This window comes from Zootoca vivipara, chromosome 11, assembly GCF_963506605.1.
Source record: "Zootoca vivipara chromosome 11, rZooViv1.1, whole genome shotgun sequence".
Lineage (NCBI taxonomy): Eukaryota > Metazoa > Chordata > Lepidosauria > Squamata > Lacertidae > Zootoca > Zootoca vivipara.
The window spans coordinates 47,893,807-48,138,996 of record NC_083286.1 but is presented as its reverse complement, the minus strand read 5'-3'; the positions used below and the strand labels follow the sequence as shown (position 1 = coordinate 48,138,996).

The following is a 245,190-nucleotide window of genomic DNA, read 5'->3' as shown; positions in this document are numbered from 1 at the left end:
ACAAACTAAGCGATTTAATTGAAAAGCAGCCTCAGTTGCAAGCTACACTTCACTGTAAATGAGGTCGCTGCGTTAAGGAAGGCATGGCTGTAACAAGAATCCCCTCTTTTTCCAATGTCCAGGATGAGTGTCAAGTATACCGCACTACATTTTGTTGCAAATCCCACATGTTATGGACTAATTGAATGGTTCCAAATTTTATAAGAGGAGCAGGAAGGATAATATATTTTCTGCTTTTTGGATATGATAGGGAAAATCCAGCAAGATAATTCAGTCCCTACAGAGAGCACACACATAGTGCTTCTTTCCAATATGCATCTCTGTGTAGCAAATCTAGTCCACGGAGAAGGTTCGTGAACAAGAGAAGTCTGAGCAGCTCCACAATTTACAGAGCAAACAGTTTCCTGCTATAAAGAAACATGGCTGCTGAGTGGCATTTTTGACATTTTCGGTATTTATTGTGTATGAATGACATTTTCAGCGTTTATTTTCGGCAAGTTTCTAATTAAAAGCAGCATGAAAGTGAGTCTCCAAGTGTTTCCTTTCCCAGTTGAAAGAGCTTGTGTTTTATTTTTAAATCAGCATTTTCCATGAAGGAAAAAAACCATTTGGTTTTGAGTACATTTAGAATGATGTTCTCTAAGCAACAATTCTCAAACTGTATTCTATTATAATTTATGGAAAACATGGGGGAATGTGTTGCTGGCTTCAGTAGGATATTAATTAAGTTGTGCAATGTCACCTTTCCAATATGCACAAAATGCCCAAAGCACTTCACAAAAATGAAAAATGATGGGAGTCCATTGAAATCAACAGAAGTACTCCTGATTAAGTTGTTTGACTACTGGTACATAATTAAGGCTGTAGCAATCCAAGTCCCTTGTAGCTGGGAGTAAGCCCAATTGAACTGAATGGGATTTACTCAGTAAGATACAGGATTGTACTTTTAAAACATTCACTAAGAAGGAATGCTTCATAAAAAATCATCATATGGTGATTTGCCAATTTCTGATAAGGCAGAACAATGTGCAACACGGCCATTTACCAGTTATACTGGTATCAGTTATGTGTTGCAGTGGAAATCTCTGCAGTTCCTTGTGCCAGCATTACACAGACTTGTTTATTTATTTATTTATATTTTGTTAGTAGTCAACAATTCTAGCCCAAGAATCCCTGCAGAAATTATTTCATTTACAGTGGTACCTCGGGTTTAAGTACACAATTGGTTCCGGAAATCTGTACTTAACCTGAAGCGAACTTTCCCATTGAAAGTAATGGAAAGTGGATTAATCCGTTCCAGACGGGTCCGCGGAGTACTTCAACTGAAAGTACTCAAACCGAAGCGTACTTAAACTGAGGTATGACTGTATTCCCTTATTTTAGATGGTAGAGGGTTTTCAGAAAACAATCAGCTCTGGAAAAACTTTCTGCGGACAGGGCAGGTGGCTGGAAAGAGAATTACTACAGCTTGCTGCTCTAGTGATTCAACCTCACCTCTAAGAAAACTACAGAAACGGAAAACTCTGCACCCTCCCAGAGCTTACAATGTTCCAGATTCTATGCTTATTTGGTCTTTGAATTCACACCAATTTTAAAAAGCCCTTAATACAAGCTTCCTCTAACTCAGCCCTCCAGATGTTTTGAGACTATAATTCCCATCATCCCTGACCACTGGTCCTGCTGGCTACGAATCATGCGAGTTGTAGGCCAAAAACATCTGGAGGGCCGAGTTTGAGGAAGCCTGCCTTAATACATTGGTAGCAGTGAGTCCAAAATGGAAGAGAAAATGCAAGTGTGGTATGTGGCCAATAAATGACAGAGGACCAATTTTCCACCTTCTGTTTATGTAACAGCGGAAGTTAACCATATAAGGCAGAGGAGAAGCCTGATAGGGCAAGTTACTATGAATTTTTTTTAAAAAAATACTTTTGTTGATTAACATTAATGACCAGGTTAATGAAAATTTATTAATTATACACAGTGCAATTTTGCAGTTTATGTGTAATTGGTGACCTTTGGTTGAGAACTTAATTCGTTCCGGAGGTCCGTTCTTAACCTGAAGCACCACTTTAGCTAATGGGGCCTCCTGCTGCCACTGCACTGCTGAAGCACAATTTCTGTTTTCATCCTGAAGCAAAGTTCTTAACCTGAGGTACTATTTCTGGGTTAGCAGGGTCTGTAGCCAGAAGTGTTTGTAACCTGAGGTACCACTGTATGCAGATCAAGTTGAGTGTACATGTGCATGCCAATCACACAGTGACTTCAACATTAGCTGTTGACTTGAAAGGATAAAACAAGCTGCCACAGATTAAATACCACAAACAGAGCTTTTCTTATCACCTCACCTGAAATCCAATACTTTTCCAATGGACCTGGTTACACATTCCACTGCGAGTCATCAAATAATGAGATTGACAGGCATTCGTGTACAGTGGTGCCTCGCTTAACGAAAGCCCTGCGTAACGAAATTTCCGCTTAACGAAAGGATTTTTCGAGCGGAGGTTGCCTCGCTAGACGAATTCGTTTTACGAAAAATTCGTCTAGCGAATCGCAGTTACCCATAGGAATGCATTGAAATTCAATCAATGCGTTCCTATGGGCAAAAAAAAAATTCAATGCATTCCTATGGGATTCGCTAGACGAATTTTTCGTTATAACAAAAGACCCGTGGAACGAATTGAATTCGTCTAGCGAGGCACCATTGTATTTCAAATCCTTCGATAGAGAAGCTGCTTTGGGGTCATGCCTGAATAATTATTCACCTATGCTGTGTACATGTAATTTATTTATTTCAACATTGTTTTAAGTTGTCTTCTCGACCGAAAGATGGCACTTGAGTGGTCTGCCTCAAGAAACCATGAAGTGAGCTTGCGGGGGTGAAGTCAAACCGCTAGGGAATCACAGCGCCTGCTGTGGCTGCAGAGACCAGTAACTCATAACTTCTGCCTCCCGTGTTGTTTTTGCTGCAATATGTAGAAGCACTGAAGTTACATCTCAGAGGCACAAGCCTGGGCAGTATGTACGAGACCCTGCTTTGCTATGCTGATGTGGTCCAAAGGAAAGCAGAACAATATATTGCCAAAAGGAGGTGTATAAGATGGTATTCCACTAGCTTAGGGGCTCCTCTCTGGATTTGTGGAGGGCTTACTCCTTAGCCTTTTCTCTTCCCAAAGATGTCCGCCCTCCAAATATTTGTAGAGTTCACTGCCTCCCTTGGTTTTCCAGGAACTATGGAATGAAAGGGAAGGCAAGTAAAGCACAAATAGTGGAAGACTAAACCCATAAATATTAGGGCAACGGCAATGATGAATTTTATTTCCCAGTGTTATCCAGCAGAGCTCCTACAGGTGGTTAAAGACCGTTTGTAATCTGGCCAAGATAGAAAGGCAACAGAACCATTGTTTTGCTGATTAAATCACTGACATCTGTTCCAGTTTATATTTTTAAAACATCCCAGAGCTGGGGGATGCTGTGGCAGCCTGCTTTGCTGGAAACCGTTAACATTATCGGTCCTGAAAACATGGACAGACTCTGAAGTAAGGCCATTCACAGGGATGCCATCGTGGCTGCTTAAAGCAGCAACATCAGGCTTGTCTAATTGCGTCGCAGGGGAGGTCCTGAAGGAGGCTGTGGTGAGGCCCTTATTAAAAGGTCTGCAGAACTAATAACTATTGCCCTATATGCAGCCTTGTAAACCTTAGTAAGGTGAACATGCAGCTCCAGGATTTGCTGAGCCAAACATTCAGATCCATTTCCAGACTGGTTTTAGGTCTGGTCTGGGAGTTGCCTAGGTTGCCTTGGGTGACCTGGTTTGAGTGATGGACTGGGGAAGTGTTACTGCATTAGAAACTGTTCGTTGTACTTGCATTTACATATTTTTAAGTGGCGTATTGGACCCAGGTGGCACTGTGGGTTAAACCACAGAGTCTAGGGCTTGCTGATCAGAAGGTCGGTGGTTCGAATCCCTGCAATGGGGTGAGCTCCCGTTGCTCGGTCCCAGCTCCTGCCCACCTAGCAGTTTGAAAGCACATCAAAGTGCAAGTAGATAAATAGGGACCGCTCCGGCGGGAAGGTAAACTGTTTCCGTGCGCTGCTCTGGTTCGCCAGAAGCAGCTTTGTCATGCTGGCCACATGACCCGGAAGCTGTCTGCGGACAAACACTGGCTCCCTCGGCCTATAGAGCGAGATGAGCGCCGCAACCCCAGAGTCGGACACGACTGGACCTGATGGTCAGGGGCCCCTTTACCTTTAAGTGGCGTATATAAAATGTTAAGAAATGTTCAAGGAATAAGAACAATTAAAATTCATACAAAAAGAAAATGACTTTCATTAGAAGAGCAGGATACAAAATACATTGTCACATTATGGATTATATGAGCTCAATGTGGTTGTTGGAAAAGCTACATACAAATATCAAACCAAGCCAAATGTAACTGCATCAATGACAGTCAAAACTAGGGATGGTATACAGCAGAGCTTTCCAAACTTTTCACGTTGAAGACACACTTTTTAGACATGCATCATTCTGCCACCATAACCGGTTCTGTCATATCTGGATAAACTTGTTTGTTGGTCCTCATCCAGCTCATACCTTCAATCCCACATAACCTCAGGGAATCCTGATAAGAAAGGATTTGAAAAGAAACATTGCCTTTTTTAAAGACCTGCATATTGATTACCATATTGACGACACCATACTCCAGGCTTCCAAATGATACCGGTATTTCCCAGCAGTTGCATGTAGATATTATAAAGTACCAGGGACAAGATGGTACTGGGAGATACTCCGCAGGTCAGAGCCCATGGGAGAGAGTAGCAGACACTTGGTGCTACTTTCTGGTAGCTGGCTACTGCAAAGTAGTATCCCTCCCCCAATTAAAGTAAAATGGCAGTCTAGGAAGATAAGATGGTTCTATTGTATCAAATACATCTGGGAGGTCTTTTAGCATGGTCACACTTCTGCCCAGTTCAACACAAGGATCATCAGCTAGGCAGTTAAGTCATTAACCTCACTCGGAATTAGTGTTTCCCAAAGTGGGCTGTGGGATTAGCAGAGTGCTGAGGCAAGCGTATGGCAGAGAGGTGCTGGACATGTAAAAGACTATCAAGACTTTGAAAAGCTGTTATCACCAGATGAAGTTCATCAATTTTCAGGGGCGTAGCCAGGATCAAAACTAGGGGGGGGGCAAGCCATGGTCGTTCAGGGGCGGGGCCCCGAAGTGGGAACGTGGGCGGGGCTACAGGGCCAGCTGGCCTGATGATATTGTGGCGGCGGCAGCAGCAGCGGCCACCTTGTGCTTCTGGGGCTGGCAGCATCGGCGGCTACCCTGCTTGGCTGGAGAGGACGGGAGGGTCGGGCAGGCGAGAGGGGGTGACAGGGCGGGCGAGGGCGAGGCAAGGCGTTGCTGCATATCAGCATAATATTTCAACCATGTTGTGGGTTCAAGCCCCACCTTAGGAAAAAATTCCTGCATTGCAGGGGGTTGGACTAGATGACCGTTGTGGTCCCTTCTGACTACAATTCTATGATTCTATTGATATATAGCCATAGCATATGCATCATTCTGCTTTCTTGAATTGTCCTACTCCTAGGCATAGCAGCCAACTCCTAGAGGCCTAGGTGCATCTCCCCCCCCCCCGAATTACTGGTAAATACAGTGGTACCTCGGGTTACGAACGCGATCCGTTCCAGGTCGCAGTTCGTAACCCGAAAAGTTTGTAACCCAAAAAGGGCCCGAACCGCCGCTTTGCGCATGCGCAAAGCGCTATTTCCGCTATTTTTGCGCTTTGCGCATGCGCAAAGGCGTGCGGCACTTCTGCGCACGCGTGCACGGCGAAAATACTTCCGGGTTTGCGAAGTTCGTAACCCGGGTTGTTCGTAACCCGAGGTGTTCGCAACCCGAGGTACAACAGTACTGTATTTTAAAGAGTCACCCCCCCATGTTTATGGGCTTTCTATGTGGGGCTTTTCTGCCCCCCCCGTATTAAGGATGGAAGAGGGAAGGAAGGAAGAAATAGAGAGAGGGATAACTCATATTTGTGGGTGCCTCTGGGTGATGCTGTGATGCTGGAACTCTGCAGTAAGAGGACGGGAGGGTCGGGCAGGCGAGAGGGGGTGGCAGGGCGGACGAGGGCGAGGGAAGGCACGGCCGCAGTCACGACAGCTCCGAGGTGTTGCTGCATATCAGCATAATATTTCAACCATGTCGTGGGTTCAAGCCCCACCTTGGGAAAAAGATCCTGCATTGCAGGGGGTTGGACTACATGACCCCTGTGGTCCCTTCCGACTACAATTCCATGATTCTATTGATATATTACCATAGCATACGCATCAATCTGCTTTCTTGAATTGTCCTAGGCATAGCAGCCAACTCCTAGAGGCCTAGGTGCCCCCCCCAATTACTGGTAAATACTGTATTTTAAAGAGTCACCCCCCCATGTTGATGGGCTTTCTATGTGGGGCTTATCTGCCCCCCCCCGTATTTTATTAAGGACGGAAGAGGGAGGGAAGGAAGGAAGAAATAGAGAGAGGGATAACTCACATTTGTGGGTGCCTCTGGGTGATGCTGTGATGCTGGAACTCTGCAGCAAGAGGAAGATACTGGTACGCCTATACAGGAGCCTTGCAAGCAGCTTTCTCTCTGCTTGATTTACAGCAGGCACGTCCAACAGGTAGACTGTGATCTACCAGTAGATCACTGGATGTCTGTGGTAGATCACTGCTAGATCACTGGCACCCCTAAAAAAAGCTCACCCAAAATTTTCCTCCTCCCTAAAAAAAGCTGAACTATGACCTGAAGCCCTAAACAAAAATGGGCCTCCCTTCCTCCTAAAAGAAGCTCAACAAGTTTGACCTAAACTCAAAAAAACAGGGCTTCCCTTCCTTAAAAAACTCAACAGCTTTGACCTGAACCCCCCAAAAGGGGGTAGATCACTCCCAGTTTTTAACTCTGTGAGTAGATCAGAGTCTCTTGGGAGGTGGCCACCCCTGATTTACAGTATACAGATGCAGGAGGAGGGGCAGACTGGAACACCTCTGCTTTTTATAAACATCACTGTGTCTATCAAAAGCTACAGCCCCCCCCTTTCTTATTCATTTCCTTTTAGCCTTGCAGAGCCACCTTAGTCAATGCACCCTCATTAAATCGCCAATAGAACTCTTAATGCGATCCCTGAATGCTCATTAACAACTACCACTGAAGAACAATAGGGTGAATTGGTCAGCTATCAAACCTTGCCTGAAGGGATTTTCTGCTCCATTGTCTTAACTGCTTAAGTACCGGTAGCCACTTTGCTTTATTTATTTGATGTGTTTTTGTTACAGCTGTGTCCCCCGTCCCCCCCCCCAGCAAGTGGAGACCTGCTCTCGCTAAAGCAAAGCCCTTTCCACTTCAGTTTTTGGAGGGGAAAAGTGCTGGTTATGGTCTGTAAAATACAATAATTTTTTGTTTCTGGGGGGGGGGCAGCTGCCCCCTCCTGCCCCCCCTGCCTACGCCCATGTCAATTTTGTTGAATTTATTAAACTAAAACATTTTAAATGGCTTTGGAATAAATGTGCAATTAATTGTTAGTGATCGTTATAGATTTCTCCTTGAGGCTTAATTGTTTGCTTGTTTTATTACAAACTGTGAAGGCATAATGTATAGTTATTAGGCCTGAATTCCAATCAAAATCGAGATTCAGCTGAAAACCAGAATTGCAGCTCCAAATCAAATGCTGAACATGTCATTATTTTCTTGTATGTAGAACATAATGAAATACCAGCAGAGTGACAATCAGAAATATTTGGGGAAACAAGATATAAAATAAGATGCAGAAGGGCAAAGGTCAAGAGAACTTTACAGGAATTACATTTCAACATTTGTTACTACAAATTATTTCAAAATGATTAGGAATTTGCTATTAAAACAACACCCTAAACTTTCTAAATACGTTATCAGGTGCGAGTTTATTGTGCAATCTGTGCTGCTCATGCATGCATTATTATTATTATTGGCAGCATCTGCACAACAGTGATGCTATCAAAATTCCAGCCATTGCTTTTTTTATTTTTTAAATCTGGATTTCCCCTTTATGCAAAAATCAATCAATCAAATCAAATCCACTAAATTAAAATAACCCGTTATATATCTACTACAGGAACTGCTGGTGTTTAAACTTGTTAGCATTTGTATTTTTGATGGGCAGTTTGTCACGTGTGTGGTAAAGTTTCAGCACCCCCACTTCCATTTGCTCCTTCCTTGAGCACAGCCCTAGCTATAATCTGCACAGGCTGTAAAAGGTAAAGGCACCCCTGACCATTAGGTCCAGTCATGGCGGCACTCATCTCGCTTTATTGGCCCAGGGAGCCGGCGTACAGCTTCCGGGTCATGTGGCCAGCATGACTGAGCTGCTTCTGGCAAACCAGAGCAGTGCACAGAAACGCCATTTACCTTCCCGCCGGAGGTATTTATCTACTTTCACTTTGATGTACTTTCGAACTGCTAGGTTGGCAGGAGCAGGGACCGAGCAATGGGAGCTCAATCCGTCGTGGGGATTTGAACCATCGACCTTCTGATCGGCAAGACCTACGCTCTGTGGCCACAGTGCCACCCGCACCCCACACAGGCTGTAGGCATGCTCAACAACTGATTAGGACGAGTTGGTCTCTCAAGATGTCCATCCACTACATGGAAGGGACTACCTTAGAGACTGCCGTCTTGTGCTAGAGTGATTAAAAACATATTTTCTAAACCATCAGAACCAAAACTATAAAATAATCAACAAGCCCAGTGCACGTACTGCATTTGCAATTAAACTGACAATGGGGAGGGACAAAAACAAACACCTCTGGATATGTTTCAAGATCTGCCCAGTGGTGTGGATGCAGAACAACAATATATAAGATGGGGGGGAGGGGGGCACCAAGGAATATGTAGAAAAAACAGACCTTATTCAGAAAAAAGACACTTCACACCACCAAACTGGCATCCTGAGAATGTGAATTTTGATGGGTCCAAGTAGAGTCCACCATAAGGCAATATAGTCACATAACTGCTTTTCTATGAGCCTATTTTTGGAACTCTATGCACATGTAATGTGGCCAGGATGACAACTGGACACATGGTGAATGAATGGCACAACAGCTTCACCAGAAGTGAATCTACTCTGCCCACATTGTCAACATAGCAATTTGGTCATGGAAACTGAAATTTCAGTGAAATGTCCCTTATGCAATAATAATAATAATAATAATAATAATAATAATAATAATAATAATTTATTATTTATACCCTGCCCATCTGGCTGGGTTTCCCCAGCCACTCTGGGCGGCTTCCAACAGAAAAATAAAGTAAAATAATCTATTAAACATTAAAAGCCTCCCTAAACAGGGCTGCCTTAAGATGTCTTCTAAAAATCTGGTAGCTGTTTTTCTCTGTGACATCTGATGGGAGGGCGTTCCACAGGGCGGGCGCCACCACCGAGAAGGCCCTTTGCCTGGTTCCCTGCAACTTGGCTTCTCGCAACGAGGGAACCACCAGCACTGGACCTCAGTGTCTGAGCAGAACGATGGGGGTTGGAGACGCTCCTTCAGCAAGATCAACATGGGGAGATAAATGGGGAGATGCTGAGTGACAATTTTCAATTTTCAATTGTATTAATACAAATTTACATCGTTTTCAGAATTTTCTTTTGAAAAATACAAACTATGAAACCTAGCCATAACAGAGGACAACATCCAGAAATTCCATATAGAGTTAACAAGTGAGACTAGCAACAACAACAGAAAAGTTACATCAGGGGCAGGGTTTATTGGATTATTGTTACTCTTTTAACTTGTGCAAATGGCAGAGTCCCCCCAAACATGCCGATACCATCTTCTTGTTTCTCCCTGCCATCTCTGACTGTACTGGGGTACTGAGTTTGTCATTAGGAGTGATGGGATATAAAACAAAATTACAGTACCACAAAATTACCTGATATTTACCTGGCAGAGCAGCACTCAGGTTGGATCCCCCTGTGCATGCCACCAAATGATGTAAAGTGGCCAATCATGGGTTTGGCTTGACAAAAGACCTTGTAGGGTACCTGTCCTAAATTCAGTCTTGCGGTGGTTCTGATTCACCCTAGGATCAGGCTGCCTGTGTTCAACAAATACCATGACTTAAAAGGAAATGCCATGTGCTGTTTTTGTTCTTCGTTTGTTTCCAGTTTTTTTTTTAAAAAAAGAAAGGGAAATACTCTCTGCTTGACACACTGTCATTAAATGTAGAAGGCAGGGAACATTTTCACAGCAGAGTCTTTCATGAATCCACATACTGTAAGTTTGATTTCCCAGGATGTGCATTTGCATTACAAATGCCTTTTCTGCTCTCTCTACTGTATTACCCACCATAAGAGCTGCAAATGTGATTTAAATGTCTCTCCCTAAGGGGATCATATGAACACCTTTTCTCATATCCATAATTTGAATAAAGGCACACATAGACAAAAGTTATTGAAATACTGCACGTATTCGAAAGCACGTCCAAGTGCAAATAGCTTAAAATTCTTTTCTTTTCTTTTCTTTTCTTTTAAAAACAAATTTCTCATCAGATGCTAAAGTACAGTATAATAATTCATGAACTGCTTTTTCTGGACTGGTTCTGTTGACTTCAGTGGGCACATACCCAACATTTATCAAAGATGAGAAAAGATACCGAAACCAAGCCTTATGAGAATGGTTGAAGGAGCTGGGTATGTTTAGCCTGGGAAAGAGGAGTTTGAGAGGGAGGTATGATAACCATCTTCAAATATCTAAAGGGCTGTCACAAGCTGTGGTGAAAGCTCTGGAGGGTAGGACCCAAACCAATGGATTCAAGTTAACAGAAAGGAGATTCCAACTAAACATCAGGAAGAACTTCGGAAGAACATCAGGAAGACAGTGGAACAGACTCCGACGGGAAAGTGAAGACTCTCATTCCTTGGAGGTTTTAAAGCAGAGGTTCAATGTTATATATGATCTAGTCCAGGCACCCCCAAACTTCGGCCCTCCAGATGTTTTGGACTACAATTCCCGTCTTCCCTGACCACTGGTCCTGTTAGCTAGGGATCATGGGAGTTGTAGGCCAAAACATCTGGAGGGCCGCAGTTTGGGGATGCCTGATCTGGCTGATATTCCTGCAGGGGGTTGGACTATATCACTGTTGGGGTCCCTTCCAACTCTACAATTTTATGATTCTATGATATAGTAAAAACGGACATCAACTACTGAGAAGCAGAACATTGCAATCTGGTCCAGGGAAACTGGCATGGGATGTGGCCTGAATGCTTTATTCCTAAATTTTGCAGCTTTCTCCAACTCATGTTGGCAAGTGATTTGCAAATCTCTCCGGAGATGAAAAATAAATGAAAGGATTTGCTGAAAGCAGGGCTCCCCCTAGAGGCTGATGAGAAGGAAGGCCAAAATGGAGAGCAATATGAAATTGTTACTTCTTTTTTCACACGATTGGACACATTTCCTCCCCTTTCTCCCTTTTATATGTTTCAATCTAGATCAGGGATGGGGAAGCCATGGCCCTCCAGATGTTGCTGGATTTCATTTCTCACCATCACTATCGGCTATGCTGGCTGCAGTTGGTGAGAGTAGAAGCCAAGCAACATTTGGAGGGTCCACAGGTTTTCCCATCTCTCTTCTTTATAACAACAGAAAAGTCACACTTCAGAAACATTTGAGCTGCAATATTTAAGGGACCCTTCTTGCATCTTGCAAGCAATAACAGGGCCCTCACTTTTAGAATTCCCTGCCCCTGGAATTTACCTTCATTGCTGAGTTTCAGATATCAGCTCAAGGCATCTATTCCCCCAGACCCTGACACTATAATGGGACCTGTTGGCATGATTATTAGCCGCAGCCATTGGTATTTGTTAGGGATTCTTATATTGTTGGTGTTAAAGCTTGTTGTTTTATGGGATGTTAAAGACAAGTGTTTTACATTGCACTGTTATTATAATGTTGCAAACTCCCCTGTGGTCTTTGATTATTTATTTTCTATTAAAATTTTTGATTAATGGTAATAATAATGATGATATGCCTCAGTTAAGGAACCAAAACACAGCCATCCTTCATCAGCCAAAACAGAGGCACCCTTCACCCTTCTCTATATTTTGCCATGCAGTTCTCCCACTTTGTCTCACACAGAAGGGGGCAGACCCTCCCAGCTCTCACCTGGGAGCTTCTCTTTCCTTTCCCAGCCTCCCACCCTGGGAGATCTTCCCTTCCCTGCCTTTCACACAGGCTCTTTCACCAACCAACCAACCACCCCCTTCCTGTGTGTACTCTCATTAATGCAGAGTAGAGGACAAAAGATGCAGGGTTCTGCATGTGTTTTACACAACAGTACACTAGAAAGTACGGTGCCATATGGCATAGCAGTAGTTCATGTTTCTAAACATTCAGGTCATTGTTAAAGTACATCAGTCCCAATGCTCTGGTTTTCCTGGCAAAAGGTGATTGATCACGCACTAGCATGGAACAGCCAGCAAGGGGCAGGAGAGAGTACATGCTCTCACAAGGTAAAGGGATCCCTGACCGTTAGGTCCAGTTGCGGACGACTCTGGGGTTCCTGCGCTCATCTTGCTTTACTGGCTGAGGGAGTTGGCATTTGTCCGCAGACAGATTCCGGGTCATGTGGCCAGCATAACTAAGCCGCTTCTGGTGAACCAGAGCAGCGCACGGAAATGCCATTTACCTTCCTACCGGAGTGGTACCTATTTATCTACTTGCACTTGGACGTGCTTTCAAACTGCTAGGTTGGCAGGAGCTGGGACCAAGCAACGGGAGCTCACCCTGTCGTGGGGATTTGAACCGCCGACCTTCTGATTGGCAAGCCCAAGAGGCTCAGTGGTTTAGACCACAGCGCCACCAGCGTCCCCATGCTCTCACAAAGAGGCCTCCAAAGGCATTTTCAACTGAAACATAGAAGAACTACAGCACTAGTGGGTACAGATGTGGGGATGTCTTCCTGGCTCAGACAGGCAGCTCTCTGCCTTGATCCACGATTTGCTTTATTTATTTCATTATATGCTGCCCAGTGGCCAAAGTGGCTTTTAAGCACTTTGGGAGCACAAAACTAATGACCCCAAAATAACAATGAATGATCACATATGGTATGATTAAAACGCAGCGTGAAATAATGCCATCAATACATTAAAGTAGGCACCCACAATTGAAGAGTGTGGCAAAAGAAGCCCATTAAACCGGTTAAAACAGCAATTAAAAGCAGGAGCTTCAGCTAAGGAGATCAGAAGAATGTTTGTCTAAACAGGCGCATCTTCAATAACTCCTATGCAATGTTGCCACAATGGTTTCGGATGTGATGTGCATGCATTTCGTTTGCAACACCAGAGTAACAATTGATGTAAACAGCCAGAATTGTTCACTTAAATAGAAGACAGGAGAAGAAACAGCAGACAAGAGAAAGATGGTGGATTCCACTACAAGCTGCACCGCTTTGTGTCATTTTTGCAGTAGAAGCCTTTCTCGGAAAGAGCCTTAAGTATGACAGTCTGGCTAAGCAAAACACAGTAAGTGGGATATAAAAATTGAGTGCTTTGATCAACTTGTTTTTGATCTCTCCGTCCACCTGTAAAGTCTCTGTGCAGAATCAGGTTGTTGCCCCCAAACTGGCAGACTGGAAATGTGAAGACTGTGCAGATGCCATACTAAGAGTTAATCCACACCAAATGTTTGAGGTTCAGATCATGAGTCTTAGATCGTGAGTAACACATATGAGACTCTGTGAAACCTGTTTTATATTTATCCTGGGTGGAAAAACTGGGATCCATTATTAGTCTGAGACCACCCCCAAACTTTTTGTTGGCATCCGTCAGTCTCAAGAGACAATGGAGTGGGCCTCTGGGGGTAAAGTCAAACTGCTGAAGAATCACAGCTCCTGCTGTGGCTGCAGAGACCAGTAACTCATAACTTCTGCCTCCCATGTTTGCAGCACCAAAGTGGCCTCCCCCTGGGGTGCAAGCCTGGGCAGTGTGTATGGAGCTCGGGCTGCCCAGACAACAAGACCCCACCCCAACCCATTCTCAGCCACACTCATGTGGTCCAAAGGAAAGTAGAGCTGGAAGGAGGCATACAAGACACCACCCAACTATCTTAGAGACTCTACTCCAGATTTATGTAGGGCAGGGGTCAGCAACCTTTTTCAGCTGTGGGCCGGTCCACCGTCCCTCAGACCATGTGGTGGGCCATGACTATATTTTCTGGGGAAAGTGAACGAATTCCGATGCCCCACAAATAACCCAGAGATGCATTTTAAATAAAAGCACACATTCTACTAATGCAAAAACACACTGATTCCCGGACCATCCACGGGCCGGATTGAGAAGGTGATTGGGCTGCATCCGGCCCCCGGGCCTTAGGTTGCCTACCCCTGTTGCAGGGTTTACTCCTTAGTTTTTTCTTCTCCCGAAAATATCCTGCAAGGCAGTGGGTAACTCTCCAAACCACATGAATTCTATTTCCCCCCAAGAGCGGCAGTGCCTCTCATCAGCTAATTATGTCTCCTTGGAAATATGGTAGGACTTTCTTAGTAATCAATCAAAACGATCATATGAATTTCAAATCTATAAAAAATAAATAAATGAAATGTCCAGTAGCACCTTAGAGACCAACTAAGTTTGTTCTTGGTATAAGCTTTCATGTGAATGCACACTTCTTTAGATACTGAATTTCAGTTAGGCTACTGGACTTCTCCACATACACGCTTGACCATAGCATGGTCTGAACTATGGAGTCATTCCCTAACTAGCGCCCTCAGGATTGTGGCCTTAGTTGCAAAATAGTTGGTTGCCACCTTTCCCTGCAATGGGCTCCATTATGGACATGGCGTGTGAATAAGAAAGAGGCTCACGTCATCAAATAAAACACAGAAGCTCAAAGCAGTGAGGGTGGGACAAAGGTAGACCAAATACTGTTGACTCAAGTAAGAGGAAAAACTAAGAGAATCTGCTTGCTGATGCTCCGAGACGTTTTACATTGTTGCTTAAGAATCCCCGTTTTCCATTTTCGATTTAGCCTTGGCATTGTTTGAGATGTCCACATGGAGAAATGGCGGTTAATTAGTGGGATTTGTCCCCACTCCTAGCTGTCCCTCTCTGCTAGACACTGCAACCCTTTCTCAATCAAAAACCAAAGAAAACAGAGGAGTGCTCGCTAGAGAACGTAGCCTTGATCCTTAACCAGGCCTGCTGTTCCTGGGCAAGCTCAGAAGCATTATTTCCTGTTGAGCAACACTGGGCCTTGAGCTTCCTCTACTTCCTGAATGGAACTGGGCACCACAGGAAACTACAAATTCTACGTTGTTCAGCAGGAAATGATGCCCCAGAGTGACTTGATTCACGTGGAATTGGTTAGGCGATGGCAGCAGAGCCAGTAAAAGTCTTGTCGCGCGCCCAGATTTCTGCTGATTTTTCAGGCAGCATACCCAGCAAAACAGATCTTGAAATCATGCGGCCAGCTTCAGAGCGGTAGTCCAAGAAGGTGACCACACAAGAAATTGTTTAAAAGGCTGCACTGTTGAAAAAGCATTCTGTGTGCCCACACTGCACAAAGAGGCTTGAACTTTTTGCTTTATCCTGAGGATTGAGACACAACAATCCAATTGCTGTGAGCTGAAAAAGCACACTGGGTACTGGCATGCAAATGGCCAGAGCAGGCATCCTACTTTGCCCAAGAGTTCCCACGTCTGAAAAAATGTAGACATTTATCAAGCTCCGTGTCCTCAGGCAGCCTCAACAGATGTGCCATTCTGTAGATGGTTTAATTTTGAAAAAGAAAAAAAAGAAAGTCTTGCTGAAATCCAGGCCAGAGTGAAAACAAACTTCATCTCCAAACACAATTTGTGGTGTTTGTCACGGAACCCCCTAATGTCATATACGTGAATGGAAAATGAAGCAGAACTATAAATACAGAAGGCATTGCTTAGCAATCCACTGTAAATTTTTTACATTACCTTAAAGGCAAACAGATGTTTTCCAATAAACAATTGTTTTCTTCCCATTTGCTTTCTTTTACGGTTCGCTCCTTAATTTAAAATGTTATTGCGGGGTGGTGGGAGGAAGAGTTCCTAAGGGTTTCTAGTCAGAGTACCAAATAAATTAAAATAAAAAATGTGGAGATGAGGTACTACAGTGGAAGGAAGTAGAGGGGGAAGAATTTATAGCTTCTTCGCCTCACGAGAGAATCATGGAATATAGCGCTATTGCCAAGTAGGGAGGGTTATGCCTTTATAACTGGGACAACTCGTGTTGGCAGAAGGGCATCAGCTTGCGAGTTTCACAGAGTTCTCCCTGCATGCAGTTCACAGCCTGACATTTCACTCGCTATGAATGCTGGGGTGCAGGCCCGGCTCTAGGTGTAGCCTCGGTGGCGTGGGGCACCAGGGCGCCGGGCTGGCAGGGGGGGGGGGCGCGTGCGGCAAAGCCGTGCGGAAGCCGTGCTGCAAGGGCGGGGGTGCTGGAGCAATCTCCGCGCCTCAGCGCCAGGGCGCCTGACCTGCTCGAGACGGCCCTGCTGGGGTGCAAGGGCACATTTATTTATTTGTGGCATTTATATCCTGCCTTTCTTCTGCAGAACCTAAAGCAGCATGTGTGCTTTCCTGAGGTGGACTTCCATTTAGGAACTGACTAGACTTGGGCTTGCTTTACTTCAGCAGCACCCACACAAGAGTCATGTAGGTGGGAAGTTTTGAATGACTGATGTTTTAATGTATTTTTAAGTCTATCCTTGAGGCAACTCCTCCGTAAACCTGTTCCGTGGTGGGACCCTCCTTGTGTAGCCTGTTTTACAGACAACCCCTCTCTCTCTGAAGGGCTGAGGGCAGCCCTCTATTGAAAGGAACCCTATATTTGAAGCCACAGGCTTCATCACTATGGATATACTGTAGATATTTCTATGTAAATATAGATCATAAAGGTAAAGGACTCCTGACAGTTAAGTCCAGTCATGGACGACTCTGGGGATGCGGCGCTCATCTCGCTTTACTCATGTCGCTCTATAGGCTGAGGGAGCCGGCGTTTGTCCGCAGACAGCTTCCGGGTCATGTGGCCAGCATGACTAAGCCGCTTCTGGCCAACCAGAGCAGCGCACAGAAACGCCATTTACCTTCCCACCGGACTGGTACCTATTTATCTACTTGTACTTTTTTTGGCGTGCTTTCGAACTGCTAGGTTGGCAGGAGCAGGGACCGAGCAACGGGAGCTCACCCCGTCACGGGGATTCGAACCACCGACCTTCTGATCGGCAAGCCCAAGAGGCTCAGTGGTTTAGACCACAGCGCCACCCGCGCTACACATATAAATACACATATAAATGAGCACATGCAGATTTTATGCAAACCCATGCCCTTTCTCTCTTTTTGGTTATGTTTTTTCTCTCTTTTTTGGGACATCCTACCCAGTGGGACATCCTACTCTTGAGAGTCCCATGGACTGCAAGAAGATCAAACCTATCCATTCTTAAGGAAATCAGCCCTGAGTGCTCACTGGAAGGACAGATCGTGAAGCTGAGGCTCCAATACTTTGGCCACCTCATGAGAAGAGAAGAATCCTTGGAAAAGACCTTGATGTTGGGAAAGATGGAGGGCACTAGGAGAAGGGGACGACAGAGGACGAGATGGTTGGACAGTGTTCTCGAAGCTACCAACATGAGTTTGACCAAACTGCAGGAGGCAGTGGAAGACAGGAGTGCCTGGCGTGCTATGGTCCATGGGGTCACGATGAGTCGGACACGACTAAACGACTAAACAACAACAACAACCCAAGTGATGGAGCCAGGACAGCAATTTTTGATAGATCTAAGGTAGTAACCTGGTGTTGCTTTTTGCAAGCATGGGAGCAGGAGCCAATTGTAAAAGGTACATACTGTACATAACTACCGTAAGCACACCCACACCCACCCACAACCTGTGGAGGGGGGGGGGGACGACTTGCTTCAACTGTCCAAAAAGCAAAAAAGGCCAAAGATTTCTTTTTCTTCTTGTGGTTAACTAGCAACCTTCTTGGCATTGTGCGTATGCTTTCTCGCTGACTGCATTGCCAGTTTTAACTTGGGTACTAGGACAATAAATCTTGCAACTTTAATAGATAGCTGTGTGGGCTCAGGCCACAGAACCAGGTCGTTAATTTCCCTCTTTTGGCTTTAGGTTTTCTTCAGATGTTGGCAGTTTTGGAAACAAGGGTAGCAAAGCATAGTCAGTGAATGGCATTTCATTCTATACGACATCTACTTTTTGGCAAGCAGCTGAGCTGTAGGATGTTACCAGGCTCCCTTTAACTCTCTGCTGGCACACAGAACAAGTCCCCGTTATCAGTGCCCATCATGGGAATTACACAAGCGTGCTTGACATTAGCTAACTTTCCTGAAATCTCTGTTGAGAATATTTCCAATATTCATAGACTTGTGATCTCCAGTCACATGGAGTGATTTGGGGAGCGGGGGGGGGGGGGGGTTGCAGGTTTCCAACAAGAATAAATTATTGTGGGCCAAAGTTCTGATTCTGGAAGTGGCCAAAAGCCTAATCAAATTTGGACGGTACTTGGTGCCCGCCCCTCTGCTCTTTCACCCATTCTTCCGATGTCAGCTAAGCCTTCCTGTGGAGAAATACCAGCAAAACATTGCCAGCATAACTCTTGAAGTTCACAGACTTTCCCACATTCTTATTTTTGAGAGTATAGGTCAATCATTTCTCCACCAAGCAGATGCCAAGGAGTGGAAAGCATCCACATAAATGGCAATAAGAATTTTGGATGGCATTTAAATTTCTGCCATCTTTCTTGTTTGTTTGTTTGTTTGCTTGCTTGCTTGCTTGCTTGCTTGTTTCTTCATCGTGAAAGGAAGGTTGCTGGAGTTCACTTCGTTGTCTCAGTGCAGTTACATAGATGGGACTGACACCTTTCAGGGCAGCCCTGAAGAACATTCCAGAGAGCTCTAGAAAGTGTAAAGAGTTTAGGTTCAACCTTCAAGAGGCTGCCCATGTATGCAATTGCACCAACACCCCAAAGAATCACCAGGGGAAAAGGACAGAAGGGACCACAGATGTGCATAAAATTTGCACATGATAGTTTAGATGTAATATAGAAATACTTACTATAATTTTAAAAGAAATACAGTACTTCTCGACATAATGACCCGTGGACCTGCTCAGTCTGCCCCAGTTGCAACTTCAAGGCCCATCTTGCGCTTCCTTCTGAGGGTTCTTTCTCTTTCAACTGGACCTGGAATTAACCCTTCAAACAGAGGACTGATCTCTGTAAAGTAAGGTATATGGCCTCCCTACCACATAGCAGACCTGGGACCCGGGTGGCGCTGGGGTCTAAACCACTGAGCCTAGGGCTTGCCAATCAGAAGGTCGGTGGTTCGAATCCCCCCGACGGGGTGAGCTCCCGTTGCTTGGTCCCTGCTCCTGCCAACCTAGCAGTTTGAAAGCACGTCCAAGTGCAAGTAGATAAATGGGTACCGCTCCAGCGGGAAGGTAAACGGCGTTTCCGTGTGCTACTCTGGTTCGCCAGACAGGGCCGTGTCGAGCAGGTCGGGCGCCCTGGCACTGAGGCGTGGAGATCGCTCTGGCGCCCCTGCCCTCGCAGCGTGCAGCACGGCTTCCACGCGGCTTCGCCGTGCAGCGCCCCCCCGCCGGCCCGGTGCCCTGGTGTCCCGCGCCACTGGGACTGCAGCTAGAGCCAGGCCTGTCGCCAGAAGTGGCTTAGTCATGCTGGCCACATGACCCGGAAGCTGTCTGCGGACAAACGCCGACTCCCTCGGCCAGTAAAGCGAGATGAGCGCCGCAACCAGTGGTTGCCACTGCTTCTTGCAAAGTCCCCTTTTAGACACTGCTCCCAACAGCATCATGAAACATAATCACCAATACAGTGTTTCAGCAGAAGCTATAGATTAAAAAAAAATGCCTCTGCTTTCTACCTTTAAGAAAAGTATCTCTGACAGTTGTCTCAGAATCCCACCAAGTTTTCTAAATAGGTAGCTGGACTTAAGACACATCAGAAGAGGAGAAATGAGAAGGTGATTTGTGATTCCTTAGACCATGGGTAAGGAAACTAAGGCAAGGCCCGGGGGCTGGATCCAGCCCAATCGCCTTCTAAATCCGGCCCATGGACGGTCCAGGAATCAGCATGTATCCTTTTATTTAAAATGCATCTCTGGGTTATTTGTGGAGCCTGCCTGGTGTTTTTACATGAGTAGAATGTGTGCTTTTATTTAAAATGCATCTCTGGGTTATTTGTGGGATACAGGAATTTGTGCATCCCCCCCCAAAAAATATAGTCCAGCCCCCCCAAGGTCTGAGGGACAGTGGATTGGCCCCCTGCTGAAAAAGTTTGCTGACCCCCTACCTTAGACTGACATCCTTTCTTTCAGGAGGCCTCCAGTTGTCACAGCATCAGCCAGAAACACAGGCTAACACCACAGTATTCCCCTAGTATGGTCTAGTGTAGTTATAATCTGTCAGTATCCGACCACCTCCAGCCTTGATGCATCCTGCAGTGTGATGACCATGGTCCAAACTAAGTGCATCAGTAGAAAGTGATGCTTGAGCCAATAACATAATATAGGTGGAACGATCCCATCAAGCATTCAAAGGCATGGATGAGGATAAAACAAAATAGAAACATTCCTTCCAGTAGCACCTTAGAGACCACATGAAAGCTCATAAAAAACGACAAACTTAGTTGGTCTCTAAGGTGCTACTGGAATTTTATTTTATGCCATTTTATTTTTATTTTGTTTCGACAGCAGACCAACACGGCTACCTACCTGTAATGAGGATAAAACACTTACTTACTAAGATGCACTCAGGCATTCAATACTTTAAAAGCTGGTTCACGGTGTAGACTCTAGGTTTATTTACAGAAGCGGGGTGGGCAAGCTGCAGCCCTAGAGCCAGCAAGCTATCAGTTCTGACCTCTGACAACAGCAGAGATCTGTCCCTCTCAGCCTACTGGGGGAGGGAAGGGGGAGATGAAAGAGAAAGAGGTGGGTGGAGAAAGGGAGAAAAAGAGGGGAAGAAAGAGGGAGGGGGAGGGGGATGAAGAACAGGTGTCAAAAAGCTAGGGATGGAAAGAGGGCATCAGTATGCAAGATGAATCATTATATGATCAAAAACTAGAATCAACTTGCAGTAATCTGGCCCATTATAAATAGGAGCTCCTGCTTGGAATACAGTCCCCAATTAAATACAAATTCTTGAAACTTCTAGAAAAGCTTCTGCCTTAGTTTCACATGATTTCTCTAAAATTGCTAAGCACATTCGGGAGAACCAAAGACAAAGACAACCAGCCACGTGACATCTTGTAACTTGGAAAAAACATGCAGCGTGTATTTTGGAGAAACTATGTTCTAATAATAAGGGACCCAGGTGGCGCTGTGGGTTAAACCACTGAGCCTAGGGCTTGCTGATCAGAAGGTCGGCGGTTCGAATCCCTGTGACGGGGTGAGCTCCCGTTGCTCGGTCCCAGCTCCTGCCAACCTAGCAGTTCAAAAGCATGTCAAAGTGCAAGTAGATAAATAGGAACCGCTACAGCGGGAAGGTAAACGGCGTTTCCGTGCGCTGCTCTAGTTCTCCAGAAGCGGCTTTCTCATGCTGGCCACATGACCCGGAAGCTGTACGCCTGCTCCCTCGGCCAATAATGCGAGATGAGCGCACAACCCAAGAGTCGGTCACGACAGGACCTAATGGTCAGGGGTCCCTTTACCTTTACCTTTATGTTTCTAATGTGTACTGGATCTGCCTATAACAGGCAAACTAATCCTAGGCATGTTTACTCAGAAGTAAGTCCTTGATGTATTTTCCAGAGCCCCCTTTTCCAGAAATCTAACTAGACTACTTTTTAATGCTTCGAAACCAAAGGAAATACAAGTCTCCGGTCAAACTTTTATAACACTAGGTAGACACAGGCCATGGTATAAGAAGTCTTGCAAAATTCTCAGCTACTTATTGGGTTTGAAAAGCCAGTTTGAGATCCAGAAACTTCACTTAAGAATTTCCTGATGAGGTCTCACTCTCCGCTCCACAGAATAAAATGTTAATTGAAAACATTAAAACCCACTTTATGTCCTAGCTAGAAGAGGTGGTTTTCCTGGGATGGTTTAGGCGTAATTTGGGTTCAAAAGAAGATGGCATATACCCAAGGGCCTTCAAAGCTAGACACATCATACTGATTTTAATAGTGACTTCTTACCCCATTTGTAGAAGGTCTCATACACCCCCATTTCAAGTTCCTGGCATTAGTCTGGCTCACCAGCTTCCATTTTTCACACTGTTATTTCCTTGGATTGTATTTTCCTGGCTACTTTCTTTACTGCCTGTTTTAAGAAGAATGTGAACTCAATAACATTCTAATTCCAGCCAGTCTTTCCAACCACAATTTTAAAGTAAATTTAACATAAGACTTGATGGAAATGGACACAGCTCAATATTTACACCAGTCTGCACCCACTTAGGATTTGACCCAAGACATTTGACCTATACAAAAATCACTGCCCTTTCTGTGCTTGGCAGCTGTGGTTTTTTTTACACATTGATGATATTTTGTGGTCAAATTATAAAGGGAATCAATGAAACCAGGAGGGCTGCAATCCTAAGCACATTTTGCTGGGAGAAAGTGAACTCTGTGGGACTTGCTTCTGAGCAAACATACCTAGGATTAGATTGCATGTTTTGGGCAGATTCTGAATGCATTAGAATGTAATAAGTTTCCCTCCATATGCAAATAAACTGCTAAACCAGGGGTGATTCTCATTGGTACCACAATGGAGGAGAAAGTGTTAATCCCCTTCTTTTACACACATACCCACCCCAGTCCCAAACCTGCTCAGGCTGCCCCATAGCTGCTATTTACATTTTTAAAGTGCCATTTTAATTGCAATCACAAAATGAATGCCACATCTCGTTTGCCTTTAGCAAACCTGATTGGCAGAGGTTTTCCAAGTTTGTGTTATTTATTTTTATTTATTTGTTGCATTTATATCCCACCTTCTTCAAGGAGCTCAAGGTGGCGTACATGGATCTCTCCTTCCTCATTTAATCCCCACAACAATCCTGCGAAGGTAGGTTTGGCTGAGGGGAAGCAACTGGCCCAAAGTCACTCAGTGAGCTTCATGGCTGAGTGGGGATTCTAACCCAGGGCTCTGGCATCTTGGAAGGGACACTCCACTCTGGGTCCCTTTTAATCTCCCCCCCCCAGGCACTGCAGTGCTCTGAGCAGCATCAAGCAATCGAGTTTAGCTGCTTTTTAATTTCCCACAATGCCCTGACGTATGGCCTTTGTGGGGCATTGTAGGAAATTTAAATGGCAGCCCTTAGCTACAGAACAATGTCACTGGCTGTGAGCAGTAAGCTTGCTAAGGCTCTCCAACAGGGTTGGGGACCTATCAAGAATGAATTTTGCCCAACTCTCTCTCTCTCTCTCTAATCTGGACTTGGCTCTGGTTGGCCTACAATGCCACTTTGTATTGGATCCGTGCCAAGAAATAGTTTCATGTGAATTTCCAGTGCAATAGAATTGCAAAACACAACAACAACAACAAAATCATAATGGAAAAAGGTTAAATGAATCTAAACAGAATCAAGGTCACAAAGGATTATATTCTGAAATGTGTAACTTTACTGCCCTCTCCTGGCTATATTTATTACATAATGTTAACAATGTACAGTATGCCTTTCCAGAATCTGCCAGTTGTTGCAGAGTTTTTCATTTCTCCTTTAATTAACTTTGTTTCCTGTTTGTTTTTGTTTTTTTTACTAAATATTTTCTAGAATCTCATCTATGGTTCTAGTATTGTATCATCCAAAGTGATATAATTATTGTAGGTAATAATCCTACAAAGATCAGCTTATTTTTCACATCTCTTTTATATGCTAACTTGCTAATATACATTTGTGAATCATCATGCTTGAACAGAACAGTGGAAAATCTACTTGCAGTATTTATTTAAAGCACTTTTACTCACCTCTTCAATCAAAAAGGCTCCCAGGGTGACTTACAAGATCAATAATAAGGTACTTACCTTACTGTCCCTGCCCTCATTGCTAACAATCTAAAAGACATGACACACAAGGAAAAAGCGTGGGGAGGAAGGAATAAAAAAAACCCCCAGCAAAGTCAGGCACCCGTTCATACAACACATACACAGAGACAACTTTGAATATATTGGACACTTTGATTTCTCTAGCACTCTCACTCACATACCCAAAAGGAAAAATTAAGGCTAGAATCCTATTATTATTATTATTATTATTATTATTATTATTATTATTACTGCTGCTGTTATCATCCGACTGTCTCGAAAGACAATAGAGTGCACCTCTGGGGATTATGTCTAACTGCTGTGTTAGCAGAACTTAAGTAATCTCCCGGAGACAGGAATGCCTGGCGTGCTCTGGTCCATGGGGTCATGAAGAGTTGGACACAACTAAACAACTAAACAACAAAAGTCATCTCCCAGGACATGGTGGTTCTGGGCTGCCCAGATGACAAGACCCATCACTTTCAGCCTCACTGATATGGTCCATAGGAAAGCAGAACATTATGTTTGGCACCAGCCAGGGCCTGTGCTAGGGCTTTTTGCGCCCTAGGCGAGATCACTTTCTGGCACCCCCGCCTTCCTGCTCGGCGATTGGCCAAGGAGGCGCGTGAGGGGGAGGAGGCGTGTGAGGGGAGGAGCCTGGAGTGTGGAGCGTGTCCTCCACCGCCCCGCCCCGCCGGCCACGTGCTCTTTTTTCATTTCCTTTTTAAAAAACCCGTCTGCCTAACAACTGGGCGTGTGCGCGCTCAGGTTCCCCCGCCTCCCCGTCTGCTTCAATTGATTGGTTTGATTTCTGGCTCTGTCGTGTGGCGCGGCCCTGCGCCCCCTGCAGGGCATTGCAGGGAAGCGCCTCTGCAGCAGCAACCAGGAGCGGGAGCGGAAGCGGCGGCGGCAGAGAGAGCGTTTGCGAGCGGGGAGACACACCAGCGCCCCTTCCATTTTGGCACCCTAGGCAACTGCCTAGTTCGCCTTAATGGATGCACCGGCCCTGGCACCAGCTTGGCTGCAGGAGTTGCCAGAAGGAGGCATACAAGGCACCATCCAGCTGTTTTAGGGACTTCACTCAGGATTTGTGTAGGGTTTACTCCTTAGCCTTTTCTTCTCCCAAAGATAAGAACAGCGGAGGTTTAGGATCAGTTTTCCTTCTCCTAGATGGGCCACCTTCCCAGGTTGACAAGCCTCGCCTGCCCCCCAGTTCCCTCTACAGCATGTGCAGAAACCACCTTCCAAACTATGGGGCCGACTATTGGTCTGTTCCGCTCAAGCCACCAGAGCCGGTCTTTGCACGCATAATTTCTTTTTAATTTCCCATGATTTATTTTTATTAAATCTGCAAAATTAATGTATTTAACAAGAAACAAAATGCAATGTGTCATAATGGATTATTTCGAAAAGTTTTGTTTTTTATAGATAGCATAGTGTATAGACTTTGTTTTGAATACTATGAAGTGGATTTAATTAATGAAGAACTAAGACTTAATTGAAGTGTTTATGATTAGCTAGTACAGCTAATTACTTAACTTAAAACAGGGAAGTATAAGCGTCTGATAGAATTGTAGTGTTTCGTACTGTATTGTGCTTTTTTCAGTATTTTGTTACTATAGTATGTATTCTTGTGTTTTTATATTGTAAATCACCCTGTGATCCTCGGATGAAGGGTGGTATAGAAATTTAATAAAATAAATATTATCTTGCTTTTTATGTTTTTATATTGTTGCAAACTGCTGTGAATGATACAGCAATATATATATTGGACTGCAGCTGCCATGAGCCCCGGCCAGTATTTCATATATACATATGTATATATTAAAGAAATATTGTACTGTCTGGGGCTCATGGCAGCTACAGTCCAATAGCATTCAGAGCCACAGGTTTTTGCTGTCCTTGATTTAAGTAAGTTTAAAAATAAAATAAAAAACACAGCTATCTGCTAATCATTCTGGCTGCAGACAGACCAGACACAAATTCTGACTTGCCAGACGCTTTCATACCAGATAAAATACATGGCAAAAAGTGGAGCAACTTAGGAACCGGCCACTCTATGCAGGACCAATGTGACAGACTTCAGAGGGGCGCAGTACAGACCTTTGAAAGGGCACGTTTTTATACAGATCAGTTTTTCTGATTTTTTATTTTTTATTCTGAAGTTTTATCATTTTTGAAGTAATTCATACCATATCCGTATGTTTGAAAAAGACCGTGCAGTTGGTTGGAAACCTATGTATACCTAAAAAGTGAAAATGCATTTCTGTGGGTTTATATTTTTTTTTGAAAACTGAAGTTAGCAATTTTGGGGAGGGGAGGGGGATGCATTTTTTTCTGTCTGGGGCGCAAAGAACAGCCTGGCACCGGCACTGACTCTACCTGGCCTCCGATTTCTGAAATGGGATCCCTTGAGAAAGCGATCGAGCGGTCGCGCTCAACGGCCAAGCCGCGTCCTCGCTCTCTCAGCTTCCGCTTTCGCTCCCGGGGATCGCCATCCTTCGCGCTCCGCCCCACGACTCGACCTGGGCGGGCCTAGGAAACACGTTTTGCGGCGCGTTGCATCAGCTGCCGGGGCCTGCGCGACTGAAGCCTGCCCGGTTGAGTTCGCTGCCTGTCGCTGCCATTGGGCTCCTCGCCGCCGCGGAGGGAAGAACCGGATCGGCCTGTGCAAGCAAGCAAGGAAGGAAGGGAGATGGAGACGGCGGCAGATGAGCAGGTAAGGGGGCTCCAGTTTGCGCCCAACCTCCGTGGCGAGGCTGGCTGGAGGCAGCACTCGCCCTCGGTGCCTCCAGACTTAAAGAAAAGAAAATGAGGCCTCGCCTTGGGCTCTTTTTCTCTCGCTTCTCCGGGGAGTCCCGTGTCCCGGCTGGGTTTGTAACGTGAGGAGCCTGCTTGCGCGCACGGCCACTTTTACGCAGCGCCCTTTGCTGTGAAATCTTCGGCGTGTCCTTTCATATTATAACTGACGCCCCCCCCCCAATATGTAGAAATGAAATAGTTTGCCCCCCTGGTTCCCTCGCACCCACCCCTTGCTGGAATACAAGGCCCTTCCTTGCAAGGACCTCCTGACACCCGCTTGTAATGTGTGAAGCGCCATTCACGTGGGCAGCACTGTATAGTGTTACGTGGACTCTCGGGAAGTTGCCATGCAAATGTCAGCGAGGATGTTGTAGTTCGAAGCCCAACATTAGTCACAGCTGCCGCCTCGCCACCCTTATTCCCGAATCAAGCTGGGTGCTTGTCTTTTAATTATTCTCTCCATTAAAAAACAAAACCTGCTTGGTATTCCACCTCCAAGGAGCTCGGAGTGTTGTGTAAAGATGGGGGTCATTCAATAAAGAATGGTAGTTGCTGTTTCGTTTCCTCTCCAAGGTAGGGCAGCCCTTCCCGTAAAGCAAGTGGGATCTAGGAACAAAAAAAAGTTGCCTCATACAGAGTCAGGCCATTGGTTCATCTAGCTTAGTACTGTTGACACAGGCTGGCAGCAATTCTGAGTTTCAAATGAGGGGAATTCCTAGCTCTGCCTGGAAATTCTGGGAATTGAACCAGGGACATTGTGCAGGCACAGCAGGTCCTCTTCCTCGGCTACGGACCTTTAAATACCTCTTTTTTAAAAAAGAGGAAGTGCTTTTCATTAATTTCAAACAAACTGGACTGTTTCTTTTTAAAATCCTTGCCACTGTCCTTATTTTTGTGGCGTCCAGTTTTCTTGTTTTACTTTAGTTTTGTGAACTGTCCTGAGATCTCTCCTACAGAGCAATCTGGGGATCTAATAAATCAGTAAAAAAATAGCCACAAGCTGCATCTCGATGTACAAAGGCAATAGGCTCAACTGATCACCAGAAGCTTGAGGATAAGTCTGCCTCCATCTTGGTATTTCTGGGTTGCTTGGCTGCTCCTGGGCATAGAATGTCAGGCTAGATGGTCTCCTGCTGCCCAAATTGTGAGTATAAAAGAGTAATAAAAATGGATTGAAGTACAACAGGCCTGTGTTGAAAGCCCCCTCCGTACTGTACATTCACTCATTGACGGTGGTTGTCAACTTTTAGAGACAAGGAAGTGTTCATGCCCTGTTTGTGCACCAGCCAGGAGCGCCAATGGGCTACAGGCATCAATTGTTTTGGGATTCCTGCTTTTAACTTGGCAGAATTGGATCACCAAGTGAGTAGTCCTCAACAAACTTTCAGGTTTGTCAATGCAAGGTCCCTGGGTAACAGTTTGGGCATTGGCATCACCTGTACTTTCTGAGGAAAGAACAGCTGTGTTTCTGCCCTTTTCTTCAAAGAGAAGCTTGAGGGCCAAGGAGTGCAATTCCCAAGGGAGCCTCCCATCTTGACAGCTGCGTAGCTAAGCATTTTGACTCATCCAAAGTAGGATGAGTAGGATGGTTGTTTTATTATTATTACTATTACTATTACTATTATTATTATTATTATTATTACTTTCTTTTAGCCCAGGCATCCCCAAACTGCGGCCCTACAGATGTTCTGGCCTACAACTCCTATGTTTCCTAGCTAAGAGGACCAGTGGTCAGGGATGATGGGAATTGTAGTCCAAAACATCTGGAGGGCCGAAGTTTGGGGATGTCTGTTTTAGCCCAATAAGAGGATTGTTAATAACAGAAATGAATTTGAGATTCCAGTGCACCTAAAATGTTCAATTATCCTGAGTGTATTCATACTAAAGTTACAGAAATTCCTCTGCTGTTCTTATCATTTCTAAAGAGAATATTGATTTTTCTAGCAGGATTAATGATGACACTTTTTGAAACAAGTGCCTTGGTGGTTTTCTTTTATTCTTCTAGATTGTTGCTGGGGAAGAGAAGAAGAAAGAACCAGGAAAGAAGAACAAGAAGGAGGGAACTGGTGATGGTGGGTGTTTGGAGGTAAGCCTCTGCTTCATGTTTCACAACGGTGGGCAACTGGTGGTCCTCTAGATGTCGTTTGACTACAGCTCCCATTATTCCTGACCGTTGACTGTGGTTCCTGGGGCTGATGAGAGCCCAGCAACATCCCACCTCTGTACTTAAACTGTTTACACCCTGACCTGGAGCATATTTACTTGGGAAGTAAGTTGCCCTGATTTTTCCATACAATTTTGTCACAGTTTGATTTCGGATCGATGCAAAAGCAAGGCACACCCTCCAGCTCTCTTGCCGCTTCTGTCAATCAATCTTTTCTTATAACAGACCTCTCTCTGTACCATAGGCAGGGTGCTCCAAGAAGGCACCTGTAGATAATTTGGTCTTTATGGCTCCACCTCTAAAGGTCTATCTACATGTGGATCCAGGTATACATACAAACATCTCCCTGTAGCATAGAAACATTATGGGGCTTAGTTGAGATATGCTGGAGGTTGCTCAGAGGCCTGAAGGGATGTGTGATCTGGCTAGCTATGGTTATATTTGAGATCAGGCCCGGCCCTACGTGCAGGCTGGGTGGCGCAGGGCACCATGGTGCCGGCCCGCCAGGAGGGCGCCGCAAGCTGCGCCCACCCGCTGGCCGACCGGTCCGCCGCGCAGCTGCGCCTGCCTGCCTGCCCGCCTGCCGCGCAGCAGCGCTTGTTGCACCCGCGCTGTGTGCGGCGTCCACCCGCACACCGCGCTGGGAAACGGGGCGGGAGGGCGCCGGAGGATCCGGCACACCACGGCGCCGGGAGCGCTTAAGACGGCGCTGTTTGAGATGGTTGGGTAGGAACATAAAAACAGCCTGGGTGGATCAGACCCAAATGTCGATCCCCAGTCCATAACTTTGTTTGCAACAGTGGTTGGACTTAGGCCTCTGGGAAGCATTCAAGCAGAGCATGGAGGCAAGAGTTTTTGCTTTTTAACCCCCTCCCCCAAATATTTGGGATTCAGATGTATGCTGCTATTCAATATGCAGATTCTATTTTGTTATAACAAGCTATAGTAAAATAATATGTTGACTTAGAGCTATTCTGGATGGTTTCTTAGAAGCATACTTACCAAGGTTTTGTGCAACTGCTTTATTTATGGCATGGTTACTTTTGAAGTACATTAAATATTTTAGATGAACTTTGAAGTACAGCGGTACCTCCGGTTACGAGCGGGATCCGTTCTGGGGGCCCGGCTGTATCCCGAAGATTTCATAACTAGAGGATTGTGTCCGAGCTCGCGCGAGCGGCAAACCCATTTCTGGGTTTGCCGCGTCCGCAACCCGACGATTACGTTACCCAAGGGTCCACTGTAGTTAATAAGACTACTTTCCACAAAACTCATTTTTCTCCACCTTTCCTTTTTGCGTGCAGCTGAGTCAGTTGCCTGAATACATCAACCCACGACTAGAAATGTATCATAAACTGAAAGCAGAACATGACGCGCTTATGGCAGAACGAGCTGCTAAAGAAAGCCGGCCCATTAAAGTTACCTTACCTGATGGCAAGCAAGTTGATGCCGAATCCTGGAAGACAACGCCATACCAAATTGCCTGTGGAATCAGGTGAGCTTCCTCTTAGAGTACGGCATTTCTTATTTGGGTATTTAATCCTTAATAGTGTGCTAACCACCCCCTCCTCTGCTTTTATTGTTCTTTCTTTCTCTAAAATTGTGTTCAATATTTTAAAAAGTGATTTATTATAGGAATAAGCTTATTGTGAAGATGCTTGCTTCAATGAGGTATATTAAAGTGATTACACACACACACACACACACACACACACACACACACACTGGCAGTAGTTCTATGCTACTTCATGTGGGTAACTGTTAGTCGCTGGATAATAATTTTGAATTAAACTCTGGAAATTCTATACAGTGGTGCCTTGCAAGACGAAATTAATTCGTTCCGCGAGTCGTTTTGTATTGCGAAAATTTCGTCTTGCGGTTTTCCAATTTAAACAAAGCAAAGGAAAAACAAACAAACAAACACCGTCTTGCGAAGCACAGCCATAGAAAAATTCGTCTTGCAAGTCAACAAAAAGATCGCAAAACGCTTTCATCTTGCGAGTTTTTCATTGCACGACTGTACCTTACAGAAATCTTCTCTTGAGCAAAAGAGCTTGATCCACTAAACACACACACTCTCTGATACCAGGTTTTTACATCTTGAAAAATAATCTTTGAATAGCCTTGGTAGGATTAGGAAGTTGGTTCATTGCTTATGGGAAGTGCACATTCAGAGAAGTGATCAGTTGTAACGCATGTGCTGTTGAAGTATATCTGTTGTTTCTTCCTGTATACAAACAGCTTATTATAACTTTTTTGCCTTTTTAGTCAAGGCTTGGCTGACAACACTGTTATTGCTCGAGTGGACAAAATGGTTTGGGATCTAGATCGTCCTTTGGAGGGAGACTGCTCCTTGGAACTGCTAAAGTTTGATGATGATGAAGCAAAAGCGGTAATCTACTATTTATAAACTGCCCATTAAGGAAGGAAGGCTTTAAAACAGAATACCTGGACTGCGTTTAATTTTTAGGAATAATTTCTTCAACATCTGAGGCAATTGATGTTTAAGTTGATGAGCATTCTGCACTCACCGTATAGTTTTCTAAATCTTTCACTGACCAGCAACGTCATCACCTGCTGTTCAGTTCCTCTGAGCTTTAAAACCATTTCCATTGTTCTGAGAAGTAGGTTTTGTTTGCAAAATAGTTTTGAGGGCATGTGCGAAGGGACACTCCAGAGCGGGACAATTGTCCAAATTATATTGAAACGTATGGTCTAGTGCAGGCATCCCCAAACTTCGGCCCTCCAGATGTTTTGGACTACAATTCCCATCTTCCCCAACCACTGGTCCTGTTAGCTAGGGATCATGGGAGTTGTAGGCCAAAACATCTGGAGGGCCGCAGTTTGGGGATGCCTGGTCTAGTGGTTAGTGTTGGACATTGACTGAGGAGACCAGTCCCCACTCAGCCATGAAGCTTGCTGGGTGACCCTGGGCCTCTCACTGACTCTCAGCCTAACCTACCTTAGAAGGTTGTGGTGGTGATTAAATGAGGAAGTGGAGAACAAAGAGTTCCACCTTGAGCTCTTTGGAGAAAAGGTTGGATATACTGTAAAATGAATGATATTGGGGTGATAGCTCAGAACAGATGTATTGAAATCAATGGACTAAAATTTACATCCCTTGAGTTTAAAGAGTCTATTCAAAATGACTAGCATTGGATATTTCTTTCAATAATCTTCAAACATTTTTTAATTGGGAAATCACTCTTTATTAAGATAGAGATTAGCACAGTTTAATTTTGGAAGAATTAATTATGCCAAGTAATACAAAAAGGGGAGCGGAAAATTTAAATGTTTACGCATTGTAACTCTTGGATTACTGTGGACAAGGAAGATGTTAGATGATGGAGTCTGAGATCCCTCTCTTTCTTCCCCTCTTGCTAGGTGTATTGGCACTCAAGTGCCCACATAATGGGTGAAGCCATGGAAAAAGTATATGGTGGCTGCTTGTGTTATGGCCCGCCGATAGAGAATGGGTTTTATTATGACATGTTCCTTGAAGATGGGTAAGTTTTTGCTCTTGTTAAAGTGAACGTGTCTGGATTGTTCTATATTGTAGCCTAGCCTAGATGAAAGAGAACACAAATCCCCCTGGAACGTGGATTGAATAACTGTGAATTTAAATGGTTTGCTGTTTTCCTTCATGATGATGTCGGAGTGACTGGTAGTGTACATTCTCTGACTCTCTGGTTCCCTGTTTGCCTAGAGGCCAGCCTTCTTGGTATGGCAAATTGTGTTTTTGTGATGGAACACGTGGGAATGTAAGAGAGGGATAGAGCTCAAGAAATCAAATTAAAAAAATAAAATATTTGTCCACTCTAGGGGTGTCTCTAGCAATGACTTTCCTGGTCTAGAGGCACTATGCAAGAAAATTATGAAAGAGAAGCAACCTTTTGAGCGACTGGAAATTAAGAAGGAAACCTTGCTTGAAATGTTTAAGGTAAGATTTCAGAGCCTATGGTTCATGTCATCTGTAACTATCACACACGTCTACAACAGCGTTAGCTGTGTGTTCTTTTGCAATTTTTAATCTAGTTACTTAAATGCAGATTATTAGTTTACCCAGGGCTTATGGACTTGATGGATGGCAGATTCCATTTTAGCAATCTTAGGTAGAAGATTCGTTTTTTCACTAAGCTATTGCCAAATACACACCCCCTTCCATTGTGCTGTGGGTCCTCTTTTCAAATCAACTGCTTATTGCAGTATTGAATGGTTCAGATGGGATAATGCTTTGAAACAGCTGAGAGATACACATATACTGTTTTTACTAGATTATTACAAAGATTTAAGATGGAAATATGATACAGAAATCTCAGAATCCTAATCATTCTCCCTTGAACTTCTCTGCTTCTCACTAGTTTACTAATCTCACAATCCAGTATTGGTTTGTGTAAGTCCTATGGTATGAACATATAGGTAGCTTCAAAGAACCGTTTCCCCCCCTCATTATATTATGAATCTTGCAATCACTAGGCTGGGAATTAAGTGCAACTATTGGCCCGTGAGGTTCTGCGGAGTCCTGGCTAACCATTTCTGTTAAGGTCAGGCAGAATGGAGATTTCAACTAAGGCTGGAGATTTTCTGAAAATTGGATCGTGCAGTTGTCGAGCAACCCATATTTTCCTTGAGACATCTTTTAAGATGGTTTGACTTCATGAGACGGAGAAATAAAAATCTTAGATGTCCGTAGAATGACTTTTTTTTTACGGTTCCCTTTTGTATGCCTTGGCAATACATTATATGCATACTGTATGTGGAGATGCAATTTAGATCTTAACAGTGTTCATAGAATTTACTCCCACTCTTCTGTTTTTCTCAAAGTACAATAAGTTCAAGTGTCGGATCTTGAATGAAAAAGTCAACACTCCAACTACTACTGTATACAGGTAAACAAAAACAAAAATCAGCCCAAACCCAGAGCTTCTATAGTGCAACTATTTGGGAGTCTGATTGTTATCCTTGTGTGGTTTTAGGTGTGGCCCTTTGATCGATCTCTGCAGAGGACCCCACGTAAGGCATACTGGTAAAATAAAGGCCTTAAAAATACATAAGGTAAGAAATTAAGCTATAGTACAATTAAAGTAGGAGTGTAGACATCTCAGGGCTAATCCTCAGTGGTTTTCTGGGAGTGTGCTGAGGTTTTAAAATCAGATCAAAAATCAATTTCATTAATGAAGAATTAATTCATGAGAGTGGCTTTCAGCCAGTGTAGAGATCTTCTACAATTCATACTCATTCTCCTATACTGCACTGCAGCTAGGAAGACAAGAAACCTAGATACCAGTTTAACTTGCCTGAATTGTTTTTGTAAATTGCTTTGAGGTTTTTTCAAGCAGTGTATAAATTATATGAAGTAAATAAATTAAATAATATTAAGTTAAAGAGTTTTTTTAAAAAATGTACCATTGTTCTCATGCTAGCTATTGGACTCAGTGGACTGAAAGAAAATACTCTGGCCCCATTTAAGTTAGCATATTTCATGTGGCAGTAAAGGCTTTGTAAGTCCCACTGACTTCAGTGAGAATTTAAAGCCCTTCGGCTTTTTTGGTTTTTGTCCATTCTCATGTCTTTGTGTATTGTGACCATAGTTGTCAAATGATGGGGCTGCTTTTTTGGGATGCAGCTTTAGAATGTGCAACTGTTTGTTTACACTACATTTTAATATCCTAATCTTCCCCTCCCACTGGGTTTCTCAAGCACAAGAAACTTTAAATTCTCGTGAAAATGTAAGAAGTATGCAGCTCCAAAACTCAGGTCATATCATATACATAGCGAAGCCTTCCTGAGTAAAGTTTAGAGTTGCTGTAAATAAGCTCTGCAACATCACTTTGTGGTATTAAACTGTTTCTGTGATTCCAGAATTCCTCTACATATTGGGAAGGGAAGTCTGATATGGAAAGCCTGCAGAGGATTTATGGAATTTCATTTCCAGATCCAAAAATGCTAAAAGAATGGGAGAAGTTCCAAGAGGAGGCGAAAAACAGAGATCACAGAAAAATTGGTCGGGTAAGATTAACATCGCTAGCATGGATTTGAGCTGGTCATATGAGGAGAGTAAAATTGCTCCTTAATGTTTTGGATGTAATAAAATAAATGGTATATTTAATTTTGTAGGCATTATTTCAAAATACTTTTAAAGTATGTATTTATAACTTAAGATGCTGAATATTTAGATGTAGGCATGTATTAACTTTTAGCATTTGTTTGCTGTATAGACGGCAACCATTTTAGGCACATGCAATTGACGTGCAGGTCCTTTTGGACCCGGAAGTGGGTGGAACAGGAGATGGAAAGGGACAGAGCACGCTTATGAACACTGTGCGATGCGCAGAGGGGCTGGAAACAGAACCCCCACGGGAAATGGTTGCTGCCTGTATTGCAGGGATGGGAGACTTCTGGGCCATGGCTTCCCAAGCCTTTGAATTGGGGCCATGGCATTCCCTATGCCACAGTCCCGCATCGACTCACTTCACTTCCCTGCTGTGTTCTGCTCCCTCCATGAATACAGCAAAGTGACCATGGACAAACAGAAGGATTTCATTCTTGGCTGGCTACTCTGATAAAGCAGAGTCCACTTCTTCTTTTTCTTTGGCGATCACTCGTTTCCGAGTAAGATTGTCTTCCATAAACAGGGTTTTAACAATGGGTCCGTAAGTGTCTGTGGAGGCCAATTCTGGATCCACACGTCCTTCCACAGTGGGGACATTGGTTTCCAGGCGGGAGTTGATAACGGTGTGGATTTGCCAAGCGTGTCTTCCTCTTAGCACGTTTCTCCCTTGCGTCCTGAGATCGCGTTTCTTCAAAGCCCATGACACCTTTGGTAAAGGCTGTTCTCCAACTGGAGCGCTCACAGGCCAGTGTTTCCCAGTTGTCAGTGTTTATACTACATTTTTTTTAGATTTGCCTTGAGACAGTCTTTAAACCTCTTTTGTTGACCACCAGCATTACGGTTTCCATTTTTAAGTTTGGAATTTTGACAGACCATTCTCTTCCTGCATTTCGCTTTTCTGAGCTGGGCTGCCTTGCTATGCCTTGTGAAAGGGGAGCCCCCTTCTTAGCACACACAGAGCTACCTGTCTTCCATTAAGGCCAGCACACTGCCTTCCCTCGTGAAAGACTCTCCTCTAAAACCTGGTGGAAGCAAATGGAACATGGCGTGAAAAATTAAGTATCCAATGGCAAATGCCACAAACCCATTAAACATTTTTTCATTCATTATAGTTTCTCTGAATGTTCCTTTTCTTTTTCTTCACGCTGTGGTGGAATGAAACATCTTCCTACTTATTTTCCGCCTCTTCTGGAGAATGTTCACGTTTTCTTAGAGAAGCTATGTATGTTTTGAAGGCCTGGCTCCTTTTGTGTAATGTCATAAAGCGATGATTCATTTCGATGTTGCCTAAGAACCTCCGTCGCAACTTTAGCACAGGGTGCAAACCGCTTTTTTGGTTTCTCTCCCCAGGATCAAGAGCTGTTTTTCTTCCATGAACTCAGTCCTGGGAGCTGTTTTTTCTTACCAAAAGGAGCGTACATCTATAATTCGCTGATAGCATTTATTAGGGTAAGTTTGAGACACATGTCCAGTTCATCTTTGCCAGCAGCCGCCTGTGATCTCTTGGAACAGTGACTTTTGCTTGCACAGAGGCAATGCAAAGGAGAACATTGTACTGACTGCTTCCAAAGCTCATATGAGCCACATAATACAAGAGTTGCTTGCCAGTAGGCCTGCCCTGCCCCACATGTTTCCAGAGCAGACCTACGCAGCTTCCGACTTGTGTCACAGCCTGCCAGACATGTACAGTGACCTGGCAGTAGCTCGGGATGTTAACCCTTGTGCTGCCTTCGCAAAAAAACACACACAACCCAGGTTTATCCATCTTTAGCAGGGTCACTTTGTAACTGGCAGCAGCATTTGGCTTCGCAGTTACAAGTTGTGAAAGCCTGTATTAAAGCCAAGTATAACAGCAGAAACAGAGTACAGCAGACTATCATCTTGTATTACTCACAATTTATTGACTGTACAAGTCACTCATAGCTTTTAATGCGTTTCTATTGTTTTTGGGGCCCGTTTGACAACTAGACTATCAGTTCATGGTTTTGTTGATCTGATCATTAAAAGAAGTGGGTCGCTATGAGTTACAGTCCTTGGCAAGGTCCATAATGTTTGCTTCAGATTTGGTGTTACATAGTCATAGATGTAGGGACGCGGGTGGCACTGTGGTCTAAACCACTGAGCCTCTTGGGCTTGCCGATCAGAAGGTTGGCGTTTCGAATTCCCGCGATGGGGTGAGCCCCCGTTGCTTGGTCCCAGCTCCTGCCAACCTAGCAGTTCGAAAGCACGCCAAAAAAAGTGCAAGTAGATAAATAGGTACCGCTCCGGCGGGAAGGTAAATGGCATCTCAGTGTGCTGCTCTGGTTTCACCAGAAGTGGCTTAGTCATGGTGGCCACATGACCCGAGAAAACTGTCTGCGGACAAACGTCGGCTCCCTCGGCCAGTAAAGTGAGATGAGCGCCACAACCCCAGAGTCGTTCGCGACTGAACTTAATTGTCAGGGGTCCTTTACCTTAATAGTCATAGATGTGTGTTGTGCTGACCCTCTGGCATCAAAAGGCAGATTACCACTGTGATACCCTCTTTCTTTGTGGAACACACGTTTTCTCTTGCCCCTATACCCTATTATTATTATTATTATTATTTTATTATTATTATTATTTTATTAAAGTTGTGGGGGGAGCAGGCTAATAGGCCTAGTTTGTTGATCTGCCATGAAGAGTGCTTTGCTCAATTTTGACACAGATTTGACATCTCTGTAGGCATTTGAATCATCGACTGGACTTTCTCAGTCTGCCTCCTCTTAGGTGTTCCTGATTTTTAACTCTCTTATTTTTTCCAGAGTGAATACCGAAAGCGAGGATTCCAGGAAGTTGTGTCACCAAACGTCTACAACAGCAAACTTTGGGTGACGTCAGGGCACTGGCAGCATTACAGTGACAACATGTTTTCCTTTGAGGTGGAAAAAGAGATCTTTGCTCTGAAGCCGATGAACTGCCCTGGACATTGGTACAGGCTTAGTTGGGGACTGCTTTGAGATTACTTCACTTTCTTTCCCCTTCCTAGTAAACTCTTGTGTGGTGCTTGGCCGCCGTCAAAACATCCTTGCCAGGGTGGATAAAAATCAATGATTTTTTTAAAAAAGTAAATTTTAAAAATCAGATTTTTAAAACATTTAAATCAGATTTTTAAAAATTTAAATCGGATTTTTAAAATAAAATGCTTTTGGAGGAAAAATCATTCTAAAGATAGTTTTCTATCTAAGTTACATTATAGCCCAAAGGCTATTCATCAGGAAATAAGGATTTGTTTTAAATTTTTCATGTTTGCTAAAACTCAGTCTAAGTTTTTTTTTAAAAAAATTTGTTCAACCACATCATTTGACAAACATGGATATATATGCTATAATGTTATTGTTTTAGTTAAATAAATTGTTAATAAGGAAATTATTATTTTTCTCCTTCCAATAAAGTACAGCAGAAACGTTGTCCAAATATAAACAGTTAACTTATTAAACCTCACAATAATTTCACAATTATCTGTCCATGTATTTCTAATAGTATCACCAAATCAGTAATTTTTTATATAACTAAAAACTACTGTGAAAATTTATTATTCCAATTTTCTGGTTGTAAGTATTAAGATGATACCAGCAAGAATGAGTCTTTCTGTAGAAAATGATTTAAATCAAGTCTTACTGACTAGTGATTTAAATCGTGATTTAAATTGATTTGATTTAAATCAAATCCACCCTGATCCTTGCACAGTTAAATGTGCTATTTATGCAATGTGACCTTGGGCTATAGAGGAAAAGATTCTGTGTCTTCATATGGCAAAGAGCCAAAAAAAAAAAAAAAGGACATGGATCATTTTTCTGTAATCACTGCTACTGTTACCACCACTTCTGCTCCTTCAACTTCACTTACCTAGATTCCTACCTGAACCTTCCTTCTCCTTAATAATCTCTGTGCCTCAGGCCTATGCCAGAGACCATGGCTCTGACTCCTGCTTTTCCCCTTTGCCCTGTTCCTTTGCATTCTACCTCTTTTCCATTTCCATTTGAACCCCCTTGAGCTAAAAAGGACCAATTGTGACTTGTGATTCAAAACGTTTCAGAATCATCAACCCGTGATTATACTTCGCCTTTATCTATCTGGTCTGTGCGCTGTGCCAATCATTTGGGGATTCCTTTTGCAGTCAGCAGAGTCATTAGAATGTTTTGGGAGAGTATATTTTGGAGCAAGAGTAATATACAATGTAAGCTAAATTGGCGGCATCGGAGGTTGTCGGCCTCTGTTGTTCAAGGCAGCCTTTGAAATGCATTCTCTTAGCAGAGCTGATTTCCAACACATGCCCTGTTCCCTCCAGCCTCATGTTTGATCACCGGCCCAGATCCTGGAGGGAGTTGCCACTGCGACTGGCTGACTTTGGCGTTCTCCACCGCAACGAGCTGTCGGGGACCCTGACGGGCCTCACCAGAGTGAGGCGCTTCCAGCAGGATGACGCTCACATATTCTGTGCCATGGAGCAGGTACAATATGACACGCAGTTGTGGGCGGGAAATGGCCTCATAAAAAATGCCGGGGCTTTGACTGCATCTCCTTTTGTTCCTTGTGCAGATTGAAGGGGAGATAAAGAGCTGCCTGGAGTTCTTGCGTGCCGTATATGACGCGTTTGGCTTTTCCTTCAAGCTCAATCTCTCCACCCGCCCTGAAAAATACCTTGGAGATGTTGAAGTGTGGAATCAAGCTGAAAAGGTAGCCGATGCCTCCTTATAATAATAAAAATAATTTATTATTTATACCCCGCCCATTTGGCTGGGTTTCCCCAGCCACTCTGGGCGGCTTCCAACAGAATATTAAAATACAATCATCTATTAAACATTAAAAGCTTCCCTAAATAGGGCTGCCTTCAGATGTCTTCTAAATGTCTGGTAGTTGTTTTTCTCTTTGACATCTGGTGGGAGGGCGTTCCACAGGGGGGTGCCACTACCAAGTAGGCCCTCTGCCTGGTTCTCGCAGCGAGGGAACCGCCAGAAGGCCCTCGGCACTGGACCTCAGTGTCCGGGCAGAACGATGGGGGTGGAGACGCTCCTTCAGGTATACTGGACCGAGGCCGTTTAGGGTTTTAAAGGTCAACACCAACACTTCAAATTGTACTGGGAGCCAATGTAGGTCTTTCAACATCAGCTCCTTGACCAGGAGCTGCTTTTAAAAGCCTATTTAAGTGAGTGAAAGAACTAAGGGGTATTCTAGGTAACTGGATAGGCTTCAGATGTTTGTTAATGAAATTTGTGTTTTAATTTCCTGGGCGGGGGGGACTAAGGTAGCAAATGCTCCATGCCTATTTACGTTCAAATTGTGCTGTGAGGAAGAGAGAACAGCAAATGAATTAAGCAATGCAAAGCCACTTTATGGATTTATGGACTACTTAAAATGAGGCTGCATTTTAAATTTTAATATTGTACAGTGGTACCTCTACTTACGAATGTTTCTACTTACGAATGGAGCTCCGTCTGCCATCTTGGATGCGGTTTAGATAGGATTTTTTTTACTTACGATTTTTTTCTTCCAATGCATTCCTATGGGATTCGACTTACAATTTTTTCGACTTTCGAATGTGCATTCGGAACGCATTAAATTCGTAAGTAGAGGTACTACTGTATTTTAATCTGTATTTTAATTAATTGTTTTCTTTTCTTTTATGTCTTATTGTATTTTTATTGGTGTTAGCTGCCCTGAGCCCAGTTTTGACTGGGGAGGGCGGGGTATAAATAAAAAATTTATTATTATTTTATTATTAACCTGTATATCCTCTTCCGTTAGCAACTTGAAAATAGCCTGAATGAATTTGGTGAGAAGTGGGAACTGAACCCTGGAGACGGAGCTTTCTATGGGCCAAAGGTTAGTAAATTTGAAAACTTGCCTCACTTCCCAGCATCTGGTAACTTTTGATACTTATTTCCACAAGCAACGATGGTAGATAAATTGTCCATCAGAGTTTATTTAGTTCTTAATTCCCACATGTCTGTACATACTTGTGGGAGGCAGGCAAGTTAAATGCTGCTTAAGAATGGGTCCGTTCCCTCTGCACTGTATAAGCAGAATGATACGTAATTATTTTTCAGGCTACTTGGAATATAATGGACCTGGTTCATTCCTACTCTGGTGAACTTCCTTGCAGGGTAGAGAGCACACGTCCGCTTCACCATACAGAAGGCAGCCTTTACAGTGTGTGAACTAGGCTGTGAGATAAGGCTAGGCCCAGATACATTTTTCCTTTGTGGCAGGGGGAGCCATCCCAGCCTAATTGTGTTTATTTAGCAAAAAAGAGTTTGTAATTGGCCAGGTGTTCACTTAGAAAAATGATCAACGAAGTTGAGAATCGAGATGGGATGGGGGACAGAAAGTGGCCTTGCAAGCTAACCTCACATTAATTGCCAGCCGGTCTGATGGCTAATTGGCCACCAGGATGCTTCCCTGTTCCCCCAGTTGGGTAGGGGCTGAAGGTGAGAGCAGATGCAAGGTCACCTTAGCATCGCGCTGCTCTTCCACCAATGAGGAACCTGGCGCAAACCTGTGGAGCTCATGAAAGACTAGGAGAAAGTGAGCCCATGGGTCCTTCCTCCAGGTGGTCCATGGTCAAAAGAAGGTGGGATGAGAAAACGGGATTTGCTTTAAAGTGTTGCTGAACCCAAGAACCCAATTAACATTCGCCTCATTTCCTCCCACTCCTCCCATAACCCAAAAGATTGACATTCAGATCAAAGACGCCATTGGCCGGTACCACCAGTGTGCTACAATCCAGTTGGATTTCCAGCTGCCAATAAGATTCAATCTCACCTATGTGAGGTGAGTGTGCCGTGTACTTCCTTTGGCTACAAAGCGTTTCCTGTTTCGTGAGGAGTTGTGTCTTGACGGAAGCCAATTTTTTTTATCTTCTAGTCACGATGGCACAGACAAGAAACGGCCAGTGATTATCCACCGTGCTATCTTGGGGTCTGTGGAGAGGATGATCGCTATCCTGACAGAAAACTATGGAGGCAAATGGTACTGAATATCTCTCTCTCTCTCTCTGGTTTTGCCCAGTTTGCCCAAATTTAGCTCATCCAGTGAAGCAGGCACAGTTCAGACCAACTGCTTGTTCCAGACTCTGTTCTGCCTGGCTGTCGTATTTTTTAAAATGTTCATTGGATAGTGCATATGGCCAGCTCTGTGAAATCCTATGAGTGTTCAATATTTTGCCCGAGCATGTGAACAGGAGGCCAGGTGTTTACATACAAGCCGCCCCCCCCCACCCTCCCACTGCACACCTGGTTTCAAACCTTCCCTGGGTTCCTGAGGGTGTGGAGCAGGCATCCCCAAACTTCGGCCCTCCAGATGTTTTGGGACTACAATTCCCATCATCCCTGACCACTGGTCCTGTTAGCTAGGGATCATGGGAGTTGTAGGCCAAAACATATGGAGGGCCGCAGTTTGGGGATGCCTGGTGTTGTTTGTTGTTTAGTCGTTTAGTCGTGTCCGACTCTTCGTGACCCCATGGACCATAGCACGCCAGGCACTCCTGTCTTGCACTGCCTCCCGCAATTTGGTCAAACTCATGTTCGTAGCTTCGAGAACACTGTCCAACCATCTTGTCCTCTGTCGTCCCCTTCTCCTAGTGCCCTCAATCTTTCCCAACATCAGGGTCTTTTCCAAGGATTCTTCTCTTCTCATGAGGTGGCCAAAGTATTGGAGCCTCAGCTTCACGATCTGTCCTTCCAGGGAGCACTCAGGGCTGATTTCCTTAAGAATGGATAGGTTTGATCTTCTTGCAGTCCATGGGACTCTCAAGAGTCTCCTCCAGCACCATAATTCAAAAGCATCAATTCTTCGGCGATCAGCCTTCTTTATGGTCCAGCTCTCACTTCCATACATCACTACTGGGAAAACCATAGCTTTAACTATACGGACCTTTGTCGGCAAGGTGATGTCTCTGCTTTTTAAGATGCTGTCTAGGTTTGTCATTGATTTTCTCCCAAGAAGCAGGCGTCTTTTAATTTCGTGACTGCTGTCACCATCTGCAGTGATCAAGGAGCCCAAGAATGCCTGGTGTGGAGGATACTATCATGTTCAAGTGAATGTGTGAGGAACCCCCTGAAAGCTGGAACCTTTGGGAAGGGAAACATGTGCAAGGATGCCGGCTTGCCTGTGCCCCCCTGCCCCCCCATTGCATATGCCTTTGCTTATATCTCTCACAAGCGCTTCTACTAGGTGTGGGCACCATGGGAAGAGTGGAAGAGAGAGTAAAGGAAAAATAAGCGAGTTCTTGAGGCAATGCATTGAGAAAAGAGTCTGTGGATATGCGTTCTATAAAGAAAGAAGTTTGTCTCAACGAAAAAGGCACGGCAGAAAAATTGCTGAGTTTGTCACCCCAAAGAGCTTAGGAAAGGTTATTAAAATTGTTTAAGTAATTTCTGTGAGTAATACAGTAAGCCTGTAACTTATGCGCGTTTAACTTGTGCGCATTCATCTTTACATGTGTGGCATTAAAAAAGAAAACAAAAGGCTGGCGTTCCAGGAAAAAGGACTTTGCCGTCATGGAACCCAATGAGTTTTGAGTGCACACAGTTTTTGCTTAACCGTAGTCTCGAGAATGTAACCCCTTCATACGTTGCAGGTTTACTGCACTCAAAGGCTTGATTCAAGTGAGTACTGGGCCCACAGACTTCCCCTGCTGCCTGCATAGGATTTGGCACTTCTTTCATGATCGTTGAAATCGCGATTTCTTGTCATGCCCAAACTGGGAATCCCATTTTAATTTAGGTTTACTGGAGTTTGAAACAAGGAACTGGTCTGATCCGAATTAGGACATTTCCTGTAACAGTGTAATTTAGGTGCTTCGTGGCCCCTTTCCAATGAACTCTCATTAAGTGATAGGACTGCGGAAGCCCGTTCCGTCAGCCCTTTAAGCATAACATTGTTTGCTGTTCGGAGTGCAGTGTTGTCTTCCAAGTGGTATAATGATGTCTTCTGCTAATCCCCCTACTTTTGTTTCCTCCTTGCACAAGGCCGCTCTGGTTATCTCCTCAGCAGGTGATGGTGGTGCCAGTTGGACCAACACTTGATGAATATGCCCAAAAGGTAGGGGCTTCCAGTCAAGTCCTATGAGTAATAATAATAATTTATTATTTGTACCCCGCCCATCTGGCTGGGTTTCCCCAGCCACTCTGGGTGGCTTCCAACAAAGATGTAAGATACGTTAAAATGTCACACATTAAAAACTTCACAGAACAGGGCTGCCTTCAGATGTCTTATAAATGTCAGATTGTTATTTATCTCTTGGTCTTGGTGGCTGCTCCCAGTCACCAGTCTAGCTGCCGCATTCTGGATTAGTTGTAGTTTCCGGGTCACCTCCAAAGGTAGCCCCACATAGAGCGCATTGCAGTAGTCCAAGCAGGAGATAACTAGAGCATGCACCACTCTGGCGAGACAGTCTGTGGGCAGGTAGGGTCTCAGCCTGCGTACCAGATGGAGCTGATAAACTGCTACCCTGGATACAGAATTGACCTGCGCCTCCATGGACAGCTGTGAGTCCAAAATGACTCCCAGGCTGCGCACCTGGTCCTTCAGGGGGACATTTACCCCATTCAGGGCCAGGGAGTCCTCCACACCAGCTTGCCCCCTATCCCCCCAAAAACAGTACTCCTGTCTTGTCATCCATCCTCCAACCGCCTCCAGGCACTCACACAGGACCTTCACTGCCTTCACTGGAGCTAAAGCACCTGCCATTGCTTGCTGTTTTCACACTGGGCTGTTCGTAAGGCAATTCTACACATTTTGGCCAAGATCTTTTAGATGCCCTCTGTGGTTTGCGCATGCGCAGTTGGAGTCTTAACTCTTTTTCTTCTGATATAATAATAATATATTATTTCTACCCTGCCCATCTGGCTGGGTTTCCCCAGCTACCCTGGGCGGCTTCCAACAAAAGATTAAAAATACAGTACATTAAAACATCAGTCATTTCCCTAAACAGGGCTGCATTTGGAAGCATTTTTGTGCAGATTGAAGGTATCGATCAATTTGGTTTGTTGTATTTCTATGCTGCTTTCCATTCAGATGAATCCCCAAAATGTTTTACAATCCACCACCACCACCAACAGTGTAATAGAGCTTCACATGTACAGCCTAAATAACATAATTAACAAATCGCCAGTAGAACAATTGCATTTTACGAAACGCTATTAACGAACCAGCAACTAAAAAATAAATATCACCATTACAGCATGCACAAATGCCCTTCCCTTCCCTTGCCTATCTTTTGTCGTATGTACAATGTATATATTGTGCGAAGCAGTGTGCAGGTGTGGGATTCCTGTGTTTGTGAGTGAAATGTGCCTGAGCACTAAGCAAACCCTATTTTCACGTTACTAAAAATATTTCTACACTTGTTATAAATTTGTCACCCTCTCTCTCTCTCTCTCTCTCTCTCTCTGCCCCAAATGCATTGATTCATAGTGCCTAACTTGTATACATTCCGTTGTAAACTCTGTTGCTTCTTAAGCTTTCTCCCAATGGAAGAACACTTGGCATATATATTTTTGCTGCTGCTCAAATTTTTCAGTGTTTTTAATTATGTTTTATGCATATTTATGGACTAGGGTTTTTTTTTTTAAAAAAACATTTTGTAAGTTGTAAGCTGCCTCAGAGTACTTAGTCCCTTATTTATTTATTTATTTATTTATTTATTTATTTATTTAAATAAATAAATAAATAAATAAATAAAGGCTAGACCTAATTCCCTGGGAATTTAGCCTACCCATAACCTAAATACTTTCCTCTTGCTGTTGTCTCCAAGGTGAAGCAACAGTTCCATGATGCTGGCTTAATGGCAGACGTTGATGTGGATGCTGGTTGCACCCTGAACAAGAAGATAAGAAATGCTCAGCTTGCACAGTACAACTTCATTTTGGGTAAAAACACCACCTTTTTGTATGTGGTAGGACTCCGTTGGGACAATGTCCTTCAGAGGCTGCTAGCACTGAGCAGTTATATAATTGTTAGCTTGTAAAGTTTGCTGCCTTTGCAAGCAGACAGTGAGAGAAGTATTCCCTTTGGAGCTTGCCTGTACTGCCTCGTTAGCCGGAGCCATTCTGATTTATGTCAGATTTATAGCCACCTCTTGGGAAAAATCTTTGTCCCTCTTGCCTGTTAAGAATCAAGTAAATTGGCCCAAGTCTTCTTTTGTAGCAGAGCGGCTCAGAAACATCTGTCTTGCTGCTCGGTAATTTGTCCTGCTTCTTTATCAGCATTGTAAAAAGGTAAAGAGTTCTAGGACACATTTTGTTCTCGGTGTAAAAAGCAATGCATGCAACATTCACTGCTTATCACATCCCAGTAACAGTGGCCTGATTCTCTTCCCTCCAGCTGCCCCTTACATAAATTTCAAAGGAGAAAGGGAGCCACTCATATTTGACATGATCTGCATATATTTTGCATTAGTGCATATTCTTGCGCTCAAATGCAATTGGGGTATAAGTAACTTGCTCTTCTCCCACTATTAAATTTGTGTCCTACAGTTGCAGTGTCTCAGTTGTGGTTTTTTAAAAAGATTTTTATTGAAGTACGAGAATTTTTACATACCTTATATTCTCTCCTTCCAATTTTTAATTTCCCGTACCATTTTTCCTTCCCCTTCCCACCCCCTCCCCCACCCATAATCCATTGGAAGGGTTCAAACAGTTGTCCTCAGCCACGGGCACAATGTCTTTAATTTCCACTGAATGTCTTCTGGTCCAGTAGTTGTTATCCATTGAAGATAGGAGTTCCATCTGGTCCTTATCACAGGCCTTCCATGTTATTTCCTGTGACGTTACTGCCACAATGTCTGACTGAATGAATTCAAACAAATAATTAGTCCAAACCTCTACTGTCCATTTTTCTCTATCTTTCCAACCTAAAGCTATTATTGCCTTTCCTGCTAGTATCATTGCTTTGAAGGTGTGCTGGTCACCTTTCTCTATGAGTTGCAGTGTCTCAATATGCTTGTTGTTGTTTTTTACATCTTAAGTGCGCATGTGAGCTGCATTGCAGCCATCATGGCAGAAATTCAGAGGAGCCAAAAGAATGCAGAAATAGTTGCAGCATTTGTTCAGCATCCTCCAAAATGTAACATCCCAGAATATCTCTGATTATACGCTCATCCAGCTGTCCTTGGAAAGTGCCCAAAAAGTTCTCTGTCATCTTGAAAAATTGTTCCATTGCAGAACTTCTCTTGGTACTGAGGTTTAGAGTAAATCAATTCAGTAGCAGCTTTCTAGTATCTTTTTAAAAATATGTGACCATCGTCAACATACTTATTTCTTAAACTCTATTCTTTCAGGCTATACAAACATATCCAGTTCCTTTTATTGTATGGATTTCCCTGTTACACTGCCGTTTGATTCTCCTCTGAACCCTTCCCAGTTTATCTGTATTCTGTTGCCCAAAGCACTAAATGATGCTGCAGATGTTCTGAGTTACTAATACTGAGCAGAGTAGCATACAGGCATCTCGCCACTTACGGATGGGTTACATTACTGGGTACCGTGCGCATACATGAAACTGCTTATAGTGAGGAACACCATCTAAAAAGCCTGCAAATGCCCTTTAAACCTCTGGCAACATCCACCAAACCATAGCTGCCAAGGTATCCCTTTTTTTAAGGGAAATTCCCTTCTGCTGAATAGGCTTCCTCGTGAGAAAAGGGAAAACTTGGCAGCTATGCACCAAACTCCACCACAGTTGCTCCCTCCAAACCTCCTTTCTTAAACTCTTTAACTCTCCACAGGCCTCAAAGGTCAGTGCAAAGTCTTGTGGGATTGCAGTTGCAAAGGCTTCTGGGATTGCTAGCTGTTTCTCTGCCCTTTTGCAGTTTTCCCACTCTTTTGGGGACTTTTTGCCCTTTGCATGCCTTTTTGCAGTTTAAATTAAAACACGGTCGAACATGCGGAAATAGGGAGTCCCATGTAATTCCTTCATTTTGGTTCTTGAGTATTAAGTAGTATATAATTGGTTGATGCTCTCTCTCTCTCTCTCTCTCTCTCTCTCTCTCTCTCTCTCTCTCTCTCTCTCTCTCTCTCTCTCTCTCTCTCTCTCTCTCCCTCCCCCTCTCTCTCTCCCTCCCTCCCTCCCCCCCAATACTTTTCAATGGTCAGCAGTAACAAGATCTCCTTTGTAACCTGCTTGTCTCTTTTCTGTCTTTTAGTTGTTGGTGAAAAGGAAAAGGCAAGTGGGACAGTGAACATCCGCACCAGAGACAACAAAGTGCATGGCGAACGCACCGTGGCTGAGACGGTGGAGAGGCTGCTGCAGATGAAGGACTCGCGCTGCAAAAACGCTGAAGAAGAATTTTAGCCAAGCCCTCCTTCTCCACATTTTTTCTTCTTCTTCTCCCTGAGCAGTTAAGCTTTCTGGATTTAGCAATGTTTGCTCTGTATTGCATTTGATAAGAGATCTTTGTCAAAGGAACCAAAACAACCACTTGCTTTTGTATGTTGAGAAATTAAGTTGTAAGTCCATTTTGTATAAATGTGGGCAATTGCCTTGATTAGCCGCTGCAAGCTCCAAGTCTGTGGCGCTTGAAGAAGCTAAAACTGAAAGGGACAATGGAACAATTAATCAGGGATTAAAGCGCCACTTGTAGCAACCCTCTGATAATTTATCCTCTTAGTGAAATAAATTTGTATTTCAGCAAGATTGTGTAATGTTTCTTGTTTCTTGAAGCTTTGCAGCCCTGTTAATTATTGTGTTTCATTTAAGACATCACAGAAAACATCAAAGTGGCCAAATCTCTCTTCTTTGGGGGCTTGAATCTGTGTCGTACTGATGACTAGGTTTAAAATAAGGCTGGAATATGAGACTCAGTCTGTAGTTCTAAAAGTTGAAATATTAATATTTGATTCCTCCTGTTTGGCAGCAATTATAGTAATTTATTGTTTATCCTGCACCTATATCGTATTGTTTGTGATACAAAAATTAAGAGGCATGGCCCTATTTGCAGACATGCAGCTTAGCAAAACCCAACACACGAGGCAGAAAGAAATGGGGAGGAAGTAGGATTATGCATCACATGTCATTGGGAAGTAAGTAGAACACACATGAATGAAAATCAAAAGGTGACAAATGAGATAAAATTTCTATTGAACCTGATAGTGCAAATGCACTTTGGACGGCGTTTTAAGTGCATTTTGTGAATGCTCCTCGTAGTGTCAGTTGGCCACTTTTAGGATTATAGGTTTTCTGACTTTAAACACTAATGTCCAATTGTATCTGAAGAAGTGTGCATGCACACGAAAACTCATACCAATGACAAACTTAGCTGGTCTCTAAGGTGCTACTGGAAGGAATTTTTTTTTATTTTGATTCGACTACGGCAGACCAACACGGCTACCTACCTGTAGCCCAACAAATGCTACTTAAAAGATGATAAGCCCCATTGAACACCAGTGGGATGTAATCCTGCTGCAAATTGGTCTCAGGGCTCTGGTATGTAATTATTGATGCAAAGTCACGAAAATGTATTACGCCCTTAAAACTTTCTCCTGTAGATGAACTTTATTCAACAAGAACAGTTTCCTGCAGCTCTTCTTTAGTAAAATTGCTGAAGCTGCTTCATACACACCCTTTTACCAGTGCTATATTGCAGTGTTTCTCAACCTTTTTTGGGCCACGGCACACTTGTTCCGTGAAAAAAATCATGAGGCACACCACCATTAAAAAAGTTTTAAAAATTAACTCTTTGCCGCCCTATATTATAATTATGACTGTAAGAAACACTTGCCAAATATTGCTTTCCGGCGGGTCAAGCTCATTGCGGCCACGGGCAGGGCGGGAGAAAGCGAGGCAAAGATGGGGGTGTGGGATAAAAAGAAGGAGGGGAGAGGGGAGTGCTTAGTGTTGGGAGAATGGCAGCTGGGCTGGAAGAGCGGCGGCGGCGCCTGCGCGTGCTCGCTCCTCGCGCGCTCTAGCTCTCCGCTGCCGGGTTGGCGCCTCCAAGTTCGCGAGCCGCTACCTGCGCACGCCTGCCTCACCTTGCTGCGACTTGGCCAACTTTTCTGCCCACCAGCTCTCGCCTGCGCTCCTCCTTCCCCCCGCCCCCTCTCCCCCCTCTTACTCTCTGCAGCGGATCCCTTTACCTTGGGAGAGGAGGGAGCCTGGGCGCTGTACGGCGGCGCTGCTCTCTCTCGGGGGGTTTTCAGCAGCCGTAAAGCGGCGTGAGAGAGAAGCGGGCGGCTTTCCCTCGGTCTCCCTCCCAAAATTTATTTGCAAAAAAAAGGGGGAGGCTCTGGCCGGCTTCCTGCAGCTAGAGCGAAAGGGGACCATGATGCTGCAAAATCGCCCTTCTCACGTCCCGGCACACCAGCCAGCGTCCCGCAGCACAGTAGTGTGCCGGGGAACAGCGGTTGAGAAACGCTGCTATATTGTAGTACAAGCTACAAAGCAGTTTACCCCTGAGTTACAGCCCTGCTGCACAATCTCAGCAGAACCAGTGGGCTTTTCCGAAACAAAATGTTTCAGTGAGGGAGCTTAAAAATGTGGTCTTTTGTCTCATTCACTTGCAACTGAACTGGTAGAAGGGATGTTGTAATAAATACAATCAGTAGTTGTGATTCCTGTTTACGTGGTATCCAAAGCATGTTTTTTCACATATGCTAACCTTTGTAAGGGTGGCGCTGTGGTTAAACCACTGAGCCTAGGGCTTGCTGATCAGAAGGTCGGCAGTTCGAATCCCTGTGACGGGGTGAGCTCCCATTGCTTGGTCCCAGCTCCTGCCAACCTAGCAGTTCGAAAGCACGTCAAAATGCAAGTAGATAAATAGGAACCGCTACAGCGGGAAGGTAAACGGCGTTTCCATGTGCTGCTCTGGTTTGCCAGAAGTGGCTTTGTCATGCTGGCCACATGATCTGGAAGCTGTACGCCGGCTCCCTCGGCCAATAATGTGAGATGAGCGCGCAACCCCAGAGTCGGTCACGACTGGACCTAATGGTCAGGGGTCCCTTTACCTTTAACCTTTGTAAGGTAGACCTGTTTTGTCCTCATTACAGAACCAGGACTAAGGCTTCTTAGAGAATATGAATATGCAGGCGCTTCACAAAACCATGTGCTAGTAGACTTGTGTAGTCTACTAAGGCAGATAACTCGAGCGACTGGAGCACGCCAGGAAAAATCCATTTTCTGCATTTGAGGGGTTGTGGATGGACAGCCAGATGACTTGGCATTCTTCCCTGAGAAATGTTGATAAGATTGAAGAGGAGAAGAAAAAGAAAACCAGTTGTTGTCAACACATTCCTTGGGATGGGTAGGTGTCTTTAGATGTAGACACAATTTCAGTACCTCGCCTAACACAGCATTAATCTGCAGTTTTCATTTAAGTGAGCCAGCTGACAACTGCCTTTGATATATGAGGCATCTGCATCTCATTTGAAAGTTTTGGTACCTTTGGGGCTGCCTTCAAGGTCATTCAGCTGTGTGCTGCATGGCAATGACTCCTAAATCAAACTGCAGCTCACCCACCTGGCTCCTGCTTATGAAATACAGGTGCCGGAAGGAAAGATAGTACCTTTTTGCTTCATACCATTTGCGTTCTGATAATAATACCCTGCCCATCTGGCTGGGTTTCCCCAGCCACTCTGGGCGGCTTCCAACAGAGTATTAAAAACAATACAGCATCAAACATTAAAAACTTCCCTAAACAGGTGCTGGACTAGATTCCACGAGAGTTGAGGAGAGAAAACATGCATCCAATGGTGTTGGGGCTGTGTGTTCCTGTGTGTTCTACCGGTAGGAGATCTTAAACCTGGCTTGCCCCTTCGCTTATTTTTCTGGCCAACAGATGGCGGCACAATTCCGTCAGGGGAAAAAATGGAGAGGGAAACAACTGATTGCAAGCAAAAGGCTTAACTGATTGCAAGCAAATAGAACCCTTATGTTACTGGTATAATGGGCTTCCCATAGCAGCTTCTGGCAGTTCCCAAGTGAAGTTACAAGTAACCAGGCAGGGGGCCTTCTCGGTAGTGGCGCCCACCCTGTGGATGTCAGATGTCAAGGAGATAAGTAACTACAACTTTTAGAAGACATCTGAAAGTAGATCTGTATCGGGACGTTTTTAATGTTTGATGTTTCGTTGTGTTTTTATATGTGTTGGAAGTTGCCCAGAGAGACTGGGGCAACCCAGCCAGCTGGGTGACAACAACAACAACAACAAAAATTACTGTGTGTCCTTGCTTGTGTCCAGCTCAAGCCCAAGCCCATGTGTGTTAAAACCAAGGGGTGGTCTCAGTATATCTCAATCTCGATTCCATTACAAAAAACAACCACAGTATACAGAACACTTGTAATAAAAGAAGCAAATTTGGCCATGAGAGGATGTCCCTCTCCAGCAGCCAGGGTGTGTGTGTGAGCCCAGCAGATCTGCCTTTCCTAGAAACAGACTCCAGGCGCTTCAGGTACACTAAAAAATGAGCAGCTTTATTTAAGTACAGTTGACAGGGTGCTCTGCTCATTCCTCTGCCTCCAGACCCACATCAGCTTCCCCCCTCACATTCACCTCTGCAGGAAATTCTCGCTTCAGTTCCTTTGTCAATTGCAATTACTAGGTGAGCTCACCTTGTGTATATAGTTAGTTCCTCCTGACCCGAGAACTATCTGCACAGGGAAAGATCACCTAGCCTTTCCTTTGTGCTATAATTTACAGATGAACTCGTTTCCACCCACATGGATATTTTGTTCTCAATTATCAAGGCTGAGCCAAGACACACCACTGTCTGAAGCAAAGGGCAAGATGCCACCCTGCTGCATGAGATTATTAATCTCAGGGTTATGGATTCGAGCCCCCTGTTGGGTAAAAGATTCCCGCATTGCAGGGGGCTGTACTAGATGACCCTCACGTTCCCTCCCGACTCTACAATTCTGATTCAGTAGAGTGATTGCAGTAATTTAGAAACATTTCCTTACGAGAAGTGGAGGTGGGTGGGTGTTTAGAGATGATTCCTGGAGCATAGAATTGGGGGGGGGGGGGGTTGAGCCTGACTAGGTGAAGGTGTTGTTGTTGTTACTGCTTTTAAATAAAAATACAGGCCACATTCACACCCTACATTTAAAGCTCCACGATGCCACTTTAAAGAGCCATGGCTTCCCCCAAAGAACTCTGGGTGCTGTAGTTTGTTAAGGGTCCTGAGAGTTGCTAGGAGACCCCCCCTTCCCCTCCCAGAGCTACAATATCCAGAATTCCATGTGAAGAGGGATTCATGTGAAGAGTTAAACAACTTTGGGAATCAGATGAAACAGGCCGGCAAGGGAAGGGTTAAGTCCCCCCTCCCCTTCCAAAACACCTTTCCTCCAGCAGGAAAAGGTGCCATAGGGCATCAGGTCTGCAAGTGCAATGTAACATGTCATTTGCCCATAAGGAAAGATGATGATCCCACCCCAGTGGGATGCTTGCTTGAGCAAAACATCCTCTTTGAATAGACAGATTTGTCCTAGCCTTGCACTTTGCAAGGGGAGAGAATGAGCAATCCTCAACTGGAAAGCAAGGGCGGATAATAATAATAACAGTTAACATTGCCAGCTGCACCTAAACAATATACCATTTCGAGAAACACCAGTTGTTCCTTTTTTGTTCAGCCTGGTGAAGAAGTTCACTCCAGGCAAACGCAGCAGGCCGGAGAGTCCGAGTGATGCTGTCGATTCTGTGAGCAATAAAAATAGCAGAAGCGCTTTGAAACTCCTTGAAGCGTTCAATGCACATGAAGTCTTAGAATGGCACACAGCCTGGTAGATGGTGCTGGTCGGCGCTCATGGTGCATGTGAACACCAATGACATGGGGAAATGTGGCTGTGGGGTCCTGGAGGACAATTTTAGGTTGCTCGGTAGGATGCTGAAAGCCAGGACTTCCAAGGTAGCATTGTTGGAAATGCTTCCAGTTCTACACTAGACAGGAAAAGCTTTGTACATGCTAAAAGAGGATGGTGCCAGGAGGAGAAGTTTGAATTTGTTAGGCACTCACTGAGGAACACTTTGGACAACTGTACAGCTGTCTCTTTTAAAAATCATCTTTGTTTTTTTTTTGTGTGACTGTATTTTGTTGTGACTCCTTTAAAAAACAAACATTAGCTTACCTTACAGGGTTCTTGGCAGCTAGGCAGGGCAGTCTCGAGCAGGTCGCGCACCCTCCGCTGAGGGGCGGGGATTGCTCCGGCGCCCCCGCCCTCGCAGGGCGCAGCATGGCTTCCGCCTACTGGCCCGGCGCCCTGGCGCCCCCCACCGGGACTCTACCTAGAGCCGGCCCTGCAGCTAGGTAACACATGCTTTGAACCCTTGTGTTAGTCCAACCCGTCGCAACTCAGGGATCTCAGGTTGTGGGGGGCCTGTTGCCAAGGGGAAGAGAAACAGCAGCTAGTGATGGGGAAAGGGAGAGGCAGGTACCTGTCGATTCCCTGTCCATGCCTTCACCCCAGCAGGTCCGCCCCCTCTCATCCTACCAGTCCCACCAGCTCCTTCCAAGGAGGAGGAAGCGTGAGAGATTCTCTGTGTACTCAGAGGAAAAGAGAGTTGAGCACCCCACGGCGGGGGGGGGGGAGGGCAATTATCAGAGGTGCATCCCCTTGATCCACACAGGCAGCAGAAGGGACAGCAATCGGTAAGGTTAGAGAGCTTCAGAGAGAACGCCCCTCCCTTAGCCCCCTTGGTATTTAAGGCTGAGAGAGACAGAGAGGCACATGGTCAAGGTCAGTTTGACTTTCCTAAAATTAGAGTTTGGATTTGGATTTGATATCCCACTTTATCACTACCCGAAGGAGTCTCAAAGAGGCTAACGTTCTCCTTTCCCCTCTTCTCCCACAACAGACACCCTGTGAGGTAGGTGGGGCTGAGAGACTTCAGAGAAGTGTGACTAGCCCAAGGTCACCCAGCAGCTGCATGTGGAGGAGCAGGGAAGTGAACCCGGTTCCCCAGGTTAGGAGTCTACCGCTCTTAACCACTACACCACACATAGCTTGGCATTCAAGGTAGTGGAAGAACTTGCATTGTGCAGCAAAGAACCAAAGCTTAGCTATGTGTATTGTCCAAAGTGCCTCAAGGTGCTAACATACCAAAGTTTTCTCTCATTAAAAATGAATGGGAAAAGCCTCGCTATCTGCCACTCGATTCCTGGAGGACAGGACACTACATAAATGTGAAATATTATTATACAGATTTGTGTACCACCTTACTAGATAGCTTTAGGGAATGGGGTCTTCTCAACTCAAGAATGCACAAGGGCTCAACTCCACCGGCTGGCATCCATGCCACTTTCTGCACACAACAGCCTTCAGGCGACAGTGTCATTCTAAGAGGCCATCTATCTGCATCTTGTTTGAGCACATCAAACCTCGGTCTCACGCACACAGATGCCCTTTCATGCAGAAACCCAATTACAGCTCTTTCCAGCATCAAAGAAGCAGATATACTTTTTTATTCTCATGAGGGGTTATAAAACATTCTGTATTTTACAAACTGAAGCTGCTTTAGAAAAATACATCACGTAACTCTCGAAAAAGCAATATGGCAGGCATTGCACGGCAACGCCTGGCCCAAAGGATAATTTCCAGAGCAGGTGTAGATTTAGAAATACATCTGTCAGCCCATTCTACAGAAGTTTTTAGGCACCATGCAAGTTTTAGCACCGTGGTGGTATAACAGCACCATATTTAAAGACCAAAACAAAAATTGCTCAAGTCCCTTAGAGGTATATGTGTCAATTAAGCTGCTGTACAGGTTATAAGAACATGACAAACCTCGCCCTGGACAGGATTTCCAATGATCTCCAGGTAAGGTAGGTTTGTTTTGATGCCTTTATTTTTCAAACTTCCCTTTGAGGCTTAATCTCCCCACATGGAACTCCAAAATTAACAAGGGGGCAATTTATGGAAAATAACTAGGTTCATAGGTGTACTGTGATGATGACAACTCTTTAGTATCTTGGGGCACTTCCGGCATGGCACCAAAAGCATTTTTTGGTTTGTTTGTTTTTTAAAGAGAGGTGGAAAAGCAGAGGGAAGGAGGCCGGAAAGAGGGAAGGTGAGAAGCACTCAGGCAGTACAATAAGTGAATCTGATGTTGCAAATCAGGACAACGGCTACAGGCGATCTTTGGATTTGGAGACGGTTCGAATCCACTGCATTATAGTTCTGTGGTTCCATGGCGGGAGTGGCAGTGTAGCTCTCTAGCAGTAGTGGGGAAGCTGTGGCCCATCAGGCAGTTGTGGCTTATCTGTTGAGGCAGAGCTGCAGGGCTAGCATCCTGGTGACCTGCACAGCCCTGCCCTCTTTGCTGCCATGTCCCTCTCCCACTTGGTAAGCCACAGCGCCACCACTGCTGGGAGGCTAGCATTGCAGCTCCACCCCACTAGGCTTTGGCTTTTCGGCTTTAGACTACAACTCCCATCAGTCCTGAGCTTTGCCCATGCTGGCTGGGGCTGGTGCCCAGCGGCCTCTGGGATGCTATAGCTTCCCTACCCCCTGCTGGATCACGTTCTTCCATTTCACATTCTGATTTAGCAGTCCTAGTTCTCAGTCATGCAGTTTCAGGCATGGGTCGCTTTTTGAGGTCCTGTTGTGTTAGCATCCCCGGGTATCTTGCAAGTGGCGCAGCACTGATTCCTCACCGATGGCATGGAACATTTCCCAAGATCCCTCACTCTCTCGCAGAAATTCGCTGACAGCCTGTCCTTGCCGCAAGGCAAACCTGTAGTGAAGAAACACACCGACACACATTCATAAAAGGAAACAGCAGTAGCTTTTGGTGCCTACAGAGTTAGCACAACACTATAGGACACCAGAGAGAGGCAGAAGGAAAGAAATAGACAGCATAACCATATGTTTGCTTACTTGGAAGTAAGTCTCATAAAGTTCACTGGTGCTTCTCATCCTAGGAAGTGTGTTTAGGGTCACCGAAACCACTGGTGGTGAACTTGTGGCACTCTATTATTTTTATTTTTTATTGAATTTATATACTGCCCTATACAGGGTGGTTCACAGAATAAAATCAAGATATAAAACCACAAAATACCTAATAAAAAGAAAAACAGCAATCCAATACCCCCCCAAAAAAACACATTTTAAAAGGGCATAGGATGTAAATCAGATCAACCAAAGGCCTGGTTAAAGAGGAATGTTTTGTCTGGCACATAAAGGTGTATAATGAAGGCGCCAGGAGAACTTCTATGGGGAGATCATTCCACAGATGGGGAGCCACTGCGGAGAAGGCCCGTTCTCGTGTTGCCACCCTCCAAACCTCTCTAGACGTTATCGGAGTCCCATCAGCTCTAGCTAGCATGCCAACAGTTAGAGATGATGGGATCTGTCGTCCAACATTATTTGGAGAGCTGCAGGCTCCACATCCCTGCCCTGACCAATGTTTTAGTCACCGACTATAGTGATTGGGTGGGTCAGGGCTGTAGCTCAGTGGTAGAGCATCTGTTTTGCACACAGAACGTCCCAAGTTCAATCCCCAGCATCTCCAGGTAAGGCTGGCAAAGGCTATTGTCACCCTGGAGAGTGGCTGTTATTCAGTATTCAGAGGATACGGAGATAGATGGACCAACAGTCTGACAAAGGCCTTAGTCACATTTACCTTTTGCCCCTCTCTTTCCAGGCATAGGTCTGCACTTTAAAGCTCTGTGTCCAAGCGCTGTGTGTGTGTGTGTGTGTGTGTTTGCCCCCGAGCTTTCCCTACGGCAACCTGCTCTTTACAGCTCAATCGGAAAGAATGTCAATTCAGGTTTTCAGTGGATTGCTGTTTGCTCCAATTCAGCTTTAAAGAGTGGATTTTTGTGGGGAGAGCTCTGGAGGGGATGGGAGGATGCTCAGACACTGAGCTTCAAAATGGACTGTGTCCTGAGTGTAAGACAGCTTCATATGTTCACATAGTCAAGTTCATAGAGTCCACACAAGAAATAAACATGAAATAGTGTAATGGTGGAAGAATTCAACATCCTGCATATCTTTTATTTTTTATTATAGATGAGATGATTTCTCACATATCATTTCCTTCTTGGTTCTATGGTTCACTCTGCCAGTCTCCCTGAATTCTGGTTTAATTACAGGCTTCCTCGAACTCAGCCCTCCAGATGTTTTTGGCCTACAACTCCCATGATCCCTAGCTAGCAGGATCAGTGGTCAGGGATGATGGGAATTGTAGTCTCAAATCATCTGGAGGGTTGTTTGAGGAAGCCTGAACTAGGATAATTTGTGTAATCATCTACCAGAACTGGAACTGCAGAGTTTGCTACAGCTATTCAGCTTTTGCAGTGTGTTTGCATCCTCCCTCTGTGCTACTTAGGCACCTGTGTGCTTTGCTAGAACAATGCAAAAAGGTAATCTTGATGCAACTGTATGAATGACAGCATCAATATTCTTTTTGTGTGGTGTTTTACCAATGTGCACATGTGTTCTACAGAAAACAACAATGAAGCACCCTACCCCCACAGAATTGTGACACAATTATATGCACAGTACCATAAAACCAAGCGTGCTTCTTTTTGTAGTTTACATTGTAAGGCATTGCATAAGGAAAAAGAAGCAAGAGCCTTACTCATCAGATGTAGAAAAATGAGGGAGATCAACATATGGTCTTACATATATCCCACATATCTAAAAATACAATAAGTATGGGGCATATACCAGCATTATCTGAGCATTCATGCATACCATATGTCTATACAAAAATGAGCAATATTTTCCAGAAAGTCATTGCAGAGTTTTTCTTGACTTCTCTTCTGCATGTTTGCCCTGATCCAGCTCTAGGAAGCTGTCTCTCATTGAGCCTACCTCTACCTCTAGCCCAGGCATCCCCAAACTTCGGCCCTCCAGATGTTTGGGACTTCAATTCCCATCTGCCCCAACCACTGGTCCTGTTAGCTAGGGATCATGGGAGTTGTAGGCCAAAACATGGGGATGCCTGCTCTAGCCTTATCTAAACCAGGGTTTCCCAAACTTGGCTCTCCAGTTGTTTTTGGACTACAATTCCCACCATCCCTGGCCACTGGTCCTGCTAGCTAGGGATGATGGGAGTTGTAGTCCAACAACAGCCAGGGACCCCAGTTTGGGAAATCCTGGTCTAAACTAAAAAAATTCCTTCCAGTAGCACCTTAGAGGCCAACTAAGTTTGTCATTGGTATGAGCTTTGTGCATGCACAAACCTAGTTGGTCTCTAAGGTGCCACTGGAAGGATTTTTTTTATTTTTTATTTGACTACGTCAGACCAACACGGCTACCTACCTGTAACCTGGTCTAAACTGCCAGGCAGTGACTCCAAGGTTTCAGCTAGGAGTCTTTCTCAGCCCCACCGGAAGAAAACAGGGATTGAACCAAGGACCTTCTCATAAAGAACATGTGCTCTGCCACTCAACTAAGGCATGCTTGTCCTAGAAGACTTGCATTCCTGTCTGACTAGTTGTATCAGATGGTGGATAGAAGATTCAGAGTCATGTTATACATGCATCCACTGAAAGCACTGGGCTGCAGACAGATAGCATTTCCACCCAGTCAAATGTGCCAATGAATACCTGATTCATGCCTGCAGTTCTTTAGCCAGCAAGCCATGCATCTGAAGAATCAGATTTGGTTCATGCTTTGGTCCATGAACTGTGATGATCATGCTTGCTAGCCTAATCATGTCTGCATTGCTCCAGCCCCTTAATAGCCGGATTCAGGAGCATCTTTGAAGTTACAGCAAAAAGTGATTTCTGTGTCCACCACCCCCCGTTTTCAGTAAGAACACCATAATTCCGCAGCTCTAATTATTATTCCCCATTAGTCTGTAGCATAACCCTAAGACCTGTGTCAGTGCCACAATAGAGCAATGGCAGGCATTTAAATTTCAAATCAGTTTCGGTCCAGAGACAAGGGGACAGCCCTTCTGCGCCCTCCTGAACCTCTCTTGGGAACTGAAACTGATATACGGTCGACGTGCGCCTAGCTATTGTTCAGCGGTGATGACCCAGGTCTTACGATGCAGTCCTCAAGATATTTGTCAGCTAAACAGGGACTGCGCAAATGAAACAGCAGCTGCTTGTGTGCTCCACACTGATTTCTGAAGGAAGGCAGATCCTTTCTATTTGTTGCTGTTGAGAGACACCCACCTCTGCTACCAAGGCATTCTCGCAGGTTGCATTTCCGAGAACCTGCAGGCTTGGACTTCTGCTCACAGAGGCTCTGGGTATGAACGGTGCTGTCTTCCACGTTGACACACTTCACCCCTCTTTGCTGAATGCCTCCTCCGCATGAAACAGAACACTGGAAGACATTTTGCATTACTGTTGTGGTTGTTATTTTACCATGAGGTCCCAGGGGAGGTTGCAACAATGAATGCACCATTATTATTTTATTTGTGCAATTTATATTTATCAAAAGATCCCCAGGCAGTGTACATCATTAAGATTTCCAAAAGATAAACTCCCTGCTTAGGAAATGCCTTTGGGGCTCAACAACACCGAGAATATCCTTGCTGAGAATGCAGTTACAAATTAAAGAAGGCGGTTTTGGAATTCCAAACTTGGAACTATATCATTATGCTTATTTGTTGTTGTTTAGTTATTTAGTTGTGTCCGACTCTTCGTGACCCCATGGACCAGAGCACGCCAGGCACTCCTGTCTTCCACTGCCTCCCGTAGTTTGGTCAGACTCATGTTGGTGGCTTCAAGAACACTGTCCAACCATCTCATCCTCTGTCGTCCCCTTCTCCTTGTGCCAAGGGCGTACCCACCACGGGGCAAGTTAGGGCAGCTGCCCTACTCTAGAAGCAGGGCTGGTGGGCAGAGGCGGAGCACAGCCCGGCGGAGCGCGAGTTCGCCATTCCCGCCGCGCCGCGCCGCACCCTCCCTCCAGCTCCCCGCCGCGCCCTCAGGCAAGGCCAAGCGCGGCGGGGAACCAGGGAGCGCGGCGCAGTGGGCGGGAACGCCGAACTCGCGCTCCGCTGGGCTGGGCTCCGCCTCCGCCCACCAGCCCTGCTTCTAGGGAGGGGCACAGCCCGGCGGAGCGCGAGTTCGCTGTTCCCGCCCGCCGCGCTGCGCCCTCCCTCCAGCTCCCCGTCGCGACCTCTGGCAAGGCCAAGCGCGGCGGGGAACCAGAGAGCGCAGCGCGGCGGGCGGGAACGCTGAACTCGCGTTCCGCTGGGCTGGGCTCCGCCTCCGCCCACCAGCCCTGCTTCTAGGGAGGGGCACAGCCCCGCGGAGCGCGAGTTCGCCGTTCCCGCCCACTTTGTGGCCCCTCCCCTTCCGTGCCTTGGCCCCTCCCCTTGCCCCCCCCCTAGTTTTGATCCTGGGTACGCCCATGCCTTGTGCCCTCCATCTTTCCCAACATCAGGGTCTTTTCCAGGGAGTCTTCCTTTCTCATGAGGTGGCCAAAGTATTGGAGCCTCAGCTTCAGGATCTGCCTTCCAGTGAGCACTCAGGGCTTATTTCCTTCAGAATGGATAGGTTTGATCTTCTTGCAGTCCATGGGAGTCTCCTCCAGCACCATAATTCAAAAGCATCAATTCTTCGGCGATCAGCCTTCTTTATGCTTATTTACTGTCATATATTAAATACTGGAAACTCACTGTTGGTAATAATTTTCTGATGTGTGCACCTTAGAATATGCATATATAGCACCTTGGATGGGCTGGACAATACTAGGATCAAAATACTTGAAATCTTAGGTGTCTCTATAACATAGCTGTCAACTTTTCCCTTTTCTCACGAGGAATCCTATTCTTAAAAAAGGGGGAAAGTTGACAGCTATGCTCTATAAACAATTAAGTCAGTTAGAAAGATATGTAACATATTGTCTAATAAAAATAAATTTGACCCATACTCGCATGCCAAACTCACCTTCTAGGGAAATCCTATATTAAAAATTACTGAAAGGATGGTAATATGGAAAAACTGGATGGAAGCAAGTGTTGGACTCTGGACCAACTGAAAGATGAGGAAGATGAGTTTTACAGATATACTGTTTTAAGACAAAAATATCATCTATCAGATGGGGCCAGTGGCAGTTATACAACCTTAAAATATCAATGACTTCCCTTCTTCTCTTTAGTCATGTCCGACTCTTCGTGACCCCATGGACCAGACCACGCCAGGCACTCCTGTCTTCCACTGCCTCCCGCAGTTTGGTCAAACTCATGTTAGTAGGGTCGAGAACACTGTCCAACCATCTCATCCTTTGTCACCCCCTTCTCCTTGTGCCCTAATTCTGTCCCAACATCAGGGTCTTTTCCAGGGAGTCTTCCCTTCTCATGAGGTGGCCAAAGTATTGGAGCCTCAGCTTCAGGATCTGTCCTTCCAGTGAGCATGGAATGGATAGGTTTGATCTTCTTTCAGTCCATGGGACTCTCTTTCAGTCCATGGGACTCTCAAGAGTCTCCTCCAGCACCATAATTCAAAAGCATCAATTCTTCAACGATCAGCCTTCTTTATGGTCCAGCTCTCACTTCCATACATCACTACTGGGAAAACCATAGCTTTAACTATATGGATCTTTGTCGGCAAGGTGGTGGCCCTAATTAGCAGTTAACAACTCAACCTAATAGCTTGCCGTAGAGGCAACGTACCTCTTTCCAGGGCTCCATCCGCCACTTGTAGCAGGGCTCTGCGTTACAGCTCACGTTTAGCTGTGGCTTGTGTCCTGCAAACTGGCAGTGAAACGGCCTCAGGGTTCGGTTGCTACGAACATCGAGGCAAAGGACACTGCGGGTCTTGAAACCACCTCCGCAGCTGGAGGAGCACTGCAGGAAAAAGGACAAGAAGGAGATGGTCTTCTTATTTTGCGTCAACATGCAATTCGTTCGTATGTAGCTAATCTGTCCATATTATCAATCCATGTGCTCAATGGAATCTTTTTGCGGCTCTTCCAATTCATCAAAACAAGTTTTTTTGCTTCTAATATAGCATGGTACATCCATTTTTTTTGACCCCTTGAAATCTCCCACGTTTCCGGAATATAATTTAGAATTAAATTCAGTTCCCCTAAATTACAATTTCTTTTTATTACTCTTGCTATAAATATCCTCACCTCGCACCAAAATGATCTTATCATCGGGCAGTTAATCAACATACGTACTAAGTTCGCATTTTTATTCCCACATCTCCAGCGGTTGCCTGCACTTGTTATTTACTTCTGGTATAGTTTTGCTGGAGTCCAGTGGACTCTGAATATTATTTTCTGTTGAATAAGTCTTAGTTTTAGATCCATAGAGGCTATTTCTGTTGATTTTATACTTGACTCCTATAAGGGTGACTCCCTACAGGGAGCCAGCCCCCATCATCCTGACGTCCACCTTGCCGAGTACAGGGAGCAGCAGTGGGTCTGAAACAGCCAGGGGGGAAGGGAGAGACTTGGAGGGAGAGAGCAGCCAGAGTGCGGAAAGATGGGAACGCTCAGGGGAGGAGAGATGTAGGCAAGGGCTTCAGGATGTTGGAGAGCCATTACACTGCTTTGACCAGGAGGAGGCTGAGAAGGCATCGCTCCTTCCGGCGCAAGAGTTAAGGAGAGCACCGAGATGCAGGTCAAGGGGGAGGCATTTTGGGGTGCCCCGACTACTTTGCTGGTGTAGGAACAGACGTACGCCATTGCCAGATTCTGGTTTGGACTGAGAGGTCATGTTTTAAGCTATCCCTGCACTGTAAATACTTTGCACAATACAAGTCTTTAAAGACATAAAAACGGCAAAAGTAGTTTCTTTCCCCAATAGGTTTTATTTTAAACAATTGCAGATGCAATAGACTACGACTGCAGTAGTCATTGTATCACCACCCTGTTCATTGTTTTATTATTTCATATGAAAGGCAACTTCCTCTAAAAAAAATGTTTTGGGCAATATCTCCCTCCCTGTTGGATTTTTATCCAGCCCCCACCTGTGTGAGACTGAAAAAGGAAAAAATAATACTGGGCCCAAAACTTAGATCAGGGACCAAGGAAGGGAAACTTTTCAGTTCTTTCAACAACACGATCCTGCCTCAGCAAGTAGACTACCTAAGTTTCCACACTTAATACTCCAGGCTTGTCATAATCAGATAGTGCCTTTGACCAGCTTCCTGGAATAATAATAATAAGCAATATTTTATGATGAGAAAAACAGCTGCATTTTGAATAATCAAGAAAATGGTATTTTTTTATATAATTTTTTTTGGCTCGTAAGAAATGTGAGTCCAATTGGTATGATGGCAGTTGCTGTTACAGAAAAGCATCTGTATCAAAATTACCTGTGGAATTGGATTCATGATCCTGACATACAATCTTTTTTGATTAAGCCTCCCTTTCCACTTTCTTCCTTAATGATATAAGCATCAATCACATTGGCCCTGAAATGCTGGGATTTGTCTGGGCTAAAGCAAGGCTGCAATATGGATTTGCACAAATTACTTGCTGGTTTTTGGTAATGCTTTTAGGAAAGAGCACCACACAACCAGGCACTTTTCAGCAATTTTGGTTCTCTGAATCAGAGTTGGAGAGTTTGCCACCTTGAAGCCCCTTCCAGTTCTAAAAGCCAGAGAGCTAACATCATGATAATTTCTAAAGACCCTGGAAATTGGAAAGACTCTTTTCCAAAGCGCCATTACTTTGCTCCAGTCCTCTGCTTTCCACTGGGCACATGGGCGGAGGTAACACCTCCTTGCCGGATCAGGCTTTCTCATGTGCCGGCAATCGGATTCATTCTTGGTGCTGCATTCCACCACTCTCCAAAAAGCCCCCATGCCACATGTGGTGGAGCACTGCAGAAACAAAACAGAAATAAAGGGCTTTTGAGACTTGATTTTTTTAATCGCATTGCTGAGGTGCATATCTAGCACTTCATCTGCAGCCCAGGAAAGCAGAGAGTAAATGGGAAAGGAAGCTCATTTCATTGCACACACACGCACCCACCTGCTTCTGGCACATACCACAAAATAAGATACATAACTAAAAGCTGGCAGCCAAAGAATTGGCTGGCTGGTGTAAAACAGTCAATATGAGAAAAATTACAGGCGAGCGATCATAGCTGCCATCAAGCGTGACCAATAGCTAGGGATCATGGGAGTTGTAGTTCAGCAACATCAGAAGGGCAAAGGGTTCCCGACACCTGAAGAAGAGCAACTCATTTAGCCTCGGGATTTAATTGCTACTGTATGAAACCACAGCCTCCTCTCATTTCTACCAGTTCAACTCAGTTCAACCACATCTTGAATGAATGTTAAAATGGGCCTGCAGAGGCCCAAATGATAATGATGATGATAATAATAATAATAATAATAATTTATTATTTATACCCTGCCCATTTGGCTGGGTTTCCCCAGCCACTCTGGGTGGCTTCCAACAAAATATTAAAAATACCATAAAACATCCAACATTAAAAACTTCCCTAAACAGGGCTGCCTTCAGATATATTCTAAAAGTCAGATAGTTGTTTATTTCCTTGACATCTGATGGGAGGGCGTTCCACAGGGTGGGCGGCACTACTGAGAAGGCCCTCTGCCTTTAAAGGCTGGTTTATAGACACTGTGCATAGATAATTGCTTTCATTAGGATTGCAGCTGAAATAATGATAAAGGCGGCAGCGAAGTGACTATAGTCAACAGAATGAAATCTCAAGACTCACCTCACTCCAGTTACCCACCAACCAGGAGGCATCATTGGGTGAGTTCCTGGACTCCATTGGATGTTCTGGCTCAGAGTCATTCAACAAAATTCTCCTGGAAGCTTCATCCCAGGTCTTTGGCATGTCAGCATCCTGCAGAAATGGACCTTCAGTGGGATAAGTAGATGCCTCATCCACAGAGGATGTTGGTTTCGCTCTATTTGCAGACTTGTCTCTTGAAGTATCGTTTAGCACTGCTGGTTGGACTGTGACAGGATCGGCTGTTGTATTTGCAGGTGTATTTATTTGAACATCAACGCCTCTGAGACCTATTGTTGTCATGGAAATTCCAACCTCTGCTACTGGAGTAACAGAAATGTGTCTAAAACTGTCTGGATGATAATCTGTCGGCAAGTTGCTTGATCTGTTACCATCAGTGATGGTAGTAGGAGAACTTCTCGTTGGCCATTTGCTCTGGGCTTTATTTTTGGTTTCTCCATCTGCACCGTTAGACACAGTACTGGATTCTTCCGTTAAATCCCTGGGGGTTACAGCTGAAGACTTGGGATTAGTGGTAAAGGAGTCCCTGTTTATAAAGCCAGCATCTGAAGAATTGTATGGTTTTATGGGGGATATGTTCCCCACATTTGTAGAATTCAAAACACCTGAATTATTTGTAACAGGCCTGAAAGTACTATTGTTCAGTAAGCTGCTGTCACTAAATACGTAGGAATAATTTTTAGGAATGTTTGACCCACTGGAATTACTTAGTAATGTTTTTACATCCAGGTTTTCTTTTTGGGAAGAGTTTGCAACGCTTAAGGATGTAGGCATCAAAGTAATATTTCTGGGCTCAAGTGCTCTTGTTGTTGTAAGGATTCTTGGGGTTGGTTTGGTAGTTGGCTGGTTGACCCCGGGGCCTTTTCTGGGATCTGTTCCAGTTCTCCTGATTATCTTTCCACTGTGCAGTTTGAAATTAGGTATCAGCAATCTTCTGGAGTATGGACACTGCTGGAGGCCACACAGAGCTTTAGAATGGGGCCTCTTTGAAATATCACATGGTTCTCCATTGTTCTTGGTACAGGTGACATTACGAGTCCGTATACCTCCACCACAGGTCACTGTACACTGCAAAATAAATAACATCTCTTCAGATATCTCGCCCAATTCTCACCTTGTACACTTGCATACCTGCATGCTTGCACAGACCCAGCCAGTCCTGACACCCGTGAGCAGAGTTCAGTGGCTGTATTTGGTCTTGTGTCTGCAACCCTTTGAGGAAGTGCCACAGTTTTGGACTGGAGAAAGACTATGCTTGACCTTTAGAGAGAGTAACAATTGAAAAGCCCTTTTGGACTTTTTGTGTGGAAAGAAGAATGAAGGAACATAAGATTCCTGGGATTGAAGAATAATCTTTATTTATTGTTATGTATTAAGTTAACTGCAGTACTCCCTCTGGCCACCGTGGCTGCAGTTCTTACCCTGCTCATTGTGGCTGCAGTTCTCACTCAGGTCCACAACATGCAAATGAAGGATTGAGAGTGCTGTTCACGGATTGGGTAGCTAGGGGAAGTTTGTTACTGTTGCAAGTTACTGAGTACTATATAAGCCAGTTGGCTAAGCTACTGTTCAGTCTGGACTCAGAGCTAGAATAAAGAGCTGGTTGTTTTGAGAGCTGTGTCTTCATCCTTCTTACCCACTATTCTACATTTACATAATTGGTAGATGGAGAACTGGAAGCCCTCCTTAATTCTATCTTTATTCTTATTTTATATTATTTATAGCCCCCCCCCTCCTCTGTTAACTCTACCTATACTCACATTTTGTTCTGTTTTTTTGATATCCTCTACTTAGTTAATGAGGTTCCACACAGGAAGGTGATGGACAGATGATTAAGGACCCTTCATGAGAAGCAGGGAAAGGAAGATCTCCCAGGCTGGGAGGCTGGGAGAAGAACGGGAAGCTCCCACGTGAGAGCTGGGAAGGTTCACCACCTTTTGTGGGGGGCAAGCGTTAAGATGCACCTCTGATAGAGGACTTTGTTATTTTTTATTCTTCCGCTTTTTCTGTGTTGTCTTTCTTTCTTGTGTGTTTGTTATAATATGTTTTCTCCCCCCCCCTTTATTTAGATTAATTTGGCTTTTATTGTATTGCATGTTGAAAAGTTTCAATAAAAGAAATTTAAAAAGAGAGGGAAAAGTGCCACAGTCTCAGATAGCTCCACATGTGGACCGCACTAAGCTTGTGAATAAGCCAATACCTGTCTTTTCATTAGCCACATTGAAAAACAAAACATTGCATAATGAAGCAGGATTTTAACTTGTCCAACAACCCCTATGAACTTCGGTGTCCATTTTGCTATCTTGTCTATGCTGCTGGGGGGGCAGGGGGGGCAAGTTGCACTACTTTTTAGCAGACACAAACTGTCGCTTCATATGCAAACCTGCCCCACAGACAACCGGGATGCGGCTCTGTTGAAAGCAGAGTACAGTAATTCATACAGGCTTTACGCTTCATCAACAAAATTAGCTGAAATCAAACCCATGTTTAATTCAATTAACAGTAGCGTCACATTTTCATTTATACAGAAAGCAGAGGGAGTTGATGGGGCATACGAAATGGGCAACAGAGGAATTTTTGTTACAAAAATCCAATCTTATCCTTCAGTTAATTCTTTGCAGGAGGGCGGGAGGAAACAGCTTGAAGGGACTGAGGGTAGAAGCAACACACCTGCTATGCACCTGCTAGTAACTAACCACAGCAAAACCAAACCAAGTTTTTGTAATGATGGGAGCCTGCAAAACCTGACATTCCACAGTCAAGGGGAAGTAAACGGTTCTTATAACCACAGAGTTCTCATTTTACTTATTTTTTTTATTCTATAGGGCAGGAGGCAACAGAAAGTCTTCCATTAACCACAACTTCCAAGACTTTTTGTGAGTCCGTTCGGAAAGTCACATCTCATCTTAATGAGTGACGATAATGAACAAGCCTTTTACTCACCCCCCCACTTTGCTGGTTTAACAGCAGTTTCCCCATTTCCTCCAAACTGGGAAACTGCAGCTAGCTGCTTTGGATTAAGCCAAGATATCAAATCAACTTCAAAACACAGTGTAATATATTGGATTGTTCCAGAGAGGGTAACCACAGTTTCCTGTTTAGAGGAAATGGGAAACAATGGTTAATGGAAGACTTTGTGGCTTGTTTGTTCATGCCGCTCTACAAGGGCAATAGACAAATAGGTCTATTCATAGGCCATGAGAATGGTCTTGAAGGCACATGATGCATTCTTTTTGCTGAAGCTGCGCCAAGAATGAGGCATCACTGGGATACCCTGTTTCTCATATTTTAAGACATACCCATAAAATAAGCCATAGCAGGATTTTTAAGCATTCAAGGAATATAAGCCATACCCCGAAAATAAGACATAGTGATAGGCACAGCAGCAATGCCGGCCGCAGCAGCAGGAGGAGGAAAAAAATAAGACATCCCTTGAAAATAAGCCATAGTGTGTTTTTTTGAGGAAAAAATAAATATAAGACATGTCTTATAATATGAGAAACACGGTATGTACGTTGCTCTGAGCTCTTTAGGAAAAGACCTAGGTCTGAGCATGTAACACATACAACCGCAGTGTGTTGTGAACGTACCTCAGTCCAATTGCTTACTGTCCAGTCGGACGGGCACAGGACATCTCTGTTACATGAAAGGTAAGTCTTTGGTTTCAGCAGATGTTTGCACTTCTCAACAGGCAAAGCTTGCTCATCCAATCCCACTGCCTGGACACAAAGGACGGTCCGTTTCTTCTCTCCTCTTGGGCCACAAGAGGTCGAACACTTCTGCCATTCTCCTGCCCACCATCTTCAGAGCAAGCCAAAAAGAATTGGGGAACATCAAAAAGGGCATGCATGCTAAACCAGAGAATGAATGTTAGTAATACAAAGTTGCTTAAATGTTATGTTCCAGGCTTGCAACTTTTCCTCCTCTGGGTTATGGGAAACTGCATCAAGGCAAACTCTTATCAGCTCAGCAGAAGTACAGGCAACCCCAATTCGTGCAGGATCACAATTGCACCTAAAACATTAGTTGCCTGTATTTCATTATTGTCTATCATGCACATAGCATATTTTATTCGCGACGTCCTATCGTGTTCACACTCACAATAACCACACCTGGAAACAGACCCTTAATATACCCATTTTAGAGATGGGAGCAAAGATCTAATTATAGAGTTACAGTGACCAGCTGGCCTCCACTAGAAGTCAGCCGTTTAGCATCACAGGTCCCATGGTATGGAACACTCTTCCTGTAGAGGCATCCTTACTTTTGACTTTTGGGCCTCTCTAGAAGAACTTCTTATGCCGGCAAGCCTTTGCAGCTGCTTCAATTAATTAGTCAGCCACTTTAATGATAACCTGAATAGTTTTTAAGGATGCTGTATGCTTAATAGTTGTACACCACCTTGATGTTAAACAATGTGGTGGTATAGAAATATTTCCTATAAACAAACCCAAGAACCAACATTAGAAGGCCATTGCAACCATTATACATCCATCTGATCGTTGCAGATTTGCAAGAGAGGGCCTCCTGTAGAGACCATCGCACCAGGAAGTCTGTGATATACAATGTAGGAAATGGGCCTTTAGCATGGTGGCATCTACCCTTTGGAATTCCCCTCCACCCCATTATGTATCAAACAAGCTCCTGTGATTACTTCTGCATGGGATGGTTGCTATTCAGAATGTAGGTTGCATGCCATTCTGAAAATGGCATGAAACGTACAACACAACCCAGTGTGTGTTTGCACCAATGTGGTGGTGCAAGACTTCAGCAATACTTGAGTTAGCAAGGCAGGCTACAGTCCTTATCCTATATGACAGAAGAGCTGTTTTGAAGAGGACCTGGTGTCTGATTAATTGGGAGCAGTTGCCCAGTTATCTTTTCTGTTTCTGTGTTTCTATTTTCAAAAAACCTTCAGACAAAAGAAAAACCAATGTTTAGAAGCTTATGTATTAACAAACTCTCTGTCTCACTTGGACAAACAGTTTCTGAATGATGGACAGCTGGCGATGGGAAACAAAACGTGGTCCTTTGCACACTTGTTTAATTACTGTAGTCTACACCTTTGACATTTTCTAGGAAGCCTACATAATCCTCCCCATATATTAACTTGGTAAGCCCTTTAATCCCCACTGACTGCACATCTGCCGTTGCCAATTACATGTCCAGGGGGATAGGAGTAGCATTGCTGGAAAACAGTGACAGTACTGGCCTTCGTATGAAATCTTCAATTTTCGCTTATTTGTTCAAAATAATTACATATTGGGAAATTACATCTTGATCTCCCCAGCCCACGGCATTGCTAAATATCAATGCACAGCAAAAGGGGAAGAAGTAGTTTCTTAATAAATTGATCAACAACGACAGAGGCATCTTAGATTATGTTTTCTGCCAAGCAATTGGAGACACTGGAGAATGCCATTAGAAATGGAAACAGGAGTGGAAATTACCACAATTTCTGTGTTCATCACAGATAAGGAAAGGAAATCAGACTAATAATAATAATAATAATAGTAACAACAACAACAACAACAGCATTTGCTATTGTTGGGGGATGTTTAGTCTGTGAATAGTATGTATATACCGTGTTTCTCATATTATAAGACATGTCTTATATTTATTTTTTCCTCAAAAAAACACACTATGGCTTATTTTCAAGGGATGTCTTATTTTTTTCCTCCTCCTGCCGCGGCCGGCATTGCTGCTGCGCCTATCACTATGTCTTATTTTCGGGGTATGGCTTATATTCCTTGAATGCTTAAAAATCCTGCTATGGCTTATTTTATGGGTATGTCTTAAAATATGAGAAACAGGGTAATTACATTATTTTCTTAGTGGGGATAGACGGTGGGGAAGCTCACTGCCTGTTCCAGAGGGGTACCCCCTTAAGGTATATTAGGAAGTGACACTTCCTGTCCAGATGTCCAGCTTGGGGGCTGAAGGGCTACAGCACCCCCTGCCAGTGATCAACTGGAGTCTGCTGGAAGTGGTTTGTTCCATGAGGGATGCCATGGTCAACCACAACTGTCTATCAACCAGCAGGTAGGTTGGTTGATTATGGGATACATGCCCAATGCCTATGCCAAACCTATTTTGTCTGTAATCCATATGGCTGTGACCTAATTTGAACCCAACACATCTCTCCTGGTATTCATTTGCTGCCTGCGCATCCCACCAAGGGCCCACAGATGTTACACTTCAGGTCCCAAATGGAGCCAGTGAAATGGAACTGTATTGCCACACAAGCCCCATTCACTGAAAATTGTGGATCAAAAGATCCAGTGGGCTGCGACTTGGGAATGAATCTGATTTAATTTAGTGGGGCTTACTTCTGAGCAAACATGTAGTTTCCTTGGTGACTCTAGCACTGAAATTTCACCTCTTTTTAATCTAACCACAAAATTCCTCTGAGCCTCTGGCTTACGCTCAGATATTAAGAGAGGCCATTAGTTATCAAATCGGATTATGCTGTCAGCTGGCTTCCCAGTAATTAGACCTGTGGAATCATTGCGTTGTATAGTTCAGATACTTTACAAATTTATTTACATGGGCTGTCATGACATTCAAAGACATCGCCCAGCTGAGATGTTACTGCTTATTATTGTCGGCATCCATATATCTCGGGAGAAGATGGAAGAGTGTGCCATTGAGGGTAAAGTCAAGACATTGGAGAGTTACAGCACCTGCTGTAGAGACCAATACAGGAGAGACATGTTTTATTGCAGCTGGGGGAGATGAAGGTGTCTGGTTTTGCTGCTGTGGATGCACCAGTGAGTTTTTTCTCTCTACGCTCCTTCCAGCGGTCATTTCTCTTCTGGTCATACTGGTATGCATAGCTACTAAGGAGGCATGAAAAGTGGCAATTTCCCTAACTGATGATCAGTGTTTCAACTGTAAAATCAGCGGGATATGTCATAAAATCAATTGCTGACAGATGCAAAGCACGGTTAGTTAGGAGGAATGTTCTCGGCTAAAGCAGACACTTCTGGGCTCAACATTATGCCAAAGTTAAAATCATGCCACCTGCTAGCATGGTTAAATGTTTATTTCTTTGGTGATCCCCAAACCAATAGATTTCATGTAGCAATCCTATATCCACTGACCTGGGTAGTAAACACCATAAGCACCATTGAATTCAATGGGATTTGCAAAATGATGCTAAATGCGCCTTTGCTCATGCAGCTTTTGTTTCATAATTGCTAATAGCAGGGGGCAAGGAGAGGAATTCTCATTTGCACCCACTCATGGAAATCTCCTCTGAGCTCCAGGAGGAAAATGTTCATTTTGGTTACAGCTGAGGCTGATAGCACACTGAGACTTAAAAGTAGTGGTGGAGGTGTGATTTTCATCAAGACCACAGCAGGGGAAGGAGGAAAGTGTTGTTTTTAAAGTCCCCATGCACTACTGTCCCAATTAAAGTCCCCCCCCCATATCTCCTACAGGCAATTAAAAAGTAAAAGGCAACAGCAAACCACATATTAATATGGCCCACATTTAGGTGGGTTCATCACATCAGTCAAGCATTTAAAACAGCTGCCATTTGTCTCAGGAGCTGGCCTTTTCGTAAACTCACATATGCCATATCTTCTCTGGAATCATTAGATATTATTGCTATTAGGATGCACACCAAAATGGGAACCTGTCGCATGACTCACTTTGCCTATCAGAACCTTCAATGTTCAAACGTGGTTAATAAGAGAGCAGGCGGAGAGGGTTTGTCGAGCGACCAGTGTTGTCAAAACTGCACTGAAAGACCTTTCCCCCCTTACTGTGTTTCCTAAGGGAAAGAGGACCGTTGATGCTTCTCTCTTCAGCAAAAACCATCGCAGCTTCCCCAAACACAACCTGTTAACCTCTCAGCTGCTGACGGCACCTCTCCTGCCCAGGCTAGTGAGATAGGTCAGGTGTAAGTCAACAGGTGTTTCCTTGTAGACACCTGGGGAATTATTACAGAAGATGGATAATACCAAGCACTTAAATGGTGCCTTTTCTGAGTTCACTTACAGCTGCTCCTTAAGGCAGGCTGCGTTGCAGAAACGGAACGGGAGCTGAGAGATGGTGGTTTGCTTTACAGCAGAGGTGGGGACCTGTGAGCACCCAGACATGGTTGGGCTCCAACTTCCATCACCCCACAAGCTAGTTTGGCCAATGGTCAGGAATGATGGAGCCCAATCTCTGGAGAGCCATATGTTCTTCCATCCCTACCTTAGAGGGCTGTCTACCTAGCAGGCCTGTTGCTGAAATGAAATTAGGACAGAGGATGCTGGCTGATGCATTGTTCTCTTATTCGCTATGCTATTACTGGTTTAATATTATTCATTTCTTAAGCTGTTTTATCAGTTCTTTTTTAAAACGTGTCCTTTCTTCTATCATCTGTCTACCTATCACAATGTTGTTTGGCCTACATTTCTTCTGACAGACTGCTGTTTATTGCCATCTTTACCCATGAGTATATTCCCCTAAATTACACACACACACACACACACACACACACACACACACACACACTACCTTGGTGGACAGTCCCTTTCCATGCATTTCTTTTGTTTCCCACTGGGCTGCGTTTCGAGATCACAAAACAGGTTTTTCACCACACCTCTCCCTTTCCTCACACAGTGGGCCGTCTGCTGTTGGAAACCTGAGAAAGGAAAGACATGTGCTGCATTCAGAGGCAATGCCTGGCTTCGAAGAGAGGAGCCATCACAGAATTTTAGAGTTGGGTTGCTGGCTATCCAGTCTGGCCCCCTTGCTCACTGCGGGATCTACAATGCAGGATGTAACCACAGCATCTCAGGCTGTTCTCTGATCCGTTCCATGACCCTCAGAAACACCGAGCAATGCCCAATTTTCAGTGTACTCATGAACCAGGCAAGCAGCTAATCGTCCATTCCTTAATTTATCTGAGAGCAGAAAACCACGATTTGTCTTAATCAGCTGACATTAACATGACATTAAGCAATTTCCTTTGGGGTAGTTAAGCAATTATCCTTACGAAATGACTAGGAAGTGGGGGGTGGCTACCATGCCTAGAATCAAGCAAGATTAGTGCAGTGGTACATCAATAAAATGGAACCGAACAGCTCAGGAATTGCAGATCTGAACGATGGCTGCATCCACAACACACACACATACACACACGGAACATTTTGACAAATTTGGACATTTGCTGCATAGCCTACAGAAGCCTGAAAATCTTAGGTTCAGGATGTCATTTTTCCTTCTTCCCAAAGTCTCTGCATTTTTAACAACTACACAACAGACAGAAATTCAACAGGTGGAGCTTTCTAATCTAAAGCACCATGTCAGGAAAAGCTGTCCTGGTAGAATTTTGTCCCATCCTGACTGCACAGAGCCTCTGTCAATAAACAAAAGATGTCAACTCTAAGGCAGTGCTCACTTCTATCTATCACAGGGGTGGGGAACGGATGGTACCCCAATCATGTTACTCCATTTCAACTACAATCAGGATGCATGCGTAATGGTCAGGATGATGGGAACTGTAGTCCAACATCTGGAAGGGTCTTAAAAATATGGTTTTGGGTGTGAGGAATTCAAATCTGCTATTTTTGTCGCCAGACAACATTTGGCTTGGTTTGATGAAGAGGCACATAAACCATAGCTGCCAAGTATCCCGTATCCGCCGGGAAAACCCCTTTTTTCCTACTGTTTCCCGGCGGTATCCCGTTTGGCGATAAATCCCGGCATTCTCCCTTAAATTCGTTTCTTCCCAGCGGCCATTTTTCTGGTGCCGCTTTGCCCTTCTATGGGCACCAGAAAATGGCGCCGCCGGCGCCGGAAGTCGCTTCCGTGCATGACCGGAAGTTGCGTGACGCGACTTCCGGTGGCGCTTCGCCCTTCTATGGGCATCAGAAAATGCCGGTGCCGGCGCCAGAAGTCGCTTTTACGTGTTTCCGGTCATGCGCGGAAGCGACTTCCGGCGCTGGCGCCGCCATTTTCTGATGCCCATAGAAGGGCGAAGCACCACCGGAAGTTGCGTCATGCGCGTGCTGCCGATCCCGGATCTTTACGACCCGGACTTGGCAGCTATGACATAAACAGCTTTTGGAAAAACCAAATAATTTAAATTTACCCTTTGAAAATGTCAGGCGATGCTAAATGAATGGGTGGATCATAGCTGCCAAGTTTTCCCTTTTCTCGCGAGGAAGCCTATTCAGCATAAGGGGAAATCCCTTTAAAAAAGGGATAACTTGGCAGCTATGGGGTGGATGGGTGGATAAATACAAGTACTTGGTAATTATTTTTAATGATTTCTCTGCAATTTTATACACATTTTACTTACCAAGCCAAACTAACTTATATTAATTTAACCCAAATGCCTTTTGAATTCCGAAGTCTTGTGACAACTACGGTAGTTAGCACCCCTCTTTTCCCCCTGGAATTTCAAAGTTGAAAAATTCACCACGTCCCAGGGCACATGGCTCAAGCTAAGCGTTAACGAAACTCAGTTTGCCAGCTTCTGAGCAACCCATTTGTTCCTTGATAAACACGCTGTTAAGGTAATGAACACCAAAGCAGCTAGCAGAGAGAGGAAGTCGGCAGCACTAATGTTGCTTACCTCTCCCACAAGTCACACTGCAACTTGTCCAGCTTCCATATCGCCAAAAATACTCCGGCTCTTCCACATCATTCTCAGAGCTCCAGCCTTTACGGACAGTATATTCATATTTCACTCCGGGGTTATTTTCCTGAAAAAGGAGCTGAAAAGAAACAACTGTCAATTTTGGTCACAAAATGGTTCCAAGCAAACAAATGGAGAAAGCAAGAAAGCTTAGATATGTTCTAAAAGACCTTCCAGGTATTGCTAGAATGCATCTTCCACCATACCTGACTAGGGATGGGAGAAGGCATCATTTTTGGCCATGGACTGGCTGGATGCAGAGGAGTGGCGGGAGGTAGCAGCCATGGAAACCCCTAGGGAACCGTTTGGGGAAGAGGGAAGAAGGCTCTGAGCCAGGGGGTTGGTGGTGGGATGACAATGAGTGGTCAGAGGAAGAAGGAACAGACTGAGAGGATGTGACAGCAGCAGGGGAGGTGGCAGGGTTTAATGAACAGGAAGAGGCTGTGGGCCAGAGCAGTTCAGACTCTGACTCCAGAGGCAGAGTGGAGACAGGCTGCTGAACAAACCAGGGAATCTCCCTCTTCTGCTGCAACCAGTTCCCCTTCCCCCAGTCTCCTAGAACTCACGGACAAATGAAATGGTCAAGGCAGAGGGTGGTTGAGTGTAGACGCCGTCTGAGACTGTGTGGGCAAGACCCTGGAGAGGAGGAGTCCTAGCAAGAAAAGCTAATGATATTCTAGGTTGCATCAACAGTAAGAAGTCTAGTGTCCAGATCAAGAGAAGTCACAGTACCGTTCTATTCTGCCTTGATCAGACCACATATGGAGTACTGTGTCCAATTCTGGGCACCACAATTTAAGACGGATGTTGGCAAGCTGGACTGTGTGCAGAGGAGGGCAAGATGATCAAGAGTCTGGAAATCAAGCCTTAGAATTTCTCCTCCCTCCCTGACCCCTGTTGGCTGGGGCTGATGAGAACAGGGGTCCGCTAATGTTTAGAGGGCACAGATTCAGAAAAGCCGCCCAGTCCAAACCTCCCAGCAATTTCCTAAAGCCACTTGCACATATGACACATTCCCCTACTTGTAGCCACAACGATTCATTTGTGGGTCCAGCGGCAGTGAGGTTTTCCAGGTCGCCTTTTCTCCCATATTGAAATATCGTTCCTGCCACTTTGTAGTCTCCATTCCATTGGATAATAAACCCTCCATTTAGGTAATACTTTCCCGGGTCCTCACTCCGTAGCGCAAGGAAATTCCCAGCTTCTGCCACTTCCAGCACCTTGATGTTCCTTGCGCCTTTTGGAATTAGGCCAATATCAACATACCCTATGGGGGAAGAAGCAACATTCACCAGTTTTAACAACAGACTATTAATGCACTGTGCCTAGGTCACATCTATGGCATACAGTTAGAGCACATTTAACACATATTGCAAGTTTTCACCCACAAACCTGGGAACTATTGTTTACCCCTCACAGAGCCACAATTAGCAGCACACTTAACAAACTACAGTTTAATTCCAAATTACTGCCCTTGGACAAATCTGATGTGAACATTCCATAACAGCACATTAACCACACATGTCCCATTGAGTTTGGTAGGTCTGGTTCCCAGGTACGCAGCTACAAGTTTGCAGCATAATTGGGTACTTCTAATCTTGCCTAGTCAGGTTTAATATTTTGAACAAATTATTGCTGAAAAGGCCTCTGGAAGAATTGAGTCTAATTTTTCTGCTATCACTTGATTAAAAAAAATGTCTTAGTTGATTAATTGCACAAATACCCGTTAATTACTTAATTAAAGCTGCATAAATTTAATCCCACCCACTTTCCTCCCCCCCCGCTCTCCTCCAGGTCCGTCCATCTCCCCCGCCAACCTCTTGTTCTTTAGATGATGAGCCCCTGGGTATCAACCAGCTAATTTTCTTTTCTGCACAGCAATGCACTTTTTGGGTGGTTTTTTTTAAATATAAATAATGCATGAGTATGAAATCTGCATATGAATGAAGGAAATAGTTCTGAAGGAAAAGACACTCTGTAGTGTGTGTGTGTTGGAGGTCTAGAAATGCAACCATGTTGCATTGAGCCCCATCCTGAAAGTGGAATTCCTGTGTGAATTCCCCTTCCTCCCAATCCCCCCCTCTGAGTGGTCCTGGGCACTGGCAACCTATGCTATGCCACTGATGACCACTACTTACCAAGCTACTGTTGCCACCCCAGATCATTGTGGGAAATGACCACCTCAGCCAGACCCAATTCACTGCTTCCGCAAGCTGACTCCTGTCTGTGACTCACTCCCCATACCAGCCTAGTGTTGAAGTGAGAATCAGTTGCCATTCCTGTACATGAAAGGGCAAGGGCATCTTGTCCTTTGCCTGAGATGGCGAAATGTCTTGGCTTAGCACTGTTAATCATGGGCTGTACCAGAGGGATTAACTAGGCACAGCTTTTTTGAAACATTTCTCAATTCCTTCACCCAAGTTATTTATAAAGACGTTGAACAACAATGGGCCCAGGACAGGACCCTGTGGCACCCCACTTGTCACTTTTTCCCCAGGATGATGAGGAACCATTAAGTGAGCACTCGTTGGGTTTGGTCAGTCAACCAATCACAAGAGTTATTTGCCCAGCCCACATTATTACCAGCACCACTGCAAGAATATCACGGGGGACTTTGTCAAAAGCCTTAGTGGAATCAAGACACACTATGTCCTCAGCAGAAAGGCTTTCCTCCAGGATTCAGCTGATTAGAAAGTAGAGAAGGATGTGCTCCTCCAGCAGTTTTTTTAAAATGAAAGGATTATCAAAGAGGAGCAGATGTACTAAATTTTGCAGGCAGCTTTAGATCAATGATTTATTTCCATTATCACCTTATTACCACATTCCGACAGAATAGCCTTTCAGACCTACATCTGCAATGGGTGGGAGCCTGCACACATCCCTTGGCTCAGAGGTTTCTCTTCAATACGGCCAAGGCTTTAAAGCCTAAGTACAGCCTCTGACTGTGAACGCAACATGGATTCACACAGCAAGGCTGGATCCGCAGAACTTTAAAGCTGCCAGAAACTCGCAGATAAAACAAGGTGTCCAGCATGATAAAACTGAAATCATTAACATTCGGCTCTCCTTTCCATGTAACCACAGGCAAGAATAAAAGTCTAACATAATCTTAGAAAATTAAACCAAAGATATAGATATGCTTCTGGTTTGACGAAAAGCTTTTCTCTATAGCGCCACTTCTCAAAGGTTTCTGCTCTCTCTCTCTTCCCCCGCTCCAAGGCCTTGAAAGTTATCGTAAAGATACAAAAGAAACTTTTCACAAGGTAAAAAAATAATCATAGAATCATAGAGTTGGAAGAGACCACAAGGGCCATCCAGTCCAACCCCCTGCCGAGCAGGAAACACCATCAAAGCATTCTTGACATATGCCTGTCAAGCCTCTGCTTAAAGACCTCCAAAGGAGGAGACTCCACCACACTCCTTGGTAGCAAGGAGGGCAACCAAAATGGTCAAGGGCCTGGAAATGATGCCTTATGAGGAACGGCTTAGGGAGCTGGGTATGTTTAGCCTGGAGAAGAGAAGGTTAAGGGGTGATATGATAGCCATGTTCAAATATATGAAAGGATGTCATATAGAGGAGGGAGAAAGGTTGTTTTCTGCTGCTCCAGAGAAGCGGACATGGAGCAATGGATTCAAACTACAAGAAAGAAGATTCCACCTAAACATTAGGAAGAACTTCCTGACAGTGAGAGCTGTTCGGCAGTGGAATAAATAAAACGTGATGTTGTAGAGATGAAGAGATTTATCGTGGTGGTAGCTTTTGCGGACTAGCGTCTACTTCTCAAAATAGTCCGCCAGTGCTTATGCCACAATAAATCCACTTGCAGAGCAATCTAAGGAACACAGGAAGAGGCCTTAATACTAAGTCATTGAAGGAGGTCCATTAAGCTGAGTCTCATCTACAATGAATGGCATTGGCCCTCCAGAGTTTCAGACAGAGCTCTCTCCCCCACACCTTCTTGCAGATGCCAGAGATTGAACCTGGGAATTTCAAAATGCAAAGCAGGTACTCTACCTGTCAGCCACAGCCATCCTCCCTGAGCTATGACCACTGCTATGCATGACTGCTGAGAATTACCGCACAGGGGGGGGGGCGCGAATTCTCAGGTGAATGGGTATAAGATAGCAGTTTGAGCCTGGTGCCGAAGGCTGCAATTTTTGCTGTAATAGACTGACACGGCTACCCCTTTGGAAATTGTACCTATGTACTCAAAGAGGCTGAGTCATGCAGTCCAGTCCTGAGCAACCTGGCAATCATATTTATTGCCCTATTGATCCAAGTGGATTCAATATGCCCTCCTTAATAAAAGAGATATTGCATTCAGTATTGCTTCACATCCCCCAATTCCTTCTACAGGTTCGTTTTCTCTCCTTTGGTGACAGAGTGCTAGTGTCTCAGAGTATGTTTTGTTAGCAAGAGTCATTGCTCATTGAAATTGCTGCAGAAAAACACTGCAGGGAAAAAAAGCATTATTCACCTGCTCCTTCACTTTGGTTGAACGCTATCTTCACTGTCTGGCAAGAGGATCCATCTCCCAGGCAAACTCCACATTGATCTTCTGTGGCATTGGAATCCATCTCATAATCACAACCGATGGTCTGAAGGAAGACACATTTTTTTCAGAATACAGGTTGCATTCATTACAGGATCATGACTAACCAATCAGCAAATGCCTGCCAGAGACTAGTTCGCTATTTGCATCATTCCCATGTCCATGTGATAGGTATTTTCTGCAGGTCAAAGCCAATTTGAAACATCTTTAGAGTCCAGCTGACCTTTCCAGGCTGCAGAGCAACAAGGCTTCAATTACAAGGGAAGAAGCCCAGTAGACTAACCTTGACTCCCTCCAGTTTTACTCAAAACATGGCTTCACGTGTAACCGTCTGAAGACAGTAACTAAGGAAGAAATTACACATTATAATGGTCATCTGTTTTGCATTTCAGTGCAAGATTTTTCTTCCACATATAGCCAGCAAGCAGTGGGTGCTGCTGCTCTAGAATGGGACCTTCGCCTGAGGAGGGGAGGGAGGCCTTAGCTCTGGTCGCCTCAGTTCAAAAAAGATATTGTGGATTGGGAAAAGATTCAGGAGAGGGCAACCCAAATGATCAAGAGCAACACCTCTAGAAGGACGGGTTGCAGTATTTGGGGCTTTTAAGTCTAGAGAAAAGGCAAACAAGAGGTGACATGACAGAAGTGTGCAAAAGTATGCATACGACGGAGAAAAGTCTTTCTTCCTCTCTCAGAACACTAGAGCTCATGGACATCCAAAGAAGCTGAATGTTGGAAGATTCGGGACATGCAAAAGGAATTCCTTCTTCACACAGCGCATAGTTAAACTAAGGAACTTGCTCCTACAGGAGGCAGTGGTGGCTTTAAAAGAAGATTAGACAATGGAACATAGGGCTATATCAAAGGGCTAACCATGATAGCCAGTGCTTTTTTCCCTGGGGGGATATAGGGGTACGCATACCCCTAAACATTTTGCGAAGCTAAGTTTGGCCTCATTGAGGAGCAGTATTTCAATATGAGTAGGAAACTGAGAGTACCCCTAAACATTTTTTTAAAAGAAAAAAAGGACTGATGGTGACTATGTTTTCCCTCCACTGTTGGAGGCAGTATGCTTCTGAATATTATACGTATGCCCATACAGTTTTGATAATTAGCTGCTAAATACCAGTGGCTTGAAACTTCAGAGGGAGAAAGTGCTCTTGCACCCAGGCCTTGCTTGCAGGCTTCCTGCAGACCACTGGTTGGTCACTGTGAAACCTAGATAGGCCACTGGCCTGATTCAGCAGGGGGATTCTGATGTCATTCCCCCCCCCCATTAGAATGGAGCCCTTTAAAGCTGCTTTCCCCCCATCTCACCACCAGAGTCCAGATATGGACCCCCTCGACCCCTGTGAAAGAAAAATATTGCATTCAGGAGTGAAACATGTGACAAACACATAACATCTAGTTTGGCCCTGAAGCAGCCATCACAAAAGGTAAAGAGGATTTCCTCCCTGCTCAGCTGTAATTTGTGACAACCATGTTTTTCTGCCCCAGCTACCCAGATAATATGAGGGGATGCAAAAAGAGCCATAAACAGAAGAAAAGAAAAGAAAAAGGATGGCAAAGTACTGCTCTATGCTATCTCTCTGTATCTCCACCTGTATTCTGAATTCGTTTTCATTTCCAGCTGTAACATTTCCATATCTGTACATCTTGATGATATCAAACTGCATTTGTGGCAGGTTGAATGGCTATCAGTAGTGAACACGTTTATCCTTCATTTTGACACTTGACAAAACGTCCTTTTGTTCCCTGGAGCTCAGCAACTGGCTCTGCCCATTAAAACGCTGACACTTCTTAATCACCAGTTCTGCAGCAGACACCAAAGGGCAATTTTCGTGGACCTCAAAGACACTCGTATAACTACTTGCAACTTCTTAATCAGCTGGCATTGTGTGAGGCAGCCACAGATGCCATCTTTGAAGACCCTTAAATATATGTGAAAACTAAGAACCACCTTGTGGAACTATAAATATGGACAAATTCATGCACACATACACACAAATCTGTGTTACGGGCTTGTGTGTCCAAAGTGTTTCATGTGCTTAACAATGTCCCTGATACTGTTGGCTGACAAATGCAAGTAGTTTGTATTTATTGACTAATCGGTTCCTGTAAGAACATAGAATGAGTCTGCTTGATCAGGCCAATGGCCCTCTAGTGCAGTATTCTGTTCTCACAGTGGGCAGCCAGATGTCTGTGGGAAATCGGAAACAGAGCACAAGCGCACTCTCCCTTCCTGTGGCTTACAGTGACTGTTATTCAGAAGAATGACTTTCTCTGACCATGGAAGCAGAGCATAGATATCATGTCCAGCAGCCAGTGATTGTGTTATCCTCCATTAATTTGCCCGACCCTCTTTTAAAGACATCCAGTTTAACTTGGATTAATAGTTTATGTGGCTTATTGACTCACCCAAATATCAAATTCATTTATTTCAAGGGATCTTGAGCAAGCTGCTATCGAAATTCTATGAGAACAAAAGCGCTTTTGGCTTCTTGAACGCCCCAGAACGGTGCAAAACAGAACAAAATTAGTGTTGCCCTATGAAGAGCCTTCCAAAGTGATGTGTCAAGGCATCTTCACTGGGGGGGGGGAACAGATTGGAACCTTTTCTTCTTGTGACTTGGAACAGTCATCATCTGTAGCGATGAGTGAATTTTCAAAGGTCATAGTGGCTCAGCAGTGACAATTGATAAAAAAGACTCGCTTAGCTGGGCCATTATCAAAGCTGTTGCCTGGGATCATATGAGAGGAGCTCTTTTCATGCCCAGCCTAGGAATATTTTGTAACTACCGTTGCTGAAGGCCAATTTCCACCATATCTAGCCCCTGATGGATTTCTGGGATAAGGAAAAGCGGATTGACCATGCCATGCTGTTACTGCTCAAGGCAGTTCACAAAGAAAACTTGCAAACAGACCCAACTGTTTATTACAGCAGTGGTCATTTCTCAAATTCCCAACCAACAGGAAACACTTTTCACATCAATATCATGTTCTCTCGACTCAGCCTTTTGGTTGAGTGGATATTTGTCCTCCTGTTGTGTTGCTGTGCACTGCTTTTTCTGTGGTGCCATTTTGTTATGTTGTTATTGGTTGCTGCGTGGTGTTATTTTATTATTTTAATACAAAATTGTACTTGATTTAATTGTGACATCTTTGTAACCCACTCTGGGACCATTTGGGGAAGGGCTGGCTATAAGTACAAATAGTAAACAAACAATTAATCTGGGATACACAGGGTAAACTACTGTAATGCTGCCTTTGTAGATTATTTGGAAACTTCAGTTAATTCAGAATACAGCCCCAATATCAACCCCTATCCATGAGCCCCCAAACCCCTTCCCCATTGTAACCAGCCCCCAACTCCTAGGCCCTCACCGATCTTGTTGCCGACCCTCAAATCAGGGAATATAAATTTTGAGGATATCCCTTGTTAAAATGATCCCAAACGTAAAGAACAGCACAGGGATTTAAGACTATGACTCTGATGGCCCTTTGAGGCCTGAAAATCTGTAGTCCCATGAAGTGTTCAAAGAAGGAAACATACCCAATACCTTACACATGCCATTAACACAGATGTCTCTGCTGTTGTTTCCTTCAAAGCAAGGCGTACCGTCAATGACAGCGTCAAGCATTTTCTCTGAAAAGTGGTTGTTCGTAGGACGGCATTGTAGCTCACAAGGATTAGCTGAAGGGAAACCCCCAAAGTTATATCAGTAACTATAGACACACACAACTGCAAGGTTGCAGTGCAAGTGTAAAACGAAAAGTTAAAAGTAAGTACCATGGCAACAGTTGATGATAGTAAGACACTGCCTCCCATTAAGAGACATTTGCGGCAGAAATCTGAGAGCAGCACGTGCTAGAGGGATCATTGCTACAATACTCCTGCATGGGCCAGAGCTCAGGGGCAGAGCACTTGGTTTGCATGCAGAAGGTCTCAAGTTCAATCCCAGGCACATCAAGTCCCATGGACTGGCTCGATGCAGAGGAGTGATGGAGGCACCAGCGGGGAATCCCAGGGCGAAAAGGCTCAGAGCCTGGGGGTTGGTGGTGAGATGATGTCAAGTACGGGAGTTCCCCTCTCCCTCCTGGTAGCTCATCGATAAGAATTAATGAGTATCTGGTAAATTTATAGTCTTTTTATTACAGTATCATGTTGCGAATACAGATCGGCATCTCTCTGCAAGGATTGGAGTCGCTCACTCTGATTCCCCCCCACACTTCTGCAGCAAGAAGCGCGCCGACAGGGAGTCCCTCCCCTATTGTTTCTCCTTTGTTCTCTGACATGCTCATACTTCCTAGTTTGGGGGGGAGTTCCCTCCACCTCTCAATTGATGTATCACCTGGCTGCCTCCCTCCTTCCTGTTGCTTAGCTACTATCTCAAAGCTGGGCAGTTCCTGGCTCAACTGTTCAATCTTGGAATCTGCCTGTATCTCTGCTTTGTGGGATATTCCCCCTCCTCTTCTGTTAGAAGCTGATCTTCCTGCCATTGCATACCCCCATCTTCTGATTCAGACCAGCCCCTGACAGATGACAGTGTGGTCAGAGGGAGAAGAGGGAAAAGACTGGGAGGAGGAGGTGTCGGAAGGAGAAGAAGTGACAGGGCTTAGTGAGCAGGAAGAGGCTGTGGCAGAGGGCAGTCCAGACTCAGAGGGAGGTCAAGAGGCAGGGTGGAGGCAGGCTGCTGAAGAATCCAAGGACTCTCCCCCTCCTGCTGTGACAGGGGAAGGAGCCTTAGAGAGAGGTGGGAAGGCGCGGACCTTCAGACCTTGCAACTGCCTCATTGGGGCAAGACCTACTGGGAAGGGATGCTGTGCTCACTAGGCTCACACTGTTTCTTTGAATAAAGAGTTAACTTCACTGACACTTTTTTAAACTGCTGATCTGTTCCTGACTCCGGCTCCTGACTTTGGGGTAGGGCTGGGAGAGAACCCTGCCTCTGGCGAGTCACTGCCAGGGCTCACCCATGCTTACCTTTGCTCCACATTTCTAGGAGTAGGTCTGAGCTTTCCAGGTCTCTGTGTGAGTGCTTTTCTTTTTGCCCTGGCACTTCCCCTGAGAAAACCCCCTCTTTACTGCTGAATCGGAACAAATGGCAACCCACAGAAAACCTGAATTCCTGTTTGTTTTGATTTGGTGTTGAAGAGCAGGTTTTCCTCGGGAAAGCAGTGGGGCAGAAAAGAAAAGAGAAAAGAGAAGAGAAGAAAAGAGAAGAAAAGAGCTTGGACACAAAAAGAAATTATGAACAGGGAGAGTGCGGACTTGTGCGGGGCAAAAGCCAAGTTTGGATGAGCCCCACACCAGCCACTTTAGATAAAGAAGACATCGTGCCAGCTCCCAAAATGACCATAAGAGCTTGCCATATTTACAGACTTTTGTAAATGCCTTCAGAAACAATCTCCTCCTGTTCATTCCCAGCAGTGTACTTATTAAATGAAAATGTGTGGCATTTAGAATACATATGAGGTTTATTTTTGCGGCAATCAAACATAGAAAAGAAAGTGGTGGGAGGAAAATTACTGAGGGGAGCAGACTAAACAATTAAAAAACTGCTGCCTGTTTTCCCCACTTTGAAGAGCAGCGGTGGAAATCACTGAAGAGAGCAGGAAACAGACTGGACTTTTTTGTGTCAACGGGCTGGCGTGTTTTAGATAAGGCTCAACACTAGTCAATGGACAATTATATGGATTTGGCATGCTGGGATTCAGGAACTGCAGAGAAGGTTACCTGGGACTCCAGGCTTTGACTGGGCTTAGCTTTCATTGTCATGATAATTAGCTTTAATTATCATGATAATTAGCTTTAATTATCATTTTTTAAACATTGCACATATTTGAATGAATCAACACCTGCTTCAACATTCCTCCTGTGAAAGTAGCAAACTTCCTAAAAAAATAATAATACTCCCTTCCTCCAGTTTCCCAGCAAGGTGTTGAATATTTATTTATTTTTAAGAAGGGGAGGCCAGGCCTGTAATATAAAATCTTAGGACATTTCTTCTCCGATAAGTAAGTACTTTTTAACAAAGTGTCAGCAGTTGCAATACAGACATTAGAGCAGCATGGCAATATGTGTAATCAATGTAATTAAATCCAGCCATTTCTTGCGCTATCCAATGCTAGTACAAAGTGAAGCTAATCACTTAATCAGACACTTAAATGTTGGGATGTATGCAAAGTATTCAGTGATCATAGGGCAGGGGTGAGCAACCTTTTTTTTTTTAAAAAAAATATTTTTATTAATTTTCCAATTAAAACCAATTATATCACATTCAATATTTCAAATTATACACATATATATATCAATCAAACCGAATGTTATGCCAAATCATTTAAAGAATTTTTTATTTGGGTTCCCATGCTTCAAGAAATTGGGAATTCCTCGCAACTGTCCACTGCCGTCTTTTTTCTAAAGTTCAAATCGTCCTCCAAGTTCATAATAATCCAAATCTTCCCCTAGCAACCTTTTTTTTTTGGTGCGTGGACACATTTAGAATTTTGAGTGACTGCTGCAGGCACTATCTGCAAGATGCTTGAATCTCAGAATTAACAGAGCAATAGTGTCCCTCTCTTTCTACTTTCAGAGAACCTTTTCAATTTACAGTACTTGTTTGCTAAGGAACGCATGCAAATTCACTGTGGGACCCTGGTGCTTTGCAGAGTACTCTGGAATAAGTTCTGGGATGCACACACACTAATTGTGTTTTCAGTGTATAGTGTGGACTTGAGAGATAAAACTAATCTCTTTTCATTTCAATGGTGATCTAATGCAGATAGCAAGTCTTCCTTATCTGTGCAGATCAGAACCAGATTAACAACTCTTAAAAGCAGGAGTCCGAAGAACTCTGTGCAGTTCCCCATTGTGTATCAAACGAAAGAAAAATTAGGCATAGAAACGCTAAGGAAAGAAACAACTACCTGACTTTTAAAAGACATCTCAAGGCAGCCCAGTATAGGGGAGTTTTTATCATTTGATGTTTTACTATAAAAATCCAAATGTTTTACGGTCAAAATCCAAACGTAAAAACTTTACCAGATGATGTGAAAAATTCATTATCAATAATGGGTATTTTAAAAAAAAAATTATTTTCTTCATTTATTTCCAAAAGTTTTGCAGACCGCTTTTTACCATAGGTTTTCACAAAGTGGTTCACACTACAATCTGCAAAGCAACCCATCAATCAAAATAATACGGTGCTTAAAACAAAAGTGAAACCCGCAGGTAAAAAGCAAAAGTCCAATAAACAGGCGTTGTGCAACCTATTTAACCTTACCTGTGTTGTACACCGGAATCCACTGGTAGAACTTATTTTTGTAGGCAACCGTATCAAATTCACTGCACTGCATTTGACGGAAGTTGGGTGAGGCTCTGGGGCACAGCTTGATGTTACACATGCGATAGCGCTTCCTCTCCCCTGTGCAGTACTTCCCTCCAAACTGTGGCCTGGAAGCGACAAAAGGGGTTTCGAAAACAAGAATTTGTTTATTATATTTAAACCCTGCCTTTCCTTCGAGGAGCTCACAGTGGCATACGTAGGTTCCCTCCTCACATTTAATCTTCATAACAACCCTGCGAGTTAGATTAATCTGAGACACATTTTCAGAAAATCCACACATGCCCAAAGTAGATCCTCTTGCAAAGTTTGAAGTCTGCCTACCCTTGCTTTAGATATAATAATAATAATAATAATAATAATAATAATAATAATAATAATAATTTATTTATACCCCTCCCATCCAGCTGGGTTTCCCCAGCCACTCTGGGCGGCTGCCAACAGATTAAAAACAGAATAAAACATCACACATTAAAAACTTTCCTAAACAGGGCTGCCTTCAGATGTCTTCTAAAAGTCAGATAGTTGTTTATTTCCTTGGCAGCTGATGGGAGGGCATTCCGCAGGCAGACGCCACCACCGAGAAGGCCCTATTTCCGGGCTGTTTAAGTTTCAAGATTTTGAAACATCGAACGTTAAGCAAACCGCCAGGCATGAGACTTACTCTGGGCTAGTGCATTGTCTCTCCGCAGTCTGGATTCCAGCCCCACAGGTCCGTGTGCAGTGCGACCACGCTGACCACGAACCCCATGCGCCGTTCACTGCTTCGGGGCTCTTGCCTACGGTTATGCATTCCCCCGTGAAGCACCACTAGACAATAAAGCAGCAAACACAATGGGTCAGGGAAAAAAACCCCAAACACACTATTGACAAGGCAACACATCTCTTTCAAAGTTGCTTGCTGGAGACTGGTGTTAAGAGAGAGATCACCTTCCCGCTTTTGTGACTTTCAGTGAACACTGTAGGCATTTCTAAGTCAGGGCCAGCTGTATATATGAAGCAGGAGAATCTCTGAAGTCTAGACTTTTTCTTTTCTTTTCTGCAAAGCCAGCGTGGAGGGGCCCATTTCAGACTGAGGCTGGGTGCAGGGGAAAAAGGTTTAACTCCGTGTCTCACTACCAAATCCCCAACGTAAGCCAGAGCTGCCAGAGCTGTTTTGAATTGCACAGGGAACTTGCATTGTGCTTCTAAGTCTGCCCCTCCACAGTCAATAGCAGCTCTGGAGGTGGTGGGAGGAGATTTGCATCGGGGAATTGGCACAGGGCTTACCTGTCAACTTTACAAAGAACAGTCCTCTGTTTGGAGAAGTCTTGTACAGTGGTACCTCGGGTTACAAACGCTTCAGGTCACAAACTCCACTAACCCAGAAATAGTACCTCGGGTTAAGAACTTTGCTTCAGGATGAGAACAGAAATTGCGTGGCGGCGGCAGTGGGAGGCCCCATTAGCTAAAGTGATGCTTCAGGTTAAGAACAGTTTCAGGTTAAGAACGGACCTCTGGAACGAATTACAGTAAGTTCTTAACCAGAGGTACCACTGTATGTGAAATGTTGTCTAGTCCAAATTGGGTTTAAGGGCACCATGGGAAGGGAAGTGGGAGACCATCAATGGTTCCCCCCCACAATATCAGACCCACACAGAGTCACCTAGTTACAGCCTTCCTTACTATGGTGGAATGTGTTGTATTTCTATTTAAATTACAGCAATTACGTTCAAGTTTGAACTTATACATATACTTTATTAGCACGTGCAAATTTCATTAAAAAAAACTGGGTCCCCCTTTGTGGTGGTATGTGATGGAACTCCAATGGCTGTTTTTTGAGGAAGAAAAATCCTGAGGTCTTTGATGTCACATGTACCTCGCCCTTCTTCAGACGCTTTCATCAGGCAAAATGGTGTTAAAGTCTTTTGCAAATTAAAACAAAATCACATAGTCCTACAGTTCAGGGTAAGACAAAAGTTGCATGTCTTAAATAAAATAATAATAATAATTTACATGTATAATGAAAGCAAAACTAGACCCTGAGAATACTCTGCTACAGTTTAATCCAGGTTTGAGAAACGCAACTGTTTGCTGGGTTTCAGTGCAACAGCAAACTGTGTTTCTGGTTTGGTGTTATGTCTGAATCACTCCATAGAAATGACATGCCATCAGTCCCGAGCCACTTGGGTATTCTGAAGAAGCAGGGAGCTTGTTATGGTAATGAGTCCGTGAATTGGGGAAGATGATGGGAGCTGCAAATCATGCACAGGACACATTTCAGAATAATGAACTATCCCAGCTACTGGGATATCGCTAGGTTAGAGACTCAGCTCTGCTTTGCTCAGAGGAAGGTCATCTAGCTGTCAGTGCTATGGAGAAACACCAAAAGTATATCTTTCATTTGATCTGCAGGAGCCTAGGCATGCAAACTTCCTAATGCCGAAGGAGCTGGCATTGATTTGAAAAGAAGGCAATTTCCTTGCCTTCCAGACTGGGGATATAAATGCAGTTGTAAGATGATAACTTAATGAAAAAAGAATCTGATATGGTTAACCTTTCAGAGTGAAAGGCAACAATGAGAATTGCAAAATGTAGCAAATGAAAGATGTTTTATAAGGATGCCACTTTGTTTTGCATTGTGTTCTTGAAGCATAAAGAAAGTCGGGTACCGAGTCATAATTTCCCATTCTGGTCTCTCCTTGTGACAGGTACCTTATTTTCACCGCATCTCGTTCCATCTGCCGCAGCATCCAGTTTCGACCGGCAGGAACCTTTCACAAAGCACCACAATGTCTGGCAAATATTCTGCAACGACAACCTCAAATGTTGTAAAGAAAAAACAATTGAGACTTTAGGGAATTGTGGGTTTTTTGTGTTGTTGTTTTTCGAGAGGGGTATTTTAGCTTGGGTTGTCTTTAAGAGGCTTGATTTCATGCCCACAGGTGTAGCCAACCTGGTGCTCTCCAGGTGTTGTGGATGACAACTCCCATCAGCCCCAACAAGCATCACCAATAGCTAAGGATGATGGGAGTTGTAGTCCACAACATCTGGAGTGCACCAGGTTGGCTACAGCAAGTGGGAAGAATTGTGGAAAATAATGAGATCCAGTGGAATAACCTTGAGTGAGGTTTTACTTACACATCAACTACCTAACTGAATTCTGCAGAATGCAGCTGAATTTTAACTTCATTATTACCTAGCCTTAGGGCTCTCAACCTTTGTTGTCTATCATGCTTCCTAAGTCAGTAAAATTATTACTTAAACCGCAGCACTTTACCCTACTCCCAGTAGTCAAAACTCTGCAGTTAGTTCTAGTCATGGAAGACAGGAAATGGATAAACCTCATTTCCTGTCAAGCACCAGCTACTACCACCTGGGACATAGGGGACCCACACAGACACTTGCATTTCATTGGTTTTGAAGGAGAAAGCAAACCTTTCTTGCCCAATTAACTCTCTCAAAAACTGGATGGGATGAGTCAGGAGTCTAGCATTAGTGCCCATTAGTTTTTTTGGGAAATGAAAAATAAGTATCATTTTTGTGAAAGTTAACATTTGCCAAGAATATGAATTTCCACATTTGGTAGATTTTGGAGCTGTGAGCTGACACTGCTCTCAACTACTCTTTGAATAAAAAGCACAGTTACGCCAATGGAACTCATGCCTATTGGGAATGAGGTAAACAGCAAAGAGCTACTAGCATTTATTTTTCTGAAAAGTGTATCGTCAAGGGCTTACAACTATATGATTTCTCCCCCTCCCTTCCCCCCATGGTATTATGAGTTGTATATTTTTCTTTACTGTAAGTCACTCGGAGGCATTCAGATGACAAGTGACTAATAATAATAATAACAATAATAATAAATTATTTATATCCTGCCCATCTGGCTGGGTTTCCCCAGCCACTCTGGGCGGCTTCCAACAGAAAAATGAAATAAAATAATCTATTAAACATTAAAAGCCTCCCTAAACAGGGCTGCCTTCAGATAATAAACAACAACAACAACAACTCATCCACTATGCACACAATGCCAGTTAAGAAAATTATTTGCTTTAAAGCATAGGAAATGCAATGGAAGAATTAGAATAAAGAGCAACAGGATAAAGTAGGAAGCATACAGTATAAGAAAGGAGCGTCTCCACCCCCATCATTCAGTCCGGACACTGAGATCCAGTGCTGAGGGCCTTCTGGCGGTTCCTTCATTGCAAGAAGTGAGGTTACAGGAAAGCAGACATAAGGACCTTCTCAGTAGTGGCACCCGCCCTGTGGAATGCCCTTCCAACAGATGTCAAGGAAATAAGCAGCTATCCTATGTTTAAAAGACATCTGAAGGCAGCCCTGTTTAGGGAAGTGTGACAAGTTGAAGCACTTTTAAAATGTTTATTTCTGCCCGGCTGGCAAAGAGTTAACCCACCTCCAGCCTGACTGGCATAGAACTCTGATGGGGGCGGGACTGTGCCCGGTTTGAAAGGAGGGAGAGTCGGTTTGGTCAGTTAGGAGGGAGAGGGAGGAAGGTGTGGGGTGGTGTTATGAGGTGGCTTGTATGAAGACAGTTAAGAGGCTAGGAAAACAAAGTTAAATGTTTGACTGAATTTATTTTGTACAACTGGAACAAAGCTAATTAATAAATGACACGTTAAAGAATCACTTATGTTTTTAACACAATAAAACTTCATCTCTGTTTTTGCCAACAAGAGGTCCGTCTGTATTTTTTCCAGCGAGGTACCAGGACTCACAACCGTGGTGACTCAAGAGAGGGCAAAACTCACCTCAGGCAGGGAGGTGGTGGTTTGTGTCCTGAAGTTACACGGAGGAGGCTAAGAAGGGTAACCTGAGGTGCCAAGAAGTTGCCAGAGTGCATAGGGCAAACTTCTACGGTGGGGGGAATCCAACTGAGGGAGACCCTTTACTGGAGGCAAGAGGTTATTCCTGGGGGACAGCCTAGAGTTTCTCAAGGTACCAGGCCACGCAAGCTGGAAGGCTCTCCTTACTAAGAAACCCATTAGTAAAAGGGGTTTATTTTTTGAGGCGCCAGGAGAAGAGGGTAGGTGTTTTCCCCTCTGGATTCCTGTGTCGCAGTGATAGTAAGGTAGAGTGGGACCAGGGTCGTCACATTTTTGGTGGCAGCGTCGTGATCGAAATTAAAAGCTCACGCGCCTAGTTTGGTTTGAGTCTGTCAGGATTTTCCTGTGAGGAAAATGACTCACGTAAGAAAACCCAGAGAGGCAAAAGGAGATGAAAGAACGGAAGGGGCTGAGGGAAGCCCAGGTTCTGAGGTAGAACTGATGAAACTACGAATTGAGATGGCCCGAATTGAAGCTGAGAGGGAAAAGATAGCAGCTGAAAGTGAGAGAGAAAAAGCCAGAATTGAAGCTGAGAGGGAAAAGATAGCAGCTGAAAGTGAGAGGGAAAAAGCCAGAATTGAAGCTGAGGAGAGAATGCAGTCAGAGAGGATAAGGGCACAATTAGAACAGGACAGAATGAAGCTTGAAGAGATACGTTTGAGATCGGAATTAACTAGCAGCCCAGTTAATAATGATAGTATCGCAATTAATTTAAAAAGGTTCCCCAAATTTGGAAAAGACGATAATGTCGAATCGTTTCTATTTACCTTCGAACGCGTTTGTGTGGAATTTCAAATACCTGAGGAGAACTGGATGCTTTATTTAAGACCTCAAATTTGTGGGATACTAAGTGAAATTTATGCTGACCTGAGGGAAGAAGAGCTGTCAAGTTACCAAGTATTTAAGCAAAGAGTCAGGGTTCGATGTGGGCTCACGGCTGAACAAAGCAGAAAGGCTTTTCGTGAGGCAAAAAAGGAACATAAAGAGACTTATGCCCAACTAGCTAGCCGCTTAGATAAATTACTTGACAGATGGATTCAAGGGAGTGGAGTGAAGGACTTTGATGAGTTAAAACAATTAATTTGTTTAGAACAATTTTTTAAGCAAATCCCTAGCAATTTACGTTGGTTCTTGAGGGATAAAAAACTGAAAACTGTGGCACAGGTTGCCGAGGTCTTAGACGAACTACAAGGTGATTTCAATGAAATAGCATTCCCAAAACACTCACAGAAGGGTAATCCATGGAGAAACAGAGAAATTAAAGACAGGCAAGAAAATTTTCCTGTCAGGGAATCAGTTTCTGACAAGACAGGGTCTAAGAAAATCACTTGTTTTTTCTGTAATCGTGAGGGCCATGTACGTGCCAGGTGCCCCCTGCTGGTTAAGTCGCAAACTACACCTACTGCAGCTAAACAAGTAAAACTGGTAATGCAGTCACAGGAAAATAGCTCGCCTCAGACAGAAGGCTCAGAGAAAGCAGACAGTCCAGCTGAGACTACTTCTAAGGTCTTGCAGGTCTGGAGGGCTGAGCAGGAGTGCAACCAAGATTACATGGAGCCAATTGAATTAAATGGTCAGTTTTTTTTAGGTTTGAGGGACACAGGAGCAGAAGTCTCACTTGTCAAATCACAATTTGTTCCAAAGGAGCAGTACCTCAAGGGTCAGTCCTATAGTTTAAAAGGCATATGGGGCCCACATTTTGAAGTACCATTAGCTGAAGTTGATATTACCTACAAAGGATTTTGTGGCAAGTGGAGAGTAGGAATCCTAAATGAATTGGAGGTACCCTTTTTAATAGGGAATGACCTAGCTAGTCAGAAGCACCGTATTCAAGTGATAACTAGGTCACAGTCTCAAGTCACTGAGAGTAATCCTCCTGCAGTTATAGAGTCACCCATAGATCCTAGTGAGGATGAAGGGCTGATTAGCGTGCCAGTGGTCCAGGAGCACGGTGCCCAATTCTTGAGTGATCAAAAAGAGGATGAAACTATAAAAGAGCTGTGGGGTAAAGCACAAAGTCCTACTGCAGAAGTAACTGTAGAGAACCCCTGCTTATTTACCACCATGGAGGGAAGACTGTATAGAATTTCTAGGAGGAGGAAAACTGCTGCGGTTTGGGAAAGGAAGAAACAGTTAGTGTTGCCAAGAGCTTACCGGTTGCAAGTGCTACAAATGGCACACGACGCACCCTCAGCAGCGCATCTAGGCATTAGAAAGACTAGTGATAGAATCCAAGCAAGATTTTACTGGCCTGGGATGGGCAAAGACATCAAAGAGTATTGCAAGTCCTGTGTGATCTGCCAAAAAGCAGGCAAAAGAGCGGACAAAACGCGAGGCTTGTTACAGTCTATTCCCGTAATTACTGAGCCCTTTTCCAGAGTAGGAGTGGACATCCTCGGGCCTATCTCCAGAGTTACAAAAAGGGGGAATAAATTTATTTTATGCCTCGTGGATTATGCTACGCGCTATCCAGAAGCAATACCTCTAAAGGACATTGACTCAAAGACTGTAGCAAAAGCCCTCATGTCGGTGTTCTTAAGGCTGGGATTCCCCAAGGAAATTATAACAGATTTAGGGACATCCTTCACGTCCAAGACCATGGAAGAGCTTTTAACTCTTTGTGGGGTTAAGCATGTTAAAACTACGGCTTATCATCCGCAGTCGAATGGCTTGACGGAGAAATTTAATTCGACCCTGAGCCGGATGCTAAAAACCTATTCCATCAATCATCCTAACGACTGGGATGAGAGGCTGCAACACTTCCTATTTGGTTATCGCGAAGTGCCGCAGGAGAGCACAGGGTTCAGTCCTTTTGAACTCCTATTTGGACGACAGCCACGAGGACCCCTAGACTTGATGAAAGCAGCGTGGTCGGGGGAGGAGCAGATCGACAGCCCTGATGTTGTGACGTATCTACAGGAGCTGCAGAGCGACCTTCAAGAGCTACGGGAGCAAGCTGCTCACAATTTGCAGCAGGCACAGCGTCGACAGAAGCAGTGGTATGATGCACACGCAAGAGACAGAACTTTCCAGCCTGGTGACGGTGTGCTCGTGTTAAGAACAAGACGTCGAAAGAAGTTGGAGATGTCGTGGGGCGGTCCCTTCAAAGTGGTCGAGAGGATATCAGCGGTGAACTATTTGGTAGAGTTAGATGGGGAAGGAAACCGATGTAAAAACTTTCATGTAAATTTACTTAAGCCTTATTTTGACAGAAATAAGTTGGTGTTACAAGTAAAGGGGAAGGTGACCCAAGGGATTCATTTAACTGGGTGGGGAGAACTAAGTAAGGGCACAACTCTAGCAGAGGTGTCATTCGATGAAAGTCTGACCCCAGAGCAAAAGGAGCAGTTAAAATTAGTCCTTGCTCAGTTTGCTCAAATCTTCTCAAACATCCCAGGGAGGACCAGCCTAGCAACTCATGTAATAGACACAGGGTAAGCACATTAGTGGGAAGGAAAACATCATAGCGGACGCTTTATCCAGGTATTTTTGAGAGGTATAGAATGGTGCAAATGATTATATGAAACGGTGATAACCCTAGCAGAACATTTGTGCTTAGGCGTTATAATCTGACACATGCCAAACATGGTTTATCTGTGTACAAGTTTATGAGATGTTAATTTAGTTGACTTTGTAATATGAATGTTATAGAATGCATTGAAGTATTTTTAACCCCAAGCCCATTGCTTTGGCATTGCTCTAGTTAGTTAAGAGCAAGCCGACGCAATGTCTTTGTGGTGGGGGAGATATGTGACAAGTTGAAGCACTTTTAAAATGTTTATTTCTGCCCGGCTGGCAAAGAGTTAACCCACCTCCAGCCTGACTGGCATAGAACTCTGATGGGGGCGGGACTGTGCCCGGTTTGAAAGGAGGGAGAGTCGGTTTGGTCAGTTAGGAGGGAGAGGGAGGAAGGTGTGGGGTGGTGTTATGAGGTGGCTTGTATGAAGACAGTTAAGAGGCTAGGAAAACAAAGTTAAATGTTTGACTGAATTTATTTTGTACAACTGGAACAAAGCTAATTAATAAATGACACGTTAAAGAATCACTTATGTTTTTAACACAATAAAACTTCATCTCTGTTTTTGCCAACAAGAGGTCCGTCTGTATTTTTTCCAGCGAGGTACCAGGACTCACAACCGTGGTGACTCAAGAGAGGGCAAAACTCACCTCAGGCAGGGAGGTGGTGGTTTGTGTCCTGAAGTTACACGGAGGAGGCTAAGAAGGGTAACCTGAGGTGCCAAGAAGTTGCCAGAGTGCATAGGGCAAACTTCTACGGTGGGGGGAATCCAACTGAGGGAGACCCTTTACTGGAGGCAAGAGGTTATTCCTGGGGGACAGCCTAGAGTTTCTCAAGGTACCAGGCCACGCAAGCTGGAAGGCTCTCCTTACTAAGAAACCCATTAGTAAAAGGGGTTTATTTTTTGAGGCGCCAGGAGAAGAGGGTAGGTGTTTTCCCCTCTGGATTCCTGTGTCGCAGTGATAGTAAGGTAGAGTGGGACCAGGGTCGTCACAGGAAGTTTTTAATATTTAATGCTGTATTGTTTTAATATTCAATTGAGAGCCGCCCAGAGTGGCTGGGGAGACTCAGGCAGATGGGCGGGGTACAAATAAATTATTATTATTATTATTATTATTATTATTATTATTATTATTATTAGCAGAGGTTTTCATATTTTCTACCTTCAGGGCATACAATACTTTTCACACTGACCCGTTTGCCACGATGACTCATTTGAGCATCTGCCATGAAACTCAAATCCTCTACACATTGCAGGGGATTTTGGAGCTATTGGAATACATAAGTTAGACATGTCAATAGCATAGCTGCCAAGTACCCCGTTTTCCCCGGGAACCCCCCGTATTTTCTTACTGTTTCCCGCAGGTGTCCCGAATGGCAAAATACCCCGTATTCCCCCTGATTGCGGAGCTCCTGCCGGCGGCCATGTTCTTCCGGTGCCGCGCCGGCACTGGAAGTCGCTTCTACGCACTTCTGGACATGCGCAGAAGCGACTTACGACATCGCTGTGCCCATTTCCAAATGTCTGCAGCGCCAGAAGTCGCTTCTACGCATGTCCAGAAGTGTGTAGAAGCGACTTCCGGTGCCGCGGCGCTGCTGATCCCGGATTTTTCAATCCGGAACTTCGCACTTATGGTCTATAGTTGGATTCACCCCTCCCCCCACGACACACACTAGAAGCTTTACTGTTTTCCTCTTGCCGGTGGGCAGTTTTAATTCACTTCCAAATATTCAGGGAAGCCGAAGAACAGAAATGCAGAACAAATCACGCAGGGGGTCCTGGTCAGATAAATCATTATAGAAAGGGCTCCCTGTTAAGAGAGTTTGAAAGCCAATATTCTAAAGCAACTTTTCTATGTAATTTGATGTTCGTAGTCCAGTAAGACAAATACGGAAACATAGACAGGAAAACCCAACTGCACATTGAAGTCTGCCCTCCTAAGTCAAAGCTGAAATCCACCGTGACTCTGCATGGAGCTCCCTCATCTTCCTCAGTCTTCCATCCCACTTATGAACAAGCCCAATGCTCCTCTGTACTGTGAGGATGACTAGCAATCAAGGTTCACATCAAGGCATACAAAGCCCTAAACAACTTGGGATCGTGTTATCTCAGGGACCTCTTTACCCTATATGTTCCTGCCTGATCACTTCCTAGTGATATCAGGCAAATGCCAACTGGGCATAGCTGCCAAATCTCCCGTATTCCCCGGGAAACCCCCGTTTTTCCAGCTGTTCCCAGCTGAAAAAACAGATTTGTTTGTTTTTCCCCGGTTTATTCTGGCGCGGTGGCCATTTTGGAACTGGGCGGAGCATGCTCAGAAGCGACTTTTGATGCAGCTCTGCCCAGTTCCAAAATGGCTGCAGTGCGACTTCTGGCGCAGTGGCCATTTTGGAACTGGGCAAAGCAGCATCAAAAGTCGCTTCTGAGGATGCTCCACCCAGTTCCAAAATGGCGGCAGCGCTACTTCCGGTCTGCTACTTCCGGTCTGATCCCTTATTTCTCCGACAGGAACTTGGCAGGTATGCAACTGGGTTAAGCTTCAGTCACTTGCTTAAGGCTCCCCCCCCCCTGAAGTGCGACCCTAGCTGCATGCACTATTTATGTAGTTTTCATGTCAAATGTAGTTTTACGTTGTGCACTGCTCTGACTTCTTTAAAAAAAATGTTAAGCAGTATATAAATTAGTGTAATAAATAATGATCCATTTCATTTCTCATTTTGGGATATTCATGTTCCTTTTGCTGTCCATTCGTTGTGTTCAATTTGGCCCCAGTGCTCATGAGTTTCCCACCCACCCTCCATTTCATTTTGCTGCTGTTCGCATTAGCAGCAGAACCGATTTCAGCAGCTTTTTCCTGGTGGTCGCCATTTTCTTTCTCAGATACCCGAAGTTCTCCCACTCTGGAATGTTCTTGGAGAGCAGGGGTGGCAGCCACTACAAGAAACCCTGCCCCCCCCCAAAGAATGCCCTGGGTCCCCAGGGCATCTGGGGAAAGAAAAAGATTGAAGTCAGCCGCACTTCCATGGGGAAAACGGGACCATTTGGTTCAATTCTTCATTTGTTACAGAATTAATGTGTGCCTCCAGCAATGACAAAGTCATTGGACAATTTGAAGAATATACTTTTCACAGTTAGGAGAAGCCAGACAATTTCACCACAATCGGGGCTCAGCTTTGGTATAGAGTGGACCCCACTGGTCTGCTATGTATATAACCCAACAGTTTATCAAGCCTGGAAGAGACTGGTAAATCATGTGTCACTCAAATGATGTCATATACATGTGGGCATTGATTGAAAGCCCACCTGCCCCACTGCACTTTATCTGACTCTAGATTGTAAAAATATACAAAAACCTCATGCTGGCAGCAATCTTTGGAACCTATGTGGGCATGGGGAATGGAGTGGGAGGAATTACACATATAATTGCAGGCATCGTTTACGTTTCCACTGCAGGCATATGCATGAAAGGATGAGAAAACTATGCGTCAGTTTTACAACACCTTGCCCAATTAAATGTTTTCATAGCTGCAATAGAATTGGCTGTAGAATTACTCCTCCCCTCCCCTCTCTGCTGAACACATATCTTTCTAGGATTGTACCTGCTGTGCTTCGTGGGTTTAGTAACCATGGAGAAAGCCTGGTAGATGATCTCCTCTAGAATTTTGCTGATCTGACTTCACTGCCAGTTATAGCCATCTGACAGATTGTGTGTTGCCGTGAGTCTATATCGAATGCGTACACAGTACAAACCTAGTCCCATGACTGAGCTACAGAGACCAAACTTAGGGCTAGTTTTGCCTGGATGAGATTCCCTTTGGTCTACTGTACAGGAGGAAGCAAGGCTTTTATTAAATGCCCTGTCACTATCTAAGAGTCCAGCATTTTAAGAGCAAGAGCTCTCACAATCAAAGGGAGACAAATACACCCTCCTACATGCTGAAATAGCAAATATAAAGTGCTAGGGCATTGCCTGAAGACACACGGCACAACTCTAATGAAGCAGAGCAGGACGGCATCTGGCCAAGTGCCTGTGGAAGGCCACCTACAAACCCCTGGATGTGTCTGTGCTCAATTCCAGCATGAAGGGAAGGTGGGATATAAATGGAATAAAAATAAACACTGGAAATGGTCCTCTTTCTATTCCGTGAAAACAGTGGTGAGGAACCTGTGGCACCTGTCCTAATTTCATGTGGCCCTCTGGACACTTAGGTCCTGCGCTTGCCCTCCAGACCACCTTTTGGGGAATCGCTTTCTCTTCCATTGTGTGTGCGGGAGAGAGAGGGAGAAAGAAAGAAAGAAAGAAAGAAAGAAAGAAAGAAAGAAAGAAAGAAAGAAAGAAAGAAAGAAAGAAAGAGAAGCAGGAAGAAGAAGAAAGAGACAGGGAGTGAGAGATACATGAGGTGGGACTAAGAGAAAGAGAGTGCTATGCAATCCTTCAAAGCTAAAATTTCTTTTGTCTCTGGCCCCACTCATTGCCAGCATGTCAACAACAACAGGATCAACCCTGCTACACTGAAGAGACCTAGAAAGCTGCTAGAACCAGTGACATCGTGGGCACCATCAAACAGTAGAGATGGTGAATAGAGATGCAACCCAAAAAGATAGAGCGCAAAGTACATTCAGAGCATGGTGAGCTTCTTTTTAAGCATCCTTGTATCTGTAGTATACCGGCAAATTGAACTATGGCATGTCTCCCCCTTGCAAGTTGTTAAGTATAATGGTTTAATTGTACATGGGCATTGAAATGCAGCTGCTACTCTGTCACAAGGTGTTTAACTTTGGATCACATAAGTAAGGTATTCAGTTGCAAATCTCCATTTTGGGTGTGTTAAGTTGAGTTCTCTCTCTGAAAGCCACAGAGGGCAAAGGATGTGATAATGACTTCTCTCCAGGAGAACATACTCTTAGGCTGGAATATAGGCTATGAGAGACAGAGCTTTGTTTTTAGCTTCTGATCATAGTTCTTTTATGTTTGTATGAAGCTGATTCTATGCCTGGACAAGCATATGATTTATACAACTATCTGGATGTAACATTGATTGTTTTGTGTCTGTTTTGGAACAAGTTCTTTTAGCAAAGCTTTGAAACCATATTTTGGGTTTGGACAATTTTTATCCCAAGAGGAGACTGTTTTTCTTCATCCTATTGCAACAAGCCACACAATATTAATATCTGCAATACAGGCTGTTGTTGTCACCACCTCCTTCCTCCTCCATTTCCCCATTCGGTTCAGACGATTAATGTTGCCACCTTGAAATAAAATGTGGGGCGTTGGGAGAGAAGCAACACTGAACTTACATCCACTTGGTCGCAGAATGTTGCATTGGGTCCATATTGCAACTGGCATTGGTGGTGTACATCATAAATCACTCCAGGGGCAATGAAAGGTGGCTTTAGATCTTTCTTCTTGGGTACATCATCCAGGCAGAAGCCCCATCCTCGGCTAAATATGAGGTGTGAGATTAAGTATTAACATTTGTGGAGGTTTTTTTAAAACAACAACAACAATACTGACACCTGCTTCTTGTGGTGTGGCAATTGTGGTGAAACAGCATCTCCTTCACCTCTCCCTTACCCCAATGGTGGAAGGATGGGAAAACAGGAAAGTGAGTTGAGAGGACTCCCCGCAGACAAGATTGCCACTGCTGGCTATATTAGGATATTTTCACAGGAGCACTATGTGCAACTGTGTGTAGGAGGCGAAAATACTGCCCTATTCATTGCTGTTCAAGACACCAGCTTGATCACAGTATCCTGTTTTGCTCACTAAATTTCCAGGAAGAACATAAGCTTAAACCGCTAACAAGATGATTCAGAAAAATGACGACAATCAATATTTTGAGATGAATGGCATATAAAGAAAGAAAGAAAGCTGAAGAATATGGGCATATTTTAGCTCAGAGAAAAAGCGATGGGCAGTCTTCATACAGCCAGGGAAGAACAAAATGCTGTAAGATATCTAAGACGGCTGCTGAAAATAGCATCTCCATATCAAGTTCTCCCTCCCCCACTCAAGGCTTCATGCAGAGGGACCATAGATCTGTAGTCCCCATGCAGAAGATGAATGTTCAGTCACCATAATCTCCAGTTACCTAGTAGAAGCAGATGGGTGGGAGTACAGACACCCGCCAGTTACTGCTGCTTATCTGGGTGGTGCCAGGGTGGGTTGCTGGTGAAGTTGGAGCCATGAGGCTGCAGCTGTGAAACAGCCACCGCCAATCTTATGCTCCTGGCAGTGCAGATGCACACAAGCGCCAGCTCCCCTGCTCTAGGGCAATGGGGATGTCACAAAGATTGTTTTTCCTTTGAAACTTTTCCCGTACATCTTTGAAATGCACTAAAATAAAACGGGACTTCCTTGTGTTACTTTTGCCTTACATGCTCCCCCAGTAATACTGCAATGCATTTAGCAATAAGAAACATTAATGTTACCCTTTACATTAATGTTACCCTTTTCCCTGGAAAAAAACCCTGATGTTGGGATGGAGGGCACTAGGAGAAGGGGACGACAGAGGACGAGATGGCTGGACAGTGTTCTTGAAGCTACAAACATGAGTTTGACCAAACTGCGGGAGGCAGTGGAAGACAGGAGTACCTGGCGTGCTATGGTCCATGGGGTCACGAAGAGTCGGACACGACTAAACAACTAAACAACAACAATGTTACCCCAGGATTCTAACAGAATTTACTTCCAAAGATGTATTATTTTTCTTTATTTTAGAGCTCTGCAAGTACAGGAGCCCACCAGTTAATAGTTTGTTACAGATTTTGGGGGTGTCATATCTTTACCTTATTATTAGCAAGACTCTGAAGAAACTTTCTAACTTCATCCTCTGAAACGGGGGGCTATGTGGTGCTTGGTATGTTTTATCAGGAAAAATTACTGGTAAACAACCTGGTCACTGAACCCTCACCAGAATAATTGTATATATGGTTAAAATGCTCTTCCCACTGCTTCTGTGCATTTTGGCTAATAACAAGTGTCATGTCCAAAGATCCATCTTCATCTGTCAGCAACTCCTGCACTGCAGGGGGTTGGACTAGATGACCCTTGAGTTATCTTCCAATTCTACAATTCTACGATTCTATAATCTACATCAATTTACCAGTGTTCTAAATTGGGGCACCTAGTCACAAGGTAACCTAGCTCCTGTTATCCCTTGCATGCTTGCTTTGCAATCAATGGTTGTGCTTATGATGATGGTCAGGTGTCACAATAAACTATGGAAGCAAGGTACAGTGAGTCTCAGGTTGCTGTGCTCTCCTCTCCTTCTCCAGTAGAGCAATGAGGAGGCGTTTGGAAGCTTCTTGCTTCCCCTTTCCATTAACAACAGCTTGTCATGCTATTTGACCCCAAGGCTTACCACAGCTTGTTGTTATCATGCTAAACTATGGTTTAGCATGATGCCCGAACTCACCCAGTGTAATGGAGTTAAAATATAGCTATGGTTTAGCATGATGCCCAAACTCTTCAGCTTGTTTGGAGGTTCTAGCAGGGGAGCACAGCTATCGTATACCCTTGACCGAAGAATGGTACACTCCTTCTATCTGAGATGGTCGTCCTCTTCCACCGAGCGTGCAGCTTCGGGAGGGGCGCACATGGAGCGGTGAGGGAGGAAGGGGACACCCGCTTAGCTAGCCAGATCAGCTGAATCAACCCTGGCGATCAATGGGGTGACAGATATCGCAGCCAGATCGCCCTCACATCCAGCATGATGCCCAAACTCACCCAATGTAATGAATTTTTTAAAGAAATAGCTGCAATATCTTCAAAGGCAATGGTGATAAGGATTTTGTTGAATGCGTTCCATTTCCCTGTAGCAAAACTGTCATATTGACTCACTCTAGGAAGCGTGTGACATATTCCTTGCTGCATCTGGACCAGGTGAGAGGACTGGGGTCATACTGCAGCTGCCGGGACATGATGTATGGTCGCCTTCCCACTGGCTCACAGTCATTTTCCTTTCCATCATGCTGAATACCAAAACTGGGAGGGAAACAAATCCAGGTGCAAGATACTGTCAGGGAAGCTTCAAAAAAACCAGAATATCTTATCTACAAATAACCTCAAGCGCTGCAGAAAATATGCTGGGGAATTGCTTCTGGTTATCAGGTAGTGTAAAGTCTGTTATCTGACTGGCCTGGGTGAAGATTCATAGCAGAATATTCCAAAAGACGAACAGCGCTGTGAAAGAAGTCAGTATTTTTATGCTATACAGTGGAACCTTGGTTTATGAACACCTCAGTTTACGAATTTTCAGTTTACGAACGCCGCAGACCCATCTGGAACGGATTAATTCACTTTCCATTACTTTCAATGGGAAAGTTCGCTTCAGTTTATGAACGCTTCAGTTTAAGTACTCTGTGGACTGTCTGGAACAGATTAATCCACTTTCCATTACTTTCAATGGGAAAGTTCGCTTCAGTTTATGAACGCTTCCGTTTATGAACAGACTTCCGGAACCAATTCTGTTCATAAACCAAGGTACCACTGTATTTCTGTGCATGCTGAAAAGTTGGCTTCATTAAGACCTGCCTTCCAGTCACCAACTGCGAGTGGCATCTAGCCAAAATAAAAGTGGCTAGGATTTGGGATGAAAGGCACCAGTAGGGTCATCCCAGGACATTTGTCTCACCTCCCCCGCTGCTCCCATTAGCTACACTGCAAAATCTGAGGGCTCCAATAAGCCCTGGCAATGTCATAGACAAATAATTTTGCTGACTGACAAATGACAAGATAGTGTGCCATGTTCCTCCAGGGGTTCTTCTCGTGCAATGGGCAATCTTCCTCCTCTGTAGGGGCACCTCACATGTGTCACTGTTCCAGCATAGTCCACTTAGCTCCATTGAGAAATTTTGTCCTGCAGCTCGAAGGGTGTTTAGATGGGGCTCAAATTGCTGCACCTTCACTTCCAGCAAGGCAACCAGTTTACACTTGCTACAGGTGTACTGTTGCACGTTCTCCAGCAGGAAAACAGAGGAGGCACAGGTGTTGCAGGTCACTGCGGCAGCTTCCTCACCTTCCATGTCTCTTGGTCCTGCACACTTTGAGAAGGTCCTCCGGGCCTCCCCCTCGAACTCCCCCACTAAATGTCCTCGCAAATGTTCCTGTTTACAAGTCCTGATCACAAGCTCTCCGAAGCTGCAATCAGCTACGGTAAGTATAACTGCTGCTGGCTGCTAACATATCTGTCCTCTAACAGGTGAGAATTGGCAGGAGCTGTCACTGCTGCTCCAAAACATCTACCGCCTAAGGTCACTTTGCCTAATGGTAGGGCTGGCCCTGGTCAAAGAGGATGTCAAAAGAGACACCTCTTGGGTTATGCAGAGCTGCAGGAAACTCAAGAATGATTCTGTATGTAGCCCAGCATACATGCCAGCGTTGCAAGGAATCTTGGGATGAAGCTATCAAACTGCATAGTGCTTAGAAAAAACTTGGGAATTCTGGTCTCCCAGTGGGAGAGGGAGAACAGGTTTCTGCTAGAGGATATCAAGCTGTGGCAGAGGAACAAGAAGGGACATGGTTTTGCATCTCCCCAGTGAGAGAAGGGAGACGAAAACCAAGTAGAAGACAAGATAAAGGGGGTGACAAGAAAAATGATGGTTGGGGGGGGGAGAGAAGGGAGAGGGCTGGAGTGGTCAAGAGATGGTGTGGGATGAAAGATAATGGAATTTTTTATTAATGGATGGATTAAAAGGTCTGAAACTGGAATGTTAAAGGAGCTGGTCGGGGAAGCTAGGGAATTGTTTCTACAGGGGAGGGAGGGGGGAGTTAGTGGAATTGTAATAACATTGATACAATGATGTCAGAAATGGGAGAATAGAATATTTTTAGGAAAAAATTAAAGACCAAGGGGAATTATTAGAGATAGATTTGAATAAGAGGATTTTTAAAATTGTTTAAGTTTTATTAATAGGTGAAAAATAAGATAGTTATATGATATATATATGATGTATTATTATACAAAGAGTTAGAATATTGATGCTAGATAAAGATGGGTAGTATTAAGAGAGCTGCTTAAGTTGGGTATAAATTAGACTTGGGAAAGGAGGGACGGGGAAGTCGAAGTTATTAATAAGGGTTAGAAATAAGATGTTTCTTCTTCTTTTTTCTTTTTTTATGCTTTTTGTATTTTCTTCTATTTTCTTTTCTTTTTTTCTTTATTTTTCCAGTATTTGGTTTTCTTTTACTGGAACAATGTATGATGAACAAAGAATGTTACGTATATTTGTATGTTGAAAAATTTCCAATTAATATATTATTAAAAAACAAACAAACTGCATAGTGCTTTACTGGCACACCTGAAATAAGATTGCCCAAGAGCCTGTTTGCGTTGCTTGTGCAATTGGGCTAGATATAGATGCCAACCATTGCGGTGACATCACTCTGACTTCAGGGCAAGGGGGGGGGAATCCTATGGCTCTCCAGTGGTTATTATTGGATTTCAGCTCCTATCAGCCCCAATCAGAGAAAGATACCCACTTAGTGCCAAAGATAAATATTGACTCAGTTGGTGCTGAAAGAAGTACAAAGTTAGGTTGGAAGTGAATGCAATTATTGGCTGTTAAATTTTGTTTGCTCTTGCTTTCATCTTTACTTGATTTTTAAAAAGTGCCTGAATGGAACAGTGCAAACAACAAATTGCTTATCAATGCTAACAGATCCGTTTCTAAGAAGGTATTTTCTGAATTACAAACAGAACATGCAGACATTGGAATGATTCAAGAAACACAAAGAAAAGCCCATCCAAGCATCTTCTGGAAGGTTTAAAGCTAGGCAGGTCACTAGCCTTTTTTTACTTTGAGAAATATATGAAAAGTATTGCAGTGTTGGCCAAATCACACAGGTAAAAGTAAAACCTTCTTCTGGCGAAATGTTTATTTTATCAACATAAAAATCTCGAAACATATATGAGTGCCTGCATTTAGGTTTCTGCTGTTTGTTTCGACTCATTATCCTGACCTTAGAACTCCTTGCTACAACCATCACCAAGTTTTGTTACTTCCTCCTCGGAATGTAAGAGCTTTAGAAGCAATTTCAGTTCTGGTTAATCATGTGACTTGACACCCTCTCCCAGAGTTTTCATACCTGTGTCCAAGTTCATGTGCAATTGTGAATGCCAAAGGCAGGCCAGAGTCTTCATTGATATTACAGCTCCGATGAGGCTGGCACATTCCAGAGAGATGGGACAAGCCTAAGGTTTCGCATGGACGATTCATGCCAGCACAAATGTCCTTTCTGGGAACAAAGCAAAATACGTGAAATAAAAAGAACTTTGTAGCATGATTCTGTGCATGTTCAGTCTCGGAAGCAGGGATGGGTGAATCTGAATGTTTCAGTTCCTCATCTCTCCGCTGTTCCATTCAGTTCTCCACATCAGTTTGTGAATATTTTTTAAAGCCCTCTTAAACACTCATCAACATTTTGTGCCATTTTTCTCTTAATGTACGCATTGGTCAAGCAATCTACCCTTCTATAACGCAATTGTCTGTGTTATTTTCACTAACGTATGCACTCTTACACACACTTTCCCCTAGCACAAGCATTTTGTACACAGTACTTGACAGGAGAACTGCGATACAAAATCTGGAGAAGTGCAGGCTTTGAAGAATAGTTGCAGTCAGTTCTCATAATGTTTTGGAAATGCAAGCTGAACTGAATTCGTCCCCCATCCTTGCTTGTAAGTTGCACCGTTTTCAGGCCCTGAGAAGCAATAAACACTGACATAAGACTGCACAAGAAAGCTTATTACACATCCGAAGTAGAAATATTGTCCCATCTTAAGGGGAGCAGCAGACTCCCCTTGTCTATTAAACAACCCCTTGTCCATTAAACAAATTGCAACAGAGCAAAGCCTGAAACCGCTCTCCCAATGTCCCTTAAACACACACACACACACACACACACACACACACACACACACCTGCCACAAACTCTTTCCTTCTTTTCTGCAAGGCTAAAAAGGCACATAGATTGTTTCTGGGCAATCTTTCATTGAGCATTCATCCTGATTTGTTTGCACAAAGTTGACTATCGATTTGAATATTCATTCTGAGTTGCTTGCAGAGACGTTATACCAAGCAATTATCCCACACTTTTCAGTGCGTTTCCCTGTCACTTTGTGTTTGGGCTAAGCTGTGCAAGAGCACCACATCAGCTTTAATTGTGCAACCTGAATTTGCTAGTATGCGATCGAATCCCTCCCACGAAACTTCAGCATAGATCAAGAGCTTTTGTTAGAATACACAAAGGGACATTTACCCCTCAGTCCTGTTTGACTATGACCCAGGAAAAGATGATTGCTTCCTTTTTAAAACTCTCGAAAGCTATTTTCAGAGGCCAATAATGTGCTACAAAGGGCCATCCTGTGTATATATAAAACCGGAGAAAACCCAACACCCCCATTGATTGGTGACATGAAGAAGGATGCTTTGCTTTTGCATGTTATGTCACTGAAATTGATTTTAGGTTCTATATCAAGCATATCAAGCTAGTTGGACAACTTCACCATTCTTTTATTTATCATGCAACTTCCTATTTATCCATTCACTTATCTAAAGACTTAAACTCAAAAGCCTAAGGCTGACTTCTGGTTTCTTCCATGTTTGCTAAAGCAGGGGTTCCCAACAAAATTTTCTCGAGGACCCCTCATCGAGCTGCTATTGTGACAAGGACCCCCATTAATTCCTAATCCTAAAATTAAAAAGTGAGAGCCAAATTAAGAGTCTTTTTATATTTTATATTTATACATTTTTTTACAGTTACAACAGAGTACTCCATCAGTATACAGTTAGTTTTAATTTTCAGTTCTTAATGAGATGAGTTAAATCTGTCCTTTGAGTCCATTATTTCTGAAATATTAGGTTCCAGGGAGGAGGGAGGGGAATGGAGAAGACAGGGTACCTGCACAGTAGCGCACAAATAAAGCCGACGCGCGCAAAGCATCTTGGGGAGGTGAGTGTTAGTAGAATGCGCGCACTGCCTCTTTGCAAAACAGTAGTGTTTGTAAAGCGCCACCTAACGGCATACAGCAGAACTACTGCCTCTATCTAATTCTAGTTTTGCGCTAGACTCTGCTCATGCAGGAAGCGGCCAAAACAAAAAATCTGTTATCATACGAAATATATTTAATATATTTTTTATTCTAAAAGCATCTTGCGGACCCCTCTGGCATAGCTCGCGGACCCTTGGGGGTCCGCGGACCACCTGTTGGGAACCACTGTGCTAAAGAATGATTAAGAAAGCCATTTGTGCACACAAATGATCCCAGAACATATAACCCAATGCATAGCTGAGTATATTAAATATACAAATGAAGCTAATATGGGTGTTCACATATATTCACCATGCAATGAACAAACTCTAAACCAGGGACTCAGCTCTACAGCTGCAAATAAAACATTTTAATTGTGTTTTAAGTGCAACATACAATGTGACACTACTAGATGGTCAATGGTGAGCCTCATGGAAAATTCAATGTATTTTTAAAAACGCTTTTAAAAAAAGCATTTTCAGAATGGTTTTTATATGTGTGTAGATTCCACCCAGGGTTTCCCAAACTTAGGTCTCCACCAGTTTTTGGACTACAACTCCCATTATCCCTAGCTAGCAGGACCAGTGGTAAGAGATGATGGAAATTGTAGTCCAAAAGCTGCTGGAGACCCAAGTTTGGAAACACTGGATGGGGAACCTGTGGCACTCCAGATGTTGCTGGACTCCAACTTCCATCATTCCTGACCACTGGCTATGCTGGCTGGGGCTGATGCCCAACAACATCTGGAATGATACAGGTTCCCCATCCATGATTTAAACGCACTTCCTCCTTCTCTTTCTCCGTTTGTTCAAGCTCCTTATGTTCCTACTGCTAGTGCAGTATGTGGTCCAGTTTGATCTTTCTTTTAATTCTGAGCAATGCCACTTTTTACTGGAAATTGTGTTCAGATGCTGAATCATTATTCTCTAAATGCGAAATGCATGCAGCACACGTCAATCTCTAAAAAGTAAAATAAAACCCGGGCAAACAAGGCCACAGATTTCTGATCATTATGGCAGTATTCACAAGCATGCAATTATCGTTAACGAGTGCTGTTCTTGGGAAAGCAATGAAGGGCTTGCGATTTTTAGCAAGCAGACAATAGCAGTAGGGACCAAAAATATTTGCTTTTGTGTTTTGTTCTGTTTGGAAAGGGCTTTGTGTGTTTCCAAAAGTGTTTGTGCTTCGTTCTGTTTAGTTTCGCTCATAAAAATGCTTCTGAGTACGATTTAGCGTGATTAGCATTATGAGTAGCTTATTATATGAGCAGTTAATTAGAATAAATGGGAATGTTCGGGTTGAATGAAAGCATCAGCATTGTGATTGTACTAGTGGCTTTAAAAGAGTGTGCTTAGATGGATATAAAGATCCATGGAGGCTGATCGCCGAAGGCTGATCGCCGAAGAATTGATGCTTTTGAATTATGGTGCTGGAGGAGACTCTTGAGTCCCATGGACTGCAAGAAGATCAAACATATCCATTCTGAAGGAAATCAGCCCTGAGTGCTCACTGGAAGCACAGATCATGAAGCTGAGGCTCCAATACTTTGGCCACCTCATGAGAAGAGAAGACTCCCTGGAAAAGACCCTGATGTTGGGAAAGATGGAGGGCACAAGGAGAAGGGGACGACAGAGGACGAGATGGTTGGACAGTGTTCTCGAAGCTACGAACATGAGTTTGAACAAACTGCGGGAGGCAGTGCAAGACAGGAGTGCCTGGCGTGCTCTGGTCCATGGGGTCACGAAGCGTCAGACACGACTAAACGACTAAACAACAACAACATGTAGAACTAATAGGACCTTATACATGTTGTCTTAGATTACCTGTTCCCAACCTGGCATCCTTCAAATGACACGATCTGCACTTCCATCAGCCTCAGCCAGTATGGCCAATGGTCAGAGGTTATGGGAGTTGTAACAGTTGGAGAATGCCAGGTAAGGGGAAGCTGGCTTACATTCTAAGGTGCTCCTCCATTCATGAAAGTGCGTTGATTTCTCTCAACTCTTCCCTCCACCTGGATGCCATGTGTCATATTTCACACCATTCCCTAAAATCCCCCAACCCCAGGCACACATATTCAGGAGACACAGGGAAGGAGGAAGCTGAGAATCCCTTTCCTGTGAATGTGAACTCTATTCCCTTCATGGGAGTAAAATGAGAATCCAAGCCACTGCTATCTGCTTCCCGCATCCGGATGGTGAGAAAGTCCCGGAGATGAGTAGGGAGAGAGCCCAGTTTCCTAGTCATTCTGGGCCATTTCCCTGTAATTTCCTTAACAAAAGAGATACTTCCTGGGCTATTAATCTCCAAAAGTCACTGGGCCAGGCCAATATATTTTGTTGCCTGAGGGCAAGAACAAGATGGTACCCTCCCATAACATGGGTAGACAGCATCCTCTGCTGTAACTAAGGGCAACAGGCTAGCAGCTTAGTGGTGAAGGAGATGCTCCATGAACACACAGTTGTGTCCTCCACCACCTCACCACCACCCCAGCAATTGCCTGCATCAATAGGAGTATAGCATCTAGATCAAGGGAAGTAAAAGTACCACTGTATTCTGCTCTGGTCAGACCTCACCTGGAATACTGTGTCCAGTTCTGGGCACCACAGTTCAAGAAGGATACTGACAAGCTGGAATGTGTCCAGAAGAGGGCAACCAAAATGGTCAAAGGCCTGGAAACGATGCCTTATGAGGAATGGCTTAGGGAGCTGGGTATGTTTAGCCTGGAGAAGAGAAGGTTAAGGGGTGATATGATAGCCATGTTCAAATATATAAAAGGATGTCATATAGAGGAGGTTACAGGTAGGTAGCCGTGTTGGTCTGAGTCGAAGCAAAATAAAAAAATTCCTTCAGTAGCACCTTAAAGACCAACTAAGTTTATATTTTGGTATGAGCTTTCGTGTGCATGCACACTTCTTCAGATACATATAGAGGAGGGTGAAAGGTTGTTTTCTGCTGCTCCAGAGAAGCGGACACAGAGCAATGGATTCAAACTACAAGAAAGAAGATTCCACCTAAACATTAGGAAGAACTTTCTGACAGTAAGAGCTGTTCGGCAGTGGAATTTGCTGCCAAGGAGTGTGGTGGAGTCTCCTTCTTTGGGGGTCTTTAAGCAGAGGCTTGACGGCCATATGTCAAGAATGCTTTGATGGTGTTTCCTGCTTGGCAGGGGGTTGGACTGGATGGCCCTTGTGGTCTCTTCCAACTCTATGATTCTATGATTCTATGCCACCTGAGGCAGATTCCTCACTCTACCTCATGATAGGACTGGCCTTTATTAACCCTTGACTCGTCTAACTTCCAAGCCTACAAAAAAATAATAATTCTACGGTGGGCATTTAAGCCTTGCTGAGAATCTTACCCTGTTACTAAAATTTATTCGGTCTCCTCTCTTACCGAAATAATAGTAGTTTAAAAAACGAAATCAAACATGGTGTCTCTGGCACAGTATCCTCTTACCTGGTAAGAAGGACTGCCACATCGTGGTGCAGTGGATTGGCATCAGTTTTGGGATTGATACTCTTTTGCCATTTACAAAAGCTGGCCAAGGTCTTGTCTGCGTGGTGAACTATTTTCAGCCCTTGCTAAAGAGAGGGAAATAAAAAAATATATAATTATACTGCTAGAACACTAATAGCATCTACATTAATGATCATGCTCAGTAAGGTAATTTAGATGTAACAAATGGTGCTTTTTTGTGTGAAGCAAGAGATGTAATTATGATAGCTGTTTACTGAGTCCAGAAAGTTGAGATAAAAAACAATGGGAAAAGAATACAAAACAATACAAAACAGAGCAAAACAGCACATTAAGAGGCCTTCACAACTCTTAAAAACACACACACACCAGAAGAGCTTAAATAAGTTATCAAGCAAAAATGTTTCCCTTTGTTTTCTGTTTTGAAACAAGTGTTATCCCTAAATCAGAGAAAAAGTGAAGCATAATTCTAGGGTTAAGAAAGATGCAATGTTCTTAGCAGCTAAGCAACCTTGTGGCACAATTTTTCAGAACGCCTTGCTTAGGACATGCTGAGAACAATGTGGATCCAATTTGGAAACATTGTTCCCTAATCAATCCAAATCTTTCCGCTCCAGGGTCAAGGTCTGAGAAAAACAAACACATACCGTATATTCCGGCGTATAATACGACTGGGCGTATAAGACCACCCCCAACTTTTCCAGTTAAAATATAGAGTTTGAGATATACTCGCCATATAAGAAATACGACCCAGCGTATAAGACGACCCCCCCGACTTTTGAGAAGATTTTCCTGGGTTAAAAAGTAGTCTTATACGCAGGAATATACTGTACATATTTTAAAGCTAAAACTCCAATAATCCCTGACCATTGGCCATGAGGTTGGGTTGATGGGATTTATAATCCAATAACATCTGGAGGGCCACAAGTTCTCAATCATGGAATACAGAATCACATTGAAAGTCATGTGAAAAGCACTTCTTCTTCTTTTTCTTATTTATTTATTATTATTATTATTATTAGTAGTAGTAGTACTGTAGTAGTATTACCTCATCATCATCATTGAAAGAGAAGCAGTTCACTACACTTACCACAAGTACACAACATTTAAAATATATACACTTATAATTAAATTATCATCATCATTGTCATAATGATCACTGATTTATTAATCACCTTCCAAATGACCATCTCAAGGCAATATACACTAAAGATAATTTTTAAAAAGTCAAATACACAAAATCAGCAGTACAGTAGACATTCATAGTAAAGACCTATTTATCCAGCTGTTGGAACATAGATAAGCAATAAAACATCACAACAGAACAACTTTCCACAGCACTGGTGGCATCCCACAATGCTTGCATGTCCAGTGGCCTTCCAGAACACCAGTGCTGCCACTGAAAAAGCCTGCTTTTGTCTGGCTTCCTTCCCCTTCTCTGAAGTCTATCAAAAAATTCTTCCTTAAGAAGAAAGTCAATGAAATGTGTAATTGTTAAGTGGGGGTCTTACCTCCTCTTCCTCTAGAAGAATCAGTCGAACCAGCACAATATGAATTGCATTGCCAATGCTTGGATCATGGAACAAGCCAGACACCTGGGTAAAGCCAGACAATATAAAGTTTATTAATTCATTTTTGGCAGCAATATCCCCGTCCCCACCGCCCCGATGATGGTGATGATCTATTTCCATAGCATCGTCAGAGATATGTCTGGCACTGCACAGAGTAACAAAATATAGGTCCTTGCCTATATATATATCGCATTATAGCTTTAAGGTCTTCTTGCTGGTGGCAACGAAGTCCTAAATAACTTGTGACCAGGTGCTTGAGGGACTGTCTTATTCCATACATACTTGTGGGCAGGGTTCGAAATTAGCAGGGTGCCAGGCACATTTCGTGCCTAAAGATGATCCATCTGTAAGCACATCAAAAAGTCTGGGTGCCATTTTTTGCACCTGCCTCACACTCAAGGATTGCTGAAATGTATTTGCTTTGAAGCCTCCAAGTATATGTTAAGGGTAGGCAATATGTTAAGGAGTTTAACAATAAAGTGTTTTGAAAACCGAAGTATGGTACCAATTAAACACCAAAGCAGTATGGTACCAATTAAACACCAAATTAAACATGTACTTTTTAAAATTAAATATTTTCTTGATTTACAGAAATATGTGCATTAACAATTTCTACTAAAATGTGATCTTGACAATGTGTCACTTATGTGAATTGTATATTAATTCTTACTTATCAAAATAATAAATAAAAAGTGTTGCTGCCCCCCTCAGTGGCGACTAGACATTCTGTTTTGGCGCCCACAACCCAGGTCCCAGAAGCCATTTGACTCCTAGTTTTTCTACCCCAGTTTCTAACACTGCTTGTGGAATGTACTGTGTGTGTTTTTTTTAGGAGAGGCACTTTTGACCATGCCACATATTACTGAGGTCCACCCGGTGACCACTTGGATCAGACGAACATCCGACAGACTATGCTAGGGATTGTTCCCCTGTCCCAGAATTAGCCTCTGCAGAAGCTGGATGGAACAAACCTTTCCTGGCTCACTGCTTCCCCCAATGCCCTCTGGAATATTCGCCTACACTTGATTCAGTCAGAATTACAATAAATTCTGGAATCTACTGCAGAGGGCAGTGAAGCCGTATGAATAAGCGTTCTAGCATTATCAGTCTCAATGGCAGATATCAAGGGGGAGCTTGCAACAGCTTGTCCTCAATTGTTGAACCCAGGCATGTGGAACCTGTGACCCTCCTGATATAGAATCATAGAATTGTAGAGTTGGAAGGGACCCTGAAGATAAATCTTGTCCTATGCAGGAATACGCAGCTGTCCCATACAGGGATTGAACCTGCAACCTTGGCATTATCAGCACCATGCTCCAATGGACTCCAGTTCCCATCAGCCCCCAGGCAGCATCCAGTGGTCAGGGGTGATGGGTGTCGTAGTTCAACCATACCTGGAAGGTCCCGGGTTCCTCATCCCTGCTTTAATTGCTGGCTTTATTTAAAAGATTTTTAATTTTTTTAAGGCTGCTTTTTGCCCTCACAAGACAGCCTCCAAGACACTAAAACACAATTCATACACAATCAAAACTGAAACATGTAGAACGCCATTAATTATATGTGGAAGTGCCCCTGTGCAGTTGAGCACTTATTCTGCCTTACTCGTTTCTTTTGTGACAAGGAAGTTCTAACCATGAGTTATGACATTTTGTTAGCATCCATGCATTGCATTGAAAAGGGATTAATTACTAATGGCTCTTGGCTGCGTTCCTGTCAGAGCTAGTTCAGGCAATCTTCGCTTCATGTGAGACAGGGGTAGTCAAGGTCAAGTAATCCATTAGGCAAGTGGGGCATTTGTCCATTGAAGGAAGGTACCAGTGACAGGACACATTAACAGGGTTTTCAGGTCCTGCCCACCAACTTGCTCACAACCAGAGATAACACAAGTTATCAGCCTGGCACTCTTATATCTGAACCAGGCCATAAATTGGGCTTCAATAATCTTTGCCACAATCCTGTGATGCTTTGAAAGCATTTGTTCTACTGCTGAGCTATAGTCCCCTCCCCACAAAAAAGATATGGTGCCAGGCAGAAGGGAGATCATTCCACAGATATATTTTTTTGGGGGGGGGCATTAGGAAAAAAAAAACCCTTCTCCCTTGTGGCAATCCTCCAAATTTCATTTAGAGGGAGCCCTTGAAGGACAGCCTCCCTCAATAACCCGAGGACATGTTCTGTATTGTATTGTGCTTATTAGTATTTTAATTTGTGTGGAGTGTCTTAATTGAGTTGAAACAGCAACCGAGAAATTTCGTTGTTCAAGCAAGGGGACAATGACAATAAAGATCTATTCTATTCTATTCTATTCTATTCTATTCTGGATATACATATGGGAAGGAGCATTCTTTTAGCTCATCTTTCCGCAACCTGATTGGGACCCTGACACATAAAGCAACATTCTCCAGCTACAACTTCCACCATCCCTGACTGTCAGCTATCAGCTGGGGATGATGGGAACTGGAATCCAACAACATTGGGAACGTAACAGGTGGGGAATTCTGCTTTAGAGATATCAGGGTCCCAGGCCATATACTGTAATGCTTTATTGTTAAAACCAGCCCTTTGAGTCGGCTCCAGAAGCCAGCAACTGCAAGAAAGGACCAGGGCTATGTGCTCATACTGTGTGGACCCCGGTAACACCCTCGCTTCCGCATTCTGTACATTACATACCATGTTTATGATAGTGAGGATATAGGATTCCACATTCTCACTTCCGTGGTATTCAATCATCTTGCTGTCAGCAACCACCAACGTCTCCACCCATCGTTCTTTGCTGACAGAACGGCGGGAGATGGCTTTCCCCGTCACCCGGTTCCTCTCCCATTTCTCCCTACGAAGCTCTTGCTGTTGGAAAAAGCTCAAAGTTTCTGAAAATGGAAGACAAAATGCATTGACTTTCTTTCCCATGTAGGCTTACTGTTATGTCACAGAAAGAAATGGGCACCTTTCTCCTTTTCTTGGAGAAAAAAAGCTCAAAACAATACATGGAATACTTTATAGGAATGCCTGGCATTTCAGAGCAGACAACTGGCATTTGTGTTTTAGAAAGGACTTTCAAAATGCTGGGGTATCTTCTCATCAACCAGGGATAGGGAATCTTTGGCCCTCCATATATTGTTGGACTCCAGCGCCCATCCATCCCACCCTGCTTGGCCAATCATCAGGAATGATGGGAGTTGCAGTCCAACAACATCTGGAGGGCTACAGGTTCTCCATCCCTACTATGAATATTTGAGAACAAACCCTGTCCAAAAACAGAAAAACACCAAAATATCATTCCAAAATGTGAAACTGAAGAGCAGTCTATCTATTCAGCATCTGCTGGAAACTTGGACAAGATTTCTGTCTTTTCTGTCTGAAAACGCACCAGGAACAGGTTGCCTCTAAATTCAATTTAAGAACTACTCCAATTGTGGGTTGAGAGCTGGGAAACAGCATTGCCCCATAGTGGAAGCCCTTGCTGGAGCAATACCTGCTTTAGACAGTGATTGCCCCAGTTATTATCCTGTAAATCACAGTCTCCGGAAAGGTCCCCCCCCCCAGTTCTGAAATCACATGTTTAAAATAGCCTCTGTGGTTTCAATAGGGGCTCATTTTTAAAAGCACACATACACAAACCAACTTCATCCACAACATTTAGATATAATTCAGAAGAAGACACCTTCACCCCAGTATGGTTCCCCTTCATCACTTATACAGCCCAACAAGACAACAACAAAAATGTACCGTCAACATACAAATCAATATGGCTAACCTATTCAAAACATCCTCCCTCCCCACTCACACAAGAAACTAAAGATTATCACAGCCGACCACAAATGAGCAATCACATCCTAAGACGAGTCCCGACCTCTCTCACCAACAGAGAAGCATGAACAAACAACAGAGAACCTGCACAAACGGCGCTGACGCCGAACCCCTACACATATCAAGAAAAACAGAAACATTGACAATCCACCACACCCAACTCCCCATCCCACCCACCTCTTTCCCCCTTCCTCATAATGTCTCAACAAGTAAGATTGATGTGTAAAAATGATGCATGAGACACTGCACTACCTTTGTAACCCACGAAAATCCTTAATAAAAATAATTATTAAAAAAACATTCAGATATAATTGATAGCAATCATATTTTACACTAGGAACAGCTTTGACTTAGCACGTATAAGCTGTAGAACAAAAAGTCCCTGTGATCAATCATAATAAGATTTCTACTGGCAACGTGTAACCATGTGATGGTTTAATGATCTTTAATGTCAATTCTGCCCAATCAAATATTTCATTTTGTACCCTTCTCTTCCTCATTACTGTTGCGTATTCTTAAAAAGACATAACATCACTTAATTTGAAAAGTAACGTACGGTAAATTGAATCTTTCATTCCAGAGACAATATAATCATGAAGTAACTGCTGGAAAGCAACATTAAGCCATGTTTTTTTTTCATAGAATCACAGAATTGGTATGTGTCCAATATGTCATCTAGGCTACCCTCTCAACTTGATACAGGAAATCCAGAGCTATATAATCCAAAACAAATAACTGTTTCCTATCACCTTGGCCCACACCAATAGCTAATGTTTTGTGGTCACTCCACATTCTCAGTCCTAGGTATAGTGTGTGTGGCCTGTCACTTTTAAGATTAATCCATCTGTGACTGGATTAAAGACTTTTTGAGGGATCGGACACAAACAGTGAGGATTGGGACTGTTACATCTACCTCCTTCAAGCTTAGCACTGGCACCCCACAGAGATGTGTGCTAAGTCCCTACCTGTACTCATTGTACACATAGGACTGCATGTCATCCATCCACAGTAATTATTAAGTTTGCAGATGATGCTACCATAATGGGCCTAATTGCAGGCAGAGATGAAACAGCGTACAGGGGGGAGGTTCAAAAAGTATCTCCATGGTGCTCAGAGAATAACTTGCACCTAAATATTAGTAAGACAAAGGAGATGGTGTTGGACTTCCGGAGGAAGAGAGGGGAACCTGCCCCGTTGTATATCGGTGTGTGTGTGTGGAGAGAGGTTCCTCCTTTAAATTCTTGGGAGTTTACCTTAGTGAGGACCTCACTTGGAAAATCAACATAACTCAGGTGGTCAGAAAGACCCAACAGAGACCCAATTTACACAGGGTCTTGCGAAAGAATAATGTAATGTTAAACAACAATTGATGAACTTCTTTTACTGGTCCACAATAGAAAGTGTCCCTTCATATTGTATTACAGTGTGTTTTGCTGGCTTGACAGCCACGGACAGAAAGTCTCTACAGAGGGTGGTGAATACAGCACATAATATCATGGGCTGTCCCTTGAGTCTGCAAGATGACATCGCAAGGGATCGTTGCCTTAGGAGAGTGAGAAACATTCCAAGGGATGACTTCCACCCTGGTCATCACCTCTTTAATCTTCTACCCTCGGGAAGGAGATATAGAAGTATAATCAGCCGTACCAACAGGCTAAAAAATAGCTTCTATCCGTGAGGCTGTTGAACAGAAAATAACATAGCGAAATTGACTTGCGAGGTGGTGTGGTTCGATAAGCACACAGAGTGCAATGAGACTGAGTGTTGGGGGGGGGGGAGGAGCCTCGTTTAATTGTACACAGGTTGTACAATGACAATAAAGGTATTATTATTATTATTATTATTATTATTATTATTATTATTATTATTATTATTACCTGGCTTGCAATTGAAACTCCCCTCCCTGCTCTGGGTGCAGTTCCCTCTACAGCTGAGTGGGAGCTAGTTGGAACCTTAGTCTTGCCCCCTGGCTGCTATGCTGAGTTCTTGATCTGTTTTTCACAAATAAATACTACTACGGAAGCTTTCCCGCCTCCTTCTTAGTATTAAAGCAGACCCATTGGAAGGTTTGGGAGTACCCTCCCCAGACCCAAGGGATGCAAAATGGTGTCAAAAGTGGGCCTACAGTTTCAGAAAGCCAGAAGTATTTCTATCAGAAAGCCTGCAGCTACTGCTGCTGGAAGCTGCAAGATGAACACATTCAAGCCTATTTCTGAGCTAAAATAGTGTTGTTGTATAGGTTTTCTACCCTTTAGCATGCCTTTTCTAAGATTTTTTTTTCTATTTCTGCAAACCTTACGAGTTCTCCCAAGCCTCATTTTCACAAAAAGTATCTGGGTTTTTTTTTTTTCTAAACAAAGGATGGTGTACTTCATGGAGGGAGCTATAATCAGTAGCATTAGTATTTTATGAACTTGCTTCCCATCAGAGGGGGAAAGTTTTGCATATGTGGAGACACATTATAGCCTACCGTGTTTCCCCTTTTTTAAGTCGTAGCCATAAAGTAAGCCAGGGCAGCAATTTTAAGCATTTGAGAAATATAAGACATACCCTGAAAATAAGACATACCTCCATGTCTGCCAGCTCGGGGCCTGAAACTGGCTGCTGCAGCGTGGAGCGCTCAGAGCGCCCAGGCGCGGGCAAAGCAAGAACATGGAGGTGCTGATCAGCTGGAGCGCGGGAATTAGTTGTTCCTGGCTCAGCTGGAGTGCACGCGTAGGAGGAACGCAGGAAAGTCAGCCCTGAGGAGGGAAAATGGCGTTTAAAAACGCCGTTTGAAGCGCCCAACTCGCGAAGGAAAAGCGCCCCGCCGGCCACCGCCCTGCCCAAACCAGGGCTCTCTCCCCTCAGTCACCCCCAGCTGCCCCGCCGCCGCTCTCCCCTCCCTCAACTGCCCCTTCTTCCCCAGCCGGCTGCCCGCGTTCCTCCAGCCGGGGCACGCAGCGGGGAAAGGGTGTGCGACGGCTGAGGCAAACAGAGGTGGCCAGTTGCCCGGGGGTGGGATGGTCAAAAAGGTGGGCGAGAAGGGAAGGAAGCTCCTTGCTCGCCGCCTCCTCTCTCCCTCTCCCTCTCTCCCGCTGGGCGCCTTGGCCCCGGGGAGGTGCAAGGAGCCGCAGCAAACGCGGAGGAACAGGCGGCCAGGGGTGGGTCGCTTTCTCCGCCTCCTTGGAGTTTGGGCTCCGTATACAGGAAGGAGCGAGCCCGGAACTGCCTCCCAGCCAGCAGCCCCTGAGGAGCCGCCGCCGCCGCCGCCCTCGAGCTTCTTTTCCCTCAGGCGGCTGCAGCGTGGAGCGTGCCGAGTGCTCCGCAGCGCCAAGCGCTTGGAGCGCCGGGCCGGGCCGGGCCAGGCCGGGCGGAGCGCCTGGGCCAGCGGCCTCCACCTGGCCCGGCCGAGGAGGCCTGCCTCCCTGCCGCCCGGAACTGGCGGCTGCAGCATGGAGCGCGCCGAGCGCTCCGCAGCGCCGAGCACTTGGAGCGCCCTCCTGGGCCAGCCAGAAAGCCTGAGCCAACGGCCTCCACCTGGCCTGGCCGAGGAGGCTTGCCTCCCCGCCGCCCGGAACTGTCGGCTGCAGCGTGGAGCATTGGAAAAGACTCCTGGATGAATCCCTCTCTCCAGGCAGAAGAGAAGCTGGGGGTTTGTGAGTTGACCCCAGGGCAATAGTGGGCAGTGTGGAGGGATGCAGAATGAAGTCGGGCAGATCATACCGTAATAAAAACCGTACCGGTAATAAAAAAAAAATACAGGTAATACACCCCACCGAAAATAAGACCCCCTGTGGTTTTGGGGGGTGGAAAAGTTATAAGACGGTGTCTTAAAAAAGGGGAAACACGGTACTGACAACTTTTTAAAAGCACAGGCTGTCTCCATTCAAAAAGGAGAAGTACTTTATTCAGAGAGCCTTTGTCCCCCGGTTGGAAGAAGGGGAGAATGAACTTTGTACTTGTTTCTTGGCAATTCAGCTAAAGTAACAAAATGTCTGAATTGGACAATAGGGCCTTGGGGTATCTTCAAATTAATTACACCGAGGCTGAGTCCAAATCACAGCTGACTCCATGGCTGGTGTTTGAAGCTGAGTACACATGACATAAGCCACAATCTATAGGTATCCTCAGCTTCTTCAGAAATTCTGTTGGATGCTCTTTCTTTCCCTCAAACCAGCTTCCTTCTGATTTGAAAAAGGAAACCACAATCAAGCTGAGATGTCTACATTTCAGGCAACTGTTGCACATGCCACACACATGCCACTTTCGGTGACTTGGCATTTGGTGGTGGTGGGGACAAATCAAGTGGTGGGCATCAGGCGACATCTTGCCCATTGGTCTGTACAGCAATGTGAGAATTTGTTTCAAACCACTAATGTGAACATAGACACAGAATCACCTGTGAGACTGAGAGCAAAGCCGATTCTCCCAATTTCTGCTGCTCTTGGCCTACTGACATTTACTTTCTTATGCCCCATTAATCTCAGAACTGGGGCCTTGGAATCTTGTGACTTAATTTCCCTAAGGCAAAAGAATCAATGGAAGTTGTAGCCAGCATGCCTTGTTTTCAAAGCGACTTCTTGCTGACAGAGTCATCAGCAATGCCAAGAGGACAGGTCATGCTGTCATAGTAACTCATAAATAAATGCTTAATAATGAGCATCATTGACTGAGAAATGCAGGAGGTAAATAAACGGGCTTTTTGATTTTTTTTTAAATAGAGTATGCAACAGTGTTTAACTTGTTGTTTTAATAATTAAAAAACAACAACTGAGTGCTTTAAAATCACAGTAAACTCCATCTAGCATAATTTTGTTCTATTTACTTCTCTAAAATCCTTTGTAGGGAGGATGGCTATGTGCCCCACTTTACACAGGACTGTCCTCTATTTGGAAATGGTTTGAACTGTTCAATGTCCAATTTAACAATAAATAACCCTAGCAAGGAAAATCAGGGGCCTTTACAGTAACCCAACAACAGCATTTGGACAGGAAACTGAACTGGCACACAGCCCAACTTGTCACAGTCTTCCCCCCATTGTGGTGAAATGTATTCTATTTCTATATATACTATAGCAATCAATTTCTAAATTTGCATCTATACATATAAATTGGCATATTCAAGTTTCATGCAAATTGGAGTCCTATTTGGTCCTCTTTTCTTCTTGATGAATTTTATTTTGGAGGGGGGACAACACATAAGTGCCCACTGTATGTGAAGGGGTGAGGTTTAGTGACACCATAGCTGGCCAGCCAAAACCATCACAGGGTCTCAGGACTATGTGACATCAGAAGAACACCAGAAGAGCCTGCTGGATCAGGCCAAGGGTTCATCTAGTCCAGCATTTTGTTCTCACAGTTCCCGGATCAGACGCTTGTGAGAAACCTGCAAGTGGGACATAAGTGCAAAGGCACTCTGCGCATCCGTGACTCCCAGAAACTGGTATTCAGATGCATGCTGCCTCTGGCCGTAGGGGAAGAACATAGCCATTGTAGCAGTTGATAGCCTTGCCCTCCATGAATCTGTCTAACTCTCTTTCCAAGCCATCCAAGATGGCGGCCTTCACTGCCTCCTGGGGGAGTTTGACAATGCATTGTATGGGAAAGGATTTCCTTTTGTCTGCCCTGATTCTTCCAACATTCAGTTTGGATCAATGGCCACATAACTCTAAATTTATGAGAAAGGGAGAAAAACTTCTATTGCCTTTCTCCATACCACGCATAATTTTTTTATGCCTCTTTTTATGTATCCTCTTACTCAAATCAAATCAAATCAAATCTTTATAGAGGTCATAGACCAGCATAAGGGGGGTGGGAAACTATGTTGAACTCTGAACTATGTCAAATTCCTTCCTCTGTTACCTTAGGTTACTGAGACCTACTCCCGATCAGGTAGGCACAGGTCTGAAACTTTAATATCCTGAACAACTGCCACCAGCTTCTAAGAACTTCTGTGTTCCTGGCAAAATATTTTTAATTTTTTTTTTGGTCCACGGTTGTCAAATCGTTTAGCCTGGAGCAGCGCCTCTGAAGCTCTTGGAAATACTGTATGTAGGAGGTACCCTGATGACTACAGCCTTTGGCTTCAGGGCTGGGATCATTTGCCAAATGCTAAATGTTAAGCCCGGGGGTGTTTTTAAGTCTGCTGCAAGCTTCTAGCACGCCAGACGGCCACCTCTTCCCCACATGACCACCCATTTGCCATATTTTGCAGCAGGGGTCACCGGGAGTTATTTAGAATCCAAATCATTTCAACATATTGCCCAATGAGTCAGGGCTCTGAGATCAATTGTCTATAATGGTTTCCAACTGCCACATGGTTTTCCATACAGCACAGAGCTGAATTGAGACCGCGTGACCGGGGGCCAAATCTGAAAACACAAATTGCACATATCTCAGGGCTTATACAATACAGTGAGCTGTGCATGTGGTAGCTATTGTATATCAGCATTGTAATTAAGCAGCCATCTGGTGATGAAGGGGAACTGCCATATTCCTTTAATAATGAAGTTGATTTTTAAAAATAAAAATAAGGGCACTTTAGTTTTATCTGCAAGGTGGCTGCTTTCAGGCCTGCGTGCGAGCGCTCTACCAAATTGGAGGGGGGCGGAATCATAGTTTTAAGGCAGGGATTTCTACAGATCCCCCCCCCCAAGCCTTTCCCCCTGGTTTCTCACATTTAATAAATTAAGCTAAGTTAGTGTACTAAAGGGCTGGGGAACCTCAGGCCTAGGGCCTGAATGCAACCCACCGTGCATCTCTGTTTGGCCCCTGGGACTGGTCTGTCTGGTCACTGCCCTCCCCAGCCCTGTAGCCTTCTTGAGTGATTTTGACTGCCTTTGCCATTGAACTCTGATGATGCTTCTTGCTTGCCCAGAGGGAGAACAGAAAGGGGAATGCGATACCCAACTCCAACATTTCTGATGAATGTTATTCCATAACAACAATAGTAATAATTTTATTATTAACCCTGCCCATCTGACTGGGTTGTCCCAGCCACTCTGGGCAGCTTGCAACATATATAAAAACATAACAAAACATTGAAAACAAAAAACTTCCCCACATACAGGGCTGCCTTCAGATGTCTTTCAAAGGTTGTATAGTTACTTATCTCCTTAGCTTGGAGGTCACATAACTCCATACCCTCCAAATATCTGCGGTGAAAATAGGGACGCCCTAAGGAAATAGGGACATTCCAAGATCAAAACAGAAACAGGGACGGCTTCTGTAAAGATAGGCTTGTCCCTGGAAAATACAGACACTGCACTGTGTGTAGGAACTAGCCTACTATAGAAAGGTAAGAGGGCAGCACCGCGTCAGCTGGCGTTTGTTAAAGGTAGTTTGTGTAGTTTCTTAACGCTGCTGAGTGTTGTTTGTTGTTGTTTAGTCGTTTAGTCGTGTCCGACTCTTCGTGACCCCATGGACCAGAGCACGCCAGGCACTCCTGTCTTCCACTGCCTCCCGCAGTTTGGTCAAACTCATGTTGGTAGCTTCGAGAACGCTGTCCAACGATCTCATCCTCTGTTGTCCCTTTCTCCTTGTGCCCTCAATCTTTCCCAAGATCAGGGTCTTTTCCAGGGAGTCTTCTCTTCTCATGAGGTGGCCAAAGTATTGGAGCCTCAGCTTCACGATCTGTCCTTCCAGGGAGCACTCAGGGCTGATTTCCTTAAGAATTGATAGGTTTGACCTTCTTGCAGTCCATGGGACTCTCAAGAGTCTCCTCCAGCACCATAATTCAAAAGCATCAATTCTTTGGCGATCAGCCTTCTTTATGGTCCAGCTCTCACTTCCATACATCACTACTGGGAAAACCATAGCTTTAACTATACAGACCTTTGTCAGAACAAAATAAAAAAATTCATTCCAGCAGCACCTTAGAAACCAAGTTTGTCATTGGTATGAGCTTTTGTGTGCATGCACACTTCTTCAGATACACACGAAAGCTCATACCAATGACAAACTTAGTTGGTCTCCAAGGTGCTGCTGGAAGGAATTTTTTTCTTTTGTTTTGACTATGTCAGACTAATACGGCTACCTACCTGTAACTATACAGACCTTTGTCGGCAAGGTGATGTCTCTGCTTTTTAAGATGCTGCCTAGGTTTGTCATTGCTTTTCTCCCAAGAAGCAGGCGTCTTTTAATTTTGTGGCTGCTGTCACCATCTGCAGTGATCACGGAACCCAAAAAAGTTAAATCTGTCACTGCCTCCATTTCTTCCCCTTCTATTTACCAGGAGGTGATGGGACCAGTGGCCATGATCTTAGTTTTTTTGATGTTGAGCTTCAGACCATATTTTGCGCTCTCCTCTTTAACCCTCATTTAAAGGTTCTTTAATTCCTCCTCACTTTCTGCCATCAAGGTTGTGTCATCAGCATATCTGAGGTTGTTGATATTCCTTCCGGCAATCTTAATTCCGGCTTGGGATTCATTCAGCCTTTCCCAATTTTGAACCAATCAGTTATTCCATATCCAGTTCTAAGGAGAAGAACATATACCAGGATTCTTTGGTGGTAGCCCTGACTCTTAAAGTGGTATAAGAGTGCTTTCAAATTTATAATGCTGAAATGACCAGATGTATCGGCAGGCTTATGAGAACCCCCAAATTATGCAACGGTATGTATAAACAAACAAACAAATGGAGGAAGACAAAGGGGTCAGAGATTACTGACTGGCTATTCGTATTTTTTTGGGGGGGGGAGGACACAGCAAAGCAGGGGAAGGAAGGGATGGAGAGGTTGGGATCCTGCCCGCACAGCAACATTTGGTGCCTTTCCTACTTGTCCCAGTGTAATCACAATGTCCGTGAATTTCTCTCTGTAGCCTGACAAAATTGATGAGGCTTCACATAGCTTGTAGTCCACTTCCTAAAATGCTTCCATGGCTCCAAATCTGGGCTTTAAAACAAAGAAGCACACACACATACAAAACTGCAGCACTGCCATGTAGACACATCGCCGACAAAAGGCATTTGGGAAAGAAAACTCTTGAATTGTTGAGCAGCCTAGACTAGGAAACTTTATAAGTGAACAGGGCATAGCTGTATTCAAGGCAGCCTCGAGAGTGTGCAACCATCTCCTCTAAAAGCTGAAACCTTATTCTGGAAACCAGTTTGGAAGAGAAAACCAGTGGGCAGAATTGCCCCTGTCTTGGGATATAACACCATGTGTGCAACATATGGAATGAAGCTGAATCACTGGACTTTGGTGCAGAGATAACAACAGATGGGAGAGAGCGGCCACTGGCTCGTTCCCCCCCCTTTTGGAACAGGATTCCGGAATGACTGCCTCTCCAGCTGCCGCAGAAAAGAAGCCCTTTTTGCAATGTACTCATCTACAAAAGCAATCCCTGCAGCTCTATGGATAACTTCATTAGTTTCCCTCTTCCTTCATTTCTGCAGGAGTTTACAGTTGCCCATGTGTAAGGGGGGGGGGTGTCCCATGGCTCTGGCTTCTGCTAGTGTGCAACACCTTAGTTGAATCTGGCTCAATATTTTTAGTATCATAGTAGCAGAAGCACATTCATAGAATCATAGAATCGTAGAGTTGGAAGAGACCACAAGGGCCATCCAGTCCAACCCCCTGCCAAGCAGGAAACACCATCAAAGCATTCTTGACATATGCCTGTCAAGCCTCTGCTTAAAGACCTCCAAAGAAGGAGACTCCACCACACTCCTTGGTAGCAAATTCCACTGCCGAACAGCTCTTACTGTCAGGAAGTTCTTTCTAATGTTTAGGTGGAATCTTCTTTCTTGTAGTTTGAATCCATTGCTCCGTGTCCGCTTCTCTGGAGCAGCAGAAAACAACCTTTCTCCCTCCTCTATATGACATCCTTTTATATATTTGAACATGGCTATCATATCACCCCTTAACCTTCTCTTCTCCAGGCTAAGCATACCCAGCTCCCTAAGCCGTTCCTCATAAGGCATTGTTTCCAGGCCTTTGACCATTTTGGTTGCCCTCTTCTGGACACGTTCCAGCTTGTCAGTATCCTTCTTGAACTGTGGTGCCCAGAACTGGACACAGTACTCCAGGTGAGGTCTGACCAGAGCAGAATACAGTGGTACTATTCCATTTCATTCCTGCAATCAGGTGGTTCTGTAAGGGAGTTTAAAATGGAAAACGGTGCTTGCTCAGGCATTTATGATACACACAAACACACACGGTTTAGCAAACCGCTTATCTTTTGCTTTAATATATCAGGAACATAGGCACAGCTGTAAAGCGAATGGCCAGCGAGCAAGGTAAGATTGGAAGAACATATTGAAGGCAAAACACCACAAAGTTGAATATATATTTCATGCAGAGGGGGCATTTGGCATGCTGTTCTTACAGTGGCTAACTACATGTCTATGGAAAGCCCCAAAGCAGAACCTAAGAACAACAGAACTCATGATTCTCAGCAACTGGCATTCAGAGACATACTGTATTGCCTCCAGTAAAGTAATGTATTCTGCGTTATCTTTTAGGGAAGCAAAATGGTTATTTAACTAGCTTCGGCATTCCCCTCCTCCTGTGTTACTATGCAAACCATTCTGCAGAGTTCCTTTATATAAGCCAGCATGATGTGATATAATAATGATGATTAGTACGATCACTTACAAGCTGCCCTTCAGTATGATAGTTCTAGGGTGCTGTACAATCAATTGTACAATTATTATAAAAAGCTTTTTTTAAAAAAAAGATAAAAGTACAGAAACAGCAGCTATAAACCTAACGAAATCCAGCAGAGTGATACCATGAAACCAAAATAAGTTCTAAAACCTGCCGAGAAATATCTGAGCCCATCTGAGGACATTGACAAGCTGGAATGTGTGCAGAGGAGGACAACCAAAATGATCAAAGGGTCTGGAAACCAAGCCTTATGAGGAACGGTTGAGGGAGGTGGGTATGTTTAGCCTGGAAAAGAGGACACTGAGAGGAGATATCTCAAGGGTTGTCTCATGGAAGATGGAGCAAGCTTGTTTTCTCCTACTCCAGAGGCTAGGACCTGAACCAATGGATTCAGGAAAAACTTTCTGTCAGTAAGAGCTGTTAAACAATGGAATGGGCTCCCTCAGGAGGTTCTCCTTGCTTGGAGGTTTTTAAGCAGAGGTTGGATGGCCATCTGTCATGGATGCTTGAGATTGCATTGGTTGGACTACAAGACTTTGGGGTCCCTTCCAACTCTCTGATTCTCTGAAAGCACTCTTATACCACATTAAGAGTCATAGGTAAAGGTAAAGGGACCCCTGACCATTAGGTCCAGTCGTGGACAACTCTGGGGTGGCGGCGCTCATCTCGCTTTACTGGCAGAGGGAGCCGGCATACAGCTTCTGGGTCATGTGGCCAGCATGACTAAGCCACTTCTGGTAAACCAGAGCAGCACATGGAAACACCGTTTACCTTCCCGCTGGAGCGGTACCTATTTAACTACTTGCACTTTGATGTGCTTTCAAACTGCTAGGTTGGCAGGAGGAGGGACCGAGCAACGGGAGCTCACCCCGTCGCGGGGATTCGAACCGCCAATCTTCTGATTGGCAAGCCCTAGGCTCTGTGGTTTAGACCACAGCGCCACCCACGTCCCTTATTAAGAGTCACGGCTTCCCCCAAAGAATGTTGGGAACTGACGTTTGTTAAGGGTGCTGACGTCACAAATCCACAGTTCCCAGCACCTTGAACATACTACAATTCCCAGCATTATCCAGGGTGGTTACAGTGGTATAAGAGTGGTTTGGATGCATGGTGTGGATGTGACAAGAGTTTGTGGCAAATCTTTCACTCACTGCAACAGGAATAACAAGCAGTGTCTGTCACATCTTGCTGTCTTAAGTGTGTGTGCTTTGCAAAACCAACAACACACACCACAGAACGCTATCTTATGCAGAGACTTTTCTTTTGCCATTTTTCTCACTTTCAAACAGTAAGGGAGAAATGATCGGGAAAGATAATGCTTGCAAGGAAGAATAATTAAAGTCGTTTCAACATTGTTCCAGCGAAAGCTGAAATTGTATAGGGAGCTCATATGCTTATTGCAACAATTTTCATGAAGATGACAGAGCTTGTGCACAGCTAATCAAACTTGTAATCTTGCAAAGAAAACAGCAATGATGAGAATGCATCCCAAATCCTGGCACTTCTAATTTCCAACATGCTATCATCTTCTTAATTTCAAGGAACATATTGCTTTCTTCTGTGACAATGATGGTGGTGATGACTGAATATTGAGAACTGTACACTCATTAATTTCCCAGAGACCTGCAATCAAGTTCCTTTTTAACAACTCACACAACACCTTCTCCCACTGCCTAGAGTGGGGGTGGGGAACCTTTGGGTTCCTTAGCTAGTTGCAGACATGATTTGGATAAGATTGAACACGTGCAGAGGGAACAGCATCCTGGTAGCAGACTCTGCTTATACAATGTGTTTCTATGCCTGAAACAAACCCTTACACATACCAGACATTCAAATAAGAGATCACCACATCCCACACATCCATGCTACCTGAAAAAGTCAGCATTGCATGCCCACTGAGCATGCCCAGTCTTCGCTGGTTTTGGGGTCGACCATGCCTAGCACCTTTTTCTTAAAAAAATTTGGACTCCTGGCTTACTCCTGAACAAATTCTCTTGGTTCATCCTTTATCCCTGGCTTGTTCCTCGCTCCTGCCTTGGCCCTTTGTGTGCTCGACTGCTGACTTGTCCCCCCAGCTTCTGGTTCTCCGTCCCTGGCTCACTTCAGTGTGCGGGCCAATCGCTCAACCCCAATGCTGCTCTGAGCCCAGAAGCTCCTGCAGAAGCACATGGGATGACCTCTCCAAACAATGTGCTCCAGTTATCAGAAAGTTAAGAATTATGGATGTTGATGTATTGACACGCTAGGGCAGGAGGGGGAACCTATTTCAGCCTGAGGGCCAGGTTCCCTTCCAGGCAACCTTCCAGGGGCCAGATGCCAAAGTGGGTGGCATTCTGCCTGATAGTCACCGCCATGCCCCTTCTAAGATTATACAATAACCTTATCATTATACAATCATGTGATAATAAGGGATAATTGTACAATTTATGGTCATCTGCATGTGCTTCCTTTCAGAAAGAGCTACAAATATATGGGCAAATATATTCTTTTGGAGTGACTAAGTTGGGTTTTCCATGAAGCTCCCATGACATTCCATCGTACATAACAGAACCTTCACACCATTCGCTTGAGATGTAAATGTGTTTCAGTTTTCCGACCTGCTCAGCTTTGGCTAAGCATGTTTTCCCTTTCATGCTGATGGAGCAACTCTAAGACAGTGGAGACAGGGACCCTGCAGGGAATCTGCTGCAGAAACAGTCAAAGGTCTTTCACACCAGATCACTACATCACTGGTTGTAGAGCTCTGGGACTTGACCCCATTCTTGTTGAGTGAAAAGGTTTCTGCAAACATTCCTGAGAATTTGGACTGGGGTGAAGATATGCAGTTACTGATCCTCCTTACAGATGATGACCATCTCTTTTCCTTCCAAGTGAGAATCGGCAGACCACTTTTCCATTTTTAATATTTATCTTGGCAAGAGATTTTTTTTTTAAAAAAAAGAAGGAAGTGTAGCCCGACTACAGTGAGTGACAAAAACCTCCATTTCCCCAGGCAATTAGGGCGAAACAGCTGGCCTTCACTAATTTTGCCCATGACTAATTCAGAAGGAATTTGACCCAAATGAGCTGGGGAGTCTTAACTAAGGGAGGGTGGAAATGATTTGAAAAAAAGAATTGCGTGTCCTGTCTGCTGCGGATTTGGCCCAGTGCCAATTTCAGGACAACTAGGATGAGGGGGGGGTGTTATTAGATCACGTACAAAGAGGAAAATAACAAGAAAGTATTTCATAAATCAGAGGCAGGATTTGGCAGTGGGTCCTCTGAGCCCCCTAGGCCTAGGATGGTAGGGTGTGTGGACTGCTGTCCTCATTTGTGAGAGGGTGTGAGGTATCTGCACTACAAATTTAAATCTGTTTCAAACCTGGTTTAAGATATGTGGTGGTGTATTAGCTAAGCATATGAGCCCAACCCAGAGCTCCTCTCCACAGACTTTGGTTCCTTCAAGGCCTGGGAGAGGAGCGCCCCCTCAAAAATCTGCGCCCGGTCCCACGGCCCCCCTGCCCCCCACCCCCATGCTACGCCCCAAGATTTGCCTTTCCATTAGAATTCCAAACCACCATCCAGAGCAGTGTAACCATTTAAACTGCTAACACGGAACAGGAAGATCTATTAAAGAGGAGGATTGTGGCTTGATTGTTTCCCCCATTCTCTGACAGCCCTCTTTGCTTATTTCTCACAATTACACTTGACAGCAGATGACATCATTGCTCTTGCTGGGGGGGGCAGTGGGGGTATCCTAGAGCTGCACTCCTTCTCTACTGTGCCACTTTGTCTTTTGAGATTGAGTGTAATGATCTCTGGCAGGCAAGCAAGCCTCAATAATAATTAACGACTCTCCGGCAATTTTATGTACAGTGGTACCTCTGGTTACGAACTTAATTCGTCCCGGAGGTCCGTTCTTAACCTGACACTATTCTTAACCTCAGGTACCTGTTATGTACTAAGCTTGGATCCTAGAACAATAGGCAAGTAGGATCCTAGAATGCAACAACTGATTGGCTTACAGGAGAAGACCAATCAGGCTCCAGGAAGAAGTTAATCAGCCTATTAGGCTGGTAGGATCGTAGAATGCAACAACTGATTGGCCTGCAGGAAAAGACCAATCAGGCCCCAGGAGGGAAGCAGAATCAGCCAATCAGATGGGACTCATTGTGTAAATAATGTATATAAAAGCCTGAGGTTTTTTTTGGGGGGGGGGGCATTTCATTCACTGTTTTACAAGCTGCAATAAAGAGCATGAAGTCACTACAGGACTCCAAGTATATTTCAGTACCACTTTAGCTAACGGGGCCTCCTGCTGCTGCCGCGCTGCTAGAGCGCATTTTCTGTTCTCATCCTGAGGTAAAGTTCTTAACCTGAGGTACTCATTCTGGGTTAGCGTAGTCTGTAACCCGAGGTGTTTGTAACCCAAGGTGTTTGTAACCCAAGGTACCACTGTATGTTTATTTACAGAAAGACACATCCAGAGCCTGGCTTCTTACCTGCTCGCATTTATGTTTGTTGGTCTGTCTGAAGTTTCGCCTTTCCCACAGCAGGAAGGATGCCAGACTCCTGCCTTTCCCTTGTTGGTGTTGACCTTTAAAGCCCTAAATGGCCTCGGTCCAGTATACCTGAAGGAGCGTCTCCACCCCATCAGTCTGCCCGGACACTGAGCTCCAGCACCGAGGGCCTTCTGGCAGTTCCCTCGCTACGAGAAGCCAAGTTACAGGGAACCAGGCAGAGGGCCTTCTCAGTAGTGGCACCCACCCTGTGGAATGCCCTCCCACTAGAGGTCAAAGAGAAAAACAATTACCAGACCTTTAGAAGGCATCTCAAGGCAGCCCTGTTTAGGGAAGCTTTTAATGTTTGATGGATTTCTGTATTTTAGTGTTTTGTTGGAAGCCACCCAGAGTGGCTGGGGGAACCCGGCCAGATGGGCGGGGTATAAATAAATTATTATTATTATTATTATTATTATTATTATTATTATTATTATTATTATCCTTCTGCTGCCTTCTGATTTTAGCCAAACACCTAGAACAGGGACTGAGAACCTGACATCCCCCCTCATCCCCACTGACAGACTCAGACCTCTGCTTATCTGCTGGTTGCCTAGCAATGCTCTGGCTGCCTTCCAACTCCTCCTCTTCTTGAGAGCTAATAGAGTCTTCCCCGGGAAGGGGGGGGGGTCGAGCTGCCATCTCTCAATTCTGTCAGCCAGTTTACATCTGCAGAGTTGGACCCTTGCTCACTTACTTCAATCTCTAACTCATCCCCTGCGCTCTGGGAGGCCACGTTCCTGACATTGAGGTGCTCAAGACAGAGGAAGGAAGCAGGGAGGAAAAGGTCAGGCGATCCTACCTGGACCCTGAGATCATCTCAGACATCCCTACTCCATCAATGGGGTACACCCTTGGAAAGCTAAGCACTTTCAGAACTGTGTAAATGGATAGGGCATGAACCACTCAAGTGTGAACACAGTGCCTGAATGCAGATTAAGAGCTATCTCCTGCCTTGACTGACCAGTAGACTGCTGAGCCATTAAGTGGGGATCATGGGGTCTGTGCACTCCAAGCCTTCCCTCTCCCCAAGATACCAGGAGATTTGAATTTCAAGGTTGAGCAACCTACTGTATACTGAGTGAAGAGACAAGAGAGGACTGTGCAGGAGCAGAGGGTGAGAATAGAGGCAATTTTTAACCTGCAAGTGATGCCGGTGAATTTTCTGCCTTTGAATTCATTTGTGTAATAGACCTCCCTGACAGATAATCTGGGACATTTAAGAGCCCCGAGATTAACAAGTTTCATTGTCCAGTTTTGCACATCCCCATCATTAACAGAAACGAACAAACCACAAAGATAACTTCTGTTGGCTTCCAGCTCTATACTTGAACTCTCCATTCACTTCCCCATTAAAAAAGAAATTGCATAATGGTTATAGACACCATAATACGGAATGAACCAGGAAACCTAGAATTTTGACACTTTGCCTGACCTAAGCACTCGGCAAAGGGCATGTTGTTGCTCTTCCTACATTGTGTAGGCGTAGTAGTAATTTTTGTAGACAACTCATGTTTGATGAAGGGTAGGTTTGGACCACCTGAATATGAATCAGCCCACTTAACACATGAAGAATGCTTCTCGATGATAATAAGTTCTTTTCTAATAGTTTGTGTCATTTTTGCACACAAGGGTGACTGGAGCGTTGTGATTTTCCCTTCTTCAATGATAGAATGCCTGCATTTGAATAAATGACCTCAAATACAGGAGCATAATATCCTAACGGCACAGACAATATCTAGTGTGTTGAACTGTGCATACCACTCTTCTACTTTACCCAGCCACGTTTTTAAGGTTGTGGCTGAATTTTGTGCTATGAATTCAAGCATAGTAGTATGGACGGGGGGGGGGAGGGGCAGAAAACAGAAGAGCCTCTAGCTAAACTATTCCACAAATATTCCGGAACTGAGTTCTAAACGCTCCAAAAACCACCACACCATGGATGGTGCCACAGATGACTGGATAGACAACAGGAATGCTCCTGCCATCCTTATTATGGGAAGCAAGTGGGATGCCTCTTCAGTAGCGTCTTAAAGTCATCGGGCGCCCTGATGCAGATCCCTTGGGCGCCCCCCTTTTTTTAAAAAAGAGGAAAGCTCCGCTACAGAGCGGAACAGGGTCCTAGTGCCCCTGCTCCGCTCGTTTACCTCTCTCCTCCGAGCGGCACAGCTGGTGGGCATCCAGGAGGAGGGAAAGGGAGGCTGCCACGCAGCTCCCCCACTTGCTGGGGCGTCCTTCGGCGCCCCGGCGCCACGTGCCACTAGGGCCAATGGGTGAGCCGCCCCTGTGCCTCTTCAATCCTTCTGCTCTGTCTTCCTTTGAAAGAGTGTCAGAGGGTGGCCACATGTCCTACTTAGAATCTGGTTTAAAGATACAGGGGTCACCAAACTTTTGGGGCCCATGGGTGTACTTGGAATTATATTATTTAATTACTCTTGATTTGTTGTACCTATCTCATGGAATCTTAGAGAGCTGGAATCAAGTAGGATCACCAGGTAGGAATATGCAGCAATATGCAACTGTCCCTTACGGGGATCAAACCTGCAACCTTGACGTTGTCAGCATCACACTCTAACCAACTGAGCTATCTCAGCTTTTTCTCCCAGGAGTTCAAGGTGGCATTTATGGCTCCCTTCAGGGACGATTTCTGGTGCAGGAGGGAAAGGCTGGTACACACACTCTACATTCACACACCCATTGTGGTCTCAGTCTGGCTCACTCTCTGGGGATCCTATCTAAAAAGAGAGAGAGAGAGCTGTGTGGAGCACACATTTAACACAATTCAATATTTCTTAATCAGTAGGCATATTTGTGCCACTTGGGCATTTAGCTTTCAAGTAACTGACTCAATTTCTCATATCATTTTCATGAGCAGGGGAGAAAGCAAACCACAGTCTAGCATATTCTAATGAAGTCGCACAAGTTTTGATAAATACAGGGCCGTCTCAAGCAGGTCGGGTGCCCTGGGCGCGGAGATCGCTCCGCCGCCCCTCCCTGGTGGGTGGGTGGGTGCAGCGCGCAGCATGGCTTTGCCGCACAGCACCCCCTGCCGCCCCACGCCACCGAGACTACCCCTAGAGCCGGGCCTGGATAAATATACATATAATAATAATAATTTAGGTAACTTTTTGTGAATCTCATTTCCTATGCTTTAGCAATTCTGAAAACGTCTATTCAAAGCAGGCCCCAGTAACCATGAAAACTAGATAATTATCTCAGTAAGATGAACTTTTCAGAATGTGAGCAAAAGGACACCAAAAGCCAATGGCTCATGAGCTGCTGAGCCCATTCTGCGCAGAAAAACCTGGTGTTTCAGACATTGCTTTATGTATGCTTGTTATTGCTTATCTCCAGTTATTTTAGAAAAAGAAAAAGAAAGAATATCCTGTCATGCACGATCCTCTCCTGTTTTTCCTTTAGCTTGCATACAGACCTACCCCTTTCTTAAAGCATTTCCAGGGAGAGGATTCGTGGCACACCAGGCATGCTAATTCAGCATGTTCAGAATTCCCTGAATTTTAATTCAGAATGTCTGGAACCCCACAGCAAGTGATTACGATTCTGTTGATATTTATCCAGAGCACAAACGGCATAGCCCACAATGGTGTCATGCAGGGTTGGGGAACCTTTTTGGGACTGCTGACAGCCATTACTACAGTAGAAAACATTGTTGGGGGGGGGCAGAACCACATACAAGATACAATCACACAGCACCCCCTTGAAATATGCACAGAGACACAATCCCGGACACAGAAAGCTTATTTCCTATGGAGACGGAGGCAGATATTTAATTTTCAGTAACTCCAAGTGTGTGTCACAAAGTGCCGTAGAGTTTATAAAGCAACAACAACTCTGAAATACCCTTTACTTGTTCAGATTGTGCAGAAGCGGGGAGGGAGGACTCAGTAACCTTGCAAAAAAACAAACAGACAGAAAACAGAAGCTCAATATGTACCTCAACTACAAGTGACTATCCAAAATCCTCAAACTTCAAATTGTGATAGCATCCTGAAAATGGTATATATACAACTGCAAGATGCATCGGAGCTTTTTGATCCTCTTACAAAGGTAAGAGCTTCCTGTATTTATTTCTCATTTATATCCCACCTTTATTCCAAGGAGCTCGAGATGCTGTACTGTACTGTACTTGTTACAGGTAGGTAGCCGTGTTGGTCTGAGTCGAAGCAAAATAGAAAAAAATTCCTTCAGTAGCACCTTAAAGACCAACTAAGTTTTATTTTGGTATGAGCTTTCGTGTGCATGCACACTTCTTCAGATACACTAGTCATACCAAAATAAAAACTTAGTTGGTCTTTAAGGTGCTACTGAAGGAATTTTTTTATATTGTACTGTACTTGGTTTTCCTTCTTCCCATTTGATCCTCACAACAACCTTGTGAGGTAGGTCAGGCTGAGAAACAGTGGCTGGCCTAAGGTCACCTAAGCTTTACAGGGCATCAAAGCCCTTCTCCTTCTGCTGTTCCCCACCAAGGAGCTCATGGGAAGGAGGGGGCCCTGAGGGCCAATCTAACTGTAGTCCTGTTTGGCCTATAATCCAGGGGTTCTGCATGCTTTGAAGTGCAGGAGCATATTGTGACAGCTCCCGTAGCCAAGCCCTATACATGCACACCGAAGAGCGGCAGTAAGTAGCTTAATACCCAGTTTATCAGGATCAGTGTGACTGCAGTCCTGTGCATAGTTTCTTGGGAGTAAACTCCATTCAACTCAACAGCCCTTACTTCTGACACAATAGGATAAACTTGTAGAAAATACTGAGCTTTAATGAAAGATCTTCAGCCAGTTAAAAAGCAACATTTCCCTTTGAATTAGAAATGTGAACAGCATTGCAATGAAGTGTTTTCATTTAAAGGGCTGGTGTGAAGTGGGAACCTCATCAAAGAAAATGAAAGAAGTATCTAGCCTTGCATAATTCCCTCCCCCACATTCTCTGACTTTTCATATGCTAATTAACAGAGTCAGAGAATGTGGGGGGAAATAATGCAAGCAAGCACAAAAGCCTTACTATCACCTCACTCACTTCCCAGGGACTTTCAACTACCCTGATATTCCTAGTCTCCACTCCACTTGCCCCACTACCCCACTATACCACAGAATGTGGGACAAAACCATAGGAAGAAAGCTGTTGAACTTGGTAACTTTCTTTCAGGCACTCCTCATATCACTTCTGGCACATTTTATATCTATATAAGGGATGGGACAACTACTTCCATAATTTCTGAACACTGGCCATTCTGGGCAGGGGCTGATGGGACTAGAGTCGTCCCCCCCCCCACATCAAGAAGGCCACAGGGTCCCCAGTCCTGATCAACACTAACTAATCTAAAACCTCCTTAACTGTCAAAGCCTCATAAAACTGAACTCTGCTCCTCACAACTGTTGCCAAACTATCACCCCCCAAGGATTCTCTGAGGGAAACTATGACTGGTTTCAAAATAGTCCAGATTTTTAAAAGTAGAGTATTTCTGCCTGATGCTTCATGAAACAGCCATGGGGACAAGTTTATCTCCAGATAAGATACCTGTATTTGGGATTGGGTTATTGAACGAAAAGGCATTAAAATAAAAAGATTTGAATGTGTACCATTCACTCCACAAGTCTGTTCCTCCTTCAAACAGGTGCCTCGTCGTTTTCGCAAAGCTTTCTGAAAGACATTTGCCCTGTAGACTATATGGGCGTAAGGGCCTTCTCCTGACTGATATTTCTTCACCGGTTCAATGAAGTAATCTCCATCAGGCAGCTGGAAGTATCCAGCCTGAGAAGAGAGAGAGAGAGAGAGAATACATAGAACCATTACATTACATTACATTATTTATTATCCACCCTTCACCGAAAGCTCCCAACGATGTGAAAATACAATAGTGTTTTTTGGGAGTCTCCCTTGATTTTGCCAAGGTGGGTGGGAATTTTGGCAACTAGACAGAGGAGAAAGCATAACCTTACCTTGTGGAGCAAACTTCACTCGGGTTAAAACAAAAAAAAAGTTGCCTAGCAAGTGGCAAGAGTTTCTGAGGGGTGTGGCGACACGGCCACCTCTGCCCCAAAACACATAGTGTGATCAGGGAAAAAGGTGAGCCCCTGCTCAAGCCCCCCCCCACTTTTGGACAAAGAAGTTATTCTGTGAACAAAAAGGAACTTCCATCTTGGTTCTAGGAGGCCTAGCAGGACTTCTGATGTTCACTCTTTGGGGCTGTATTCTCATATAAATATTGTACTTCGTTGCAAATCTAAGTTGGAGTGTACCTGTGTGATAGTTTACCCTTTTAGCGAGGATATAACACATATTATTTTCCATACCCTTTATGGCTGGGGTAGCCAGTGTAATGAACTATAACTCCAATCACCCTTCACCATTCCCCATGCTAGCTGGGGTTGATAGCAGATGTAGACCAAAAAATCTGTGCTAACCCCCATACATTATGGTGTATTAGTGCTGAGCTGCCCTATTAATTACCCTTTTGCTGCCTGAATCATTCACCATTCAGCCAAAATTTTGCACACCGCCTACAGGAAGACATATTTGGTGTGGAGGCAAAGTAGGGAACAAAATGTGGATAGTATTTTTTTTAAAAAAAAATCACCAGCTTTTTGACATGTGAAGCAATTCTAACATACCACTGACAGATGTCAGGATGGACCGAAAACAATGAACCAGCCGTTAAAACACCATGTGTGAACTGTTTCTTATGTACACATGTTGAATCATAACTAGTTTTACCTCCCTGCCCCTAGATTTCATCTCATGAATTTCACCTTTTTTAAAAACCCTTATTTGCATGACTCTGAGATCTAAAAAACCCAACAATTGCAGTTCTTCCAATCTTATCAACCATTCCTATGCTAGAATGAGTCACAGCGGTCGGCAAGACTCTCCTGTTCCAGGCCCATGTTGGACAGTTTTCTATAAAAAAAACATCAGGGAAATCACTTTTCCACTAGTCTGCTGACATGCTTCCGTCCCCCTCCCAACCCAATCCAACCCCAACCCTTGAATAAAGATATTAAGACGCAAAAGGGCAACTCAATTCTTCCTAAGCACATTAAAGTAATAAAAATGCATGACACAGCTTTCAAAATGCCAGCTGCTATTGTTGCCCTGATTGTCTAGAGTTCAGCTGGAGTTCTTTTCAGGGGGAGCTGGGCTAGGCTGGGCTTGGGGGGGCAGTTCCACTCTCACAGCATGCAAAACATCTCGCAATTTCATCCTGGAAAAAGTCGGCCTGAGATAAGCCCAGCTGCAGGGAGAAAATGTGCATCTAGCAAATCACGCCTCTTTATGATCTGCTAAAGCAATGTGGGAAATTGTGTCGCAGAGCACATTAAAATGTGCAGATGACAATTTGCAAAGAATGACGGTGATTTAAATGGAGATGTTCTAAATCTCACCATGGGGGGGGGACTGTGACCAGCTGTGTGTGTGTGTGTCACTTCTAGCTTAGAGGCTAGAAGTGTGTGTCGGGCACAACGCCCGGACACAATACTGTTGCATGGGGCATCCGGGCATCACCTGGCAGCTTGGCTCCCGTGGCTGGTGGCTCCTCCTCCTCTTCCTGCCACTGCTGCAGGCCAAGGGCTGCTTCCCCTCCAGGGCAGGAGGAAGAGGAGGAGCCACCACGTTCCCAGCTGTGAGCCACTGTGGCCACACTTCTGGAAGCTGCCGCTGTACTTCCGGAAGCACATTTCTGACGCCAGCTTCCTGAAGTACACTGGCACTGGCAGCCTAGCAGATCTGCCAGCAGCTTGGCAGTCCTTGCGGTGCCGGCAGCAGCCTGGCAGGCCTCGAGCCGGTGGACTGGCAAGCATCGCAGCAGTGGCAACACAAGCTGCCCATCAATTTTAGGGGGGCTGAAGTCACCTCAATCCCTATGAGTTGCATACGTATCTGGACCCACTGTAACTGCTTGTTTGTCACTAAAGACTTAACTATGAGACGTGTGTCTTCCTTGGCTGGGGCAGGAGCAGGAATCCCATTCCTATCCCTTGTGGCTGGTTCCCCCCCATTTAAATGCTCCACCAGGTTATTACCGTCTTTCCCATTGTGCTCTGAAACCAGAAGCAAATCCACCTGGAGGGCAATGGGGGGTTTGCAGAGGAGAATCAGCAGGCACAGAAAAGGTGAACTGCACCTCCTTCGCACTCACAGATACTTCCTGAGAACAAGTGCTGCACCCTGTATTTGAACTATTCCTGCACACATGGGATTGTAAACATCTGTTTGCTAAGTTGTTCTGCCCTGTGTTAAGCAGGAAAAATAACCACTTATACCCAGAGTTAGCAACTACCTATCATTTTCCTTTTCGTGTGCCAATTCCCTACCCCCACCTCCCCAGCTCACCAAAATTGTTTGTACAATTTGTGCAGACACGTTCCCACCGAGGCATCCGTTGACTCTGCGTATGGTTCTTATGATGTATTCATTAGCTACTGTACTGTCCTCCAGGATCTCTACAGCCTGAAATGTGAGAGTTGGCATGGAACGGACGAGCGTTTTAATTATTTGCCTACTCAAGCATTTACTTACCCTGCTATTTCAGGGCAGACTGTATTGCAGACATTTCCTTGACTTTACAACAACCCCCACATTGCATTTTTACAGGTTGTTATGACTCCGTACAACTTGTCCTCTTATTAAAAATTAGGAACCTCAGAACATAATAGAACTAAAAGAAGAAGAAGTTGCAGGTTTGATTGACATGGCAAGCCTGGCAGAATCCAAACTACCAAGGGAAAAGGAGAAATGAAAACAACCACTGATTAATTTTTCAAACTTTTTTTTTTTAGGTGAAAGAAGTATGCAAGTTACATCATCCAACATGGAGTTAATTCCCATATTTTCAGCTCAAAAGCAGCTGGAACTTCTGGGAGGCTACTGGGAAAATGGACTCACCATCAAGGTCTGGTCCAGCATTTCCCTTTTGCTGCTGCCAATCTCATTTTGAGGAGAGGTGGAGGGAGCTGTCAATCATCTAGGCTGGTAAGAAGACCCCTCTCCTCTGAACTGTATTTTAAACAGGCAGCTGAGTCTCCATGGGGCCCAGTAAGACCAGCTGAAATATTGTGCTCTGTAAACTTTCATTTTACTGTGGGTTTACTCATTTAAGCCTATGGATTATTTGTTGCAATGTTCCATTATGTTCATTATGTGCTTTGCTTTTCAATAATAACCACTTTGGGTATAGCTCACCATGCGAAAGTGGCTTGTATCAAACACACAGTCGGGAGGTGCTTCAAGCTAGATCACGGTGGGCAATGTTCTCCCCCCGTCAAGGGTCATATTCCTTCAGGGATAATCAGTCTGGGGGCTGCTTGCCAGTGATGGGTGGAGCCAGAGACAAAAGTGTCCTGGATTAACGCATCTAAATGATCAGATTATAATTTCCTTTATCAAATTTATATCCCACCCTTCCTCCCCAAGGAACCAAGGGTGGCAAGAATAAAGACACATACATGCCCCAGTTCAGTTTTCACCATGTGTCAGGGGTGGGAATCAGGAGAAGGTCAGCAATAAATCACACTGCTTCAGTGAAGTTAACTCCCTCTTCTCCTGCTTCCACTTCTAATTCTGGTTCCTGACTTCTCCCTGCCACACACATACCCTTCTCACTAAACCCTGTTACCTCTTCAGTTTCCGACATCACCTCCCCCCAGTGTGCTCCCTCTTCTCCCTCTGACCACTCATCATTGTCCCACCACCAATCCCCTGGGGGTTCCCCACTGGTGCCTCCCTTCACTCCTCGGAGAGTTGAGAAAATCAAATTAAAAGATTCCAAGAGCTCTGGCCAGGTAAAGGAATAATTTTTAGAAAGTTTTATGTTTTGATAATAATAAGACAAATTCCAGTAGCAATCCAGTTTTTAGAAATCCAGGATAAGGCCCTGTTTCGGTTTATTCTTCATCAGCTCTAGTTTCATAGTTTCAAGGTCAAAGCGTACCAAACATGAATGGTAACTTGTCCTGGGTTTCTAAAAACTGGGTTGCTACTAGAATTTGTCTTATTATTATCAACATAAAACTTTCTAAAAATTATTCCTTTACCTGCCCAGAGCTGTTGGAATCTTTTCATTTGATTTTCCCTTCACTCCTCTGCATCCAGCCTTTCCATGACATCACGGCCATCTCAGATTAGAATCTCATTTGTTTGCTTGCTTTTGCTTACTGAGGTCTGGCTGTATTGCGATATCATAAAATATCAAGGCGGCTACACAAAATGAGGCCAGGGACCATGTGCAGTCCCCAGGCCACCCACCTGTGTCCTAGATCCAGCCTTGTTACTGGATACTCAAGTGATGGATGTACATTCATCTCCTCCTAGAAAGAAGCAGCCTTTGTTTTGCAATGCTTTGATCACCTGTAGACTACTGTAGTGCATTGGGTGTGGGGCTGCCTTTGGAAACAGTTTGGAAATCCCAGTAAGACTTTCTGGGTTTCTTGAAGGGCCCAATCCACCTAAAGTTAAGTCCCACTGATTTCAATGAGAAAGCAAATGCTTTAGTCTCTTTAAAGACTTGACAGCACTCAAAGTTGGCAAAGTCAGGGCCGCTGTCCTCTTCCCACCTCTAAGAATATTCATTTTCAAAAAAAGGAAAAGGAAAAAAACCCCAAGTGCCCCATGATTCCATTTGTCCCCCTCTCTCTTACTGTTCCTTTGTGCATGTGCACTGCTAATTAATATGTACAGATGTGCATTTAGAAGTCATTCGTGTAACAGATGTGAATGGGATCCGTTCTGGAGCCCCGTTCACAACCAGAGCAGTGCACAACCTGAAGCACTGAATCTGCGCATGCTCGCCGCACAATTCGGTGCTTCTGTGCATGCGTGTGACGTCATTCGGCACTTCTGCGCATGTGTGAATCGCTGAACCCGGAAGTAACCTGTTCCGGTACTTCCGGGTTCGGCGCATTTGTATCCCGTGGTGTACGCAACCCGCAGCGAACGTAACCAGAGATATGACTGTACAATTAAAATCTCATCCTAGTGGGGAAGATTGTGTCTGCTGCCTAGGTGTGAACTGCTGATCGGCAACTCCCAGGAACTCTCCCTTCTTACAACTCTTTTATCTTTAAGCGGGACTGGGCAGTCCTTCAAACAGAGAACTGTAAAGTAAGCCATTTTAGCCAGAGTGCAGAAGGAGTTGTATCAAGTTTATTGCTTATAGCCAAGGGCTGCTGCAATGTATACGATGTAATTCAGTAAAATATATACAAATTTGGTACAAAACTTAGAACATTTACATTATCAAAACATGACCTAATCAGCACAAAGCTATGGAAACACTTTAATATACCAGTTGAAACATTAAATAATAAAATTTATAAACTAAAATCATCACATGGCCACTGATGTATTAAAAGAAATATTAAACAATACAATCGATAATTCTGTACAACTTTGGTGAGAGAGCTGCATCTTGGTATGGAGTCAGATAAATTCATCTCCTTTACAGTTAATAGCTATCTCGGCAATATAATTTTTCCTAATTTTCCTGGCGGCAGTTGCAAAAAGTGCTACACGCCAGGTCACATATTTATCTGTGTCTGCAAGGAGATAAAGAATTATATCAGAAGGATTCTGGCCAGGGGACCTAGTCATTATAGGTGTCAAAAACCATCCTTGTATAAAGGGCAACGTAACATATAATGCGTAAGGTCCTCTAATTCAGGGCATCCTCTAATACAAACACGTTCATTTACTGGAATGCTTCTGTGTCTCCCATCTCTATAAGCAGAGTTTATTGTGTTTAATCGTAACTCTGTAAAAGCTTTCCGGAGTTGTACAAAAGTCAATTCATTAAAATACGTATGTTCGTGGGCCTCTCTAAGTTTAAAATATAATGGAGCTCATGTGGATGAATACATGGAATTAAGGGATGCAAATTTTTGGACATTTAATTGTACTTCTGCAAAGCACCACCATTTGCATTTTCTGCCTCAGTTGCCAAAAAAATAGTCTTGGGCGACGAGTAATGTTAGGGAGGAAGAAATATTTCTCTGTCACTATCCATCATCCTGCCAGCCACAAATTTAATCACTGGGTTTCTGAGAAAAGGGATTGTTTCTGACTTTATGATTGCAGTTTGCTCCATTTCCCAGGTGCTGGAAAGAAACAGCTGCACAATCTGCTGCGCTTTCCATAAGAATGTTACGGGCACACTGACAGCACAAGGCTGGAGCTCCATACAGCTTGCCTCTCCTGATTATCACCAAGGAGGAAAAAGGGAGGTGAGATACAAAACCAATAACTTCACAAACTGCAGAGCCTGCTTTTGCCAGAAGGGCCAGCTGCAGAGTTTTAGAAGAGGTCACTCTGCATTAAAGGAAACATTGTACAGCACATTATGTTGTGCACGTTGTACCCTAACACTTAGGGCCATACTAGATGTGATGTTAATTGCATGAATGAAATTAATGGGCATGCTTTTTATTCTATAAATAGCAGCCAGGGAAGGCCTGGTCAGCCCTGGACTCATCGGTGGTGCGGAGGGGACTTGATGACAACCAAAAGGTCTGCAGTTCACTGGTAAAGCCTCTGTTTGGCATCCATAAGGTCCCAGATTCAATCCCCAGCATCTCCAGGTGAGGCTGGGAGAGTCCTCTGTCCAAAAATCCCGCTCAGTAAAAATATTGACGGACCAAAATTCTGACTTGGTATGAGTACAGTCCCAGGTTTCCTATATAATCCAGAGACGTGAGAACTTCTAGAGGCAGCATTTACCTGAGATTTCTGAAGGAAGAGATCAGTGAAGGCTTGTGGTGTTTCCTCTATAGGTGGAGGCACAGCTTTGTTACCACAAAATCCCAGGAACCATCACAGGTACACCATTCTAGGCACACCCAGCCCAAGGAGGACAATAGCTCAGTCAGTCACAACATTGGTCCATCTAGCTCAGTATTGCCCACACAGACTGGCAGCAGCTCTCCAAGGTTCTCTCCCAACTCTACATGGAGATGCCAGGGACTGAACCTGGGACCTTTCTCATGCAAGGCGGATGCCCTCCTGCTGAGTGACGGCCTTTCCTCCAGGCATCAAAATGTCTCGCACATTTTGGGTGAGCACTTGTGATGTGCTCAGTGGTGAGACCTGTTGGCAGCTTTTCCGCATGGCGTAGGCATTTCCACGTAGGAGATGGCGCAGTCAGTGCCGAAATCCATTGTGCTCGGAAAGGAAGGTTGACAAAGCACCCTCCTAGCTGTTTGTGCTTTGGGGAGATGTTGTGGATGGCAAGGCCAATGAAATTGTAGGAGACAAGGACAATGCCAATTTTGGCAAGCTAGAGATGTCATTAAGGGTTTGACTCAGCTTTCTAATCTGCGTTGAAGCTTACCTGCAGCTGCTGATAGAGCCCCTGTTATTAAGTGAAGTTATTTCCATAAGAATTAGAACTCTACATGGGCCATCATTTTAACAAAAGCTTTTTTTCCATTTTGTATGAACTCTTGCTCTTTGTTCAGATCTTTATTAAAATCTCCAATAAATCATTGTCAACCAGAGAATGTCCATTCCCCCACCCACATCCCAGTTTTGGGGATATAATTCTGCTGTTCCTTCTGCAGCTCAAAGTTTTTTTGTCACTCCTAGGCAAGGCAGGTTATCTTAATGTCGCAGACTATTTGGGAGCAACCTTCAGGTTCAACAGAATGCTAGCCTTGCTGGGAGCAGCACACAAATCAAACTGCCCAGGCTGTTTAAGGCAAGACAAGAAGCACCCCAAATGAATGATGCCAATCTAAAGAAACAGGTTGGCTTGGTCTATTTCTGGGCCATTTCCAAGCTAAAAGCAGGGATGCAAGGAGGGACTGTTGCTTAGGCAAATGTCAAGGAGAGCAAGGAAGGAACATGCTACAGATGTATAAAATTATGCATAGTGTAACAGAGAAAGTGAAGTTCTCCCTCCCTTTGTCATAATAGTAAAACACAGGACCCAACCTGTGGTAGACAATTCAAGATAGACAAAAAAAAAAGTACACAAAGTGAATGGTTACAATATGACATTTCCTCCCATAGGAGGTCATAATGGCCACCAACCTAGACAAGTTTAAAAATGGGTTTAGACAATTCATGGAGTATAAGGATATCAGTGGCTACACATTACCTCCAGTATCACAGACAGAAGTCCTCTGAATTACTAGTTTCTGGGAAATATGTTCAAGAGAGTGCTATTGTACTCTTGTTCTCCTTGTAGCCATCCCAAAGGCTCCTGGTTGGCCACTAAGAGATCAGAAGTTGGACCAGATAAACCTTTGGTCTAGTGACTCTAGTCCAACAGCATATTACTTACATTATGGTGATGGGACCTGAAAGTTTTTATCTTCAGTAGGATCCGCTGGCATAAGAGCAATGAGTAGGGCTGGTCAAGTAAGCTTCTGGAGATAAACAGGGCCCTCTTCTGATGTTGACCTACAGCAGGCATGTCCAACAGGTAGATCGTGATCTACTGGTAGATCACTGGACATCTGTGGTAGATCACTGGTAGATCAGTGGCTCCCCCAAAGAAGCTAAAAAACTTTGGCTGCCCTAAAAAAAGCTCAACATCTTTGCCCTGCACCCCTAAAATGACCTGCGCCACAAAAAACAGGGCTTTCCTTCCTAAAACAAAAAGCTCAACGTCGCTTTCTTCCCTAAAGAAGCTCAACAACTTTTATGTGAACCCCCCAAACAGGGCTTTCCTTCTTAAAAAAAAGCTCAACAACTTTGATCTGAACCCCAAAAGGGGGGGTAGATCACTGCCAGTTTTTAACTCTGTGAGTAGGTCGCTGTCTCTTGGAAGTTGGCCACCCCTGACCTACAGCATATCCACAGAGGCCAAGGCTAATGGTTCAAGACAGACCCACCTCCAGGTTCAAGACAGACCCGCCCCAGGTGAACTTATGTTCCATAGATTCAGTTTTATGATGTTATTTGCATCATAAACATGTACACAACAGAACAGTAGGAGATGGGGGGGGAGGTGTCATGGGACACTTTGTGTTTTTTCCTCTCAGTCTTTTGCAAATAAGTATTATTAGAAGCAGGGAAAGGACCATATAGCTGACTCGGTCAACTTTAAGCACTGCCAAATCCTACGGATTTTGAGTTAAGCTTCTCCTTTCCCATTGAAATCAGTTGGACCTAAAAGACTTCAGCTGAATTGGACCGAAGGTTCCTTGAGATATCTGTCTTGGGACATTTTCTAGAACAAAATCCAAGACCCTACTCAGAGATACATACCACCGGGAATGATGGGTGGAGTCGGACTGTCATAACTATTCTGGCTAATATCCCAGGAAAAGCAGCTGGTGAAGACATAGGGTGACAGCCAACTTTCAGTCCATTGATCTGAATGGGTCAATTCTGAGTATAACTGATGTTGGATATCACCCGTGCAATGTAATTGTTCAGCTTAACTGCCCTGTGTCTCAAGCCACACAGTAAACCGGATTACGCTGAATTATTAGCCGCTTACACTTCCAGTTTCTTAAGAGTTCTTGAATTGCAACAGAGGATTATTTCTCTGCTGCATTTAGAAACAGCTCTAATTTATACATTTTTATCTTTTCAAGGTTGCATCTCATGTAAAAAGATTTAGGTAGTTTGCATATTGTGAGATCAATGGTTCCTTTGTCTATTTCTGAAAGGCTTGTGATGAGGAATTTTCCCTCTTGTTTCGTCCTAATCATATTCTAAACATGGGAAATTGGGTGGAGAAAGAACCAATCTGAAGTTATGTATATCCATAGTGGGTGGGGAAAGGAATTTTATATGCCCTAGAAGTTGTCCTTGGCTTTGTGAGCGAGTAAATGATATTTTCCTTTTATGAAAGTCACTTGTGTTCTCCTATGCACTGGGACAAGATTAATGCAGCTAGTATGAAAGGATATACAAGAATTCATTTGGGGTTTAAAATTAGGGGTGTGCATCAGCCACAAAATTGGATTTGTAAATGAATCTGCAACTTTGAGAAACATCCTGATTTCTTTCAGATCCACTCTGTGCCTTTCTAATTCAACTCTTTGTTTGAGACCAGATTAGGCCTCTTAAAAAAACAAAGCTGTTGCCTCCCTCCCCCACCCACCATATCTATAATGGAATATTTTGAAATGGCTACAAATTGTAGTCAGATACACCCAAGGCATTTTTTTTTTTTGCACAGAGCACCTCAAAAGTTTGATTTTTAAAAAAGCAATGGAAAAGTCAACAACTTTTCCATTTTCTGAAAGAATTGGTTGGATTTCACAGGCATGATGAAGTCAAATGGGCCTTAGAAAGCACTGCTAATAACAAGGCCAGTGGAAGTGATGATATTCCAGCTGAACTATTTAAAATTTTAAAAGATGATGCTGTTAAGGTGCTACACCCAATATGCCAGCAAGTTTGGAAAACTCAGCAATGGCCAGAGGATTGGAGAAGATCAGTCTACATCCCAATTCCAAAGAAGGGCAGTGCCAAAGAATGCTCCAACTACCGCACAATTGCGCTCATTTCACACGCTAGCAAGGTTATGCTTAAAATTCTACAAGGCAGGCTTAGGCAGTATGTGGACCGAGAACTCCCAGAAGTGCAAGCTGGATTTCGAAAGGGCAGAGGAACCAGAGACCAAATAGCAAACATGCGCTGGATTATGGAGAAAGCTAGAGAGTTCCAGAAAAACGTCTACTTCTGCTTCATTGACTATGCAAAAGCCTTTGACTGTGTCGACCACAGCAAACTATGGCAAGTTCTTAAAGAAATGGGAGTGCCTGATCACCTCATCTGTCTCCTGAGAAATCTCTATGTGGGACAAGAAGCTACAGTTAGAACTGGATATGGAACAACTGATTGGTTCAAAATTGGGAAAGGAGTACGACAAGGTTGTATATTGTCTCCCTGCTTATTTAACTTATATGCAGAATTCATCATGCGAAAGGCTGGACTAGATGAATCCCAAGCCGGAATTAAGATTGCCGGAAGAAATATCAACAACCTCAGATATGCAGATGACACAACCTTGATGGCAGAAAGCGAGGAGGAATTAAAGAACCTTTTAATGAGGGTGAAAGAGGAGAGCGCAAAATATGGTCTGAAGCTCAACATCAAAAAAACCAAGATCATGGCCACTGGTCCCATCACCTCCTGGCAAATAGAAGGGGAAGAAATGGAGGCAGTGAGAGATTTTACTTTCTTGGGCTCCTTGATCACTGCAGATGGTGACAGCAGTCACGAAATTAAAAGACGCCTGCTTCTTGGGAGAAAAGCAATGACAAACCTAGACAGCATCTTAAAAAGCAGAGACATCACCTTGCCTACAAAGGTCCGTATAGTTAAAGCTATGGTTTTCCCAGTAGTGATGTATGGAAGTGAGAGCTGGACCATAAAGAAGGCTGATCGCCGAAGAATTGATGCTTTTGAATTATGGTGCTGGAGGAGACTCTTGAGAGTCCCATGGACTGCAAGAAGATCAAACCTATCCATTCTTAAGGAAATCAGCCCTGAGTGCTCCCTGGAAGGACAGATCGTGAAGCTGAGGCTCCAATACTTTGGCCACCTCATGAGAAGAGAAGAATCCTTGGAAAAGACCCTGATGTTGGGAAAGATTGAGGGCACTAGGAGAAGGGGACGACAGAGGACAAGATGGTTGGACAGTGTTCTCGAAGCTACGAACATGAGTTTGACCAAATTGCGGGAGGCAGTGCAAGACAGGAGTGCCTGGCGTGCTATGGTCCATGGGGTCACGAAGAGTCGGACACGACTAAACGACTAAACAACAACACAGGCATGATCTGATTTGGAAACATGACAGCCTTCCCCCAATTGGCCCAATAAAGGTAAAGGGACCCCTGACCATTAGGTCCAGTCGTGACCGACTCTGGGGTTGCGCGCTCATCTCGCATTATTGCCCGAGGGAGCCGGCGTTTGTCCGAAGACAGCTTCCAGGTCATGTGGCCAGCATGACAAAGCTGCTTCTGGCGAACCAGAGCAGCACATGGAAATGCCGTTTACCTTCCCGCTGTAGCGGTTCCTATTTATCTACTTGCATTTTGACGTGCTTTCGAACTGCTAGGTTGGCAGGAGCTGGGACCAAGCAACGGGAGCTCACCCCGTCACAGGGATTCGAACCGCCGGCCTTCTGATCAGCAAGCCCTAGGCTCAGTGGTTTAACCACAGCGCCACCTGGGTCCCTTTACCCCTCCTTAATTTGTGATACTGTACATCATAGCCAACACTCACTCTTAGTAATATTGCTTTCCGGGAGTAATAATTATTTGGTGATTTGTGGCGTGCATCTGTCTGTTTCATAAGAGGCACATGATATTTGAAAACACAGCGAGATATCTGTAAAATTAATAATGGGGTTTACGGGGGGAAATAAGGACATGCAAGATGGAATATTGTAAGATGATGCAGAATAATAGGCAGGAATATAATCAAAATTTGATAAGGTTGCTTGTTTAAGAAAATATATTAATGGGATTTTAAAGAAAATCTATTAATGAGGGACGCAGGTGGCGCTGTGGGTTAAACCACAGAGCCTAGGGCTTGCTGATCAGAAGGTCGGCGGTTCGAATCCCTGCAACGGGGTGAGCTCCTGTTGCTCGGTCCCAGCTCCTGCCAACCTAGCAGTTCGAAAGCACGTCAAAGTGCAAGTAGATAAATAGGTACCACTCCGGTGGGAAGGTAAACGGCCTTTCCGTGTGCTGCTCTGGTTCGCCAGAAGCAGCTTTGTCATGCTGGCCACATGACCTGGAAGCTGTACGCCGGCTCCCTCGGCCAACAATGCGAGGTGAGTGCGCAACCCCAGAGTCAGTCACGACTGGACCTAACGGTCAGGGTCCCTTTACCTTTATTAATGGGACCTATTTGTAATTGTTCTGTGGGGGGGGTTAATCTCTCAGGAGCTGCATGTATGTAGATGTGGCTCAAGCCAGTGAGTGGGACTAGAGCCAAAGGGGGGGGGCATAGTCAAAAGTGGGCACAGCAAGCAGCCTCCTTTCTCTCTCTCTTTCTGCCAACCCAACCTACCCCCCCCCTTTCAATGGATGTTTACAGCATGATAGGACTGGCATTGTAAAATGGAGCAGCTAACCTGACGTAGACTTCGTATGTTCCTCTCATCTCCAAGATGCTGAAGTGTATATATTATTTGCAGCTATATTTGTGTTTACTTTTTTGCGTTGATTTGGTTGATTATATGGTTTGTATGTATGTAACTTTTTTAAAAAAATAAGAAAATAAGAAATAAGAAAATAAGAAAATAAGAAATAAAGCTTTTTAAAACATAAAAAAAAACCAAGATGCTGAAGCCTGAGGAACTGCAATCTTAATCAACAGAAAGCAGGACTGGTATGACACCAATGAGCTTTGCAAGCTTAAGAAACCAGATCTAATCCCTTATCTTCACTTGAGCCAACCAGGTGCCAGGTGATGGGAAAGATCTCTTCCAGACTTAGGTCCTGAAGAGCTGCCGCCAGTCGGAGTTGACAAGAATGGACTAAGTGGACCATTAATCTAACCTAGTATAAAGCAGTTTCTTCTGTTCTTTCATATTTAACTTACTTAGGTTATATGGCAATGACGACGGCAACAAAAGCCCACACGATGTTTTAGCTATTCCAAAAAGGAAGCTTTGGCAAACCTCATTTCTTTGCTTACAGGAGCATCTAAACATGTACCAGAGCCAGCACTGACAATCATGTCGTCAATACTCTCTACAAAAGAAGAAATACATGTTTTTTCCTAGAAAATGGAACAGAGTCTCCAATTATCCAGATTATAGTGTTCAACAGGCAGAGAGAGAGAGAGAGAGAGAGAGAGAGAGAGAGAGAGAGAGAGAGAGAGAGAGAGAGAGAGAGAGAAGTAAAATAAAAAAATTCCTTCAGTAGCACCTTAAAGACCAACTAAGTTTTTATTTTGGTATGAGCTTTCGTGTGCATGCACACTTCTTCAGATACAGTGAAATGGAAGTTTCCAGGCACTTATGTAGAGAAGGGGTGGGGAGGGGTGGGGAGGGGGAGGGGGAGGGGGGATCACTCAGAAGGGTGGTGGAAATGGGTGATTGACTGACTGATAGCTGTTGATGACCGCAAACGACTGCAAATGGTTTTGCATGAAAAAGCAAGGGTTGAGATGGCTGAAGATCGCTTATCATGTATAATGAGATAAGAACCCGATATCTCTGTTCAAACCAGGTCCCTCCATGGTTTTGAGCTTGGTGATAAGTTGCAATTCAGCAACTTCTCTTTCCAGTCTATTTCTGAAATTCTTTTGTAGTAAGACAGCTACTGTAACCAGAGAGAGAGAGAGAGAGAGAGAGAGAGAGAGAGAGAGAGAGAGAGAGAGAGAGAGAGAGAGAGAGAGAGAGAGAGAGAGAGAGAGAGAAGGAACTTCAGCCCTTCACACACACACCCACACACCCACACCCACACACCCTTCTCTGATACAGCTGCCTCTGCCACAATGCAACAAGCAACGTCTGTCAAAGCTACACCATATTCTCATGATAAGAAATTAATACACAACCAATGTCTGCAAATGCACAGGTAAAATACCTTCATTTAAATTACATAGCCTAATTTTCTTTTGTACTGAGCAGTTTAACCTGTAGGGAAAACAAGCAGCTCGAGAAGTGATTTTTTTATTAGGAAAAGAGCAGGTGGATAATCATAGAATTGTAGAGCTGGAGGGGACCATGAGAGTCATCTAGACCTACCCTTTGCAATGCCATCTTTTGTCCCAGTGCGGGGCTTGAATCCATTATTCTGAAATTAAGAGTATCAAGATTACCAACTGAGCTATCCAGTTGAACACCTTCCCAAGGCAGGTTGGTACAAATGGCAAGCTCTCTCTCTCTCTCTCTCTCTCTCTCTCTCTCTCTCTCTCTCTCTCTCTCTCTCTCACACACACACACACACACACACACGGTACAGCTGGATTTTGTATTTGGAAATGATGGCAAATATGGATCTCTCACCCAATGTGCATTTGGCCCTATCTACAGTGACAAAATGCAAAAGATGGCATGCCTCCTGCACATTTAATTTACTGAATTTCCATCTTCTACACAACTATTAAAGGTCCGGGAGCCCTGTTTTCACGTCTGGCCATCCTGGCTGTAGGTGACAATGCACAGGTTACTGGGTGCTTCCAGACTGCGGCTATTTTCAGGAGGGATTCAACCACACGCCAGCAAATTCAGGCTGCACAACTAAAGCTGATCTGGAGCTGTTGCACAACAAGCCCACTTCCCCCAAAGACCAGAGTTTTTGCTATAAGAAACATGATAGAAAATTGAATGAAGACATGTAGAAGAACTCTCATTTAGAATCATGGAATCATAGAGTTGGAAGAGACCACAAAGGCCATCCAGTCCAACCCCCTGCCAAGCAAGAAACACCATCAAAACATTCCTGACAGATGGCTGTCAAGCCTCTGCTTAAAGACCTCCAAAGAAGGAGACTCCACCACACTCCTTGGCAGCAAATTCCACTGCCGAACAGCTCTTACTGTCAGGAAGTTCTTCCTAATGTTTAGGTGGAATCTTCTTTCTTGTAGCTTAAATCAATTGCTCCGTGTCCGCTTCTCTGGAGCAGCAGAAAACAACCTTTCACCCTCTTCTATATGACATCCTTTTATATATTTGAACATGGCTATCATATCACCCCTTAACCTTCTGTTCTCCAGGCTAAACATACCCAGCTCCCTAAGCCGTTCCTCATAAGGCATCGTTTCCAGGCCTTTGACAAGGCCTCATCTAACCTCCCTGCAAACAAATCAGAATGAGTGCTCGAGGAATAGCTGGTGTCGTCTCACTTCCTTGCAAACCAATCAGGATGAATGCTAAATAAACAGGTCATCTGGAAGCAGCCACCGTATCTCAACGTAGCCAGCCTCACTGGTGGGAGGATGAAACAGAATAACCCCATGAAGTTCTTTGGGGGGGGGGGAGAGAAAGGATACAAATTAAAAAGAAAGACAAGACGGTCACTGCAAGGTTGTCATCTACCTGTCCTTGTAAGCCATTTCCTATGGGGAAATCTGACAGGGGAATTCAGACCAGTGGCGGAGCTTCATGCTCTGGCACTGGGGCTGTGGAGAGCAGGCGGGGGTGTGGCTGGCGTGCGTCCAGAGAGTGCGGCACGCCGCCTGCGGGGGTGTGGCACACGTCCTCGGGGCATGGCGCACTGCCTGCGGGGGCGTGGCACCCAGCATGGGGGGGGGGAGCCACGATGGCACCCTGCCGGGATCACGCTGCCGGGGGTGGTGCGCTCCTCCCACACTCCTCTTCCTCCACCAGTGATTCAGACACACTGTGTGATCCTTTGACCCCCTGCAAAGAAAGATGTCAATCAGAAATGCAAGAAGACTGTTACTTGTTCTCGCCTGCTCCAAGCCTTCCCAGAGATGTGGTCCTCCTGAGCACATCAACAGCACAGTGACAGAGACTCCTCATAAATGAAATGATCCTTTCCCTTGACTCTTAAATGGCCATTCCTTCCTAAACGGATGCAGTGATGCAGGCCCAATTGCTGCTGAGTCCGATGGTTTAAATCAGGGGTCAGCAAACTTTTTTCAGCAGGTGGCCGGTCCACTGTCCCTCAGACCATGTGGGGGGCCGGACTATATTTTGGGGAAAAAATATGAACGAATTCCTATGCCCCACAAATAACCCAGAGATGCATTTTAAATAAAAGGACACAGTCTACTCATGTAAAAACATGCTGATTCCCAGACCGTCCACGGGCCATATTTAGAAGGCGATTGGGCCGCATCCGGCCCCCGGGCCTTAGCTTGGGGGACCTTGGTTTAAATGATGGTGCTGCTAATGATTCAGTTTGCCCAGAGTGTAGCAAAGTTTATTGAGTTTATTTCTTAAACTCAAGAGTCTGGGTAATGAATATGTCATACCGGCATAAAGCAAACTTGTGTGCCACTTTAAATAAATAAATAAATAAATAAATAAATAAATAAATAAATAAATAAATTAAAAAAAAAACAGGAAACTTTTAAATCGAAAATGAAGGTATTTCAGTTCTGTGAAATGTGATACTGTAGGTTCCTGTTTCCTCTCCAAATACTGTAGGTTTCATTGCAGCATCAAACAGCTGATTAGGTTTCAAATAGAATTGAAGCAAGGTCTTACCGCAAGGTGGAATTACACGTCTGCTTCAGAGCATGTCAAGCGCCTATGATTAATGCATCCTAGTAAATTGCTTACAAGATGGTTTGCAGCTTAAACAAGAACGTGATGCTACTCAGTTATGTCCTCTCCTCAGCCTAAACCAAATTAAAAGACACAGTCTTTATAAGCAAGGCACTCTGTGAAGTCTCACGTATTCTCCATTTAAATCCCTTAAGCCTTTCCTGGTAGTCTCCTGGCCTTCTTTTGAAGCATAGATGGCAGCGAACCTGCAGCCCTCCAGTTACGGTTGGACTACAACTCCGCTCACCTCTTTCTGTTGGGCAGTGTTGCGGGATAGCAGAGGCATCACTGGGCCCTGACGAGGGAATCCTGGCATCAGAGCCCCTTCCTGATTGGTGGTGTGGGTGTAAGCCTATCAGGAGCTGGATCTTGGCCTGCATCCCAGTTTTGGTGAATGGGGATGCAGGCCTGGATGTGGATTAGGCCAGGGGGTGGAGCTGACAGACGGAGAAGGCATCCTTTGTGTCTGCTCCCTGCCCATTTAAACAGCCCACACCTGTGGACACATGTCCGTGTGCCAAGGAAGGCCTGGGCCGAAGGCACTTCCCCAAATGGCAGTCCCTGCGGGGGGCACCCTATTTGATATAACTCTTAGGAACCCCCGTCTGGATTGACCTTTGTCACTTCCGGTGGGCGGGTCGGAAGTATTTGATTGCCACATGCCCAAGCCAAACCTCTTTCAACTGTATTCAATAAAGTTGCGGTATTTATTTATCTGGAGTTGGGGTCTGGGGACCACGATACCTCGACCCACAACTCTGACCATTGCGAATGCTGGCTGAGTCCAGAGCACACTGAGAACATCAAGGTGCGGAGAGCTACCATAGAATCATAGAGTTGGAAGAGACCACAAGGGCCATCCAGTCCAACCCCCTGCCAAGCAGGAAACACCATCAAAGCATTCCTGACAGATGGCTGTCAAGCCTCCGCTTAAAGACCTCCAAAGAAGGAGACTCCACCACACTCCTTGGTAGCAAATTCCACTGCCAAACAGCTCTTCCTAATGTTTTAGGTGGAATCTTCTTTCTTGAAGTTTGAATCCATTGCTCCATGTCCGCTTCTCTGGAGCAGCAGAAAACAATCTTTCTCCCTCCTCCATATGACATCCTTTCATATATTTGAACATGGCTATCATATCACCCCTTAACCTTCTCTTCTCCAGGCTAAACATACCCAGCTCCCTAAGCCGTTCCTCATAAGGCATCATTTCCAGGCCTTTGACCATTTTGTTTGCCCTCTTCTGGACACGTTCCAGCTTGTCAGTATCCTTCTTGAACTGTGGTGCCCAGAACTGGACACAGTACTCCAGGTGAGGTCTGACCAGAGCAGAATACAGTGGTACTATTACTTCCCTAGATCTAGATGCTATACTCCTATTGATGCAGCCCAAAATTGCATTGGCTTTTTACCATATTCCGTTGTTTCCTTTTCGTGCAATAAACCAACATTTCTTTCATTATTTTGTGTGAGAACTCCTTGTGGGCATGAGACTGGGGGTAAACACATATTCATAACAAACACATGTCTTCCAAAAGGTCCTAAACTTCTTGGTAAGGGTTTGTGTGAATATATGTGTTACGGGTATGCATTTGGGTTCAGCCACATGCCTTGTAACAGTGTCTGTCAGTTTACGCTTAGGCCAATAACATTTAACATCTAGTTGGTTGCACAGCAATTATTTCGTTTATGAGCTGATGCCACATCCTGTATAACCTTGCCATCACAAAATACCTTTCAGGAAGCACAATGTAAATCTCGGTTGGTGGGGCATAGAGGGAAGCTAGCCATGACACATCTCTATGAACCAAACCATTACTGCTGAGCGACCAACTGAGAAAATGAGCCCTGGAAATACACAGTGTTCTTAAACCAGAAAAGCATATTTACTGCAAGCAATTCAGTGATTGCTATTCCTGCAGAGTTAAGCACTTTGGTCAATCAGCTACAGGCATAAGCAACTGGATATGATGCTAGAAGGAGGAAGAGCAAAGCACAAAGGCTGCATCAGAATCCAGAGTGCCAGGAAGCAGAAGACCTGCAATCCTTCCTGGTGGCTCACCAGAGCTTATACAACAACACCCATCCATGTTGTCCCAGAGTGGGCTACAGCAACTTAAAAATAAAATATTTTAAATCAGTTTAAAACAAATATGGTTCTTCTGTTCATGACAAGTATATAGTGAAGTGGCTCGTGTCATGCTACGTTCCAGATGTGAATAAATTAACTTATAATCTCTTACAGAACTGCTCCTGCGGTTTAACCAACGCCTAAAACAGGAGTCTACCATCCTAAACTTCCTTCTGCAGTTGTCCTAATGCCTGCCCATTCCCTCTCTTTTTCCAGAATTTGCTTTTATTTAAAGGGGAAATAACATATTAAGTAACAATAAAGGGCACACTTGGAGATAACTTGTGGATTTGGAAACTAGTTGATGGTGGTTTGTGGGGTGTTGTTTTTTAATGCTTGGTACTTTTAGTTCCAGGGTTGCATTTGTGTCCCCTTTAAATACTTTTACTGTTTTATCAGAGTCAGAACATTTTGTTCAGGTGGTCTTGCCCTTAATTTTGGCATTCTAGGTTGAGTCTGTTTTAACTGGATCTGCTCTCTGCTGTTTCATTTTGCTGACTGATTTGCTGTAGTTTGAATGCTGTCAGCCTCCTTGAGCACTACAGGATAGAAAATAAATAATAAAGACAAAGCTTGAGGCAGACAGTAAATTTGCCTAAGATGAAGGCAGGTTGCAGTTACCTTTCACACACATACTGTGTAAAGGAGTCATTTGCCACTGCTGCCGGTAAAATGCATTCAGTCACCCAAAGGATGCTGTGTTATCCAGGGACTTAATTCATTGCTGTTCTCTGCCCTAAGCAAGCCTTAGCCTCACCTTGTTTCATGCAGCTTTCCCTTTCCTTTCCCTCTTTCCTTCAGTCCCAACCGGCATGACATGAGCCAGGTCTGAAAACCTGATGGTAAAGGCAGGAAGGTACCGTAAATTTTGTGCAGAATATACATCCCCAAAGGACTGAAGCAGGTTAGTGAAGCTATATGTTACTGGAGAAAGCAAGAAACCCCTGAATATTCTGAAGTTCTTCTGGGATTTCAGGGCAATGCAATTACAGGCTGAATAACTGGCAATCTGCTCTGCAGGACAGCCGCGCTCAAAGGACAGAACCTTGACAAGTTATTTTGACATGCAGCCTTCTGAAATGAAGTCCCAGCAGATCTCAGCTTGACATCCCATCCTGCTTGCATAGCTGCCAAGTTATCCCTTTTTTTATGGATTTTCCCTTATGCTGAATAGGCTTCCTCGTGAGAAAAGGGAAAACTTGGCAGCTATGCCTGCTTGGGCAAAGTTAGAGTGATGATATGTTCACGTCTAAACAACACACACGCACACACACACACAAACCAACACCCGAAAAGAAAAGATATCCTGGAAAAAATGGCCTTAAGTCAGAACTCAATGACAAGTATCACGGTTTAAAATGAGACATTTCAAGATGAGACCTACTGAACTGTTCCTGTCCAATGACTCTTACAGGGGTGAAAGGTGAAATTTACACCAGTGTCAAAGCAATGATTTCTCAACATCAACTTTGTTGGACCGGTCATGTTGGGCGGATGCCTGATGATCGTCTTCCAAAGCAACTACAGTACTCTATTCTGAACTTTAAAGTGGAAAGTGTGATGCTGGTGGGTCAACAAAAGGGGTTCAAAAACTCTCTCAATGCAAATCTAAAAAAAATGCAGTATAAACACTGACAACTGGGAAACACTGGCCTGCAAGTGCTCCAATTGGGGAACAGCCTTTACCAAAGATGTCATGGGTTCTGAAGATGCTCGAACTCAGGACGAAAGGGAGAAACGTGCTAAGAGGAAGGCACGTTTGGCAAACGCTCACCATGGAAAATTATGTCCTCACTGTGGAAGGACATGTGGATCCAGAATTGACCTCCACAGTCACTTAGGGACTCACTGTTAAAACCATGTTTATGGAAGACAATCTTACTTGGCTACGAGTGATCGCCAAAGAAGAAGGAGAGAGGAAGGAGAGAGGTTTGAGTTAGCACGGTGGTATAAATGGACTTATGATTATGCACTGATTTCCACAGGGGGTTAATTTCCATAGGCAGCTGCCTGTTGAGACTCAGGATAAAACGCAGACAAAAACATGGTCACAGCCTCTCCTAGGCTACATTCTCATTTTAAGAAATTGCAATTGATTTGTTTCTTTGGTGTGTTTTTTAAAAAAAACTTAGGACACAAAGACCTGTCAGGAAATGAAACATGAAATTAAGAGTAAACAAGTTATGCAAATTAGCTGTTCTGCAACATGATGGTTCCACATCATTAGCAAAAAGTGTTTGATGAAGTGGAGAGTACCCAAAACAAGACAAAAAAAAAACCCAGCCTGTGATTATACTTGCAAAGAGAGCAATTTGAATTAATGCTTTTATTGTGTGCAAGCTGTTCTTCTCAGCTCTTAAGCATGCTAAGTTATAATACAGTCACAACTGTATTCATAAATAGGTTGTCCCCCCCGGCAGTTGGTACAAAACCTACAACAAAGAGCAGGGTTACAGTTAGGGAATAATTCTGTCCGGTGTCGTACAGGCAGTGCATAAAAACAGAAGAGCCCTCCTGGATCATCTAGTCTGGCATCCTTTTCTGACAGTGGCCAATGAAATGCCCCAATGGGAAGCAGAACATGAAATTCGTGGCACTCTCCCCTATTTGTGCTCCCTAGAAACTCATATCTTACTTCATCGTTTTTAATCGGAGATGCCAGGAATTGAACTTATGACCTTCTGCACACAAAGCATGCACTTTTGCACTCAGCTATGGCCCTTCCCTTAATTGTCCCCTTATGGTCTGAAGTGATCCAGCCCGGCAATGGACATAGCATCATACAATGCTGAGGATGATGGCTCATTCCTGAACTGGTTCTTCCCCAGTGGCTACTGGGTCAGCGGCTTCCTCTAGTTCCCTTAGCGTGCGTTATTTCTGCTCTGACCCTTTTGAGGACGGCTCATGAACCTGACTAATGATGCCACTTCATGCGTTGGCTCCTTCATCTGCATAAATGGCCGTGAAAGGCCAGGACCGTGCTTGTAAACAAATGCCTCCCCTTAGCACTGGCATGGTTTCCAACCTTGCTTTCCCACGGTTCCTGCATTTGGTGTGCTTGACTTGCTTGGCCTCCCAAGGCTTGGTCTTTTGTCTCCAGCAAAGACATGCACCGGAAGGGCATGGCTTCAGTTTTTGCACATGGCAAAACTCTGCTTTTCGTTTCTTCTTACACTATATTCTTTGTTGCTAATCTCAGCATGCATGTCTTGCTTTCCCTTCATTAACTGCAGGTGCACATGGGGGTGTTCTTAGTGGAAAGGCACCCACTTAGTGTGGGTAGGGGAGACTTGCCTCTTCACTCCCCGACCGCCTTCAGAAGAATCATAGAATCATAGAGTTGGAAGAGACCACAAGGGCTATCCAGTCCAACCCCCTGCCAAGCAGGAAACACCATCAAAGCATTCCTGACAGATGGCTGTCAAGCCTCCGCTTAAAGACCCCCAAAGAAGGAGACTCCACCACACTCCTTGGCAGCAAATTCCACTGCCGAACAGCTCTTACTGTCAGGAAGTTCTTCATAATGTTCAGGTGGAATCTTCTTTCTTGTAGTTTGAATCCATTGCTCTGTGTCCGCTTCTCTGGAGCAGCAGAAAACAACCTTTCACCCTCTTCTATAGGACATCCTTTTATATCTTTGAACATGGCTATCATATCACCCCTTAACCTTCTCTTCTCCAGGCTAAACATACCCAGCTCCCTAAGCCATTCCTCATAAGGCATCATTTCCAGGCCTTTGACCATTTTGGTTGCCCTCTTCTGGACATGTTCCAGCTTGTCAGTATCCTTCTTGAACTGTGGTGCCTAGAACTGGACACAGTACTCCAGGTGAGGTCTGACCAGAGCAGAATACAGTGGTACTATTACTTCCCTTCTAGATGCTATATTCCTATTGATGCTGCCCAGAATTGCATTGGCTTTTTAAGCTGCTGCATCCCACTGTTGACTCATGTCAAGTTTGTGGTCTACCAAGACTCCTAGATCCTTTTCACATGTACTGCTCTCAAGCCAGGTGTCTCCCATCCTGTATTTGTGCCTTCCATTTTTTTGCCCAAGTGTAGTACTTTGGGAAATCAGCCTTCCCAATTTCAAGAAACCTCTGTTCCAGTTGGGGTGGGGGAAGTGAATATAGAATCACAGAACTGTAAGTTGGATGGGACCCAGAGGTTTATCTAGTCCAGATCCCTGCAATGCAGGGATCCTGCCCACAGCTATCCCTGGGTAGGCTTGAACCACCAGCCTTCTGGTTAACAGCCAGACACACTAACCCACTGCACCAGAAACACCCTCTTCCCACATGCTGCCTCCACTGTAAGAATCCCTCCCCCAAATGCCTGAAGTCAATTAAGGAAAAACAAGCCACATATCAGTCTAGAGGTGGTGAACCTTTCTTCTGCCAGGGGATGTAATTCCCTTAGATATAATCTGTCTAGAGCCATGTGCCAGTGGTGGGTACCAGAAGTGGGGTGAATCATCTCTTTTCTCTTTCTTTCTGTTGCTGCCTTTTCTTCACCTGTCTTTTACCTCTCCCCCTCCATTTCCCTTCCCTTCATGTTTTAAGCAAACATCTAGTCTCTACTTGGGGGGGGGGGTTATGGAGGGAAATGATGAGAAGTTTGGGGCTGGAATTATCAATAGTGGATCAACACAGGAATCCAGCCATTACACTGGCCTAAAAGTGAAGAAGGGACACAGGTGGCACTGTGGTGTAAACCACTGAGCCTTGGGCTTGCCGATCAGAAGGTCGGCGGTTTGAATCCCTGCAACGGGGTGAGCTCTTGTTGTTTGGTCCCAGCTCCTGCCAACCTAGCAGTTCGAAAGCACATCAAAGTGCAAGTAGATAAATAGGTACCACTCCAGTGGGAAGGTAAACGGCGTTTCTGTGTGCTGCTCTGGTTTCTCCAGAAGCGGCTTAGTCATGCTGGCCACATGACCCGGGAAAACTGTCTGCGGACAAACGTCAGCTCCCTCGGCCAGTAAAGCGAGATGAGCGCTGCAACCCCAGAGTCGTTTGCGACTGGATTTAACTGCCAGGGGTCCTTTACGTTTACCTTTTTAGAAGTGGAGAGGAAGCCTCACTGGGTGATCTTTTAAAATGGAGCACCCAGTAGGGCTGGGCGATCTATTAATATACAGTATCATCCAAAACTGTTTGAAGTCCATATTGTGATATCGGTTTTATAATTTTTGACCTGGCAATAAATTGTCGGTCGTCATGTGTGTGATTGTGCGCTATGGAAAAATCACAATGTGAAGCCAGCCAATGCTTCTCTCCATTCCTGCAGCCCCTGTTAACTCTGCTGGCTCAGATCTCCCCTGCCTCCTGCAAATCACAAGGAGGAGGCGCCAACAAAAACCATGACGCGGGGGAAACCGTGAAGCCAACCAATGCCTCCATCCATATTCCAGACACTGTGATATATTGGTATATTGCGATGTTTAGCTGGTGATATACCGCGGTGCTGAAAGCCAGACATAGCTCAGCCATAGCATGCAGTTCAAGGGCCTGATCTGGCTGACATTGCAAATTACACTGGCATCCCAAGACCTCACCAATTTTGGCAATGACAACAATGGGAAATAAGTAGATGTGGCACTGGGGGGGGGTGGAGCTCAGCAAACTAATAGGGATACCAATCAGCAGTGGCGGAGCTAGCCGCTCAAGCACCCAGAGCATGCACCTGGGGGGAAGCGAGCCGCCCAGGGGGGCAATCGGCGCAGCGATCACTGCCCATTGGGGGCAATCAGTGCCCAGGGGGACAGCGTGGCGATCGGCATCCAGGGGAGTGGGGTGGCGATCCATCCAGGGGGGATTTTGTCACCCACCCTCCTATGCCCCTGCCAATCACCCCTCGCTTGTCCTCAGAGGGTCTGCATGGGTGAGCTGGGGATCTGTGCACCTTCCTGTGTGCACGCACATGAGAGTGTGTGTGGTTTATGGTCCCCAGTGGATTTTTCATGACTGAATATGGCCCTCGAGAAGATTAGGCACCTCTTGGTTATTTTACAGCAGTGTCAACGCACCAAACAGAAATCCCTGGCAATAAATAACTCCTATCACCCCCAGTCAGAGAGTCAGTGATCAGGGATGATGGGAGTGATAATCCAAAACATCCACAGGGCACCTGCAGTGAATCATCCTTCGAAAGCCCTGCCTTACATGTTCCTAAAATGTATTTATGTTTCAACTTCATAAGAACACCATGCTCAGTGTTCTTCGCTCATCTTAACACTCAAGACAGCTCAGAATTTATAAGCAAAGGATTCCAGACAGCTGAGCTATCCAGCTTCCCAAGAGGCTATTGGAAAAGGAACCAAGAAGAACACATGGTTCTATTTCTCTGGGACTTGAGCTTCTCTTATCTCTCCCTCTTTCCTCCCATTCCATGGGACCTGGATGACTTCCAAAGGTCCATTCGTATAATCACTTATATTTTTTTAATGCAAAAGCAAACATAACAGCAGCAATAGAGTATAGACAAGCACATACTTTTCTGCTGTGTGGTATCCACTTCTGAACTCCCTGGACAATGACTCTCAAATCACACCCCTGTCCTTACACTACAGAAACATGCTCAGGATTTGATTATTTCATATGCCACCTGTGAGACCATAAAATTTTGTCCTCAAAGCAATTGAGGACACACAGCGACCTATGAATTAACCAAGATAGTTGGCAAGGAGGCTGTGTACATGAAGATAACCAGGAATTTTTTATTGGCATTGGGAAGGATTGTTTCAGATTCAGAATGAGACCCCATTATGTGGGAGTCATAGAAACTGTCAGCATTTACTGTTGCCATAGTCTTCGTTTTCATCAGTGAGATGCTCAACACACCTGTCATTGCTGAGAGGAAGGGGGGTGTATAAATGTGACAGGATGATTAGAGACTTCCTCTCTATGATGGGAGGAAAGGCTTAGAGAGCAACAAATTCACACAAAGATAAATAAATCAAAAAGGTGGGAGGGGGCTGTACTGAAAACTGCTGTTTATCCTGTGCTGAGATAGAAACTGCATACAAATGACTATCACCGTTACTTTTGCACTGGGTTACTGCATCGCAAGCTAACCTTCCAGCTCATTCTCTCTCCCCATAATTGAAAACACTCCAAAAGGAATCCTTATTGTTAAGGAATGCTTTGTTCCCCACGATGCCTTCAAGAAGCTAAAAAAAAAGGAGGGCAAAAATTATACTGATTGTTGCATACACTTTCCCATGCTGTGTCTCTTGGGCTTGCTGATCGGAAGGTCAGTGGTTCAAATCCCTGTGACGGGGTGAGCTCCTGTTGCTCTGTCCCAGCTCCTGCCAACCTAGCAGTTCGAAAGCACGCCAGTGCAAGTAGATAAATGGGTACAGCTGTGGCAGGAAGGTAAACAGTGTTTCTGTGTGCTCTGGTTTCTGCCACGGCCACATGACCTGGAAAGCTGTCTGTGGACAAACGCCAACTCCCTTGGCCTGAAAGCGAGATGAGCGCCGCAACCCCATAGTCGCCTTTGACTGGACTCAAGCATCCAGGGGTCCTTTTCCTTTTCCTTTATATATATTGCAAGGTTTATAAATAGTTACTAGAATTTAAACAGGAATACAACACATCATAGTGGGGGCAACTATGGTCCGACTCTTCGTGACCACATGGACCAGAGCACACCAGGCACTCCTGTCTTCCACTGCCTCCCGCAGTTTGGTCAGACACATGTTGGTAGCTTTGAGAACACTGTCCAAACATTTTGTCCTCTGTCGTCCCCTTCTCCTTGTGCCCTCCATTTTTCCCAACATCAGGATCTTTTCCAGGGAGTCTTCTCTTCTCATGAGGTGGCCAAAGTATTGGAGCCTCAGCTTCAGGATCTGTCCTTCCAGTGAGCACTCAGGGCTGGTTTCCTTCAGAATGGATAGGTTTGATCTTCTTGCAGTCCATGGGACTCTCAAGAGTCTCCTCCAGCACTGTAATTCAAAAGCATCAGTTCTTCGGCAATCAGCCTTCTTTATGGTCCATCCCTAGTGCCATGCTTATCTTTTCTTCTCTCTGCCTTACCTCTGTGTTTTGCTTATGGCATGGGACAGTTCTGAGTAACAGCCAGGCTTTAGGATTTCAAAAATGCAGATCAGTCACTGCTCCCTTATCCCAGTATCGGAGATATTACCTGATACCTGTAGCACATAGCTGAGATTTAGTCAGGCTGAAACCTCCACTTTGGAGCTGAGCATAGAAGCTATCGAAGCAGTGCACAATAAGGTAGAATTTGATAAGATCCAAACTCTAAAAACCAATATAAACCACTCGTAAAAAACTCTATAAGCAATAAAACCAACCCGAGTTTCCACTGTATAAAAAACTCTGACAGTTTGTTTTTATTGTGTACATAGAAGGAGTGAAAATATTAGAATTCCTCTGGCTTTAAGTCCAGCATTGGTTAAGACATGTGGACTTCCAAAACTGTTGGACAAGCCAGGAGAGGAATTTGTAGAGTTCAGGGAGAAAAGTTTGAGATGTATAGAGTTTGAATGTTGGCAGGTATACATTTGGCAACATGAGCTGTGAGAAAGGGAATTGCTGGCAGGAAGTCTGCATTTCTATAGCATGAGGTACAAAGAACTTCAGAATCAGGAAAGGGTTACAATGACAAATAGATCATATTTAGTGGGGGGAGAAGCAAGAAAGGGGGTGGGGAATTCTCTATATTGTGCTTGCCCTGGCAAGTGTTGACGGTTTCTGTCATTCCGTGCTTTTGGCAGCAATTGAACAGCTTGCCATGCCAAGCATTTTCTTGCTGAATTTGTAAACTGATCCTTGATGATAATGTTTCCACTGTACAGCTAATGAAAGGAGAGTTCCTTCTCCATGCAGACAGCAAAATGGGCAACATACAAGTCAGTTATTCATGGCTATCCTTTGGATTATGTTACTCATTCAATTCATTGATACGGGAGCATTTGGGAAGCCTAGTCCACCATGACTTTGCTAATTTTCTCCACTTAGCAGCCAGTCTCTTCTTACTGATATTTCATCCGTTCAGTTATTCCCAAAGTGGATAGATCCTGTACCCATGTGAAGGAATGACACGGACCATTCATAGAATTAGAGGAATTGCAATTCCCATACAGACAATGGAATCAGGGGTCTACTGGAGAAAAGCCAGTGTGGATTTAGAATGGAGAGATCGCAGTTCAAATCTTTGCTCAGTCATCCTCGGCATAAAGGCCTTGTAGGATTGTTGTTCGGATAAATGGGGAAAGGGGCTATGTGCAACCTGCTGAACCAGAAATGGACAGATATATCAATTTCAGTTGTCTCTCTCTCTCTTTTTCCAATCTTAAATGCAGTTTTCCACATTTCCACAGCAATTCATGATGATGATTATTTTTCAATCCTAATGAATATGAGTCAGCATGTTAGTGAGTGCTAGAAACCTTGAAAAGCAACACTTCACGTTGCAAAATTTTGCTGCGGGTCTCACTTGTTTTATAATGACAGATTGGTAACAATATTCCACTAAGATTTCCCTATTCTCTCTTCCAAATGAAACCGATGTTGCAAAAGCTGCCATAAGCTTAATTTGTTTCCTGGCTTGCTTGTTTATTGAATTTATATCCTACCCTCCTTCTCAAAGGACCCCAGGGCAGCTTCATTCCTCTCTAAGGGTGGGGGAACATGAAATGATATTATTTTTGTATTCAGTGGCACTTATGCATTCCTTATTTTCGTGATTGTCTTTGTATTCTCCTAGGCTACATTTCTATCAGTGACTGAAAGGCGCAATATTCCGAGAGGCGGAGAATGTGACCTTTGCCACAGAAAATGAATCACTTTCCCAGTGTTTATCCATCTGTGAAAATGGAGAGCGATTAGCCTTTAGAAGGAAACATCTCCACCAACAGCATCAGGTTTCACAACAAACTGCCTTTAGAAGAGCTGATGGTAGCATTCAGTATTTTTATGCAGAAATAAGATGGATCGTGCTGGTTTTACATAGAAGCTAAACAAGCTATAGCTTAGGGCCCCACTCTCTTGGAGCCCCCCAAAAAAAATTAAAGAAAAAACACCTGGATGTACATTTCCAAAATATAAGATAAAAACAAATAAAATAAAACCTACAGTACATGCAACAACAGTGTTTTGTGTTGTATAGGCTCCTATGGTGTAAGTAATGGGCCCCACCTGCTAACCTGCTCATCTTTGTAAATTGTGTTTCTAAAGGAACTTTTGTTATTGCCAAGTGCCAATGTGTTTGCATTATTAAGTTTGTTATGAATAAAAAAATCATTTAAAGTTAGAACTTAATAATTATTTCACTATTAATATACTTCTTCTTAATTGTATTTCAGTTCAACAATTACTTTGATAAAATACATATTTTGTTATGTGCAATGACTTTAGATACCTATTAGGTCCATAAATTACCATATAGCATATATTCAACACAAAAAACAGTGACAATTTGTTGTTGACAAAGGACAGCTGGACATATAAAGGGCCCCATTACCTTCAGTAGTTTGGGCCTCATCAAACCTAAATCCGGCCCTGATCATGTTCAGTGGTTTCCTCCCCCTTAAGTGTGTAATGCTGCAGGTCTAATTGCACAGGTAACACACACATACCACTCATTAACACTAAAAATCTTATTGTAAGTGGCTTGTTGTCTGCAATTGTCTGGCACAGAAGGCAAGTATTACCTTGAAAACAGCCTCACACTGGCTATCTTTCCAAGACACAATTACTGTAGCGCTTTGATGTACATTGTTTTGCTAAGTAGAAAAACATTTTTTTAAAAAATATTGAAACGTTATTTACCAAAGAAATCAAACAATCAAAGAAACAAACAAACAGCAGTTGTCCATTTACTAGAACCATGCATTTGATGAGCTCTCACATCCGCTCTCTAAATTGAATTCTTGGGTACACAAGTTACAGACATACAATATTCATTATATGCCTCTGCCACCCCACCCACCTGAGCTCTGTGGGCGGTTTGCAGTCCTTTAGAAATACAAAATAGATTGCATGTGACCAACATATCACTAGCAAGGGCAAGCACTAAGGCTTAAATCTCTGCCCCCTTGACTAGGTAAATATTCCTATAGTCACATTTGCACAGCACATGTAAGGAAATCGTATTTTAAATTGTCCATATAGTTTTCATTATTCTTTCATGTGCTGAAATGAAAGCCTTTCATTTGTATCTATAACAGGCCTGCTGCAATCGACTTTGTTCCTAAACAGTCAAAGGATATTTTGCAGGCCTGTAATGTTTCCAAGGAAGGAATTTTCATTCCGCACTGATGGGGTGGGAGCAGAGGGGGGGGGTGGCCCACACATGTTTACATTGGCCTAGCTGGATCTGCAGTCGTAAGAGGGACGGGAGAATTGAGGACACACTCAGGGCATGTATTCTGCAGACAACTGCAATCCTGCTAACGCCTTCTCTTTCTTTTTGTGATTAGGGGGCCCGGCCAAAAATCCAATACTTCCTAGGTTCTAGGGATTCTGCTTGGCCAATCCGAGGGGGCTATTCGTGTCCTACATGTGGATTTCCCATAGACCAGGAGCGAGGGAAACCTTCCGGTCTGGTGGGCCAGATCTTTATTTCCCCGCAACACAGCGGACCAACTTTGATAGGCTGGAAGGACTAACCACTTGTCAATCATCTGATGTCAGGTGATGGGTACGATCCCAGTCCTACGTCGAAGTTGGCCCACAGGTGTGGCGGGGAGACAGTGAAGCAGCACTGAGCAGGACTGAACTCTGCAGGATTCTTAACAGGTGGGGGTAAATCCTGCTTCTTTGTCTGTATGTGGCTGTTACCTGTGAAGAACTGGTAGGCACAGCCAAGGCAGAACTGAACCCTCTGCCTGTCAGCTGACACCACTTATCCATCGGCATGATGTCACCTGATTCACAGGTGGGCATGGTTTGGGGAAATGGACTTACGGATGGAATTTGACCCAAGGGCCCCTGTCATCTTAATTCTCACCATCAAATACGTAATTGTTTATCATGTACCATGCAACTGTTATGCAAACATCATTTACTATGCAGTTGCTCAAGCCTTGCACGGCTTCTGTCATGGCATGTAGGGAGAGTTGTGAACTTCCTTCAGGGTAAATTAGTCATTTCAGTTCATGGGCAGCTCAAGCCACAGAGGTCTTTAATCCATATTCTTAGCCAGCTTTGTCATATGAATTAAAACAATTAACCCGCAAAGAGATCTGAATGTTGATCTTGCCTTCCACACCCTGAAAAATAACTCTTGAATTTGGACCGGAACCTTTTGCTTTGTGAATGCCTGAAATTACCAACAGCAATAAATATTTCATGGTAAATCTGTCACTTACTAGTTCATTGCAAGTGCTGATTGCTGCCTTCCCAGTGGTGAAACCTTGCTGCAAGACTGTCCCAGTCAGGTGGCACGAAGTTTCCAAACGCTGAACCATCTTTGCGCGGGAATAGTTGCCAGATCGCCTTTCCAGAATATAATTATTGGACAGTAATCCTTGACGGAGGGTTAAGTTAAAGAACAGGTCCTTGTCTTTGTGCTTAATCTTATAATACACTTGACTGTCCTTTCTCCTGGTGTCTCTTTTCCTTCTGACTGCAGAAGCATGGTGGTGCAAATTGTAAGACAGAAACTGCCCGGCCGCATCGACTTTTGCTGGGCTTACCACTTGGTAGTCTTGCAACGTTTTGATAAAATTATCTAGGGAAGAAAAGGAGCAGAAAAAATTAGCTTTTCACCTCTGTCCAACCCTCTTTTAAAGCCATCCAAGTTGGTGGCCATCGCTGCTTCCTATGGCAGTGAGTTCCATAGTTTAACTATGTGCTAAGTGAGGAAGGACTTTCTTTTATCTGTCCTGAGTTTTCCAGCATTCAGTGTCACTGGATGCCGATGAGTTCTAGTTTCATGAGAGGAGGAGAAAAATAGCAGGGATAGGGAAGCTGTGGTCACCTAGAGGTTACTGGAGTGCAGCTCCCTCCATTCTTGACTGCTGGCTATGCTGGTGGGGCTGATGGGAGGTAGGAAGGATGCAACAATATCTGGAGGGCTACGCTTTCCACATTCCTGGAATAGATCCCCCCCCCATCACATCAGCTTTGGCTTTAAGTTGCACATGGTATGTTGCGTGACTTTCACAATTTTGCACCGGTGGAAAGATATCTACGACTTGGAGAACTGGCAGAATTCAGCAACTTGAGAGGATCTCAGCTTGCTTCCTTTTAAAAAATCAAGTTTCTAGCCCCTGTGGTTCCCAAATATGGGTTTGTGTCAGGCAGCAGAGGATCCAATTCCCCCCCCCCCTATGGCATGTCGCCAGGGACGAATAAGACAAGGAAAAGTCCTTAACAGCTGCTTTTTATTCAATATGCACAGAGAGAGGCTTGGACATGCAGCCTCTTGGAATAATGGCGCTGCCCCGAGTGAGTCTCCACGCCCTCCCTCTCTCCCTTCATGTGTCATCAGTACAGGTGCTGAGAAGTACCTTCTGCCTCTAAGCTCTTTGCTCTCTTACTTTCAATGCTCGCTGGGTTCTTGGAGAGGAGGGGGCTGGAATGCTCTCTAAAGACGCTGTGTCTGGCAGCTGTCACCTCACCCCTCTGGTGCTTCTTCTTCCTCCTCTCCCATTATTTTGCAGCATTTCCCCTCATCTGCCTTTGAGCTGTGACCTCCCTCAAACCCCTGTTGTAATTCTGAACTGTCTTCTTCTCTGGAAGTGTCAGGCTGGGGAGGCGGTTTCCACCATTTCTCCTCTGCCCAGTGCCTGACAGTTTGGAACTGCATAAGCCAAGCATGTCCAAAGTCAGTTTTGGGGGGCTAATCCTAAAAAAAAACAAAAAACGCTCAACAACTTTGGTCGGCTCTCATGCATGTACACTTCATCAAATCTGGCCCTCTTTGAAAAAAGTCTGGGCACCCCTGGCATAAACAGTGCCTGTGAAAATGTCAGAAATAAAGTTCAATGCATAACTCCACACATTCCAGCAGAAGAAAATGGGTTAAGAACAATAAGCAGAAGGCAACACAAATTTGTTTGATACACAATAACTCAGGTATTTTTTTCCTTGCAGGGTGAGGGTCCTTCCATATGAATCCTCCCTCCCCAGTCACATGCTGTGTTCTTGTGAGTCGCTACTAAGAAGAAAATGCCCAAGTGACTGACATTACATTTCTGTCTTTCTTCTGAGTAATAGGAAGAGGAGTGATGGTACAGGCAGAATTAAGATACTTGATATTTGTTTGAGAGCCCCACCTTGAACAGAAAATTCCTGCATCGCTGGAGGTTGGACTAGATGACCCATGGGGTCCCCTTCCAACTCTACAATTCTATGATTCTTTGAACTGTGGACATTAACAGGGCAGCAATAGCCGGTTGGTTAAAGGAGTTTTCAAAACCAGCCACCCTCAGTTACTGCTGGAGGGAGGCAATAGCCCATCTCACTACAAATAATGCACACTCGCCTGCCACCCGTTTTGTAACTGCTCGGGCAAGGGGTGAAGCGTTGCAAGCTGTCTGTTTGCAAGAAATGTTGTCATTGCTCGTCGCTGGTTTTAGTTTGCCAGCCTTGTTCTTTGGGGTGCTGTGAACAGCCGCTCACAGCATGTCCAGAGTGCGCCTGGGAAGCTGGGAACGGTTTACAAAACGGCATTAAAGTTTTTGGTGTTTGTTGTTTTTTTTTAAAAAAAAAACGTAAAGTCATGAAGATCTGCAAATGCTGAAGAGGCTAAAGCTTATTCGTACAAAAGGTTTGCTTTCAGGCGAGGCCCTACAAGATTAGGAATGTGGAGGGGTGGGGGGGAGATGCCACGTTGTCAAATGCTAAATGCAACAAGAGCCGCTTTAATTAAAAACAAGAGAATCGACTGACCTTGCCTCTTGTCTGGAAAGACAAATCTGCCCGGTGGAGGATTCCTACCATAGCACAACGCCTGGATATTAAGGAAGTGGACCCAGAAGGAAACATTTGCGAGCCAGTTTCTCTGAATACATGGCATGTTTTATTTGCAGGAAACTGAGCGCCTCTTTCAATGCCTAGTTGAAAGAAAACGGTCAAGTTGCATGGCCAAGGGCTGTAGAAACTAATGCACTGCACAAAGAGAGTGGGGAGAGAAAAGGAAATTCTCTCGGAGAGAAAAGGCAGAGAGGCTTTTCCTGAAAAGGGGAGTGCTTAGGAGTCTTGGTGTCTGGTTTCTGGAGAGAGGGGGAAGGAGGGTGGTGGTTGAGTGAGGAAGCGGTTTCTAGGGAATCCCGCTTTTGCACAGAGATGAGCATGTAGTGGAATTGGGAGGCATAAGAAAACCTTCTCTGCTTGTGGATCTATCTGCTGGCTATCTCCTGAGTTACTTGGGTTTGGAGGAATCCGAAGAGAATGAGACAGGCAGGTTCCTCTTCCCCACGAAACACTAAGCATATGTACCCAGAAGGAAGTGCCACAGAGTGGCGCAAATCTTACTCCTGGGAAAGTGGGCATAGGATTTCAGCCACCGGGTGCTTTCTGCATTGCCCAAAATGTTTTAATGTGGGCTGGAAAATAGAAAGGCATTTGCACAAATAGCACGAGCGAGGGAGGTGCAGGTTTCAGTGTCCAAGTGAAAAATACCATTTGTAATATAACGGCATGTTCTGGCTCCAGAACAATTCAGAACCGAGCAACGTGATCCACTATTCTGTGGATTCTGTGGTACCTAGAATCTTAGCCAGGATTTAGACAATGCCAAGACTCAGTGGAACACAATGATTCTACATAAGAGAAAATGCCTTTGAGCATGTGCAGAGTGCAGTTTTCTCACAATGAAAGAACCACAGCTGGTATTGTGCTTCCAGATCATGCCTTGTGGCCCTCAACCCAGGGACAAGGTCTGCTGCCATGAGATGTAATAGAGGACATCATTTATATATAAAATATTTTTTCTGCCACATGATTGAAAACAAATCCTTCTTTGTTTGCCTTTTACTAAACCATAAATTTTCAGTAAGATTTTCAGCAATAGCAATGGACCAGACTTGACTGTACTGTACAATGAATTCTTATTTAACCCCCTGAATATTTGCACTTTCTTACATTAACCATCCTGGCTCCTAAAAATAAACATTGAGCCAATCCTTTATCCAATGTGTTGTTCATATCCCCAGTAATGTTAGCGAGGGGAATGGTATCAGTTCCTTTTTTGTTATTAAATTAATTTCTATGAACACAGCCTCCCCAAAAGCTGACATAACACTTCATCCTTCATATATATTTTCATGGTGAATGGATAGTTTGAAAAGGGCAGAGTGAAAGGGCATGGGAGACAGTGCAGGTTTCGAATGATATGGAACATGTTTATTACCAAAAGCACTCCAAATCTGCCATTCCTTCCAAGAGACCAGACCCTACTCAAAACTACCCCTGGAGCCTCCCAACTCAGGAGAAGTAAAAGGCGCTGCAGATGATAAGAACATCTTGCCAGAAGCTTATTATCAGTCCCCAATTTCTCTAATAACTATTTAATGGCTTAAGCAAAACACTCTGACAAATGGTATTAAAAGCAAGATGTCGGGGTTGAGAAAGGGAAATTTCTCAAGTGCTAAGATGATCATTTTACCTCATGTTATTGACCTACTCTCATTAGCAAGCTGCTGGAGACTACTTTAAAAGTGAAAACTGACAATGAAGCAGCTCTTGGCTAGATTCTTCCGAACTGCTGCTTTCTACTTCTCTCTTAGTGGTTTCCTACCAGCCCTGTGGGTGGCGCTGTGGGTTAAACCACAGAGCCTAGGGCTTGCCGATCAGAAGGTCGGCGGTTCAAATCCCTGCGATAGGCTGAGCTCCCGTTGCTTGGTCGCAGCTCCTGCCAACCTAGCAGTTCAAAAGCATGTCAAAGTGCAAGTAGATAAATATCGTAGGTACCACTACAGCGGGAAGGTAAACACCGTTTCCGTGTGCTGCTCTGGTTCGCCAAAAGCAGCTTTGTCATGCTGGCCACATGCCCTGGAGCCACATACACTGGCTCCCTCGGCCAATAAAGCGAGATGAGCGCCGCAACCCCAGAGTCGGTCACAACAGGACCTAATGGTCAGGGGTCCCTTTACCTTTACCAACCCTGCGATACCATTAATTCTTCCACTCTTGATCCTCTGTATACCAGCCAGGAGGCACACCCATCACACTCGCTTGCCAGTTACCTTCAGCACTGGAGCAAAAAAGCTCCCCCTTTTGTTCAGCCTTTCTTTCAAAATCTGGACATCTCCATGCCAGGAAAAGCTGCACCTGCTGGATGCTGGCCTGTCATACAGCTGTAAAAAAGAAAGCGCCGAGGCTCTTTCGCTAGTTGGATTTCTGCCTGTCTTGCAACAGGCACAACTTTTTGCAGCACAGAGATCTGGTGATATAGGGAAAGCTGCACAGGTTTAATTCCTAACTGTTGGGAGATCTGCATGCTGGGAGGAAAGTCAAGAGGTGCCTCTCCCCACCCCCCACACAGTGCAGTGATGGGAGTGGGGGAGGTACCCAGAGAGAGTTTCACTGTATATGGAAAGATGGGGTATTTTATTCAGGTTGGCACTCTTGCTTCCAGATAAGCAGGCATAGCAGCGCAGCCTCATTCTCTAAATAGAAGAGGTTTGGGGCAAGTAATGAAGCGGCAAGATTGAGAGAAATGCAGAATTTAACCAGCTTGAACATTGCTGAGGGATATTCATGCCTTCTAAGGAATAATCTCAAAATCCTCATCAGAAGCTATAGAAGCTTTTGCCTGGTATGTGCCAAGCTACAGCTCTGGCTCCAGCTGGCTGAAAGAGGGGGTGTAAAACAAAATCCTCTGCGGGAGCCACATGCCAAGGAGCGCTTTCTTTCATTGTGTATTTCATGTCCACGAAGTGATCACTGCGAGGTCTTGCATTCCCTCTAATAGTGAACCTGAGTGGTAGGTGAATACCTGTCCATTGGGATGCAAAATGGAGCCACCAAAAAATAAATGTGGAGGTTTCTATGTACAGTACTTGTGAGAATCCCTAGACACACAGATATATACGAATTTGTGACAACAACAATACAAGATTTACAAGAGTAGCCTGACAAGGACCTGTGAGCCTCCAGAGCACTTGTGGTGTCAGCTGAAGAGGTGGACACGGAAAAGATGGTGGGGCGGGGGGAGAGTCAAGGACAAAGGAATGGGGCAGTTCCAGCTCCTAATACCTTGACATCCTGCTTTGGAATGTGTGCCATGATGAAGCTAAAAGGGAAGCAAAGGAATACGACACCTTTGCCCTTTCCACTCATGAGAAAATCTCTCTCACCACCTGCTATCTGATCTTTCTAGCCAGAACCAGGGAGAAGTCTTGGGGAAGGAGACGGTGAGCAAAATTGCACGACTTCTATTCCAAGCTGGCTGGAATATGAACAAATCCAGTCTTCTTAGAGAATCTGCAAATGGGCATGCATTTAACATGATACCACCCTGTATCGGCTGTAGGAGGCTTGTGCTGAAGCAAACTGTGATGTCAATGTCAAGGTTGTGCATCTGTGCAGACTGGAAGGTTCATAGCATTTACACTCCCATGGATCTTGTTCTCCATCAGATTTGGGAGGGTGGGGCAGGGGGAAGCAGGAACACCCAAGCCATATTTTTGAATCTTCCCAGAAAGCAAGTCAGATCTCTTTCTGTTTCCATCCCAGTTCCAAGGCTGCCGGTATCCTTTGCAGTCTCTTTCTTTTTCTTCCGCCATCACACAGCTCACTTTCAGTCTGGGGAGACGGACAAAGAAGAGAAAGAGACCCACTTCCAAAAGGATCTCCAGCTATCAAGGGCTCGCCCATACTGTTTCCTGCAACTCCATTAATTCTCCATTGTCAATTTGACATTCACTTCTAAAGCACTGCCTTCCCACACTTCCCCCTGCAATCTCATACCCTCTCTCTTTTGGACTATCCCTGCCCACCCACCCACCCCCATGCACCATGGTGGCTTATTGCACCATTCATTCATTCATTCATTCATTCATTCATTCATCCAAAAGTCACAATACAGTTTTGTCCACTGCCATAATACCACAGAATGATCACTCCAGTCCTCAATCCCTCATCACTGTCATGTTGGCTGGCCAAGTACCCCCAATTAGGAATCCAGCTACCAATCTGGGTTTACTAGACATTTTCAGTTAATATACTGTATCCCCTCCACAGACACCTCTCTGATTATGATGGCATTAAAACATCCTGTTCTTCCTCAGTAGAAGAGGGGGTAAAAGGTAAAGGTAAAGGGACCCCTGACCATTAGGTCCAGTCACAGATGACTCTGGGGTTGTGGCGCTCATCTCACTTTACTGGCTGAGGGAGCTGGCATACAGCTTCTGGGTCATATGGCCAGCATGACTAAGCCACTTCTGGCGAACCAGAGCAGCACAAGGAAACACCGTTTACCTTCCCGCTGTAGCAGTACCTATTTATCTACTTGCACTTTGCTCCTGCTAGGTTGGCAGGAGCTGGGACTGAGCAACAGTCATTGCGGGGATTCGAACCACCGACCTTCTGATCGGCAAGCCCTAGGCTCTGTGGTTTAGACCACAGCGCCACCCGCATCCCCCAAAAGAGGGGGAAAGGAGACAAAATCATGTCAAAAAGGTATCCTTTTTTGGAGATGCCTTTGATTAGTCGCTGGTGGTATGTGAAGCGTTCTGTTAGAGCAATGCTCCAGATGTTATTGCATTCTTAAGTAAGTGAAGAAATTCACATTACCATCTAAGGAGAGGGGTCTCTGTAAGATCATTAACTCCAGAGTCTTAAATTGCATAATTACACCACTGTTGTTAACTAATCTACAGCAGCCTTGAACTCCTTAAGCCAAACTTAGTAGATTCCACAATGACTTCACTAATCTTCCTTCGCTCCACCCTCTGCTACAGATCCCTGCTGGGCAGATTTTTCCTGAATCTGCTTGCAGTAACCCAGATATTTCAGCAAAATATGTTCCCCATATGACTGCTCCTTCTGTTACTTTAATAGTGTAGAAAGAGGTCTGACAATAAGAATTTGAGATGCATTTAATGCTCTGCAGCCTTTTAAGGTCCATTATGTCTCCCCCTTGCAAATGGCAGGATTCAGTATTTTGAGTCCTGCTAAAATAATTGCCTTTTTTCCATGGTGGGCAATGGAAAAGAAATAATCCAGCGCCAATGAACTTTAAATATACAGTGGTACCTTGGTTCTCAAACGGCTTAGTTGTCGAACAAATTGGCTCCCGAACACCGCAAACCCAGAAGTAAGTGTTCCGGTTTGCGAATGTTTTTCAGAAGCCAAATGTCTGACGTGGTTTCCGATTGAGTGCAGGAAGCTCCGGCAACCAACTGGAAGCAGCGTCTTGGTTTTCAAATGGTTTTGGGAGTCAAATGGAGAAACAAGTTCGAGAGCCAAGGTACCACTTGTATATTACTGCAAGGCTGAACAAGATGGTTAATGGAGCCAGATAAATGTTGAGGCAATGGCTCTGGCAAAGGTGGTCACAATCTCTTTTGTTAGGCAAAAGGTCTGGTCTAAACCAGGCTGTGTACATATTATGGGCTTGAAATGCATCAAGGTCATCCCACCTTCCACCTTGGTTTCAAATCACACGTGCACATCATTGCACACATGAGTAGTACTGTTAGATGTGCTTCCATGTCACCCACTGCCTGGTCACAGGCAGCGAGTAGGCATGGATGTCTAGAATTACCCTCTGAGCTGTCCTGAGATCTTGGGTTGAAGGGTGGTATATAAATTTAATAAATAATAATACATATTGTCACAGTGGCCTGGGTGGGCTACTTCAGAGTAACGACTCCACACAGCTCTGCATTTTATCTTTTTATTGGTGCTGCGTATTTACAGTGCTAAAGGCAGTACTATTTACAGAGACACATCTTATCCGCTTGAGCCAGAACCTCCGAATGGCATTTGGCGCGTTTTTCTCCAACATAACAACTTGGGGAGACCCAGCCTCTTCCCCCTACGTTTTCTGCGCAATTCCGGAGTTGGGGGGATAGGTCTGCCCCCCTTGCTTTCCCCTTCCTGTCCCACCTGGGACGATGGCTCCTCTACCCTGCCTGAGCCTCGGACCCCACTTCCTGCTTCCCCACTTGCGTCGGAACTCTCCCTGCTTTCCCCTGCGCTCGGGGATGGGCTGGAACTCAGGAGGGGAGGGACTTCGCGATATCCCCTGTCCCTCACACATATGATTTACATCATAAAATCAGATCGAAGGTGGATTGGGGGAGGAACACATCAAAATGCAGTATTTATGAAATATGCAGTATTTCTCCGAAACAAAACAACAACAACAACAACAACACACAACCCTACAGGATAGATGTAGGTTATGCCTAGTGGTGGGTGCACATGGCTTCACAAACTTGCAGTTTGTGGGGGGGCGCTGCCCCCAGGGACATGGTGCATGTTTTGGGGCGGGGCGCGTGTTTTGGGAGCGGGGTGGGCAGCTGTGATGGCACCCTTGGGGCGCAGCGCCCCCACCGCCCCTATCTTCCTACGCTACTGCTTGCAGTAGGAGCACACTGGGTGCAGTTAATGGGAGTGTGTGCACAGAGCCAGTGGGTTTTGTGGGGGGGGGACGCCCCAAAAGCCTACGAATTAATCCATGGTAGGATTTTGATTGGGTTGTGAAAGCAGAAATACAAGCTGCAGAGGAATTTCTGAGCATTTTGTCATTATGAGATAACAAGGGAGGTGTTCGTGGTGAGTTCTGGCACCTCTCCCCCCCCAATAGAACTAACCTGGCCGATGCAGCAGGATAACACTACGGAGTTATTGCTTCTACCACTCATCTCTTCCTTGGTCTCAGGGGTCATCTGCCTCTTTTCCCTGACTGATGTAAAAAGCAGGACTTCAGGTATTCCATACAGATGAGGAAAAACTGGGCTGGAGAACTCAAAGCTGCCTCATCTCTAGGTGTAGCCAGAATGCAAAGGGACAAGGAAGAGTTGCAAGCCTACATTTATACCCAGCCCAGCAGTGCATTGCTGATGCAGGATCACTGCTGGTGCAAGTGAAATTCTGCGAATGACAGAGCCACTCTGAATAGGCTGGCCAGTTGAAAAGGAGACGGGGCTCCCACACCCTTAATTTTTTGTAGGCTGGAGTCATTTCCCCTTTTGCACAATTGTTTTGAGGTTTGTACCTATACATGTTTACTGAGAAGTAAATCCCATTGTGTTCAGTTACCCTTACTCCTCGAAACAAAAAAAACAAAAAAATTCCTTCCAGTAGCACCTTAGAGCATAGCTGCCAAGTTATCCCTTTTTTTAAGGGAAATTCCCTTATGCTGAATAGGCTTCCTCATGAGAAAAGGGAAAACTTGGCAGCTATGCCTTAGAGACCAACTAAGTTTGTCATTGGTATGAGCTTTCGTGTGCATGCACACTTCTTCAGATACACTGAAACAGACGTCACCAGACCCTTATATGTAGTGAGAGGGTGGGGAGGGGTATTACTCAGAAGGGTGGTGGGACTGGGTGATTGGCTGGTAGGTGTGGTAAGCCTGTTGACAATTGTTAACGACTGCAATTGGTCTTACTGCAAAAAGCAAGGGGCGAGATGGCTAAAAATAGCTTGATCATGTATAATGAGATAAGAATCCAATGTCTCTATTCAGAACAGGTCTCTCCATGGTTTTAAGTTTGGTAATAAGTTGCAATTCAGCAACTTCTCTTTCCAGTCTATTTCTGAAATTCTTTTGTAATAAGACAGCTACTTTGAGATCTTGTATAGAATGTCCTGGGAGACTGAAGTGTTCTCCTACTGGTTTCTCTGTCTTGTGGTTCCTGATGTCAGATTTATGTCCATTTATCCTTTGGCGCAGGGTTTGGCCTGTTTGTCCAATATAGAGATCTGAAGGGCACTGTTGGCATTTGATGGCATACCAACACGGCTACCTACCTGTAAGCTTACTTCCCGGTTAGCATGTTTAGGTTAGCAGCCTTGAAAACTGGAGCCAAGATTTCATCATTATGCTCTGAAACAGCTCTCAAATTCTCCGTTTTGCATTTGCTGAATGTTGTGGTCTATTGACTTGAATAAGATGTCCCAGAGAATCAAATTCCATTCCCCCTCTTCTTCTCCACTCCACTCACCCCAATTAATTTTTCAAAACGTTTCTGACAAATGTGTATTGAAAATGATAGTTTTTCATTCTGTTCACCCTGAAGGATTCCTGCTGTTTCTCATTTCTTTTTCAAGCTTCCTTTTAATGAAGAAAGCTGTTTATTATGGTTATTATCATAGTAGCTGAAGCAGATGTTGTCTGCATAAATACTTTGGGGGAGGGGGAGTGCTGAATCATTGTGCTTTCCATATAATTGATTTCTTTCTTGGAGAATGAAACATTTTAAAAAAAATACCCACATGCACATCCTTACCTGTTTTGGGCTTACCTTGGTAAAGAAAATACATCAGAACCCCAAACCTTCCATTTCTGACATGTATTATTTTAAAGAATTTCTTAAAGACAAGAGGTTATATTTGATTAAGTCATAATTGATATTTTTGAGTCATGTGCCAAAGAGGACAGGGGACTCCTGCATCTTTAATTATTGCATCTTTCATTCCCCTGTAGTACACAACTATTAAATGCGCAGAAGCTCCTTAGAAACAGCACTGATTTTAACCGCCGATTTCAAAATTGCACTGGGTTTTATTGGTGGGTGGGGGTTAAACAATCCTGAGAAACATGGGGTACAAGGCTGCTAGTTATATTTATTTTTGATTCTAGCTTTTTATATATGATTTCTCTATTTGGGGCCATAGGTAGTGTGTGCCTAGGCAGCCACCCATCCAGGCATTGACCAGACCCAGACCTGCTCAGCTTCAGCAAGGCAGTGGCTTCATGAGCCTTCAGCCATTTGAATAACTCTGAAGTTACTCCCTGATTCCCCATTTGCTTATTTGCTTGTATTTCTTCCCATTTCCTATTCCCTAGTTTGTAGAAGTTTGAGCTTCCTGCTGTCTTTTGGATTGGATTAGCCTACTGGCCCTACTGCCTAAAACTAACAATGTAAGTGGTCAGATCATGTGGAAACGAGATACAAGGGGGTTGTTAAATCTTTCATTGTTTAATTAGATGCGGGGAGGGAATGCAACAGGTCCAGCTTTTCTCACCCTCGGAACACAAGCAACGTCTGATGAAATTTCCTCCAAGATACAGGACATCAAGTCTCCTTTGGTCCTTTTTAGGTTTCGCTGGAGTGCAGTCAGATTTAGGACTTGAGATTTCGCTTGGATGGGGTGGGACAAGTTGTCCAGGAATCATGACCAGCAGGGGCCAACCATCACATAGGAAGAATGATTTGAGACAACAACATCCACTTATTAGGATTTGAACTTTGCAATGCTTTATTTTGAAATCTTTAAGATAATATTTTAGTTTTCTGTTATGTTGCTTTGACTGTATACTCTATATTTGACTTTCTTCAGATTGTTTTATTTATGTTTCATTGATTTAATATGCTGTAAACTGCTTTGAGATTTTTCTTAAAAATATAAAGCGGTATAGAAATTAAAGAAAGAAAGAAACCAGGGGTGAGGAATCTTTGGTCTTTCAGACATTGTTGGACTCCAACTCCCATCAGCCCTAGCTAGCCTGCCCAAAAATCAGGGTGGTGGGTGCTAGACTCCAACACCACCTCAAGGGGCAGCACTTTCCCCATCCCTGGTTATAATCAAAGTATCATCCAGAAGTGTGGGGAAATAGGAAGCCCAGAGCATCTATTTTTTAGATGTCCCTTCTTTGAAGAGGACTGTAGGGAGATCCTTGATTCCACGCCGGTGAGGCTAGCTGACCTCACAGAGAAGCAAATATACATCCTGCTCCTGTTAGGCAAAGATCAGAAGACAACGTGGACGGTTGCCAGATTCTGTGTTCAGATCTGCTGACCAGACCTGCCAAGTTGCTGTCGGAGAAATAAGGGACCGGGCCGGAAGTAGCAGGCCGGAAGTAGTGCTGCCGCCATTTTGGAACTGGGTGGAGCATGCTCAGAAGTGACTTTTGACGCTGCTTTGCCCAGTTCCAAAATGGCCACCGCGCCAGAAGTCGCACTGCAGCCATTTTGGAACTGGGTAGAGCAGCATCAAAAGTCGCTTCTGAGCATGCTCCGCCCAGTTCCAAAATGGCCACCGCACCAGAATAAACCGGGGGGAAACCAAAAAATCCGTTTTTTCAGCTAGGAACAGCTGGAAAAACGGGGGTTTCATGGGGAATACGGGAGACTTGGCAGCTATGCTGCTGACATAGACCTTCTCCTGAGCCAAACTAGTTCGTTAAAGTCCTTAAACCCAGCTCCCCGAGCGACCCAGATCTCTGCGGCAGCTTATTTTAAAGTTTTAGTACCTTTACGTTCACTGTATTTTTAAACATTAATTTTTATACTTGTATAAAGTTTTATATGTATGTTTTGTCGTTTGGGAGCGTTCCCTCAAATGTGTTCTAAAAGCTGGTCTCTGACGGTAATCAATTATTCATTCATTCATTCATCCAGAAGTGCTGGATGCAGGCAATATCAAGAGCCGCTGTCAGGGCAATATGCTGGAAAGTGAAAGCACAAACATCTAGGCCTGAGTCTGGGGGAACCAATAAGCTGCTTTGAGGGAGGAAATTACACTGAACCCTGCTCTGTTTCTGGCTGTTCTGCAACTTTGTGGCTCACTATCAGGGCTTTTTTCAGCTGGTGAGTTCCAGCGCCCTTTCCCCCTAGAAAAACAGCACTGCTCACTATAATAAGCAAAGTGATGATTAGAAGGTTCCTGGCTTACTTCTCATGGTGCCCTCATGATTTCCCCTCTGATTCCTTGTAGTACAATATTTGTTAACTGTAAAACAGCACTCGAAAAGCAAGAACCATTGGGTTAAGTTTACGTTCAGCAGCTAGATGAATCTATTCAGCTTTCACTATTTTCAAAATAGCTTGATTTGTATCTTTATGTTGGGGGAAATGAAATGAGCTACTTTTGTGCTCTCCAACCATTTGTGCATACGTTTAGCAACATGATGATGATTTTCAAAAAATTATTCACTTGTGAAATCATGGGGGGGAAAGAAAAGAAAAGAAAGAGCATTTTGGGAATTATCTAATTAAATACGCACAAAATAGCTTCTTTGTAATTAATGAAATTATAGCACTCACATTCATGGAAGGCAAAAGGAAATATTATCTTCAGGTATGCTCAGCAAAGCAGCACCCACAACAAACACTCAAGCAAATTACAATCCTTTGGTCTGTTGAAAACCCAGCCTTGCATTTAACTACTAGCCTGGTTGCCACCATCTCCTTGTGTGCAATTGAGTGAATGGAATTCCCTTCAGGCCGGCCGCTCTGTCCCTCCTCCATCAGTCTGCCTGGCTTCCATATCTGCAGGGAGAAATGCCAGTGTTGGAACCAAGCGGATTAGTGATGGGTGAATGATGGGAAAAGGACAGATCCATCCCTCATCCACTAGTCCAACCCACTGGATTTCTGTTCTGGCTGCAAAAGAAAGCAAGACCTTTCATCCATTGGCAGTATGGAAACAATTCATGTTTGTAGATGGGCGGGAAAATCCACCCCTCTTTTACCAACCAACTTGGTAAAAAGGATTTTTTTAAAAAAATTCTTTTTGCTAGCCTGTAATAACTTTTCTGGCTGGTCTACTTCATTGTGTAATGTGATAATAAAGTTTTTCTTTTTCCATTTGAACAGAGAAAGCCTTTGAAAATACATAGCAAGAAGTATATTAAGGAGGAAACAGCACAAGGAGCTACAAGCACTCAAGCTCCCTGTTATGAAGGCACAATTCTCCGTCGTAATAATGCTTTAACTTTATTGCAAGTGGCTGGAGAGTCCTCAGACTGTCATGCTGAGCTGTAATCACCTCCTCTTGATTATCCAGTACACAATAGACTTGATAATTATGTCAGTTATTACTCAGGAATCATTGACATTGCTACCACCAACCCCCATGATGCATATTAACTCTCTACGCTAATGATACTTTTTCGGTTGTAAAGATTGCAACTCTCTCCTCCAACTCATGCAGGAGAGGGTGCTCTATTTGCATAGCTTGGAAAGTATTCAGCTGTGTGATAATACTAGCAGATGGAAGACCAACAAAGTACACCAGGTAGGGCACACCTGTTCACAGCTAGTGTGAGGTTTGAAACAGGACTGTAAATCTGATTCACTTTCCAAGCAATTAAATCCATTCATTCCAATATGAACCCTAAGTTTCTGGGCAAGCCAATTGATCTAGAACAGGCCGATTTTGTCTGCAGAAATATAGCTAATCCAATATGCAAATGATCAAATATTGATTTTAGCAAAAGATCAGGCTCTCCTCTGGCAATCATTAGTTCTAGATATATTCAAGGCCTTTGATTGCCTAGAGTAGGGTCAATCTTAATAAGAGTATTGGCGAAAATGAAATTTGGCCCCAAATTTATTTATTTTAGTAAAGCATTCAGCTTCAAAAGCAAGATTAGAGTTGACAGTCTCGATTTGGAACAAATCCCGATTTTGCGTGGGACAGAACAGGTCTTATCCCCTTTTCTGTTTATATTACCACTTGAACCTAAGACCAGCCTGCTGGATCAGGCCATTGGTCCATCTAGTCTAGCATCCTGCTCTCACAGTGGCCAAGCAGATGCCTGTGGGATGCCTGCAAGCTGGACATGAGTGCAATATCACCCTGATCACCTGTAATTCCCAGCAACGCTGCCTCAGACAGTGGAGGTGGAACATACAGTAGCCATTGTGGCTCATAGCCATTGATATCCTTAGCTGTTCACCCTTGGCTGAACCCAAAGATTAATGGAAGGCCCTTTGTGCCGACAATATTACGATGACCAGCCACCTGTTGTCCTCTGGACACAGCTGCAGCTGTGGCTTAGTTTGGACAGAATCGAGTAACCGTTCTAGAGATAAAACAAAATACATTACTTCTGGTAAATGAGCCACCATAGCCTTAGACCCAGTGTGGTGTAGTGATTAAGAGCGGTAGACTTGTAATCTGGGGAACCGGGTTCGCGTCCCCGCTCCTCCACATGCAGCTGCTGGGTGACCTTGGGCTAGTCACACTTCTCTGAAGCCTCTCAGCCCTACTCACCTCACAGAGTGTTTGTTGTGGGGGAGGAAGGGAAAGGAGAATGTTAACTGCTTTGAGACTCCTTCGGGTAGTGATAAAGCGGGATATCAAATCCAAACTCTTCTTCTTCTTCTTCTTCTTCTTCTTCTTCTTCTTCTTCTTCTTCTTCTTCTTCTTCTTCTTCTTCTTCTTCTTCTATAGGGTCATGAAAATTTGTGTCCTGGGCTTTTTAGACTCATGTACCCATGTACTATATCTGAAACCAAAGAAGCTCATTGGTTGCCAAATTCCACCCCCCACAGCTCTCCTACCCCACTATTTAAACTGTGTTTTTGCTTTTTATTAAGGCATATATTTTTGTGTTTTCATAATGTAAGCCACACTGTGATCTTTGGATGAAGGGTGGTATATAAAATCAATAAATGAAATGAAATACATATAGCCAGTGGACCGTTTATTTTTATTGTGCAAAGAAATCTATGACTAGCTGGAAGAAGATTGTACTTTCAAGTGTACCAGCAATGAATTGTGTATATCGCGGCTTTCCAACTCAGCAGCTGTGGCAAAACTGTAACCTTATAATCAGTCGCTGGTGCTATGGAAGAATGTGACGGATTTGCTTCCCTTTACTCCTGCGACCTCTAGTGGGTCATGTCGAAACAACATCCAGAGTTCCCTTTTGAAGATCTGACTGCTGTAGAAAAGAGACTATTGGGTTGATGCATTTAACTTCAGTGATCCCTCCTAACAGTCCTTAAGCATGCCAGAGTGCCCAGCCTGCTGCTCTTGAGGTCTGCTGCACTATCAATCACCATCATATTGTTCCGCTGGTAATAGTTATAATTATTACCATTTTATTAATCTCCCCATGCTTGAATAGTGTCATTAGTCAGGACTGAATGTAGTTGCTTAGATGCTTCATCATCATCACTGCCATCATCAATGAGAAAGGAGAAGAACATTTCTGAGTTTTTATTGCTCACAGGGAAGAGGGGCAGGATGGAGACAGCTTGTGTCTAGTCAATGAGCAAAACACAGTGCCATAACCCTCGGCAGCAAAAAGTGTTTGCCCAGCTCCTTAAACATATTAGGAGGTGTGAATATTGTCCTCTCTGCTCCATCATCTACACCGACTGCCAGTCAGCTTCTGGTCCCAGTTACTGGCTTTTATTTATTTATATATTCAATTCTATATTGTTCGAACCATGCTTTTGCCACCGTTAGTGTCCATGGAGGGTTATATAATGCTTTAAAGCCTGATAAAACAAGTGCAGTAGAAATATCAATTGACAAAGGTTCATAAACAGCAGCACTGATAAAAAACAGGCATGACTTCACTTAAACCATCATAATGTTGGTCCCACACTTGGAAGGGCAACCCAAAGCTGCTGTGCCACCATAGAGAATTATAGAATCATATAATTGTAGAGCGGCAAGGGACCACAAGGGTCATCTAGTCCAACCCCCTGCAATGCAGGAATATGCATCTGTCCCATACGGGGATAGAACCTGCAACCTTGGCATTATCAGCACCATGCTCTAACCAACTGAGATATCCCCCTGTAGACACTTGATTTAACACTGGAGACAGGGGAGAGAGCACAGCCTCTGAGGAAGACATGAGACCTACTCTGAGGAAGATCTGGGACCATTGTTTTAGCAAGGGACTCCATGAAACCTGCATGGGATCCTCTATATAGAACTGCCTTCAGAAAAGGTTGCAAGGCACACCTATTCTGGTTGGTTTTGGATTTGGCTGGTTATACGTTGTATAGGGTGGATTCTGAGAGCCATAGCTGGCCATCCTTAGAGCAGACTCCTTGAAATCCATGGAATTTACTCAAGCCACACTGCTTTCAGTGGTCTACTCCAAGCACAGCTAACAGTGCAGTCCTATCCACGTCTACCCAGAAGTCCTACTGAATTCAATGGGCTTACTCCCTAGTAAATGAGGTAAGGATTGCAGCCTTAGTCTGGATCCAACCTATTGCTTTCATATTGTCTTTGAGGGGGTGGGGTGGATTTTTTTTTATTATCCTGCTGGCTATTCTATGTGTTCAAGTCACTTCAAACTTTTTCTTTTTCATATCATTTTTATTAGTTTTACAATAATACTTTCCATTGCAACGTCTCCTCTTATATTACACATTTTGGCTTTGGGGGGCCCTGACTTCCTTCAAACCTTCCTTATGATTTTCTATCTTTCATTTCAGATTTCTGCATTTTCACTATTTAACCATTGCTTTAAAATCAAAAAACATTAAAACATCATACATTAATATTCTTATCTGCAGTGGTTTTTGTACCTTTCCTTACAAAGCTTCTTGTAATCCTACCAACGTATTTGATTGAATACAATTGTCTTTCAAATAATTTACAAATTTGGTCCAGTGCTTGATGAACTTTTGGACCCGCTGTTCTCAGATTCTTCCCGTCATTTTGGCCAGTTCCGCATATTCCATTAGCTTCAAATGCCACTCTTCCTTTGTCGGTAATTCCTCTAGTTTCCACTTCTATGCTAATAAAATTCTTGCTGCCGTTGTTGCATATAGGAAAAGCTTAATATCTTGTCTGTTAATTTCTGCACCTACAATTCCCAGTAGAAATGCTTTAGTTTTTTTAACATATGTATATTTCAACATTTTCTTAATCTCATTATATATCATATCCCAGAAGCCTTTCATTTTCTAGCATTCCCACCACATATGATAAAAGGTACCTTCTTTTTATTTCCATTTCCAACATTTGTTATTTACCTTATAAAGTTTGGTTAGCTTCACCAGTGTAATATACCATCTATACATCATCTTCATCACATTTTCTCTTAAAGCATTACATGCTGTAAATTTTATTCCTTCTTTCCATAATTTCCCCCAATCTTCTAACTGTATATTATAACCAAAATACTCTGGTTTCTCTTTAGATCGTATAAATCTTTCGCCTTTTATAAGTTACTTCAAACTTACAGGGAAAGTGACCTGTACATCTTTTAAAAGAAATACATTTCTAAAGCCCTGGAAACATAGCACAGAAGGTAGGTTTTTAAGAATGATTAATCCAAGAGGATTTTAAGAATGATTAATCCTGCCAACCTAGCAGTTCGAAAGCACGTCAAAATGCAAGTAGATAAATAGGAACCGCTACAGTGGGAAGGTAAACGGCGTTTCTGTGTGCTGCTCTGGTTTGCCAGAAGCAGCTTTGTCATGCTGGCCACATGACCTGGAAGCTGTACGCCGGCTCCCTCGGCCAATAATGCGAGATGAGCGCGCAACCCCAGAGTCGGTCGAAAAAGCTATTATTTTTAAAGATGTGTTGTTTGGAAACTTTAAAAGGTAATAAACTTAAGTGCTCTGACCAGTTTTTAAACATATTTTTTAAAATACTGAAGGTAAGTAAAATGTACCACGATTCAAGCTATCATATCTGGTGCCTGATCAAAGTATCCTGAGGGCTGCTTGTGATTACCTAGTGGCAATGGTAAAGGAGGAGTCCTGCACATGCCTAGATGAGAACCCCAGTTTTCCCTGTTTCTCTTTAATTTCGCAGAGTCCTCTGTCACTCCATGTTTAAATCCGGGGTAAATCATACTGCATGCACATGAGGTTGCAAAATAGGAGACATAATAATAATAAAAAAGCTATATTGGAAGACAGGTTTGCAATAGGCAAACATGGGATAAGTTGATAAGTTTCTCTCTCTCCCCCCCCCCCGCCCCCCTTCCCATTTGCAGTATGGGGAAACGGGCCCCACCCAACAAGTATGAGAAATATTTTCTCAAAGCAGGAACACGCGCTCTATTGAAAACAAGAACCCGTGGAGGTTTCTATGCTAAACTTACAGATTAAAATACAAACACTGTCTGTGGTTGAACGCAAAGATCTGTGCGTTGCCCATGATGGTTTTCACGCAGAAAATCAGTGAAAAGGAAAGAAGGAAGGAAAGCACACTGTTGGCATACCGGCGTCAAAAATAAAACCATTAGTGAAGTTCTGTCAGTCAGATATTTCAGCAGCAGTGCCACTTAATTTGGCTGCAGAGGGGAGAGGAGTGGGACAGAGGCGGGCGCAACTGGCGCTACCTTTTCGGCACCTTGGAGAGCTCCGGCACCGGGCGCGTAGCTGCGCGCGCACTCTGAAGCGCAAGCAGCGGGGGCAGAAAGGCAGCGCTGTATATGAATGATTGCACCAAAGCGGAAGGCAGCACTCGGGCGGCAGTTGCGGCCAGATCAGAAGGATCCGGAGAGGCTCCGCTTCCAAAGACCAGCAAGACGCCGTGCCATTCCGAGACCCGCTTCCTAACCCAGCTCCTTCTGTGCAGCCGGCAAGAGGCATCCGACAGGGGATGCTTTCTGGAGATCACCCAACAAAGTCAGAGCAGCAGCTGGGTCACTTCCCAGCGAATGCATTTTTTGGGCGTCTGTCTGCCCGCCGCCTTTGGATCTGAAAAGCTCCTTTTGCAACCGCCTTTGGATCGGTGCTGGTCGTTTGGCAACACGCATCCCTCCTACCACCTCGTGGTCCATGTGAGTTTAGCAGAAGGGAGACCCGGCCGGCAGCGCCCCATCCTCATTGTGAAAAGTTCTCTGCAGGGTCCTCGCCCGGGACTTTTGTAGGAGCCGCTCTCGTTGCCTTCCAGCTCGGTCGGTGGGGCAGAGACGGGCCGAAGCTCCCGTCTGCCATGGGATGATGGATGTCCCGTGTGACTACAGCTACTGCTCCCTGGCCTCCAGCATGAAGGACGCAGAGCCCGGAGACTCGCTGGGCTCCTTCTTCTCCAGCTTCCTGGAGGAGAGGCTGTCGAGCAACCGGAGCAACGCGTCCTTGCAGGAGCTCTGGAGGAGCCTCGTCCACCTGGAGCGAGCCGATGGGCCGCAGGGGAGCGGCTCGCTTGTCCTGAGGGTCTTCATCTCCATCATCTACTCCGTGGTGTGTGCCCTGGGGCTAGTGGGGAACCTTCTCGTGCTCTACCTGATGAAAAGCAAGCAAGGCTGGAAAAAGTCCTCCATCAACCTCTTTGTGACCTGCCTGGCCGCCACTGACTTCCAGTTTGTGCTGACCCTGCCCTTCTGGGCGGTGGAGAACGCCTTGGACTTCACCTGGCTCTTTGGCAACGCCATGTGCAAGATCCTCTCCTACGTGACCACGGTGAGCATGTATGCCAGCGTCTTCTTCCTCACAGCCATGAGCATGGCACGCTACCACTCAGTGGCCTCCGCCCTGAAGAGCAAAAGGCCCGGCGGACTTTGTGGGGGATGCACTTCGGCCAAGTGGCTGTGCTTCCTCATCTGGCTGGTGGCCATCCTGGCTTCCCTGCCCACTGGCATCTACTCCACCACCTCCACCATCTACACGGAGGAGGAGTTCTGCCTGGTCAAGTTCCCCGACAGCCAAGGCAACAATACCCCCTTCTGGCTGGGGCTGTACCATGCCCAGAAGGTGCTGCTGGGCTTCCTCTTGCCCCTGGGCATCATCACCCTCTGCTACTTGTTGCTGGTGCGCTTCATCAGCGACAGGCACATGGGCGCCAGCTCCTGCGGTCCCAGCACCAAGCGCCGGTCCAAGGTGACGAAATCGGTGACCATTGTGGTGCTCTCCTTCTTCCTTTGCTGGCTTCCCAACCAGGCGCTTACCATCTGGGGCATTTTCATCAAGCTCAACGTGCTGCCCTTCAGCAATGCCTACTTCTTCTCCCAGACCTACCTGTTCCCCATCACCATCTGCCTGGCCTACTCCAACAGCTGCCTCAACCCCATCTTCTACTGCCTCATGCGCAGGGAGTTCCGCAAGGCCCTCAAGAAGTTGCTGTGGAGGATCACTTCGCCTTCGCTCACGGCCATGCGCCCCTTCACCGCCACCACCAAGCCCGAGCATGAGGAGCAAGCCTTGCACACCTTGATGCCCATTGACCCCAGGGCTGTTTCTGCTGCTCCAGCTGCTCCTGCAGCAGTCAGCTTGCCTGACATCATCTCATATCCCCCCGGGGTGGTGGTCTACAGTAGCCGCTCTGACTTCTTGCCCACCACCACCTCGGCTGAACTGCATTTATAAGCTTAAGGGGCTGAGTGAGACCGTGATGTTTCCAATCTCCAAGGTCAACAAGTCAGGGTCTGTGTTGGAGCGCATCCCATCTTGGTGGAGTGGGGGAGCCAAGCAATGTACTACTTGGATTGTTCCATTCCCAAAGGGGGGAGGGAAATGTGTAAAAAAGGTAAAGGACCCCTGGATGGTTAAGTCCAGTCAAAGGCGACTATGGGATTGTGGCACTCATCTCGAGGGAGCCGGCATTTGTCCACAGACACCTTTCCAGGTCATGTGGCCAGCATGACTAAACTAAATGGAACAGAGTGATGGAAACCAGAGCGCACGGAAACACTGTTTACCTTCCTGCTGCAGCGGTACATATTTATCTACTTGCACTGGCGTGCTTTCGAACTCACCCCGTCATGCGGATTTGAACCGCCGACCTTCCAATCAGCAACCCCAAGAGGCTCAGTGGTTTAGACCACAGTGCCACTCGCATCCCACAGGAAATGTGTGTAGGGCTATTCCACAATTCAGGGAATGGGAACATAGGGAGCTGAGTCAGACCAGTGGCCCATCTGTCTCAGTATTGTCTCTGCTGATGGGCAGCATTTATCCAGGGCTGCAGACCGAGGACATTCCCTGCCCTGCCTGGAGACTGAACCAGGGACTTTCTATATGCAAGGCAGATGCTCTGCCACCCTACCCCCAAGGTGTGTGTGTGGCATTTAGGAAACCAGGACCAGCCCAATACAGTTTGCTGCAGGATGCAAAGGACAAGTTCCTTCATCCCAACCCCTAGTTCTATATACTGAACTTGGCCAGATTGGCAGTTGAATTTTACTTCAATGCTGGTGATGATGGAATAGTGGTCCTCACCACAAGAGAGGGCAGTGGGGTAGCTAGCTTAAGGGGTGCACTCTTCTGTCCTCCAGCATCCACACCTGGGACAGCTGCTTCACTCTGCCTAATGGAAGAGCCGGCTCTGTAGTAGTGCTTCCCCATGAAAAGCAGAAGGAGTTGTCTTAAGGTAGTGAGTTTCTGAACTGGTCCAGGGGAAGCAAGGTATGTAAATCCATTCCTGGGGACTTTCTGGTTTTACAGGAATCAGGAAGATGGAGTTTCTGCACCTTATGGGAGGGGGATTTGGCTGGCTATTACATCTTGTTGGGAATAAGAGGCTTGTCTATAGAGGACGGATCCCTCAGAGGGTTCAGTTCCTGTGGAGATGAAACAAGGTTTCTCAGGGACTTCTCCAGGAGTGCAGGAGTGATGTTCTAAGTATGTTCCATGTTCTGAGTGGCCATATTGGGATCTGTGTTCTTCTCAAGGGGACAGTTGAAGGTGAGAGGGAAAGAGATAACAGGTCTGTGGCATATCTTGCTCTAATCCTGGTGTGAACCTTTGATTCAAAGGGAGAGGGATCAAAGGGAAGCAGGGTTGTAGTTTCAGATGCATCTCATGAATGAACCTTAGTCCATGAAAGCTAATATGCTTAACCAGTGCAGTTGTGTTGAAGGTGCCACAAGTTTCTTTTCTGGTGTGTTTTCGTTCTGGTTTTTTTTTGCTGCAACAGACTAATATGGCTGTCCTCCTGGAAATGGCTTCTCCTGGAAATATAGCACAAACATACCCTTTTTTGAGAGAGAGATGATTCAGATTGCGAACTTGCAGAGGATATCTGGGATTTCAAAAGAGTACTATAAAAAAAATAAAAAATAAAAGCTGTGCTGCCAAGGTGGGTGGTTGAGACCAGATGGTGGTGCAAACTCATTTTGTGAGGAAGGTTGTAAAAGATCCAGGAGCTGACATACAACAGGCTTTTCCTGCCAAGTCTGGATTCCAGAACAGAAAAAAAGCTCCTTTGAGGGCAGCATCCTTGTTCCAACAGTGGCAAGGAATATGTCCCAATAAGAGGCAAAACCCCTTTCCTGCTGTTTACCCCCAGTGTTTGGTATTTGGTGGTACACTGCCACTGGACATGGAAGTTCTATTTGGCTGTAATGACTAATCACGTTGGTTGAGCTGCCCTCATGGAAATGTTCAACATTTGAAGTGATTGCCCTTTTATTGACCAGCTTCTGGAAAGATTCTCTCTCCAGTATACCTGGTGGCAAAATTTCTACCCAAGACTCATTCACTACCTAGAAATCTTGGACTTCACACTTGAACCGTAGGTGACCAGATTTCCTCCTTATCCTGACTCCCTGTTTTCAAAACCTCAGCTTTAATATTCTTTGCCACCATTTACCCCCATGCAGAGAGATAATTCTTTCCAATTTTGATTTCTATGGAATGCTCCATTCTCCATGGCTACTACTGTAGCAACACCATGTTCACACACAAAGACTGGAATTGCACCAAAGACTGCTTGTTGCAATGTTGGAGCATGCTATTCCTGGAAATAAATGTGAACTAAACACCTGGGGTGATGTTCTGGGTCTGGAAAAAAAAGGATGTTTTGAGGCAAAATGTTTTGTATTAAAAAAATTATGTATCGAAAGTATGAACCCTATTATCTGTAGATTATTAAACCATCATATGCATATCACATAGAGCACTCTTATTACTTTGTAAAGCCTTGTCTGCAGCCAAGCATTGCCTGGAAAGAATCAATCCCTCTGCTCAAAACTTCAAGTATCTCTCTTGTGTTGATGCATGTGCCTTTGTGCACATAACTGACTGTTCTAGAATTAGGGCACTTCTCAGATGCTTGTGTCGTCCATTTGAATTTCAGAAACCAAACCCACGAACCTGGCAAGCATTCTCCTACTGCAAACCCCTAACATTTCATTAACTCTGCTTTACCTTTAATTGCAAAGCTGGGCATGCCTCTTTGGTTTCAAGAGTGCACATCTACTTTCTTAAACAAGAAAAAAAATAGAAAATGGGGAGAGGTGAATGGTTGGTTCTCCTTTTGCTCCCCAGTAACAGAGTGTGTCAGGCAAATCTCTCTCCTCTGCTGTCCACTGCATTCATACTAGATCTATGCTACATCACATTAGCACAAAGAGAAGGGTCTATGGCTCTTTCAGCCACCTGCCTTCAAGTGTCATAACTGCAAAGAACACTTCTACCCCATTGGCAAATACAATGCAAGCATTGTTATTTTGGGCTGCAGACCAAAGCAAACCTCTCGAAAGGAATGCAGGATCCTGTCTTGTAACCAAGTCCATCTAGCTCAGGATTCCCTCCACTTGCTGGCAACAGCTCTTCAGGGTTTCAGATGGGATATTTTTGCAGCCCTACCTTGAAATTCCCAGGGATTGAAATGGGAACCCTTTGCATCCAAAGTATGTGCTATACCACTGAGTTATGGCTCTGGACACACTATCTGGTAACCTAGCCTCTGCCATAGATGCATTAGATGGGCGTAAGTAAGCCATTTCCTTTCCTTCTCCCACAAAGCATGCAATATGAATGCGTGGTATTCCACTAACGAGTCCCGTTGGTGCAAGGATTTCCAATTGTGTAATGGGACTTTCCTCTCTCTCATAGAATCTTAGAATTGGAAGAGTCATCTAGTCCAGCCCCCTGCAATGCAGGAATCTTTTGCCCAATGTGGGGCTCGAACCCACAACCCTGAGAGTACTGTAAGAGTCGCATGCTCAGTTCTCCTTTGCCTGCATGCATCCTTCTCAAATCTGAGGGGAGCCCCTAGAATAGATTTTGGGGGGCATGTTGGCTAGGGGAAAGAGAAGGGGAGAAGATTCTGTTGCCCAAGCAGAGACGCTTGCACTATGGAATAATTGCCTTAGCAATTTGATCCCCCCCCCCAAATATGTCCCAACTTACAGGGTTGTAGCAAGGATGACAATGTATAGGAAGTGCATGAAACAATTCCAAGCACTAAATACATGCTATGTAATTTGGGGAAATATTCACCTAGCAACAGAGTTGAATTACTATGGATGTGTCCATTGCTCACCCACCAACTGGGCTGACATCGACCAGTTATTGTCAAAGTTAAATTCTGGGCTTAATTATCTCATTTGGAAGGGGGTGGGTGGGCTCCAGACTTAGTAGTTTTCTGGAGGGTAATGTATGTTTCCATTTGCTTCAAAATGTGGTAAGACAGGTGTGCTGTTTGGGGGGCTCCTACTCAAGGACCCTTGCACGTCTGCCCCAAAGTCCTGCCCTGATGGCACTCCCATTCAAAGTCATGATGCTATCATTCTTTATTTCCCACCTCATTCAAACTCCTATATCTCCCTCCCTAACCCTACCACCTCCCTGCTTCCTGTCCTCCTTCCCCCAGCTCCTACTTTCTGCCCCTGCTCTCTTTCCCCCACCATCCACTTCCTTCAAGTCCCCTTGGCATTCTGACAACCCCTGCCCTCACAGTTGCTCCTTCTCTTGACTTGCTACCTCCAGAAGTCCCTTCTTCTGCCACTCCTAGGTCCACTAGGTTGGGGAAAGGCTGTAGCTCAGCGGTAGAGCATCTGCTTTGCATGCAGAAGGTCCCAAGTTCAATCCCTGGATCTCCAGGTAGGGCTGAGACAGACTCTTGCCTGAGACCCTGGAGAGCTGCTTCCAGCCATTGAAGACAGTTCTGAACTAGATGGTCTGGCTTGAGATAAGGCAGCTTCCTGCTCACACCCCTCTGAGAGTAATTTAGCTGGTGGCAGGCAAAGGAAGATATTTCTCTGTCCTGGAACATATATTATATATAGTATAGATATAGATGTTGTTGCTTGAGTGACAGATAATCTAAACTGGGGGTGGGGGGAACCTGTGGCCCTCCAGATGTGATTGGACTCCAAATGTCATCAACCCCAGCCAGCAAGACCAGTGGTCAGAGATGACATCTGGAGGGCCATGGCAAAGCCACTCTTGGTCTAAAGCAGTGTTTTTGGACTACAGTTCCCATCACCCCTGACCACTAGTCTTGCTAGCTAGGGATGATGGGAGTTGTAATCCAAAAAAACAGTTGGATACCCAAGTTTAGGAAAACCCTGGTCTAAAGTATGGGCAGCCAGAATCTAGATATAGGTTGACTGCACCAAGCACCCTTTGCTATTAGATATAATCACCAGCCCTTTTTCCATTTCTGCTTTTCCACAGATCGCTTCAGTAGGTGCTGAAATGGGAACTGAATTATACCGTTCCTGGAAGGTTTAAAATAATTGTCACTTGAGTGCAGTTGCTGAATGCCTATCATTTTTCAAAAGCTGAAGGGTGGCAGGGGGGCGGGGCAGGTGATGTATGGACAAAAATAAAATGAAATAAAAATCCTGTCGCAGTAGATTGCTTTTGGTGGGAGGACTGACATTTAATTTTGTTTAGTAGTAGGCATTTTTTACATTTTAGGTCTTGTTTTTTCAGAAGGGGAGCCTGCGTGTTTTTGGCTAGACTGCCAAGAGCATTTCCAAAGAGAAACTTTTTTCAAAGATGTTGAAAGGAGTGTGAGGTTTCTAACATTAGGGAGTAGTTCTGAATGTGCAGAAAAGCAACTGAAGCCAATTCAGTTCCCACTAGGGAGTCAGGATTCAGACTCCCTGCCTTGGATCTGTTCTTATACTATCACTTCCAGTCTGTGGTTTAATACATCCTGACAGAGGTTCATTTGTATCCACAGAGCTACCAAAAGTTTGTCTGGAAACCCTGCCCTAATCTTAAGGGTGTATGAGGTAACTGTAGTGACCTAATGATGAAGGAATGCTCTCTGCACATGGTCAGAAACATTCTACGTTATTTCTGCATTCTCTTGAGAGGCTGAGTCCTAACAGTCAAAGCAGTTTTCAGGCCAAAAGTCCAGTGAGTCCTATCCTGATGGAAGCCTTGTCACTTTTTATGTGTGTTATGGTATGTGTCAAAAATTTGATCAATATAGGCATCTTCCAAGACATCACCAAGAGACTGTTTATATGTACTGGTAAATGTGCGACATTCACCAGTAAATGTCTAATCTGACTTCAGCAAATGTCCAAATGCAATACCTTTTTAATATATGCCCCATTTATATCTCCCTCCACCCCAAGGAAAGCCCTCATGACAATTTTTTTCCTGATATTTTCCACTTCGTCTGTTGAAATCTTTAAAATGGCTAGAAAACCTCAACATTCACAAGATTTCCCACACTTCCCTTTCACTGTGGTGGTTTCAAAGCTTGACTTGAACTGGAGACTTCCAGGGCTACATTCCAACCTTTTAAGGCCAAGATAGAAATAATATGGGTAGCTCAGGGTGGAAGTTTTTTTCTTTTTGTTTTCTTTTTGAGAAAAAATTAAAGCAGATGTGTTGGGGGTGTTCTACTTTTTATCAGAGCAGTTGTGCTAAAGGAGAGGGTGCCTAACTCTGATATAAGTTATTATCCATTGTGCCTATATTTTTTCCTAAGAGGGCAAATAGCGATAGCTGGAGCGTGGGGCATGGAAAGAATGACAAAACCCTTTCTCACCATTGCTGCTCAAGTGAAAAAAGGGCCCCAGCTTTATAAAATACTAAATAAATAAATAAATAAATAAATAAATAAATAAATAAATAAATTGGAAGCTCCATTCAGAGAGCTCTAGCATCAGAACTGTTTTAGCCCTTTGCTGTCACCACACTAGACCAGTAACCCCCACCCCAAGTGTGGAATCAGCGCAACCCTTTTCCAGTGTCCACATGGCATTGTTGGCATCAAAATGCCAGCCCAGTGGTTCCCGACCCATCCAATAAACCACTTTAAAATGGCTGAGGATCCTGGCAAACTATTTAATGACTTTTCCGTCTCTTGTAGCAACAGCTACGTGCTGTGCTAGATGCTGTGTGATTTTTATTTGTATCCTTGTTGCTTCCTTTATTTCTTATCTATTGTCTTTTATTGAATTCCATAGAACTCAAATTGTAATACAAGAAAATGCAATATAAGAAATAAGAAGCAAGTAAAATTAGATTGAAAACCCCTTATGGATATGTAACACGATGGATGGGCCAACTCATATGTTCAACCACAAATCCACAGACATGCCACGGACCACAGGCTGGGATGCCCCTCTGCTAATCCACATTTCTCCCTGTTTGTGAAATCCGAACGACCCATTTGAAATATTAAGCCTCCTTTGGGATGCTGCCTAAGAGAGCCTGGATAGGCACTCTGATTCTGAAAAGTGAAAAACACACTAGCTGACCTCTAGGATTCTTGTTTGCTTAAAAAGAAGAAGACTATGCATGGAGGAAATTAGTTTCAGGTCTGCAGGCCTCATCGCAGAAATACAGCACACGTGATTCGCTGAGAAGGGATGCCCTTTAAACCAGCTTAAGTCCATAGTGTAGACCTGCCTAAACTGTGTGGGAGAACTAGTGGCCTCAAACGTTCCCAGAAAACACACAAAGCAAAGACTTGCTACAGAAATAACTAGTGTGGGTACAGCAACCCAGGAACAACTGTGTTTCTCCCTTTGTCAAAGACAGCAGCTTCTCCCAAGCTTCGGCTATTTATTGTTCTCTTCCACGTAGCGAACAAAGAATGCTACAAAGCAGCAGCCCAGTAAAGCGATGGCAGAGGCAGAGATCACCACCACCACCACGCTCCCAGCAGCGCTGACCAGGAAGCCCAGGCCCACCCCAACAATGATCTGTGCCAGCTGGACCATGCAAGTGAGGGCAGCGCAGTCCACACCTTTTCCTCGCTTGTGCTCTCCAGCTTGTCCTCCGGTCTGGTCCTGAAAGCAAGCAGATAAAGGAACTCCATCAAACAAGGCACAGCCGACCATACAATCCTGCGCTGATCGTTTCACTGCATGAATCTCAGCTGTTCAAATACTACACAGTCTTGATGAGCAAGCAAGGCAAGACTTTGTTCTTGTGCCTACGACAAGTGGCATGATTTAAAGCTCTGGTGGGGACGTGAGGGGTCGCCCTCCCAATTTTGTGAAACAGCCTCTGGGCTGCTGGAACCGCACAGAATAGGGAACAGTCGCACGGACCAAATGACTGGCAGGAAACTCTGCACATACTCTGAAAGCCTACTCAAGCTGGTAGAATGTACCTAGCCTTTCCCGGAATCAACTTCCTTTACAGAAATTGGCAATCGGCTTCATTGGTATAGAAAGGGGATTTCTCTTGAAGTTCTTGCTAAAACTCCCCCACCCCACTTGCTAGACTGCATGGCTGTTAAACTCTGCTTTGTGTTGCATGGATAGTTCATAAGGTTCTGTTAAATGCTGTGTCCTCTGGGCTTTGGGGGAGTAAATCTAAAGCTCCTTTGAAGTATGATGTTTCCCTACTAGCTCGCATTGAAATCCAGGGCACTTGACTGAAGAGTCATCCAATTCACACTTAACAGGGAACAAGAGTGCTTTCTGAATGATAAATTAAAAGCATTGCAAGGTCAATGTGAAGTGCGTTTTTCATAAATAAATAAATAAAATGGATTTGTGATGGTCTGGGCTTATCATGGATGATACACTATCTTATTTACTGAACCATATAAAAACTCTTTTGTTAACAGAGCATGGAATTGAACTCCCTTTCTAGTGCCATCATATCAAATACATACGGTATTTTTATCCTGCCTTTCCTCTAGGGAAATAAAGGAACGTGTGTGTGTGTGTGTGTGTGTGTGTGTGTTTGAGAGAGAGAGAGAGAGAGAGAGAGAGAGAGAGAGAGAGAGAGAGAGAGAGAGAGAGAGAGAGTTCTAATTTCTGGAAATAAAATTAAACATATACAGTTCCCCCCCCCACTCTTCATTTTATCCCACAACAACCCTATGAAGTAGATTAGATTGAGAGATGGTGATTGGTCCAGGATCAATGAATTTCAGTGGAATTTCAGTGGAAATGTAGATACAGATCTCCCCAGTTTTCTGACCACTGTGTTGCCTTATGTTAACAGAAGGGCATAAAGTTCAGCAAAGAATTTAATTATCAAATGTCTGCAAATGTATTGTGACAAGCTAAGGTTACCAAGACTTTTTTCTAAGAAAAATGAATTTCACTAGCATGTGGGAGGAAAGTAGCTATGAGCCCAAAAGAATTGGCTGGGTGCCCTCTCCAGGGGGAGAGAGACCTTGGTAGAGTTAAAAAACACTCTCAGAGTTAAGCAGCATTATAACATGGAATACATGTTGTTAGACTCTTTTCATATCCTGCTTAGTTTGCTGGCCCCCTCTCTCTACCCTTCTTGCAATGAGCAGACCACATACAATTAAGTAAGTTTTAAAAAAATTACGTATAAGTCCAAAAGTCTGGTTCCTGTGTTGTTCCATGCAGTAGCAAAGAGAACACAGGTGCAATATACAGAACGTAATGCATCCTGGTCTGTTACATGGCACGGAAAGAGAGAGGAAAGGAAATCAAATAAGTTTCAGTTTCTCAAGGTTGAGGACCACTGCTCTAAACCACACAAAATCTCAAAATCTAACATCCTTGACAAAGTTCAGCCTCCGCAGCTTCTTCTGATCATGAGTGAACAAGCTAACCCAAGAGTCTGATATGTCTTCAGCCTTGGCTTCTATCATGAAGCTCTGCTCCTTGAGCACCCTTCCTTGCCTTCAAAACATCTGCCGATCGAGGCTGTCATATCCAATACAATGTAATTCTTGGTGGGGTTACTTTCATCCCATTCCGTGGATGACGTTGCAGCAAAATATTGTGAGCAAAGAATACTGTGTGCAAAGCCTCATTTATTGCAAGAAAGGTGAAGAAATGGAACACCACCCCCATACAGGTAAGGAGCAGCAATGCCAGTATCTGGAGGGCAGCCACTATAGGCACCACTGCTGAATATTAATCAGGATTAGAGCATGGGTTTTTCTGTTAGACGGACCCAGGTTCACTCCCTGGCATTGCCAGTTAAAGGAATCCAGGTAACAAAATGTGGGGAAGACCTCTACCTGAGATTTGGGAGAGTTGCTGCTATTCAGTAGATAACACTGGTCTACATTAGTGTATGCAGATTTAGTGCAAATCTGATTGTTCTCTCTCTCTCCCCCAACCCACCCCCACCCCAGTGGCTACTCTAAGGCCTACTCCACTGGTTTTTTAGCACTATTTATTTCCCCCTGAGATTTTAAGTAGAAAGTCTAGAAAAGCAGGGCTCAGGTGCCGTCACCTGACTTTCAAGGTGTGAGCAATAAAGCGAGGCAACCTGGCTGTAGACTTCTGCACTCACTTCTTGCGTAGCATCCAGAAAAGGAGTGGGGAGGGAAAGGCACGGGCGTTGTAACAAGGATGCTCTAGGAAAGGATCTGACAACAACCATCCCTTCTAACTTACCTCTTCCTCCTCCTTGTGATAATCAGCAATGAGGTTGAATGGCACCGTGTATAATGTGCTGGACATTACGCCAAAGAGGGAACAGAGAGCCAAAGTAGAATACACCTTGGGAAAGAGTCCAATAAAGCCAGTGCCTAGCCCAAAAAGCAGGTATCCAATGAAGTAAAGTCCCTTTAATCCAATGTAAGGCAGAAGCGCTTTCTGCAAATCTGTAGGAAGAAAAAGATTGGGAAGGGGGTGGGGGATTTCTGTCTAAAAGGAAACCATTGGAATCATTGCTGAACATTATTTTATTTAGCAAGATTTGTGTATTGTTCAATGTAGATCAAGCTGGAGTGTGAAACGTCTGCAATATCTTTGAAAATAATATTACCTTCCTTCAAAGTGAAGCTGTTGACAGAATCTTACTGACCAATTGTACCTCACTTCCTCCAAGGAGCTTGCATATAAAATCTGCTTGGTTTCAGCAGCTAAAAACTTTATTTCCCACCTCCAGACTACTCTTTGGGTCTTACCACGCATATCAATGAAGGAAGCTTGAAACTACCTTATACCTTATACCCTATACTCCTACCATTCCTGTTCATGGAACATTTATTTGCTGTCTGCTGCTGTACTCGGAGCACCCTATTGCAATGTTCAGAGAACCCATCATCTCGCGTTTGAAGGATATTGACTGTGGAAAAAGGATATTGACTGTGGAAAGGCATTCTGCCTCTATTTCAGAGATCTTTGACAATGACTTACCACTGCTACCATTCCTGTTCATGGAACATATATTTGATTCTTATTAATTTGTGACTCCATGCACATATTATATGTCTTCTGTTTATGGATTTTGAAACAGTATAGTGTTATAAAAATATTGTCAGTATATTGTCAGCCGACGTGTTGCTTCTTGTTGTTGTTGGGGATGCTTGTAGAGCATGAGCTCTACCATAATGCCCTGTTTCTGAACCTTGCCTCTGTCATGGCGTCACCAGGAAGCCTTGGCACAAACCACCATTCTCACAGCCTCAACTTTGCTTCTGTAATGTGGACATAAATAATATGGATCAACCTTACAAAGTTATTGTATGGTCACATAGAGGATGCAGGCAAAATGCCCTGGGTGTATGAATGTACGTTCTATTTTGTTCCTATCACAAGTGATCCATTTGTTGGTAGTACTCACAGGAATAAAGCGAGGAAGAGATGGCGTTGATGCACATCCCCCAGCATCCGATCTCTACTCCCCTTTCGTAGGTTAGGTACGCTGTGGAGTTATGAGGTGCATAAGGATCACCATTGAATACAATCTGCAGTGTGTCAAAATAGAAAAGAATAAGAACAAGCTGTGCTGGTAATCATGCCTCTAAATAAAATATTGGCTTCCAAGCAAATGGGCACAGGACTGCATCTGTGTTTATTTGATGTTGGTGACTTCAATTATGATGGTGATGGTGATATGTATTGTCAGCCAATTTTCTGCCAATTACGCAGTGCCAAGAATTGATAGTAGAGTCATACCTTAGGTTGCGAATGTGATCCATGCGGGAGGCACGTTCGCAACCTGCAGCATTTGCAGCCTGAAGCGGCGCATCAGTGCATGCGCGCGATGTGATTTGATGCTTCTGTGCATGTGTGTGATGTCATTTTGTGTTTCTGCGCATGTGTGAGTGACAAAACCTGGAAGTAACCCGTTCTGGTACTTTCGGGTTCAGCACGTGGTCCGCACCCCGCAGCGTTCGTAACCCGAGGTATGACTGTACTGTGGTCTGGCCTCTGTTTCAGGCAGGCTTTCTGGCAGGCTTTCTGCATCTTTTCACACCAAACCATGGCTTGGCATTGCAATAACTAACCTGGGACTCATGCATTTCCTTTTCCATCTTTCTCCCCTCACAAAAGAAACAAATGGTCCCAGTTCTTGCTAAATCACAGGGCAATATCCAACTAAGGTATTCCGGCACTCACAGCAGACCTATTGAAACTGATGGACCTATGTTAGGCATGCCCATTCATTTCAATGGGTTGACTTTGAGTAGGACTACAGTCAAACCAAGGTTTACATCTACCTCTGTTTGCAACCGCTTCAGTGAGCGACTGCCACGGACCCGGAAGTGTTTACATCCGGGTTCCGTGGCGTCGGATGCGTGCGTGTGCAGAAGCGCTCTATCGGCACTTCGCGCGCACACAGAAGTGTGCCTTCGGGGAGCGACCACTTTGGTGAGCAACCGCCTCTGCAGAACGGATTGCGGTCGCAAACCGAGGTACCACTGTAATGATACAACTCATTGCTTACTCTCCTGCCTGAAATCCAGAATTGTAAAGTGCAGCTTGAACATGGTTTCCAATCCTTGCTTGTGGGGCAGACTATGTTTGGCTTTCCAAAGTTAAAACCATGCTCAAGGCAGCTTACAACATGTACAAAATCACACCACTACAAACATAGCAAAAGCAGTCATAAAAAATCATCAAGACATCAAAAAGTTCACAACCAAACTGAACAATTTCCACATAAATCATAAGATCCAAAATAAACATACAGAAAATTAGCAGCAACAACAGCAACAACCCAGGAGGGAAAAGGCCTGCAAAGCAGGGAGCAGGTCTTCCAGAACTCACAGCCAAGATGGTCCCGTTGGTTATCCCATCCTTAGTAGCGCCAGTGCAGTGACAACCTCCACTAGCAAGTGGGAAGGATCAGACTTGAAAAACCCATATACAAGTCTGAATAGCATCAAACAGAGAGCCTGAAATGTCAGGTTTATTTCTGCTGGTTTAACTGCTAGTTTCTAATTTTAAAATGCCACATACATTAATGTGGTAAACAAAACAATTAACTGCTAGTTTCTAATTTTAAAATGTATGGTATGATTGCCAGTTCTACAGATTCCAAGAGTGAGGTGAAGGGGAATCAAAAATTTAGAACACAAATGGAAACCTTTGTGTTTTTAAGACTGCTGTTTTCATATTTTGGAGACTGCAGTAGATTAAACAGCAGAAACCTTTTTTTCAAAAAAAGTAAAAGATGAAAAACCCAGCTACCCAATGGACCCAGTTCTACGAGGAATGCTTGGAGGCATCCATTTTTTGTTCTTGGAAATCTAATCTGCCTGTTCTTGATGTTGACAACTGTTGAAATTTGCCATCATACTGCATAAGCAAGCAAATAAAAGTTAAATCCGAAAATTTGAATTTGCCCAGGGGAAAGATGGTTACTTTTCTGTACCTGTCCCATGAAATCGGTGAAGAAGAGCATGTTGGAAAGGAAAGCTGTCCACCCCATCAGATGGCTCACACACAAGCAGCGGTAGTGGGAAGGCATGCTTAGGAGTGCTTTTAGGAGGGACTTAATGGTCATCTGCTTCTGAACCTGAAAGGAAGGATGTTCCAAAGTTTCACTGAAAAGTCTCCCAACAGCCTGGAGGATTCCTGTCCCTCCCCCACTCTTCAGTTTCTCAGCTCTCTTGTCCCCCTTCTCTTCCTCTCTCATAACACTAGAACTTGTGCACACCCAATGAAGCTAAATGTTGGAAGATTCATTACAGATAAAAGAAAGAACTTCTTCATGCAGCACTTAGTCAAACTATGGAAATCGCTCCCACAGAAGACAGTGATGGCCACCAGCTTGGATGACTTTAAAAGAGGACTTGAATAGATCTCGGCTATGTTCTAACTTCCTGTGTCAGAAGCAGTATGTCTCTGAATACTATCTGCTGGGAATCACAGAGGGCAGAGTGCTGTTGTGGCTCATGTCCAGCTTACAGGCTATCCCTAAGCATCTGGTAAGTCACTGTGTGAAAAGGATACTGGACTAGATGGGCTGATGGTCCATATTCTTAAAAGAGGACTACTCTCAGGGCATGGTCTGTGGGCAGGTGGTGCAGCTGAAGCTAAGGAGGTCTAGGTCTCATGCCTGGGAGCCCTACCTATTCTGCCTTGAGGTAGATGCTACTGGAATATAAACTTATTAGATGAATTATTAATAAAAAGTAACACCACTGTCTCTCCAGATACAGATAGATGATGCAGAAGTTTGTGGGAGTGGATGCCTTGCATGAAAATAAATCAGCACGTGAAAACAACTTTCAGGAGACCGTTTTGAATGGTTGGCAAGGTGAATCGAGACAGCTCACCCTGCAGGAATTGCCTCTGGCTGACAGCTAAAGAGCTAAAGAAACAAGGAATGAACTTTCTCTAAAAATATCAGATAGCTGGGGTTTTAGCTAAATCAAAAACTCAAGGCTCACTTCTATCTGATTTATCAGGTGCAGCTGGTATGCATTTGGACATCAAGTCTTCCTTATTCAATTTTGTGCTACTTTGTTCACACTGGTTGCTTGCAACGCTATTGCTCCTTATACTCCTACCTGTCCTGATCCAGCAAATCTGGTTTTTTTAACAACTTTTTGCAGTTAGGAAAGTGACAGGGAAATGCACTGAAACAAGAGGGCTGAACAAATGATTAACAGGAAGACATACAAACATACCACAATGATATTATGTTGAATGCTCATTGTCGTATAACTGCCCCATAAACAAATGAGAACAAATGTTCAAGAAATTCTGGGCATAGTCTAACCAATAGCAGGGTAAACAAGCTTGAAATAAACAAATGCAAAAAAAAATCAATTTCACATAATTTCCTTGAATGCATTTTTGTTTAGATGTGAAACAGACACAAGAGCAATAGTGTCAGACCATTGATCCATCTGGCCTGGTACTTTGAATTCTGATTAGCAGTGGCTCGCCATGGTATATATTGCCAGTGATGTAAAACACTTCTACAGATCCCAGAACAAGATTGGCACAATCCTAAGAAAAAACATTCCTTGTTGGCACAAGGTTGGCACAACACAGCTGTGATCAAAGGAGCAGAATGTAAGCCCCACTGGCTTCAAAATATATCAACTTGCTACCAAATATTCATTGAAAATAAACACTTCAGAAGATTCTGACCAAAGTTAATTCAGTTTTTTACATGGGTGACTCGTGGCCATTTTCAGATCTAGATGCAAACTTTTCTGCTTATCAGACTCTTCATATATCTTTAGGAAACAAGGTACATGTTAACGTTTCATTTCCCCCAGACTCTGGGTACAATCCTGCACACATTTACCTGGGAGTAAGCCTCACCGAACAAAGTGGGACTTACCTCTAAATAAGCATGCATAGGATCAGGGTGCAGACATACTTGCTTTTCTGCCATTTCCAGGTCCTTTTTCAAAGAGCTGGTTTTTTAAAAGTGTTTCAGTAGAATGCACCAGATGCTTAATGCAATTCAGAATCCTGTGTTGTTAGACCAAGAACCATGCAAAAGCAGTTGACATCTGTAATGAATGCAGCATGTACTGACCGGCTGACCTCTTTTCACTAAACGCATTAACTTGAGGACCTGGCTGAGGGACAACTGAACATAGCGATGCTAAGTTTGCCAAGATCCAAGATCCTTCTTGACTAAATGGAAGACATGGAATCCGAGCAAAGTTAATCAAGATCAGTGAACTCAGATAGCTGGGCAAACATATTGCTCTCTGGGATTGCAGCCAATGACTTATCTTTAAAAATGTAAAGCTAAATGTAAAGCTATTAGAAGAGGAGCCCGCAGACTGTGGGTTTCATTCACAGGGGACCACAGAATATTAAGTACTGTGACACAATAGGTCTTATTTCATGAAGAGCCTGTCAGATAACAGTCAGACAGAGATTGACATCTGGAATTCAGTATTGCACTCTTGCAATCGTTCCATCTGTGCAACCATTCCAGCTTGCCAGATGGAACGATAACCGCTTCTCCTTTGCATGCTGTTCTGGGAGTCCTCCTGACCTTCAAGTCAATTTTGGGAGGTGCAGGGGGAGTGGAAGCCCAATTGCACAAGTGAAAGTCCTTCCACCAAAAGGGCTGATCGGGTGAATCCCGCCCAATATTTCTTATTTCTGCACCAAGTCAGAAGGGAGGAACCACCATACAAGATACTTAGTATCTTGGTGTAATTTAATGATTATATCCAAGGGGAACAGTCCGGTGAAAGTGTGTTGCAGTTAAGTTCCACTAAAAGTAATGTGATGTTTGTCTGGACCACCCATTCAATTTCACTGCCTTTAACAGACCCTACAATACATTCCTGTGCTTGCGTACTCACAAGTCCCGCTGAGTTTAATGCGGCTTATTCCCAAGTAAGTGAGTACTGTATAGGATTGCAGCCTCTCTCATAACTAACTTTTTAAGATCATACCCAAAGTATAGGAAATAGGCCATTCATAAATATTATGTGTTGGAACCAGACAAATTGGTTGAACTTAGGTCCCATTGAACCAGATAGGGCAAGTTAGTCATGACTTAACTGAAGTTCTTTTGATTTCAATAGGAACTAGGCACAACTTACTTAGTCAGGACCCAGCCCCATGTTCTGGCCTCCATTTTTATTTTGAATAACCTGATCCTCCAAATTGATTACATCACTTTCCACTTCACGTGAGGGTCCAGGGCTACCATGTCAAATATGTTAGGATTAAAGGCAGAGATGGCAATCTAAAAAAGGCAAAATTACCTGAATGTCTTCTTTGAGGGTGGGCTTCCCTTGCTGAGACAAAACCCGTATTTCATTATATCCGCTGTTAAAATAACCATTCTTGACTTTTCCTATGGAACCATATGGATAGGGCTCAGCTGTTTTCAGCAGGGCTTCGGATTCTACCTTGTCAGCAAGAGAAGTTTCGGGAATACTGCACAAGTGTACAGTAAGGCAGATCAGGAACACGAGAGCAGCATAAAAGAACATCACCTGGAATTCTGATCCCAAATATTTTCCCAAGACAGTATGCCCCCAATCGATGGCACCTGTAAGGTAGCCAAGGGCCCCTCCTAGACCTAAAAAAGAACAGAAAAATAAAGACAGTAGAATCGTATTTAACATCAACATGTCAGGTTATGTCTGTGCTCCTTCCAACAGAGGTCCAGAGAGTGGCAACATGAGAACAGGCCTTTTCTGTGGTGGCTTCCCAATTGTGGAATGCTTTCCCCAGGGAGCCTCACCTGGCACCTTCACTATAAATCTTTAGGTGCCAAGCAAAAGCATTTTTCTATAACCAGGCCTTTGCTGAAAAAACAATGTATGGCCTTTTAAAAGTGTTTGTGGGAGTGAAGCTATTTGTTGTTGGTTGTTGTTATGGGTGGGACAAAGATGAGTGGTCAGGGGGAGAAGAGGGAGCCAACTGGGAGGAAGTGGTGTTGGAAGCTGAATAGGTAACAAGGTTTAGTGAGCAGGAAGAGGCTGTGGCAGAGAGCAGTCTAGAAGCAGAGACAGAAGCAGAGGCTGGAGAGGAAGAGGGTCAAGAGGCAGAGATGAGGCAGGTTGCTAAAGAAGCCGGGCATGTCCCCATGCTGCTGCAACAAGCTCCCAGAACCAGAAGAGGTATGGAGAGGGAGGAGCAAAGGCAGACAAGGCAAATAAGTCTCTGCTTGCAAAGAACCTGGGGTGGGGAGGAGGAAATGTAGTGAACTTTGGGGAAGCGGGGACCTTCAGTCCTTACAACTGCTCATAGGAGCAAGATCTACTGGGATGAGTTGCTGTGCTCACTAGGCCTGACCCTCTGAGTCAACCTGCTTCCTTGAATTAAGAGTTAACTTCACTGACACAGTGTGATTTATTGCCGACAGCATGTGAGTGAGTGTAGAATGTAGTCTGTTGTGCAAAAGTAAAATATACACTCATTGCCTTGCCCACCCCTGGGATGTGGCCCCTGGGAGGCTACCCAGAAAGGAATGTGGCCCTAGGACTGAAAAAGGACCCTTCCTACGTTATGATGCTACAGATTCTAGTAACAGTTTGCTTCATGGGAAGTTCTCAGCTTCATGCATTTGCAAGTGCTTCTAAAATGCACTCACAAATACTATGGTTAGCAGAATATGCAAGGCCAAATCTACATATATAACCCACAGTTTATAGGCCAAATCTACATATATAACCCACAGTTTAAGTAACTGCTAGGGGCTGACGTCACTTAGACTGCAATGCAACACAACCTTCTCTTTGTTTAGTGGCAGTGTGGTCGGCAAGCATTTGAATCACATGGAACTTCCTTCCATCTCTCGCCACCGTCCGGTGTCACTCTGGAGGTCAGAGAACCACCTGACCTCATAAGAGACACTGGATTTGAGGAAATAAAAACTCTCATTTATGGTGGGGAAAAAGATTCTGGGGAAATATTCCAAGCTGGGGGGAAATAACACATTTTCTTTCATGACCTTCCCCATCCCTTGGAATTTGCTGCCAAGGAGTGTGGTGGAGTCTCCTTCTTTGGAGGTCTTTAAGCAGAGGCTTGACAGCCATCTGTCAGGAATGCTTTGATGGTGTTTCCTGCTTGGCAGGGGGTTGGACTGGATGGCCCTTGTGGTCTCTTCCAACTCTATGATTCTATGATTCTATGATTCTATCCCACCCCACAAATCATGAAAATACTGTTGGCAGGGGAAGGGAAGAAATAAAGAGTATGCAGCCAGGCAGGCCAGGTCATGGAGCATCCATGTGGTAACAAGCAGAAGAGTGAGATGGGATGGCAGGTGAGGAGGGCAGCAGCCATAATGAATGAATAAGGACTGGGCTTTGTGGGGAGAACCTCCTAGCTCAGAGCAAGCCTATATATTAGAGGGAACAGAACAATGATGGAGGTGATGGGAGTTACAGCCCAACATCTAAAGGCCACAGGTTCTCCCTCTGTGGGTTAGAAGGAGCCCATATGCTCTGGTGGGGAGCCTGCGACCCTCCGGATGTTGTTAAGTTTAGACACCCATCATCTCCAGCCAGTAGGGACAATGGTCAAGGGATGGATGAATTTGTCTATTTTCGTTCCACTCAGTTTCTTGTATTTCCTGTCTTAAATTCAGATCTCCACATTTCTGCAGCAATTTGCGAACTGTTATTTGTTAATGCCTCATGAAAATGCACCAGAATTTCAGTGCAAAGTTCTCCCAATAAACACATTTTTGTATGCAGTTTGGGCTAACATACACACTTTGCAAGCAAATTGCCATGTGTTTGTTTGGAGAATTAGTACAAATTAGGTAGTTTTCACATTAATATGCAAGCAAAATCAACACACACACACCCCAATCCCTAGTCAAGTATGATAGAAATATAGAAACACAGACTTGTAGTTGGAAGAGACCACAATAGGGATCTAGTCCAGCCCCTGCAATGCAGGAATCTTTAAGCCCAGAATTATTTATCTATTTAAAATCCACAGTTATTTCAAAAAATATCAAGATGGTGTCTAACATATAATAGTAAAATCAACAAAAGTATTCATAGAAGCACTAACAAAACATCAATAAATACTGATCAGTTAAAAAGAGAAAATTCATATTTATTATGGGTCCAACATCTGGAGGACCACAGGTTCCCCTAATATAATCGCATTTATTTATAATCGCATTCCCCTAATATAATCGCTATAGAATTCTGGGAACTGTAGCTTGTTAAGAGTGCTGGGAATTGCAGCTCTGTGAGGGGTAAGCTACAGTTGCCAGGATTCTTGGACTGTCCCAAACTTCTTGGCATCTCTTTTGTTTGTCTTGAAGATTTGCATGGCATAATAAGCAGGTTTGTAACATCTAAATGCAAAATAAACACTGCATTGCATGTGATAGCAGCACTATCAAAAGGCATGACAGGCAAATTTATTTCCCACCAGACACTGGGGGTGAGTGGGGAGAGGATGGGACAACTGCACTCTTCTAAGCAGTATTTAAATATGCAGCTAGAGTCCACATCTAGTTTCCTGAGATGTAAGTTTTACTAAGCCCATTGGGACTTACTTTCTATAGTCAATGTGGCTAGGAGTTTACAATACAGGTTTGAAAAGCTTGTGCTGCTGTATCTTCTCTGGCCCTTTGCGGGGTTTCAGTTCCCATTGTGGAAAATACAAATATGCAAAAACAGAACAGTATAACAACCCAATATGTGCCGAAAGCAGGAGGAAATTCTTGCTCGTTTGGCTTTAATTTTAATTGTAGGATGCTACTTCTTTTAAAAGAAGCTGTTCCTCCAGATCCTTTCTGTAGCAGCTACAGCGGTCACAAGATGACCTGTTAAACAATGCTTGTTACTGAAGCACTGCATCAGATGACCATCTTGTTCAAGAAGCTTAAGCATGCGAAGACGGGAAGGAACTCCAGGCAGCCGCCACCTTTCTCTCTCCTTCATCGCGCCATATGAATAAAGGGAGGGAAAAGAGAAGTGTTCAGATGTTATGGATTTTACCTGTCAGGAGGGCATGATAATGAAGCCCTTTCTCCTTGTCCTGGTGAGAGCAAACGTCAAATAAATACGCCTTGATGGGACCATCAATGAAGTCAGCAGCAAAATCAAAGAGCACCACTCCCAGCATGGTGATAACTATAGCCCAAGTCCTCTGGGTGCCTCTGTCTGCAACCAAAGCTGCAAAAGAAGAAATTGGTTCACTTTACAGCCGTTTCCTGGACACCGTGGAGTACTGTGCTGAGGGCCAATGCGGTCACAATTTTCTGTTGCTTTCTTCGCTCACAAGAGCCATCGCTTGCACAGGAAATCTCTAACAGGAATGCTGGGGGCTTCTCAATCTGTGATTGTTCTAAGATTGCAGCAATTGTCACTTTTTTTATTTTTGTGCGTTAGATGTGCCAGCAGGTTCAAAAATGGACCCCCACCCACTCGTACCTTACCTCTTTGCAGCTGGCTGTGCCAGTCTCTTTCAGAAGGGATCTAGGAACAGATATGTATGACTGGAGCAACTGGCTGAGAGAAGGCAAGGTGCAGGAGGGGGGAGAGTTCACCCCTTTTACACATACCAGTTGCGTACCCTCCAACATTCCTCAGATAAAAATGGGAGATTTTCATCTGAAGAATGTTGGAGTGTATGTTTCTGCCTTTGCCCCCCAGGAGTTTTCACTTCCCCCACCCAAAATGACCCTCCTCAACCCCTCCCTCAATTTGTCATCCTAAATCATCCCAAATTATTATATGTACCAGTTCATGAATGATGTCCACCAGCCATACTGCATAGCTTGCCCCTGAAACTACTGCAATATCTCCAGTATTCGTTTGCATGCATGCTGGGTTCCAGTTAGGGCAACTATATCACTGCACTTATTGCCAACAAAGCTGGGGATTCAACCATTGCAGCTTTTATTTCCCAGACGTATTCCACCCCTCTGGTCTGGTCCTTTCACCCACCACTCCCTCGCTCCACTTTCTGTGTGATACACCTGGATAGGAAAAGGAAATAACAAAAGGACAGAGGGAAGCTGTCTGGAGCAGTGGAGGCCATTAAGTCTTCTGCTTTGTTGGGTAATGCAGGTCGCAATCTCGGGGTGGCAAGCTGGCAGCCGAAATCACACAGTCTGAGTTGATTTATGTGTTGAGCCAAAGGCTTCATTAGGCACCTGATTATATTTTATTTTCTACAAGAGATTCTTATCACACGCTGGAAGGAAATAGCTGGCTTTGAACCACTTTAGTTGGTATTAATGCACTTGGTAGAAATCCATTTAACTCAATTGATTGCAATGGGACAAAGGCAATTTAAATGCAAGACCCAAGCACTTTGGAAATTGTATTGCAACCCCTCCATTCTTGAATTCCCTGTTGTTTCTGCAGGATGACTACTGAGTCAGTGGCTAGGGGTGTAGGGTTAACAGCAGGGGTCCCGAAACTAAGGCCCGGGGGCCAGATGCGGCCCAATCGCCTTCTAAATCCGGCCCGGGGAGGGTCCAGGAATCAGCATGTTTTTACATGAGTAGAATGTGTCCTTTTATTTAAACTACATCTCTGGGTTATTTGTGGGACATAGGAATTCGTTCATATTTCTTTTCAAAATATAGTCCGGCCCCCCACAAGGTCTGAGGGACAGTGGACCGGCCCCCTGCTGAAAAAGTTTGCTGACCCCTGGTTAACAGCGTCAAAAATCTGTTGGATTTCTAATCTACCAGAGCACTTCCAAAGAAGTTTCAAAGCCCATTATAACAGCCCATTCATCTTGACTGCTGAACCTCACAGGGTTATTGCAGGAAGTTTCTCATTTCGAAAGCCTCTAAAGAATGTGTCGTGAATTGGTCCTTAATTGTGGTAAAATAAGCACTCACAGAGCCTAGGGCTTGCCGATCAGAAGGTTGGTGGTTTGAATCCCCGCAATGGGGTGAGCTCCCGTTGCTTGGTCCCTGCTCCTGCCAACCTAGCAGTTCGAAAGCAGGCCAAAAAGTGCAAGTAGATAAATAGGTACCGCTCCGGCGGGAAGGTAAACGGCATTTCTGTGCGCTGCTCTGGTTCACCAGAAGCAGCTTAGTCATGCTGACCACATGACCCAGAAGCTGTCTGCGGAAAACGCTGGCTCCCTCAGCCAGTAAAGCAAGATGAACACCGCAACCCCAGAGTCATCCACAACTGGACTTAACGGTCAGGGGTCCCTTTACCTTTAGCACTCATAGCTGCTTCCTTTATTTACATGGACACTGCAGTTTGAGAAGGCTATCAAGTAACGTCTCCATAGAGGGGGGGGGAGATGGGGAGGGTTCTAGAGACCAAGTCCTATGAAGATAGGTTGATGGAGCTGGGCATGGAGAAGAGATAAACTGAGAGACAATATGAAAGCAAGCTTTATATGTCTGAAGGAATGCAACACAGGTGGTGGAGCAAATTTGCTTTATGTTCCTTCAGAAGGGAAGACCGCAGTTAATGGACTCAAATTGCAAGAGAGCGGTTTCTGACTAAACATTAGGAAGAGCTTCCTGAGAATGGAGCAGACTGGCTCAAAAGAGGTGGTCATCCAGCCACCACATCAGGGATGTATTGGATGACCTTTGAGATACCTTCCTACTCTATGATTCTAATAAAACCAGTTACCTGTTGTTAAGTGCCTCCGCTGTAAGCACCTTATATTTAGGGATCCTAAAAGATGTTGTTGGGATTACTGATGTTTGTTTATTGCATTTCTATCCCACCTTTCCCCCAAGGCGGTCAAAGTGGCCTACACATTTCTCTTCCTTCCAATGTTATCTTCACAAGAACCCTGTGACAAGAACCCTTCACAAGAACCCTTGGCTACGCCAAGCTTGACTGGCCTAAGGTCACCCTATGAGCTTCATAGCTGCATGGGGATTTGAACCCTGGTCTCCCAGGTCCTAGTCCAACACTATAACCACTATGCCATGCTGGTGTATGTGAAGTACTTGAACAATCAATAAGAGCATTTGTGTCTCATTAATTGGGAGTTTGAAGTGCTTCACAGACGCTGTCCATTAGTATTGTTGTTGTTGTTGTTGTTGTTGTTACTTTCTGCCAGTATTAGCCTCTGCAACATGGAATCACAGCATAGTCCAACTTTTTCATGAAATAAACAATGATTAAAATGATTAATCTCAAAATCAAATTAGCTCTTTGCCTATTTTCTTCACTCCTGGAACCTGTCTGTGCCTGGAAAGAGGAGACTGTGGCAGCAACAGTCGTATCAAACATGTATGCAGACTACAGACAGCATTTGAGTCCAAGCCTGCTTCAAACACAAGGTTCAGCCCTGTAGTGCAAGAGGTCTTTTATTTATTTAGCACATTAGTTAATTTTTACGGTGCTAGCTAGTCCTTCACAGACACATAACCAAATATGCACACTTCAGACTTGTTGAGAAAACTTGCATTTTCAATCGGAGGTGGGGGGATCCCCACCCCACCCCACCCCCTTATCTTTGGATTCACAAAGGTGCATTTTGCATGGCTTAACAAAGCGTTCAGTTACTCACCTGAGACAACTGTCTCTCCATTGAGGTAGAGAGCCATCCCCACCAGCATCATAATGCCCAGGACCAGGATGTAAGGTCTCCGCTTGCCCCAGGCTGAATTGCAGTGGTCACTGGCCGAGCCAACCACAGGCTGCAGCACAAAACCAAGGATGGGGCTTATGAGCCAGACGAGGCTATAAAGGCTTTTGGGGAGCCCCACGCTGAGCAGCACAGGTGTGACGAAGGCAGCCTCCACAGCGTAGCAGAACTCTCGGCCAAACATGGCCATGCTGTGCATCACCAATCTCCCCGTTGCCTTCTTAGGGGGCTCCACTGGACTAAAGGGCTCTTCAGCTGCCAAGGACTGCAGCATGGTCTCCTCTTTGCCACTGCTGCATTCCATGCTGGCGATGCCCAACTCACAGGGGCGCGGAAGCGGCCCACCAAAATCCTGCCTGGTTAGAGTCATCGGGCTGCTTTCTGGGAGCGTGCTCTGCCAGGCATGGATCTCAGGTCAGCCGGTAGGAAAAGGAGCTGGAGGAGGGGCACGCACATACTTTTCAGGGCTCTCTGGAATCACAAGTTGCACGAGGGGGGAGTGGCGGGGGAGTGTGTGTCTTGTGTGTGTCTGCGACGGAAGATTAGCACAATTAGAGCGCCTGGCTCGCTGGAGAGTTCTCAGCTATGACTGGAGGATTATCTCAGAGAAGGGGGGGGGGTGGATCATGTGTGTATACTATGCTCACATGCCCGAAGCCAAAGTTTGTCGGAAGGAAAAAGTTAATAGTCGGAAGACACTGGCGCATCAGCCACTTTTTTGCATGTTGCAAGGAAGATTATCCTTTCCATGGTTTCATTTCAGGCAACAAGTTGTTTGCAGAGCAGAACTGCTTTTAAGATAGTCTGGAGGGAGAAATGGCACAAGGCCGGCAATCCTTCCTTGTGGTATTTAATCCTGTGTGCTTTGAAGTTTGGCTTTCATGCTTCCTAGGGCTTGTATTCCCAAGGAATGTTCAGGCTCTCTCCCCCCTCCCCTCCAGATCTTGTGTAAAGCAGTGAAAGTCTCTATCTTTCGCACAAGAAAAGTAGAATGTACAGGCAGCATTCTAACCCTGTGTCATTTAGCATTCCAGCCAATGAATGTAAAGGAATTGTATTTCTTTCCGAATTATCTTATCCAGCTTTGTGATTCCACTTTTGTGCTGATGAGACTCTAAAAATTTCATTAATTACTCCTGTTTTAGCATTTACCAAGGAATAAGAATAAGCCAACTGCTAAACAAAGCACAGAAGTAATATGAACTCTGGCTAGAGGGCTGGGCAGACCAAAGATCAAGACAAGGACGTCTTGGATATGGAATACCTGAGATCAGATCCCATCTCTACCAAGCACTTATTGTGGGCTTTAACCAAGCCACCATCATGCAACTTGGAAGTATAAAGTAGAATACTGTAGTGGCTTGCTTTGCAGAGTAATAGTAGGCACTCCGCAGAGCAAAACTGCAGTCCTACGCACAACTGCTTAGAAGTACGAACTCAGGTTACTCCACAGTAAATGGTAGAGAAACAGACTTCCAATGTGCTACACTACTGAGTAATACAGTGGAACCTCGGTTTATGAACACCTCCGTTTACGAATTTTCGGTTTACAAACGCCGCGGACCCATCTGGAACGGATTAATTCACTTTCCATTACTTTCAATGGGAAAGTTCGCTTCAGTTTATGAATGCTTCAGTTTATGAACAGACTTCCGGAACCAATTACACCCATGCTTTGGGTTAAGTACGCTTCAGGTTGAGTACTCTGCGGACCCGTCTGGAATGGACTAATCCACTTTCCATTACTTTCAATGGGAAAGTTTGCTTCAGTTTATGAACAGACTTCCGGAACCAATTGTGTTCATAAACCGAGGTACCACTCTAGTCATTGAAGGTGACAGGAGAGGATGTGACTTTTTGGTAATTGCCAGAAAGGCAGTGTGAAAAGCAGTTTGCAAGTGGGTGTTAAGGTTTGGGGTCCCCTACCTTTGCTTGCTGCATTCCATCTAAGCCCATAGATTTTATATAAACAGTCATTAAAAGGCATCATAAGCCTCCGCCATAATGAACCAGCACCTCCCACAGTATCAGCAAACAGTATCAAAAAGTTTTTCAAGGCACTCCCCGCCCCGTCATTTTCTATGGGAGATATCTAATATTAGTCAGTGTGGACCAACTGAAGCCAAATGACTTAAGTAACTCAAAGTATGACTTACCTGGGATATCACCCTTGGAATTCTTCTGAAATAATGGTCAAGCTTTAAATGCAAACATTCTGAAATAATAATAAAATCCAGTTTCCTTGCTGGAGATTAATTTTACATTTTTATTTGTAAGAAAAGGAATTTGCACATGTTATGAAAAACACTTGTTTTTAGATAATTACAGTATATTAAAAAGAGACTAAAGGATTGCAACATGCTGATAGTTAACTTACGGAACATTCAATTAATTGTAATATGCTTGTTTTGGCATTCAACCACAACAAAATGACTCAGCAAATTGCAAACGCAAAATCGAAGAGGTAAAACCAGATTAGCATTACTCCAATCCTTCACTTGCATAAAATAAGAATAAAATTACTTAAGCACATTGCAATTCAATCATACACTTATAGCAAATGCTAAAATAAAGGAAGCTACTTTTTGTGTGCTCCATTTGTTATTCTATATAAGCATAAAATCTTGAGGAGGAAAACAATGATGAATGCTCACATCCCTTAAACACCCAAGGCTCTCTTGTACAAAGAGAATAATGCCCTTCCCCCCCCCATACTCCACAGGCACATCATTTTGAAAATAACAGTACCTGCTTTCTGAAGAAAGCAATGGAGATTTTTAATCCTTGCATTGTGAGTAAAAACCTTTAAGGCATTTCTGAAAATACTTTCAGGGTGTAATTTTTAAGGAAACACAGTTCTGTTTTTTTTATTTAAAAAAAAAGTCTATTTATTCTTTACACAGCTGAAAAATCTGCCTCAACTTGGCATTGATAATTTCTTCAAGCGATCAATTCACAGACCAACATAGCGCCCCCCCCCTGCCAATTCTGCAGGACACTGGGACAAGCAGATCCTTTATTTGCAAAAGTGTGATTCTCAGTGCCAGCACTGCAGGATGATCCACATGGATCAGTGTACATCTTTTCTGGCTAGTGCTTCATTTCTCACAGCTTAAATGTATGGCTCTCAAGGGGCATTGGCAGGAAGGGAGGAAACGAGCTTCTTCCAAGCCTAGCTAGCTGCATGATACTGTGAATTTCACTATCATTCAAAGCATCCTCTTGAAAAGAAAATGAAAAGGATAATTTGCAACATGTCTCCCTGCTAAGAATACTGCACAAATTGGGATGAAAATATAACCTGCCAGTGTGTAGGACTCTTTGATTTGTGAAGTTACTATAAGTTGGATTTTGGCTTATTGAATTCAATTACTTTAAGAGAATGGAGCTGTGAAATTTCTTCCTTGGAAAAGCCATAGTCCAGGAGGATATCTTCAGTGTGCTCTCCTATAAACGGATCCCTTTTGGAAGAAGGAGTAGCTGGGGTCCTAGAAAGAAGTGGAGCCGGTCGAGGACTTATCTCCTCCTGGTCATTTTTAAGAAAAGAACCACGTTCTTTGTTGTGCGGATGTGAGGCAGCAGCATCAAAAGCCAAGACTGGTGTCACACAAGCATCTACATCATCGAAGATTTCACACCATTCTGCTTGGGTCTTCTTTGAAAATAAATCTGCAAACATGTTCTTCATTGCAGGCCAGTCAGAGAAACTCATCTGACCAGGAAGATTATAATCATCTAGCCCCAGACCTGAAGAGATAAAAATAAAAATGGGCCAATTTAATTCCCAGAGATTTGCCAAAAGTTGCATTTATTACTAACAACCAGGAACAGTATAAGAGCCAAAGGTTAAAGAGATGGCTACAGGATACGTCTAAAACAGGTTATAGCTACGCACCTCATGTTTACAGATAAACATGCATATCCCCAGTGATGTGCCAATGCGCAAACTTACTTAAGCAACCATTATCTTGACAGTGCATCTCAAACCAGAGAAGGAACACTAGGTTGTTTCAGCCACACAATCTACCTGAACTTCTTGGTTCATCCACATATCACTGTGTTCCTCTGGGAAACTGCAAATACTATCCACCAGAAATGAGCTCTGCTATTTCAGAAGTGTAACCGTGCAAGTCTAGAGCAGCAGAAACAGAGAGCTTTGTGGCATCTTAAAAATGAATACATTAATTGTGGCATGAATGCTTGTAGGCCAAATTGAATGTTATTGGCTTCAAAATAATACAGTAGATAAATCTGACTCTGGCCAACAAATGCTTACGCCACAATAATTCTGATACTGTCTATGTGATCACTTATTTAGAGATATAGCTGGTGCTCTGCACACAGAAGGTCCTAGGTTCATTACTCAGCAACTCCAGTAAAAAGGATCAGGTAGGAAAAGATTGGGAAGACCTGTCCTAGAGACCGTAGAGAGCTGCTACCAGAAAGAACAGGGAAGACAGAATAGGCTAAGCCAGATGGGCCATTGATTTGATTAGCAGAAAGCAACTTACTCTGTTCTACAAATACTACTATATCGAAGGATAAAAGGCAAAGCAAGAGACCCTAACTTGGCAGTGTTTGTTGACTTTTTTTTAACCTTCGTACTCCAATCCAACCCTTGGAATGTGTTAACAAATCAGTTTAGAAACTCAGGTTATCTGCAGCTATATGGCTGCAAATAAAACATTTAAAACGTGCAATGTGACACTAGATGGAGACAGTGAGCTATGCAAAATTCAATGTATTTTTCAAAATGTTTTTTTTTAAAGCATTTACACAGCATTTAAAAAATGTATGTAGATTTCACCTAGGAGTTGTTCTCTCAAGCATAACTAGTTGGAAGAGTACAGGAAATTTATTACAGTAGCTGTATTGAATCAGCAGCACTACTTTTTTGAGCATCCCCAAGAAAATAAAAAAATTCCTTCAGTAGCACCTTAAAGACCAACTAAGTTTTTATTTTGGTATGAGCTTTCGTGTGCATGCACACTTCTTCAGATACAGTGAAATGAAAAAAGTATCATTTCACTGTATCTGAAGAAGTGTGCATGCACACGAAAGCTCATACCAAAATAAAAACTTAGTTGGTCTTTAAGGTGCTACTGAAGGAATTTTTTTATTTTACTTCGATCCAGACCAACACGGCTACCTACCTGTACCCAAGAAAATAATTCATCAGGATCCTATTCTGAATTTTCCCTTACTGAGATGAGAACACAACATCAACAGCTAAAAGATATATATGACAGAGAGAGAACTATAGCAGCAAAAGAAGAGGGTTAGAGAAAGTAGGCACTTATTGGGCTTCAAACTTTGGCTTTTGCCTCTGTGCAAATTTCAAGCATGCCCTATTGGTTCTCATTTTTCAGGCTTAGTGTTGCAACAATCCACATGGTTAATAGAAGGGTATGCTATAGGTTTTGCACAGCTGGCCTCCTATAGCAAGTGTGGGGTCTCTGGAAGGAAAAGGAACCTACTCTATAATAAAACTTCAGGGTACATTTCCATACGTAGCAATCAATCTTACTGCTTTACTGAATAGAAAACAAGCCATCAACAGGAAATGATATCCATGAATATATATTATAGCCCAGGAAATAACTGAAGCCCAAGGCACTAGTTTTTTATATGTGGATATTAAAGTTGAGTGCTTTAATGTTCTAAATTCATTTTATTAGCTTTGAATAAGACAACATGCCTACATGAAGCTATATAAATATGATTATTCAATTATTCCATTATGCAGCTATAGACTATGTAATCTTCAGCAGCTACTGTATTGTTTTATTGTTGCTGGCGCCATGATTGCATTGTTATGTTATTATGCTTTTATACTGATTTGATACCACATTGGAAATCTTTGTTCAATGGAAAGGTGAGACATAACATTTTAAGTAAGTAAATCAAATATTAGTGATCATGTCTCTTCCCACCCTTGCCTTCAACTTGTAGACAACAACAACTTCATTTTTTTAAGATTTCAACACTTCCGTACAATTAAAAATATTACAAAGGAAAATATTGTATTATGGCAAGCATAGCTGCCAAGTTATCCCTTTTTTTAAGGGATTTTCCCTTATGCTGAATAGGCTTCCTCGCGAGAAAAGGGAAAACTTGGCAGCTATGGGCAAGTTTCTTTGCTTCAGATTAAAACAGTTATTAGAAAAGTTTGTCCTATGCCTACTATCCTGAGTAATATACCCAGTTACTAAAAGGAAAAGCAGCCTCATTCAAGACTAAAAATACAAAACAGTTCCATGATAAAAGGAATGATGAATGAAAGTTGAGTGTCAAAGGGACAAGACAAATGAGATGGGGTGACCAAGCATTCCAATTTAGCATTAGACATGGGAGAGAGGGGAAATGGGGCACCAGATGCTGGAATACTGATGTAAACTATCAGTTTTCATTATGAAAGCAAACATCCTAGAGTAATGCTAGCCCCAGATCTAAATTATTATTTTAGTAAGAATCAATGCCAATTTGTGACAGATGGAACTTGCATTAGATTCACAGTGTTTTCTTTTAAGAACATTGTGAACGGTATGGTGTGCTGGATATTAACATCTGTAATCAGTGCTTTTTTCTGGGGGTATGCAGGGGTACACATACCCCTAAACATTTTGTAAATCTTTGTACTTTTGTCCATTTACCATATTTATTTTTCTCAATTTGAACTATAAAACGGTGATTTTCTTGAGTCAAAATGAGAGTAAATATTTTTAAAGAAAAAGAAAACAATGTCTGTAATAGAAATCCTCAAACTGACTCACTATGACTGCCTACTCTAGTAGAAATCTGGTATTCTTTCCTTCCCCTTGCCCACTTCATTTGCTTCCATTGTCCTGATTCAGAAGCAGAGGAGTGTGCATGCAGATGAGCTCATTTCAGTTTGGCGTATTGGGCTTCTTCCAGTCCATATTCTTTGCTCAACTGCCAATCCTTGTAAACTCACAAAATAAGCTTAGACCTTTGTGAAGATGGAAACCAATTGAGAACTTCACTGTAAGGGTTGTTGTACCCATTAGCAAATGTTCTCTGTGCGCACACAGACTTGCCACTTTGTTCTGTCAGCGAACCTGGTCTTGCAGGAGGGTTGAACATTTGCTGATCATTTGCTGATCTGGTGCAACAAATAGATATGTATATAACTAAATCACTGATGAAATAAAGCTAGATAAAGCTCTCGCCTGAAAAACTACAAACTTAGCCAAAGTAGTTCAACAGATTACAAAACAAACATTCTAGGGCTTGAAGCTGAACTGACACAGCTGCAATAAATTCACTAGGTGGCCTTGGGAAAATTCAGTCTTTCAAGCCCCAAGTAGTTCAATTAGCACAAGGACTTCTGGGTGCACAATGGAACTTGCCCTCCCTCTCCTATCACCTCACCCACCCCAAAATCTGTGCTGGATTTCCCTCCAACTCTTCCGAGCAGATTTGGGGAGGGTGTGGAGGCACACAGGGAGAGGAGATGGAGGCAAAGATATGTTGCACAAACAGAAATCCTTGTGCTAACAGAGCTACTTCACTGGCTATAACGCTTGGTTCTCCCATCTGTAAAATGGGAATATTTGTTGTACAGACAAAGGAGATTAATCTTCAAATTACTTTGCATCTTTAAGTGCTACAATACTACTACTAATTTTTGCATATTTGCTCAAAACAGATGGTACCCCAAAACTTCCTCCCTTCCTCCTTTAAAAACACACCTCTTGTAGATTAACTTACCACTGATGAACTGCTTATAGAACTGTGGTTCAAGAGCACCAACAGCCATGAATTTCCCATCTTTAGTCTTGTAGGTTTCATAAAAAGGGGCACCACTGTCCAGGAGGTTCTCCCCACGAGATCTGTTCCAAAGGCCAATGGCCTGCGATTTCCACAGAAAAGAGCTCAGGTACGCTGTGCCTTCTACCTTAAAGACAAACATTTTTTAAAAAACAAAAATATATTAGTAAGAGTGAAAATATTTTTCTGCTAGGTATTCTGACTGAGGTAATACAGTAACACCCTAAACTGACAAAACAAACAAACAAACAAACAAACACCTCTTATTAGCTTTTACATTGCTGCCCACTGTTTGGTAATATTAATTCTAGTCTCGCTAGATAGTCCAAAAATATGTTTCCTACTTTGGATGTCACTAAATCCTTGGCCTTCACAAATGCTTCAATGCAGGGATGGGGTGAGGAACCTGTGGTCCTCTGGGTGTGGTTGGCCTACAACTCCCATCATTCCTGACTTTGGCCATGCTGGCTGGGGCTGGTGGGAATTTGAGTCCAGCAACACCAGCATAGTAGTTTAGAACTGCAGAAAGCAATCTCTCCCCCCCCCATTTTTATTAACTTTCCACTTTTACATTTAAAAATAAACATTTTTGAAAGCGGATTCTTGTTCTTGGAGCTTTGCTGAGCACAGGGCTGGGACAGCCCCTTGCACTACACTTCCCATGTGCCCAATAACTAGCTGTCCGGTGCTTGGGAAGCACTGCACAATGAACTTCGACAAGAGGGTAGTCCCTTTGATCTATCAGATTTGGTTTATGGGGTGGGGCCAGATAATGATTTGGTCCACTAACCCAAAAAGGTTCCATAGCCCTGATTTAAGGCATTATTTGAGGCGGGGTTTCCAGATTAGCTTTGATTGGTTTTTTATTGTTTAACAATTTGCTCATTTTAACATTATATTGTTTTGCAATGCTATCAGTACATTTATTATCAAAGAATAATAGAATCATAGAGTTGGAAGAGACCACAAGGGCCATCCATTCCAACCCAGGGCCATCCAGTTTTTATCTTTCAGCTGATTTGGTCCAGTTTTGATATTTACAAATAAAGAAAATAAAATCAGCCCAAGTTTATGTTACAGACATGAAGTGATGTCTTCTTTCCTTCAGAGCAGAATGCCTTTGAATATTCTGTGCCATCTGTTTCATTCTCCCAGTTCTTAGAATGCCTTGGATGTTCTACAATCTATAGCAGGCACCCCCAAACTTCGGCCCTCCAGATGTTTTGGACTACAGTTCCCATCTTCCCCAACCACTGGTCCTGTTAGCTAGGGATCATGGGAGTTGTAGGCCAAAACATCTGGAGGGCTGCAGTTTGGGGATGCCTGATCTACAGCATCATCTGAAACCAGAAGCTTTATCATTACTACCAAAACTTCCCTAGTGTGGGTTCAGGCTGGACAGCCAGTAAGATTCAGACTCAGTTGTCAGTAAAACAGGACATCTATTAAAGGATCGCAATGTGTTCCAACTTATGAGGAATGGTTGAGGGAGTTGGGTATGTTTAAAGAGGAGACTGAGAGAAGATATGATAGGCAACTTCAAAAATCTAAAGGGCTGTCACATGGAAGATAAAGCAAGCTAGTTTTCTATTGCTCTGGAACAGAGCTTTCCAAACTTTTAAATGTTGCTTTTTAGACATACAGCATTTTGTGACACAGCAATTCAGTTTTACTAGAAAACTGGAGGTTAAACTAACTCCTTTCCAGCCTCGGGAGGAGCACAGGGAGTGTTTGCGTAACACACCTACACACTGCAGCCGACACACTAACGTGGTGGCACACAGTTTGGAAAGCTCTGCAGTCTGGAGGGTAGGACCCAAACCCATGGATTCAAGTTACAAGAAAGGAGAGTCTGACTAAACATCAAGAAGAACTTTCTGGTTGTAAGAGCTGTTCAACAATAGAACAAACTTCCTCAGAAGGTGGTGGACTCTCCTTCACTGGAAGTTTTGGATGGATATATCATGGATGCTTTAGTTGATATTCTTTCATTACAGGGGGTTGGATTAGATGACCCTAAGAAGCCCTTCCAATTCTATGACTTACTCTCACCATGGGATAAAGCAAGTGTAACCCTGATAGCTCCATTTCTACCAAAAAAAACATAGTGATGTAGCACAGAAATACAAGATGGTGAGAGTAGGAATTTTTTGAAATAGCAAAGTTGCAAAACAGGATCTTCTGCTCTTCCTTTCCCCTCTCCCCCCTCCTGCTCATTGTATGTTCAACAGCCTTCCTTAGGCGATAAGAATGTCATAAGAATGTGGGAGGTAAACTGCTGGAGGCTATATAATCTTGTCGAGGATGCCTGATGATCATCTTATGCAGATCCCACATTCCAACCAGTCCAGAGCTGCTCACAAACACATTTCTGATTCTGAAATTCATTAATAACTTCTTAGTTTCAATTCCCACCCACACAAGTACATTACAATGTAATTGTTTCTTTTTAATATGTAAAATATTTGAAATTAAATTATTGTACAGTCGTACCTTTACTTACATATCCCTCTGGATACGGAATCTTCAGGTTATGGCCACGGCAAACCCAGAATTGCATACTTCCAGGTTTCGCCGTGTGCACATGCACAGAAGCACTCGATTGCGCCGCGCGTGTGCACAGAGGCACGTAATTTCCTGGATGTGGACAGACCCCTAGAACGAATTAAGTTCATATCCGGAAGGGTCCACTGTAGTTCCAATTTTAAATAATCTGACTGTTTTGGATAATTATTGACCAACTCTGTCCATGGATGAACATGCCTGCCATTCCTCTCATTACTGCTTTTCCTCCTCTGAACCCCATATATCCAGCCATAGCTATATAATATGATGTGTTTATTTATTATTTAATGTAAAATATTTCAAGGCTGCTGTTCTGGGCAATTCTTGTCTAAAGCTGCATACAGCAATAAACCAAAAGAAAAGAAAGATCAACAATACAAATAACATAAAATCCAAACTCCTCAGGATCACATATCTAATGGCAGGCAGCCTGCTTAGAAACAGAAATGTTTGTAGCTGCCAAAATATGTGCAATATAATAATGTGTTACAGCAGATATGAACATCAGCACCCAGGATTATTCACTATTTCTACAGTTGTGGAAGCTTCCATACCCTTTGCCTTATTGAGAAATTAGCAAACAAAGATTAATGTTGAGCAAGTGCCAGAAAGAGCATTTCAGATGGAATTAGAACTGCTAGGTTCTATCCACAGCAAACTATTGTAGTTATGTTACCTACAGAAGTACTTGTAATGAAAGCATGAGCAGAGACCCAGCTGTTGAATAAATATGAATTAATCTGATGCCAAAATAATTTGATGCAACAATAAATCAAGAGAAGAGATGACCAAGAAATTAGCTTGATTTAACAAAGGAAATCCCCATATCCAGCTGGTTTTGCTCATCTCATCCAGAGAATCTGGCAGCTGTGTTCGAAGGGGGTGCGAGTCAGACACACAACAGAGCACTAAGAACTGGATGTGGCTGAGCAAAGAGAGGACAAGTTTTGGCTACAGGTATCTCGGGGCATAAATGAATCAAGATCAACACTAGATGCCACCATATTGGCACAACGTTGGGTGGACTACTACGCTGAACTTTTTTGAGAACAAACAGGGCAATCACCCAATGCCAAGGTGATCATCGATCTGTCAAATTTACCAGAGTGGCAAGCGGTGACCCCTGCAGAGATAAAATCTCTGATAGAGTTTAAAACTAAATAAAGCACCAGGTGAAGACATGATGCCGTGAGAACTATTTAAGACACATATGGGCTGGTGGCAACCCATCCTGGCTAAGCTCTGTTGTTGTTGTTTAGTCGTTTAGTCGTGTCCGACTCTTCATGACCCCATGGACCAGAGCATGCCAGGCACTCCTGTCTTCCACTGCCTCCCGCAGTTTAGTCAGACTCAGGTTCGTAGCTTCAAGAACACTGTCCAAACATCTCGTCCTCTGTCGTCCCCTTCTCCTTGTGCCCTCCATCTTTCCCAACATCAGGGTCTTTTCCAGGGAGTCTTCTCTTCTCATAAGGTGGTCAAAGGTGGATCTTCTTGCAGTCCATGGGACTCTCAAGAGTCTCCTCCAACACCATAATTCAAAAGCATCAATTCTTCGGCGATCAGCCTTCTTTATAGTCCAGCTCTCACTTCCATACATTACTACTGGGAAAACCATAGCTTTAACTGAATCGCTTTTACAGAACTACGATTCCAATTGATGCAGTGTTGGATGGGCAGTACGGTAAGAGAGACTCTGTCTGTATGGACAACCCTGTGTCGAGGACCTGTGCCATTATTTATTGCAGTGCCCGTTATATATAGACCCAAGAGACCAATTTATAAAACCTGTTTACGACTGGAACACATTTGAATAGGGTGGAAAGGGTGAAATGGCTGCTAAGCGACACCGACAACTTTGTTACTTATAAAGTAGCACTTTATGCATTGGCAGCTAAGAAGATCAGGAGGCAGGAACTAGACAAAATAGCAGTCAAAGTGCAAAGGGGATTCGGATATTTAATTTGGCACAATTTACCAGAGAATCTTCTGCTATTCTGTTCTATTTAATGCAACAAATAATTTTAGTAGCCGTGACCGTGGTTTTATTGTATGTCCGGGGCCAATTATTTTTATGGTTGTTGTTGTTGTTGTTGTTTTGTTCTTCTTCTGAATGATGTCATGGCCTATGGCTAGTGCAATAAAAAGTTTAATTGGAATTGGAAATAAGAACTGGATACAAAAAGGGTTTTATGCACTGATGTGTTGGTCTTAAAGTACAAACAGTTCCACATGCCCTATCTTTAACAGTCTGTAACTTGTTTTGTTTTCTTTAACTTACCATACTTGCATCAATGACTTGCCCTTTGCCGGATTTTGTACGTTCATAGAGTGCCATAATGATGCCCATTGCACACATAACACCGCCACCAGCAAAATCAGCCAGAAGATTGATAGGAGCATAAGGATTTTCATCTTTTCTGCCAAGTTTTGACAACACACCTATATACAATAATAGATATACACAAAGTAATAATGAAATCAATTTCCCCAGTTATGAAAGCCATATGAATGTCTTCTAAACACAGTTATGTATAGTCATCAATTTTCTAACAATCTCCAATTAAATTCTTAGGCTGCTGAATGCATTGTACTGGGGTGGAGGCTTTGCAAAGAGACACCTGGGGAAAATGCTTGCCAGGTCTTCAATATGGTTTTTAGCAACAAACACGTGTATAAGCCTTTCATTGAAAACAGGCGGGAATTATAACTAAGTCCCTTGCATTGAAAGACCCACTGAAGAATTCCTAATATAGAAACGTTTTCTCTGATTGATAAAAAACTATGGTTTGCTTTCTAATCAATAAGTTTCAAGTATTTTTTCCAGTAAATAATATTATTTTCATGATAGCTTTATTACTATATTTCACACAATCTACTCAAATATACCATTGCTGCTCAGCAGTGCAATCCAATGAATGTTTACTTGGGAATAAGTCCCCCTGTGTTCAATAGGATATATTCCCAGCCCAAACCATCTTCAGGTCAGGAAGAGTTAACAACCATTTCATTCATTTATTAATTTAGGTAATTTAATTTAGGTAATCATTACTATTTCAAAGAAATATTGAAGTATCACAAAGTATCACATTATAAAAGTAAACATAGACAGAATTTACTGTGAACCTCAAACAGTTGGACTCTGCAGCAAAGTCCATAGGTATGCTCTTCCCAGCAAAACAAAAGCAAAACACCCTAAAGGTTGATGTTGAACTATAGCCTTGGTTTACTATCCAAATAAAAATAAATGATTGGCCAAATGCAAAAAAATTTTTAACACTGATGAATTACAACCAAGCATGTCTGCATAATAATAGTAATCATTTTATTTGTACCCCAACCACCCATTTGTACCCCACAGCCTCCTAATTAATGTTTATATTAACCACAAATCTCTTTCAAGTTAATTATTATTAAATATAGGGTTGCTGTTTTTTTAAAAAAGAAATTAAGTCACACAATGTACCTGACACAGCCAAGTAGTTGATATCATGACCTGCCAACTTGGCATATTTTCCCAACTGTCCAAATCCCGTCAGCCTAGCATAGATGAGTTTGGGATTGTCCTGGAGGAGGATATCTGGGCTAAGACCAAGTTTTTCCATGACACCTGAACAGGAAGATAAAATAAGTCAACTCTACTTAAAAAAATAAGAAGCAGATCAACATATGTGAAGGTATAAATAGTATTATAGAGAGTATGAAGTTATACACATATTGAATATGAAGTCAGAATTGTCACATGACCATATTTGAGTAGCCTGTTCCATTTTCTTCTCTCTCTTTAACGGAATATTCTGTATGGCTAGTTTTTGTTTTCAAATTTTGGGGGAAAGAACCCAGAGCAACTTTTGATAGGACACAGGTGCTTTGTGCTTCCTTTTCTATGCTCCTTCAGAAGTTCAGACTGGAACATTCACAGGTCTTCTCTTCTGGTGGGTATATACACAAGTTCTTGATGCAAGGAAAACTTGCACTACTCCACAGGGAAAGCTGTAAAAGTTAAATTTCAAGCAAAAGAAGACAGATAATAAGTCACCCCTAGGTATTTGCTCTCTGTTTGACTTTGGGCATTTACATTAATGACAGAGGGGAAGTGCAAGGCAAATTTTTCCTTTCCACATTTTCTCAATGGCATGTGAAGTGAGTGTAGATTCGAATGATTAAAAGCCGAATGTATATGACTTTTAAAAAATCTGCTTCAGAGAATAGTTTATTCCAAGACATTTTGGCACTTGAGGCAAACCACAGAATGGTGCCTCCTCCCCACTAGGGTAGAAGGGTCGAGTCTATATCAGGAAAAAGTCGGACATAAAGATCTACATTGGGATCCGCTGCCCTTTGTGGATCCTGCCACCTGAAGTAGTCACCTCACCTTGCTTTATGGGTGGGCCAGCTCTGCTCTACTCCTGTGAGCAACCCAAGTGTCAGTGCAGATAAAAATGCAGTATTTAATTAACACCTGAAACACAAACACAGAAGATTCACCTCTGTGAATGGGGGGTGGGAGGGAGGAAAATGCACCATGGCATTTTCCATGTGAAAGTAGTTGCTTGTGATTGTTCAAATGTTTCTGTCCTAAGTATTACACTGCCCCTGTGAGCAAAACCACACACATCCTGCAGCTGAATCTCAAATCCAAACTGTGGGCACAGTTAATAAAATTAACTTGAGCTGCTACTTTTTTAAAAAGTGAAGATTCTTTTTCCATGGGTTTAATTAAAAAAAAACTTCCACGTATTGCAAGCAGGTACAAAAATGCTCGTCGCACTTTACAAAGCTATTTATTGTCTGCTTGTTGTTGTTGTTTATCTACAAGCCATATCGATAAACATCTGCATTTGGGGGGGGGGGGCTTATGGAATTTTTCCTTGGGAAGGCAGAGAAGCGTCGCCACACAAACTGAAGGCGGGGGTTGGGTGAGGAGAAAAAAATGAGGCACAAGGCAACAACTGTCAGGGCAAAAATACCTCCCAAGAAAGAGTAACTGCGGTCCCTTCAGAAGGTCGCTGGACTACAACTCCCACAATGCTTTAGCGTCGGCCACGGTTAGCTGGGGCGGCTGGGAGATGGAGTCCAACCCGCGCCCACCGTTTTTGAGGCCTCACTGTTTTTGGGGTGAGGCTGCCTCTCATCCCCACCCCGCTACCAACCCTTCACGTCCTACTACGAAGCGGCAACTGCCTCCCACCCCACAGCCTTCGCCCTGCTGCGAGGGGGGACACCAACACCGTCCCGCCCCGCCCCCCAAAAAACATTTCCCCGCTGACCCTTCGCGACCCACAAGCGGTTCGGCACCTGGTCTAAAGGGCTCGATGAGCACATCCGCCTTCTGGCAGAGCCGCCTCAGCGTCTCGGCGCCCCGGGGCTGCTTCAGGTCGAGCGCCAGGGAGCGCTTGCCGCGGCCTTGCACGTCCGACGACACGGCCGCGCGGGGAGAGCGGTCCACCCGCACCACCTCCGCCCCGAAGTCGGCCAGGATGAGGCCGCACAGAGGCGCCGGCGCCAGGCCCGCCATTTCCAGCACCCTCACTCCGCGCAGCGCCATGGCCGAGAGAATAGAAGGCAGGCAGGCAGGCTCTCCCTCAGCTCAGACGCAGCCGAGTCGGATTTGGCGCCTCCTCCTCGCCCTCCCGGCGCACGGTTCCGAAGGTTAATAAGGCCGGTGCCTGCAGCAAGCCGAGGATACGACCCTGTATGGCCTTGCCAGGGAGCAAGCCCCGTTCGGCCCAGTGAGGCTTCCTGTCAGAGTAAACGTGCTTTTAATGGCACTAAAGTGAAGTGAGTGTGGTTGAAAGGCTTTGCCAAGCTGTGTACCCTTAAGAGGAAAGCCCCATGGAGTAAAACGAGGCCTTATTATTGCTACATATTTATATAGCCCCACCTATTTTCCTCAATCAAGGTGGCTTTCATAGAAAAACAAGAACAGCTAAGAACAAGGTGCAGAAACATCACTAAAAACCAATTAAGCATGGATAGTAAAAGGTAAAGGGACCCCTGAACATTAGGTCTAGTAGTGACTGACTCTGGGGTTGCGGCGCTCATCTCATGTTATTGGCTGAGGGAGCCAGCGTACAGCTTCCAGGTCATGTGGCCAGCATGACAAAGCCGCTTCTGGCGAACCAGAGCAGCACATGGAAACGCCGTTTACCTTCCCGCTGTAGCGGTACCTATTTATCTACTTGCACTTTGACATGCTTTCGAACTGCTAGGTTGGCAGGAGCTGGGACCGAGCAACGGGAGCTCAGCCCATTGCAGGGATTTGAACCGCTGACCTTCTGATCGGCAAGTCCTAGGCTCTGGTTTAACCCACAGCGCCACCTGTGTCCCACATGGAGAGAAGTAAAGCTATATACATTACATAACATCTGTTAAGACCATATGAAGAATTACAATAAAAACTGCATGGCGGCAGCCCTTTCAGTAAAAGCCAGTTCCCCGAAGCCTGTTGGAACAAGGAAGTCTTCCCCTGCCAGAGGAAGGACAGCAAGGAAGGAGCCAGTCTAGCTTTTCTAGGGAAGGAGCTTCTCCAGAATCTGGGAAGAGCCACCAAGAAGGCCCTGTCCCATGTCCCCCAGCCAGCGCACATAGGGCCAAGCTGTGAGGGTGCAATCCTAAATAAAGCTTACTAGGGAATAAGGTAAGCTTCATTGAGCTCCGTGGGACTTGCTTCCAAGGAAGCATGCACTGGACTGGATAATAATAATAATAATAATAATAATAGTAATATATTATTTATACCCTGCCCATCTGGCTGGGTTCCCCCAGCCATTCTGGGCGGCTTCCAACAAAACATTAAAAAGCTTCCCTAAACATTAAAAAGCTTCCCTAAACAGGGGTGCCTTGAGATGCCTTCTAAAGGTCTGGTAATTGTTGTTCTCTTTGACCTCTGGTGGGAGGGATGGAGAGGTGTTCCTTGGAAATGTTATTACAGGCAACTCCCCATTTACTGGGGGGTGGGGGTACATTCTGGACCTCAGTGAAATGTGTGTAAATGGGGAGCACCCTAGTGGCTTGCACATCAAAGCCCAAAGTGGCTGTCCTTGCGAGTCAGAGGGCCAACGGGGCTTTGTTGAGGCTGCTCAGCCTCCCTGCCTAACAGATGATATACTAGATCTCTTCATCCAATGGCCCATTGGGCCCAATCAATTGTTCCATGATATTTTGAAGTATTGGCATTAAACCCAGCTTTAGAGTACAGTATGTTTGCTGAAGAATGTTTACAGCCTTTTATGTTTCTAGACAATGAATAATCAAAGGAAGAGACCAGAGCATTTGCATTTCTGGTTCTTCATTAGTTTGCTATTTTATTTGGAGGTGCTCTCCTGCAGATGGCAGATAAGCATATAATTTCTTTGAAGCAGGCATAATTGTGTTAGTTCCCCCCCTTCCTTTTCCCCATCTTCCTTGACATTCAAAATGTTCACATTATTTTGAAAAACAAGCTGTGATAACAGGGAATACATTCTGGAAGGCAGCTTAAACAAAATTACTGGCTGTGTCTTGGAAGCATTCATGTGAAATAAACAAAAAAACCTGGTTTCTATAGAAGCTCACACTACTACAACAAAAGATACACCTGTATGAGAATGGCCAGTGTATATTCACATCATGCCATTGTACACAGCACGACACTTCTTAAGATCCTGCTTGTAGAAATATAGGTAATAGTAATATGGAACAAACTGTATTAACTTTCTTTTAAGGTTATGTTGCACTGACAATGTATTTTTTGTGCTTCAGTTCTTTCCCCAGAGCTCAGCTGGAGTATATCTTTCTGAATACAATCCTGGTTCTTTCTAATCTTGCAACCACTCCTAAAGAGTTCTGAAAAATCCAATATGGGTTATTCATTAGGCCTTCTCGATTTTCAGTGTACTGAGGAAGCAGTGTGGTATACTGGTTAGAGTGTTGGACCGAGTGTTGGACCTGGAAAGACCAGGGTTCAAGTCCCCACTCAGCCATGAAATCCACTGGGTGACCTTGGTTCAGTCACCATCTCTCAGCCTCAGAAAGCTGCCCTGATGATAATATGAGTTGGGGGAGAACAAAGTATGTCGCCTTAAGCTCCTAAAATTTATACCCCACCTTATGAGAGAAAATAATTTTAATGTTGCCTGCAAGAGATTTGTCCAAAGTGGTCTTTAATTAATAAGTGATCAGTTTACAAAATAAGCAAATGAACACATTCATGACACAAAATTCAATCTTGTTTCATTCTACTAAGAGCTAGGGTCAAAATACTGTACTTTAATAAGAACCAATGACAAATTGATTCTGTTTTTTAAAGCATGCAAAAAATTGCTGATATACTTTAAAACATGAAGATTTTCATTCGTGCAAACTAAACAAGCCTATATAGTAAAAATAGTATATTCTCCATTCTACAAACTCCATTAAGTAAAAGAATTTAGCCAACATACCTAACCATTCATACAGGATGAGTAAATCACTTTATAGACAATTCAATTTAATTTAGTTGCAGATCACCCAAAGCATACAAATCAATATCTGAGCATTTATAAGGACATTTGAGCATATAAGGATATTTGAGCATTTATGATGGCCATTGGTCCCGTCACCTCCTGGCAAATAGAAGGGGAAGAAATGGAGGCAGTGAGAGATTTTACTTTCTTGGGTTTCATGATCACTGCAGATGGTGACAGCAGTCACAAAATCAAAAGGCGCCTGCTTCTTGGGAGAAAAGCAATGACAAGCCTAGACAGCATCTTAAAAAGCAGAGACATCACCTTGCCGACAAAGGTCCATATAGTTAAAGCTATGGTTTTCCCAGAAGTGATGTATGGAAGTGAGAGCTGGACCATAAAGAAGGCTGATCGCCGAAGAATTGATGCTTTTGAATTATGGTGCTGGAGGAGACTCTTGAGAGTCCCATGGACTGCAAGAAGATCAAACCTATCCATTCTGAAGGAAATCAGCCCTGAGTGCTCACTGTAAGGACACATCCTGAAGCTGAGGCTCCAATACTTTGGCCACGTCATGAGAAGAGAAGATTCCCTGGAAAAGACCCTGATGTTGGGAAAGATTGAGGGCACAAGGAGAAGGGGACAACAGAGAACGAGATGGTTGGACAGTGTTCTCGAAGCTACCAACATGAGTCTGACCAAACTGCAGGAGGCAGTGGAAGACAGGAGTGACTGGCGTGCTCTGGTCCATGGAGTCATGAAGAGTCGGACACGACTAAACAACAAAAGGACAAAGAAGGCAAAAATTCTAAACTATTATTCTTCCTAAAGTGAATGTACCAGTTAGCAACTAATTTTAACAATTCAGAGGTCATGTTGTTATAAATTTATATATAATGCACTTCCATATCTGTATTTTCATACTGGATGTGGTGCTGTGCGCAAACTAGGTGTGCTTCTGATTTTTTGTTATGGATGAAGGAGCTCAGAAGCACACATGAAGTTCCCAATGCTGAATCAATTTGAAAGAAGAAAGTAGACCCACAGGCCGGTATGTGGAACAAATCCATACAAGTGTGAAGCCACATAGATTGGGGCCAAAGGCTGTAATCATCACACCATTCAATTATCTGAAATACGATTTCAGATTTCAGTGGCACCAGAGCCATAGCAAGATAGTGTGGTATATATATAAAAAAAACCATAAGGAAGCAGGCCTAACCTTTCTCATACCGCTCCATAGATTTAGACGCCAGCATACTGGTTTCAAAAAGGGCCCTGAAGTACATTACCATGTTGTTCCAAAGGATAGAGAAAGCAAAGAGCAAAATCTATCATAAAAATCATGTCTATTTGGTTTCAAAAAGAAGAAACCCTGCAAAAGTGGAAAAGCGTTGATGATCTCCATGGAGTGCTCCATTGCCCATCCGCAGCCAAACTTCATCTCCCTTGGCGAGTTTAAGCACTGCACTATTGCTTGATGAGTCAGTTTTACCTTTTGATTCATAGCTAAGAATAAAGAGAAGACAATAGGTCAACTTTCTATCTGTAATATTCTGCACATTATTATTTTGAACCAATCCCCCACTGTGGAAATAGTCTAGTTTATTGATTTTACTGATTCTGTTATTTTAATTAAGCCTTTTGTTTCATTTGTAACATGCCCTAATAACTTCTGAAAGGTGGGAGAAATTTTTTAAACATTAATGGGGTTGTTCAGGACCCGGTATTCCACTGAGTCTCACTGCTCATCTGTAATCCCCCTCTCCTAGTATTGCTTTGCAGCACTGAAGCAGCAGGTTAGGTGTTTGGGAGCATTAATTGCCTAGTAATGTAAAGTTCCAGCTGCAATCTTATCCAAATAGAATATAGTCAAGTTGATTTAAGGCAAGCATCCCTAAACTCGGTCCTCTAGATGTTTTTGGGACTACAATTCCCATCATCCCTGACCACTGGTCCTGTTAGCTAGGGATGATGGGAGTTGTAGTCCCAAAACATCTGGAGGGCCAAGTTTGGGGATGCCTGCTTTAAGGGCAAACCTGCCATTTTCAAAAATAGGCAGCCATACACCAGGTTAGATTATTTGTCAATTTAGCCCATGGCTGCCTGTTCTGAGCGGCCTCAGCTCTCCAACCAAGGTCTTGTACATCACCTGCAACCTGACTGAATATGGGACTTTGCAAGCCAAGTACGTGCTATCCCACTGGATGAAAATTTGGAAGTGTACAAAATCCAGAAATGCCAGTCAACTCACCTGTATAAGCTGAAAACTGTATTACCATTGTGCATTAAATAAACATATACTTCCTCCACATCCTCATGCTTCATCATATTGAAGGTGAAGAAATACACTCCTGAAAAACGATCATATAACTGATTAAATTGTTTATACAAAATAGTTCAGATGGGACAATTCTTACACAAGTTGCTGCCCTGGCAAAGAATGTAACATACAAAGTGTTTCTGCATATGTCCACTTCCAAGAAAACATGGGTACTACAGTACTAAGAAACTGGTTTTGATTCCTTGCATACCAATCCCTCTCTGAAACCTGTATCATTGCCTAATGGTCAGATTCTGTGAAGCCACAATGACTTCAATCAAAATAAAAATGGACTATTGGGTGAATTAATGATCCATAATAATAATAATAATAATAATAATAATAATAATAATAATAATAATAATAATTTATTATTTATACCCCGCCCATCTGGCTGGGTTTCCCCAGCCACTCTGGGCGGCTTACAACAGAAAAATGAAATAAAATAATCTATTAAACATTAAAAGCCTCCCTAAACAGGGCTGCCTTCAGATGTCTTCTAAAAATCTGGTAGCTGTTTTTCTCTTTGACATTTGATGGGAGGGCGTTCCACAGGGTGGGCGCCACCACTGAGAAGGCCCTCTGCCTGGTCCCCTGCAACTTGGCTTCTCGCAACGAGGGAATATATTGTTAGAGATGTGAATTGCATTTGCTCTACTTCTTTCCTCAGAAAACAACACACCCCATGCCAATTCCAATTGTATGCATACAAAGTAAGACCCTCTTAGTTCAGTAAGATCAATTACCAGGTAATGATATATATGATTCTGGCCGTAATCAAGCCAGTATTAAGAAGTCTGGCTGACATTTCTATAGAATCTGCTATTCTTTATACTTACCATTCACGGGTGCTCCAAATCGACCAGTCATCACATCAAAAAAATTTCCAACGTTGGTTTCAACACTACTGAAGATTATTCCACTGTTCTGGTTACTGAAGTGGGTTGCCATTGAAGCCATAAACGCAACCTATACAAATACAGCTTATGTTTAAGCAGTAGTTACCAAGTAGGACAAAGACAAATTGGAAGGCATGGCTGGCTCAATCTGTTCCTTATGGGCTTCTTCCCCACTTTGGTTTGGGACATATTTGCTTTAATTTCCGAAATGTACATTTAGGACCTAGGCCAGCTCTCAGCAAACTGTAGTGATAAAAGTCCCATTGGTTTATGTAAGAACAGAACTATTCATGTGCAGAAAATGAGACATGTAGACACGTGACTACAGGGTAAACAGCTTGGTTTGAAATTTCACTTTAACACAAAAAGCACTGTAGTGACTGGGTCCTGGAGGCGGGGGGAATTTTCTGCATAAAGTGCCATCTCAGCCACTGAACAGTTTATGAGGAAGCAGGAAGAAATGAAGACCTGAGTTGTCTTCAGTTTTGTGCAAGAACTGAAAAATCGCAGAATACATCTGTTGAGCATAAAATTAACTTTCTCATTTTTAAGAACTAGGAATTACAGAGGCAATGCCCGGGAGCATCTTAGGTGCCTGATGAAGGCTACAGTTTAGACAACCTTACTTGAGCATATGTAGGACTTCTAAGTCAACATTGTAGAAGACTGCCCTGCCCTGGAAGTGGGGCTTCAGCACATAATAAATTTTGCAAGTCTACCAAATAAGCAGGTTTTTTAATAAGTTGCGGCATTCAGCTTTTTGGGGGGTGTGTGTGCAGACTTTTTTAAAAAAAATTAGTGCAGAACACAGACAACCCTTGACAATAGTGAGCTACCTCACAGTATTACTAAATTCAGTGGGACTGCATCTTAGCCTCACAAAATGTGGCTTTTGCCTACATTATAGCATTTTGGTATAAGCCATTAAAATAAAATCTTCACATTAACTATGGAGGGACTAGAAAAATGTGCTAAAATGTCTAAAATTTTAACTTTTACAAATTAATTAAGCAAAATATAACTGATGTTATATAATTTATCTGCTTTATTTACATTGGCTATTGGAATAACAGAGGCTCAGTAAATTCTGCAAAATCTTTTTGCAGTATAGAAAGTTTTAAAAAAGGACTTCTCAAGGACTTTCAGCATGTAGATTTCTCTAGTTCTACCATCCATTCTGAATTCCTAAAAACTGAATTCCTTTTTTGTTTCTACTATGGCTGCATTCAGACTATTATATCTTGGCTTAATAAGACAAGAAATGAACAAGCCTTATGGCCATTCACACAGTCTGTTCATGCAAGACAGCAAACAAACCAGGATTCCCTAGCTGCTTATAGTTTCCTGTGTTGTCAGAATCAAGAAACTGGTTAACAGCCTCAAAACAAACCAGACTATTAAACCAACTTCAAACCATGACTTCCTGCCTTGTTCCAAAACGTTATCAAGAGTTTGCTGGTTCTGACAACTTAGGAAATTATAGTTAACTAGGAATTTCTAGGTTTGCTGCCATAATCTTTCTCACAAAGGAGTAAAAGATCTCAGCTCATTAAGCAAATATATGATCAGTGAAATGTGGGCTATCAGTATTGGTGAAAGAATAGCCTACTATTTGGGGAGACTTTCTCCACTCTCTGGAAAAAGATTGCTGCTTGACTCCATTAAGGATGGACAGAATGGTATGGATCCAGTTCATGTCCTTTCATACGTGTGGCACCTAACCCTGTGGACTAGCCTCCTCTCAAAAATTAGGCATACTCCAACCATATTGGAGTTTTGACAAATGTTTAAAAATGTGTTTGTTCACCCAGGTATTCCCTAACCATTAGTTGTGTAGATCTGCCACATACCATCTTTTATCTATTGTGTTGTTGTTGTTGTACCATCTTGTATCTATTGTGATGTTGTTGTTATTTAGTAGTAGTACCGTGTTTCCTAGGTTGTTTGAGTTACTGTATTAGAGTTGTGTTTTCTTGCTGTGAACTGATTGTGATACTGTATGTTTTAACAGAAAATGGTATATACTGTATATCCTTTTTATGTAAATAAGTGAATATTGGAAACTTCTCATACGAAAAGCCACTGTTCAGAGAATGACCACTGGAAGCAATTCTAATGATGTTTCTAAGGATGTTTACCTGAAGTTCTGGAGGGATGCCAGGGTAACCCTTTTCTCCCTTCGGTCCATGGTGGCCCCGCTCTCCTCTCAGTCCAATGTCTCCCTTGTCTCCTTTGTCACCTTTTGCTCCTTCAGTGCCAGGTGCACCATTATTTCCATTGTTTCCATGGTTTCCTTAAAACGAATCAAGGGATTTTGTGTGTGTGTGGCTTAAGGTTTCTTGGTTAAAAGGGCCACCCCCTCCCAATTTCGTTTTCTACTCTTTTGTCTAGAACAAATGATTTAACATCAAGTCACTTGTTCATGTGTTCAATTTTCTACATCTGATTTCTAAGAAGTAGAAAAGCAGGTTGAACACTGAGAAGAAACTGCTTGGCTGGAAGAGCATCTGAGTGGGAGGGAATGTAGAGCAGCAACAGAAACCAGCATGAAGCATGAGTGCAACACCCACTTAAGCCATCCATTCCAACAACACCTGAGACCTCAGGTTCCCAATCCCTTCACTCATGATATTACAAGAAAGTAAACACTTTCTTGACCAAATATAAAACAGCCCTTGTTTGGCAATGGGTGAATTCCCTGGAAACAACCCATATCTTCATGATTATATATCATATGTTACTAAGCCTCAAGGCCTAGCATACCGTGGGGTGATGACATCATTGGTCACCATTGGCACAATAGGCCTAAGCCTGGGTTTAGTGAGAGAGATAACATGGAGCAGGGGCCTTTCTGGACTTTTCCCAGAGACCTGATGGTTCCACAGAAGTCTGCATGAGAGACTAAAAAATATGCTGCTGAGATTCAGACAGTTCCAATTTTCAGCATCAGTCCCATATGTGGGATACATTTGCTGGGATAAATTTAATCAATCAATTGCTTCTGAAAAGACTGTAACAATGGCTAGAGGAATAATGGGGAATCCTTTTTGACCTAGAGGGCCATATCTGTCAAAGTTGTCCTGCAGGGGTGGGAAAAACAGCAGCCAACCAACCATGATTTAACTCCAAACATCATCTGATGTGCAGGTGATGCTCCTAGAGTTTAATCCTGCTTTCTGAAGGGATCAGCTGCGCCTCAACCTACCCCATACTTGATATCACATCAAGTGTGGGGAAGGAGGGCGTGGTTTTGAGGGAAATGGCTTTGTGAGTCAAATGAAGAGGCCTGGAGGACCAAATTTGGACCACAAGCCAAAGGTTCCTCAACTCTGGGCTACAGTAATGATCAGTTACTGAGACAACTTGAACCAAATTGACAGTCTTTAAATTAAATAATATGGAAAATGTTTAGACCTTGTATGTGGAACTGAAAATAAAGGGTTGTAGCAAATGGTATCCGTTGTGCTGTTGGAAGATGCTTCTATCAGCTTAACAGGAAGGGAGACAATTTGCTTCAGTCCCACCACCACCACCTTCCATGATGTTCTTCCAAAGTTCATCTGGAGCCGGAGGTGTGAGCCCACGAAGAGAAGGAATAAGTGAAAATCACTTCCTTCCACTGACTAGGACCTCTCCGGGATCAAAGAACCTTCGACTAATGCTAGGGACACCACTGGATACAACCCATATCCCTTTTAGTTGCATGTTCTTTGAGGTTCATGATTAATTACATGAAGATGCACATCATTTTCTATGTTGAGATATCAAATTGAAGGGATTGTATGTACTGCTTTTAAGTTAATGCATTGTATAATCTAAAAAATTACACCATCCTTTACTAGGTTGCCAAATCCCTTGCCACTTCAGTCATCATTGGACATTTCTGTCCTTATGATTGAAATCATATACCATACTTTTATGGAATGAAAAGTTGGTGGCTGGTTCACATAATAAACTCTATTCATCACTGTTGGTTTATACCAAAGGAACCACGCAATTTGTACTTCTTCTTTTTGCCATCCAAAGCTGCTTATAGAAGCACTTTTGTGCAACTATGTCATACTTTTATTACTGGAAATTCTTATTGCTAAAGTTCCAACAAAGAGCTAAAGAAAATGCTGCACTATATGGACAGGATGTCAGACCTACTGCTGCTGCCAATGGCTTGTGGTGTGGGCGGGGGAGAGGGACAGAAGAACAGTCTGGTTGCTACTTGCATGTTGTGCAAACACTCACTGTTGCATAAGCTGAGCTTTTAGGGCCAGAGCTGCATGGTTGTTAGCAAGACAATGCAAACAGAAACTCCTGACCCACTTTCCCAAGCATGCATCTGGCATAGGGACTGCGGGAATGAGCTGAGGAGGTGGATAAGGAAAAGAACAAGGCAAGGTCTATCACTGCACCGGACCTTCCAGCTCCATAGGAGCCTAGGAGTTTGGTAGGAGCATAGTGTAGCACAGTATGTCTGCTGTTATCTTAGCAGCCCTCCAACAACCTGAAGCACTAATGTTTATGCAACTTAAACTGTAATTTCCTTTACCTGGCATTCCAGCAGGCCCAGGGGGCCCTGGTGGGCCTTGATAACCCCGAAATCCAAAATCCCCCCGGCAGCCGCATTCTGGTGGGCTTTGAGGTCCACTTTGTATAGTCTGGCAATACAAAATTCAGGAACAAATTTTTTTTATAGAATATATCCACTGCTGCACATAGATACACACATACAACAAGGTACTAATCTCCTGCATGTATATTGCTACAGCCATTTTGTGTGTGCCAATTAGATAGCCCTGCCTTTCTTGTTTCTTCTGTTGTAAGCTGTTTCCTTTCAGCTCATCTTTGATTGGCCTGTCAGGTTCTTTGTCAATGCTCCACAGTGGAAATTCACATCTCAGCAAAAATGTATGTGCATCAGAAGTGCTAGAGAGAGAATACTTCAAGAATTGGCCCAAAGAGATGGAGTTTGTTTGGAACATTTACAAATAAGTTTCTAGTCAGTGGAAGCAGCTTAATGGACTGATGGATATTCCTTTGAAACTGGACCTTCTTGCATCCATGCTGCCTGCTCATCGTGTGTGTGTGTGTGTGTGTGTGTGTGTGTGTACACACACACACTTTTTATTTAACAGAATTTGTATACTGCTTAATTATAAAAATATAAAATATACATAAAAATACATTGTTACATATAAAAAGTCAGAAATTGAAGACGGGTTGGCCTATTTCTTTTTCAAAATACAAGTAAGTTCAGCAGTTATAAATTACATTATAAAAAAATTAAAATGCTTGTCAACTTTACATATCTGTAAATAAATGATTAGTAAATTATAGTGCTGCAACCCAATCAAAGACATTGTAATTAATCATTTGAGCTTAAGTTTATTAATCAATGGATCTATCGATTAAATTTCCGTAAATCTGTATATAACCCCCCTTTTAAAGCAAAAAGTATGCTTTCTTTGTTTTTACATGATAAATATGTTGTAACAGGCATCATCTTGGAAGAAGCATTACCTCCTGAGTGTCAGAAAGAAGGCCTCTTTGAAGATGGAATCATTTTTTTAAAAAAAGTGAAATCCCACCTTCTTTTAGATACAAAAGGTTGATATCTGGTGGTATCTTACAGCAATAAATAAAAATGCATTCTTGCATTTAATAGCACAGTTGGTAGAGCATGAGACTCTTGACCTTAATCTCTTAATTTTAGGGTTGTGAGCTCTGCATTGTGCAAAAGAGCATTGTATTGTAGGGGGTTGGGCTAGACGACTCTTGCGGTCCCGTCCAACTCTACAATTCTATGATAGAGACACCGCTAAATGCTCAAGGGAGGTGTGTATTTGTGTGTAGGAAATATAGGTAATAATGGGGATCTGCCGGAACCCAATATGAATTTCATGAGCATGCATTCCTTGAACAATTTTTCTGTGTTCAATCAGAGCAGATGCAGACACCGTTGTACCAGATGGAGCAGCCATGAAATTTGAACTTAAGCTTGGATTTTAAATTGACAGTTTGCACTTGGGTAGAGATAGTCAAGCGCTATGCATGGTAACCAGTACTGAAGGGTGAAAGTACATTTAAATTGCCTTTTCTCTTTTTTTTAGCAAAATACATGGGAACAGCTGTTGGGAAGGGATTGGTTCCCTGCTTTTGCTGAGAA

The 245,190-nt window shown here is 44.0% G+C and overlaps 6 protein-coding genes across 7 annotated transcripts in view; 2 read left to right on the top strand and 4 right to left on the bottom strand.

The window, feature by feature from the left end:
• The first annotated feature begins 26,603 nt into the window (after window positions 1–26,603).
• TARS1 (threonyl-tRNA synthetase 1) lies at window positions 26,604–48,781 on the top strand. The gene is made up of 19 exons (XM_035100560.2): window positions 26,604–26,768; window positions 28,857–28,937; window positions 30,320–30,510; window positions 31,284–31,407; window positions 32,400–32,521; window positions 32,838–32,955; window positions 33,840–33,904; window positions 33,992–34,070; window positions 34,878–35,024; window positions 36,478–36,576; window positions 37,911–38,077; window positions 39,437–39,599; window positions 39,688–39,825; window positions 40,894–40,971; window positions 41,819–41,919; window positions 42,013–42,117; window positions 44,118–44,190; window positions 45,905–46,019; window positions 48,293–48,781. The coding sequence occupies exons 1-19, from the start codon at window positions 26,745–26,747 to the stop codon at window positions 48,439–48,441; spliced, it is 2,139 nt and encodes a 712-aa protein (XP_034956451.1). The 5' UTR covers window positions 26,604–26,744; the 3' UTR covers window positions 48,442–48,781.
• Window positions 48,782–55,528: 6,747 nt separating this feature from the next.
• ADAMTS12 (ADAM metallopeptidase with thrombospondin type 1 motif 12) lies at window positions 55,529–174,037 on the bottom strand. Its single transcript, XM_035100561.2, has 23 exons — window positions 173,772–174,037; window positions 171,245–171,606; window positions 139,217–139,388; window positions 117,351–117,547; window positions 114,621–114,704; window positions 113,092–113,216; window positions 107,688–107,837; window positions 104,442–104,585; window positions 101,897–102,041; window positions 90,949–91,041; window positions 88,919–89,064; window positions 88,195–88,364; window positions 84,472–84,605; window positions 80,840–80,960; window positions 77,384–77,628; window positions 76,299–76,440; window positions 74,234–74,360; window positions 69,313–69,523; window positions 65,684–66,790; window positions 64,668–64,820; window positions 62,660–62,833; window positions 60,207–60,360; window positions 55,529–56,809 (listed from the first exon to the last, which is right to left on the bottom strand). Exons 1-23 carry the CDS (start codon window positions 173,896–173,898, stop codon window positions 56,649–56,651), a joined length of 4,644 nt encoding a protein of 1,547 aa, XP_034956452.2. The 5' UTR covers window positions 173,899–174,037; the 3' UTR covers window positions 55,529–56,648.
• A 17,628-nt stretch (window positions 174,038–191,665) lies between these two features.
• On the top strand, window positions 191,666–193,027 carry RXFP3 (relaxin family peptide receptor 3). The gene has a single exon (XM_035100927.2). It carries the CDS (start codon window positions 191,666–191,668, stop codon window positions 193,025–193,027), a length of 1,362 nt encoding a protein of 453 aa, XP_034956818.2.
• Window positions 193,028–199,985: 6,958 nt separating this feature from the next.
• SLC45A2 (solute carrier family 45 member 2) lies at window positions 199,986–219,722 on the bottom strand. Its single transcript, XM_035100647.2, has 7 exons — window positions 216,955–219,722; window positions 213,447–213,623; window positions 209,736–210,055; window positions 206,414–206,557; window positions 204,377–204,500; window positions 203,203–203,411; window positions 199,986–200,649 (listed from the first exon to the last, which is right to left on the bottom strand). The coding sequence occupies exons 1-7, from the start codon at window positions 217,400–217,402 to the stop codon at window positions 200,419–200,421; spliced, it is 1,653 nt and encodes a 550-aa protein (XP_034956538.2). The 5' UTR covers window positions 217,403–219,722; the 3' UTR covers window positions 199,986–200,418.
• A 144-nt stretch (window positions 219,723–219,866) lies between these two features.
• AMACR (alpha-methylacyl-CoA racemase) lies at window positions 219,867–233,137 on the bottom strand. Its single transcript, XM_035100649.2, has 5 exons — window positions 232,684–233,137; window positions 230,852–230,995; window positions 229,667–229,827; window positions 224,764–224,950; window positions 219,867–220,779 (listed from the first exon to the last, which is right to left on the bottom strand). Exons 1-5 carry the CDS (start codon window positions 232,931–232,933, stop codon window positions 220,370–220,372), a joined length of 1,152 nt encoding a protein of 383 aa, XP_034956540.2. The 5' UTR covers window positions 232,934–233,137; the 3' UTR covers window positions 219,867–220,369.
• A 2,383-nt stretch (window positions 233,138–235,520) lies between these two features.
• Window positions 235,521–245,190, bottom strand: part of C1QTNF3 (C1q and TNF related 3) — a 12,588-nt gene continuing 2,918 nt past the window's right edge. For both annotated transcript variants that reach the window (XM_035100650.2, XM_035100651.2), the window contains exons 2-6: window positions 243,574–243,682; window positions 241,172–241,326; window positions 238,974–239,103; window positions 238,066–238,165; window positions 235,521–237,320 (exon numbers count right to left, since the gene is read on the bottom strand). In XM_035100650.2, the coding sequence (XP_034956541.1) occupies window positions 237,161–237,320; window positions 238,066–238,165; window positions 238,974–239,103; window positions 241,172–241,326; window positions 243,574–243,682 (654 nt within the window). In that variant the 3' untranslated portion in view covers window positions 235,521–237,160. The remainder of the gene's footprint in view (window positions 237,321–238,065; window positions 238,166–238,973; window positions 239,104–241,171; window positions 241,327–243,573; window positions 243,683–245,190) is intronic.

Bases quoted from the DNA above. Each gene is read 5' to 3' on its own strand.
- RXFP3 (XM_035100927.2), top strand. From the start codon at position 191,666: ATGGATGTCCCGTGTGACTACAGCTACTGCTCCCTGGCCTCCAGCATG.
- ADAMTS12 (XM_035100561.2), bottom strand. From the start codon at position 173,898: ATGCCATGTATTCAGAGAAACTGGCTCGCAAATGTTTCCTTCTGGGTC. The intron at 104,586-107,687 runs GTATGAAAACTC...TTTCCCTCCCAG, and splicing joins GCACATGAACTTGGACACAG to TTTTGGTATTCAGCATGATG. The intron at 84,606-88,194 runs GTAAGGTTAAAT...GTTTCCCTTCAG, and splicing joins GATTCCGGTGTACAACACAG to CTAATCCTTGTGAGCTACAA.
- TARS1 (XM_035100560.2), top strand. From the start codon at position 26,745: ATGGAGACGGCGGCAGATGAGCAG. The intron at 26,769-28,856 runs GTAAGGGGGCTC...TTATTCTTCTAG, and splicing joins AGACGGCGGCAGATGAGCAG to ATTGTTGCTGGGGAAGAGAA. The intron at 28,938-30,319 runs GTAAGCCTCTGC...TTTTGCGTGCAG, and splicing joins GTGATGGTGGGTGTTTGGAG to CTGAGTCAGTTGCCTGAATA.
- AMACR (XM_035100649.2), bottom strand. From the start codon at position 232,933: ATGGCGCTGCGCGGAGTGAGGGTGCTGGAAATGGCGGGCCTGGCGCCG. The intron at 230,996-232,683 runs GTGCCGAACCGC...CTTCCTGTTCAG, and splicing joins CATCGAGCCCTTTAGACCAG to GTGTCATGGAAAAACTTGGT. The intron at 220,780-224,763 runs GTAAGTTAATCT...TTATCTCTTCAG, and splicing joins CTATAAGCAGTTCATCAGTG to GTCTGGGGCTAGATGATTAT.
- SLC45A2 (XM_035100647.2), bottom strand. From the start codon at position 217,402: ATGACTCTAACCAGGCAGGATTTTGGTGGGCCGCTTCCGCGCCCCTGT. The intron at 210,056-213,446 runs GTAAAATCCATA...GTTCTTTTTTAG, and splicing joins TTATCATGCCCTCCTGACAG to GTCTAGGAGGGGCCCTTGGC. The intron at 200,650-203,202 runs GTAAGTTAGAAG...GCTTGCTTTCAG, and splicing joins ATCACAAGGAGGAGGAAGAG to GACCAGACCGGAGGACAAGC.